Source organism: Anopheles ziemanni, chromosome 3 (assembly GCF_943734765.1).
Source record: "Anopheles ziemanni chromosome 3, idAnoZiCoDA_A2_x.2, whole genome shotgun sequence".
In the NCBI taxonomy this organism is placed as follows: Eukaryota; Metazoa; Arthropoda; class Insecta; order Diptera; family Culicidae; genus Anopheles; species Anopheles ziemanni.
In genome coordinates, this window is record NC_080706.1 from 28,119,202 (window position 1) to 28,407,559 (window position 288,358).

At 43.3% G+C, this 288,358-nt stretch overlaps 4 protein-coding genes across 4 annotated transcripts; 1 reads left to right on the forward strand and 3 right to left on the reverse strand.

The window, feature by feature from the left end:
• The first annotated feature begins 7,850 nt into the window (after positions 1-7,850).
• Positions 7,851-76,801, forward strand: LOC131284469 (amyloid-beta-like protein). Its single transcript, XM_058313329.1, has 12 exons — positions 7,851-7,919; positions 19,919-20,089; positions 43,919-44,057; positions 47,044-47,265; positions 49,493-49,495; positions 70,535-71,046; positions 71,092-71,265; positions 73,090-73,239; positions 74,291-75,042; positions 75,119-75,263; positions 76,442-76,618; positions 76,700-76,801. The coding sequence occupies exons 1-12, from the start codon at positions 7,851-7,853 to the stop codon at positions 76,799-76,801; spliced, it is 2,616 nt and encodes an 871-aa protein (XP_058169312.1).
• Positions 76,802-83,169: 6,368 nt separating this feature from the next.
• Positions 83,170-85,537, reverse strand: LOC131284470 (tRNA-dihydrouridine(20a/20b) synthase [NAD(P)+]-like). The gene is made up of 6 exons (XM_058313330.1): positions 85,532-85,537; positions 85,359-85,453; positions 85,147-85,268; positions 85,003-85,078; positions 84,544-84,941; positions 83,170-83,684 (listed from the first exon to the last, which is right to left on the reverse strand). Exons 1-6 carry the CDS (start codon positions 85,535-85,537, stop codon positions 83,170-83,172), a joined length of 1,212 nt encoding a protein of 403 aa, XP_058169313.1.
• A 5,737-nt stretch (positions 85,538-91,274) lies between these two features.
• On the reverse strand, positions 91,275-109,835 carry LOC131284472 (protein slit-like). Its single transcript, XM_058313331.1, has 3 exons — positions 109,831-109,835; positions 91,698-91,841; positions 91,275-91,536 (listed from the first exon to the last, which is right to left on the reverse strand). Exons 1-3 carry the CDS (start codon positions 109,833-109,835, stop codon positions 91,275-91,277), a joined length of 411 nt encoding a protein of 136 aa, XP_058169314.1.
• Positions 109,836-117,705: 7,870 nt separating this feature from the next.
• On the reverse strand, positions 117,706-197,856 carry LOC131284473 (protein slit-like). The gene is made up of 2 exons (XM_058313332.1): positions 197,510-197,856; positions 117,706-117,781 (listed from the first exon to the last, which is right to left on the reverse strand). Exons 1-2 carry the CDS (start codon positions 197,854-197,856, stop codon positions 117,706-117,708), a joined length of 423 nt encoding a protein of 140 aa, XP_058169315.1.
• Between the last annotated feature and the right edge of the window lie 90,502 nt (positions 197,857-288,358).

Consider the following 288,358-nt stretch of genomic DNA (forward strand, 5'->3'; position numbering starts at 1 on the left):
GGAGCCCCATCAGCTTCACATCTTATGAAGCACATCTCCGGGCGACCGTTATGTTGGAAAACCCCGTGTGGGTTGCTTTCTGGGATTTTTCCTCTTGAGCAGTTCCGTTTTGATGTTTGATTTACTGGTTTTCATGTTGCCAATGGAAACCAAAAATGGAGCCAATGTAACTGGCGTTGTGAAAGTATTGTAGTGTAAACCAAAAATGGCAAATGGGGTCATTTACTCACACATGGAATAAATCCTACTCCATAGATGAGATCTGCGTTGATCTAAAGGTTGCGATACTGTTGCTTCTCAGTATGGGGGTAAGGATTGAGGACCACTTTACAAGCACAACGAATAATTAATTTAATAGAAACCAACATCATGTCAACGAACCAGTATGAATCCGGTAACTCAAGCGCTTGTGCTAGGAATGCAAATGACTTGCGAAGGCACTTTTTTGGTGAAAATATTCATGTTACTGCAAAAGACAAAAACAAAAACTAAAATTGAACAAAGAACCAGGCTACAAACCCTAGTTTGCATGTTTCGTGTGGGCGGTGAACGAGCATACAACGGGATGTTGACTAAATATGACAAACAATGACGAAGCGCACTAAATTATGCAGCATTCAAGCTACGTATGCCGAATCCTTGTTGTTGTCCGCCATCCATTGGCTTTCCAGCTATTTAATCCTTTTCGTTACCAACGAAACCGACAAAATACACTTAAACCCTTTATGAGTTTACATCGATGACCTTTGTTCACTCCGAAAAGAATTAGCGAGCTACATTATTCTTCAACCTGCAGTGTAGAGAAGGTCGATCTGTAAAATAACACTTGCTTTGCTTGGAGTGTTTGATTTTCAAATGCTACAATTAAAATGACTACTTTCATATCGACTTCTAACTTGGCATAAGAACTCTTGAAACGAGTACTGCTTCGTAGAAAAGTACGATTATGTAATTTATTGAGGAAAGTTAAATTGAAAAATCCTGAAAATAAATGCCAAGGAAAATCCATCACCGTTTTCTGTTGCTATTCAATTGTATTCGTTATATTGAAGCATCATAATATAAAAGTTATATCGGGGTATTACGTATCGCGAATTGGAGATGTTTGGAAAAAAAACATCGCCCCCTACGAAGGACATAAGAATGTTTTGCATGGCAACGACATCGATCAATCATTCAATATTATTATAATTATGTGTTGTGCGAACTGCAGAGTCACCGCTAACAAGTATTTATCAACGGTGGAAGTTAAAATGTTCCATAGGGCATGACAACTAATTACTTGTGAAATGTTGTTTTGTCTAGGGATGGAAGCGTAGCTTTTGATTTCAACATCGTTTGTACCTATGATAAACAAATAAAATTGAATAGAAAAGGCAAAGAAAACATCTTAAAGGGAAACAGAACGTAGCCAATGCATCAGGTTTGATGTCTGATTGTCTACGGGAAAAATAATAAAACATGAATTTGATGTTTTGAACAGCCACAAGGCCATATTGTTGCCGTTGACGAAGCCAAGAACTTTCCGTCTCAGAGAAAAGAGGAAAAAAAAACTCCACGCGACGATAGTAAAAACCCACTAATGGTCAAAACAGTTTTCTTTTACTACAGTTCGAACTTGTCTGGATGTCTGGAAGTTATGAGTTTGGTCGGAATTGGGATGTTGTCTGGGGATTGCGTCTGGATCTGTTCCGTTCGCCTGCTGAGTAGATTTTCAATCATTCACCGACACGAAGTCTGCGGGTTAAAAACGCAAACATCAATTGATTTGTGATCATAAGGAAACGAAATAAAGCCGGTTTCCAGGCAAAAACATTGTCTGGCTTTAGAAATATGCTATGGAGGTCGGAAAGCTGGCCATGAAATGAAAGTACACTGAAAGAAGTGATTTTTCATATGATGCTCTACAATTTCTTTTGATTTAAATAAAACTTGTGCTTAGGAATGCGTAGAAATATTTTAACAAAATTTAACATGATAATGAAAAGTTCAGCTTCGGTTTCGCAGGCAATTTTTGCTGATTGTGAAGCTCTAGCAAACATGCAAAGTAATGTACATCCTATTGATAAATTACTATTATTATTTATCATTTTTGCTCAGGATGATTGTTTTTAAAACGTAATGTTTAGATTTTTCTTAAATTTAAAAAGTTGATACAAAGCAGCAAAGTAATGAAAACATCATACAATCGTGACAATTAGTACAACGATGTGCCTGCTGTTCACCCTTTGGACTATGGCCTAGCGTACCTTCGCTGCCCTTTGACTCCTGACTCGGTCAGTGCCGGAACATAAAAACATTGTATCGATCGCTCCGGTTCCTGCTGCTGGAAGAAATGTAGGCGGGGAAAATCGGAAAAAATCGGTTAACACGGGATACATTTCGAATTCCGTTCGCGTCCGTCGACCATCGGAAGTGAGAGGGAATAGAGAGTGTTGTAATTACAGACGCGAGTAAATTAACATTTCCCCGATATCCAGCGCGTGTTTTTTTTTGTGTGTGTTTCTTGTTGGTATTTTCGGTCCCACTCGGTTGAGTTTTCCCCCGCAATTTTCGTTGATCATGCCAAGTGGGAAAGAAAATCAAAAAGAAACAATTACAAACTTCTTATGGAGCGCTGAAAAGGCAATGTATTCATGTTATTCATATTTACAAGTTTTGAAATAAGTTGCTCCAGATCGATGGCCGGTCGTTTGCTTTATCGTCCCCTTCGACGTGGCCGTTGTAACAACATACAAATAAACAGATTTCCCGACACGGTGGGAGTTTAAACCCAATACCGAGGGGCGCAAGGTCGAAGAATCCACTTCTGTTCTTCATTTTTATACTTTAGAACGTCGGGTCCTGGGCTAGGCACGACGGACGGTGGTTGACTATCGGGTTCAATTTCCCGCAGAAATCCTTTCTTGAGTATGCCGCGTTCGTACGTCCAATCGTTTCTTGCGAACCCCCCCGTTCAGCCTTGGTCCAGGTTGATTCTTTATTCCGTACACGGGCGAATAAAAAAACAGGGAACGACGACCAGCACGACGCCATTCTGCGTGGATTGGCATGCCGTGCCGAGGCCGTGTTATATCGATATTTCTCCGATGTACGGTGGAAAAATCGCCCGTTTCGATGCTCGTAAGCAACAACTTGGCGATATTTGGCTTTTCTTTATGGTCAACGCGATTGCATTGCGGTACAGAGTGAGTAGCTCGCAGGATGGGAAAGTACGCTTTTCCAACACGGAATCCGCCTCAGAGTCCATCGCCAATGGGGCTGGATGGAGACCAAACCTTCCGTCGTGGTTTGGCGTATGACTAGCTCACCGAAGCTCACACCATAATACAGTGTGGCGCAAGCTGTATGGTTGTTCTGGCAGTTTGTTAGTGCGACACTGCCTTCACAAGCCCTGATCCTTCACCTCAGCACAGAGTTGCAGTGTGTGTGTGTGTGTGCATGTCCCCGTGTCTGGCGTCGGGTACCGCCTGACTCATGCCTTTGAGAGCATCCGCAAACCCGGCAGCTTCACCAAAAGTATGGGAAAGAAAAGAAATCGACAAACGTCCCCTTTCCGGTCGAAAATGGCCATCTTCGTCGTAGGAAAATACAGCCCCGTTTCCCTCCCAGCACTTCCCACTGGCTCTCGCACTCCGGAAAATACGACGCGAGGGAAAGCCGAAAAGAAAACCGAAACCGTCGAAAGAGGAGAACAGAACAGAAACATAAAATGGATTCGCATAACGGGTATCGATTGTAAGCGCGCATGCCTACAACAGGCTCGAAGGATGTTCGTGCGCTCCCTTTTGGCGATCGGCTCTCTGCCTTTCGCCTTTTTCTCTCCCACTCTCACCGAGTCCTGTCGGAAAATCTCTCCCTCTCTCTTTTCGTTAATGCAAATTTGAGTTTTGTTTTTTCTATCCGGAATTTCCACTGACTCTCCGAAAATTTATAGTACACCGACAGCACTGCTTCCCCCCAAGGGAGCGCAGTTTTCCTTAATCGAACGATAGGATGTACCGAAATAGTAGGAATATTTATGTTCATAGGGCTTTATTGCTTAATTTTTTTTAAAGAATCAAACTATTCTACTTTTGGAAAGAAAACAAAATCGCATGTATTTCCGGGTAAAAATGGGTTTAATATTTATCAAGAATCAACCTTACTTTCCAACCTTATTATATGTGATGTATCATTGTTCCCAGCATTTTTGAACTTCTGTTTTCAAAATTATTCCCAACTATCCTTTATCTAAAAATTTACTATAGTTTTTATCCTTTTCCAAGCGTTGTAAATTAGAATTTATTCGATAATTGGGTTGAAATCAAGTAAAAGTTGCAAACTTGCTGGAAATAGTAAAGCAGGTAAAGACAGTGAGTATTTATTTCCAACTAACACAAACTTAAATTTTTTGTCAACTATTTTATTTAAACTAAAACAAAACGAAATGAAACTTTCGTAATAAAATTGAATTGTTTTTAAACTACTTAAGATACTATGCTGTAAATAATATGAGATCAACTTGCTTACGTTACACACCTTTGTTGAACGATTCTACCCCTCGGGAAGCAGCGACTGCGTTCGCTCTCGAAGTTCCTGCATCGGATCAATGATTACACCTTTGTTATGCTAACGCTGGACTCAGCCTTGTCGTGTCCACCAACCCACCCACCCACCCACCAATCTCCTCCACACGCTTCCGGCAGAACATACTCAACATAAACCCATCCGCGGCTTTCGGGTGGAATTAAATGTCTTTCCTTTCTAGTCCGTTCTCTCTTCTCGCCGGCGCCACCAATTTCACGAAGCGGTTGTTTGACTCTCTTTCTCTCTTTCTCTCTCTTTTCGTGGTCCATCTCGCACCCCACAATGGAGCTATGCTCTCGCGGGACAGCATGAAAAAAAGATGGAAAAGAACAACCTTCTGAGACACGACGGGGGGAGATCATCAAGGCAGCGCATAGAGAATATCGACGACGGAACCGAAGCGGTCCCGGTGCCCCGACATCGGCGACAGTTTCGATTTCGTGCCGTACGCAGTCACATCGGAAACAGCCTCCCAAGTGGTTCTCGCCAGATAAGGTGTCGGTCCGTCAACTGCCACGCTCTAGCAGCAGAAGTAGCAGAGCTTTCTCTTGACACGGTACACTGGACACGGCCCCAGCGCAGGTTGTTGTGTTGGGCGTGCAGGTGTTGGGGGTGTATGGTTGCGTGTGTGTGTGTGTGTGTGCGTGTGTTTGTGTGTATTTTACTCCAGCGGCGTTTTATAAGGCGGACGGGTTATGGTGACCTTCCGGAACGTCAGCTCCGGAATCCGGTCGAAAGTGGTCACAATTTATCCAGTGCTGAGGAATCAGGAGTTGAATAGCAAAGAGACGATTCCATCGAAACTGTGGACTGTGTGTATAGGTGCCAAAAAGTGCTCCCGATAAGTCATCCGGAACGAATCGAATGCTAAGGACACGTTCTAGAATGGTTTATTCCACTCTGCAGCCTGTCGAGAGATTATTCCACCCGAACTTTGTGAACCATTAAACCTTCAACATCTCATTCAAGGATCTGTTTTAATGCACAAAAACACTACGAGAGGAAAATCGCACCCTAAACCATCTCCAGTTGTTACACGTTACTCGCAAGTTTTTGGCTTCGATTCGTTTTTGAGACACGCGTGAGAAAACCAGTTTCCCTGGGAAAAACATTTTCCCAATCATTTCAGCAGCTCCTTCATGCGGTCTATTTGCAGCGAAAAGTTACTTCACTTTATGCCATCCAGAACGATTCCAACTCCATCCGTCGCCTGTTTTTAGTAGCAGTATAGTATACGCTCTGCCAAACTTGTGACAGTGTGCACCATCGTACGGGTGTGTGCGTGTGTGTGTGTGTATATGTTCCTCCTTGGGAAAGCGGTACCCGTTTTTCCTCCGTACACACAAATCGATCCGTCGCATGAATCATCGCTCGGGTCGCTAGGAAAAAGGCTGCTTTCGCCGCGCCACAGGACCCGCCATTGCGCCATTGTCGTGGCCGGAGTCTGCGCTGGTGTGCGTGCGTGTGCCGTGTATTGCTGAACGTGCGTGCGCAAGTGTGTGCCCACAGGACGTGGTGGACGGTTTTACACGGCAATGGGCCGTGGTTTGGCTGTATTGTAGGACGCGGGGACGAAATGCGCAGCTGAGCGAACACAATGAAGCCCGAGCCACGGGCGTGTATGGGCGAGTGTGTGCGAAACAAAGACCATCGGGACACGCTGGTTGAAGGACTAGAGTGGGCGAGTGAGCGAAAGAGTGTAGTAACGTGCACTGAGAGTGCACGAGAGAGCGAGTGAGAGAGAGAGAGAGGAACGGCACGACCGAGAGTCGAAAGTGTAAAAAGGATATCCCCACCTTAATGGTCCTGTGATGTGCCGTGGGCCAAGGATAAGCGCCTGAAAGGATTTAATATCTCATTCGACCCAAATCGTGCACCGAAAGCCGGACTCCAACTAACCCCCACACACACACACACAGACCCATACATGCACACTATCAGCCACACGCACACTCGGGTTTGGTGGGGATTGTTTTTGTGCACTGGTTCGTCCGTGCGATTTGGTCCGAATTATGGCCTTCTCACCCCGCCGCATCTCGCGCCACCAAATCGGTCCCTTTTGCTTTGGTGTAATTTTTATCGATCTCAAAGGAAAACTAAACATCCAGCAGGAAACTCCAGGCCTTTGCCGGAGGAAAATGTACCGAGCCTGGGCCCGAAAAGTAGTCTGAGAATCGAACGTGAGCGGGCATCCGAGTGGAACTATTAATCGAAGGAGATTAGGGAACGCGATGGCGTTCGATTTTGGTCACCATCGAATGATTCATCCCGACCGAATGCGTCCGTGTTGATCCTGGCCGAAGATTAGTTTCGGTTTGTTTGTCCCCTGTTTTTTTCTACCGAGAACTTACCAACGTTTCGATTTGGAAATCCCGTTCCCGTTCGATTAGCTTTTCCAAGTGGAAATCCGCCGTTGTTTCGATATTTTCTCGCAATGTTCACTAATTCCTTGTGATTTAGTGTTTTATTTTCGGTTAACGGTCTTTTTCGTTCGCTTTGCTTTTTTTTTTTGCAAACCCATGGCTCGTGTTTATTGCTCTTTGTTTTCCTAGCTTGTTTATTACGCTTGGAAAAGTATTTTTTCAACTGTGATTAATCTACATACATGTGCAGATTAAGATTCGAGTGATTTTTCCCGTGAACAAATCCTGTTCCCTTTTATTCCTGGAACTTTTCAAAGCGCTGATTACTGTGTGTGCAAGCAAGTGTGAAAGGATTACTTACTAGTCAGGGTGTGTGAGTAAAGACTGACTGAAGATACGCTGGAATGGGTATTCGAAACTTCATCGTAGTGTGCTATGTTAACTTATGTCATTTGGTCTGTTCCTAAAGTTGTTATCCTTATATTCGTTACAGGCGATTTCAGGTGAAAATAGTGCGTACTAGTTGCTTCCCACATACGATAAACTGCATACATCGTGTAGCGGTGTGCAGCAGAGAGTGCACACGGCCCGCCTGTGTTGTGCATCGGACGTGGTGCTATCCGTGTGTGTCGAGAGTGTTTCGCAAAGGCCACACGTATGCGAGTGTGTGCCGACGGTGTGCAGCGGAAGCAGTGCGATATCGCCAGTAGTGAGAAAGGGCGCCTCGGTGCGACAGGAAGCGTTCGTTTGGCAAGTGGCAGGAAATAAATCAAAAACAAACGAATAAACAAACGGAAGAAACGGACAACAACACCCCAGTGAGGAACCAAGGTGCCCAAGGGCGAGTGCGTGTTTGTGTGAGAGAGTTTGTCCCGTGCGTGTGAACAGGAAGTTGCGTACAGTTCCGTGAACAGAACGATGTCGTCCGTGTGGCCAGTAACGGTCGCGTTTGCCCTGGTGGCACTTTGCTCCGCTTATCAGATACAGGTAAGATCAAACGGTTAATGATGTAGAACGTCCGACGGCTTTCCTTCCCCCAAACGAACACTTATTCTAGCACCGAGGAGAATGTTACATGTTTTCTCGTCGTCTTCGATAACAATTCTATCGACCGATTGACACTCTGACGTCAATGGGACCCCTTTGGACTCCACAAGTTCCCCCTAGTATCAACCCTCCTAGTAGGAGGAAACCGGAAACCACCATTTTCCCTATGCCGTTGGCGTTCGTCCAACCGAAACCCTCGCCTGCTTTGACTCCCTCTGTGCGCCACGCCACGTATCGATTCCCACTGCAGAGGCTACTTGGCTTCGTCACCTTCATCCAGCCAAAGCTACGAGTGGGCACCCCACCGGAAGGGGTTAAGGTGCATAATCACCTTGAACCTCACGTTCGTGCAATCGCAAGGCTACACGCAACACGACCGGTCTCACAAACGGAAACCCTTGCTACTTACTAACCCCTAATCCTAGGGGGTTCGAATTTCCCTCCCCCAGAAGCCAAAATGTCAAGTTATGTTTTCTTGGTGAATGTGCGTGGTGCATTTTATTCGCAATGGGTTTTCTTAGTCCATTTTAAGCTAGCATTACTATGATATGTTTTGCCCCCTTTGGATAGTCAGAAAATTAGACGCTTTCACGAGGAAATTGGGTGGCGATCGTAAGCGGGTAGGATTACCGTGGAACCGAAGCCTTTCCAGTGGGCTTCACCGGCGGCGAACCGATGAACCCGGAACGACCCGGTGTTGTCCGGTTGGCAATTGTCATAATCGTTTTTTTTCATCCATTTTCATGTTTTTGACTCCCTTTACCGTCGAGCATGGAACTGCCTGACTTCGTTGGGGGAGCGTTTCTTACGATCTATTATCGGGTTTACGTTTCGATGGGCAATTTTTGCGTCGCCCGTACAAGTACGCTTCCCTTAAAAGGCTTCGGGAGTCGGTCGAGTGAGTCTCACCCCGGTAAGAGAAATATTACCCCACACAGCGTTACCCTAAACAGAACGATGCGAAAAGTCCCAGAAAAAAATCGATACCGTAGCAAATTATCTTCCCTTTGTGTCCACCCGGGTTGACGGAAAATCTGGCCCGTCCCCTTCGCGGGGCCCGAAAGCAGGGAGCGTGGGTGTATGTTTACACGCGATTCTAAGTTCACCCTCACCGACACGGACCGAAGGACATGGACAGCAGTTCCTTTTCAACCTCAGAACGATGGGGAAAAAAAGAAACTCCCGTTGTTTATTCTTGGGCCACGCCGGACGGAGGAATGTTACTTTTTCCCCGCGGAACTCACATACACCCAGGTACGCGGTATCCGTTGCACCAATACTAGCAACCATGTCCCCTTTTTCACCAGTGGCCGGTGGTTCCTTTCCGCTCGACACTTCCATTCCATCTTGTAAACCCTCCGAGTGCCGATTGTCCTGCGCAAAAAGAATTTCGGATTTCGAAACGGAACTACGTCTCGTGCGTTCCGCTTTTACGTGGCCTTTCGTCCTTCACGTCCTCGAGGGGGAAAGGCAGCTGTTCGACACATCCCTGGCAGAATGCCGCGCTCGTCTGCCGTTTTCCTTTCCCACCGGAAGATGTCACCAACCCTGACAGTGTACACAGACACTCTTTTATTCCCCAGTCGTGCACAAAACGCGCTCGGAAAAAAGGTTACTTCGCTGCAAAAAAAAAAGCGACTTAGAAATTCTTGGCAAGCCTTTGGCCGGAAGGGAGGAGACGGTTTCCCGGACCGGAAACGGGACAGCAGGTGCCCGTTTTCCCCCCGTTTGGTGCCAAGTGACGAGGGATTTTAATATGCAGCATGAGTCATAGGAATGGCGCACGAGTCTGGTGCTTCGCCTGGCACCCGTTGGATGTTTTAAAATGCGTGTTTGTTGTCGCTGGGTTGGCCTAAACCCCACACCGTACGTCGCAGGTCCTGGGACGTCCTACTATTTTCCCACGACCGAGGAGCGAGAATAAAAAAAATTAAAACACAAACATACTGTTATGTAATGGAGCAGGGAAAGACGGGTGGAAAGACATGAAAAGTGTTTAAAGGCAATATAGCCTCTGCTCGGTGAAACTCGCATCCCTTCGGAACGTTCAACTCGAACACTCGAAAGCTGTCAAAGCGGACGTGGTAACGTTATTAACAAATTGTTCGAAATTGATTCCCCAAATTGAATCGACTAACTGACACACTTTGACAACGTTCCTCCCCATCATCCCCACTCCACCGGGCGCGTCTTTCGCCTAACAGTAGAGAAGTGGATTGTGAAGAAGCGAGGCAGCGTAATGTCACGGTGAACTTTATGCGCCCTTTTCTAATGGCTGGCATAAACTTGGATAATCCCGCAGACAGTAACACATTTTTTCGCGACTTTATGGCGAAAACCTTCGTCGTGGAGGGAATTCTTTCCATGGAAAATTATGAATCATCCTCGGTTTCTTCACCAGAAACACAGATTACATGGCTTTAAACACGATAAAATGTTATACAGTTGATGGAGCGTTGTATTTGAAAATAAGGAAAAGCAGTAATTTTCAGTGGTTTAGTTATGATTATTTAAAATAAACATAATTGCTAACGGATTAATTAAAAGAAAAAGAAGGTATAAAATTAATAAAAGAACAAGAAGGTTTATTAAATTTGATAAGTTTGCTACAACATATATTTCCTGTTCAAATGTTGATAAAATAAGTGACTGTCTTCATTTCGCATTTTTCACAACTGCTTCTAAAACTAAACCCAACAACGAATGTTATGCGACAAAGATTCAATATTACCAACAAGTTATATGGGTTTATATACTTCTAGAAAACTAAGCTTTGGAGGAGCTTCGATTCAACGAATAGCACAAACATCTTACACTTATCTTTTCATCCACTTTTGTCCTTCTCGGGAACCAAGTTCCAAAAGCCATCCAGGAGTGGCTGTGGAACAAAACCCCAATGCTAGCCTGCGAGTCTTCAACAAAAATGGCTCCTTTTTCCCGAGAACGGGTTGCCATCCACCCAATGGGTTCAACAATTTGGGTCTGGCTCACGTTTCGGCCGTTTGTAAGGCGGAAGTCATCTGCCAGCTTCGCCCGAGGCCAAATTGGGGGAGGGAGGGTACGTGGACGGGGTGGCCCTCAAGTGGATGTTGAAAATATTTCGCCACCATTCTAAGGATTGCCTGATTGCCGATTGCCTAGGCAACCGGGCGGACAATTGGTGGATGGGCTGCGCTCGAGCGGAAGTTTTCCTGTTTCCGATCTGCCGCCGAGATACGTGCTAACCGGGTGAAAGCAGCCGACCCCCGGGGGTGGGAAATATCTTCCGAACCAACCCTACGTGCGTCACCGTTCGCACTAATGTCGCGCGATAATGAAGAGAAATGTGGCGCAGGAATAAAAATAATTTCCTATATAAAAAGCCATTAGAAAGGACGAGAAAAAGAAACTTCCAGTTAGCACGAGTCGGTTCTGAGTCGCTTCATCACCACCAACGGTCTCTAGTTCGACCAAAAATAAAAAAATATAAGAATAAAAACTGTCCCTGTGAATAAATTAGAGTCCGTCACGTGATAGCGAACCGTCGAACGCGGTGTAACCACCCACACCACTTTGACTGACCGGAACTGAGGGGTCGGCATGTAATGAAAGTTACAAGCAAATAGCCCCGGGGTAGTAACCACGGCGTGGGTTCGAAAGGTTCACATCGGCGATAAGCGAGAGCAAAAAAGGACATCAACCAAGGGTTGATACCAAGGTGTAGGCCGCACCGGAAAGGACGCAGCGTTACGGAAGGGGACAGAAAAGTTTCAGCTTCGACGGTCTTTATAATTTAGTTAAAACTGGATACAACAAAACGTTCCGCAATGGCTTTCCATTATTTTTTTGTGCTTCCAACCATTTCTCTCCACCTTTCCCTGACGCCCTGCGGAAGCCCTTTGTGCTGACCAACTCGTCAACCACGACCCATGGGTGTTGAGGCTTGGAACGAACCAAGAGAAAAGTGAGTTTCCTTTCGTAGTTTTCCACCGGCATTATGGAAGTAATCGAAAGGGGAAGCAAAAATAAAAAGGAATGTCTTAGAAGAAAAAAAGGGCGATAGCTAATGGAACCTCGTTGACCCCAATTTTTTTTCAAACAAACTCATCGGATGGTAAGGGAGGGGGTAAGGGCTTCTAGTGAAGGCTGTGTATTTTATTCTGCATACTGATCACCCGAAGGCGATCGATAAAGGTGTCGAAATGGCAATGAAAATATAAAAAGAAGCATTGGTTGTTTGTTGGCAATCCACGCCAAACTGTGGTGTGAAATTCTAAAGGGAATCGTTTTGCTAAACTCAGGAAAGGAAAAACATGCCCGAATTATGGTCATTGCTTTTTTTGTTACCTGCAAGAAGGGAAGAAAGGAAATCAAAACTGATCTGGTTTTACGATCGAAAAATATTTCATTCAAACAAAATGTACCGATTAGATAGCATAAATATAAAATAAAATTAAGACAACCAAAAGGAATATAAACGAGTTGTCACCACAAGCCGATTAACCCATTGGCGAGCCAATAAACTCGAGATGTGTTTGGTCAAAAGTAAACAATTTAATTCAGAATGTTGTGATCCCCGTATGAAATACCTCCCCACATTTTGAACGCCTGCCGGGAAATACATCCTTCCCCGGAAACATGTTGGAATACGGAAAACTTACCGATATATAATTGGCAAAACAAGCTCCAAACACACCGGCCCGAATCGTTATCCGTGTTTCGATAGAATCCATGGGACTGCGCTACAAAAATTGCTTTGCGTGGTGGAAAATTTTCCGCATCCTGCGGATTGGAGTTTTCCACGCGGGATTCAGCAGAATTCAGCCGACCGACAAGTTTAATAACCCGATAGAGAAAAACAAACACGTTCGTGCTTTCCATTTCCAAAAATATGTTTCTCCGAAGTCCCATTACAGCCCCGTGTCGTTGAGGAGTTGTTGGAAATTGGATTCCATATTTAACACCGTAAGGACGGAACAAAAAAATTAAAATAAAAAACAGTGACGTGGAATGTTTTTGGGCAACCCAGAATGCCGGTAGGAAATGTGAGCAAGTTAGAAGAGATGCTGCGGGTTTAATCAAGCCACTTCATGAGCTCGTCACAAAAGACCGGAGTTGCTTTTCAAAAGAGAAGAGAAATAGTGTGCGTAATTTTGGAATATTCCAACGCAAAGCGCCTTCACGCTGGCTCCAATTCCGATGGCGAATAGAATTCGCGATACGCATCTTATTATATTTTAGGAATGTTGCTCAAGAGACCTAAACGAACCCGCAATGAAGGCGTGTATGTTTTGGGAGCCGCGGTTTTATCTATTGTTCCAGAATGTGCTCGAATGCGGTGACAATTGTACTCCCTTAATTTTAAGGAATAATCTTGCAGGACGGTTAAAAAATGTAAATAGGTATGATAAGAAAAGGGAGCCTTTACATGAAGGAAACAAAGGGAAAATGTTGGTGTAAACGTAAGTTTGAGTTTTCCTCTTAAAGTTAGGCATATCACGAGAGCGTCTTATTATAGAGACACCATTTCAAATTATGATCAAATAAAATTACCTCCGCTGGGACACTCGACGGAAATGAACTAGCTGTGCATTTCCCCGAGGCACCTACGGCAAGCGTGAGTACCGGTGAAGATCTCGTAGGCGTATGAACAGTCGTATCCACCATTTCCGGGCACTTACGGCGGTCCTTCTGCGCGGATTGGTCGTAAAGCAGCGGCAGCCGCATCGAATCCGGCGGGGAAGAAAAAAGGAAAGACAAAATTTGCATAAAAACGAGCAGAATATTTCAAATACTTCGGCACTCGACCCAGTTCAATGTACGTGTGTTCGTGTAAGTGCGCCCGTAAGTGTGTTTGCACACGTACACGTACACATATACAAGGCACCGCATACATTCCTGTCAATGGTTGGCTGTCATGCTTCAATTTGTGAACGTATTTCTGTACGGAGAAAAGTTCACGCTACGTTATATATTCTTGGGTTTGCATGAGTCGCCTCATACCTCATAGAGTTCTTCCCGGTCCGGCTCCCCCCCTCACCAAAATCCCGAAGGACCCCATGCCTACCCAACTGTGGAACGCATCATGAACCGGCGGCGCTCTGGGGACGCGAGTTGAGGCTAGCATACTCATAATGAATCCCATTTTCTCGTGCTTCGCTGGGAAATTGTTGATTCGTTTCCACCCGAACGGGACGCCACGGCACGGGGAGAGGGAAAAGGAACCGAGGGAGCAAATTGCGAGTCAAGAACTAAGCAAACTCAAACAATAACTCGCTTTATAATCTCTTCTCAGCTTCCATCGTCATCCACGGAGCTTCGGGCTTTAGGAATGAAGCGGGAAAAGTTAGGGTTTTTCTGTGAAACCCGTGAGAATTCTCGTCCTTCGGAGAAGTCCGTGAAGGGAAGGGAAATGGGAGGGTAGTAATAAACTTTAAGGAACTCCCCGGTGGAACATAAAATCATTCACGATACCGATGTCGATCGTGTAAATTGCGTGTTACTCCGTAACCCGTAGGGTACCTTAAGGAGTTTTCTTTCTGTCCGATTCTGCTGCCAGAGCACTTGAGGGAGTGATTTTCTCAGCGAACAGTCGTTGGTGGATCTCGAGCCCATTACGCGATGCCGTTTGACCGGACCTTGTGTACCGGGGCCCATTTGGGGGCTGGAAAAGCAACATTGACTTTTTACCGTCGCTCGGTGGCTGACCGGACGATGTCAACGATTCAATTAATATCCTTCTCCGTTTTTCTCCGGATTTCGAGCGGGGAAGAAAACAGCTCCGGGGTCGACCATCGAGGGCAAAAGAACGATTAGCGATGGAACCGGCGCGCCAGCGGGCGGATCCGACCGTGGGTGGAAATGTGGGCTCTCGAGTGCTGGTCGACTTCTGTTCAATGTTTTCCGTGCTTTCTTCACGACCCATTAACCGCGCACCACTGGGTGTGGGCGCAAGGAAAAGCTAATTTTTCAAAGAGATAGTCACTGCTGATTACCTCTCAAGATGGCCGCGTGTCGAATGCCGGGAATCGATCCGGCTTTACGACTTCGGCACGTCGTCATCGGCAGCAATCCAGTGCTTCGGTCTTCGTTCCCCACCCTGCCCGGCTGGGATGGTCATTAAGTCGGCAAAGCGTTGGGCCGACGTTCGCCACGGTAGGATGATGCGAATTTAATGGTTCCGATGTTTCGATAATCGATATTTACGTCACGAAATTGCTGGGCCACCTTTGCCATCGACGAACGGGACATTTTCGCGAAGACGTTAGCACTTGGCCAATATTGGCCGTTTCGTGTGTTCGAGTGTGCCTTGAAACATTTGCATTTCACGTGCAGCTCTGTTAATAGCTTTCTGACTTCCGTTGGTCGAAAATCCGGTGAATCTTTGATGAAGAAGTTCTTGTTAATTTATAAAGAGTCCAAGAGCTAAATTTCATTTGTTGGGCCCAATATTAAAACAAGAATATTGCGTTTTGATTCTAAATAAATTAGTAAACTTTAATTTTTACAAAAATATTGTATCTTACAAAATTCTTAAAAATTGTATTAATAAACGCTTAGGAAAACTCCAAGTTGTTTTATCATAACAATCAAGTTTTGCATAAAATAAGAGGGCACGTGGAATCTGTAAAATTTCGATAGCCACCAACACAACTCGTCAAGGGTTCACTATTTGCGCGACATCCGACTGTTCTGGAGTATTAAATCGAATCATCTTGTCGTGGAACGTTGCGAACCACTTCGTGTGCAAAAGCGTTCCGCATTCGGGCGAACGAAACTGAAAAACGTGCCAGACATTTTTCTCGCCTGAAGAGCGGGGCGGGGGAAAACAATTGAACGATCGATCAAAAGTGAACCCGGCCCAGGGCCCGGTGCGTTTTGGGCACCGCAGGGGTTTTTCCGGCCAAATAACTGATAGGCACACACCGGGGGGAAAAAACACTTTTTCCTTCGCGGGAAAAAAGGAAACCGACGTAAAAAAAAAGCATGAAACGGCACACGCAAAATGGAACCACTCATCTCCGGTGTGCGGGGGCGTTGATCAAATCTTTCAAGAAGTAACAACCAAGCACCATACACACACACGCACACACACGCGCGTACATCCTTCGTACAGTTGGGAACGCGTGTAGGGTCTTAAAAAGCCACAAAGTTTACGACGCACAACAGCGTCTTCACCGTCGTCTGTGTCGTTTGGCAAGATTCGCCCCTTGCGAGCTTCCTGGCAGGGCCGGAAAAGCACCATCGATCTTCCGCCCCCTTCCCTCACACACCACACGGCGAGCGGGAGTGCGTGCGTTTGATTTTCCCAGCGTTTTTCTCAGCAACACACACACACATTGCGTATGCCGGGGACGATGGGTTCAGAAATCCCAAAAGTGGCTTTTCCCGGAACGAGCGCGGTGCCAGTGTTATCGTAAAGGGTTCGCCCAGAAGGACGCGGGTGGAAGGTTTTCGGGTATGCGATCCTGCCGTTCCTGCCTTGCAACGCTCGCGCTCCCAAATCCCCCCCCCCCCCCCCCCCCCTTTGGTTCAGCTGAGCAGAAAATGATCGCTTTTCCACGCTTCAAATCCGTCTGTTTGCTGCTGTGTGCGATTCAATTTCAACGCGGCGGGAAAGTGTCAGATAGAGACAGATAAATCGGGAAAAACCCGGGTAGTGAAGGCTGCTGAAAAGTGTGTGAAAACGGGGTATTATAAGGCATTGAACGTCGTACGTGCTTTTTTTTTTTGTTGTTGCGCTCCTGACAGATGGGTGTGAAGCGTGAAGAAAGGATGAACGACGGTGGAAAAGAAATAAAAGCACACGATGAGAGGCGCGAGTGAAACGGTGGAAAATCGGGCCACTCAGTGTAAATATCACACATCGTTGCCAGGGGAGATAAACCGTTTTCCAAACGCCCGATCCTTTCATCTTCATCCAGCTTGCTTTTTGTGAAGGCACTGGGCGCAGTGAAAAAGCAATTCAAGGGCCACGTTTGCCCTCGCCTGACGACACTCGCAAACTCTTCCACACACATCTTTGCTATACTCGTCCTATTTGTTCCTCTTATTTGGATTAAGTACTAGCACGTTACATTAAAATCTAGATTGCTTCGTTCGAAGGTGAGTGTTGTGACTTTTAACAGGATAAAGTAATGCAAAGGTGGTATTTGTAAGTCGGAATCTAAAAGATGCACACAGAAAGGATTGTGTTGTAACAAATTATAAAAGTTGCCAACAGAATTGCCAAACTTTTCTAGCCATCGTGAGAAATAAACGACGGGCAAAAAATTTACCTTTTACCAGGATTTTCTCACAAGGCTTGTACTCTCTGATGGTTGGGTTACTCTCTCTTTCTCGCACCTTTTTCATGCTTATTGCATATAATCAACCAGTTACTTTTCTCACTCGGAAGAGCTTAAGGTTCACGCAACCCTTCGTACCTTCGTACGTCACACCTTTTTCCTAGTGCCTTTGTCATGATTTTTCATTTTCGTCCTTAATGGCTTCACCGTACGTACGCCTTGGTCGTGTTATTTTAATCATGTTTATTTTTATTGCACTCACTTGGGCACAAAAGCGTTCGGCTTCCCAATACTGAGTTACTAGTGATTCGGTGCGTCTGAAGGCGTGATTGGCTCGTAAATTGAATGGATCGCACGTATTCCCATGAAGCGCTGCCGCTGTTTGACAGTGCAATTGATTGAGTGTTCGCACACTCGATACGTCAAATCAAGGACTGAATGCTTACGATACCCTCGGTAAGTTGCAGTCCGGTTGTAAAGATAAAAAGTGCGGAGGCTAGTATTTGTGGTTGTAAAAATAGAACCTCAAGCACACGCATAAAACCCTCTAGCCGGACGGTGTGGCTGTCACCAAGCACACAACCTCACACAACATACCTATGCGCGGGGAAAACATACTGCGAACAAACAAAAAAAATGCTCCGTTTGCTCCGAATTTTCTGCTTTTTTGCTTCGGAGCTCGTTTTTCGTGTCCTCCCAACCCGAACGATTCCATGGAGATTTATGCTCGTTCACCATGACATCCTTGGCGCTGCCAGGAGAAGAAACTGCTCCAACCAAGAGCCAAGGGTAGTTGGCGGCGGAAGGGGCCGGAAGCGACGCGGAGGTCGGAGCTGATGAAAGTATTCTAGCTTTCGACGCAGTTGAAAGTTAAGTCTCGATGGATCTAGCTGGTAATTTCCTCCGAGTGACGCCCCTCGCCGAGCGCCCGGAGTCTACAAGAAGTGGAAGAGTTTTTAATTAAAACATGCCAACTCTGCCAAAAAGGATTTCCCAAAGTTTTGGCTTTTGGCGCTAAGGGCAAATGGGTAAGGTTTGGCAGGGGGGAGTGGGTGCCTCTATGTGAGCAGTGAAGGTTTTCCTTATTTTTCCAATCGATGTCGATCGACGTCTTGTGAGCGCACGGTGGAAATGTAATTTCTTTCAGTGATGTCTTGTTTTGTGGAATGGTGTTACAGCTCCTTTCAACACTGTTTCAACCTCAAAATTATTTTCTTTTTGTTTACTTCTGCATTCAATTCAAGTGAAAAACGTCGTGCTAGATAGAAGAATGTAGACTTTTCAAAAAGAAATCTGTTCATTGTAAATTAATAAACGATTAATTAGTTCGGTGTCGAACTCCTTTGTTCAGATTATTTTGCAGAAAACATAATAAATGGATCTTTAATGTCTGACACATGCATTGCAATTCAGCAAAGCTTGATTTTGTAACTCACAAAATCTGTTATTTACTAAAATAATCTGGACTTGCATCATCTTGAAACCGTCCCTAAGGTATCTCTTTTAAGAAACTGCTGGAGAAGAACATATTCTGGCAGGGCACGCAAAAACATGCAAACCTACCATTACAGAATTAAATGTCCTCGCACACAACCAGAATCCCCCGGACAACGCCGAGCCGTGCCTTGGAAAGGTTCGTTCCAGCTGCTGGAACTCGAGCTCACTCAAGAAGATTAGTCGCTGCAACTGGGGAAATGTGGCTTTCAATCTTTTCAAAAAACGTGTTATATTTCGGTGGTTGGGGTTTTTTTTGGTTTTCTGTATGCTGGACCCGGCTATTTCTGTTTATCTGAGCGTTGCTTCGTAATTCATCTCCGCTGGACACGTCTGGTGGTTCTGTTCGGACGCCATTTGCACCAAACACCAAAAAAAAAGGAAAAGAAAAAGAAAAATCGATCCACTTTCGAGCGGATTTTCTTGAGCATTTTGGCAAAGCAAAAGCCAAGTGGCAAGTGGTCCTCCGGGGCGCGTCTGTCGTCAAGGATCCATTCAACGGGCCATCAAACAAGTGATTAGTGGTCATAAATCATAAGGCAGCACGGCGAAAACAATAGCGACGTACCGGAGGGCCGGATCGGTCGCCAGCCGGCTAACTGTGCGGTCACGCGCACCCCGAGACATTGGTTGATTGTTTTCCCACGCGGAGTGAAAGCTAGATAGATTGCACCAATCATAACGGTTCGATGGCTCCCGAGGGTCACTGATGAGGTTTGACAAAGTCCACTGGCGCAGAAATGTCGCTCCTTCCGGAGCCGGCTGACCGAAATTACCTGGCCCCGATCGGTGGCGTTTGGCGTGACGTTTTCGGAAACTGGTGCTTTGAAAGCGATTAGTGAAAGGATTACGGGTTGCAGACGGACGATCATCCATTTCGGTAAATATTTGCTTTCAATTAATCCCCCGATTCGGCTCCGGAAGAGGGGGTTTGAGGCAACGTGCGAGGGATCTGATCGGGTTGACTGGTGCCACCTTGAATGTTTCTTGAATGCCTAATGAATCCCGCATCGAGATTAGCATATTAGACCTGGACCTGCAAAATCTTCCCCCACCCGGAACGGTCGTCACTAATGAGCCGTTAGCTTCACTGACTTGCGGATGCTAGTCGAAGACGTTTCGTCCGCCGTTTCGCCAATTCTCAATCTCCATTTCGCTCATTTCTTTCTCTTCCCTCAGGCCGCTTCACCGCGATGGGAACCACAGATTTCGGTCCTGTGCGAGGCGGGCCAAACATATCATCCGCAGTACCTGTCCGAGGAAGGCCGATGGACAACGGATCTGAGCGTGAAGGTGCCCGGCTCGACGTGCCTCCGCGATAAGATGGACCTGCTGGACTACTGCAAGAAGGTAAGTGTGTTCGAGAACTTGTGTCTCGTCGAAATTGGTCCGTTTATTCGAGAGAAATAAATTAAAATGTACCTTCTCGGATGTGCAGAACGGCACAATCCGGATTGCCAAAAATGTTTGCCGGATGCCAATTCCTTTGCAACGTACTTTCCTCTCATAGGAATTTCCCCCCTGAAACTATAAAAGCTCCACACAGTAACACAACCGCCCGGAACATAGGACGAACGAACGTATCACAACCGTGCTCTGACCAGATTATGGTACGGTAATGGAACACCGGTATCGGGAACGTGTCTTTCTGGATCGTTCCGGGCGTACACATTACCTTCCAAAAGCTCCCTTCCAAAGCGACGTGCCGTTAGGGGAGAATCCTCGTGGTAGCAATGTGCCGATTGCCGATTGTTTACCAATGTCAACGATGCCAAATGCTTGCCAAATGCCCCACGGGAGTTGGGGTGGGCCACTTTCGATCGTCACACTCCCTGCACGGCGATAGGACATACCTTTACCGCTTCGGATTACAGAGAGAATCCGTTTGAAGTCTCAAGTGTGCCGGTCGTTTAAGGGGGGGCGGGCAAAAGCTGCCGGGAAAGCTTGCTCGTTCGCTGGCTTTGAAGATGGAGAGGACGCTTCGGGCTGTAAATACCTCTGCGATGGTTTGGGTGCCTGCCTCTGTTACCTTCCATTCCATTCCGACGCCTTCGAAATGTGTCCTGCCGTGAGGACCGGTATCGGTAGCGTTACAACCGTGGTGTAATTAGATTTTTCAATTTGCCATCGTCGACTGCGACGGGTCACCTGAAACGGTTGCTCACCTCGGTTGATTATTAGGTTACAACGCCGAGTAGAACGCTAGAGGACGGTTAAATAGAATGCCGTCGCTCCTTCCCAAACCCACACCAGTGGCACTGGAGGCGGACGGAATTGACTGACAACGTGCTGACCTGCACGGTGCACATTGAGCCCGTCGGAACTTCACCCCGGATTCATTGGATTCCGGTGCAATATTCTCCCGTTCCCACTCGAGTGTATATTTTAATATCGATCAACAACCCCACACGAGATAGGACAAGCGTTTCGCTTCGACTGCAACCGAGCCGTTCCAGTTTGTTTCAATCCGTCGGGGGAATTGCTATATATGCTGTGTTACTTCGAAACCGATCAGAAATCGAACAGCAACATTCGAGTTCATCGAATGCAGCTCGACGGTTCGATGCCAATGCGCCAACGGTTGCAACCGTGTGGGGTCGCTTATTTTATGAATTACATGATGCAGATGCCATAAATGTCAATTAGCTGGAATTTTGCGCTTCTCTGCTGAAGCGCTACCCACGTGGGAAAATGGTTCATGGAACGGCAATGAAATGTTCGACCGTTCCAAACATTTTTGCTGGGTGTGTGTGTTCTAATATTTTTCAATTTAAAATTCGGTTGAATGCTCGAATCGAATTTTTAAGTCCCATTTTGTTCCAATTTGAATGTGAATGCAAATTTGGATACATATTAATTTTGAAGAAAACAATATTGCAACGAATAAACAAACAACATAACAGCACACATTCGGTAGTAAATTTAATTTAAACTAAGCTGTATAAATTTGGAATGTATGTTTCACATAAAAAAAAGTCAAGGGCCAGTACAATAAATAAATTGATTTATACCAGGGGCATCCCGCATTGATTCGAGACAAAGCAAATATCAAGCTTTATTTGCAAAAGGTATCAATCATATCTTCCCTATTTTTGCTGGAGCATGAAATTATATTTTCCACACCGCTTCGAAGCGCCCCAAAACGGGGCACTACGGAAAACTCAATTGAGCAATCAAATAAATAATATTGCATTCGGTAGAACACCTCTCCCTGCTGGGAGGGAAAATTCTTTGAAGGGCCAGGACCGCTTTTCATTTACCGGTGTCCCGTTTTTTGTCTTGCCACGAAGCCATTCCCCCCGGAGTGTCTCTTGATTGCTTTCGGGGTTTCACGGAACGGACCGTTTCCTTCTTTCGCTTGTGGTTATTTTACTTTTATTCGAATAAATTTAAACAACGCTGAGAAGTTGAAACACCTCCCGGGAGCAAGTGGCCGTCGGCATCGCCGATTGTTCGGTAATGTTGCGGCACGTTTGCTTAAAGGCGCAAACCACCGAATAACCACTTCTGGCAACGTCTTCGGCGATAACTGGGAACCACTAGGAAAAAACGCTCTCGAGTCGGACGGTGCTCATGGAAGGACTGGAATAAAAAGAAATGGGAAAAAAGAATCCGGCCACTGAAAACTGCTGGAGCACGTCAACCGAAGGTATTTCCAATCTTTTCTCGTTATTCTTTGCATTCCGCCCCGTTTGCATTCGAGTACACTATTTGCAATACATTTTATTTTTCGCCTGCGAGCATCCGTGCAAACATCTTGCAGCTCGACCGACGCTTGCCAAGGTACGCGACTGCAACACCATGGCCAACGGAATGCTGCGCCGGTTCCGACGTGGCAGCACATAAGCATAATGACTGCTGGCGTACGCCGCAGGGCAGCGTGGAGGCGCAAACGGAAGGGGGGGAAATAATGCTGCAGCTTTTTCGGTATCCCTCCCTTTCAGGGTGGCGTTTTTCTTTTGTGGACCAAAATAAGAAGGAAAAGAGAAAAAAATGATTCCAATTTTTCTCGACGCTCTCCCGTTTTGTTTGCACTTCATTTTTCCTCGATGCACGGGGCCAGCTTGATTTCGCAATTCCTGCAAGTGCAAGGAGGGCAACTTCTTAGGATTCCAATCGCAAAACCAGCTGGCGACCCCGCACATTCACAACCTGGTGGAAATGAGACTTTTTTTTTCTGCTGCTGCAGTTGCCCATTTAATGGGGGGGTTGCTCCTGGGTGGGGAAAAGGGGAAGAAAACTCAACAGCGAGAGAACACTGCTGGTGAAGTAATCAGTGCGCTGAAGTTTGCAAAAGGGGAAAGTATTTTCATATCAAGACACGCGGCTTGCTTCTGACCCGCTTCTTTTCCGAGCGTTCTAGGGTAGAATCCGTCTCAATTTTTCACTTCAAACAACATCCTTTTTCCATTCGGCACATTTCGACGGGGGCGGGCGACCCGTTCGGTTGTTTGTCCTTTCTACCGATGGCCGACCCCCACTTGAAGAAGAACCCCTCCTGTCCTCCTTTTCGGAGGGACAATGCATTTGCGTGTTGATACTTTCTTTCGTTCGCTCGAAAAAACACCTGCAGCAAAGGCAAGACGGTGGTGGTGCAGGTGCAGTGGCGGTGACAGTGCAGTACTATCGTGGTGTTTTTTTTTTTGTTTGTGTGCATTCACAGCAGTATCGTTACGGTCGTTTCACACCAACATTCCGGGGTCGGGCACGTACCGGGTTTTCACGGAGATGAGAATCCAAGCATCGTCCTCGGTTCCCGTTTTTACTACGCCTCCGGTAGAAGCCTTTCGGTGTGCGCGTTTCCACTCGGAAAATTCGTGTCGTTCTCGCCCGGTTTTATTGCTCATTGCTCGTCTTCCTACCTGAAGCTTATAGTTTACACTTTCTTGGTTGCACCACTGGAGCGTAGTAGTTTGCTCCCGTTTGGGTAGGAAAAGTAAGCGCGAAGACTCCATAAACCACGATCTCTGTCGACGAACCCGGCACGGCTGCAAAAAGTAGCTCTACCGAAAGTTGCTAGCAAACAAACTCATCCAGACACACACATACACACATGCATGTCCTTGGAAGGGAATCTAGTTTGTTTCAAGAAAGTGCCCTGCCCGGCCAGGGTTGGTGTTTTAAAAGCAATGAACAACACGCCACGACCGATGGATACGACGGTGAGGCACTCTCGAAAAGATCACATATAAACAACGCGCTGTTGGAGGCACGGGTGTTGTTGATACGAGCACGTGCGAGTGAGGAGCGTGTGGAAGGTGAGACGGTCCTCGAGTCCTATGTCTTGCCCGATAGTCTCACCAAGTAACGTCCCACATGCAGGATCCTCCTTTGTCCTTGTGACCCGTGCGAAGTCAAAGGAAAATGGAAATACCTACTCGCTTGATGTCCACCGGGAAAAAGGATCGAGAGGGAGGGAGGGTAGCGAAAGGGGAGTGAACACATTTTCCACTCGAACTGTGCGCAAAAGGGTACCGGAGGTGAGTGGAAAACACATCCAAATTCACACCATCATCTTGAATGTACATACACCCTGGCGTTTGAGCGTACCTCAATTCTTCGGGTGGGAAAACCGGTACGTTCTTAAGCATGCACACACATACACACACACACTCAGATGAGGGGCAAAAATTTCTTCAAACAAACAACCACCGTGGAGAGCCAGAATGGGGATGGACACCAGCCTGGTTGGACAGTTGCAGAAAATGCTCCCGAAGCTCGCTGAGAACAAACCAAATATAAGCGCTCCGTGTTTCGTTTCCACTCGAGCAGCGCACGCTTCAGATGGTGCGGGTTATCGCAAAGTGTATTTTAAGAAAGAAACACAACAAAATATATTACCCGAAGGAAAAGAGGGGCGAACCCATACCAACAGTTGGACACGACACAAATGACGCAACATATGCACGACCGGTACGTCGTACGTCGGGTTTCCCCCACTCAGTAATGGGTGAAACTTTTGGAAATGGTTCAAGAGATGGTTTGTGCACAACACCACCACCACCCCCTCCGGGAAACAGATTAGTGTCGGCAAAAGTTTTCGATAGCGCCGATTAATTTTGCACCGGCACACGGGGAACGTGGGCCGGGATGGGTAGGGAAAAAATTAACAAACGTCTCAAGATGGAGCGGGTGAGATAAAGCGGGCGTGAGAAATGAGCCGGGGTGGGTGAGGCCGTTGGGAAAGTTTTCCGTGCTACAACAACCCCGTGCGGACGATGATGTGTAGACGCAGACGGTGTCTCGGTTGCCATTTGTTGGCGACTAGATAAGACACCCAGGCTGGCAGCTTATGGCAAGCGAGGTTAGAGAGCATGTTCGTGAGTCTGTATGGTCCGTAACGGATCGCACCGTGTGGGTTCCCGCCACCGTATGGCGCACCAGCTTTGCATGTATTTGCCTCCATTCGGAAAGCATCATACGACAAGAAACACAAACAGGAAAAACCCTGGGAAAGGAAAAAATGAAAAGTCCATTATCTAAAAATGGCAAAAATCAGTCTCCAACTCAGTCGTAGCCCGCAGCATCCATTTTTCCGAATGGGGGGACGCAAAGGGAGAACGGGGAAAATGCCACACAGATCAGCCCCCAACAGCTCCATTGTTGCCACGGAAAAACTCGACCGACCGTTTGATTTGATGATGAAATCAGCATAAAAATATGTAGATTTCCGTTATCGCGCGGACGGAAAAAGCGCGCAGGAGTGCTGAATGCTACCCCCTGGATGATGAGGGTGGTTCCTTATGGTGCAGATGAAGCGATAAGCGTGTGGATAAAGGACGTTATGGAGTGTTTCGGATGCTTCACCGTTCCATTCCTGCGCCAGTGGCCCAACGCACAAGCTCTCATCTTTTTTTCGCCCATTGTTCACGGTTCGGTTTCTTATCGTGGCGCAAGGGGAAAGAAAAGAAAAAGCAAAACAGGGTGAGGAAAGTTGAAAATGTTTCATTCGAATCGCAACTGTCGAATGGGATGAATTGTGCTTCGATCAGCGGGTTTTTCATATGCAAAGCCACTAGATCAAAGTTGAAGAATGAAACCAGGTTTTCTTTCCTTCTCGCCCTTTCAATTCGATTTTTCACTTTAATTCCCAGCCACGATCGAAAGTTGTTGGCTGGAGAATGTTTTGCCAAAGTGCTGACGGGGCCCGAGTGAAGTGATTCGAAAGGACGAAAGGACCTTATGAGGACGAATCAAAGCAAATGTTACACGAACGATGGGAACGTGCTGCCGGCCCGCCATTTTGAAGGCTTTTTCTGTGTTCTTCCGGGTGTTGTAAGGATTTATTGATTGAAAGTAAGGTGAACCAAAGCCAACCCCGGTTGCGTAACAGTGAAGGAACTGTTTTACGTTCATCGCTTTATGGGCTTAAGGGTAGTTCGCTCGAAGGGAAACAAGAAACATGAAAATGCATCATTATGACAACCACCGCCCGGAATGGAAACGGTTGTAAATTGTCTTCCTTCTAACGTGCCGTTGTAACCGGTACCGAACGTAGCTATCTCTCGAAGGCCGAAACCGCAACAAATGTTCCTGCAGTTGTGTGTGTGTGTTTCGCTGAGGGGGAAAACTTCTCAGCAACGCAACGACGCAGCATGAAAAGCACGCAATGTAATAAATTACATCCCAGCGGTGGTAACGGCGCAACCGAAGGCTCGTCTGCATCTCATCCAACGAGTGCCGAAAACTCCGAAACCTCCGGTCTGGGAGAGTTTGTTGTCGCATAAGCGCCGAGTGTTTTGCCGATTGTTTCGTCCGAAAGCGTCCGCAAAGCTGAAACAATAAAAGCACCAGAATAAAGAATCGAAATCGTACCGAGAGTGTGCCCTCTCCTCACCGTAAGATGGTGAGGCTTTGCAGCCTGCCTTCCTTCCTTTGAGCGAAGGACTAAATTATGAAGCACCATAAAGCACCGGAACGGCCGCTCGCGCCACCCGCCACCACCACCACCGCCGCTGAGCCTGAGGTTATCCGTCCGGTCGAACGAACTTCGGGCCTCGGTTTGGATCCACTTTCCACGGGACGGATCCTAAACGCTCGGCAGAAGAACAGCCTGCCAGAGTGCCTGGCCCCGGTCCCTAGAGGTCGGAACGAAAATAAACTGCGGATAAATTTGTCCATTACCCCCCCGCCGAACGTCCACCCCGTGGTCGTCCCGCCCGCCCGCTCCTTTCTCGTGCATTGAATTTTCATTACGCAGCCGACGATTGCTCCCCTCCTCGCTCCTCCGTGGTCGTTGGAATCATGCGACAAAATGCCATTATATTTCATCCCCGGGATGTGATGCACGGGAGGGGGGCAAGGACGACGGACGTCCCGGTATCGTCGCCGCTGTTGGCATGCATAATAATAGCTCAGCCGACCCTAAGAGTGCGCCAAGTTTGTTGTTACCAGCGCCATCTCGTGTAGAGGCGGGAAGGGAACGAGCGATCGAAACAAAATCGTTCCCGAGCTTTCGTGGCAGGGAAAGGATGTTACCCAAGTTTGGAGTTCACTTTCGCGACGTAACGATCGACTCGATTGGATGCAAAGCAAATGCTTGATCCGGTCTCGAACCCGGCGTAACGGAACAGATCGGCGAAAGGATAACGGTCTCGGCCAGCAACAACTGCCAACTCGATTCGGGAATGCCGCGACCGGTACCGATACCGAATGCAAAAAGGAAATATTTAATAGATTACGCTTTATTCGTGGTGAATTATATGTCTTTGCCAACAGTCGAGATCATTCGGACGGTTCCTCTGCCACAGCGTGTGTACACTGTCTTGGTTGCAGAGCAGGGAAAACCGAGCCAGGGAAAGAAAGTAAGTGATAACGATGCCCATTTCCTCCCGCTTGCTGGGTGGAATCTTTTATGGATGCAATAATGGTGCGCCCGAAGCCATTGCTCCTTGGCCCGAGTGGTGCTTGTGTTGGATGGAGCGCGATACACTTGGCCAAGAGGTTGGATGCAGCTTTTGGAGTCGTTCCGTGAGCGATTTTAATACCGTTCGCGCTTTTGTCAACCCTAGAGGAGGACTGCTGCAGTAACAACGCAGCTTCGATTGAGGGTTCTCAACACGAGGTTTGCGGTGACTGTGAAGGCAGAAACCGGAGCTAACCCGAGGCCCGGTTCGGTTACGGGATGAATAATTTCCGGGCCTCCTCGAGTTTTGGTTGACAATCGAGTGGCAAAATATTGCCCCTCGCCGGAGATAGCAGTACTCCTCTAGTCCGGCAGTGTTCTAGGCGGTGGTTGTTCCTTCATTCAGGGACCTTTTAATGCTCCCGTGTACAGCGTGAAACCGAACTGCGGTGGACGGCCGGAGTCCCGTCGGACAATAAAACAACCCGATGCCGGCGTCCGGCGGTTGGTTAAGCAGACGAGATAGGGACTGTTGGCGGGGATGCTTACCCTCGTTATAAAACGCTTATCGCGCTTCCACGCGAGTTGTGCTGCTTCCGGCACCTTCCATCCGGTGTCGGGTTCCTCTCGCAGTCGGTTCTTCGTTCTCTCTTTCCCTCCCGCGTCTATGGCGGTCCCATGATTTAGTGTATTAATAATGAAGGTGCTTTATATCCATCCGGCGCTCGGGATTGCGAGAAGGGCCCGGGCGAAGATTTGTGGATCCTTGTATCGTTAACCGATTTTATGATGGCATCGTGATGGCGCTCGGGCCTCCTCCCCGGGGAACGTTTCGATGGCCATCAGCCAATCTTTCAACCGGGGCCATCCCGCTTTGAAGTCATCTCCTGGTGAGGAGGAGATTTAAGCTTGGGAGCTCGCTTTTCGGGAAGGAAAACGCACGTCCAAACGTATTACGGCCACGGAAGCGGCGAGGGATTGAGAGGCTTTGTCCTTAGCCCCTGTTCCGCTGTAAATTTCCTTTGGATAGGCTCTCGATCGGAAACGGGCTTTGCTGCATTAATTAACTTTCTAGCAGGTTCTAGTTCGCTAACGCTCCGGTTTAGCTGTGGTGTTGCCTTGTTTTCCTTCCTGCGGTGTGGCCCTCATTAGAAGAGCTTCCGATGAACAAGGAAACGGTTTGTTCCTAGCGCTGGGAAAAGTGTTTGTTATCGTTCAAAAATACATCCCTTTTTTTTCCTTACGCTTCAAAAAAGGGTTTTACCATTTTACCACATTTTGGTCAGACATGAAAAAACATGTTTCACGCTTGTTATATTTCAATTGGCACGCTGTAGCATTGAGGCACTTTTAAATTAGGATTTGTTCTAATTGAGTATTTATTATGTCATTATTTTATTTTGAGAAAAGTCCATATTAAGGGTAGGTGAGCGTTGCTCTAAAAACAACATTTGTGTGATTATGGAAGTCAGATAAACGTATGATAAACTAATCAACACTCAAAACATTTTTGGTAAAAGATCAAAGCTAAGGAAAGAATAAAACTGGGCATAAAAAAAGAATTTAATGCTCAACCATTTATGATAAATCGTATAAATTACGTGTCAAGATTTTTCACGTGGAGCTAAATAGTAGGGAACAAGAAAATCAACGAAGGATGTGCAAGATTGAATGCAGAAAAATATTCAAACTGAAAACATACGGAACTCCTCGTGGCGTAGTTAAAAATAAAACAAAATAAAAACTGTTTGTAAAAACAAAAAGTAGTTCCACAACTTCCATAGAATATAAATAGCAATTTTAGCTGATGGAAAACGATCGAACGTAAATCGCTCGAGCTGAGTTTGCCAAATAGCAGCAAAGAGGATCCTTTTCCTTGGTTTTCTTTATGTTCATTAAAATTGAAGCCAAAACACCACCCCTATACTATAGCAAATATTGATGTAAACTTTTGAAAGCCGTAGCCATCGATATACCCTTTTCGAGGGCTAAGTAACTGAAACAGTTACCCATTCCGGAAAGCGAACCCTGGGCAAAACAAATCAACATCCGCTTCGTAACGAGATTTTAATTGCGAGCCTCACCTCTCTAACCCTGCCATTTCAAAGCCGAGTCCGTCTCCCTTCACGTGTCCAAACGGTGGAACCTGGTTGGATGGCACATCGTGTTGTAGTTTCCCGTCTTTGAATCATCCTGTGAAGGCACAACCAAATTCCATCACAGATGGAGCCGCCCTGGAGGGCGGGGGAGTGCTGTTTGCCTAAAAAAGGATCGTAGCACTACGACCGAACTTTGGCCGGGCTGGTCGGGGATCCCAGAATTCAGCTTCTCGGCGTTGGTGCTGGTGATTGAGGAAGTGAAGTAAATTAACACATCATACGGTCGAATTTTGCATTTCAAATGAATGTTTGCTTACAAGGTTGGACGGAATTGTGTCTCTGGCAACAGTTAGCTCACCCCCCATCGTGCCAGGGAAAGGAGATGGCCCATATTCAACAGGGTATGTGTGTGAGAGCTATGTTCTGGTAGCAGTAAAAGAAGGTGTAACGTGCTCGGAGGCTGAATTCGGTGTCATGCTGGACGAAATGAAAAGTCCCCACCTTAGCCCTTGGTAGTGGTGTGGTGGTGAAGGGAAAAGAACATTGCTATCTCGACAGTTACAGAACACACCCGGGGCGGATCATGTGCAAAAGTATTGCCAACCCTCCACCAGCCGATGTCCTCCATCGGGCTGAGGGGTGACGTTTGGAACGCGACTCTGTCAGAAACTGATCCTACCAGCTGGTTGTCGTTTTTTTTATTTTGTTGGTTGGCTTGCTGGTGCTCCGGCCGGAGAACTGGGCGCCAAAACCCATTTCGTCCACGGATCATGGTTTTACAGTTTTAGGTGTCCTTGTTTTTTTTTTGCGTTCCCTCCAACTTCACTCTAACTTCTTGTAGCGCGCCAATTTCCTCACTTTTCACACTGGCAGCTGATTGACGCAGCGTGAAATGAAATTGTGCCCGGGCCCCGTACAGTGCCATCCCTGCGCCGGGGCACGTTACGGGCTTGCGAACACGATAATGGTAATACACGGGAATGACTGTCAGGAAATTGGAAAACTGTTTCACTTCTAGCGCGCAATTGCCCTTTTTACGGTGCGCCGGGCAGGCGGCGCAATGCCATTTTGTTCGTGTGCACGGCTGACTGCATTCATTTCCGATTGTGATTTTTTCCCAAAGGCAGTTTATTATTTCGATTTTTTTTTTCAGACCCATTAAGCAATATTGTGCGATCAATTACTTTCACGCGGTTGTATGAAAGTAGGTACATTTCAATTTAAACGACTCTTAGAAGACGTACCATTTCACCATTCTTAAGTTATTACTATAAAACTATTCGTTTACGTTAAAGTATGTTGAGCATTTCACTGCCTCAAAGCTTCACAAACGAAAGGAGATATACATCTATCTTCTGCTCCATTACTTCTGAGGCGATCTGCATGTCTGCCTCCGGTAATCCTTTTGATCTGTTACCCCCGCAAAACGGTCGCCTATCTGCAGCATCTACCAACGATCCTAACGATGTCGTTTCACACCAACCATAACTTCCCTCTAACGACTCGTGCCCGTCTGGCCCGAATGTGTGAATCGGTGACGTTGAAACATATTTATTAAAACAAATGGACATTCGCCGGAGCAGCAGCGAGCAATGTGCATGGCTTATGCCCACAGAGGAACCCGGCATATTGAACGCATTTTCTATTTTGTTCGTCGGTATTTCTTTTTTTTTTCTCCCTCTCCGTTCTATGCTGTTTTCTTTGAACAAACTCATCCTGGAACCATCAGCATCGTGTCCATCCTGTGACGACATGGTTCGACCAAAGGGTGAAGCGACCGGAAAATGGACCGCTTTACACCGTACACCGTTCCTCTGATGGTTTAAGGTTTCAATAGGGTGTCAATATTTGCATATCTGGTGGATAATCACCGCAAGCCAGACAATAAAGTAAACATGTGCTGGTTGTCCATAGGCGAAGCGGGTTTTATCCTTCCTCGAGACACGATGCATTGGACGGTGACATACTTCAGAAGTTGGCGAATGGGTTCGGGAATGTTTATTTTAAAAAAGCGTAACCTTAAGCAGTAACTGGCAAAGGCGGGGGTGGAATAGGAGGGATGATTCATGTTTGTTCATTTTACTTGCCCCTGATCAGTATTCGGGTAAACATTTTAGATGGCGAACATCAGGAGAACCCATTCGGTTTAGGCAAAACAAGCGGAGGAGGAGTGGTGAAGCAATTTAAAAGTTGTATCCTAAAATCCGACATGGATTCATCCCTGAGAACAGCGTCCAGGAAGCTGAAGTTCTCCGAGTTAACCGGTTTGAACACAAAAGGTCCCTGCGTTCCCGGTTCCCGGTGAAGCGTTTCATTTTCGCATAAAATCAATCAGCAGCCGATCGATGCACACAGCGCTTGTTGTGGCTAATTGGTCGTTCGTTATTGGCTTAGCCGCCAAAGTTTGTAGTCGTCCTACGCGACAGTCCGTTCATTCGAGGCCAGAGCGCTCGTGGCACTCGTGGCAGCTCGTGTTTTCCACCTCAAACAGTACCGGGATGGTACGCGTTTAATGAAATTTTCTCCAACTCAATTTATTTCCTCGACGCTCTGGTAACGGCGGTGCCTTGTTCAAGTGTCCCGAGCTTTAGCGAAGGGAGTTCACGGAGCGTAGCGTAATAATGGAAATAGACATTCACCGGCCATGGTTTGACACGCGCGCGCGCTTAGGACCCACCCTGGGTCTGCACTTTTCCGCTGGAGGTCAAAACTTTCACCCGAGCGCATAGCATCCACCACCCAAGATTCCTGGCCCGCAGGACAATCCGGTTCTTTTCCATTAAAACCATTACACGACTAAATATCTCAAAGAAGAAAACGGGCGTGCGGTGTAGTTGCTGCCCGGAGGCACGGTTTTCTACGGCTCGTTTCTTTCCAGGAGGGTGGCGAAGAACCGTGCCGACTGTCGTCGCACCGTCCGACACTTCCGGGGCCTCCCGTGTCATCCATTGTCGCATAACCTACATTTTCGCTGTCAAAGCTGATATTTCTCCCCCGGGCGTATGGAGTCAAATCAGATTACAAGAGCTTTCCCGCAACTTTTGTCGGAGTTGTCGGGCGCTGCGGAGTTCGGGCGCTGCTCCGCGTCTCAAGCACCTCTCGGGCGCGCTTTCTGCTTCTCATGTCTCGTCATCCATTTTTGTCGTCCATATCCCGGGCCCGATGTAGATGGACTTCCACTTCTGGAACTGGTGCGCTAGAAAACTCGTTAAAGCACTACCTTGCGAATGTGTGTGTGTGTGTGTGTGTGTGCTTCCCAGGAGTTTCTGATACTTTCACCACCAGGAACGACAGGTTGGCAAACTGTGCCCGGCAATCGTGCCTTGGCGAATGTGTCAAGAGTTTTCCGCAACAACCAACCCGTGGGTGGGTGGGTGTGTGTGTCTGTCTGTGGCTGGAATAAATACATGCTGATTTGACACAGCAGAGAAGTGCGACAAAAAAAAAAAAGAACCACAACTGCAGCACAACTCAACAGGACACCGGCAGGTGCGTAATAACTAGAAATCTAGTTTGCTCGGAAACTGTGATGTTGATTAAGGTTGAAGTAATTCCATCGCCGGAAGAATACAATTAGACTGTTTGATAGTTTCGCTCCGGACACTTTTCGGTTCGGCAACTATTGTTTACCCGGTGCAGAAATGTATGAGAGTTTTATTAAGTTCACCATTTCGTTGCGCCCCGATCAAACAAAGCGCACCAGCGCTTGAATTTGAATGCATCAACAATAAATAACAAAACACGCTGTGCATGTGCCGTAACAGCGTCAGAAGAACATTAAGTCCTATTTGTTTTCCCATTCAATTGGTCGTTAAAAATCATCTGCGCATTAAAATTCAATTAGTAACACTTATGCACGCGTAACAACGCAGATTAACGGAACGCACCGTGTCGGCCAGGCTGCACGGAAGGCGCACAGGAGTGCCAGGATGCAATTAATTATGCATCGCCATAGATGTTAGGAAAGGTATTGCTCGAAAAGCGCCATTCGAGCTGAATTGCAATTAGATAAGCGGGCGCTCGGAAGCGTGGTTCATCAATTGGAACGGTTCAACCATCCATCCGTTCGCGCATCGACCTTGTCAGGATGAAATTTAATAACCCTACGATTTGGCAATGGCACGGACGGATGTTTTCAACAGGGAAGTTGTGCTGGAATGGAAGCGAGCGAAGGGTAGCGAATTCGATCGTATTTAACCGAATTCCTCTTTAAACTGGCCAAGCAAATGGAGAGAAATATAGGTTAGTTTAAAACATGGCTGGGTTGTTAACAAACTTATTAGACATTTCATGGTACAAGAAAACCAGCTGCATTAACAGAAACAGGGTAAATTAAAACATACATAAAAACCATAAGTTCATCAGGCGAACAAGTGTGAGGTCTCTGGCAATTAACACATGAAAAAACAGTTGGACATTTCAATTCCTCTTCAATTTGCCACAAAAACAAAAAAAAGCGACACATAAAACAGACACCACAGGGAACCATTTCCATGTGGCAACTCACCACTCATGTAGATCAATGAACCGGGGTGAACTTCATAAACTCATCATCTGTAAGTGACACTTGGGTGGACAGGGAGTTTCCTGTCACTTTTTTTTCGCCCATACCCACTTCGCTCCCACACTTGTGGCCGGGATTCCGCAATCAATGTTCGATCACTGCCGATGCGCACGTCAAACGAGCCGGGAAGCCGGACGGGGCGGCATAACGAGCGCGAACGCGGTGGATTGTGCCGTATGAATTGCAAATAAGTTCTTGCGACACGGAGCTCCGAATGCTCCGGCCGGAGTCGTCCGGGAATGGCGTCGTCAGTCATTCGGTCGGCAGTGGATGAATAGTGCCAATTTGCATACAATTATAACGACGGACAGAGAGGTGGCGAGGGGCGGGCGAATCTGATTAGAATATAACGTGTGTTATGCTGATGGATCTGCTTCTGTTCTCTTGTGTGCGGTGTGCGGATTCTTTCTACCTTTCCAGCAAACCTTTCCTGGGTTCGTTTTGTTTTGGTTTTTCCTGTCGGCATCGAACCACGATTTCGGCACCGTCATTCGCGCAGTCGAGATCGGGGCCCGTCACCCGATAGTGGTTTGTAAATAATTCGGGGATTCATTAGTATGCGAAGCGGTTGGTGGTTGGGCGGCCACCAAACCAGAAAAGCCAGACGCGCCGGCCTGGGCTGTGCAGTTGTTTTATTCGAATCTGTGCGACTGCATTAGCGGTGAAACCGGTACCGAATCGAGCGTTGATTGCGAAAAAGGTGAATGCAATAAAGATAGACTTTCAAGGTTGCTGGTTTGCAGTGGTTTTTAACATGGTTCGAACGACATTTGTTGGGAGATGTGATTTTGAAGAATGTCGGATGGGAAATAGAATAATTAAAACCCATGAAAGGGTTTGATATTAGATAGTTCATGGAAATTAAAGGTAACCATCTCTTAAGCTGCTAGATGACGGATTGTTCAACACGTTGATTGCCATGACTATCATTTTTAATAGCCAGCTGTCACTAGTTCTAAACAGTTTTTGCCCCGTAAATAAATGAAAATGCAACATCAAAATTATAGTCATATTTAACACGTTGACTGACATGTCACCCAAAAGTGGGTGACAACAAAACTCAGTTCTAAAAAGTTTTTGACCTATAAATAAATGAAAATGCAACATAAAAATTATAGTAAAATTTTATATCAATTCTTTGGAAAGCAAAGTCATAGCTTAGCCTTCAAAAATGGTTGGTTTAGTAAATGTTATAAACAAATTAAATTAAAAATGAATGTACTAAAAAAGTGTACTAAAAACGCTTGGAGATCAACGTGTTAACACGTTGAGTACCACGTCACCCAAAAGTGGGTGACAGCAGCAACTAGTTCTAAAAAGTTTGTGACCCATAAATAAATGAAAATGCAACATAAAAACTATAGTAATATTATAAATAATTTATTTGGGAGGCTAAGTCTTTGCTTGGCCTTCGAAAACTATCGGTTTCACAAATGTAACAAATAAAAATTTATTAAAAAAGATTGTACTAAAAAGTGTGCTAAAACCGCTTGGTACCGCCGCAACATGTTAATATAAATTTTTTGGGAAGCTAAGTTTTTGCTTAGTCTTCAAAAATCGTTGGTTTAACACGTTGACTGCCAAGCGTTTTTAGCACACTTTTTTAGTACAATCTGTTTTAATCAAATGAGTTTATAACATTTATTATACCTACGGTTTTTAGGGCTAAGCAAAGACTTAGCTCCCCAAAGAATTGATATTAAATATTACTTTAATTTTCGGGTTGCATTTTCATTGATTTGTGGCTCAAAAACTTTTTAGAACTGTAATCTCCTGTCACCCACTTTTGGGTGACATGGCAGTCAACGTGTTAATAAATGTTATAACAGAATTTTATTTAAAAAGCTTGTACTAAAAAAGTGTGCTAAAACGCTTGGCAGTCAACGTGTTTATGTCGGACAATATTTTAATGAAATACGCATAGAAATATTCCAATGACTGTCACTTTTAGCTGAAGTGACATATTTTCTTTCATTGTAATGAAACATTGCATTCGTCTATAAATAGCTTTAGCTTTATTTATTTAAAAACACTAAAAAAGGAACAGCAAAATGCGAACTTGAAGAGAATCGGTATCTTTCCATTGCATCGTGGTACGTTCGTAGGCAAGAGTCCAGAAATAACAACAACCCAGATGCAGCTGACACAATCAATTATCCTTCGCCATGTGGGAGTCATGAATTGGTGAAAGGTAATTTCACGTGCGATTCCCACCGCACATGTGGAAAACTTCATCAAAATTAATAACACTTCCGAGCTACCGATCTTCTTCCCCCGTGTATCGCCGAAGCGTCCCCGATAATGTATTCCCCAGGGTGTGGGTTACGGGGTACGGGAAGATTCCAGCCCATCATGGAACCCTCGGGTAGGTTGCATTCGTCCGATAGGCACGGAGATAGTTGCCGCTGCGAAACGGCCGTTCAATTACGGTTCGGCTTCCGCAAATGAAAATCGTGTACGCACGAAGACGGATCGAAGATGGGCTTCCTTCCGTTGCTTCCTGAAGAACGGTGCGTTCATCTCGAATTCGCCAGTATCGAACCAACCTGGGGGTGGCAAAAACGGGGGGAAGGGCGTAGGGCGTACATAAATCTGCCATTCTGAGCCCAATCCGATTGATCCAGGACCGGGTGGCTAAGCCCCCGTTGTTGGGCGGGCTGAGTGAGGTTGAGCCGGCAACGATGGGAGCGGACACGTTAAGCCAAGCTTACGAGAAATTGATACACTATCTCCAATCCCTACGCCGTACAGTGGCTCCACTGGCCGCCCGGAATTTCCGATACCGGGGCTACGGTTCCGGACTTCCGGGCAACGTGCGTCAGCCAAAAGCCACCACCAGAGAGCCTGGACCATACAATCAACAACTGATTATCGGAGAAGCTTGGAGAAAGGTATAAGGGGGATGGCCGGAAGTGGTCGATTTGCTGAGCGGTCAAGCCTCGGTGCATCTCGATTGGACTGGAGCGAGTGTGTGTTCCAATCAGGCGCCAGAGTCGGCCATAACGGTGGCACGGTTTAATGATTTACGGCGCATCGTTTTGGTCCGTTCGCTTGAAATGGTATCGCACCGTGGGTTTGAAATATCGCGATATCGCTCGTTCCCAGCGTCTGGGTTCGCGCTGAAAAGCTCATATTATTAATTTTCCATCACCCCCCAACTGCTCCTCAGTCAACCCCTGGCAGATTTTCGCTTCTCGCCCTTTGCCAGAAGGCGGTTACGAAAGGTGTTCCGGAACACACCTACCGGGAACACGGAAAGGACACTCGGACCCGGCTCGCGGCAAGCGGCAGGAAAACATCAAAGTGTGAAACATAAATAAACCCAGTTAACTTTCACCGCCACCACCACCACCGATTTCCCCCCCTGTAACAAACGTCGTCCACGTATTCAGCGAAATAAACGCACATGGACGCGTGTCGACCGAAGCATAATCTACGCAATTGGCAAACACACACACACGCACGCACCCGGGAACGGACGAGGTGAAAAGTCGAGGTGGCCAGGATCGACTGCGGCCTTACCTCGCTCGCGCGCTCGATCGCACTGCGGGAAATGTGGGTAAATAAATCATTGTTGGATTCTAATATACTTACTCGGGGGGATTCAGCATTCCGCACCCGTTTGTCCCCTCCCCTTGACCACCATTACTGCCACCGTACTCCAGGCCTCGAGCCCACCGGATCTGGTGCCCGTTCGAAGGTAAAGGGCCTGTTCGTCGAATTCAAACGGAAGGACCTTCCGCGCGGAGGGTACGAGGACGGTAATCGACGGATACGGGCGATGTTTTTGGCATAATTTATGTTTCGCCGGCAATCAAAATGTGTTCCTCTGGCAAAGAGGCACCGCCTGGCAGTTGTTTTACAGTGGGTTAACGAATTCCACCGGATACTCATTGAAAACATTGCGTAAAGATCCAAGAAAAAAAAGGGAGTATAAAGAATTAATCAGTTGTTTAAATCAACCGTTTTTGTTTTACCTGCTACATTTTTCTTTCCGGGCTTCAATGAATGTCTAGAATGTTTCTGAGAATCGATCAAAATCAAAGTGGAACCAGTTTGACTTTGTAAGGCACTTCTTTCAAGGTCTTTCCACCGCAAATCATTGTTCCAGATATAAAATGTATTAATTTTGAAAAAAGAAGAAAATGGACACTTGAGACATTGCGAGAAAGATGAAACATTTTCTCAAATAAAATCATATAAAATGAAATTGATGTCAGTGCAAACCCTTAACGAAAAAAGAGAAATAAAGTGCTTCGTCAATATAAATTGAGAAAACGTGATTTATAATGTGGATATACTTTTTCTCGGTACTGTGTCTGATCGATCTAACGCAACTCAATTTCATTTTATTGTATTTTTTGCACGTTAAATAATCACAAAGCATGAAACATGAGTAAATTATGTAATACAAAAAGATTAAATTAATTATAACACAAAGAGAAGCAAAAAAGCGTTCACGTCTGATAAGCGATTATAGAACACAAAAAAATTTTTGAAATATTTGTTCTAAAATTGCACGCACAATGCGATAACGAATTTATTGAAGCTGTGAGCCTCGTTACCGTATCGCTCATTTGTGGTGTTATTTCATCGTACACCTTGCGTTAAACACTGCACCATTACATAAATCGAATGGCCGGCAGCGGATTATTTATTTGCGCCGAACGGGATCAAATGAACCGAAAATAGTGAACCAATATTCTCGCTTGTTCGCTTCTACACACCTGTCCTGGTGGTGGAACACTCACTGCGCTGAAAAGTGGATCGGAAAAGCCTCACAGTGACCGCATGATTACCCGGGTTAAAAACCCAAAGTGGTCCAGGTTCACCAAACGGTGGCGCAAGCGAACGGGTTATGTAACTCGCTCAACCAGAACGGCCCGGGAAAAGCCCACCCAACCACCTCCTACACTCCTGCCCCACGGGGTGATCAACAAAGCGAATTGGAAATGTTTGCCGAACACCCACACTATTGTTTTTTGGATGCAAAAAATAACAACTAAAACGGCCCACAAACGGGAGTTGTTCTGATGGTGGGAAAACTCGAGGAAGGTGGTGGATGCGATTGGGTAAACTTGCACCCGTGTGTGTGTGTGTGTGAGTGTGCGTAGGTCTTTGTATTTGTGTTGTTGTGTATCATAAAGCAATAAATTAATCAGATTCCATCGGATTTATGGCTTTAAAGGCTTTCGTTTGTTCCATCGCTTGGTGCGGGCTGTTTCGAAGCTCGCAAATTTCGCAGACAAAATCGACGCCAAACACAATATGTGCTGCCAATGGAACTGGGCCACGGGAATCGGGCTCCCAGTGGGAAGAATAGCCCTGCTTGGCACAACCCGTAACCGAGCGAAAGCTTAAACGGTTTAGGCGTACCGAAAGCGATGTGTGCGACGCGTGGAATCAGGCCCTAAAAGGCCTCAATTCATTGCAAAGTGGCCTCAATTGACCCCAAATCCGACACATGATACCCAGGAACGCTTTCTCCCACCCCTCCTCAGCAGCATCCAGTGCAAGCTGCAGTCGATGCGCTTTTGCGGCGAAGAATTTCATGTCCAAGCGGCACAACATACCTTCTTTTTGCGGTAGTGCGAGGAAAAAGTAAACGAAAGCATCGAGAACCACCATCCCACTCGAGTGCATGCATTTCTGGACCACGATGGAGAAAACTTTACCGTTGCAGCCATTTTCCCCCGGCGGACCGGAAGAGAGAATCAAGATGTCCCGGGCTGGCACTCACCAATACCCTAAGCCTCGGCCGGAAGACGTCTACTAACCTCGAGCACGACCAACGTCCGCCCGGGTTACGGTTCACTAACACCGGTTGTGGTTCTCGATGGCCTTCCGGGATCGTTAGCAGTTTTGTGGACATTTTACTGTGTGTTTCGGTTTTTTGCGCTCCATGCACGATGTGAGCGTGTGTATGAGGGAGAGGGAAAACCACTCAAGAGGAAAAAGTCCGCATGAAAGCACAAAAAACTGAGTGTAGAATACATTAAACATGCATCCTGGACGGGGTTTAGGATAGGCATCGGAAGCACTTGCATCTTTTCATTCAAGGATTGATGATGCATGTAAACATTTTTCCAGAAAATTTGCACTTTCTTATAAAAATAGCCAAAGATGCACACCACGAAACGGAAGTAAATATTTGCTTTCCATTGATTGCTAATGAAGCTACACACAAAACCATAGCTATCCGGTTCTCGTGTAGGAATAGTTGATTGCGATCATTTAACTGACGCTAGGCAAGAAGAACATTCGAAAAATCTTTCTTATTTGTTGATTAATGAAGTGACCAGCTGTTAGAAGACTCATTCGATTCTCACTCACAGTAATGTAATGAGCTAACTTTGAAGCAGGTGCACTACTGACATCCCAGAGAAGCAGCCTAATGTCTGCCCGTCCTAATATTTACCCAAACACCCACCAGCCGCCTCCATGGTTCATGTTGGCACGAGCATAGGTTGAACCTCCCTCCACCCCGGAGAGATGCGTTGCAACCTGAAACCGTTTGCAAAACCTTCCGTAATGGGATGCCTCTCGTTGCATCGTTCCAGAAGTGGCAGAAGGAAATTACACCCGGAGAAGATTAGTTTTTCTTCTCCACCTCCGGGTTTCCACCCTTCGTCGCTTCCTGGTGAGGCAATACTTCGTGATTGCCCGTGCGCCATTTGCTGGCACCGGAAGCAAACAGGATGAGGCATCGAAATCGAACATGGGACGCAAGGACAACCGGGGGGAGGGATGGAGAACATATTCATCAGTGCTTTTCCAATTACTCCGGCTGGCGCACAAGGATATTAGTGCACGGAAATCTGGCACAGACGTCATCGAAGCATTTTCTTGACGCGGCACCAACCCCAATGGAAGTCGTGACGTGTCGCATCGAAATCGAAGTCACACAATCGTTGATTAAAGAAACGGATGTTTATTTATGTATATTTTGTGTGGCAAAGGGCACGGTACGGCCGGATGGTGGGAAAGGGGGCGGTGTTCATACATAATCAATCGTTTGCGTGGCATGCGAGCGTTGGTTTGTAAGAGTGGATAAATGAGGCGCCTTCAGCCGTTCACTGATTTTCCGGCACATTGGCGAAGAAATTTGATTATTGATTAACGTGCCATTATAGCACGCGACGATATGAAAAGGACGGATCACAAACAGACTAAAAATAATATGACTAAAAATAGGACCAGTGGAAGAAGAACCATAGACGAGTCTGAAGAAAACCTCTCATTTGGAGACATTTTTAGGATACGAATCTTACTGACAGCTCTGCAACACGTAAAGAAAATAAATTCAGTCCTAAGACTGGTTCATATTTCTCACAATTTAATCAACTAAGCTTTTCACGGACAATAAAATCTACAGTCCGCGTTTAAGCCCTTCGTTCTGCTTGATAGGCACGAGTTATGTACAACGCGTTGGTTCTTAAAGTGTACCTTAGTACCTTCACACGCCCCTTCACTTAGACTCTCAGCATCGCCTTGCGCTTTCTCTCTCTCTCTCTCTCGTGGTTCTTGTTCTCGGCCACTCCAGTACACTTGACTTCGGGCTTAATTACGCTTTACATTAACTGATCACGCAAAATGTACGCAAGCAGCGCGGGCGCTCACCAAACAAGCCCGGAGGGTGGTTCGAAAGGCGTCCTGCTGGACGGTGGCATAAAGGAAGCTAAATTACGTTATGCTCAATCTCATTAGCACGTTTCTTCAATCCGGTGATACAGCGGTAGAAATGAACCAGGTTAGGATAAGGCTGTGGAAACGGAACAGAGAAATGGTGGGGAGCAAGGAAAAACCCCAAGCTTCCCATCATTACAGGGTATGGAATGGGGTGGGAAAGGATGATCTACGGGAGGTTATCTTTTCCTGTTTTTTTCACCGCTTCCTCCCTCCGGTATGACACAAAACGGAGGTGGTTTTTAAACAGCGCAACCAGAAGCTCGGGAAGCACAAACAAGGGTCAATTTTCCAGCTTTTCCTCCACGTGCCCCCGACGGTAAAAACTTTAAATCCCGATGCTCGAGGGTGGATTGTTATTCCGATTATAATTGCTCATTAGCATAAATTCATCCCCACGTCAGCTGCCTCCGGGGACCTCCGGGGTTGGATGTCGTGTGGAAGCTTCATAGCTGATGTGATTCTTTTCCAGTTTTTCCTACTTTTTCTTACACCATCCTGCCTGGCTCGGTGGGCCGCCATAAGCTCGCCATTCAGCTGCCATCCACCACGACATATTATGCAGTTGTTGGGCCGTTTGGTCTGGAGGTCTGAAGATGGTAGACATTTAAGGTGCACCGTTTGAGGTACCAGAAATCGAGCGCACACGGCTGTTGAAGAGGAAATGAGGGAAAACAAAACGATGACAGAAAAGAGATCATTTAATTTCACGCCTGCCGAGTAGATAAAGTCGGCCCAAGCGTCCATTTCTGATGTACATTCGAAATGAGACTTTTAGCTAAATCAGTCTACAAAAACCACCAAAAGCAGGAAGCTTAATGTGTCACAAAGGGTCATAGCAAAGCGTATTGCATTGGGAAAATAGTTAGCAAACGTACCGAAACCAAAAAGGAGTGAAATAACAATTCCGCGATTGCCGTTCGTTAGAGAAATAAACTTTTTCTTTCCCCACTCCGATAAGCATTCGCGAATCCGCCGTTAGCCGCGTTGTGACAGTTCATGATGGTGGCAAAGGAAACAAGGAAAGCGACAGGAAAGCGGGAACGAGCAATGGATGCAACCGAGCAGTGTAATTTTGCCCTGCGAAATGGTCACATCCGTTTTATCGTTTTATCCATGCCGGGTTTTTGCGCCGGCCGAGGGAGATGGAAAAGCGCCGGGACGATGTCGCGACGCCGGGTTTTTGAGTCGGGAAAAGCGTCAGCCGCGTTGATTCAATTTGAATTAGAGTGAAAAATGGCGTGAAATTTTACAATCACCCCGTCACAAAGCTATCACAACAAACGGTAAACGGACCGGAGACCGGGATATCTTCTGGCGACGAACAATAAAAGCCAGCTGGGTGGAAAAGTCGAGGCTCTGACAAAAAAAAAAAACAAACAAAAAAATCAAACAAAACAAAACCGAGCGAAACTTTATGGAGGTTCAGAATCATTCTCGAGATAACAGATTGTCTGTCAGCGTAGCGTGGCTGTCGTTCTGTTTTCAGTTGAAGAGTGTTTGCTGTTTAAATGTTTGTGTGGTTGTATGGGAAAGTAAGTTAAACAGTTGTAGAAAGGATGAATATTCCAAATATTATGTTGATGTAAGGGTTAAATAAGCTTAAAGTATATAACAAATCACCTGATGTTCTTTTTGAAACGTGAAGAAACCAAAATAAATTTCATTTCCCATGTTTTAAATAGTTTAATCAAGTTAATTACACACCTCCCTCCCTTACCCTTATTTAATCAGCCATTTTTCATTCACCTTACTGCGCTAGGCGGAATCAAACTACACCATATTGCGACCGAATTTGCTTGAAAGAAAATTACTTTTAAAACCCTTTTCCCGGATTAAATCCCATTCCCGGGTTGAGGAAGATAAAAATAAAATTTTTAATTAATCTTCGCCCGATACCTTTCGAATCCACCGTTTGCAACATAATTGAACCCTGTGTGCTGATGTCGGATTTTCCCCCCGCTCTCTCTCTCTCTCTCCTCCAGGTGTACCCGGGACGAGACATTACCAACATCGTGGAATCGTCGCACTACCAGAAGATCGGTGGTTGGTGCCGCCAGGGTGCGCTGAATGCAGCCAAGTGCAAAGGTGCCCAGCGATGGATTAAACCGTTCCGGTGTCTCGGTAAGTATATGTGTGTAAGGGCGGTGCTCAACGGTGCTTCCGTAGGTTGCGAGTAGTTTTTCCTTTCACCCATTCTCCCCCGGCGACGACAGGCAGTATTCATTACAACACGATTCACGCGGATAAATGTCGGTTCACTTTAATTTTCGGTTATCCCTCCGCTCCATCAGGAGCAAGGAGGACATTTTCCGCTGTTCGCCGTCAGTCGGTTCGGTTGGTCGGTAAAAATAGCCAGACCAACGCAGTCTTGGTCACATGGAAGCGTAGCACGACTTAAATTAAATTCTATTTATCTCACCCTACAATCTACGCCGAAAAAGAAGCGCCGGAGAAGGCAAAAAGAAGCCAGAACCAACACGCTGACGCGCTCGTGGAATTGACACAGTTTTCTCCGCCAAACGTTGCTTCCGACTGGTTTCCGACCAGCGCCCAGCGGAAGATGTTTTCGTTTCTTATCGCCGCACCATAATTTTCCTTCAAGATACTAGCGTTCGCCATTAAAACCACCGGCGTTCTTGTGCTGGCGGAAATGTGTTGCCAGCGCTCGACGGTGAGATTGTGTAAAATTTGGTTCGTTTTTAAATGACTAAACCGAGTGGCTGACTTCCTCGGCTTTCATCCTACCCAGCCCGGACAGACGTCTCAAAAAAAGGGCGGGAGCATTATCCTTGGCAAGAAAGCGAACCGTTGCGTCGGGCGTGTCGGCTTCTCGGGGTACATAAATACACACACTTACCCCGGGACTGGGAAGCAAAAAGCGTGTAACTAGGACATTATTTCTGTCACGTCATCACGCGCGTTCGCTGGCGCCTTTGTCTCGCGCTAAATCAGGGCTGTGTGTTCGTTTTTTCCGCACACTTTTCCGATGGTGGCTCGCCCCCCTTGAAGATAGAGAATGTGGTTGTGCGTGTGCCTCTGTGCGTGCGCCCAGAAATATGGCGAACATTATTAAATTAGTGATCCGACAAAAATGTACTCGTTCCGTGTTTTATGGAGCACTTTGAGCTTCCAGTTTGGCCTAGGGACGATGCCAGGCGACGCGCGATAAACCGGGATATTTTACTTTGAATAAATTTTACGTTACAGAGCGTCCCCCCCACAGCTCCCTACGACTGGCCAGGAGGAAATTTACATTACTCGCACATTAATACCTGCACGGTTGGTTTGGCAGCGCGATAACAGAGCGTCGGAGATAATTTCCTGGATGCGTACGGCCCGGGGTTTTATGCTACGGACCGGTATTTTAATGAACTACCGGTTGGGTTGTTTTTTTTTTATTTCCGCAACAGGGAAATAATTCAATTCATCACCGTTCAATGATCTAATCTCAAACAAAGCCAGTTGACACAGAAATAAAAAGCTTAACAGAACATGAACTCGCACAGTTCGTAATTCAATTACCCGACATTTTGCAATCCATTTCGCCTCCAGCCGCCCTTCAAGGCAAGCGATTTATGCAACACCAACAACCGCATCGGGATCCGCTGTTTTTCCCCCGCTGAAAAGCCTCTCACGTTACTGCCTGTGAACTAGGAATGACACAGAACAAAACGAGGAGAAAAAAAACAGCAACCGTTAACCGTTGCAACGTGACAGACTAATTGGAAATCATAAAGCGTGTCTATAAATGCATTAGTCCGCCAATTTGCAGTTGATTGAATGGCAAAGTACACGGAAAAAGAACATTCGGTTCGAGAATTAATTTCACTGCAGTGTGTTTTCCGCGTGTGCGGTAGATATTGTGCAAATGAGCAACGCTTCCATCGACCGGCCGTTCGAGGGGTTTTATTAGTGCTTTTTCGTGTATAGAACCCCGAAAACCCCTAGCTGGCCATTAGAAGTGCAGCTTTAATGAATAAATAATACCGACTTCACACCGGATACTCGGAACGGAATCGCTCCACATCGAGGAACGGTCCGGGAACCGTAACTGTTGCTGCCACTTTCCCGATTGCATAATTGGATTTTAAACGAGTGAAATTAATTTTGCAAACATCTGACCGGACCGTAGATCTCACCCCCTCCACGCCCTACCCCCGAATGGTGCGGCTCGTGTCGTGTTTCCGCCGGGAATAATCCGTTTCCCAGGTCGGTTCGGTCAGCGAACGCGAGAAGTGTCATCCTTAACGGAGCGCTCGCGAACGCCTAGATGCGTATCCTATGCCACTTGTGCCAAGCGGCTGCGAGCGAAAGGTCAGACAAATCCCGATTTTATCCTACTTTCGGGATGGCCAGATTTCTCCAGTCAAACATTTGTCGCACTTTCGGCCGCCAACGATCGGTCGAACGGACGGACACTGAGTTTCCCGAGCTTGGTCCTAGCAAACGCAACCTTTCCCTGTCCTGTGAAGTGTTTGTGTATTCGAAACGGGACCTAATCGTGGGTATCGAAGAGCGTTCTTTCGGCGTTTGAAGAACTGCTCTGATACGACGGTCATGCCGTGCGATCGCTTAGCCTTAGGAGTATGTTCACCCTCTATTTTTTAAATCACCGTTTTTCGTTCAAGCTGTGAAAGCTCTTTGATCGTGAAGTTTGTTCATTAGTTATGTCCCAACTACTGTTTCCAAGGGTTTTTTTCTGGTCGTTAGACCATCACGAAGGAATTCACTTGGTTTGTGTAGAAAATATCAACAAGAGTTGAAATTAAAAACAAATGTTTCCAATGTATTACATTTTTTATAAATTTTAATTTAAAAACATTTTCCAATCAACTCATTAACCAATGATGCAATAAATACCGAATACTTATCGAGAACGGCATTCCATTTAAATGAAAACTCATCACTCACGCAGAGCGTACATTGAATAGATTCAATAAAGATAACAAAAATATTGAAAGAATGTCTTATAACTAGCCGATTAATTCAGCAGGAAGTAGCCAACTTTATTGTCACCCGCTTTAATTAAAGCCTCACACATTTTGTTCGTCCTTTCCACAAATTAATCCGTTCGTTCTATCCGTCCTACCCGTCCAACAACACGCAGAGGGACCGTTCCAGTCGGATGCGCTGCTCGTGCCGGAAGGCTGCCTGTTCGATCACATCCACAACGCGTCGCGCTGCTGGCCGTTCGTCAGGTGGAACCAGACCGGTGCGGCCGCCTGCCAGGATCGCAACATGCAGATGCGTAGCTTCGCCATGCTGCTGCCCTGCGGCATTTCGCTCTTCTCCGGCGTCGAGTTCGTCTGCTGCCCGAAACACTTCAAAGGTAGGTGCAAAAATATGTCGCTGCCGACGAACACATTTTATTGTTTGGTTTGAACTTGTGTTCGGTTTGTTTTTGCAACTCTTCCACCAAATACCAGCAGCATTTTCGGTGCGCGTGTTTTAAAAAATGGCTTTCGCAAGCGCCCTTCGGAAATGTGTTTTGTTTTACAGTTAAAACGTATGATGGCAGCAGCCAAAAATGCCACTCCAAATCAAACCGAAAGCTCGCGAAGTGTACGGTCCTGGTCCGCTACGCTTGATTGCCCTCGATCGGAACCGGTAGCTTAAAAGCCGTCGCAAATAGTTCCGACGATCCTCGCGGAAATCGTTGCATCGTTTTGGAGTGATAAAAAAAAAGAAAGACGCACTTTGAAATGCTTTTTAGAAGGACGCGTTCCGGAGTGAGCTATCACCGGGATGACGATTGCGCGTGTACAGCAAGTTCCCAACGAACACCCTTTATTTTTCCCAACGACACCCTTTTTTTATCAACCCGATTGCACAGGGGAAAGGGGGTTTAATGGATGCTTCCTTCGTACGCGAGTCGGGGTCGTCGACAAATAGAGGTCGATACGAGATAGCTCCCGCTTTAGGCTTATCGGAAGGAAACATTTTTCACCGAACGGGGTCGAGAAAATCGACGTCTCGGAAACGTGAAAAATATTGCATCACGAACCACGCGGACGACGCCGATGCTGTTGATGGTGATGATGATGATGATGATGGTAATGATGGTGGAACAATGAAACTATGGCGCATTCAGAGCAAGATGAACGGGCCCTGAAAACAAATGGCTTTACGGAATTATGCTTCATTCGGTGTGTGGGTGTGCGTGTGGTGGTGTGTGTGGTTGTGGAATTTGTTTTTCTTGTTCTTGTTTGACCCCGCATGAAAAATGACTGCCATGGCAGCACAATGACAAACGGTGAATGATGGCACCGAAAGCAAGAAAAGACCGAACACAAAAAGCGAACCTCGAATGCGGCAGCGAGCACACACACACACACACCGGGAAACCGCAAACCTAAGTCCAACGTCACCACCCGGGACCGAACCACACCGACACCCGGATAGCAAACAGGTAGAGCGCCAAACAACAAAGTCCGTGGTCCTTGAAAAGCTGCTCTCTTATCCTCATTTTTCCGCCCAGCGCATAAGCTTTCGCCGGGGTGGGGAAACATCATCGTTTAAAAAAAAAAAACCGACGAGAAGAAAACGAACAAACTTTACGGTCCCGGGTACAGAATTGTCTTTTAAAAGTTTTCCGAGTGCATCAAATTTGCATAATATTGCCTTTCGCTACGCCATCCCTCAAACGGCGGGGTTGGAACGCCGAGTGCTCCCGGGGAAGCCGAAATCGAACCAACCGAACGAAAGAAAAGGACGAGGACAATGGGTGTGGCCCGCTGGTAACCTTTCACCCGAGAGCAACACTCGTTTCTAGCAACCTTTTCGAGGGCGATTTTTTTTTAGGGTTTGGCGCGCTACTAACACCGACCGGCGGTTTTTTTTTCTGCTGTATGCGGTGCGATGATGCTGACACGGGCAAAAGTGTTCACCGTTCACTATCATCAGCACAGCGACAGCATGATTGGGGCATTACCCGACCCTCCCCGGCCCGTTGATGGTTGGGCCCCGGGTTTGGGAAAGCTAGCTCGAAAATCGCGGGAAAAAGGGAAACAAAAATACGGCGAGAAAAGCGATCCCAACAAACCGATTACACATACGAACGCTGTTCGGGGGAGGGGAGGGCGGTTCTCCGGGAGGTTGGACTCGGGGCACAATTTAAATGTTATTATTATGCAAATAAATCTCTGGAAAATCTGTTTCGCCTTCGCCGGTCGAGCTGCAAACGTGCACATGCGCTTCGGTGCTCGGTGGACCTCGTGCTGCGTTGCGGGGGGTGGAGTCGGTGCTCGGTGGGGGCCGATGATGGTGCCTTAAATGGCGGGAGAAATGTGCAAACGAGTTTAAGTAATGTTAATCACACCTCCGCCCCGCCCTTCGCCAAAAAACCCCCGTTCCCTGGGAAGGGTTTTTAGGAAGTTCCACTTGATATGGTGCATCCTGCGGTGAGACTCAACACACTCCATTATATGGATTGCGAGAGGATGGATGAACTCCGGGTTTCGGGCGACGCCAACCGTTCCACCGGACTTCCTGCCGAGTTTGACCTTTTCCGAAAGCGCACGAGAGCGAGGCGCAGAGTGATTTCAGCAAAGCGAAAGCCGGTTGTTGCATAAACCAAACGACGGTTGTTTAATCCACCGTCACGCTTTCCCTCTTATCGCAGCCTGGTGAAGCATGATTGCATATCTAATGTCGGAGTGTAAACTTTCTTTTCCCCCCGCTTTTTTCACTCCCGACCCGTGAGAACACACCATCAGGAACCAGAGCTAAATTGTCCTTAGTGTGTCCTCCGACACGATAGGCTTGTTGTTGGTCCGTCGGGAAGGCAAACTCAAACAGAACCGGGCAGCAACTGCTGACTCTCGATTGTGGCAAATGTCACCCGGGACATGCCGGGTTACAGGCGCGCAGCATCAACGTGGCACAAAGCAAGCCGGTTCTCGAGTGCAGTTCGGTTCGATGTAGTAGAACGCTAAATCAGCAACAATCGTCAACCAAGCCCGGGCCATTCGGCACAGTTGCTTTTCGGTGAAAGATTTGTTGATCCAGCGGTTGCGGTGCCCATGGTTGGTTGGTTGCACCAAACGTGGCCCTGTGACCCGTAGCGACAGTTGTGTCAGCAGCAGACGATGAGTAACCTCACGTGTCATGCCGGATGGACCGGTTATTTTCTGTCATCCGCCACCGCAAGCACGAACCACCGACCATTTTGTCACGAACAGACGGCATTGGGTTTGGTTCGGTGCATTGTTACTCACATGCGTTTATAGGGTTGGTTAGTGTATTAAGAAGCGTATAGCCACTGCAAAACGTTCGTGAAACAATTGCAAAACGAACCTCATTACTTGATGAAATATTAAAAATTCATTCACTGCTGTTTTATGCTACTGTCTTTTCAACAACACGCTTTGATCGTTCATGATTGCAACGGTTTCAAATTTACTAAAATGTACTCCCGGTTTTGTGCAAAAAGACAAACATACCCAGAAAATGAATGATCCTGTTGCAGAATCATTAAGCGACCATTATAAGACAAGAAACGAGTCGTTTATCCTCACCGGGTAGGACACTTCATGGCAACGCTGCTGAGCAACTCCTCGGCAGCAACACTTGTGAAGGCAAACAGACGAGATGAGATAATCCTCCGATGGTGCTTCGTTTTGTTTTGCCGGGTCAGGGGCTTTCATTAACCTCGCCGGCTCGGGCCATGTTTTGGGCTGGGCGAGAGAGTTGATGATTAAATTCCTCGATTCTCCTCCTCCGCTCGAGTGACAGCCGCAGTTGCATGCTCCGAGGGATAGATTCGCATCCGAGAAACGATAACGATGGTTTACGACGATGACTTTTCCACGGCTAAAATACTTACACATCGGAACGGTGCCGGTACGATGGGTTGGTTGAAAAATACGAGTGAAGCGAACGATGTAAACCACTCTGCCAAGGGCGGGGAACTTTCTGTTCTGTTCAATTTTGTTCGAATGGATTCCACAGTTTAGGGGAGTTTTCGAAAGCGAAAAAGAAAAACTGGAAAGTCTACAACGGTAATCATAGCTCACCGATGGGGTGGTTCCTTGTGCTGCTTTGGCTTGCCCCAATCATTCGATATCTTTGCTCTACCCTCTCTCTCCCCACCGGTGGCCACAGAAACCAGAAACCCTGAAGGCAGACGCCACTGTTTAATTGCTCGTAATTTTCGAATCGAAAGCATCATTAATTTTATCGGAAATCTGTTTTCTTTCCAACCGTTCGAAAGTGACCGCGGGTGGGCAGGGTAGGGAAAACCGGGGTGAGGAGTAGGGTACTGGCCGCGGACATCCCATTAGGGATGGTTGTCCCCTTCTCCCAGTTCCATGTTGTATGTTTGAACTGGCCGACCCCAAACAGCCCGTAGAGGATGAGCGTTTGGCTTCACTCCAGAGAAGCGATCCTTTCGGGGGTGTCCTGATTCTCCGGGCTCTCCCTTACTCCCTCACTCAGTCCTTGTCTCTTTCTCGCTCCTATCCTCGAAGGACTCGACCACTTGGTGCGGCACTGCAGGAACCCCACGCCTATGGCGTTACCGTTCGCCCTGTCCGGTTACGCGAAACGATAAATTGTTCGCCCCACCCCCACAGAGCCCCCCTGCCGTGAAGAAACACGGCTGTCCCGCTGAGCAATTAATTCCGCCTGACAGCAATTTCCCCCCACCTTCCCCCAATAACCCAACCGACCGGAAGTCCCCACCGGCGAGTGTTTGAGGTTTGGCCGGAAGAGAGCGACACCGGTGGGGTGGGTGGAGAACCTCCACTAAGGGCCGCCTTGGGTAGACCCTCCACTGGCAGGGAAATGATGAGAGGTTGGTCAACGAAATCACAACGCGATGGTGGCAGCAGCGGGACCCCCCTTGTGTTTGTGTATGGCTATCGATTAACAAGCGACGAACCCGATGGTGTATTTTGGGGTGTTTTTTTTTTCTCGTATCAAATCTTGCGGCATCATTAGCAGAAGGTCAAAATAATCGAACCAAAGGGACGGAAAACCGTTACACCGAAAAAGGAAAAACGTTAGCAAAATGGACCAGCAAAAGAAGCGAGAAAACTTCCCAACCTTATGCGATCCATTGTTGGACGATGCAGGAGAAGTGTTTGGTTTTGTTTGCCGGCTTGGCAATGAAACAATTGGCAGTTCAATTTATCATCTATCATCATGTTGCAACTGACAGCCGCCGATTCGAGGTACAGTGCACGCTCCTTTCGTTCTCGTTTCTTTCTCTCCCTTTCTCTCCTCGCGGTTCGGTTTCCAAGTTCCATACCACGCAGCTGCAGCTGACAGGCCGCGCGACGTGCGAGGAGTTTCGGGTTGTGGGTTGAGTGGTCTCACAAACCCCGAACCACTTCAACTGGAAACCATGGTCCGCTGATTGAGCCAACGAATTAACCGATTTTCCGATGCTTCCGACCATTTTCGGATGCAACTCCGCAACAGCTCCGATGACCGCGGACATTGTGGTGGTGGTTGCAATTTTACTACCCCTCCCGGGGTTGGTCACAATCGGCGGGGAGGGAGAGAGTGTCGATGGGAGGTGTTTGCAGGAGCCAGCATCCTGTGGTTGAATATTTTATGCTTTCATCACTTTCCGAGGACGCGTTCCACGGTGCAGCACCGGAACGACTGTGCATGCATTATAAATCGGTTCCTGGTGGGACAAGAGGACAATCCTGTGTGAGCAACATCGCTGGCCTAAGGGCAGGATGAGGCATAATGCTCGATCCATTACCCTCGTGAAGTTATTTGCAAAGTCCAACTGTCATGCTCAATTTATCTATTATCAAACCCAACGCTTCGTTTCCTTCCGTGGACACGAACCTCCAATGGAGGTCGTGTGGACCAATGCCAGCGTTGTTTTGCATTTGTGCTTCTGATGGCATCGGTTACGACACATTTTATTTTTAATGGCACCTTCCTGGGTCACTGAGAGTAATTTAAAAAGACGCAGCACTTTGTTTTCTATAAAAAAAAATCCTGGAACAAAAAAGGCGACGTGTAGAGATGAATAAGAGGAGATAAAAAGGTGCACTTTTGAAAAACCGGAGGAACCTGCGGATGGACGTGAAACGAACGGAAACAAACACTGCGACACTCAGCTTACTTTAAGGTAAAAGTTAAGTAAACTGTCACGTCAAGCTTGGCAGCACCGTTTAGACAGCTGCTTCGTTGGATTTCTCTCACATTCCTCTTACATAAACACCGTCACCCATCACGGGAATTGACCATCCCATCCAACGAGCGAGTCAACCACCAGGCGCCTCCACTGGTGGACCGTGATGTGATTTTATGCGTCAAACATTCGCACTTTCCTTCAGCCGATGGTCGAAGGTCATTAGGAGACATCGGTCATAAAGCGTTCGATGAAAAACGATTTGTCCTCGAAAGTTTTCTATCGTGAATAAAAGTAATAAGACGGGCAACATTACGTACGTGCTTGGCGTAGTTAATTTTAAAAACAAAGAGCTTTACAAAACATCTAAAGCCTCCTGCACAATGAGTTTTCTGCTTTACAGATTGTTCTAAAACGTAACAAAAAAAATCAAATAGGTCGGGATTCCTTCCCAAAGAATGACTTCGTAACGCTCTTATACCATTAGCCTTTGTAAGCAGCCATCAATGGTGCTAGGAGGAAGGCAAACTTTTATCCAATCCCATACCCTCACCAGTGACGAGTTCTTAATGTGCCAACTCAAACGGCAATCAATGGCACATGGCGTATCGACCTCGAGACTAAAGCCGAGTGTGTCAGCCTCAATCCACTCAAACCGGTGCTTACACCCTCGGCCGAAGCCAACCACACACGTTCGGTGTTTGAAATGGGTTCACAGTCCTGCCACGTGTCACTTGAGGCCGTTTCGCACAGCCCTGGATGCTTGAAACATGAACTCGCAGGAATTGCTGCTTGTGGCAGCTTTGAGGGGCTTTTTGGGTGGGGTAAAACTCACCACCACCACACAAAACTTTGTCAAACTATTTGATTTAACTTTGGCACTAGGTGGTAAAAAAGCGGACCCTTTTACTGCAGACTCAAATGAACTAAGGAAAACGAGGACAAACTTGATAGTAACGAATTGTTTTTTTTATACAAACCTTTTCTTCCCCATAGATTAGCAGAAAATTTCACTAATGTTGGAAACTCGGTGAACAAAGCCAAATTTTATTCATCCCAATCTCCTCCACCGCCCCAACACAACCAGCAGTTTCCTTTTCAGCCTCATATGGCTTTGCACGACGTTGATAATGACATAACGAGCCAAGCTTTTCCTCCCACACTTTCTCTTTCTCTCTTTCTCTCTTTGAGCTACTTGTAAATAAGGACGAATGTTTGAAGGGTCTACTATTGGCTTCCTAACGGAAAGTAGCTACGCTGGATGGAAACAAATTGGGGAAAAATGCCTTCGTTTGTTCGCTAACATTTCTCCACCTTTTCGGGTGGGTTAGAAGGGGGAAACCCCTATCACAGCCTGGCCAGTCGGAACGAGGTCTCCACCAGTTTTCTAATGTCACTCCCGTAGCTCTGGTATAATGAAAGTGTGAAAGCTTTTCACGAGCCCTTTTGATGATTCTCGAGTCGAGCTCAAGCTAAGCTCGAGGCGAAGGGGACGAAAGGCTGGTTGTGGGATCGAGGGGGATACTTTCTAGCCTTCGACTCTGTTTGCTTGTTTGGCTTCTGCTGCTTGTGTGTGTGTATTTTTTCGTCCATCTACAGTGTACCCTCCGCGCTCCTATGCTTCTTATTTTCTAATTTCCATCTCATAAACACACACACACACACACAGTGCGTCCCGGAGAGCCTAAAACCCCTTCTGTTAATATGCGGCAGCACAACGGAAGTCCAATCGGCAGCCATCATCTTCATTTCCAAGCCATCACGAAACGACATTCGCTAGCTCGGGTTTGCGGTGGATTGCGAAATGAGCGCCCGAAAATGGAAGGGTTCGTCCGTGAGTCGCCCTTTTGTTTGCGCCCCCCTTTTTGTGTGCGGCAGTCGGTCCTGGGCAGGGAACCATCTGCTAGGAGCTGTTCCGAGAGCCGGTGACGGTGGATTACAGCGGCTCCAACAGCGTTCGCAGGCGGCCTGTGGTTTGCATTAAAAATGCCCTTGCTGTCGCACAGAAGGACGGGCTTTGTTCGAACGACGGTCGAAATACAAAAACCCATGTTTCTGGTAATGGTACATTGATATGAATGTTGCTAGATGAACTCGAAAAGAAGGGTTTTTTTTCTACCTTCTTAACAAAACGTAACACATTGTACAGTCAAATGAGGGGGATTTACAATGAACGATGCTGGCTCAGCTGAAATTCTGTAGCAAAATACTACGTTATAAAATTCGCATTACCTAATTAACAATCTCTAAACAAACTATCGGAAAATGTAGCGAAACTTATCCAAAAAGCTTGCACACACTGCGGGAAAATATATTTTAACTAACCTTGCATGCTTTTGAACACGTTGACTGCCATGTCACCTAAAAGAGGGTGACAGCAGAAATCACTTCTAAAATGTTTTCATCCCATAAATAAATGAAAATACAACATTTTTATGTTATTATAGTTATATTTATTATCATTTCTTTGAGATGCGAAATTGTTGCTTAGCCTACAAAAATCGTTGTTTCAATAAATTTTATAAACAAATTTAATTAAAAAAGATTGTACAAAAAAAAGTGTGCTAAAAACGTCTGGCAGTCAACGTGTTAAATGTTATCTTACTTTACATCTCACTTACTAACCCCTTCTTTCCCGGCTCAACCAAACGTGCATTAATAAGCACGAAAGGGCGTACAGAAACTACCAGCGGGCCCTTCATTAATTTAGCTAAAAGTTCTTTTTCGCAACTTTTACGCCAGCTTCGCACAAATAATTGCACTGGCTTAGTGGAAACCCGCGAGCACTATTAATCAGCTCGTCGAAAACTTATGCTCCTCTCGGGCCAGCAGGGGGCGGGATTGCTCACGGTTGTTTATTTTCATTACTTGTCTGCTCCGACTCGCAAGGGTCCCGGGTTTCCCGTTCCTTTTTTTGGTTTCGGCAAGAAGAGTTTTCGGCCCCAAACTTTTAAACCCTTGTACAACGAGGGAGCTCGGACGGCGGTGTGTGTGTTTTTTTACAAACTTGTGCAACCTAATTAAAGCGCTAATGCACCAACGGTTTTCACTGCACAACTCGAACATAATTTGCCGTCGAATTGAAGCTTTAATTCAGCTGCAGCACAAAGCAAGATTTAAAATGTTTCTGCAGTGAGTGAAACAATTTAAACAATGCGCCCGAAATAACTTCGTAAATCATAAGCGGACTTAGCATCATCAAGTACTTCGACAGCTTCCGACAAGCAAGGCCAACAAAAGCGCCGCACTTGGTGATGAAAGCGACGGTCGAAGATTAATTCGATGCTGTTTACGGTAGCTTTTAACGGCAATTAATGAAAGCGCGCCCGCAGATTCTTCACCGCCGGTTTCACCACCAAAGCGGCTCAATCAAAGGACAAAGTTGAGAAGCGAGCAGCTCATCATGATAACAAAGGCTGAGGGAAAGCCCTAAAAAGGCAACGGAGGCGGCTCGAGCAGCACACAAAGGACATAATTGAAGCGACAGAGGAAACAATGTGGTAATAAATTAGGGTCACCGTTGTCTTCAAATCCTTACAACAAAGTATAGGAATGATTAGTGTTCGTAGTCAAGTTGTTTACTTCTATTTAAACGTTATACAGTTGACAAAAGGAAACCGTTTTACGTAACTTGCACTTGAAAGAATAAATAAAATGTGTTAATATTGGTCAACGAATAGTTTTAAGTAACCAAATCTTTTCTAGAAAGGCTGTGATTTTCAAAAGCATCAAATAAATTTGTCCAACAATAGGAAATCTAATTCCTATCTAACTAATTTCGTAAAAAGATTACCCTTCCTTTCCCAACCCTTGGTCTTTCCGTTTTTCACTCGCGAAAATTCACTCGCCTGTCAATACTTAAAACCACTACGCATAAAACGGTGGACGCACAGCCTGGCCACGATAAACTATGGCGGCGTTCGCTCGCTGCTAAACGTAGGAAACAGTAGCGCCTCAGTTAATATTGTTAATGATGACGCTTTCCGCCGAATCCCAGGGCATAGGAAGTGAGATCGCTACCGCCTTCCGCGCGATGCGTAATTTCGGTGGGAACACGCCCCAACACGGCCCCCACCCCCCCTCCGTCGGAAAGCAACCACGCTTAATTAGACAGCGTCATGCCATGGCAAGCCGCGCCATCCTGTCAAAAAGGCACCTACAGCGTCGACTTTGTCGGCCGAAATCAAACCACCGCCACCTTCTCGGAAAGTGAAAGGCCTCCGGGGTCGGGGACGGGCGGGGTACACTTTCGAAATGGCGGGCGCAAGATGAAAGTGAGCCGACGGAAACAACGGAACATAGAACGGAGTCAACGTGAGCGAACGAGCGAAAGAGAGAACTCATCCGGGCCGCTGGAAGGAACGGCACATTTTAACTATTGAGTTAACTTCGCCCGTGGCTGTGGCTGTTTACTGAGCGGAAGCGACCGGGCGCGCGCGGGTGGGGCGAAAGTAAGCAGCCCGTTGTCTATGGTAATGGTAAAATAAAAGCGCCATTTTGATGAAATCATTTTCGCAAATTGCTTCCGACGAAGTTACGAAACGCGCGCGCTACCGTCCCCGTGGCAACCCGCGGGGTTGATGTATAAAGACAAATTTCTTTCGATACGCCAGCGAACCCCGTGAAAGCTTGGCGCTTTACTTTCGTCTACCCGAACGGGGGTGGGGGGGGGGGGGGGGAGGCCCGTCTTTTTATGGACCCCAACCGCCGCCATTGTGCATGGTCATAAAAGGATAGGGAAAGCCCGTAGCAAAACGAACGCACTCGCTTGCCTAAGAGGATGTTTCGCTTCTTGAGAATTAATTCTCCAGCAGTACATGTTAATCATCCAAACTCTGGCTTCCTTTCTCTGGTGAGGGCAGTTAAATGATTTCGTTTTGTGACCATAAGACACTCAGCGAAGGTTTTGATTTATGAACCGATTCCTAGGCGAATTTCCGGATTGCAAGCAAAGAATTAGTCCAATCAAGAAACAATCGAGCGCAATCGTAGAATTTTGGCCCCGAAAAGTTTCACGGATAAAATCATTATGCAAATACAAAATCAATAAACCTCCGCTCCGTTCGAGAGGGATGCGGTTTCGGGCGAAGGTATGAAAAAAAAACCATTGAAAAGGTGCGGGTCGTCCCCGAGGAGTTAAACGGTGGATTTTTGCTCAAACATCATTACTCGCTTTGGTGCTTTCCTCACTTAACGAATGCGTGAAATATTGTTAAACTTTTTACTGCTGAATATAATGGAACATTCAGTTTCGAAAAACACGAACTTAATTTAAAATATGGTAAAAAAATTTATAAAAAAAAGTTATGCCAAAGACGATAAATTTATTGTTGAATTTTTGTTTTTTTCAACCAAACTCATGTTCCGCGTTTTGTTGACAGGTTTTATCCAGTCGAAAGAAAAATAAAGTACGTGGCACGAACACGGGTTGACCCTAGCATTTAGTAAAACCTCAACCGCTGGCCAGATGGTCGGCTGTAGACTAATCGTCGGACGTAAATTAATGATATAAATTATGTCCTCCCTCGCGTTGGTTGCGACCGTTCGCAATACGTCACTCAAACGCACGCGGCTTCCATCGGTGTCACAAACCGAAAACCCCACGAAGAGCCCCCATCTTTCAAACACACACTAAACCCGTACCCATCCCTTTCGCCGGATGTCATCGGCTGGCCGTCAGCAGTGGCCGGCACCGGCATAAAACGAACGCCGGCAGTACCCGTTGGGGGCACAACGAAGGACACTCGCTCAGCATTCGGCTTAAAACATTGTCCTATCGTGCGTTCCGGTTCGAAGAGCCGGCAGATGCAGTTGAAGGCGCATAAATAGCATCAATCACTCCGGCCGGCCGGTCGGAAGGGGGTGTGGAGGGATGATGCTGCGGGACGCTTTTGCGATGCGCTTTCATCACTTCTGCAACACAAACTCATAACGAACGGACGCGAGGACGGACGAGCGCACAAAAGAGCCGAGCATCGGCGTCGAGCGGACCGGGTCTAACCGAACCGGAATGAGGTCAGCTCAGCGAGCCCCTGGCCGGAACAATGGCCACACGACATACGCCACTCATACCGGTTCGGTTATCCTTCGGGGTCGAAGCGGCTCTTTTGTCCTTGCTGGTGATGGTCTGCGACACTTCGTTGCACATCGTCCCCGGTGCACCCATCCCGTTGTCAGGCTGGACGCTCTTTTCGCAACACCATACACTCGTGTGCAACATTTCCACCTTTTGCTGAATTAACCCGTGAAGGAACAATGTTGCTTCGAAAGAAGTCTTTGACGTTTGTTATTCTTGAATTAAGCTATATTTATTGAAATGGTCCAGCATAAAGGTTTAATAGCCTGTGATTTAAAAATTTTCCAACCTTTTCATGTATCAAAACAATTTTGGATAGGATCAAAACGATTTTGAACATAATCAAACTGACAGAAAAACTTACCTCCTTCAGAAACCAAGCTAGAGACAACTTGGAAATCGAACCACTTATTGCTTGAATTTCTATCGCACAAAATCTTCATAATTTCGTCGAAAATCAAACTAACCTATTTTATGGAGCATTAAAAATTAGGAACTTTAGAGTAAATGATGCCAATTTATCAATATGCATTTATCACAGGGGTTGGCAAAGTCCGGCCAGCCAAATGATTTTATCCGGCCCGTAATAAAATTTTAATATTTTATACAAAAAATCCAACCCAATTTTTATAAGATCTGTCCACGATGTCAGGTTTGTTTTCTTACCAAAAATTAAGATTAATATTGTTCAACGAGGCGTTCCTGTTATGCGTTGAAAAAATTATCAAACGAAAAATTTGAAATTATCAAACGAAAAAAATGGTTTAAAAAAGTTTAATGATAAAATTTCAAATATTTTATCTTACCACTTTTTATGTAGCTTTACTATTTAGAATGATCATATCCCTTTAAAAAGGGTACTATTTTGAAAACATTAAGTCATTGCTTAAGGTATCCGGCCCGTGTTTTCGGTTTTCGATTAATCATCTGGCCCTTTTTAAGAAATGTATGCCGATCGCTGATTTATCAACATATAACATTTTGTACATTATGTACTCTGTGGGACTTTCATTTAACACTTTTTTGGAGGATTAGCATGTTTTAGACAAGTTCAAGCGTTGAATACACTAAAACTTATTGCATACTTTTTCTACAAATGCTGCATGCCCATCAAAGGGTTAAGCTAGTGAGGCCGTGTTCATTTTAAAACCATGCCCTCGACGGGTAACCTTCGGTGCAGGTACCGGGACCACTACAGTGGCCACTTTCCGCTACCCCTACCCCGCCAAAGCCGACCGGACCGTCCCGGCAAACTGTCGCCATCAGTTGACGTGGAATGATTAATTCGAATGCAAAATGGAACATAATTGCACGTTGAATGTGTCATCAGCAAACATTGGGCTTCCCGGCATTTGCTTTCCTATCTTGTCCGTGTGTGTTTGTTTGTATGTGTGAACGTTTGAATGTGATGGTGACCCCAACTCCCGGGGTAGACAATGTGCGGAGAACAACCATCTGGCTACCACCATGAGGAGGCGATGGAACCGATTAGCCCGCCAGCACAAACTGTCCGCCCGTCCAACCGCCACGTTTTGCTGCGTCTTCCCGTAGCTTTAAAGGCTCTAAGCCTCGTGCGGGCGCTTTAAAACGGTGCGCATTATTTGCTCCACGTCCGACTGCTAAGCTGCTGACAGAAAAAAAAGCATTCACACACCCAACCCAACGCCGCTCCTCCGTTTGCTGGTTAGTTTTAGTTCGTTTCCATATTACAATCGGACGGGTATGAATGTTTTTAGCTTCTTCGATGCTTTTTCTTTCCACCCCGGGGCTCTACATTTTATTCTCCCCACCCTAGTCCTCCCCCCTCCCTCCACTTGCCTGCGGAGAAAACAAGCTTGCCCGGGGGGCTTTGTCTGCGGACGAACGAGCGGAAACAGAAACGACCACATTGCCCAACGAACCATTCGGAACATTGTTCGGTTCACATCTGTTATCCTTTGCCGGGCACTTTTGCTGCCGGCAGGCGAATTGCCACGCTTCTCTCCCCGGGGACACATTATTCGTCCGGACTGGCACCTGCAGCCAGCAAGGGAGGGCCACGGTTTGAAAATGAGAATAAAACTTAGAAAAGAAAAGTCCCTTAGAAAGTGGGGGAAAAAAATAATGGAACGCACAGTTTTAGCCGCTTGGGTTGCGGAATTGTTTTCCAGTTTCGTCGTTTGGCTTTTCCCCAGGCCCAGAGGATGCGTTGAGATGGTCAGTAAGCATGACGGAGAAGCGCTTCCATCGTGGACAGCCATTTTGTTGCGCCTCGAAAGAACCTCCCTCTCTCTCTTTTAGAACTGATACTAGTCCAAGGTTCGTTTCGGATTGGTTTTTCGGAGAAGCGAACGTTCTGTCCGTCCCCATTAGACCCTTCGAACGTTGGCATCTGAAAGGGTCCTGGGATGGATCTTGAACAATGCAATATAAACCCAAAAAAAACTCCATGGGTCTGTATCCCCTTCCGGGGTATCTACAACACGGTATCCGTTTGCAGGGTCTACGCCAAAAGCGATCTGTAAATGTTTCTATTTATGTTAAATCACCCTCGACAGCTTGTCGCTTCGTTCGAGTGTTATTCTATTTGCAAAGAAAAAAAAATAATAGAGGAAACCCCGGGCTGACAGTTTCCCTTCATTTGTTTTCCGTTAATTGTTTTCCATTTCCTTTGGCTGGCCGAGCAAAAGGGATGATTTATTTCCACCCCTCTGGGTCCGGAATGGTCGTTGTGGTTGTTGTTGTTGTTGTTGCATGGTGACAAAATGTAAAATGGACACCACCACCGAAGCCTTAAACGGTGCTCAGGTTCCGTCGCAAGGACAATTAAAAACGACATTAAACAAAGGGTTCACACGATGGGAGCGAACGCCATCGGTTGGTGGAATTGGCGCAGCATTTATTTTATTTCACTTTGAGCTGTTATTTTTATACTTTCCACACTCCCGGTGCTGGTGCAAATGTGCATTCAAACAACAAGTCATTTCCCGTTCCGCGGAGGGATTAAATATAAAACACTCGGTGAAAGTCATCGCGCGAGGAAATAATTTCGGTCGGCGAAAAAAAAATGATACACCATTATAAAACGTAGCACTAAACGAAAGCAGACAACAAATGTCCCCCCGGTCTCCGCTCGTGAAGCCACCCGCGCTGGACGAAATTAACATTTTACGCGACTGTTGTGCGAAACTTTCGATACACTTCTCTTCGTAATGGAAACAATAGCACTATTGTCGCTCTTCGAACGATATATTGCTTTCGCTTAAATCGGTTTTAATTACCACTCTTTTGCATGTTGATCTTCCGTGGCCCGTTCGCGGGGAACCGGCGTACCGAACGCCATGTTGTCGAGTTGATCGTGTGCTGGTGTGCATTAACACACACACACACACACACTCGCACGTTAGGCCGGCCACCGGTCGGAATGTCAACCGGGCGCGGAGAATGGGCACCGGTTGGTTTTAACGGGAAATCAATTGCTATCGTTTCATTGTTAATGCATCCGGTCATCGGACCGGTCGGAATGTGGGTCATAGGGTTGTATTTTTCGGAGCAGAAATTAATGCACCAATAATGTGTATCGTCTGCCGGCGGCTCACGATCTAATGAATGATGGATGATGCCGGTCATAAAAATACATTCAATTCCATTCCGCTTTCGTTGTACATCGCACACGTCGATTAGCGTTCTCGGGAAGCGTATGGCTTACGAGGCACCAGGCGCCTCCATTTGTGGGCGGAAAATCGGATTATAAGATTCCGTTCGCATCTTAAGCATGCAGGAGTTTTGTACGATGGACTAAATTATTCGTGCTTTATGACTAGTCGTTTAACTGGAATTAAGTAAGCAAAAGGAATATTAATGTACAACCAACTTTGATGTTTGGGACATTCGTTTCTGATTTTTATGCGAATTTATGAAATATCGTGCAGAAGTAGAATCTATTACATATTTTAGCTTTTTTTATGTATGGAGTTTGTACCCTAAAAACTCGACCAAGACTGAACTGTCGCTTCTGGAACTTTCCACACATTAAGTTTCGGCACTGCAGATGTTGTTGAAGGTTTGTTTGATCACTTTTTCATGTTCATGTTTCATCACATGAAATAATCTAAATTTTACAATTTAAGCTCAGTTTTACTAACACAAACAAAACAAGCATGTAAACAAACGTCATGGTGTATCTACCATAGCTACAACAAGGTTTATACATCACGGCGAAATCGATGAAATTTCGTACATTTTAAATATGCCGTTATTGTAACTAATAAATTAAATCGATCTTTCAAGTAAAGTGTAAAACCATAACTCTTTTCTCAACTTTTTCTTCAGCGAGCAACACCGGGGCGTCAAGCTAGTGTTACTAATAAGACAGAGACACATCTCAAATATTATCTTGATTTCGTTGAATTTCTATAATATATCAGAAGTTAAATCTATGTTTTGTAAATTTGTAAAATTTCTGTAACTTTTAATAAGTTTTCTATGGTACAGTAAACCAAAACACGAGCAAAACCACCCCCCAGCGGTCCAACGGAACATGAAAACATACTTTTTAACACAGCCCCCCGCGCAAAGTATCCTTTTTTACGATACCGAGAAGCGAGGCTGAGAGCAAACAAACAAAAAAGGGCCTCCCTCTTCCAAAAGAACTCACGAATCGATTCCCATCCCGCTACCAGAATCCTTCGACCATGTCAGCGGCGGCAACATTTTAGCCACTGCAGTACGGTCGATTCGAGTGTTCGAGAAGTTTCATGGGTACGCCATGAATTATGGATGGATCGCATCACCGCGACGTCGAGCGAACGCGGAGTGGTAGGAACAAAACAAAAAAAAAATCGATCCCATCGGTTCTCCGTTCACTTCTGGTATTAGCCAATAGCACCCCAACAGGCTCCCCTTCATGCGCTCCACTTCCTCCACAGTGTGCTCGGCTTCAAACAATCGTTTGAAGATCACCGACACAATTTCCTGTCGAACGCCCACGTGTAGACGAAACATCCTTCGTCGTTCTTGCGTGTATGTGTGTGTGGCGGTAAAAGGATCGATCTCTGTGTGGCCCCTCGGGTGGTCAATATAGGCCATTCCCAGCGACCTCCAACATCCGCAACGCTTTGGGGGCAGCAGCAAACATGGGGAAAAGCATGCGGTCGAAGTGGGAACGAAAAAAAAACGAAGCCCGAGAGTCCAAGTCATAAAGGACCCGATGAATAGAGGCTCTTTCAATAACTGGCCCTGATGGTACTGACATTGATGACACTGGGCGTCGGGTGGGACCGGTGGATGCGGGGTTGGCTAGTTATTCAGTTGGTGAGTGAATCACGGTTGGGAGGGTTTTTTTCTTCTTGGTTTTGAGTTCATCCTTGCCGTTCGCTTGTATGGGACGCCATTTTAGGTCAGCACACGAGCCATCCGGTTTTCGTCGACCCCCTCGAATACCGCCCTCCGAGCTCCAATGGTGGTGGAGAATGCGCTGGTGCAGGCACCGGGTGACATTCTCCTATAGTTACCCTCTGCTTTTCAGTGCAGTGCAGGAAAGTTATTTATTGAATTCTTGGGCCCACTTTATCATTTATTGAGCCGCTTTTATGTGGCGAGAGCCTTTCATCGGAGCGTAAAGAGCTTTAATGTTGAAATTTACCATGCCATAAAACATTGCCTTACATAAGAGCACTTTACAAACCTAGACGACCCGACGAATTCAATTGTAACTCTTTTAAAAGCCTCGAGGAGTTTCTGTTCTACCGAAGATAAAACTCCCACAAAGCAGCGAATCGATATCACACGAACCGACAACCTTTGCTGCCATCAATTCACCTTTCCGTTTCTCGTTCAACGCCTCAGAAAGGACTTGCGAGCAACTGCAACGGTAGAGTATGCTGAAAGCACCGAACTGTGTGTGCGTGTGTGTGTGTGTGTGTGAGTTCAAACTGACCTACCACGTGGGAGCGCGGCGTGGGAAAGTTGAGGCGAAAGAAAAGCGTTCACCCATCCCCCGCAGCAACGATGGCAGACAGTTAAAACGTTTTAGGGGGTGTGGGAGAAAAAGAACTTGGAAAACCAGGTGAACAACCGAAATCCATTCTACTTCGACGAAACAGTTGCCCGCAACACACACGCGCGCGCGCGCGCGCCAGGGCTCGACCGGGTTTCGGTGAGACGATCGACTTTGTAGTCTTCATTTAGTTTTCCGATGCAAAAAAAACCGAACCAGCTGCTAGCGGAGGCCCTTTTGTTTTCCACCTCCGATGGAATCGATCCCGGCGGTTTTCGCCTGTATCTCGGGGGGGAGTTACCTTTTAGCCGCAGTTGATGAAACGACCACACTAGAGAGTAGAGTTCTGGGAGGTTGAAAATCGCCCCGTCGATGGATATTGATCCGTTCGTCTTGGTTGAGTCCTTGGTAAGCCCGCGCGGCTTGAAGAAGAAGGGCTGGCTACCGCAATTCCCGGGGATGGAAACATTTTCGAGCACCGATTAGGTTGTAGTTGTGATTTTACGGTTAAATGGTCTCGTTGCGGGTTTTCCGGGGGCTGGTAGGAATGTTCACGGCTCGTGCTGAACGTAGCGAGATATTCCGACGATGATGCGATACCTAACTACCGAGGATATTGATTACAATTTTCAAGGATGTTCGAATGATGATGGAGCGGAATCGATCGCGCTTCCCAAGAACATGCTGGCAACAAGAGTTGCGGCTTGTGTAGGATGTAAAAGTTTTCCTCCGATACCTTCAACGATGCAAAGCGGAACTTGTTTTCTTGGGAAGAAAAATACTTACGATTCGAAAATCAATCAAACGCGAACCGAGAGGAAACGCATTGTCAAGTACCACCATTGACGGTCGAACCCCCGGCCGGAATATTCCAAGAACTTGGGCCTGCCAAGTAGCTGGCTTCCTGGTTGATTTGTTTGCGCAGTGGAAAACTCCTCCGTTGACGGTCGGAGTCCGCCAAGCAACGGCCTTCGCTGGGATCTGCTTTGCTTTGGCGGCAGAATTTCCCGCTACCAGCGCCAAACCCGGGCGGAGATTGTTTGAAACTTGAAGCGGAAAATATGGGCTGCAAATAAGGAGCGGAGGAAAAGTTAAAAATGGGAAAAAGTTGCAGTAAAATTGCGAACTTATGTTCCAGTAACTATCATCGTCCCCCTCCCCGTTGCGCGGAAACGGGATTGTGTGGAAAGCTGTTTTTTTAAAGTTTCTGCCATAAATCACCTACCGAACGGAACGGAATGGAACGCGGCCAGGCGTGCAGGTGAACCGAAAAATGCTGCGTTATTTTTAGTTTTCCTTTTTTCCGCTGTTCACGAAATGCGAAAGGTAGCAGTTGTCGAGAGCTAATCTCCTGTACGCAAACGGGGGCAGAAGGATGCTTCTGCAGAGCTTTTGGGGACCGGTCGTATTCGGAACTTTGGTGCTTCCATCCAACGGGGTGTGTGTGTTTTTCTCCCCCACCCGTGCACCTTTCGAAAGGGTCTCAGAACCGGCGGAACGTTCGGTGCGATGAATCAACCAAACCCCCGGCAGCAAAGGGGGGATTACTTCAAACCTTTGGTGTACGCTTTCCTCGGCCCTTCGGTGACCCGCATTTTCCCGGGGTAAATCGCTTAAATTTGAGAATTCATAACGCATCACGCACCCCCACGGTGTCCTTCCGAGTTCCCCGGTGCTGGGAGACTTATCTTAATGACAAGTGATTCCGAGGACCTTCACCTACAATCCGTCCGTCGCCGATGGGGATACATTTTATTTCCAAACCCTTCGGTAATGGTGCGGCTCGCTCGGGTAGCCATTCTCATGCGGCCAACTCCTGGCCATGGGCACCGACCGGGAAACCCGGGAACGTCGGACATAAAATGATGATTGTGTAGATACCATCGGCACACGAGACGAACCGATCGGAAGCTGTTCGTGGGACGCGAACATTTCCTATATCTAGCATCGTCCATTATGGCCTTGGGTGAATTTGTGCTACCTGCTCGCTATTCCCCGGTGGGACGGGCCAGGAAACGGATCCGAAACGTTAAGATGCATGAAGACGATAGAAGACGAGACGGCCACACGTTGGGGCCGAGCGCTTGAGGTGGATGAAAAATGGCAGCGAAAGATATAGGGCGGTTGAGCAATTTAATCCTATATATTTTATCATGACTTCCCGGGAACGATGCGCTGCTGCTACTTGAGCGTGTCGGGAAAAGAGAACGGAAAAGCAGAAAGCATCCCACTCGAGGCGCCCTCTCTCGGGTTGTGTGTATTTCGTTTACTTAGCAGATTTTTATCCCAGGTAATTTTATGTCCATCCCTACCATGGGCCACCAATACTCATGTTGGACGATGATGGGTTCTTTGTGCACAGCGTACACTCTTTCCTTTGTGCTCTGGACAAGTACTGATCCATACCAATCGGTCACCGTATTTTCCATAGTGTTAGTGGAATATTTTTCCTTTACAATAAAGTTTTCGAACATGATATTTCTATTCAAGTGTTCGCTTTACTTTCTCTTTAAAGGGAAAGGAAAAATCGTTTTCAATTACCCGAACTGTAATCCTTGGATTACCGTTTGCTTGATGCTTTTCCAAACCTCGCCCAACCCTCTGAAATTCATTTCCAAACGATCGCTAAAACAACGCTGAATGATTTGTTCAATTTCACGCGCGGACATTTTCCATCCGCCGCACACATCAATCATGCTGTCAACGAATCAATTTCTGGCTGTCGAATCGTGTCGTGACATCCCATCGCCATCCAGCACACGTTTTCCATCACCAATAAGCTGGTCTTTGCAGAAGGAAAACCACCCACCACTTCTCTCTCTCTCTCTCGGGCCTGCGGTGATATTTCGTTTCCAATCCGCACCAAACCCACCTTTTGGCTTAAGTTAAAAAACTAGATCATGGTGGAATGTGCAGCAAAACAGAACCAATTGGTAATGGAAGGTTTGCGGAAAGTTTGTGACCGATGACACGTGCTTTGGTGTTGTACGAAAAAGGTCACATGACGAGCGTTTGAAAGCATCCATTGCAGGGCAACGTGCATAGAAATTCCGTTCCATTGGTTCGGGGCGGCAACAGTCCGACCGGTTGGCATGCACTTACAGGGCAAAGTTGAACACACAGTTTGGGAAAGTTTTCCAACGAACCACCCGTGCGGTAACGGCAAAGCCTCGAGCGGCGAACCGATGATTGCAATTTTCGCTTAAAAGCATGTCCGTGCCGATGTCTTGGAATGGCCTTTGATAACAATACCACAAGAGGGGGTGAGGAGTTTTCGATCACGCTCGAGAACTGTAACGCTTCTAACCCGATGCAAATCGGAGTCTAATGCAACCATTTTGGTTTTCCAAAAGTTTGTCAAAGGCGGACGAAAGTTTGAGACGTGGATCGTGAATTTCGGTTTAGATTTGTTCTATTAATTTTCGAATTCGAATCGAACCCCCTGTATGTCCTATTCGATCGTCTTACATGGTTGAAGCAATAACAGTAACCCTGGAGTAGATTTTCAAACAAAAAGTGTCCATAAATTCCTTATCAACCACATTCGCATTAAAACTGTCCTGTCCATTGAAAAGTATAAAAGCTTCATTTGGCTGTCAGAACCGAACGTCGGCGAACAAACCGGGACGGGAGGGACCGACGTCGACGAAGTAATGATAATAAAACCGATACCCACACTAATGACGACCCGCAGCATCGATACCGTTTTGGTAATAAAACTTTGACACTCGCCGTTGCGGTCGTTTCGACTGACGGAAATGACACGACCAGCAGCTGCTGGTCCCCGGAATCGCCCGAACTTCCGGCCCGTGGGCATCGTTAGTACCGCCCGCGAATGAGTTTTCCTCTATGTGTGTGTGTTTCGTTTTTTTTTCCTTTCCTTCGTTAAAACTTACCCAGCGCCAACCGTTAGGACGGTGGGTTAGGTCATTATCATTTCATCGGGGGGTTTTTTCCCCATCCACACATACAACCCCGTTTCTCGTGTTCTTTTTTTGATGCTTTCCTTCGGTCGTAAATGTGCATTCGGATGCCAGGGAAGCCATAATAAAACGGATGCGTTCGCTTTGGCCACCAACCAACAGGGTGGCGGAAAAAACAACATTCAAACACTGACAAAGCACACCCCGAAGGGATGTGATCGTGGTGTTGGTTAAGGGTTTGCCATAAAAATACGCGACCAGTGCACAAACACCAAAACGAAGGGAAAAAAACCTCGGAAAAGTCCGCTCAACTACTAAAAAATAAGTTGAGAACTGAGAGTTGGCAGGAAAATCTGGCGGAAAAAATGGTTGTGTCGTAAGCCGCGAACGAAAGAGCGTTGTTGTCGGTGAGCAAAAAAATCATGTTTGGTTCCGACCCGCTCACAAACACATCGTTGACGATCCTTTACGATCGGTTGCCTGTCCGGAAAATTGCAGTTTCCGGCAAATAAAAGGTGATAATAATAAATGTTCGGTGGCTACCTGACACCCTGACCCGACTCCGACGGTTCCCGTTCCGGGGGCTCCGAGGAGGGCTCGGAAAAATGGCCCAAAATCCTGCCGACACCGATTGCCAGCTGCGTACTCGATAGCTTGTGACACTCTTGTCGGATCAGCCCCCGGAAAAGCCGTGCAAGTAACGGTTGGCCAAAGATTCGCGCGTTATGTGGGGCCGTTGTTTGCCTTTGCCGTTGATTTGTGGATCACAACATTGCCCTATCCGGGATAAGGCTGATGAATCGATTCGATCATTGAACCGTGCGCTTTTTGTAGGCCCAAAAAAAACGGCCGATATTCGTTCAAACTTCCGGCTTCTCAACCCGGAAAAAGTGTCTTCTTCCCGTCTGGTTTTTTTTATTTCTTCCGGGGATGAGAACGATTAATGGGCTTGGCAGTTTTTCTTTCCCCCGGACGCCAGGCGCAGAGAACCCTACGCTGGTGTCCTTTTCTGTTGGGAGGGAAAAGGTCATTATGGCGCATGGTGGGTTATGAAGACATTCTTCTCGTTTTTTTTTCTTTTTTGCCCACTTTCCCATTTCCGGAATTCGACGAACAGCAAACCCCACCGATGCTCCATATCGCTGGGCCGCTTCGTGGCGGGCGGAAGGCGATAGAAAAATTGTCACCGAGTTTCCGAAACCCGCCTTCTAAATTGGCTTCCGATGGTCCGTGGAAGGATTCGATTTATGGTCGTGTGTTCTTCGGCTTCGGGGGGATGGAGGCAGAAAACGACACTTCCGACGCGAATCTGTCGGCCGCGCTATTAATGGTCACGGCGCGCTGATTAATGGGAGCCCACTTTACCGCTTAATCGAATCGCATCATCATTATCATTTTTTAACCGGAATGTTTTCGACTTCGACTGCTGCTCGTGTTTTGTGCTTATTTATAGTTAACCGAAAGTTCTCGTTCGGAAAAGGTTGCTTAAAGGTATTTTGTTTTCTTTTCTTGCTTGCTTCTTGACAGTCCCGATGAAGGTAAAGAAGACGGACCTGCCGGTGCTGCCACAGGATACGGATATGCTGCCCGCGCTGGACGACGGAGCGGACGGTGTGTCGGAGAACAACAACTCGGAGGACGACGAGGAGGACGACGACATCGACGACGAGGAGGACGAAGAGATGCTCGGCGACGAACCGATCAGCGACGGCGACGACGACGAGTACGACTCGGACGAGGACTTTGACAGTGCGGGCAGCGATAAACCGTCCGGTGCCGATGCCGACACCGGTTCGGCCGCATGGGACAGCTTCACGACACCGCCACCCCCCAAGGACGCTCCCGGCAGGAAGCAGTCTTCGGATGGTCCGGCCGGCGGAAGTGACGCGATCGGGGGCATGCTGTACGGTGGTGCCGTACCGAGCACGACGGAGAAGGCGGGCGCCGGGGAGCTGGCGAGCACGCCGATCACCGCCATCCCGACGCCGGACCCCTACTTCACGCACTTCGATCCGCGCAACGAGCACCAGAGCTTCAAGGTACGTACGAGCCGCGAAAGTGATGTTTGTATATGCTGTTCGTAGAATTTGCACGCCGAATTTCAGGAAGCCCAGCAGCGGCTCGAGGAGAGCCACCGGGAGAAGGTGACGCGCGTCATGAAGGACTGGTCCGACCTGGAGGAGAAGTACCAGGACATGCGGCTCGCCGATCCGAAGTCCGCCCAGACGTTCAAGCAGCGCATGACGGCCCGATTCCAGGTGATCCATCCACCACTAGAACACTTACTTTTCTGTAGCGTTTCTTGATGCCTTGCGTTTTCCTGCTGCTTGGCCCCAACAAACTCCAACCGGGCATGGCATGGCTCCACCCAAGTGCTTCTTGCTTGCTACACAAACTTTACACACCGTATTTTACGGATTATAGTGCTAGTGTATCCCCAAACATTTGACACACACAGGAAGCGTAACGATGTTTTGCAGTAAATTTCATAAAATTATTTCTCATGTTTGCGCGAAGGAGTTTATTTAGCCGGTGAAAGTTTCGTAAAAATCGGCTCGGAGAGTATTTAAATGTATAAAGCCAACTTAAAATGTTGAGTATCCTTTCAACACGTTTGACTACCACGTCACCTGAAAGAGGGTGACAGCAGCAATCAACATCAGCCCTTCACACTAATATAGTAGTGCACTCATATCGATGGCTAGGCTAAAGCAACTACAAAAATGTATCTTCTCGGAAGTCTAGTCATTTTGCTTGGTTTACAAAAATAATTGGTTAGATGAATTTGGTAACCAAATTTTATCGAAAATGATTTTACTAAATATCTGTACTAAAACAGCGAGGTAGTCAACGTGTTAAACTTCAGAAAAGAATCGGAAAAATCTAACTAGGGCACTGATTAACCCATCAACTTCGATAGAATATTTTGGAACTTTATCAACAAATTATCAGATTGAAGATCGGTTTGTTTTTCCTTTTTTACTGCACCTAAAATGTATAACAAACCAAAACAAACCGGTCTTCAGTCTGGCTAGATGCGTTTTGACCTTTCCTTTTCATATATAAAACGTGAAAACTGTTCATTCCTACACATTTATCGATCGAACAATATTTTGTATGTGTAAATATCCGGGACAAGACAAAATAACGGTGGCTGACGTATTACTCTCTTAGTTTGAAATTGTTACGTTAACTAATCGCTGGTTAATTTTTGTGATATCCAACACAAGAATCTTTCCAATACTGTCTGATTAACCTTAATATTGTTACGCAAACATGAGATGTGATTTTCTTAAGTTTTTCACAAATACTTGCCATTTCATTATTTTTAACTTTACTTTTTTGAGTATAAAACTTTTCAATTGGAAACATCCTGTATCGCAAAATTCCCTAAGTCGCTATAATCCGTGAAATACGCTTCACAACACCTCGCTGACAATCGTGCGCTGACAGTAAAATCATGTCATGATTTTTATTCGAATCCATCTGTGATTCGGTCCGGGCTTCCCCTCTAACCGGGGCTACCCGGCCTCGAATCCAGGTGGACTTTTACGCGAGGACAGAGAAAAACCGCACCATTCGCGTTGCAGCGATGTTCACCCTCCACAGGCACACAGTAGCATAGATGCGCCCGTGTTTCGGCCCGATTAAACGGCAAACGATTGCAGTTTGGTAGATGTGAGTTTTAGTGAACATAGAAATGACTCACGAAACATCTGAACCCTTTTAATGCGAGGATGTAAATCGCTAAACGACTTCCATAAGCCACTAGCCAGCCAGGACGAACGTTGCAGCACTAATCGCTGCTTTTAACCCGGAAAAGCACCGATTATTGCCGGCAACATACGTCCGGGGTTTTGCGCCACTCTCGTTTGCCGTTGACGTTTGGTCGTCGGGCGTGTGTCTCGTAGCGATCGTAGGTGTGTGTTTGTTTGCGCGCGTGATGATTAGTTTGGTTGCGTAGCTCGTTCCGGTTTTCTGTAGCGTGGAAAAAATGGTGACATGAGTTTAACGGTCCCGTTACGTTACTAAAACCCGGCCATCCCCGTCTGGCCACCCCGTTCGTTCGTGTAATATTTTAGACTTCTGTGCAGGCACTGGAAGAGGAAGGCAACTCCGAGAAGCACCAGCTGGCGGCGATGCACCAGCAGCGCGTCCTGGCCCACATCAACCAGCGCAAGCGGGAGGCGATGACCTGCTACACCCAGGCCCTCACGGAGCAACCGCCGAGCGTAAGTGAAACGGCAGGCCATTGCTGGCAGGCAACGGGATTTCGGTTCTGCCGGATGTGCAAAGTTTATCCGTGGAAGGTTCCAACCCGTTCCGATTACATAAAGGGTTTTAATATCCGCAACGGAAAATGCATTGGAATGTCTGGTTCTGGTTGAATTTACGTTGGAATGGGTATTTTAGTTTTACCACAAGTAAATCACAATTTTTGAAATTATTTTCCAAATCCTTCTTTATTTCCCACACTTTAAGCTCTAGTACGTAGTTCTTTTTTCACAACACAAAAAATAGGAATTTTCAATTCAGTGCGCTCGCTTCTTTACGCTGTATGTTCGTGACACAACAAAGTACCGATTTTTGCCCTCCCCTTTCCCCCTTTGACCTCTTTTTCCACCAGCGTGGGTTTCAATCCCCGGTTTTTGTTTCCGGAAGCAAAACAAAAACCCAGTGCGTGTTTCGGAACCACACACACATGCTGCCGAATGTGGGCGATGGATTTATTGAAGAAATTTTAATGAACTTTCGCGGCGAACAATTCCCCGTTTCCGTTGATGTTGGTTGGTGGGTAGGGTGGGGGTGGGGGATGGTGGTTTAAATTATGATTTTGCCCAAAATATGAGCAACATGGGATGGAAAGAAGGCAGCCCAGCACGTTTCGTTCGGTTTCGGTCGAAAACGTGCTGGGAAATATGCCTCTCGAATTGGGCATATGAACACGTTTAATTGCGTTTGGTTGTGGCGTTGGTTTCTGGCCTCCTCCCGCGATATTTGTGGGCCCGAACATACATTATTTATTTGCAACGTGAGCTGCACGATTGATACTATTTTGAGTTTAAAACCGTTGGTGAACTTGCTGCTGTACGGCAAACATAAAACCATCTTGTAATAAATAAAAACAGCTCCGTACGTACGGTTCCTTTGTGTGTTGAAAACACACGGTTCCAAAACCAAATTGGGCCACAATGTGCCAGGGTTGAAAAGAAAATGTTAATACCCACCCACCCCCGGACACGCTATTAATTGATTTTTCCTTTCGCCACCTTTTGCCACCAGTCCCACCGGGTGGAAAAGTGTTTGCAGAAGCTGCTACGTGCCCTGCACAAGGACCGCGCCCATGCCCTATCGCACTATCGCCATCTGCTGGGCTCGGGCGGCACCGGTGGGCTGGAGGCGGCCGCCTCCGAGCGTCCCCGCACCCTCGAGCGGCTGGTTGACATTGACCGTGCCGTCAACCAGTCGATGGCCATGCTGAAGCGCTACCCGGAGCTGTCGGTGAAGCTGTCGCAGCTGATGGACGATTACATTCAGGCGCTCCGCTCGAAGGACGAAACGCCCGGCTCGATGCTGGCGATGACCGAGGAGGCGGAGGCCACCATCCTCGACAAGTACCGCATGGAGATCGAGCGCAAGGTCAGCGAGAAGGAGCGCCAGCGGTTGGCCGAGAAGCAGCGCAAGGAGCAGCGGGCCCAGGAGCGGGAGAAGATACGCGAGGAGAAGCTGCGCCTGGAGGCGAAGAAAATGGAAGCTGCCTACAAGCAGCAGCAGCAGCAACAGCAGCAACAGCAGCAGCAGGTCCAACACGAACAACAGGCCCAGCAGCAACAGCAGGCACAGCAGCAACAGCAGACTCAGCAGCAGGCAACCCAGCAGCAGCAACAGCAGCAAACTCAACAGCAGCAACAGTCGATGCAGACGCAGCAACCCTCGTTGTCGGAGCAACCGCAAACCCAGAAGCAGCTAGCGGACCAGGATGTGCCGAAGGAAACCGATACCACCAAGGACTACAGTGAGGAGGTTGTCGTAACGTAAGTATTCTCCCATGCAATACCATCTGTCTTCTCTGTAATAACGTGTGTTTTTTTTTTCGCTACGACGACACAGAAGCCCACAACCGACCGCCCTTCCGACCGTGGACGATGAAGCGGTTCAGCGAGCCGTGGAAGAGGTGGCGGCCGCCGTTGCCCATCAGGAAGCCGAGCCAAAGATGCAGCACGTTCTGGCCCACGACATTGGCCACGGTGAACCGGTACGTAGAGTTTTTCGAGTAGAGAATATAAGCTATCGCAGGAAGAAATGTTTTTAAAGACCTTAAACACCTTGATGATGTATAATTTCAAGCGAGTTTAGGCAAACTTTTTAGACCGTTTCTTTAAAAGCGCTGACATATTTTTTAATGGTCAATAGTTTTAATTTACCCGATGCGGGATGATTTTTTTAAGTACTTTTCAACAGAATATTTCGCATGATTGAGCACCAATATTCAGATAAAATAGACAGCACTCGAAAAGATTAGTGAGAAGATTAGTTAGAAAATCGGCCCATGAGCGCCGGGGCTCACCACCTCGACGGCGTGGGTTCGAATCCCAACCGAGCCAGGACCCGCCCCTGTACGAGAGGACTGACTATCCACGCACAACAGGGAAACAAGTCTCCTAAGCCCTTAACGGGCAGGCATGACCAACAAGGTCGTTACGCCAAGAAGAAGAAGAAAGCAACATTATTTTGTTTTGCACCGTGCATCTGCATCTACAAAAATCAAAACAACGCTTTTCCAATTTTATAATTTGTTAATGCAGGCACCGAAGTATAAGGATGCTCTGATGGGTTTAACGGTGTCCTCATCAAGTTTAAAAAAACAATTTTTTGTTCAAGGGTACTCTCAACTTGTTTAAGCTTGTTAACCTATTTTTCTGACACACTTGCCGACTAAATAAAATCCTTTACACTTTCCCCGATGTGACATAAAATTACGGTTGACGACCGAAGGCTTGTTTAGTTCGATATCGTTGTGTTTAGTAATTCCTGGGTAATGTTTATATTGATACCAAACAGAATAGCCTTTCCTGTTAAATGTATCTGAATATTGTGACGCAAGGATGAAAAACAATTGGTTCAAAATTACTGTACTGTTTCATGTTCAATACCTTGTCTTTAATATTTGATAAAATCGAAGACATCATTTTTCCTCAAACCTTCAAAACAATTTACTATTATTACTTTTCTACCAAAAGTATTTTAAAAGTCAATCAAATTTTTACGTGAACACAAACGTACAATATAAGCTTCGTGTTGATGGTTCAAGCATGAATTGAAATAGTATCGAATAAACTCGTCGACATTGTCGGTAGAACAATATTTAAATCGATGGATAATATAATTGATAATCATACTAACGATCTGTTTTTCCCTCATTGGTCTACCCAGAGCTACTCGGTTCGGCGCGAAGTCTACAGCTCAAGTGGCCGCGACAGCAAGAACGTCTACTTTACGGTAGGATTCGCCGGCGTGGCGCTGATGGCGGCCGTGTTCGTCGGGGTGGCCGTCGCCAAGTGGAAAGCTTCCCGATCACCACATGCTCAAGGGTTCGTCGAGGTTGACCAGGTGAGTTTCGCGTTCGGCGTTCGCGCTTTGGGAGGAAATTCACCTAACCTAACCGTACCGTACCCGTCTCCCACGTTTCAGGCCGTCGGTGCCCCGATTACCCCGGAGGAGCGACACGTGGCCAACATGCAGATCAACGGGTACGAGAATCCAACCTACAAGTACTTCGAAATTAAGGAATAATTTCCCCACGGAGCACACAAACGCGCCGTCCCTGGCGCGGTGTAGGAAAAGCCGCTCGAAGGAGAGAAAACAAGCAGGAGGGCGGGCTAGGGAAGAGTGTGCAGAAAAGAACTAGAAAGCGTGTCCCCCTCCTCCTCCTCCTCCTCCCCCCAAAAGTGAGGAGATACCGGAGAGAACGATTTCATAACGTCACCAGCGCGCGGGTGGCGCGAGGATACCAAAGGATGTAGCATTAGTTTTGCGTTTGGTTTTGCGGAACCCAACGAGGATAGCCAGTGACAAACAATAACTGATAACAGATGCACACATACATACACACACACACACAACACACACACAAACAACACAGAACCAGCTAAAACAAAGGAAGGAGGGAATCTCGCGTCGTTCAAATTCGTTCCCATGTGTGCGTGTGCTTATTTTGGGGGGAAAAAACAGGAACATAATTGTTGGTAGAATCCTAATATCGATCGGAAGGCGTGGAGCGGAAGCGGACACTGTTGTTTGAGTTTTAAACACTGAACCGAGGGGTTCATTTCGGATAGGCGTGTGAGCCCCCCCCCCCCCCCCCCCCCCCACCCACTACCGGAGGGACGCAGGAGTAAGCATTAAGATTTTGACAAGCTTAGTACGTTGCGTTAAGTAAGATGGCCCTCACAACGTGGGGGAGGAAAAAAAACACTCGCCGTAAGTCATTTAACCAACCGAAGTTCGACGACAGTGAGCGGCAAATATCCTTTCCACTGAGTTTCCACTGACAGAAAGTAAGCTCCACGAAGATTTATTATTTCTGTGTGATGGTTGTTGATGAGATTGTGTGTATGTAAAACACATTTCCGGCGGGGTGGGAAAGGCGTAGGAAAAACACAACCCAAGGGAAAAAAATCGCAAAGAGTGCGACAATACGCAGCGCAGTAGATGCGCTGCTTGCTGATTCAGGACGATGTCCGCGTTGTCGTTGGTGGTAGGCCGGCCCCCGCAGAGTGGGGGGTGGGCGCATCTTTTTGCCATTTGTTTTAACCTTACACGTATCTAAGAAACCTATACGCCTCTTTCTCACACGTGACTGTACGAGACCAGACGTAGGGCACGATGCTACCAAAGAATAGAAAAAATGAATAATCAGTCACTACTTATAGTTGAAGCTCTTGCTCGCCTAGACTTGATAGCGTTACAAGCCACAACAGGTCACCATCGTATGCATTACACACAGCCACACACAAACACAAGTACTCACACACAAAACATACACTCAAGGAACAATAGCAAAAGGTAGTGGTACCTTTTTTTTCCGCGAGGGAAACCGACGAGACAAATACGGCCCGAATTGCGTGTGGTTGCAGCACTAGGCTAGGGATGGCACAGCAGGATAGTTAGATAGCTAAGTAGCCAATTAGTTATTAATCTTATGTTTATTTCTACAGTTCGGTCGGGCCCACCCGGTCAACCACAAACACTCAGACACACACCGAACCACTAGCTACCCCTCCCTACTCACTCGTGAAGCTGACAGGAGTAAGTAGGAAGTGCAGAGTGTGGGTCATGGATGGGTCAAGATCAGCAAGGGGGTGAAAGAAAAAAAAAACAGCGAGAACTTCTACTACTACTACTATTAAATACTACTACTAACTACTAACTAACTACAAAGCCAATGACAGCAACTCTCACAATACACACTTTTTCTTCATTTGATAACGCTTGTAAGAATATACATGCATGAATAAACGTATATATACAACAAACCACATGACATTAGAGCTCACTCTTTCGCTTCACGGTGCGGTCCGTAGTCCCGTTGGCGGTTCTATGCAGTCAAGGTATCCTTGGGCACGCTTTCAACACGTCCCAGGGGTCCCAGCTTCCGCGTGTCATACAGATAATTATGATCACCCCGCCAACGGGATCGTGCGACTTGCATGCTGATTAGAATGAAGAGAAAGAAACCAACACCGCCACCCACAGCTAGCCCAGCGTTGCATGCGAAAAGAAGAAGCGATTATAAGAAGAAAAATAAAACGAACAAACACATAAACACACACACACACACATACACACACGTAATGCAAGCAAGACGATGACTATGGAAATATATATACACGTATATATTTTTTGTAATACACACCTGCTATACGCTTTGAAATTTCATATTTATACTACCTTGAAAACAATAACAAGAAACAAAATGGGGGGCAAGAACAGTCGCAGCTGCTATATATATTTACAAATTAACAAGCAAAACAAAACGTGTAACAAATCAAGGATAGGAAAACTGAGAACAACAAACCAACCATAAGCCACAATAAGTAAAAGATAGCATGGGGTAGGCGGAAGGAAAATAGAGAGTGGATAACCGTTACCGCGCACATACACATTTCAAAACGGTCGTAGAGGTTAGGTGGATTAGGGAACTGGAACTTTATATACTTCCGTTATCCTTTCCACAGGTTAGAAAAACACTTCGTAACAGGTTTTTTTCATAACTCATAACCGAAAAGGTTTTCGTTATGACTTCATCGAAAAGTTAGCTGATGGCTTGGTCCATTTTTTTCCTTCATGTGTGTGTGTGTATGTGCTGGCGGCGGATATCCATTTCCGAACGAAGATCCTTGCAAACGCAAGCTATGGAATGCAATGTGTAACCGCAAACGTACGGCAAAAAACCCAAACGAGAGCTTCTTCCGATTTATAGCGTAAAACCAAATGTTACAATTATACAGGCACATACAGCAAAAACACAACTACACACATACGGAACATTCACATACATACACACACCCACACACAATTCGCCAGCGATCGCTCACCGCGCGGGAAAGGGGATTTCCTGAAACAGCCGGAAACGGGGTGATAGGTACACCGGAGGGCCAGCATTTGTGGCCATCGTGTAAAAGTGTCGTAAAATAGGCATCGGTCCGACCCGAAGGAAGCGCACGAAACGGAGGAAAGTTTCAGGAAAAACTAGTCAATGTTTTTGCTTTTTCAGGCCCTCCCCCCCCCCCGCCCAAAGCACATGCAGTCCTTCTAGTTCTAGGCCAGAACACAAAACCCAAAAGCAGCACAGAATAATGCGTAAGGCGGGAGAGGTTGAACCACATTGCAGTCGAGTCGAAAGGGAAAGATAACTGAATATCGTAAAGCAACACAATCCAATCACTCAGAAGCAGTCACAGTCGGAAAATTGCATCCTAGGCAAAGAAAATTCGTCCATTTTTGTAGGATTTTGCGACGCGCGTTGAAAACTAGGTGTTAGTGAAACAAGCAAACAAAAAAAAAAAGTATAATAAAGAAACAAATCTTATCGATAGTGTGTCATTAAGTCCCCCATTTCACCCCGCACGGTCCCCTTTAGTACGGAAGCGAATGAACTTGAAGGAACTCCATATAAGTGAAACAGAGTAAAGCAGTAAAATACTACATCAGCAAACAAATAGAAATAATAGTGTTGTCCGAAGCAGCTTGTTGAAAGTTAATTGAACAAAATGATGCATTTGTATTAGCGGGCGCCATGCGGCACGAGGAAAGTTAGGAATGACATACTGAAATGAGGCAAATAAAAATATGGGCAAGAAGCAAACGATTTGGGGGAATAAAGTGAATGAACTGATTGATTGGTTTTATCGAACCAAGATTCGCACGCACCGAACCCGTTTAGGGACGTTCGTCGGGTGAAAATGAAAGTAGGTTGAATCGAACAATCAGCATTCAACCAATTCTACTCCCCATTTCGCTGCTTCGACACGGAACAATCTATTCGAGGCTAGTGTTCATAAAGCAAAGGCTATATTTAGGCATGGATCGCTTTAAGCTATAGATAATGCTTAATTTTTTGTTCAACCAAGGCTTACAATGTTTTCTGTACATCTGTTGAACGCTTTTCTCCAGGAATGGTACAATGTCGCTTTTATACTGCGCATCACCTTCTTCTTCAGTTCGGCAGATTATTTGTTGAATGAGCTTTTTTGCCATGCACACGTCAGAACCAACACGGTACGGCACACTCTCCAGTACGGGCTGAGTGGCTTACCATCTGGTCAGATACACAGTAACAACTAAAACACTACCTATCAATACCTATCAATTCCTCCCTCTACTTTAACTAGTATAATTTGTTCTCCTGTGAACAATTTCACTCCACTGGTCTACTATTTCGGTGAGTCGACTCATTAATTGATTAAAATACAACCAAAATTGAGGGTAACCATATAAATGCTGCAAAATGCAAAATATTACCAACCAAAACAAACAGAAGAAAGAAAAACTACATGAAACTCGTATAATCTATGTATAAAGGACCGAAAGGTGGTTGTCATCAATTGACGGAAAACAGTAACGAACATCTATGAGCAACACTCTAGGCAGGCAAGCAAGTAAAGACAGGAAATAAAACACTCAACAATAAAAGGAGGACATAAATGCGAAAGTATTTAAGCAGAGACCGAGCAATGCTGAGCTGTTACTAATATGGGCAAAGAGTGACAGTGGAAGGAAAAGCGATTAAGAGAACCAGGAAACCAGAACAGAAAACATAGAATAGATTATATATCATGTATAAGTATGAATATATTTATATACAACACATATAAGTGTAAACGATGTAAACATTTACAGATTAGTTTTAATAGGTGATCATACACAAAAATGAAGCAAAAGAGAATGAAGATAAATTGTGCAACCGGTGTAAGTAAATTAAATAACAGAATAAAAAGAGAACAACACAACCAAATTATCGGGCAAAACACCGCGCCACATGATCACTGATAATAAAAAAAAAAAACAAAAGGCAAGCCACCAATTCCGCAGTTCTTTTCGTACTAGGCCAAGCTAAAGCCAAAGCGCTAACATTGGATAAATATGTAGTTGCACTTAATGGAAAAAAAACCGACATCAATGGAACATTGATGCGTTCTAGTTTGAAAAAGGGTTTTTTTCGTTTTCAACAAAGCGTGGTAGCTCGGTCCCGATTTTTACCCACAGCTGGCTCACTAAACATACACTCCAAACAAATAAAAACGATACCAATGGTTTAGTGAGCCGGCTGCACTAACAGCATTGTACGGCACATAACCATAAGCCTCTACTAGAAAACAAAACTTGTAAAGGAATGTTATGTAATACATCATCCAATTGAGGGAGCCTTCCACGATTCTAGCAAAAAAAAAAACAAAAAACAAACGTGAATGCCATTTTCGTTCCTTAAAACGATAGCATGATGGAAATGTTCCGGTTAGTAAAAGGAGATCAAATCATGCATATTTACGGAAGAGTATGGTGTGAAACTAAAAACTCCGTAATCCATACTCGTAGCAAAGAAGATGGAAGAAACATTACATGCGATAAAGAACGTGCGAAGAAAAATGCTTCATTTGTCCAACAATCAATAATAATCCAACAATCCAAAACAGTCTCAACCAGAAGTGAACAAAAAAAAAACTATACTCAAGCAAAATGTTTAAAGCGAATTACGTACACATGCTAAATCAAAAAATATTCCGCTTGGTTTTTGTGTATGGGTTAACTAATAACTTTTTCCCCCCCAAGTTTTTTGATGCTATACTGTTGTTACAAATGCTGCTGACCGGGTCATGCGTAACGCATGAAGTGATGCTGCTGAGAGGAAGAAGAAGGAAGCTCTAAAATTCCAATTTTGATAAAACTCAAAGGAATCAACACAAACACGTACACAGAAGAAGAGGGGAAGCAGTAGATCGGAAATGCTCCAAACACAGCTCCCCAACATACACCATTCACTCTCCGATGAACGCACGTGAACGCTCGTGGACATGCAAATAAAGGGCATAAAAACGAACTACGTTTCTAATCATCTTTGAGCATGGCATTCGAAGGCTACCAAAACCCGAGCACCAAGTCCCTTTGGTTTAGGCTAAACAGATCAAAGGAGGCGTTGCAAAACAGGAGCGCAAAATCCTTTGAATGACACGTGGCGCACAAGCGGTGGGTGTAGCGCATGTTGAACAAAAGAAGAAGAAGAAAAAACAACAATAGAGTGTGGCCACATAATAGAAGCCACATGAAAACACGATCATAAAGTAACGAGACACATTAAGGGCAGAAATAAGCTAGAAACAACCAAACAGCAAACAGACAGAGAACAAAATTAAAAAAAAAATCAATATCACAACATGCGTATGTGTTGACGAGTGTAGCGTGTGTCGACGATGTATGTATGAAAAACAGCAGTAAAAAAGATGGAAAACCAATGTTTAAATAAAAAGTAAAATAAAAACGAGGTATCTATACACGGTGAGTTATCATTTACAAACCCTTAGCGGCAGCACTATGGACCAAGGTGTTCGGATTAATATTTAAAACTGAAAGCCGAGCAAGTTCAAAATCAAATATCAAAAGTATTATTCATCGAACATGGCACCACCATCCATAAAATCTACTCCATCGTCGTTAAGTCCATCCTCCGTCTGGTCGGTCTCGCCAAGCTCTGCTCGCTTACTCTGGAAAAAGTTGCCATCCGAAGCCTCACTATCGTAGGTGCAACTCCTACTTCCGTGGCCTATTTTATCACCATTCTCCGCCAGCCGTTTGCGAAAGTTTGCCTCGCTGTAGGAACAGCTTATTTTGGCCGGATGATCAACGTCAGAACAAGCGACCAAATCGAGCGGTAGGTAGGTCCGTATAAACTCGTACACCTTCTCCTTATCCTTGGCTAGATTGTTCAACTGAACGCGTCGCTTCTTCGGGAGCAACGATTCCGTCATGAACGAAAAATGATGATGCATACACTGGTAGGTGATGTCTGTATCGGCCTGCTGGCAGATGCTGAGCCACCGTTTAACGCACCCGACCGGAGTGCTCCTGTCCCCGGCGAAGAGGGCCGGATTGGAAAGTATGCCGCGGGCCGTCATTACTCCTGGGGACGGGAATCGAGAGCAACATTGTCATGTTTATTTTCACTGAGCGTCGCTAATACGTTTCGGGGCCATTTTCGTTACCAGTGGAAACCGCCATGTTATTTACTAGCAAACCAAATCAACTCCACACAGCAGGCTGTGGAGTTTTATTTAAGTGCTTTAACAGATCGTTCTACAGTGTTTGAAGAAAATTAAAAAACATAAACACAACGAGAAAACTTTTGTCGATGGAGCAAAAACAGAATTCAAAATCGGCTGCTTCCGCGATATCGGAATTTGAGCAGGAAGGGTCGTACGAAGAGGATGCCTTTCAACAGCGCATCAACGATATACGAATGCAGTTAGACGACACGTACAACATTTTCGTAAACGCTCGAGAAACACTTTCTTCGATATCGTTCGAAAATTTAAATGAACGTCCAAATCAGGAAAACTTTCCTTCGACGTGGGAAAACCTGACGGCCGACGAACAAGCTCTGCAAGAAATCACCCTGGTGCGCGATGCCAACAATCGCGTGGATGTAGTGCAATCTATGGAGCAAATGCCAAAGGAATCTCGGCGTAGAACATCCATCGAGGACATTCCAGAGCTGAGCAAATTTTACCAAGTCATGAAAGACTTGGCGGAAGGCATCAAGAAAATAAGCGGTCACCAGCAGTCAATAACGGAGCTGAACGAGGATTTTAACAACTTAAGTGAACAGTTGGCACAACCATCCGGATCGGGCACGTCTCTACCGGAGGAAATGGCGAATATGAGCATGGATTGATCCGTCCCCATTAAAAGGGGAATATCCTTCTTTTTTTAAATCAACCGTAATGAAAAACAAATTAAATGATAAGAATTGCAGCTCTTACCATCGCACTGTGTCTCCCGATGCATTTGTTCTGCATCGTCAAGAGTGAATATATCACCATTAGCGACCATGGGGATGGCGATTGATTGTTTGATTTCTCTCAGTGCGTCTTTGTGCACGGGAACGTTCGTTTTCTCCGCCGCGGTTCGTCCATGCACGGTCAAGAAGCTGATGCCGGTTGCTTCGAGCTGGCGGCACATTTCGATTGTCTCCTTTAGGTGTGTGCTTGACAACAATCGAACCTTTACCGACACGCTGAATGAGTTTGGCATGTTCCGGCGCACCGTGCCCAGCAGGTCAGCTATCATCTCCGGATTTTTAAGCATCGCACTACCGTAGCCTTCCTTCATTGCCCACCGTTGCGGGCAGCCACAGTTCAAATCTACACCATCAACATAACTAGAACGTAAATGTAGCATTACTATACTATGCGTTTGAAATAAATAGCCAATGGACTCACGGATAGACCATTTCAGTTGCAGAAAGAAAGTCGGTAACATTGTTTGCTGCAAATTGGGCTATCAGAGGCGTATCGTCTGAAAAAGCCGGAAGCACACGGTTGAAACAATCGGTAAGTTGAGCGGCGCTTACACACTTCCGTTACCTTTGTTAGTTGTAAATTCATTCAGTCGCGCCTTTTCGCTTCTGCAAAACGAGTCAGCCATGATCATGCTGGTGAAAGCAATATCCGTGCCGTACGACCGAACCAAATTGCGGAACTCGAGCCTACGAGATAGATTGAAACGAATTAGATATTTGAGCATTATCACTTTCTTCAAATTGATGGTCTGCTTCCATCACACGTGGTGGTCGTACTTGCTGTATCTTACCATCGGAGCACAAATCTTGAGATATGTTTTCCGTTCCGCTGCCGAGCTGAACAGATCGTGAATGTTTGTTTTCACTTTTTCCTGTAAATCAAAATCAACGGATATGTTATTGCAGTAAACTAATTAAGGGACACAATTCTAAAAAGGAGATTTTCGTACTTCCATTGCGACTAATTTTTAGCGATATCAACACAAAGTATACAATGTTTACTATTCAACATTATGTCAGCTTGACATGATGACAGCTCGGAACTGAAATGAAACAGCTCCCTCTGGGAGCGGATAGCGATAGCGATCCAGATGGTCCTGGGGACCATTAACAAGCTCTATTTAGCCTTTGGATCAATTCAACCATTGATTGTACAATTGTTAAAGTAACACATGATATGCAAAATCGGCATTAGATGATCATGTATGATATGACGGGTTGGGATTCGGACTCGAAGATCCGGATCTCAGAATGGAATTGTTTCGAAAGATTCAAATCCCTGTGGGGATTCAGTTTCCCCATCACTAATGTCAAGCGTGTGTTTTGTAAACACTAGAGTTTGCAACCATAACATGCACCTGTCAACCCGTTCACTAGGTTCAAGGACTCAGTTCCGAATCACTCACCACGTGGTTAACTCGGCTAGAATATACTTTTTCCTGCGTGGCACCGTAAATAGCAAATAACAACCCCAACGGACGTTGTAATCGGATTTTACCATGCGAATACATTTTCTAAGGCATTTAAATAAGTTTATCATTGATTTAAAACATGTGATATGTGTTAACTATGAGCTTTTCTTCTGTGCATTATCCACTAAATCATATTAACCACATGAAGAAAGTCATAATTATCTTCACTATTTTAACGATTTTTAAGTTCTAAGGGCGAAAGGCATTAAACAACGAAATAATCAAATAAATTTTATTATCAGGATGATATTTGATTTCTATCGTCAAATTTCTATTCCAATTATATGCTTCCAGCACCAAAGCCTTATCGAATCAGTAAATGAAAACCCATCAGCTAGCAGAAAATTAAATTACGTTTTATGCAAGCTTATTAATGATTTAATTAAATCATTCTCTTTGATGAGGATCCATTAGCGTTGCCTCACATCGTAAGAAGTCCCTCCTTGAAGATACGAGTGGTTTTGGTTTTTTTTATTTCAATGGAAATAACCACAAAAAAACCTTTTCATATTATCATTTAGTTATTGTGTGAAAAGTTGAGTCACAACCCATTTGTCACAATAAAATTTAAAAAAAAATTCTACTCGTTTTACCTCTATCACAGGTCAAACTTATTTTCTCATTTTATCCATCAAGAAGCGCTATTGGCCTTTGTGCTTAGTGTTCATTCAAAGTGTCCAACACCATCTAATTTAATTACTGCGATCCATGCGCCCCTATAACTAAGTATCAATCCACGAGGAAAGCGTAAAGAAGCTCGTCGTAAATTGATTTGGAAAACCTTATCAACCGTTGGCAAAATCGAAAAGATGACAGTATCGAAGGCAGCGGTCGAAGGTGTGGTGGTTGGTAGTTTCGGAAATGAATGAAAGAGCTTCCAAGAAAATGGCTGGTCACAATGACATATTAATGAGCAATAATTAGTGCAAGTGGACGAGCAAAATAGGAAAGTGTGTCTAGCAATGAACCGGCGTTTAGGGGAAACCTTGTCTTAGGAAAGTGGTTTATAATTGGAGTGTTTTGAGCGGACACTCAAGAGCATAAAATGGTGGTTCTGTTATGTTTCCGAACCCGAGTATACAATTTAAGATATTCAACTGTCAAGAAGAAAAATTTATTGAGTAAAGTAACATTCTGACCATCTCTTTTAACTTCAAAATGATAAAACAAATTGAAAATCAAATTGATGTTGCTTTTTAGTTTCCACTGACTAAAATTCCGGTGTACATTCCTGTACGCACTTATTGGCTCGAGTCCTGGCACCATCACATCTCAATTCCAACCATCTGCACCCTCGAGCGTCCACTTAAACTTCTCCAATCAGAAACCACTTGACCTGGCTAAGATTGCTCCAAAAACCTCAGAGCGTGGCCAAACGTTTTGCTTAGATACCCTTTCCCAGTTTTGCTCGCCCGCCTGCACTAATTATTGCTCATTAATGTACGCTAGCGTTCTGCCATCAGACCATCCCTCCATGTTCTTCCATTCTCTACAACCATCTCCATCACCTTGAGGCGAAGAAACTTTGCCAACAAGCTGACCGCCACTTTCTCTCGACCACATCGACTAGGAGACCATTTGCCGAACAGATTCCATTCTACCGGCGCTCTAAAGTACCACGAAACCGTCGAACTATAATGAATTTCAAATTCAATTTGCTTCGAGGCCACACCGTACGTCGCCGTGGTTGCGGTCGATCGACGGTGATGTCTATTTCGCCGATTCTAGCGGCGCTCTTAGCACACGCCAACGCCTAGGTCCGGAGGCACAAAGCTTGCAATCATTTAATTAGATGATGTGGGCCACTTCGGATGAATAATGGGCAGAACGGCCCGGAGTGTCCTTTGGTGGGCTACACAAAAGCAACATTTCTAAAATGCCTAGGTAATAAGAAAATGTTCAATTTCGCAACATTTACAATGATAGATGGGTACGTTCTTTCTACCTCGTTTATTATTAAGCCCCTGGGTATTTAAAAGCAGTCATGTTCGTCATCAGTCTTGATTGACGCGAGTTCTTTCATCGAGAGCTAAACTAATGATTCTTGATCAAACGATATAATTCAATTAAATCATTAGGTAACTTGCACAAAGGCAAAATTAGTTTCACTTGGAAAGCTTTCTGATTCAACGATTCGATAACACAAAACCAAACCAAATTGAAGTTTAATTTAATATTTATTCGAGCTTCGTGTGAAGTAGGACCCAAAAACTAATTATAATAGCTTTATGCTACAAAAGTGAATCAATTAGCGACGCTTCAGACACTTTGGCCATGAAGACTATTTGTCCTTGGAGTTACTTTGTTCTTCCTTAAGTGGATAAGTTTACATGGAAGGTAATTTTCTTCTTCCTTTCAGATATGTGCCTTTTAAACTTACCGTTGTACGATCAGAGTTTAGTTTCGGATTGGAAATTTACATAACATGACTACTATTCTTATCTTTCTTTAACTTTTTTGTCCAACATGGGGTTTTAATCAAAATTTATATTTTCGGCATGTTTAACAATACTTTATTGTGCATTGTGCCTTTTGCTACGTGAAAATTTGAGTTCATTTGTCCAGTGTCAAAAAATAAATTAAACCTCTTGAATCCATTATTATTTAAGCCTACAGCACACTCACTTGTAAATTACTGATGAAACCCTGAGCATATTGTCAAGGTTAAGTAATTTTTTGCTGCTGCTATTATATTTTCTCTCAGGTTAAACACAGAAAGTCCTTTGTATTGACTCTAAACTTTAACTTCCGGCGAGCATCCTTAGGAGCTTTAGGGGGAGGGGCCTGTAATAAAAATAAAAGTATGAGTTTGAAAATGATTGCACAATGGCATGGATTTTATTTATACATCATATAATATAAGAGGTACGCAACAGAGTTGACGACGAGTATGTAATGAAGATTTTTTTGTATTTTTTGGTCGCAAGTTCTTTTGCGCACATTAGCGCAAAAGACGTATGTTGAGAATAGAGTTTCCCGAGGAGAAATAATATTAGAATTCGTAAGTAGACGAATCTGCAAAAACCTAAACGGTAAACATTCCACTGCTTCCATCTGTAATCGATTGCCTTTGTCTAGACACTCTAGGGCAAGCCGATCGTAACGTTCGTCGGATTCGGTTGAATGGGCGGTTATTTTTCCAGTAATTTGGTTTTATTGATCCAAACCCGTGCATGCGTCTGGGAGAAAATAAAAATCCCGGTCCCAGTCTAGAACCATGGTACGAACGGGGCCGCTCCTTTCATCTCTGCACGCTGCACAAAGTGTGAAAATGCAAACCAACCCACCAGAGTGTGTCGAAAATGGACGCGTTAACAAAAGTTCTGCCTCGGGACGTTGTTGGACGCCTAGGTGGCATAAATTAACATTTACATATTCATGAGTGTCACGTACGTAGGAAGTGTTTCCAATCGTGCGATGGTACGTTACCCGGCCACGTAATACCGACCCACCTCGAACACCAGCATCGGGTGAGGCTCGGAAAATGAGTCCTGCTCCGTCTGCGAGGTGTGATGGTCAGCGGGAAGTAGACGACCGGACAGTCCGCTTGAAGCCGAGATTGCGTTCCGGTGTCGGAGCCCAAAATTCACCGGTGGGGTGAAGAGACGGACGAGAGGGATGGCCACGTTTCCGCGGTTTTTACAAGCGGCGTTGGTGTGCCGTTGATGATAGCTACCGATGGTGGTGAGCACATGAGGTTTATGAGTTTTCCTTCCGGAGGTGGGATGATGGTTTTCCCGGAAACACGTCGACGCGTACGAGGAAAATTGATGTACATCGCAACGGGTCGGACGCTCGGGAGCCTATTTTCCCGAGCCAAAAATCTACGTGTGTGACCTGCTTTTAAAGGCACACCATTTGAAACGGCCATCCCAGAGTGAGCCATGCCATTTTGTGGCAGATTTGATTGGGCAATCCACCGGAGGATTTTTATTTCGTTTTCCAGGTCATTTGTGTCAACATTTTTTATTCGTTGCCATGTTGGTGCTACTATTTTTGAATGCAATTTTCAACTCCGTGTGACACGATGCACAAAAGCGACAGAAAAAAACAACTCGACAACTTCATTAGAATGCGGGTGCAAAATAAATTACTGTCCCAGCACGTTTGATATGGTTTTGCGCCAACTGCGGACGTGTTAGGAAAATTCGTTGCAGCACAACACGGCATTATAATTATGAGCATGCAGTGGAAAAAAAACCTTGCACTTCATAATGAGTGCCATGAGTTTTTTGTCCGCTCGCAGCTCAAACATGGCAATTTGCCAAGAGGCGTACGGAAAATTAGCTCAGAGTATTTAAAATTGCTCACGCATCTGAAAACTGCCCTATGCTACGTGAAATTTCGTATTCATATCCAGCGCCTCGTCATGCACATGCTTGCTGACCGTGACACCGGGCCCCGAAGGAACGTGAGTTGACCTCCGGAGGGATCACATTTCTTCTCGAGAAGGAAGTGTGTTCACCAAACCACAATTCATGTCGAAAATTTATTGGAGTGTGTATGAGATAATGGAAGAAGAAATGAAGGAATAAACTCCATCACGATACGCTTCATTGCACAACGGTGAGCTCCGTGTACGACTCATTTCACAAAACCACTGAAATGCCATGTATGTTTGTGGTCACTCGAGCGAAGATCTTTCGTGTTTGTTCCCGTGGAGACAATCGATACATCGAAGGAGCAATTTAACAAATATGCAAATCACTTGCAATTCACAATCGTGGGATTTGTAATGAAAGCTACATGGTGTTTCTGGCTCTTCTCCTATCACTGCTCCATTGATTGGTTTCGGATAGGGTCTTGGGATGCGATGGAAAAGACAAAAGGTTGAAGGAGAATGTCGTATCGGAAGCTTCGGGGAGCATGAAGCAGGAAAATAGTTAATGGGAATGTCGTTCACATCACTGAGGGAGGGCTTTGTTGCTGCTCCAAGGCCGCTCCCAGATTGTCCCATTCTTGACGGACCGAAGGCACGAATTTGATGTTTTTGCCCTACCTTGCCATTCCCATAGACAGCACCAAGCAAAGCTCTTCGCGTGCATCAAAAAGGGAGTTCCGGCATGTTACAGTGAAGTTTGTGATATTGGTCGATACTTGTTCCGCGGGGAAAATAATCGAGTTACGTCGTGCAAACACACTCGGTGGATTGTTTATCCGTTGGAACATTTCACGTACAACACTGTACTAAAGAACGAGAGCCTCTGTCCAACGTCGACTTCTACCGGGAGGGTGCATCCAACTTACCGGAACATTTGAACTCCTGCTCGTGCAGGTCCGCCACGTTCTGGCCCTTGAGCTGGCTGGGCGAGTGGCACCGGGTGTACGGGGCCAGGCGGGATGCATTCTTCAGGTAGCGGGCCAGCCAGGAAAGATGACAATCGCACGCAAATGGGTTCTCCGAAAGGCGCAACGCTCGAAGGCGCGGCATTCCGGCGAACATGTCGCGCGGAAGCGTGGTAATGTTGTTGTTGTTCAGTGTCCTGCCGAAGGGGAAAAAGGGGAGGCGTCCATCGTGGTTGGACGGTGGAAAAAGTCAGGTGTGAGAGTTAATTTATTTCGTTGAAATTAAGTCCTGGTGGTCGCTGCCCGCACGTCGGAAACAATTTTCGTCGGACGGTGGACTTTTCCCGGTGGTACTTACAGAATTTCCAGCTCGGTCAGCCCTTTCACGGCACCTTCGTCCAGGCAGGTGATTTGATTGTTGTCCAGCTGTAGGCTGCGAAGGGCCGGTGCTCCTTTGAACGCACGCTTCGGTACGGCGGAGATGGCATTGTGTAAAAGGTCCCTGAAAAACGTCAAGACATCGTTGATCACATTTCGCTTGGTTTGCGGGTTGATCTAATACTGTTTTTCTAGTAAACATTTGATGACTATGCAATAGACATAAATTTCATTTCTCTAAGATTTTTCGGTCTGACCTCGCTTTTTTGGAAAGTTTGTGTTCAGCTCTCTTATGTTCTCTTTACATTTATTGTAAACTACTATCATCATGTTTATTCTGGAACCAAACAACGAAATTTTAATTTAATTCTCAAAAGTTTATAAAATAGTAAATTAAAATTAGAAACAAAATTCGTCAAGAGATAAAGTAGTCGATTAAACGGAGCAAAATATATTTAAAAATTAGTATACATGTACAAGAACTAACCAAACTTAATTAAAGAAAAACAACGAACAGGAGGCAGACAAATGATGACAATTAGTGAAACATTTGTTGCCATTAAGGAAGCATAAATCATACCAAACTTTTATGGTGATTCTTCTAACTCATTGGAAGTAGGAGTCATCAGAAAATATCTTAATCAAAAATGGATCAAAGGCAAAATAAAACACAATTACTAGAACGACAGAAAACGTGAGTGTGCATTGGGAGAAATCAACAAGGTTGTCGTGTCGTGAGGAAACTATTTGGAGTGTTGGGTACAATCTTGAAACGTGAACAATTTAACACATTTGAAATTTGGTATTGATTTTAGGAAATTGTTACCAAATCGTCTGAAAAAAAAAGATAATAATAATTAGAATGATGATGAAAACCATAATGCGATAAAGTATGTAGGAGTGAATAAACTTTAATCTTGGAATGATGCCGTCAAGGAAATTGTATTGTGACACTCGTGAAGCTGTGTTGTGTCTAAAGGCAGAGTGAATCGAAGTGGAAGTGAGGTTAGGCATATCGAAACTTAATTAAAAATGTGTCGCATTTCGTAACACGCCTTCTGTTGACTGTTCACAAAGTCGATAATGCTTGGTCCTGAGGGCTTTAGTCTTATGCTGACACAGCAACGATTTTTTCCACACCAGAATCGAAGGCAATGAGGATAGGAAAAGTACGGAGGAGGCAGAAACGTGGCTTCCTCCACCAAACCGAGGGCAAAGGAAGGCGTGATCAATTACGTCAAGTCGATCGCTTCGATGTAGGATAACGAGAGCCATCGGATAATTAACGGAAATCGATTTTCAATCTAGATGCAAGCCGCAGTCCTCCCAGGAAAATACGTTGATCGAATCAGGAGGGTTCGCAAGTGAGGGGAAATGACAGAAACTGGCCACCAGCGTCGCTTTGTAGGGGAGTTCTTAACGAACGGACCGGACGCAAGCTAACCTTCCTTTGGTGTTTTGTGTGAAGAGGGAAAAAATAGCGAAGAAAAACACAGCTTCCGTCGAAAGTGTCGTTAATCTTTTCATTCTACAAGTTTTTGTTGGTTCTGGTTATGTATTTTACGGCGTTTTTATGTCAAATCAAGTGGCACTCAACACGTGCCTCCAGTTAGTAATGATGAACATTTCACTATACAAGGTTACATCTAAAGGTAACACAGAATGTTGAAGACACCACTTTTGTTGAATTTGCTTGAAGGCCTGGTCAATGCAATTTCTCTTTCAACTTTTATTTTTACAAATAACAAATACCTAAAAAGCTAATTAAAAAAACTCACTCCAAAAGGTCCCAGTTGATGTAAAAATAATAAAAATAAGCTAAGGTTTGCTGTCAAAACAACTGAGCGAGGTGGATGAGAATCAACAACATAAATTTGCATACCGGAAAACCCGGAATATCTAAACCACCATAAAGCATCCAGATTGATTGCGACAGGGAGAGTCAGCATTGCGACAGGTGATTTGATGCCGCCTGTCAGTGAACACATGTCGTGGGACTTCTTTTTTCGGTTCCTTTTCAAAAAAAGATGTCAAAAAAAAGGTTGAAATGCGAATGTCACAAACGGTTATTTAAATTTTGGTTTTCTTTCGAACACGTCAGAAGCTACCCTAACGCACGTGTTGCATATACGAGTGGTATGATTTTGATGGTAATTTGCATTAGACGAGAGGAGTTCTTTTCTTGACGTTCCTTGTTTAGGTTTCCTAACAGTGGCGATCGAAAAGATAGACTCAGGATCGTGAGGAAATAATAAAAGACGGTATAAAATTTTATATTTGGCTTATGATTCAAAAACAAACAAACCAAAAGTAATATTTACTTGTGGCCGCACCTGTGATATCAGATCATGCAACCCATCTTTCTTGATGTTTTAGATAACGTTGTCCGTTAGCTGCCTGCAAGTAAAACAAGGCAAACATATTTTAATTTATGTTAAACTAGGCGAGCCTGCGGAAGGTTTGGGCTGTCGCATAACAGTGTCTCGGGGAATACATTAAATACTGATTAATTCACCGCACCTCAAAGACTTTTCCGACTGTGTGTTCCGCAAATTAAGAGATATCGATAAACGTTGAATGATAATCATGTGTCAAATATGAATACACATCCTCTCAATGTGTGAAATAAATAAGCGAGTCATTTAAATAGCTTTTGACCCTTACAATAACTGAGTTTTATGTCCCAAATTTTGCACTATTCAAATACATGAAAAATCAACCTCACGAATGCTCTAGTGAAACATAAAATCCGAAAAAACACTAACAAAACCATAGAAAAAACAGAAACGAGATTGCACTATGTAGCGAAAGTGATGGATAATAAAATTCACCACCAAAAATATATCGACCGGCTCAGAAGTACGACGAATGGTAGCCGTATCGTATTTGAATAACAAATTAATTGAAATTGGATCCACCGACAAACGGTCGATGGTTTCGATCATTTCGTGCGGTATCGATCGTCTGATTCGGGCGTGAGATACTCCCGGGGCCGGAAAAGGTTATCTGTTAAGTGACTGTTTCATTTTTGAAATATGCGGTTTTCGTTTCGCGTCAATGTGGTGTGAAATGGGTTATTCGTTTCTGGTGGTAGGAGAGGGTCGAGTTACTCCACAGATACGCATTTCCATTTTAACAGTTGATTATGGAGGCACCATGTGTTACCCCATGCTGTGCAGGTTGGTGATAAACTTTGATTAAAGCGCACAGGCCATCTAAAAACGTGCACCTTTTTGAAGTACCACGTTATCCAACAAAGGTGAGGTTTCGTAAATACTTAAAACTCTACCAAATCCAAGGGAACAGGATGCAGCGTAACAGCGTTCGACCAATGAAAAGAAGCGCGAGGAGCAGTGAGAAATATCTCATATTCCACTTATGCAAATTAATGACCCATTGGACACGATCCAACGCAGGTTTCGGGTGAGCTAAGAGAAAGTGGGACAATTGTTTTATAGAGAATTGGTAAGCATTTTGGCCCGTGTCCAACGTTTGTTGTCCATGCGGTCGCGATGAGGGATCGACCCTCTCCCGCTGGGAGGTGAACCAATAAAATACATCACCATCTACACGGCTCCACCATGAACTGACGTTGCCGGACCGCGCGATCGTCTGTTGAAATCGATGAAAGTTAGGAAATGATTGGGAATCGATTAAAATGATAAACAAATGGGAAGGATATGCTCCCCTCGTCGGGACCCCTTGAGCTGAGCCTGTTATCTGCTTAGGGGTTTAATCTTCCCCTCGGGGCTACGATTTGAATAATGTTATGGTTTAGGGCTCTGTAAGCAAGCGAGAGTGCGTACCCAGCGTTTGCATAAATCACTCGCAAAAGGCGACACGGGACCGAAAGGCGATTTTATGGTGACACTCAACAGCATCATCCAAACACGTTGCTCTCCGGGGCGGCCATTGATTGGCTGCATGTTTTGGATTGATTAGCACAAGTTGCTAATGATTTAAGCACCTGCGCGATCAACGCGGGGTTGCATATTTCAACACGGCATACCATTAAACCCAAATCTCTACCGGGGGGGAAGGATGTAAAACTAAGGTCGCTTTTGAATATTTAACTTTCTGGGGCGCAATTTGGTTCGCTTTAATAGCTCCCATTTCACCTCATCAACATTTCATTGCAGAACCCCTTAGTTGTGGCAGCCAAAAAAGAGGGGAAAATGAATCCCTCACTCGGTCAGACTGGTTTAACCGCATGGCCCAACTTCATTTCCGCCAACCGGAGGTCGCTGTTGATCACCAGCTCAAGTGGCGCCTGTTGCCATCGAAACGGCACCGGCCAGTTTGGAAAGTACTTCGCGTAACACTATTAAAAGCAAACCGCCGGAAACGGCGGAATGGAGTCTGAAGGTAAGTGAATTTTGTTGGAGGTTTTTCCTTGTACGCCTGCACAGTCTGACGATATTCCCGGCTGTGTAGTAATTAGTTTATAAGTGTCGTTACTCTGTTCACGCTTCGTACTTCGATCGGAATCTACGAAATGGCACTTTCGAAAGAGCACATCTCGCGTTGATAGTTCGTGCGAAATTATGAGGAAAGTGTTGGTGTTTCATTTAACTTCCTCATCATGCAACCGGAATGAGCAACCAACAAATGAGTATCTTCGGCAATCACTTTCCAACACTTTTTCATACAAATGTAAAAACTAGCATTTGTATGAAAAACTGTCTGAAACTAGAAACTTTGATACATAAAAGAAAGCAAGAAAATGTTACTTACCCTTTTTGCAGTTTTACCAGTCATTTAAAGTCCAACGCTTAAAAACAGTGCTCATGTTGTCTAGCAGATTACTGGAAAAGAAGAAAGAGCATAAGGAACAGAGATTAGCAGAGTAATACATAGAAATACTGATTGGAATGGAGTAAATTTGAATCTTCACTAAACAACTAACAATCGAAATTATTTCAATCAATTTTGATCCGGTAATTTGTCGAAATAAAACATGAGACATTTTCGATCTAAATTCAGAAAACAAGAGAAACGAACAAAATTATAAAACCCTGAAAACCTATGGAAAAGAATAGAAAAGATCATGAGCCCATCATATTTGAATCCTTCATGAAGAGGGCTGTCATACCGAAAATTGTAATACGGCACAAAAACGTGAACCATCTCGGAAACCTTCTAGCCTTAAACAATCAAAAGATAATCGTGTTAGTGGAAGTATGGTGAGCATTTTTTTAAATTAAAATGAAGATGAAGCACCAAGGGACAACCCACACAACACGAAGTCGTATTAAGTTGAATAAATTGAATCGCATATTAGTATATTTCGAATCGGAATCGCAGTATGCATAGACAATGTACGAGCAATGTATATTCTTTGTTGCATATGATGCCGATTAAGAATGTAATACGATTTTCTTTATGCATACGTATAGATTTACGAACAATGTACGGCTGATGTATATCGTAAATCGTATATGTTGCCGACTTAGAAAATATACGACTAAACGTATACATTTTGAACAATGTACGGTTAGCGCCTCCACTTTTGTACGTATAGGCATTATTTTAGCATCATTTACGATTCAATAATATTGCATAGAAGTACGATTATTTCAAGCTGACATTCGATTTACATGCATATGTGTTGTGTGGGAAGCATGTACCTGAGCACCAAGGGACAAGCATTTAAATATTTACATAGGTCTGACCGTTCCTTCTGAACTTGCCACATAAAAGCGTCAATCTTGCATCCTTCTGCAGTGTAAGTGCACGTTGCTGTCGCTGACAGACGGTGAAAAGCTGAGTGGATCGAACGAGTTTTGTCAGGTGAAGCCATTTACGATCACGCTTGATGGACGACAGAAACATTTCATGCCATCCGGCAGGATAAGTTGATTTTGTGGATGGCAAGTTTAACGTCGTTTCTAGCTGGTTGCCAATCTTGGCAGAGTCTGAACTTGAGGTCTGATGTGTGATTGTAAAGTAGCCAAAAGGCACTAAAGTGAATCGTGGGAAACAACATCGTCTATTATCGTCATCATGTCATGCATGTCGGTTGTAAAGGAAATTGTCAAACTTTCAAGAACAAATGTTGAATACTGCAAACTTGGTTTTGTCACACTTTAAGGTGTGTGAAAATATGTTAGTATGATAAAATCAAGAGAAGAAGTGCGATTACACATTAAAGCCGTATACAAAACCAAAAATGATACATTATCATCGACTCTAGGAAGATGAGGTTAAAGCACCGAGTTCGAATGCAATTAAAATTCCATGTCGTGATTTGTTCAGCGAGACCCTATTATGCACGAAAGGACTGACTATTCATACACACAAAGGGAAAAAGTCTAGCAAGTGTACTAAGTGAGAAATAAAAGAATCGATCAGAGAAGAACATTTTTCTTCTGATTAACATTCGAAACATATTAAAGTATATTTATGTAAGAAAGGTCTAAAAAATGAATTCGGCAACTCTTCTTCGCATTGTCATATACTACGTCTTCTGCCAGCTGTAAATATTCATGACACATTCTGCCAGAATTTACGCTCCATCCCATTCGTCACGTGTTAGAGCGAAGGACCGGAATCGGCATGTTTACACAACGGATTTACGAGTGTTTGCACATTTAAGAGATAGAGCGAACCAAACCGGCTGGAGGCAAGGTGATGTGCATTCTGGACAGACTGGCTGATGTATGGACCACGGTTGGATTCACCCGGGTTTGGATTGATGCGAAGGTGGGACGACGACGTTCGTCCCGTCGTGGTAAATCTTCCTTGTTGCCCGATATTTCAGCAGCTGCATTTTGTGGATACAATGGCACAGAAGCATCCTCCTGCCAAGTACGCCAACGCGTTGCTCTGAATAGGTGGCGAGGAAAATAAATAAAATGTTGCACCCGACCCTCGACATCAACGCATGGCCTAAAGTGCAACCTGCATCGGATGGAAATATTTGATAGAAAGGAAATAAAAATACGGATCTTTCAGTGAGGATGGATGGAGGATGTGAACGGTAGGGCGGAGAATTTGGATCTCTGCGATGCAGGAGAAATGAATACACTAAAATGCAAACGATTTCTGCAATCAACAGCAGTCTTCATCACTTCAAGCGGGTTCGTATTATGATAGTGGTGGGTTTTACTTTTATAAAATCTAGCACTAGCACCATATGAGCTAGAGTCGGTTGAGTATGTGACGCAGCGAGCAAAATAGAGCAGAAGACCCAAGGGCACCGAATCCCGAATTGGGTGAGAAAAATGGCACCATGCATCCCAAAAACCGGGTGATTGAATTCTCAAGTGCCCTCGACATGTGTGGAGGGGAAGGGTTTGAAATGCCAACCACTTCATGAGTGACCGAAAAACGGCCATGGCATGCCAACGCCACTCGGCTATAAAGGGGGCTGGGCATTGAAAGGATAATGCGAATGTCATGTATGGACGACGCACATTACCGGAGAGTAAGCAGATTTTCGTGTCAGATCGAAAATTATAAAACCCAATGAAGCACTAGCGAGGCAGTTCTCCACTGCCGACTCAGCAACATTTGCTGCCATTGATAATGATGGCATCATGAGCCATGAACAGCTGACGCACCTTTTTGCGTTCGAGTTTCACCGGTTTTTCTCCGGTACACTTCATGCCTCGGGTAATTGGTTGGGGTGAGCATGTGTGGCGCATTAAATTTTCTTGACTCCGTTTAAAAGCATTCGGAGGATTATACTACTTGAACGGCGAGTGATTGAAATGGTTAATTTTTAATTGCAAAGCTCACACAAAACCTTGACATGGTTTAAGGATTAACAGGACATTAAGCAGAACGAAGGGTTTGAAAACCATTGCCCAATCTTTACCGTTTTTTTTTCAACAGCTTCAGAGAGTGGTTTATATAGATATTATTGTCAAGTTTAGATATTATTTCACTACAGAGTGTATGTATACCATTGGTCTTTGTCTGATCACTTCTTTATTATATGAACAGATTTTTGTGTCAAATGACTTTACCTAACTGCCGTTTTTACCTGTATTCTCCTTATTTATACATAATCAAAAGTATTCTGATATTTTATTTAGACTATATTTTATACTAGCAATATTAATGCTACAAGAGAATTTATGATCCGAATTTTGATAACGAAAACGTGTGTTTTAGCATTGAAATGTGTCAAAGCTGTGATATGCAAATGATTACTAACATTTTTTTTTTCTTATTCATCGGCAAATTTCCGTCAATTCAGATCAACCAACGAAGCATGGATTCGACATCTTATTATAAACCTGTCAACATTGACGTGTGATGCTGCTAATACGTTCGGAGGGTTTCCACGCAGAACCAATTCCTGAAACAGTATTCACCTTATTTTTATATTCAATTTTAAGATTTCAAACCGACTCGAGGAGTGGCGCTCAGCATGACACACCGGTGTGGGGGCCATTGGCCACATGTTCATGTTCTACGAGGAAACCCTGCAGGGTAGAAATCGATGGCGTAAAATTTGCATATCCATCCCATGGTGTTTGCGTCCCGACTGTTGATGGAATGCAATTTTTCGCATCCGTGTGTCAAACACAACGAGGGCGACAAATCGATGGTGACATGTGAGCGCGTTTGCATGTTTGATGCATATTAGATTCACAGTCGAGACGATGATCATCTAATCTACTATCAAGCCCCTTCCCCCGGTCAGTTCCGTCCCGCAACGACAGCGACATCTAGCGATGAGGCAACAAAATAACAATGAAGTTGGGTTTGAATAGGTTCATAAATTAACTGAGAATGGAATTTGATGAGCTGATAACGCGGCTCCACCGACACGTCGCGGTTTCGGGCGTGTATTTGCATGCATTTATGTGTTCCTGTTGAGGCGGTGGTGGACACATGCAGTGCGCCATGACACGCAATGGGGCTTGGAACACCCGGAGATCCTGCCGAGCCCGTCCGATGTTCGATGCTAATGGCGGGTAATAAATGGGTCTCGACGAAATGAGGCCACCCGGTGTTACCGTTTTCGTGTCACCGCAAGTGCCGTCGAATTTAATCCATCACTCGGCTGATACTGCGACACACACGAGCACGCTGTCGACAATATAACCGTGTTATGTTCGTAAAGAGCATACATCCTGCTCCTTTCAGCGGTCATCCAGATTCTCTGCCTCATCCGACGCGCAATGATGCGGGAATGGCAGCTTTCCCGTGCTATCGAACTCATCAACACCGTGGCCATGCTAGCAACATCCTGATTAGAATTTATAATCATCACCTCTTTGCACACCAGGATGTTCTCCTATTCCCCTGAACACACTTCGGTTCGTTAGAGTGAGAAGATGCTCAAACAGGTTGATGTTAGGATTCGGCGAAGGACGCGGGATAAATTTAAACATTGTTTCTCTACCTTTCGCTGGGTTTGATGAGGGTTTATCAGGGACCAAAATAGTAGCTGAGTAAATTAGAAATATTTGTAACGTCTGTCAATCTAGACAGGTTGTATTTTAGATCCTTAGTTTCATCCAATTTCAAGAAATAAAAATACGGATTTGTGCATATCCCTGGTGTTGACATGTTTCCTCTAACTCATCACGCAAGATAAGCTTCCCGTGTGGGTGTTGTTTACTTAAGTGATAAAGAAACACCGATTCGTTTGTAATAACAGATTGGTTTACCAGCAATCCTTTCCAGCTCGGCTTCGCCTACCGCAGAAACCGGAGAGCCGGAAGATACTCCCTAGGATCTGAGCATCAGTATAACAAAAGTCGAGCAATTTATTGGCTGCGTTGGAGGACGGGCAAACATGGGTCTACCCACCACAACCCCCAGGTTTCATCTTGCTGGTACCAGTCCCCTTTGACGCTCTTCTAGTAAACGTTCTTCCGACGCCAAAGGGCGAGAGTTGCGCCATTCCTAGAGCACTTCTTGAGCGCTGGGACAGATTTGTCTTACAAATCTACGGAGAACCGGTTAGTACGGGCGGGGTTGCGGCTAGGATGCAAACGGGAAAATACATCCATTTCCAGGCTCTAGTGGTTGCGAGTGTAAGTGAAGGCTGAGCTAAGGAGGCGGTCTTCATCCGTTTCGAGGGGTATGCTTTCGGGGGATGTGGAAAGAAAGCGTGCATACAACCATTGGAAACGAAATATCCTTGCGGATTTGGTCTCGGTTCAGCCAGATATACTACGGATGCTGGTGTAGATGAGCATGTAATTATGTATGTTTACAGATATCATAAGGCATGTGCAAGTCAAAATGGTAGGTGTGTATGTCGCTAGGGAACTAGCAATTTGCGGAGCTGGCAATATTGTGCCGGCGCCGAAGTTGGTGGTAACCGGAGACGTTGGAATGGATACGTTGTTCTTGGTATAGCCGCACTACCGAACGGAATGTTCAAGAAAACACCGGTGACCAAAATTGGTAATTTAGCCGACGTTGAAGAATATTTCGAGCGTTTAATTAAACCGCAGTCGTGCGGTGGATTGATGATGTCCCGGAGATTGTTGGTACGTGATGATGAAGTTATGCCAACCCATCCCGGGTCAAGGGATATCCGACGACACTGATGTATCGAATAAGTTGTCCTAACGTGCAAGAATTCGCTTTTTGTTGATTTAATAGGACGTTGTTTGTGTTACGGTGTAATTTCCAACAAAATTCCTCAGTGAACAATGTACTTTGCTTTTATTTTCTACTTTAGTACATTATTCTAAAGCAAAACTTGTTGCTTGTATAACTTAAAAACTATACATATATGCTTTATATTTGAAAGTATCTTCAATGATCAGATTTCAATATAAAAAAACGAACTCGAGGTGATAATTACAAATTCAGTGCTTGTTTGCTCAATTAATTACGATAATTGATGACTCTCGTTAAGATGTTGACGTCTAGGCTGACAAAAGAAAGCAATGAAAAAGAGAAGCAGAACAAATATTCATGATGCACCCAGCCATTCATGTTCTACATCAATAAAGTGACAGGCAAACTGAGTCATCGGAAAGACACCTCTGTGCAGCATAATCCGCACTGGTATTTCCAAGCAAGAGAGATACGTGAATGCGTCTTTACAGAAATAGAATTCAAGTCTCGATAGAAAAAAATAAACAAATTAAAAGTCTGTACCCCATGACAGACGCAGATAATCATAAGCAGACAGTACCCATGTTTTCAACAGCGATTGGAGGAGCAGCTTCAGGCATGCATTTCCATTACTTCTTACGGCTTTGTGTATCCACACCGCTAACTAATGAAAGCATAAACCGGGTGAAACCGACCAACCTAACGAGGCGTTCCTAAACCATGCAACATGTTCGTCTCCCCGAACCGGTTCAGAAGGGGTTCTAGAGCGACTGTTAATTATTTCGTTCTACAACCTGCGCCTGTTGGCTTCAAAATTATGTCGACAGATGTGTTAAGCGGATCCGCGGCACCCCTTTTCGTGTGACATGAAAGGCCAGAAGCTGGAGTTTTGGTATTCAGTTGTCAAGGAGATGGGGCGGAAAAATGGTGAAAAAAACACAACCGCGTATCCAAGATTAGGTTGATGTCGTACAAACACCGTCCACCAAAGGAAAACTTGCCGCACAAGCTCGTCGCGCTTTGGTAAACACACGACGCCTTTCGGTGAGAATCAGTATAAATTCGAAAAACAGGACCAATGGATTTACGGAAGCTCAACCAGTGTGACAGATTTGACAAACAATGACATAGCGTTGCCCCGAATGCCGCGAGACACGATTAAGGTGAATGGTAGGGCCTCACAGTAATTCCCTAACGGCGTTGGGTCAAACAAAACCGAAAGCCATGTTCGTGGGTTGGCAATTACTTTCTTCCCAACGTCACAGTCAAGGTTTTAATCGGATCGTTTACGACACAAATGCATTTTCTGTGCATTGATTGACTGGAGACAGAGATTTATCTGCTGAGTGATCAAATCGTCTAGCCTCTAGCCCAACAAAATGGCGATGTCATCGGACTACAAAAGAAAACATTTCTTCACAGGGCCCAACCCATAATCGTAAACCGTTGGTTTTACTAAGTGGTTATTGTGACAGTTAAAACGTTGATGTTACGCCACTGAGTAATCGAAAAGTTAAATCGACAGTTTAAATCTTTTGAGAGAAGGCAAACCCACCTCAACACCGACGCAATCGTTTGCCGCCATAAGATTACCATAATCGATAAGAAACCCTATCGTAAAAAGCGTGGGGGAGTAGCGCATTTCCTTAAAAGGTGATAGCTTTTAGCTTGTTGCTAAACGGATGTTTATAAAATCAGAAACACCCTTAAACAAAAACACATCTATGAAGTAAAACATGATACACAAAATATATGATCCTTCACGCCTATAACACCCCATAAACATTATCTACTGTCCAAGATTCCAACTATCTGGACGCGGTTGAAAACAAAACAAAACTTGCGATAAGTAGTCACAAAAAAACGCAGTTTATGACTTCATCCCTTTTTCAGGCTCAACGCCTTTGAGAATTATAGGCTGTGGTGGGCTCAACCCGTTGGCCGAAGAGTCGCAAGTTCGATTTGAATACCGCATAAGACGTTTTCAACATCGACAGACCGAAGGCGGGAAGCGAAATACGATAAAATCGTTGGACGAGTAATTTTTAAGCCAAATTGATTTTCCACCTCAACCTTAGAGTTTAACTTCTTCATCTGATTTATGCTATCCGATCGAATAATCCTGTTTTCATTTCCGGCGAACATATGCAGGACACGTTTCATAGAGTGCCTCTACATTCTGCCCGGCTTACTTCACTTTCATTCATGGGTTTGAGATGCATTGTGATGGTTTCCGCGTTATCGTTCTACTTTTTCTTTTCTCACCGTTTACCACCACCGATAGTCGATGTTGATCATCCATTGTACCATCCTTTACGTCATCGTTAGTGGCAAGAAATTGCACTCTGGGGGTTTGCAGACGTGCCTACGGCGATTTTAAGGGGCTTTGGTCCATTTTTATAACAGGAGAGTGCAGAAGTGCCTACCTGCAAAAGTAGAAAAAAAGGAACAGTTAATTGACTGCTTAAATATTACCGGTCGGAAAGGAAACAAACGAAAGAATTGAAGGCACAAACACAGACTGGATTGCGCTACTCATATCGACAGAAAAGGTCGAGTTATATTGGAGAAGGTAGTACTCAAGAGTAATTGAAATGTTGTACGGTAGAACATAATTGATCCATTGTGGCCATCGTAAGTGAAACGAAAAAACGATCGAATAGTTCGTAAGGAAGGAAATTTTTTTCGATTTAAGGGAACAATACCAAAAGGAAATGAGCAGATAACATCGAAAAGCATCCGATCTTGTGTGCATGTGTTTTTCTCTGAAAAGACGTCACCATCCACTTTCGTTACAATCAACACATACAATACAATCGACGGGATGTTTTATTTGAGACACGTGCACATAATTTTGTTTTTGGTTGAAGGTGGATAATTCTTCCCAAAACACGATAAGAAAACACAATTGAACTAATTCAGGTTCAAATCGGAGCAACCAATATATCACTCCATTGCACTATGGAGCGAAAAGAGCAAATTGCCGGGATAAAATTCGGAATCACATGTTTTGCAATTTTTTCATTGTAATATCGTGTAATACTATTATATTACACGAAATTATGATGTTTCGGGACAATCCCGCCAGGTGGCGCTGCAAAAACCACATATTTTTGGAATTTTCTATGGGTGCATTATTTTTTCAATTTTTTTTTTATATTAACTTAAAGATTTTTTAAAGTTTGATATAAAACAACCAAATTTAACAACAAACTTTCATTCAAAATATTGTCATCTGGAATATAATTGATATTCAAAGCATCTAACGCGGACATAACGTCTCCTAACGAAGAGCTACTATCTGAATATTCTGAACTTGTACCATCATCTTCTTGGGTTTGAATTGGCAAGGGACTGTTACTATTTGAGGAGCTATAATCTACGAAGAATGTTTTTACTGCGTCTGGGTAAGGGATTTGTTTTTTATTTTTTAACGATTTAGCCAGAGATATTGTTGAAATGTATGGATCGGATGATTGTAATGCTCTCATAAAAATGTCTTTAATAATGAATTCTCGTGACATTTTACGGGCGTGTTCTCTTCTATCCCTTCTGTATATTTTATTTCTACCTTCTGCTGCTTCCTCTCCTAAGGATCCCAATGGAGCTGGGGCATTTACAATGATTTCACCTACATGCGCAAGAACTTTATGGACAGTGGAAGGCATTTTGTACCAATTGTAATGATGTATGTAAAACTTGTATGTATCTTTGCAATATAGACTAATAGTTTTTGGATTTAAAGGCTGTGAACAGTTGATGGCTATTAAAATATCGCTCAATTTTTCTATGTTTGAAAAAGCCCGACGACAAACATTTCCCGTCGTACTATTACCACCCATTTGCCTTGGTTCATCTACTTTAACACCAAATTCCTTGTACATCTTTTCCAATACAATATTTTTTCGATCATTGTACATGTTTTTATAATTTTTAGTAACCTTCCATTTTTTAAATTCAATTCTGTACGAAATGTGAAGCAAGCATTCGAAAAAACTCATCCAACAGTGCAGTGGAGATATTCCATAAGATAAATTCTCAGGATTTGGAATAAATCCATTTTCTAAGTGCTCTACACTGTTCATTTCTGTTTGATGCTTACTTTATTTTCAATGAACTGTATACAGCATACCCAATGTTTTCCTTGCAAGAAGCATTGTTTTTCAAAACGTTTATGATATCATTGATTATAAAGGAACCCATCGTGAAATTATTAAATCAATCTCAGATAGATTATTTACTTGAAAACTTAAAAAAACGTTGTTCGTTCTCCAAGGAGCTTTCTGACAATTGCTGTTTATGCTGTTCAAGGTAAAGCTTGAATGATGTTTTTATAAACGAATGATGGTTATATATGTATCTTTTCAAATGCATACCGCTATGGTATGCCGTTCGAAGGTCAAAATTTTAACATCTACCTTAGCTGTTACTGTATGGTTAGGGTATATTGTTTTCAAAAGCAAATATTATCAAATATTTGTGTTCACTTCTATAAGTTATCCACCCACAATCAGCGGCGTTTTACCATTAGGGTAGAAAAAGAGTGACAGGTATATCTACCCAAAATTCACGGCTTTTACAGGTAAGGGTACAAACAGAACAAAGTGTTAGTGTAGGGTACATTTATTATTATTTATTATTTTAGTGTAGGGTACATTATTCCGAGGAATTTCGGGTATAAAAAGATGGGTTTGTGAGATGTAGAACAAGTAAAAGCGACCTGATACATTCAAAGCAAACCAAACCAAATTTCATTCTTTGCCAGTGACTTGGCTTGTCTTTCCCCTTTTACATGATGTTCAATCACTACCCTGCTTCACATTTTTACGATACGATCATCGACGTATATTTCATTGAATGAGAATTTCATATATTTCTTACCACACATGATGCTGCATATGGCATGATGGAGACGCCTAGTAGCTGATAAACTATAAGCTTCACATGTAAAGTACAGAATAACGTAAAGATGCGCGCGTATGCGCAAAAAAAACTATCATTTATTGTTACAAAACATTCTAGACTATAAGTGGGTATACATCATATTACAATCTTTCGCAATCCTTAGCGATGGCGTAAGGTTAAAAACAGAAAATTGAAAAATTTTCCAGGAGTTTTGCGAAACAATGCTTAATATTTTTTGACATTCAATTTCAATTTACTCAAACTGTCAACAATTATAAAGCATGATAATATACCTTTCCAAAACTGTGCTTGAAATCCGATTCTGGCCATTATTATAGGAGTTACAGACCTTCAAAGTTGATGGATTTTTTTCAATTTTTCACGCAATATTTTCACAAATCTTCACTTTGACAGGCTGTTTCTCAGAACCTGGAAGAACAGAGGCTCTAGTTTTTGGGTCATTTCTTAGTTTCATCTTGTAGTTTAAGAAAACATGTTTCATTTTTCTGAAATCCAAAAATGAATTTTTGATTTTTATCCCGGCTTCGCTCCATCGTGCATTGGTTAAACGCGTTCCTAGAATCAGTGCGGCCTATCTCGGTTGTACCATAAATCTTTCACATTCCCAATTTCTACCCTATAATTGTGCTTCCACCCGTTGCTCGAGTTTGTTTTGTAAACCATATATCTTCTTTTTGATTTTGACATTTATTTTTCGAAGTCCTACCTTTCGGTTGAGAAAAAAGAAATACTCGTTCCACCTTTGACAATCGCATTGGTAAACCGATTAGGATGCCAACATTAGTAAAAAAACAGTCATTGAACCATACAAAATGGTTTGATGATTTTTGCCTACCAAACCCCAAACTAGTTAAATATGGGAAGGGATTTTTCCCTTTTTATCTAAACTGGATTGTTCACGGAGCTGTCAACAATTGAAATATTCACGTGAAGCGACCTAAGAAAGGTACTATCTTAACTTCAAGCGGAATCCAAGCTTAGGCTCCAACATCCAGTGAGGGGAGGATGTCTTCAACCATCGCTTCGACCTCAAAGAACCTCAACCACAACACGGACGAACGGCGGTCGTAAATTGTGGCTGGAGCGAATTTAATTTGACCGCTGCGTGCGATGTGTCGGCGGCTTTTCTCAATGGATGGTGGTGCGTGGTTTGAGCTGGCGAGATGTGGTTTTTCTTCCCCCCTTAATACCCACACGGTGATTAATGGGCCTTCCATTTTGGATGGGATCAGCCTTCTTACCGGCAGTGATGCATCGGAATCGATCTGGATCGTCGATATATTACCGCTTGAATGTGAAGTCTAGCCATCTGGACATAACATGACCTATACCTCCTTGGAGGGTGTGTTTTCTTGGGCAAGATCTCGCGAATGGATGCACGGAAAGAAACTGGAAAGCTTTCACCCTGGCTGTCCGCTAAACACAGGCAAAAATCATCATCCGACGTTAATTGTCCCGACGGTCATAAATTCGTCGGCATCCCGGACGCTGTCCCGGTCGGAGCGTGGATACGTGCGTGCGATCGCATTGCGTTGGTGTTTTGGGTGACGTTTCGTTTTTCTTTCCATTCATCCACCCTTCCCAAAGTCATCGGTACGTATAAGACTTAAAGAAAGAATTATGAATACTTTTGTTTATACAGCGAACCGTCTGGACCAGACAGCACCATATATATTTTATTGCCTTTAATTTACTCCGCATTTGTCCAGGCCACCTCCGCAATAACAAAAAATCTGCGTCTGGCGTTGTGGCAACGCATAAAGGCGGGCCGGGGCGGGTCGAAACAATATGTCAAATTAATGGCTCCTGACAAGATGATTTGATTATGTAAAATAGCAGCAACCGAGTGATGGACTGTACATTTTGCTCCGTTTTGTTTTAACTCGATGAGGGCCCGTTGGCACGCCTTGCCATAATTGGAATCATTCCTCACAATAAAATAATTAACTTGCAAGGCAACGGAGCAAACATTTGTTTTACGTAAGGTACAATGAACAATGATATATTCATGTTTGACCAAGTAATGAATAAATAATGTTATTACTTTGGAACACTGACTAGGCATTTAAATGTATTTCAACATTATTAGAAAACTAAATAATACCAAATATTACGTTTCCTAAATATCACATTCGAGATCCAATCTGTGATGTAGTGATTTGCGTGTTTAAAAATATTTTTTACATCAACGAACCTGATCCGACTACACCTACAGACCTGCCAACAAACGGGCGAAAGGATGGTCGTTCGCCTGAGCCACCAACCCTTTCCGTAAAAGCATCTTCGGTTCATCTTTCAGATCGCGTCTTGGCACGCTGGTACTATCAGCGATAAATCTTCAGTTTTTGTGCACCCTTCAGCTTTCATCACGTCATGTCTCAAATTGCATGTCTGCAGGGGATGGTCTTTTTTCGTTATTTAACATATCAAAAACGATCGGTAGCTTAACATGTGATGTAAAGAACGAACGAAAAACAAATAATACTTCGCATAAATTACTCATTAATTCGCCGGTCATATCAAAGATCTTGCAAAATCTGCAAAAAAAATTTTTTTTAACAGCGAACAAGTCCGTGATGTCCGCTCCGTCCTTGGATAAATGATCATGGGAGCGAAATGCATACATCATCACTGGCTTTGGCAGAACAACTTACCTCATTTTTCATAATTTGATATTTCAATAAGGCTACGCAAAGTAAACATCTGATCAGAGACAGACTATCTCGCTTTACAGAATGTTTCACTCATGAGACATGGCCACCATCAGCAGTATAGTATGGAGAAATAACTCGATGCATCTGCCATGTCCGATTTCTGATAAAGATGTTAAAAATTCTTCTGTTCACTGGCGTCACCGTATTTTTTGTTTTTTCAGGCTCGACATTTTATACAGATGAATGTAATACCCAGAAGCCTCAAAACAAGGAAGAAAATATCTTGCTCGTTAAAGAACACAGCAAAAGATCGCAGGAATGAAAAAAGGGACACATATTGAGAATCCGACTAAGCGAGCGAAAAGATGAAGGTTTAAATGAAACAAAAAAAAACACCTTCAACGATTCAGAAAAAGATCGTTGCTCATCCCTTCCGAAGTTGATGCATATTTAAAGACGGTGCTCAGATCCAGAACGTGGCCCGGACGTTCAGAAGGGATCGAAGGAAACACCTCTCAGTCCAACCCGGTTCTGCAAGGTTGAGGATGACTTGATAAAAATAAAAATATTTATAATTTATGTGCTCGAAATATTGAGTTGGATTGTAAAACTATCGCCTGGGAATCGCGTTGTGGTTGGGGTGATTTCAAGACCCTGCCTTCGGTCGAATTGCAGAGACATTCTGGGTATCGTGCTGTATTTTACCACGAAGAACGTAGCGGACTCTATGGACTTGGTGGGGCGCACTTTTCCAAGAAACATTAGTGGCAGACATTTTCCCCCTTGGGTGGTGGAGAGTTTATTGTATTTTATTGGTTTCGCTTCTTTTTCGAGGCCGACGTTGGGTTAAATTTTAAAGAAAACAATCCCTACGAAAGCTCGAGGGCTGTGCGCCGAATGGCCTTCGGTTGAGCAACTCCAGTGTGTGTGTGTGTGTGTGTGGTAGACTTTGCCAGTTTTCGGTCGTTATTTTGTCAATATTTTCTTCCCGCTTCCGGGTGGCCTAAGGCGGTACCGTTTCGGTTTCGTTTTCTCAAAGTAAAATACTTGTCTTCGTCGTTTTTGCCATCGGCGTAGCTGTGCATCATCTTCGGTCCTTTGGTATGGTGCATTTGAAGGATACTCTGCTCATTGCGTCCCATTGTGGTACTTTTATCCAGTTCATTTCCGATCGAAAATATATTTGTCAAAATAAAATAAATATATCAAGTCGTAAGCAGCAAAATGGGTGGTCTCAGGAGATAGAAACTTCCGGAAAACAACGTCATTCCAGTGGAAGGGATAAATGTTCGAATGTTAGGAGACGATTTAATATTTATGGGAGTATGTTATAGAGAGTAATGGTAAATGAGTATTTTTTCGATTGAATGCACCTAAGCCTCGTCAATTCTATAGGGAAGAACCAACGAACATCTCTATCTTGAAGCCTAAAACAAAACATACTGAAAGGATACCAACATAAGAAACGTTCCTTTCAACTATCTTTCCAGTAAACATGGGAAAATATTTATATATCCATGAGAGAACTGAAGAATTCTGCTGCGCAAAGACATAACAGACTGGTTCAATCTTTCCAAGCACTAGAAAATATCCCAATGAGGACAGATCTACGTTACAGTATCCAATTTCAACAAGGCGTTGGTCGCGAGATGCGTAGTGTGATGTTTATGTTTGTGTTGGGTCGAATTGTAATTACTAAGCAAACATCGAATCACTTTCTTCAGTCAAACGATTCATTAACAGGATTTTAAAAAGATAGGTCGGATTAAGTTCTATTCCACGTGATCGATGATTTTTTTCTATGCGCGGCCTTAAGCCCGCGAAAATCTTGTTTACACACAGCACTCGCACTAATGCGTTTCGTAGCAGGAGGTAGAACATATTCCGATGTTTTCTGTAGTTAATTAATTCAAATCAAAACATCATCGTAAGCGGGATACTTCCAGCCGCAGAGTGAGGTAAAACATGATGACGTTAAACAAACGACTCAAGGTGGACTGCTGAGTGAAATGTATTCCGAATTAACAGGAGACAATTTTTTCTCATGAGGTTTGCGAAAGACGAGTCATCACATTCCCAGGTGTAAACTATCACTTGGTACACGTGTTTTTTCTCAACGGCCGACTAAACAACAAGTGGATGAATCACTAGCATATTTATTGCCTTCTATTCACAAGAAGACATTTTTTTTCTAGTTTTCTCTTATTAGCTAGTAGAACATACTTTCTATTAAAGTGATTCTTTTCTTCTTTATTCTAAAATAATTCAAAGAATTATTTTCTATGAATATTATTTTTTTAATGCATATAATTATTTTATCCCATGAAACGATTAAAGGATGCAGGAATTGCTTTTACGTTGCGACAGCGAAGTTGCTTCAGAATTTGAGAACAATCGTGTTATGGTTGTCCTGCAAAAACCAATTTCCGATTGAAGCACCGCACTTGCATCTTTTACGTTTATTGATTTTTCTCCCGAACTTGTTCGATAGAGATCGAGCAAATGTAAATTGCATCCTGCTAATGGATTTTCAAGCCTCCACCTTAAATTGAAAGGGAATAATTGCATTCCAAATTGTTACATTTCATTATGATTCCCGTGAGGGAAAAGCGGGAAAATTCACTGTAATTACGCAAATGTAACATTGTTGTTCGCCGTCAGACACATCGCATGTCACTGTGATTTTAATTTGACAAATTTATCAAACTTCACCCTGAATGGAGTGCGTACGACGTGGGATAAATCAACAATTCCTGCTAGCCAAAGGACAATAGTTCAATTTTGTTAAGCCAATAAAATCCAATTGCACGTGAAAGTGTTCTGGAAATAAAGAGCTGCCAGTTCAACTTTGACCCCTCCTCTCCCTTGCCCCGCTCCGTACCTACCCAGGCTCGATGGTTTTTCGTGCTTTTTTTCAGATGGTTTCAGACGTTAATTTTTATTGTTTTGTCTCAATTCTTCCTGTATTCCAAACATCAATATCGCATTAAAAGCTAAAATACAATTTTAGTATTTAAAACTTGCATCACCATATTTATATGCTTTCCAAATTGCATGTGCACCTGGTGGACATGCACTCTGTTTCCACTTCAACGTAAAACTCGGCATCCGCCTGTCACTCATTACTTCTTAACAACTACGTTCATGAGTCACGTCTATATGTATAGAAACACTAATGGGAAGCTGAAGTATAGTACTTCCATAGTCGTCTACTACCGGCTCTGTAAAGTATTAATATCAACAAATACAGGATGACTCACGTAGGACAAAGTTTGCCACATGCAAAGAGGTACACTTTTGCCATGGCGTCTGAAATCGTCGCGACAGTTTTATTATATCACGAGAAACATATAATCCTGAGCCAGCATTCCGGAAAGCATGCATACAAAGCACGGATTCTAACGTTGTGTGCAATTGTCCAAGAAGGATTGGAAGGATGGGTAGTGGGAAAACCCTGTTGCTTCTTCGAGTGAATTTAGGATTACATGGACTACTTCAGGAAACCGGAGCACACTGTTGGTGTCGGCAGCTAATGGACTTTTTTTATGATACGCTATTTTATCCACCTTAGCTCAAGCTCATCCTTCATCAGGACGGTCTGGTCGTGTAAATCCACCCTCCGCTTCTTTTGCGTCCATTTTCGAAAGCAATGTTTAGAGCAGACGTTTTATTGAAAAAGGCTGTTTAGTGCCGCCTGTGGAGCATACATGGGTCAACGTGAGCCAAGAGAGTTCGCCAGAAGGTCGCCCGACACGGCATCACCCCGACCCCGACGAGCTGTTTATGATCCGTCGCCAGAGCAGGCTCTTCAGGGTGGGGTATCATGGTTGGTTAACCAGCGGATACTGGGACCAACACCTAAGCTTACACGGAGCTATTGCCGCCAGGGGAGTCGTAACTTTTTATTAGGCAACTATTTGCTACTGTTTTTCTAACGAATATGTACTGCGCATTGCTTCCCGTCCTTTGGCTAGTAAGAGAACGTCAGGTTTGCTAAGGTATGATCAGTTTTATAAAGCACTAAGAATAAGAAAAGTTATGTGGAAAGATCCAGAAACCTTCAAATTAAGGTGCTTCTCCATCATCGCATGAAAAAGCTCAATGAAGCCATCCGAACAAAATGCCATTATTTTTGCGAATGTTTAGAAACGTTCCGTTCAATTTGTGATAGTTTGTGTTTGGCAGCGTCATAGCCGAGGGCTGAGAGCTGACTAATTGAACCTTTTCGGGCGTCTGCCGTAGTCCCTGAGCAGTCATAAATTTCAATTTTCCCAAACCCGTCATACCCATCGTTGGTGGGGAACTAAATTCTAGGCCGTAGCAAATCAAGCAGGGTTGATTCCATAAAAGGTAGTTCCGCCTTTCCTGCCTTCCTCTTGTCTCGCCGGTGCCGAAAATGTTGGTGTTTGTTTTGTTTATCACCCTACCGTCGAATGGTCGATAGTGTCATCGGATCTTAGCTTCAATAAATTACCAAATATCTTCGAAGCAGGCCTGTTGCTAACTTTGGCAACATAAGTTTCATGAGAGCTATATCAGTCCCCGGAGGAATTAATTGGCAATCTCATTGCAGTAGATTATCGAATAAAGGCATTTGACTATGTAAAAATAGTTTTTAAGGTTTTTCGGTTGTTTGGAAAATGAGGAAAAAAATTTAATTATTTAAATAAATTTAAAAAAATTATTGCATATCAGTGAATTTTACAAAATATTTTTGAATTTCAAGGAGATCTTCCTGTTCAAAATTCGGAAGAATGTAATGGTTCGGTTTTACGTTCTAAAATTCCTACTTGCTATTTTCTAAGCTTAATACCGATCATTATCAATCACGTAATGATTCCCTACGTCACGTAATCACGTAATGATTCCCAATCACGTAATCCGCCACAAGGCTAACCACAACTAATTTTTTGCTCAAGAAAGATATTTCAAACAATTATAACTCAATTGTTCACCTTTTGCACAGTTTGCATTTAGACAATTATTATTTTATCTTTTATTTGATCCCAGGCAACAAGCTAGATTTCGTGGATAAAAGTACCGTAAATTAAAACGAAATGAATGCGTAAAATAGATAAAAAAAAAGTCTGAAAACCTGTCGAAAAACGTAAAAACGAAGACCCAACGAAGGCACCGCCACCATGATGATTAATTACACTTTTATGAAATTTTGACAACATTATATGATTTATAGGGCCACCTTTCTACCAAGCTACATTTCCCCGTGTGTGTGTGTGTGTTTACCAAGGATCGTTAGGGTAAGAGTTGAAAGGTTGCCGGTACTCTGTAGATACCTGCGCTTAGGGATGAACGAATGTTGCCTGGCGGAATCTCCAGGTCGTTGCAAATTATGGCAAACAAGTTCAACGCTACGCAACCCTCGTGGCTTTTCTCTTCCATTTTGCGACCCGGGAATAGGATTGATTCCCTGAAGGAAGGTTGTTTGGCGTTTCTTTCGCTATGTACAACTCAAATACATTTTTCATCTCACTGCAATCCCAATCCGGGTGTAGTGAATTAGCGAATGGCCGGAAGAGAGGATTTTTCATCCCGTGCCAGCGCAAAAGCCAATCGTTGTAGCTAGTGAGCAGTTTGTCAGAATTATGCAACTCTTTGAGGAGCAAGTCAAACAACCGATCCGTTCGTTGAACCAATATGACCGTAAACAGATTAATCTGTTCTATTTTGGTCCCCTTTTACATGACGTAAACCACTATTATATTGTTTGGTTTTTTGCCCACTTCTGACCATCGCATCATCAATTATCGATCGTTAAAATAACAATTTCTCTTTACTCTTGATTTAGCAATTTTATTGTGACTCCAGGGCAAAACAACATCTGACAATTCATGAGTCTATCGATTTTAAACCCCATTTTGCTTGCCTCAGGATACAATTGATCAGGGAAAAGGATCAAGGCAAAGAAATTGATCACAAATTGAACGGTAAACAGTGGACGACGAAAGGTTGTGAAGATGCGAAAAAACGAATTAGAAAACAGAAAATATTGCGGATAAAAAAGTGGCCTCGAGTGGGGGTTTGACTCGAGATACGATTTCACGTGGGAGCAGCAAGCCAATCAATAAGTCTGCCTAAAGCATGGAAATGATTCGACATTAATGGCACAGCGTGATGCAGCTGTAACAGCATCAGGCAAACAGCTTGCAAATGTTTTCGCCCCTGGAGGCAAAGATTTCGTGAGGCATCAGGATGTGACTCGCACAATTTAGCAGTTTATCTGTTTCGGTTTTGACATTTCGGTAACCATCGACCCAAACTTCCGTGCGAAGCGATCAGTGTTAATTTATGCAAACCATAAACCACGCGCTGCGGTGCATTGATCGAACATGCTTTGCAGTTAATTATATGCAGCAGAACAACCCAAACCCCTTTGCTTCCTGTTTTCGTTTGCAATTACATGTTTGTGGTTTCAACCGGACGAAAGCGACATCATCGCTGGTGGAAAATTATTCCAACCTATCTTTTTTACTGACGGCGAAGTGGTATATCGTGTTCAGTTCGACACTCGAGAGAACAACATAAAGCAATAAAATTTCAAATTTGTAGCAGCTTCTGAGAAGTAAATACTTTTCTAATCAATCCGGTATCGTAAATTGTTTCAAAATATCTGGCGAATTGAAAACAATTTTCGGCCGTTGCTGCAACTTTGCTCCTTCTCGATCTACGTTTTCGTTAATTAGCTTTTTTCAAAGAGTTGTTCATTCAATTAGTTATCTCTTTATGGAATCATATTTATTACGGGAACGATATTAAGATATTAGTTTCAGTCACTCATTTGCTTTTAAATTTGTCCTTAATTGGTCTTTGCCTGTCGCTTTTGGCGAGCTCTGCAAGTGGTTATCTCATTTACAACCTTATTTATGGTAAATGTATTCTGCTTTGAAGAAGGTTTTAAAAAACATAGTGTTTTGATAATTTACCAATAAACTGCGTTGTCCGCAGCACGTTGTCTTTGCGAGGCTTCAACTAAGATGACGAAAAATCATGGAATACTAAACATTCGAGCTTGGGATACTTTTACGGTTTTCCTGTATATGGCGACACTGGCTTTATCGATGTCAATTACGAGCGTATGTTAAGTTGGAAATTGCAAGAAATGTCTTCTTTCTTTCAATACGCTTTACACTTTTGCGGTACTTTGAGGCTTATGTTTGGAGAGTTGCCGTGTTGTATTTTATTAATTAAATGTAAAAGTGTGATCGTGTTACCGAAGATTAGTGTGCTATGAATGTTTGTTTTTCATAAGCGCGTCAACATAATCTGGGGATGCCAACAAAGTTGAAGAGATTCTTCCCTGAGGTGGATGCATTAGAAAGACCTCTTCGCTACTGCCTGCAAATACGTGCAACACAGTGCCGAAGTGTTTCATTATGCCTAGCTCAACCACCCAGTTTCAAAAGGCAGGGCGCGGCCAGATGGCAAAATTATTATGGTGATTTATGCAAAACGCGGCGCTGCGATGGGCTGCTGGCAATAAACACCGCAAATTTATTTCTAGATCCACAAACCGGTGGAGCTCGTTGGTTGCAACCGCCGACGGGCCAACGCAAGTCCATCGTAGAGCAAGATTAATTGAATGCTATAAAATATTCATACACGACATTTAAATTAACCTGTTGACTCTCGCGCACTGCGTGACGGTTTCTTCGGCTGGTCTCGATGGTTTCGCAAAAGATGCGATTCTTCTTCTGCAATACGTCTCGTCCACGTTTTGTGTCCACCGAGTGGCGTTGATCTGCAATCACTGCGATGTTATAGAGCCCGCGATGACAACCACGAAGCTACGCGAATCATTCGCTCGGACACACTTTCTGCAATGCAATTTTCTAGACCGTGCGTGGTGCTGAACAGAGTTTAATCATCACGATCATGCCACAACCGGTGCGACGATGAGAGCTGTTGATGATTCTGACGATACGAAGCGTTCGGGCTGAAATGTGAAGTGCAGATAAGAGAGCAAAACGCAAACGCTTGCTCCGGTTCGGTGGAATGGTGATGAAAGTGCATTAAACGACTGACGCGAACTGACACCAACATCACGCCTACTGAATCGTCCGGAACTCACAACGATGGTGTGGTCTTCCCGTGGTGCCGGTTGTATCGCCAGCGAAGGTTCGGGAGGCATAAATGTCACCTACCATCCCTTCCGCAATGTTCTCTCTCGAATGGGTGGAAAATTAATTAACCATCTCTGGTGGGACAGACAGTACAGTGTGATTTTCAACACCTTCAGCATTCAAACGCTAGCGACCGCCGATTTTGCAACTCAGGGCGGGAAATTTAATCGCAGCTTATCAAACTGTTTTTGATAATAATGTACATTTAGAATGAATTTCTGTACGACCGCTAGGATCATGTGTTCCGCACGGGGTTAGATGAATGTTGTCCGCCCACTTCACGCTTTTAATTGTTTCGCGTAATTGTAATTTATTGCACCGAGAGTGATGCATCATATGTTGAAATTTATGTCTACGCACGCCCCACAATGAACGACGACGAGCAACCGCCGGTCCACAGCGTGAAGCTAGGAAGATGCAGTGACCCAGCAGGGTATGTAAAAGGTGTTCGTGTGAAAGGTATTAATCAGTGTAGAATAAATCATATCACGGTAGCGTAACGTGGGGTCCATGGGTATTACGCAGTGACCCATAAGTCAGTATTTCATGGGTAAACCCGTTAGCAAAATATTTTATTAATGAAGATAATAAGAAGTGAAGGGAAAGAAAAGATTGATTTGATTTTGTTGAAGCATACTAAAACTCTTATGGGCTCTATATAATTTTAGCTAAATGCGTTGCGAATTGCGAAAGCCTTCAGCTTTATACTATGTCGTACTGTTGAGCATAGTAGGGTCTACCATAAACTGATCTTAATCTTAGGTTTTTGGGCTCTCATGGACAGAAAATAATCCCAGCCAGACGAGGAAGAACATAAGATCGCAAGCTAATAATCGCAATTGCTAAAACTAAAGAACTGAGTAGAGAAGAGAAAAAAGGAAGCTATACATTTCCAACCTTCTGTTTGCTCTCCTCCAATCGCAACAATTGATAGAATCAGTAATCAAAGATATAAAAACCATCATGATTCACGAGTTCAGCAATAATAATAATAATAATAATACAATCAATAATGGTGATATTACTAGGTCTAATAGCGCAACATAGCCTTATGCAAACAATGCCTCTTTCCTGGTCCAATTCAGCGGTAAGATAGAGTCTCTATTAAGCAAAGGTTGGAGATAGCTATTCAAATAATATAACATAACTTTCCTCCTCACCTACACCGTTCGCTCGATTATTTGCATGACACACGCCGATTTTCACGGATGGAAATCGAAGAAACGTGCACATGGACACCTATCTGCCAGGGGTTTGATAGAGCACTTCAGAGTCGACTAGACTCCTAACATAAACAAGATCAAGCCAAGACGACCGAGAATATCGTCTGAGACTGGTCAATAAATTGCAGAAATGGCTAACAATATCACAATTACCTCTTTTTCCGACTTTCGCTCGATTCCGAGACGCCCCACGCGAGTCACGAATTATGGCTTCAATCTGTTTGTGTACATCGGGGTCTGAGATCTGTTCGGACGAAGTTCTTGTAAGTATACAGAGTTTGGTTCGCTCGCATCTTTGTTACAATTCTGTTAAACTTGGAAATCGCTCGTCTTTTTCTACCATATAAGTCTTCCACTAAGTAAATCAGGCTGACCAAACACAGCGGAAGGCGCACACGACCGCCGAACATCGCTCGATCGCCTTCGTACCGGGAAAAGATAATATCACATTGGCCACAGCGTTCAATTTCCCTTTTTTCCACTTTCCGAACCCATCGGTGAGGTCTCCCTGTGAGACAGCGGGTTTTGTCAGCAGATCACCAGCGTCGTTCTGCCCTCGTGGCACTCGAGATTTTTGTGCCGTCAGTAGAAGCTAAGCATTGACCCTTTTTAACACCCGGTGGTCGTCTGTGGTCAGGATTGGCATGTTCGGAGGGTAAGTTTGCGGTATGAAAAATATGTGAAATACACCCCATGAAGTGAAAGTTCATACAAATTGGTTGACACGAGCGCAACGTGATGTTTGGCTAGCAATAACTGTATTTTGCAGAGATCGTGTTTAATGTAGCTACCGTGCATTCTACGAAACCCATTGTGCAGTGGCTTATGGCCAATGTTTTGTCCAATTGAACACACGATTAGCTTCGAGCTGTTTGCAAACTAAACCTTATTCTGAACCTTAAGATCATCGGCTTGAATCGGTAGGAAAAATTGGTGATTTTGGTATCGAAAGAAGCGTCCTGTTTCGAAACACAATATCGGTCAAACAGGGTCGACGTACTATAGGCTAGATAGGAATAAAGGTTGGAACGAAAAGAAAAAAACTTATCCTGACCTACCGGGAAGATCACATCCGCGGAAAATCTGGTGGCTAATCTCATTTCACTCCATTTGGACCTTGTCAAAATCAGATTATATGCACTCAAATCGAATTCAACTGGAAAGGCTTCCATGGTGACGGCCGTAAATCCGGACCGTTGATCATCGCAGCACAAGACGGCAGCAACCTATATGATCTTGATCGTGATCTCGGACCCGCATCCGAATCTGATGGGACAAATGAGATTAGATGACCTGAAGTTGGCTCTTGGTAATATGCGTTTCGAACCGAAACGGTGACAAAAATACGTTCGAACCTTGTCCTGCACGGAATCGGAATGATTTTGATCGGATTTAACGGTATCTGTGACAGAATGCCATGGAATGGATAAAGGTCGTTTCTAGGCGATCATCTCATATAGCGAGGTGAAGAATTGGAAAGAATTTCCTCTGAACAGCCGACAAGCAGGTCAACCGAACCGGGCGAAAGGAATTGTCGGGAACGAATGAGTAATTGTCGAGACCTTCGCAAGCATCAATTACTTCGAGCACCAGGCACATCGATGTTATTGGTGGATCAGCATCACAGCACAAGTTCATCCGCTGGAACTGCTGAGGTCAAGAACGTTCGGTCGGCAATTTGGCGGTTCGCTCGATACCGGTCGAAATATTGGCTCAATTTTCTTGCACCGTTCCATCCCGTTCGCGACTGACCTTCTGGCGTTGCTGCAACCGTTATTCGCCTTGCCTGCATCACTTTGGACCAATCTGCGCTCAACTGATTGCTGAATTTTTCATTGCTTCTCCCACGATCCGGGGTGATCGGAAGCTGGGAGAGGCTTTACCGGGTTGTTTCTGCAACGTTTTTATTTTATGTTTTCTGCACTGTATCCGAAGATGCGATCGTGACTGGCTAGTCATGGTCAGCATGTGTTGTTTGGGTTAAGCCTGGGTTCATTGCGATTTTGATACACTAGCATTGCCTTTAGAGTTCACCAGGGAGTCATTTTTTTAGTGGCGAATTATCAATTTTCAATGTATTCACCCTAAGGTAACAATGAATATTTGTGAATTTCTCATGATAAGGAAACTAGGGCGGAAAAATTGAAGGTGAACCAGCAACATCGCATAACAAACACACAACCATAAAAAAAGAGACTACCAACAACTCTCTTTAGTGTGTGTATTTCAACTGCGCCATTTCTTTATCCCATGCACACACTTAACCTACCTGAACAACATATCTACGCAAACATCTTGATCAAGCTACCAAAAAAATGTTAAAACAACAGAAAATCACACCAATAAAAACACGTTCCCCATCTTTTAACGAAGGGGGAAAAATGAGACAAAAAAGTTACACTGGCTAGAATGGCAAAATAGTGTCGGTGTTTCCTTGCGATATTGCAGGACTAAAGACGGGAGCATAAAAGCAGCGTACTGACAGAAAGTCGGGAAAATAACGAGGGTTTTCCGGTATCTTTTTGCACCAACTACGCAAACGGAACGCGTGACGGAGCCGGATATGGCATCGGTGGGAAGAAATAATTCCGACTTCACGTTCACGTCCCCCTAACGGTTCCAAAACGTCCACCATGGGGTTGTATTTTTCCATTGGGAATTTCCCACCCTTGATTTTCTACACACTGTCTGAACATTGAGGAAAGAATGGAGGTAGCTTTTTAGATTTGGTACACCTTCAAGCAAAGTTTCAGCAAATAGTAGTAGGGTGGAGGTGGTTGATGCAATAATCAAAATAAGTACAGAAGGTAGCTGCCGAGCAGGTCCGGAATACGACGTGAATAATGCGGTGTGTAATGTATCCCAAATTAAAAGGAACAGCATGTGCGAACGATGTAACAAAACTGTTCGCCTTTTCTGCGGAAGACGCAAAACCTAAGCAAAGCATGACGATTTTCCCTGCCAAAAAGAAGAGGGTAAGGGCAGCAGGCACCCGCGCCCAACGGCAGGAGGGGGAAAATAAAGAAACACTGAGTGTGCGAAGTAAATGCCTGGCCCAAAGGGATAAGGAAAAAGTGACAGGATGCTGATGTTCCATTTGCTTCAAGGAAACGTGTTCCTCTGATATTGCGTTTTCGTGCCATTTTATCTCCTGTCTACATCTCTTCCACTGTTAATGTGCTGTCAACGGCCAAATCTTAGGCCACTGTTACAGCACTTGCGAGCCTGTACACACATATTAGGTCTGAGTCACATCTTGGGTCATGCGTACTTTGTTTTTGTGCTTCATTACCCACAAGAACAAACGTGTACATCGACAGATGGTGAGAGATTATTAGGTGCGTTGGTGGACTAATTTTTAATAAGCACGAAAGAAACCAATGCTGAGTGGAAGCAAATTATAACTAGCGCTACCTTCAGCAATGTCTGGAGTTGAGAAACATACAAACAGTCCCATCTGGATCATACTATAGAGATTTTGAGGGTGAAATTCTCTTAACTTCCTTCCCCTGGTGAGTGGAAGCACGGTTTGTATAATCGTTGATATGGTACAGTTCGTGGTTCATAATTCTGTGTAGCATTCATTCCTCCATCCGAGCCTGTTCTGATCCGTTCTGCCATAGCCCCATTCCGTTGGTGGAATCTGTCAAATGACAGCTACGATTATTATGCTACGTTCCGGCCGACCGACCGAGCAGTGTTCCGTCTTTCCTTTCGTCTTCATCAGTGTCATCCGGCACGCGACAACTGTGTACACACCGACACACCGTGATTGTGAAGCTCTGAAGTGGCGGACAAAAGGGGTCCATTTTTCCGCAGGGGAGAGTTTGTCTGCTACAGGATGAGTTGATGAAGCGCTTGCTGGAAATAAAATGCTATAACCCAGCGAAAAACATCAACGCAATCGTAACCTTGCTCGGGTTTATTTCAAGATGTTACCAACGGAAGGATAATTCAGTGGGCGAAATATGCTAATAAAATTATGAACTTTGACAGCGAACGTAGGGCATGGAGGGTGGCGCACAGAGTTTAATTTATATTTGATGAGCTCGAGATTTTCCTCGATTCGTTGATTCTGGGAGCAATTATTCAGGATCGAAGCGCCGGTGCGAACTTCTGGTGAGAGTTTTATTACTCCTGGGAATCGAACGGTCTTGCACGGGAGAATGTTCTAATTTAAATATTAAACAAGTCATGTCGAGCTGACGTAGATGTTGGTTCAGTGACTAAATATTTTATGAACACATTCTGTTCAATGTCAATTTAGTTGATTTTTAAACAATTAGCATGAGTCAATTTTTGGACAATAAAAATAAGTTGGTATTGAAGGAACAAAACAAAGATGATCATCGAGATGGATAATTTCATAAGTCAGGAGAATACTTGTTTTCCAATATATTCGGAAAAATGATCTCTAACAATCTTTACTCGATTAAAGCTCGCATACTTTCTTCCCCAAATTTTCAAACCCAAAAGAATCAGATCGTAAGCGACCTTCACCAAACAGAGCGCATATGAAATTCCAATTGGACAAATGGGGACGTTTGGACATAATTTCTCCTCTCACTCGGCGTCACGCTGAAACGAATTGAGAACGGATGGTGTCTGTAACGAAATTCACGGTTGAACGGTATTCCTAAACCCTCCCGAGTGCAACTCCACGCCGGAAAAAAAGAAACGCATCGTTGCAAATACATGGTCAAATCCCGGTCCGAGTGGCCTTGCATGTCTAAAATAAGAGGAACAGAAAAATATGTCTGCTATAGAAAAAAAACCCTCAGTCGATATTAGAAGAAGGCGACACCACGCCCGATCCACTTGCCACCGGACGAACTATGTCTTAGGCGGAGTTGTTGACCAACTGGATGGTTAGGGAAAATAACCGTACTGTAACTAATTAATACCTTCCGGTCTGCGCAAACGAAGAACATCCGCATGCAGGGGTCGGTGGACGTCACGTACCTCCATGCACCAGATACCTAAATATAAATTTGTCGAAATTCGACATAAATACTCGTAGCATACCGTCTTCAATAGGGCCGTGTATGCAATCTCTCCCCAATTTCAGGCATTCAGCCAAGAAAGATAGACCTACTGACTCTTTTGGGGCTATGTAGTCAATTTGAATATATTAGAGATACAACAACCAACAACATCCATGTCCAACAACACATTAAACGATGTTGGACCTCGTTTGTAGGTTTCCTGTCGAGCAAAAGACAAAACAAAAACTGGCCCATCACCGCGGGTAGGACTCACTGACCGGCTGTGTGGTGCATCTCTGCAACGCTTTTTCTGAATCGGTAGTATAAATTATCTATCGAGATCATTAATCTTATCGCATAAATGTCAAAACAGACAGGATATGGCAGAGAAAATGTAATTTGTTTGAAATGTAATTTACATAATGGCCGAAGAGGCGGAGGTACATAAGAAGGAGCATCGTGCTCACTGTTGTCAGTGCTACTAAATGAACCAAGAAAGTTGTGTGAAGTCTGCTCTAAATAGATCGAACAGATAATGATGAATGATACCGATTCAAAGTATAGTTTTCTCCACTACTTCTCCTGTTTTACTAAAATTAACCTTTCCGCTAGCAAAACATCAAAATTCTGTCGCTTTGTGTAGTCATATCCAATGGCAACCGAGACGGGTCATAAATTAAGCAACCGCGTCAAAAATTGCCTATTCTAGACCACATTTCCATAAAGTACGCCGCTTCCTGCGTGTCAACTCAAAGCTCATGGGTGAAACGTACGTGTATTATCCACCCTCTTGGATACGAGTGTTTAGCATTTCTTCTTCCCGTTACCGACAGCCTTCTCGCGGTTGTCAAAATCCCCAGTGTGACAGCGATCCGATTATTTCCACATTTCCTAATTAGACTCCCAAACCACCGTGCCACACAGAGGTGTGCTCATATTAGATGCCACATCGCATGCAACTACGGCACGAGTTCTCCTTCGCAAGCGTGAGTGCGCGAGACACAACTGTCGGAATCACCATTTGTCTCCCGGGGGTCTATCCCCGGAATCTCTTCGTAATCGGGGCAATAAACATAAATCGATCCAGGCGCACCAAATTAGGGTAAAGTGGAAGGAAATTGCATTAGGTTGGAACGGAAACCACTCGTTCGTTCGTTCACTCGGCGGCTTATTAGTAACGGTACGGTTTCAAGCACTGGGAGCTTCATTAGTACGAGCGCTCCGAGCACTGGATCCGTGGAGACAATGTCGATACACGAAAACGAACCAATGAACCAGTGTAGGTACTGTTGATTAGTCAGCCATAAACTTTCGCGCCTTTCTCGTCGTATGCCTCATGTGGTGTAAAACTTTGCAGAACTGAACAAGCAAACTCGATTGCTGTTGCTTGAGCTTTCGTTGTGATTCTAAAATATACTAGATTGCAAAATAGTTGATCCACAAGAAGTTTACTTGAGTAACAGAACTTTAAGATTATTTAAAAGTTAATGGTAGAGACACATGTTGTTCTGCCTATGATGGTTGTGTCTTGTACACTATACTTTTAAGGGCTTCTCCCTTATGACTGATGGAGCACGACCATTGGGTAACCATTATCGTTGCCTATGCGCTGTTATTGTGCAATACAGAAGCCTGTAAGTGGCTCGCTGTCAGCTAATCGATTTACAATCACCCACGGCACCGATTTATCGGCTCGGCGTTGTTGGTGTAAGCATCAGGCGAGCATCTGATGACACGTCGGCCTTACGAATCGCCTCGAGTAAAATCGATCCAAAATGAACTACAGCGGTGCTGCGTCAAAATCGGATGCAACTGTATAGTGCGTAGCTCAATAAAAACCGCTCTAAGCGACACACGTCATGCCGTGTTGGAATCGGCCTTCCTTCAGATTGTTTGATGGTCAAGCATCGGGGGATTTCCTGTCGAGGCGATGGCTAAACCTTTCCACCGAACGGGGAATGTCAGTAAAAGTGATCGATCGCGATAGTGCCACACACCCGGCGGATTCATAGCGCGAGGGAGTGAGTATCATCATCCCTTCCCACCACCCGCATTCCCTCTCACCACGATGGGAAACCCGATGGTCGCAAATGGTCGACATTTTACGCCTTCTGGCACCGCAACGAGCCTGCATCGGAATTGAGTCCAGCTCAGGGAAGGATCTCTGTATCCCGGTGGGATCTTCGATAATGTTTATAGCTTTTCGAGTCTGTGTTGTTGTTTTATTTTCTCGCCAGATCCGATGGAGGCCCGGTGACGCTGTTCTCGTGCTCAAATGTGGCCTTCGGGCATCGGACGGCTGCGCGAGACCATGGTACGATGTATGATTAATTGAGTTGCTTTGCTGCATTATTGCAAACGACTCAACGACGAGGAGTTTGGTTCGATTATTACTTTTCCGTTCGATTGTTCGGGAGGTACGTGCAAAAGAAACATGCCGGCATGCTTTACAGTTTATTGCGCACACTGGGTTGAAAAATTCACGTTACAATCAGAACCGGGTTTGGTTAACAACTTTAAAATAGCACATTTGTCAAAGTGTTTCATTTGTTTCACTACTAGAAAGTATGAGGAATGGTGTCAACTTTTTATATTTAATGCAATCACAAGCGCCAGTTTATCCATTTTGCTTTAGGCAAAAGGTTGTTCGATAGGATTATTTCTTCTTTCAGAAGCCCATAAATGATTTTTATTATACCATGAAACTAATTACAAATGTCTACTTTTCCGATATGAAGAGTTGGAGTCAGAATTTAAAGTAAGTGATATCCATACTGGGAGCAACTTGGTGTTAAAATCAAATTCCGCAGAACCTATCAACCGTAAACTGTCAGTCATTCTATGAGTCTGCGTATTTTGTGAGGTTCCTCAAAACTTCCCCACGTTTAAGACTGAATTGTACGAGAGGAATGCAAGAGGGTGAAACAAACGATTTGTTTATTTATAGGAAATTCAAAACGCACGAAGAATGCACGACTCTAAGTGATGTAGATAAAAAGAAACGCGTAGCGCGTCTATAAACGAAATTGTTGTTGCTACGCCCCTGCCAAATCTAAAAAGAACTGAAGAGTGTCTGATTGAGAGAAACAGAAGACCAGAAGCCACCCTTCACGCACTCCCACGATGCACCGTAACATTCCTTCCTCTTGCAGTCTCGACTAAAAAAAGGTCAAAATAATCCGAAAAAGGGGAGAGGACGTAAAGGAGATTGAGGAGTGGTGGAGAATTTATGTGAAATAAACATAATATTCATTGCGCACTTCAAAACACGTGACGATAGCTCCCGTTGCGGCATGTGGTTTTCCACACGGTGTCTCCGGTCCGTCCCTCTAATTTATTGTGCTAATTAAAATTTATGAATGAAATATATTTCCCCGATAATTAACTGACTCGTGTGACCGCATCGGCTCAACAACCTCAGAGCTCTGACCACTGTTTTCCACGCTGACGGACTCGCCGTCGCCGGATGGACGGTTTATTCTACCGTCTCCTAAGACTCTACAGATGCTCAGAGATGCAGTTGAGGCTTGTCTCCAAGTGAAAGGGGTTCCCATGTGGGGCAAGATATCTGCCCTAGGGTGTTAGGCCTAAGACGCATAACTGTCGACTGAGCGCATTTTATGTTGCTCTTGGATCAACACGATGAGCGATAGTTTGAAAGATGGATCCTGAACCGGCTCCGATTCGTCTCCTAGAGGTGCAATGGCTCATTGGATGACCCAGTTTGAGTACGAAGATCGTAGATCATATGCAAATTATGCAAGATAGTGATCGCATTAAACTATGTAAGAAAGATGATCGTTTGCTTGTAGGATATTTTTATCCACAATCGTGAACCTGGCCCAGACAACCTGTAACAACAATACTGTTACTAAAACCCATTCTGATGTCGTCTAATTTCTTTTGGAAAACCTTTTTCATCTGCTAACAACGTTGAAGCTAAGCTGAAGTTCAATTATACGATCCATTTGCTCCAGTCAACAGCAAATATTATTTTTATGATGGTTCAAATTAATTACAACCATTAAGTCCACCTCTTTGTGTGCGGCCACACGTACGAACAGACCCAATAACCAAGGTACACACGGTGTATGATTTTTATGAGCTGATAAAATGTAGTCTCCTATTAAATATCAATAAACCCAGCAGTGCGCGGAACACGTGCACCCAACTGCACGTTTGTTTGTAAACGGGGAGCTGATCTTTCGCTTCTGTTTTGGGGTGAGATTTAATTATGGTCTCCCCAAAATAAACAGGGTGGGTCACGAATACGAACGGGACTAGCCACTTTATGGGTTCGGTGTTTGATTGCAGTATGGTCAACCGAATGGGTCTGCAACAAATATCCAAAGTCTCTAGAGAATATACACACACGCATAAAAAAACGGACTCAACAGACAAAAACGGCCCCACCGAAAGATGACCTCCCACTGTGCGCTGGCGTCTTGGTGGAGGAATGGATATGGCCAACTTTTTTTTACACTATGCTACAGAGAGAAAGTCGTTCGGGCTCGATCCATATGGTCAATTCGGGACGCAAGGTTCGTCATAAATATTTTTAAACGTCGTCGTCGCCGCCGTTGTTGTGGTCGCTGTAGACATCACATAACCGTGGACTACAATGTAAGCGGTAGATGGATGGAGAAATCATGCAGACAAACTCAACGCAGAATCAAGTCTGGTCCAACTTTGCGTACGGAAGAGAAAGAAGATAACGAAAGGTTAAAGACAAACCGACCCTAGGCTGGCCTGTTGCGTCGTCTAAAGTAGACCGGAAGATGATCATTCATCAGTTCGATGTGGAAAGCAATTAGACTTTCGTGTTCATTAACGCACGCTATAAGTTGTTGGACTTTGAAAACGCTCAAGAAAAACGCAACAGGCTACTGGTTCTTGTCCCAATTTGCTTTCAAAAAGGAAACTACGACCGTAGCATAAAATTTTATGCTTGAGTTAATTCGGTTAGTTTAATCATAGTTCCTGGTTTATATGATATTTTATAGAGAAATTATAAACATTACTTAATAACTTAGGATTACTGTCCAGACTCATCCTTTGACATTTAAAGTATTATTTTTCATTCTTCTTAATATAACAACACAAACGTACATTGGCTTCACATGTGATACCATCTGTAAACATGCCGTAAAACAGTAGCCCTTTTACTGAAACTTCTTTTTAAATCCCTACATCACACACTTGACAGTGAAAAGCCTTTTTTTCGCACAAATGATGGTGAGTTCCTCGGGTACCGAGACGAACCAATTGAAAGCCGTCGGAGCGAAACCATCTTGACGGGCCACTTATCACCCTGCGAAAACGGGGTGCGGTAAATGGGGATGGGTGAAGTTTCATTGATCCCAGCTTTTCCGGGAAGTTGCAGCGGTGTGGAAAGTGGGCCGTAAGCTGATTAAACATTATCGTGAACTCATTGCACGCTGGGAAATGCCCGGCGATGTCTGGACCGGGAACGAGCTCTTGAGCGCATTTAAGCGGGCAGATGACAAACCCGACTCGATTTCTACGCCATCAAGATAAGTGACATTTACGAGACATCGCCAACAATGCGGTGGTCCACAGTCGAGAGCAGGCGTTGTATTGTGGGGAAGTGTGTGCACATCTGATGTAATTTTCCACATTCCAATTCCTGTTCCAGTGTTGAGTTTGCCTCTTACTGCAAGGACGCATTACATATCCTCGTATACAGCAAACAGGGTGAAATCAATTGAAATTGAAAAGTGGTAGCCTTAAAAGAGGGTTGGTTATTTTCTTTTGAGGAGTTCTGCAAATCGTTCGATTATTCGAATGGAAATCGTCAAACAAACCGTGTTAGAGGCGTGAAACACCCTTGATGGATACCGAAAAAGCCAAAGGGTTCCCTCGAGAGTAGACCAGAATGCCGAAACAGAAGTACTCTCCATCGTCATAATCGACACCGATATCGAATTTCCGTAGTGGAATCACATTGCCGAGTTTCCTTTTATGCGATCAAAAAGTGCGTGTGACTGTCGTCAACAATTTGCTGAATGCAAATTTTTCTATCGCTCCCCGGAGTCATCAAGCATGCAGAGTAAACAACAGCCTCCCATCCCGTGTTCAAAGCTGTTTCGTTACAAATGGCCGCACAGCAGGAAGTCCGCACCAGATCGATAAAGTGGGATGAAGTCATTTGCTACCATTTGAATGGCTAGTGGTGAGTTTGTCATTCGATACCTCTTCCACCTGACGGCGTGGAGTTTGCCATTTTTCTTTGAGGTTTTCAAGAACCGAACAACGAAGAGGAACAACAACATAAGAGAAGCAAGCAAACATCTCGAGCATCTACGCTAGAGCATTAGGCATGAATGAAAAAATAACACAAACGGCAATTTATTCTGATACGATGCTACACACCTTCACATGGAACCATGCGGCCAAAGACAAGCAGGGACATTCATTTTTTCCGATGGACCTGCTGCTACTAACAGGAGGTTCTACAAGCAACCTACATCAGAAACACTTCTCAGAAATAAAATATTAGTTCATCTATCATTTTGCGCCTTTCAACCGTCTCTTCGTCAGCTGGAAAAAGAAAATCCACAGGAACATCCGCAATTTCCGCTCCTCCCTTCCATCCCACCAGTCGCCAAACGGATGAGTTGCGTGAGGCGAATACTTAACCGACTAAATGCTCACTCGAGATAGGTGCCGAGAGGCTCGTGCCGTGCGAACGATCTTTTCCCATCGTATCGCACAAATTGGAATGTATGAATATTACTTCCCAAGGATCCGACACAGACAAGGGACGTTCTGAAAAATGATACAATTTGCGTACGGGAACTAGTTCAACCGTTCGTGAAGACTAAGTTAGAGGTTTGTCGCTGCTGGGTATCGTTCAATCATGCAATTGCCATCAATGTAATCACAACGCTATTCAAAGTGGTTTTCTCTCCTGTCCCTCCTGTCGTGAGCTATCAGAGGAGGAACATGAAATTGATCCACTTTATCTAAACTGCATCCAGCTGTTAGATAAAGCGTGGATGGTGGTTTTCCAAGACGATGTTTAAAAGTATCACCGTGCTCGCTAAAGAATTTGATGTTGGCCGTGGTTCGGATGCTATCGCCATGTCGAATCTTTATCGAGTGTCCTCTCCTAGCGACGGTTGTCGGATGTCGGTTGAAAGGATTTTCTCGACATGGCGACGAACAGTACCAAAAGGAAAATACTACCACCAGGCAGGCAGGGGCAATAACACCATGATAAGACTTTTGAATGGCTTTGGTGTTATCGTAAATCTGATACCTTCTCTACTCTTCTGACTGGAGGAAGTTCCGTCACCGTTGATTAAAGGTTTTATCTATTTAGCGTCTCTTAATTTGCATTGGAAAGTAACGTGAAGCATGATGCGAGTTAGAGCTCACCCTTAAGCCCATGAAGTGTCTATTTTGCGAGATGCTCCAGAATGTTGATTTCACCCAATACCTACAGAAACTACGTTAATTTGTCTGCAATCAGTCGACTAACAGAAAACACTTTCATTGTGCTATTTGGAACCGAATCTAATAATTGTGCTATTTAGAACCACTGACACAAGGATAAAAGTACGTCAGTGGTCGGCAGGCGTTAAATGAAACCATTTATAATCTGTATGTTAATGCACGAAATGCCAGTTCAATGAAGACATGTTCAATGGTTATGGTGTAATTCTTCTGGAGAAAAAGGGTGTTCAGTATCTTGATGTTGAGCTAAAGTGCAGTACTTGGAGTTATACTTACACAAAAGAAGGACATTTCTGTATTTACCATAGTCAGTTGAGCTTGATTCACTTACCCTGGAAGAGATAAAGAAAAACAAAGTGATAAATGTAATTGAAAAATGTGTTTCGATTAATGGTATCATGATTGACAATAGCAATGGGTAAACGATAAAAAATTAAACGTTTGGTAAAACATGAAAATGCATGATTTTAAACGATCAGATATGGAACACCACAACAGTTTCCACTATTTATGGCATTTCAATGACAATTGATGGTGATTAATCAATTAGTATGCATTAATTAAAATGCATTCCGAAAGCGAAGCGTTTACTGAATTACGAGATTTCCATCAACCAGAATCGATAAATAACTATTGAAACCCATAATGTAAATGAGCAGTTTAGCTGGACTTAAACCATTACCTCTCATACCGCGCTCTAGCTTTCTAATTATGTGCGGTTGAATGCGGTATAAATCGAGGCAGACAAATGCGGTACCATCATATTTGTGGGCACGTTGTTTGTTTTCACGATCAATAAACAATTGGCATGTACTCATTGATTCGTTTTCCGATTTATCCCTAACCAATGCATCATTACCATTTGGTACATTGGGGTGACTAGATTTAGAGGTTAGTGTTGACAAAGGTGTCAGAATATAATCGTAAAAGCTACAGTCTATACGGAATACCAGGTTGTCCTGAATCATAATCAATAAGAAATATGGTGAGGTACGCTCCTGCAATGTACCTCTCGTTGCCTTCCAACCGATCGATTTTCGTTCGCTCTAGGACAAACAAAAGCTGTCTTATGCAACTGGGATTCGCGTTATCTCATCCCTAGCTATTCCGCCGCTATGCGCTCGATTAAGTTCATAAATTTCACCCATCGTGTGGTTGGCGAACATGTCGGACAGGAGCATCACTATCCGGTGGTACGGCTTTGTCATCAAAATATCGACTAGGCCGCGGATTGAGAGCCCTTGCCAACAATGACCCGGAATAAACCGATTGGGAACGAAAACAACCACCACGACCAACCGTTGACACGGCGCGTCGAGATCCGTGTATGTTTTGTTAGCTACATTGCTGGTGCAAGTGCACAAAAAAAACTTTCACAGTATTATGCAAATATTGATGTATGAAACCCCTTTGTTTTATCCCGCATACAAATATACCAACGCCAAGTGCATCGGATATTGTGGGATGCGTCGTCGTCGGACAATAATATGTTATTGGGACGCTGTGCAACTGTTGTGACAAACTTGATGTCGAAGTTCTGCACACATGCATGCCTTGTGGATGATAGTACGCAACGATGGTAGGCGATACGTTAGTCATCCGATAAGTCAACCACTATGCGTATGAACAGGTTCTGCAGCGCAGGGATAGTGGTTCTGTTTTATGCTTGACATGCGTACGCAGTCAGTGCTTATCCATTGACGTATGGTGTAATTTATAATTGTTCGTGGGTTTGTTCCGTGCAGCATACGGTTGTGCAATATCAATGCGTACCCTCCTGTTTCGTTGAGAACTGATTGAATTTAGTCTATTATGAATGGTTCAGCTCATTCACTATTCTTAAACTCAATACTGTCAAGTTATTTGAACGTTATTACTAAGCTGCAAGCTGTTCGAAGTCGTGATAATAACACTAATATTAATTTAATCGTTCTGCTTATTACTCCCAGATATATCTGACACATCGACGACGGTTTTGTGTCTTCCTGAAAAAGATACCGGTTGGTATCAATCTAACCCCCAAAAAGAGGAGCCTGTTCAGATGACTTTGATATTTAAATTACAAGAACAAAGAAATCAACAATGAGATCACATTATTTTCCATCGAAAACGATTCCAAAGGTTTTTTCTGCTGCCCAAATTGAAATATGAACAAATATCAGATTTCTTTCGGGGTTTAAGTTAAATTTATGATGGGTTTTTTGTTTCTCTGTAAATCTCAGCCGATAACAATCCTTCGTTGGCACGGGTGGGAAGATGCTGTGGGATTTAACTAAAATCCGTGGACAAAAAAACCCATAAACTAAGACAACCGGGGATAAGCACAAGAAAGAAACATGCCAAGGGATTCCAAAAGGGCTGGAGCGCGATGAAAGTGTGTTCAAGAACCGAGTTTTCGTAGTGAGCAGTGAGGGTGTCTTTTCTTCATAAGACGGTAACCTAATACGGATCATGTTCGTGGCTAAGCTTTCAAAATACAACAAATTTAGCTTACTACGGCCGGAAAATTGGTACCATATATTACAGGCTTTCGTGGCATATCCTTGAGCGAAGAGCTGGCGATGACATTTTTAGGCAGGGCATTTCCGTATACATAATTTACAAGAAAGAAGATAACTTTCCTTAAGTCGACTGGTGCCATGCAGTGGAGTTTGGAGCGCGTTAGAGTGGCCCAAGAAAATGTTGGAAAGAGCAAGGAACTTCGTTACTCAAGGATAAATTATTTTAACCCTTTCCACTCGAGCGGCGCCGATACGGCGCCCAGCAGTAGCGTAGCACCAACTCGAGCGGCGCTGCTACGGCGCCAAGCCGGTTGAAGCTAGTGAGCCGATCGAGTCTTACTCAATTTGCAGTTCTTGATCCATGCGCTTCAACGTTCAAAGAGACATTTTTATATTTACGATGAATTAATGAATGAACTACATAACTGTAAACTTTTTCTGCGTTATTTGCCGCTTTTTCAAATGCATCTCTCTAATGCAAAACATCTAATAGGACATGCCAAAAATGCATTGCTTTCATTGAAACTGCTTATGCTTGACATATTTGAAAATTCTGTTGGTTTTTTTGCAAATGCATGCTTGTTTACAATTGATACTGTTCAACTCTGATTATATACCGGACCATCTTTCAATTTTTTCGTCATGGTTCTTGGCAATAATTTTTATAGGATACAGAAAACATTTTCCGTTATTGACCGGTTACAATTTAGTACTTGTCAATCTTTGAATAAAATTAATGAAGTTTAAAGAAATTTTGTTGAAATCTGAAGGAAACCCTGGAAGATTCAGGCCCCCTTGCGAGCTCGGGGCTCACCGCGGCCACTTAGTCCCAGCACCGTTAAATCCGCCTAGGCGTTTACCAATTTGGTCAATTTCGCCTCGAGTTGCTGGTTCGCGCAGGCGAAAACGCTTTCGAGTGCAAAGGGTTAACATAAAATAAGAATTCAAGGCTTAAGTAAGTGTGCAAATAAGTAGTCAAATGTATTTCTCACTCTTACCGTTGAAATTTTTCAACAGCTCTTCATACATGAAGGAACTAATAGGATTAGTTCCGTAAGTTTTTCCATAAGATATAATTGTAGGTATTATATTAAGCATAAAAATAACTATGAAGTTTTGTGAAAAGATACGTCACATTCAACTAATGCAAGTGGAAGATCCATGCCAATTCATACCATTTTTCTAATAATGTAACAGGAGCCACTTTTATCATTCCTCTCTAAATCGATCATCGTTTGGCGGAACCGAACAAAGGACGGAGCGGCTCAGAAACCAACGTCAAATATTGATCTTCGTTCATCAGTTTTTTCCCCAGCAGAACCGTGATTTGCCAACAGGAGATTCCTATACTTTACGACACTATCAGACACCAAGGCAAACACACTCGGCCCTTCCCTCCCACGGCCGTCCGACGGTATCATCCATCTCTTCGCTGAAACCGAACGGAAGTAATCGATGTCCATACTCAAGTCATGATAGAAATCTAGGAATCCTCTTTCCGATGGAAGAAAGCTTACGGGGATTCCTAAAAGAATGTTGCCGATGTAGAAAGAAAAAAGAAAAAAAGTAACATCCCCAAACTTAAGGGCATAAGGCAAACGGGAGGCAAAAAAAAAGGAACGAAAAGGGCGGGCCGGAAAACCAATCCGACAGAGATTGCCCGCGAAGGCGTCGGGAGAGCAATCACGAGACTCGATTGGCGAATTAGGAGTTCCATTGATGTCGGATCAATAATACCTCTCGGTCACGAGATTGGCTGGTCCTTGCACAAGGTTGCACTTGAAAGTGATGGAGCTTGATGTTGATAGAAAGAGCTGGTATTGAAGTGAGCGTCCCATTTCGCCCGAAGCATTCGTCGGCAGACGTCCTCCGCTTGCTGGCCGGCTGCGCGCCTAAATAAGCTGATGTAATTTGATTGCTCTGCTGCCTCCATTTTTTCTTCGCCATTCTGGAAGGAAATCGGCAGGAAGAAGCGACGAACATCTTTTCCTTTTCCTTTAACAGACCAAGGGTACGTTTTTTGGGGATTTTTTTTCGGAGATGAGATACCGGGGCTATCTTGAATAAAATCGCCAGAAGTATGCCAAAGCCTGTTTGAGGTCGAAGAACAAAGTTTCTCGAAAAAAGGATCACTTTCTGAAGAAAAGGGTTCGATGTAGCGGACATCCTCAAGATGCGGGATACAGAAGATTCTTGGGAAATTTTTAAAGCAGAAAACCTACAAAAAACCGACGCGTTAACAACAACCACAAGGTGGACTGTTAGTGGTCGAAGACAAAGCCGATCAAGATCCTTTTCGGCCATTAGCCCATATTAGCGATAACAGACGAGCACGTGCCCTGGGGAGAGCCAATTTTCTAAGATTAAGTTCACCATGTTCCGTTTCTAGCAAGCTTATTTCACGTAGAAGATAATAACCGCACACATCGGTGCTAGTGCCTTAAGGCAGGCTAGCGTAATTGTGGAATGGTTCAATAGATAGAAACACAAACTCAGAATGGAAGATGACTATACTGAGCACGGAAGTACATTTGGTGTGGCATAAAAAATTCATAACCTTCGCCTTTAAGACATCCACTATTGCAGAACATCGGCACGATGTTCCTTCTCCCGAGTCAAGTTTCTTTGAAAAGGGAGTAAACTCCTTCTCAAGTGCTGGTTAGGAAGGTGCAGTATACTCAGAAGCCTTCCTCTCACTAAACAAGCGAAAAGTTGGTATAGTGTCGTAGACAAGAACCACGGGAATTAGAACCTATAATGAAAGAATGCTGCAATATTTCACACTTTGTCTCTCTAGGGAACGTTGCTTGAACTCCAAGAAAAGAACCTCTAACTTTGGTCGATTTAAGTTTAGTTAAATCCCGTGAACCAAGCATGATAAAAAGTAGAGAAAAAACTCACTGTGAATACGAACCCTTCTTAGTGAAACCAAAGAAAAAATGAACTTCCCATGAATGCAGAATAGCGTTTCCTCTCCATTTTAGCTACAGTGGGTACAGTCATGATACTTCCGGCTGTATCCTTCGACCCTCGTTTTGGGAAGCTTTATGGCTTTAAGTAAATTTAAAAAAGTAAACGAACATAAAAGCTAGCAATGGTGCCAGATTCTGCACCTTCTCAGAAAAATATGTTCCCATTTCCAGGGCAACTGCCTCCGAGCAGTTGTTTTAACGAAAAATGTCTGCAGTAATCAATTTACCTTCGTGAATCTTTTTTTGCAGTACAATCCTTTTTTATGTCTGAATAAATCGGCAGAAATGGGAAGAGGTTGGTTGGTTGTTTGTTTATTTGTACTTAAATCGCTATATTGGAAAGGGATTTGGAGCTGTACAATATAATATGTTTTATTTAAGGGTATTCGAATAATAGAATAACATATTAATCCGTTAAAAAAAAAATCTATAATCTACAGTGATTACATTTTCGTCGAAGCCCTGAATTTCTTCAGGGCATCTTAAGATAGAAGAGACCAAATTTGCATATTCATTTTGATGTGACAGGACAATCAATCATGTTGCTGAGAAAATAACGTCACCTTCGAAAACAGTTATTGACAAATCAGTGATGTGTAAAGTTAACACAAACTGATTTATTGTCAATTTCAGCATTTCCATCAGATCATGTTCGATTCTTTTAACAACGAAAAACCGCTGGGAAACTCCTACAAACAACAGGTGCAAGAAAGAATGTATTCTTTAAAATCCTATATTCACGCGTAAAAGCTTGCATGTATGAATTTTGAATCTGTTGAAGCATTCAATACATCATCATAAGCTTTATCAATTCCGACTCCTTTTACCCCTTTTCAACGGATTTCATCAACCTGTCGACATCCAGCATCCTCCGGATGGAACAAAATCCTTGTCTTCTCATCTTCCTGACGGAAATGGAATCGGGCAGATGGTGAAAATTGAGAAAAGTAATCTCTCACTCCCAAAATGAACAAGCGACGCCGTTGCTACTCTGAAGCAATTTGAGTCAATATTTTTCCGATTTATTAGCATTCATTGCTATGATTTATGCGTACGGAAAATTCCAACGAACCACCGAAGCCTGCACGATTTCGTGCAGAAGAACGTCGTTCTTTTATTATTACACATATTTCTTCCGCTCATTCCGTTTTCATGCTTCAACGCCAGTAGAAAACTACGCAGCCAAGACCGAACCGAAGCACGAGCCAATTTTAGATAGCTGCAAATGAGACAGGACAAGAAGGAAAACCAGCACCGCGGATACCTTGGTAGAGAGCAAGGGGAAACGATTTGCCAAAGGAATGAAAATGAACGAATAATGAGCATGAAATGGAATGCCGCGGGCAGGCGAAAGCGTAAGAAAAAATCCTAGCAGAATCACTTTCTTGGCCACCTTCATTCGAGACCCGGGCAACCGGAAACGCCGACACCAGCGTGGGTTGGTGTTATATCATGAAAAATCTTGGCACGATTTTTCTTCGTTGATTGCACACAAGCGCACGCTCGCCGACTAAAAGCCACACACAAAAACACACTCACAACCGGAGAAATCTCCCCGAAGAGAAGAAATGGGATGGAATGCTACGCTATCGGTTATCAGATAGCAAAAATTAATTGAATTAAAATAAATGACTCGCGGGATGGGGGAAGCCCGATGGTTTGCGTTGATGATAGAAGGTGTGGAGGAAACCATAACCACCGCACCTGAAGAGAAAAACGGTTCAGAGAAACCTGAGTCCTGCCATCGTCGCCGCCTCGGATACCGGTAAAATATTGGAGCAAACCGGAACGTGGTTGGTTTTGGAGGTGACTTATTGGAGCGGTGGAGACGGGAAGTGCCGGTAGCTTGGGTGAAGATTTGAACGATTTATTACACTTCCAATCTTGGGCCATCTATTTTGGGCAGCACCAATCCGACGCTGGAACGTTGATTGAGCTTACGCGAAATGAAATTATTAGATATAATTTTATTGATCTGTTTAGCACCTTGCTTAATATTTTTGGATGACGAGCGCGACAAACAACTTCCAGCGGCTGGCGCCCAAGATAGGTAGGAATGAATAATGGGAGGGTCCGTTTTTGGAGACCGTTTCACCAGACTTCCTACCCGTCGTTTGTTTGTACAGCCGGCCATTTGCTGCGCCTACGAATGGCGTTATTATCTGGCGCTTGTTCGTAATGAAATGGCAATAACAATAAAATTTTCCGGCTACCTTTCGGAAACCGCCCTACGATGGAGTATAGGTTATTCGCTCTTCCACACCTAGGTTTTCATGCTGCACGCAATACCGTTCGTCTATAGTTTTCTTCTGTTCTGCCGGACCGTTCCAGGCCTATGTCACCAAACTGTACGGATCTATGGTTCTACAAAAAACTTGCTATTGCTCGATAGACTGCACACCACGTACACCAGCGAAACACAAAAATGAACCAAGGTGGAAGGAGTGAAAAAACGCCTCCCAACAGCCTGCGGGAAAATTCACCAACAACGATGGTGGAACGCCGTGACTCCCTATTAATTATATGATATATATCTGACACCCCGCCAATGGTTGTCGTTTCCATAAATTTATACACTCGCCTTGTCCCACCTTATCGCCACTAGGGTCGCGGAGTCGGTTGTTATGGCGAGCCGACCAACAGCTGAGCTCCACAAGGTAGGACCGTAGACTGGATTACCGTAAAGGCTCTTTAGTTTCTATCGAAGCCACAACGACGGAGGAAGAGCTAGACCGATGGAGTCGTACTCCTGGGACACAGGCTGTAATAGGCCACCGACTCGTGTCTATCGCTGCAATCGCTCGTTGGAGATTGCGATTGTTGTTTTAGCAGCACTATTTATTCCCTTGAATAGGTACATTCTTTGCCAGTGCTCGGTTATGTCGCTTAAATTGCTTTTTCCTATGCCTACGAACAAGGTGTGTTAACGATATGTCGCCGGTAGACATGGTTATATAGTTTCGTATGAAAAAAAGAACGGTAATTGGAATAACCCCCGGCATAGAAAAACTTCTTGAAGAGAATAAAACTTAACTATTTCATGGAAACAAGAAAAAAGATAACGAAAAATTTAAATAAGTTTCCCTAATTGATCTTATCTATAGTATAAACAGGGTCAGATACGAAGTACGGAAGGAAAACTTCAGTAATGGTTTAGGTTTAGTATACTTTTGATTTAATGAATTTAATAATTTTTTATTTAATTCATACTGAAGAGTGCTCCCTAAAAGAAACGCGGAAAGAAACTACTAACAACAAATTTTCATATTCCACATAAAATTGGGTCAAAAACAATATTAACTATCGAGCTTAATAATTTAACTCCATTAGATTGTATCGAACTTTCTACTAAACATTAAATGTCAACTTCTTTATCATGTCGCCTGATTTATGCTAATGGCTCATTCAGTGTCCAAAGTAACTTTCTACTTAGAACACACTATTAAATTCTAAACAAAACTTTTGTCCATGGACCAAGCGGTATTCGAGCCAAATTTCGAAATATGAGGTATGCCACACCGCACATACAGTCCGAGATTGCTTGAGGTTAGATGCAGCACCATCCAACAAACCCTTTGGAAACTATTCTTCCGACTGTCAACAAGCCTAAACGAGCACAAACTTTTCCATGCACCGCCGAAGGCCAACTGACCAAGAAGGTGGCTCACCTCGGGTAGAAACAAAGTCCATCAACCGGAAACCTTTCATCGAGCAAAGGAAAGGCAACTTCCTGTGGAAAACTTTTCCACATGTGAGCGATTCCATGAACTGACCACAGCACAGAGTTGCTTACAGTGGAAACAGCTCGTTGTGGAAATAATGCAAATATTTTTGATACGCTTTTCGAAATGGCCGGCATTTCAATGTAACACGTTTTCGGGTTCTTTTCCTGTTGTTTTTATATAGAATAGTTTCTTGTCAGATGAATGGGAAAGGGAAAGTTGGTTTAAAAAAATAAATTAACAGGAAGGAAATAGCTTAGTCAAGACTGTAGCAAGTGGATATCGCTGGTGGGATGCCAACATTCGGTCCGTAAATATTTATGATATTAGATACGCAATCTTTCCTGAGGATGTCCTTTCCAACTGGACAGGCGAGAAAAAGGGAACGGTTGGATTCCAGCATCGGTCAGGCCCTTATTATAATGTCGTTGGGTGAAAAATAAAAGTTTTTCAATTTGGGTTCACAACTGCTTTATTTTGTTGTTCGTGGCTGCTTCAATCCATTGTATCAAGAGACAAACGACACGAAGAAAGTCTTTTCTGAGAAAAGAAAAAAATCTTATATTTTTAACCGAGTTCCTGCTACATCTTATATCAAAAGACCTTTTGTTGAAGAACCGGATTAGCATGCATGAAGAAAGCTCGATATCATTTTCAATTTATGCCTCACACGTCGTTCCCAGAGCGTCAGTTTTCCAATGTTTTACAATTTGTTCTTCCCCCCCCAAGTGGAGCTGCTAGCATATTTTCACACAATACAAACCCTACTAATGAAAAGCCTGAATGAATGAAGACTGAATCATTTGAAAATTGGAAAAATATGTATCCCAACTTCCTAATGTTTCTAACTGAGAAACACTGTCTATGAATTGATTATTTTGATTAAATTTGAAAGGTATCTCCATGATAGAAAACGTTTTCAATATTTGATCATAACAAGAAAGAGAAGACAAGGTTTCAGAAAGTTACTAAATTGCTTGGTGGGCAAATTTGGAAATATCGGTCCCCTACGCGGTTTGGTGCTCATTGAAAAAAGGGACGAAGGTAATGTTTCTTTAGCTTAAGGAAAATTCGAACCATTTTTTTAAGTGTGCAGAACACTACTGCTTTAAAACAAACTGCCATTTATATAAAATTAACTCAAGTATATTGGAGATGCTTGGAGAAGCTTTACATATTTATCAGGTGTAGAAAAGAAAAAAAAATCTTAAAGAAACTGCATATTCACATAATAACATCGACAAATGCTTCAAGTAAGCCCACTACCGGCCCACTCAATTGTCTAAGGCTTTCTTGTTTTCACTCAGAAACGCACAGCAAAGGATAAAAGCCATAATTAACCTGAAGGTAAACGATAACTTTTTGGGAGTCATGAAAATTCTGATATGAAAACATCAACGAAAATTGACCGATATAGGCACACAGCGTCTGAAGAACGTGGAAGGCTTCTTCAGTCACCAATAAACGAAGGAAAAGGGCAGGAAAATAAAAAAAAATAGATTTACGTTTATGAATATTTTGTCTGGTCGCCAGCGGTCAATCTTCACCCGGTTGTCCGGGTTTTCTTAGGAAGACAAACTTTTCCGAAAAAAGTGTAAAAAGAAATTGCGAAATTCAATTAAATACAAAAGAAGGCAAAGAAAGGAGCGTAAATCAACAGTCTACGCGGGGACATCAAGGGTTTTAGAAATAAGATTTTTTTTAAATTTCACTCTTCTTTACCAGACTAAAACGATGAAGATCCATTGAGAGAAAAGCTCTGCGAGACATAATTATTAAGCTTCTTTCCAACAAGTACCGATTACCATACGGTGCCCTTTTTCTTTTCGAAACCGATTTTCGACGGCACAACAACGTTTTTGGCAGCTTTACATAGTATTTGTGCGTGAACGGCTTTAAGCAAGTAGCATAATAAAACGCACTACTCAAGGACACTTTTTATGTCGCTTTCTCCCGGGTAACCATTTGCGCGAACATTTACGACCCTCTTGTTTTTCGCTAACTGAATGTCCTTCCTAACTATAAAAACCTGTTCCTGTTGGTCTCTGTTTTCCTTCTTCCACGCACGCAGTTGGGGCGCTTTTCATCACAGGACAACAGTTGGTCACACAGAACACCATGCACAGATACATTTCGCTGGTCCGAATGTAAAAATTTCACCCAAAATCGAGCCAGGACACCGTTGTCAATTCGTTGCGCGCATGCTATCGGGCAGTAAAAAGTAATTAACCAACGAAATAAATTCCCAAAACACACGAAGTCAATAATCGTAAACATACCGGCAGCGGTGGGTTGGCTTCCATTTGTCGGATTCTTTTGGGTGAGTGTGTCGGTGCGAATCCGGCCGAGTGAGTTTATTATGTACGATTAAGTCCCTGCAGGGTTTCCTTGCCTGCGACTGTGTCCTTTAACCGAAGAGGGAAGGACCAAAACTCATGAACTAAAGGATAACATGTTCCACCGAATATGTTCGGGGAGCCACCGGGCTGTTTTACTCGCTTGTGGTCGTGTTCCTGCATTCGAGGCTCATATCTGTCCTGCCCTCCAGGGAATTGGAGGCTCGTTTCAGGGCGGTAGAAAGGAAACAAATGGAGCTTCCGGCTCAGTTCGTGGCTTCCGTCGAAAGATAAAAGCGTTAACAGTGCAAACGAGTGACAAATTTTCATTGCGTGCGCCACAACTCACGGCACAGTGGGACTAGCGAAACCCACTGAGAGGATGGTTAATCACCGAAAGCAAAGAAAAACTGCTGAGCGTAAAAGCAAGCAGTAAGCTGAAACATGCGGGAAGCATTTTCAGCAGTTTATTATTCAAGAGGCGTTGTATTCCACATCCTTCCCTTCCACGATGAAGATGGTATAACGTTCCATGTGTTTGTTTAAAAGGAAGTTAATGGTTTAATGATGAAAGTGTCATAAACCTTGCTTAAGTGAAAGTGATAAAGTGATCTTGCCATAGATTAATTGTGTCTTTGAGGATAAATTGAAACATTGGAATTGTGACAGTTATGAATAATGCTATTAGGTACGTCTTATTATCTAGCTAACGGTTACTGAACTGTCTCGGATAATTATGACTGCCTTTCCGCAAATATTCCAACCATTCTCACTCGCAAGAATGCAATTCAAATAAGACATGTTTTGCCACTTCTTTGCAGCACGAGACCACAATCTCTCCTATGAAATATTCGTGATAATGGAACGTGATCAACAGAGAAAAACAACTTTGGGTAAAACCGGAACAGCCTTTTTAACTTAAATAAAAGTCGTTGGTAATGGATAACCGAGTGAATATTATGCAATGCGAAGCCTAATAATGCTTTTAGAGGAGGTTTTCTGTGCCCATCAAGCGATACAATCCTTCCTTTTAATTTGCTACCTGCTTATCGGCAGACACCAAAAACCTACATTATGCAGAAAGCATACCGGGAAGCCGAATAAGGATAGGTTAATTATGTGAATATTTAAATTTAAATGTCACCCCAACATGGAAAGTAATGCTTAATATACACCTTTATCCATCGAAGCTCGGTGTGGCGTTTGTCTTTTCACTTCTAGAACGCGCGGGACCAATGGAAAGTTTGATCCTTTTTCCGCCCATCGTGGCTTGCGATGGTGAGGATAAATCGGAACCGGAGTGGCGCCTGGCGTTAGACCGTCTTGGCCTCGAGTATCGCCAAGTGGAGAGTAATTAGCATTAATTGGAATAAATTACATCACCGGGCGCATCGAAAAGACGCGAGTGCGAAAAAGGCCGTAATTAATATCGCCTTGGCAAAGATGGGCGGGGCGGAAGGCTGGCTAGTCTGGAACTCTAGATATAAGACTAGACAAACAGTATCTCTAGCCCAGCCTAGCTCGGAGCTTCTTCTCTCGCACACTTTAGTGATTCATGCTGGCACTTGAAAGATAATGGGATAAAGAATAGTACGACCAGATACGATAAGCGTTGAAATTAGCAAAGAAAAACAGTATCACTAAACATGTTTGTTAATAGTCGACGCAGAATATCAAAACAAAGAACAACACGAGCTTCGCATTCAGGAGAGCTAAGAGCTGAAAAGAAATATATAAAAGGCAAATTTGAGAGCAAAACATTTAAATACTTTAAGTAGCTACTATTCTGGTTTACATTTTATGTGCTTTTTTCTTCTTCTTTAAGCATGAAGAGCCTTGCCACGCTCTACCAAAGAAAACGTTCCGTGAATAATTAATCAGGATCAGTTGAACTGTTTTTCTCTTCCTTCAATCGATGTCACAGGCGTCCTGCTTTATCGCGGTCACAGGACACAGGAGTTCGGTTAAAACAAATGACATACAATTAAAGCTACCGATGGTGAAAGGTGGCGCAAAATTGAATCAACCCTCGCCGACGCGCCTTTCGTCTTGGTCTTGAAGACTTACGATTCTTAAAGGTAGAGCAAGGAAGGAAAAGTAAAACCCATCGCCCCATTCTGCTTCATTTTATTCTATTTACTTTCCTCCTTGCCCCAAACAGCCGCCATTTCCGGCTGGTTCCGTCCAAGCAAGGCTCAGAACGGGGGTGTGAAAATGTACCAGTCCCACCTTTTATATCATGCTTCGTTTTCCCTCTAGTTTTTTCAAGTTTCCCTGTTTCTTTTGGCGAAAAGGTGGCAAGTGGATCGGCTGGAGTTTGCCGTGCGGGTTTCGACAATGGTTACGTTTCATTTACCATCATCCATTTGCCTTCAGACGTCTCCGACGGAAGCGTTCCAACGCTCCAGTGGTTCCTGCGGGCTCCAGACTGAGTACCAGAGTTTGATGGACAAAACAACATCCTCCGCTCGAAGCGAAGGACATGAAATGAGGCATGGCACGTTGGGAGGTGTGGGAGAAAATAAACTGGCTGCTGCATGTTTCCCGAACGAGTGATGCACATTCCAGTCACGTAGCATTCTTTTTCAAACAATAATTTGTGCATTTCCAGGTCGCCCCTTTCGCCCCGGTTCATCGTCTTACGACTCCATCCTTCTGGTCTCCGGTTTGCTTCGCTTATTTGACGCCGACACCCCTTTTCACCCGTCTAATCCATCCCCCCTTCAAAGTAGCCGAACGGATGCCCGCTTCCGGAAAACCTTCCCGAACGGCGTTTACGTTCGAAGGATTCTGCAAAAGCGCTGGAAGGCTAACGGCCCCACACATAGTAGCGTCAAACTGGCAGTTTGAAAAATTCAGCATCCCTAGTAGACACACACGTACACACTCAAACCCTTGCCGAAACCTTTTAGGAAGCAATTTTTTCCCCATTTGCACCGCCAGGCGTCCAACGCCGTCGTTGCAGTGGAGCAAATTGCGATTTCCGAAGCCGAAGCGAAACAACATCCCAACGCACGCATGTTACGTGTTGGTCAGGGACTCGTTTCGCTGCTCCCCCATTCATCCTCCGTCCTGCTTTGAACGTGTAGGAAAGGAGAAATATTTTATTGACGTTTCTGTTCATCAAAAATTTAACTAAATTCGTTCCCGTCTGCTCCATCGACCCGTGGTTCCGGAAAAGGTGTGAGTGAGACGATGCGGATGTTTCCACGGTGGCGGCAGTTGCTTTTGCAAACATGCACGTGAAGGAATTATTACAGCACACTTGGGAGTAAACCTTTGAGAAACAGGCTTTCACGGGACTATCCCGACATTCTGTACAGGCATTCATTTTTTGTAGCTCAGTTTTCTCTTTCATTTTTATCGAAAGATATGAATTGGCATTTCAATTTTGGAGCAATCATGGATGATGCTTCAATTTGAACGGTCGAAAATAAAATAAATTCCAAGTCTGCAAAGAATGTCGAAGAATTACTCGTATCGTTAAGGTACCAAGAACTCAACCTCCATCGGGTGAAATTTCTCCGAGATCCCCAACCTTAGCAGAACTCAAACGCGAATCGAATTACGTCTCCCTATAGTTGTTCCATTAGTTGGCTGAAGCAAATTGAATTAGAAAATGCAGCATTTCTGCGACAGCTTGGGAGAAAGTATGGAATGTAAATGAGCATTGAAGGCCAGCTGGTAGCCGGAAGGAATCACCTACAGTGACCGGCAGGGAAAAGTGCCCACTTCGAATTTTGTTGATTTTCGCTCAATATTTTTTTCTCAACCCAACTAAATATACTGCAAGTATTTTTCGTAAATTGTTTAACATATTTCATATAAGATCCACTAATGAGTAAGCGAAAACAAACATATTTTGATTTCGAGAAAAAAATAATAAAAAAAAGTATCTAAAAAAACAGTGACATGGAAAAGTGCCCACTAAGGCTATTTATTAATATACATAAAAACAAATAATAATAAATACATCTTAATATTTAATGTGCCCTCCTTTAGCTTTTAGCACTTGTGCAAGGCGCTTTGGCATGCTCTGCACTAGGTTTTTAAGGTGTACGGGATTTAATTCATCCCAAGCGCGCAAAAGAGCCTCAAAATATTGATTTTTGTTTGAAACACCAGTCTTGTTCACCCTGGAATCAAGAATTGCCCACAAATTCTCAATCGGGTTAAGATCCGGGCTCTGAGGAGGCCATTCCAAAAGTTTTATACGGCAAGACCGGAAGAAAGCCTTCGTCTTCTTGGCAGTATGTTTTGGGTCGTTGTCCTGCTGAAAAACGTACTTCTCTTCAAGGCCCGTCAGGATCAGTGAAATCTCCAGATTTTGTTGCAGGATGTTTATGTTTATGTTGTAATCTGCAGTTTTAACACCGTTAATGTTCCCAAGGCTCCCCCCCCCCCCCCCCCCCCCACCGGACGAAAAACAACCCCAGAACACCATATTGCCTCCTTCATGGCATACTGTGCCCTGGATGTGGCGAACCTGCCGCATTGCCTCCTTCGATCTGCGCTGTATACGTTCATGCCATCTTCGATTAAAAAGTTCAAATTTTGATTGGTTACATCACAGAACCGTTTTCCAGTACTCTAGAGGCATAGCAGCATGTTCCTCAGCGAGCTTAAGACGCTTGGCCTTATTGGTCATGCTCATATAAAGAAGCCTCCTAGCAAGTCTGCTCTGTAACCCGTATGCAACAAGCCGACGACGGATAGTTCTTTCGAAAACTGATGAGTGAAGTGTTTCCATGACCTCTCTGACAGTTACTTTTGGATTTTTTTGATCTCACGAATGATCTTAGTGTCCATGCGTGCATCTGTTTTGCACATGTCTCCCCTACCAGGGCGATCCGCCTACGTTTAAAATTTCATTGTGATTTTTCCTACCGCTGCCTTGTGGATTTCGTGCTTTGAGTGAATTACTTTAATGTAAATGAGTGTCATAAAACATATTTTATGCAATATAATTTCTTGAAACACTTAAATTAATTAGATACCAAAACCTGATATTAACAAATTGTATATCAACAACCAAACATGAATTAAACACGTGATCATACATGTATAAACATCAGAAATGGTGCTAACAAACCTAAAAAATATTAAAACACAATCAATTGGTTGGCCCTCAATGGAAAAGTTTATGCAAAACTCGAAATTTCAAAGTGGGCACTTTTCCATGTCACTGTTTTTTTAGATACTTTTTTTTATTATTTTTTTCACGAAATCAAAATATGTTTGTTTTCGCTTACTCATTAGTGGATCTTATATGAAATATGTTAAACAATTTACGAAAAATACTTGCAGTATATTTAGTTGGGTTGAGAAAAAAATATTGAGCGAAAATCAACAAAATTCGAAGTGGGCACTTTTCCCTGCCGGTCACTGTACAACGGAAACAGTTGTATTTCACGCCACCGGATAACCCGGATCACGTAAAAGACAGCTGTTGCTGGCAAGGAATGTTAATAAATTACCGAACGTGTACCAAATTAGTTCGGTGTGATTGGATCGCCAGCCACGGATTGTAAAACAAAGCCGTTGACGGGTTTACTCGAGCGTCGAGGAGATTGGAAATTAAATTACGCTTGTTGAGTTGCTGCGTTTCGAGGTGAAAGGAAATGTTTCCGACCTTTTGGGGAACCTCGTTTGGGTACGTAATTAGAATGACATCTAGGAAACTCCGACACGGAAGAAAGTTAGAGCAACAATGTTTCGCTGGTCTGTGATTATGGAACCGTAGTATTTTCCCTCTTCCGACGCGACCCTTTTCACAGCTCGTTGACAACATCTCCTACTCCGAATAAATTCGCACTTACTGGTCGGCATTGCGTGATAACGCAGCTGAGACAGAGCACGTTGTATAAAAGGTTTTTGCATAAATCTTTCTATTCACAAATAACTTACTTAGTAGTGGAAAAGTTCATCACTCAGATGTTCTTTTTCTAAGGTTTGCAAGATAGTAATGTTCAGAACACTGAAGCCACAGGAAATCCTGTTCAAGTTCTACATTCCATTTCCATCTCCAATCCGTGCTTAAGCGAACTAGTCCACTCGACAAAGTTCCGCTGTTTACAAAGTTGTCTGGTGTATTTGGCTGGAAAGTTTTACACTTTACCCAGCCTCACCATGGTATCCACCAGAGGTGACCTTCCCACTCACTTTGAGCCTCCCTTTTTAACGTAGAATCCAACGAGACCGCGAAGCAGGCTGTATAACACGAGTCTGTTCTCTGCTACTCAACAACCTTTTACACTTTGTTTTTTTTTGTGCGTGGCATTTCGCTGCGAGAAAATCCACTCGACACAAAACTGGAAAGCTCTCCGACCAACCTTCCTCCTCGAGGAAAGTAGGTCCGCACCGGATGTTTACTATTTAAGCGAATGTTACCTGTTGTTCAGGCACGTGTGAGGAGTCGGATGGAGGGTGTGGCGAATTTAATTAAAATATATTGCACGCCATTTATCAATCTTGCGCCTAGATGTTGGTATTCTGTAGCATCCTAGTATGGGTACGATGAAGCAGGGTCTCTTTTACCTTCTCTGTACACCTATGTCAGGCAGCAGATTTCAAATAGGTTTTGGTTGTATAATGCAAAACAAAAACACCAAAAGTGATACTCGAAACGAACCATTACCGGAATGATGTTTCTGTAGAGCCACATTAATCCACTGTGGTCTTCATGGCAACTTTTCATGATTAACATTCAGTTCGCGGATGAGAACCCTTCACCCGTGTAAGGTTTCTAATCGGATATCGAGTACACTAACACATACGGTTTGGAAACGAGTTTCAAAAGGACACCCCGAAACAAACAGCATACCCCATTTAATCCACCTGTAATACGTTCGTGGTACAGGAATAACCTTCGATCCGGGAAAGGCGATGAGTATTTGTTATGAAAATAATTAACAACGCGTTCCAATCTACCAGCGACCGCTTGCTCTAACCGTTACACGATTCCATGGTGTGAAATCGATACGTTAACCATTGCAAAAGTTCGTAAATCTCTACGAACCGCACTCAGCGTGGCAGAAGAGGCACCGAAACGGGTTTTTGCCGAACGATGGATTGAAAATATATTTTTGATGGTGGGGTTGGGAGTGAAAAATAGTCTTCCAATTAATTCGACGTGCGCTCCGTGCACCGTTTGTACCAATTACAAACCCGTATCTGATGCAGACAATTTATTTTGAAGTGCGGTAGGAGGAGAGAGCAACCAATGTTTCGATGAAATCAGTATTAAATGGGGGAAACAATTGAGGGACAATTAAAGTCAATTTAAAGGTTGGATGAGACTCCGCAGGAAATTTAATACAATGCACAATGCCCCTGAAAAACGAAAGATATTGGTACACATAGAGAACAGCGGAAATGAAACGTGATGCAGAGATTATTAGAATAATTCAATATGGTCATCCGATTGATCGGCACGTGGAATGAAGAATGCAATTGATCAACAATTTGACGCCATTAGGTTCGAAGTCAAAAAGATAGGCGGAATTTAAATCTACCCATAGTGCACCCTACTCCTGATGTCAAAAGACTGCACAGTTTATGCCGAAACTGGACCCAATTGTAAAAACGATCAACCATCATCTTCATTGTGGCGGATTCGTCCATCACGGTTGTCATTTATTCGATCAATTAGTTCCCGTCGTTCAATCCAACCGTTCCAGTGGAGTCTGTGGACAAATGTAACTTTCACCCTTCGGATGCAGGCAATCAAATTCCTCGTAACGAATTTAAAATTAAAACTGTTTACTGTCTGGTGCAAGGTTGCTGCCCTGGAAGTCGTCATGCCCGCTTTGACTCTTCAACTGTTTGAGCGCGTGATTGAATTGAATTAGTAATGGCTCGTATGCGTTTTTTGGGGGATGCTCATGGTCAAATTGACTACCGTCTAACGTTGAAAGAGTCTCCAATGAAAACGATTTGATATGCCGTCATCTTGTGCAATGCTTGGAGTCCAAAATAACCAATTTACCGATGAACTACTGTCACATAAAAGCCAATTATACACCATGAATAGAAAAACATGGAAAAAAATTAAATTTAAAACTCCTGATAAAGCTCGGAATATGTTTAATAATCTTTATCTCGAAAAAAATGACCGGGAAATGGAAATCTATTTATAACCTATCATATTACTTTTCAGTGCTCGAGTAAAAATTGAAAGTAGAATATTAAGCAATAGTTTGAAGTTCAAAGAACTATTTTAGTCATCATACTTATAGCATATATTTTAAACAAACCCAGAATTCTTTTTTTGTGCAGATAAGAACATCGTTTCGCAAAAACTGTTAGAGGGTAAGCCTTTGTTGTCAACCATGATCAAACAGTTGACCGTACAATACCAACCTTACTCACGGACGGGCGAAAACCGAATAAAAAGCGAGCTAAAAATATGTATCACAAAAAGAAGCAGATGCCTTCAAGAGCGACAGTATCCGCACCGATAAGTGTTCACAAACAATAGATCGTCAGAAGGACAAACTCGATTGCTGGGGGACTAACCCGGAAAACGTCAGTCGCGTTATTTTATGCCCCCAAGGAGAAAAAATTGTCCGCAGTGCCCAGCCTAAAGGGGAAAGTATTTTTGTAAAAAAGAAACCCTGTTCCAGGACCAAGCCGTAACGTACGGATATCGTTAGAACTGCAACGTGCAAAGCTGGTTTAGCGGACCGGTTTTTTAGACCAATCTCTGGAGGAAACTTTTGGCAAGTTTGGAAAACGCCCGGTAAGAGAGAAATCGGAAGGACTCCCATGAGTAATCCACTGTAGTACCACCATCATCGGCCTTTGCTTCCATTGCGGCTGTGGAAAATCAACCAGCTGAAATGATTTGCAAAGAGATTTGTTTGAGGAAGTTCTTGTGCATTTGGAAAAGAAAAATAAAAGAAGAATAATCGGCAGAAACATGGAACATGAAAGGCAAAGCAAATAAATCTAGCAAGAAAACAAAACCAAATACAAAACCTTGGGGATGGGAGCCGGCTTATACGAAACGTGTGTTAGAAGGAAAAGAAGAAAATCTAACAATGCGATAGGATAAATCCATCATCGTACAACAAACGTCCCCATCGCAAATTGATGGAACATTTATCGAAACACTCAACTGTAGGAAGTCGCTGGGGAAAAGCAAAACGGATGACTGGAAGTAGGGCAGGAGTAATGAAATAAATTTCCCGTATCGGGGATCACTTTGTCGCGGTGGAAAATGGGCTGAAAGTAAAACCGCAAACATCACAACCACTCCCGAACGATCCGATACGGCGATGGCATTTCGCCTCCTGCGGGAAAATCGACTACAAATCGAACGCTTGTCGAGAACAATACCTTCGACGTCGGAGGGAAAATCCCACCCACCCGCGTCCAGTCAGAGGGGGGTGAGAGTTGAGCAAAATGAAAAACCATTCAACCCTTTCACCGGCAACGGTTCGCTGGTTTGTAAACATTCCCGTCGGGCTCACATTTTTCGTAGCGTGATGTCGTTGGAGCCTTGTTGGCATTTCCCTTCTTCCTCTTTCCCTTTCCTCCTCAACCAAACCAACAGTGGCTGTCACCTTCGCCGCACAACAACATATTCTCGTCAACAATCGATTGACATTGTGACTGCCATCGTGCTTCCGTTTTCCATGGTTTCTATATACTTTTTGTTTGGCTAGCATTCGGAAAACCAACGTTTTCTATCGCTGAAAATACCAAAAGTCAGCGAGTCATGAAAAAGCCATGTGTTGATGTTACTCACACATATGCGCCGTATCATTGATGAAAGATTGAGCCGACCGAGCATAATATGTTCTCAATGAAACGAACGCTCCACCGTGTCGTCCTGTGCGTCATGATGAGGTTTATCTATTTGCTTTAGCCTTTTCAGCCTTTTCCCTTCTGTTGCTTTATCATACGCTTGCCCGGGAGTTTCTCTCTTCACCTTATAAGCTACCGAATTATAGCCAGACCCTGCCTTGGGAGCTATCGGCGTACCTTTGCTCCAGCAGTCTCCACAAGGTACAAAACTCCGACTTGCGTTGTTGATGATGATGATGAAGCGGATTATTCAAATCATGTTTTCCTCACGACTTCTGAAACCAACCAACCCATGGTTCTGGTTTTGCTCAGGTACCCTATGTATCGGATGGATGCATGAAAGAGAAAAATATGCATCCCAGAATGGACACAGTGGGTGGAAATACCTTTCGATTGCATTAGCATCAGATCGGCATGAATCAACAACGGAGTCGTGAAGCGTGCCGGAGTTAAAGGAGAAGAAAAGCTGCAGCTTATTACTCTCTGTTTGAATGGGATTTTTTTCCCTCCCGAAGACTTTCAGAAAAGAATCGGAGGGTGCTGATGGGTTTATTATTTTCGCCTGACAAATGACGTGCGGAGATGTGATTTTTCAGAACCAAACCAAGTTTTTTCATAACAATGGGTACGTTTTCTAAGCAACGGAAACAGGGTGTATTGTCCATCCAGTTTATATCAGGCAGTTTAAGAGGATTAGACGCATACATCAAACTGCTTAAACGTATCTGCTCACCTTACAAAACGATCTAGAAAGGATGCTACAATTGATCCATTTTTATGAAAAGTTGTCAGTTTCTAAACGTCTTTTATAATTTTCATTTACCATCTATTAAAAGCAGTCAGCTGGATACAAGCAACGTAAAGTATCACAACATACTCTAAAATACCTACATTTAGTCAGTGTTCTCGAGCTATTCGCTACCAAAAAAGTATTGGTAAAGTCACGCCGTCGTCAGCGTATTTGCGTTTATAAATATTTATGGTGAACGAAAAATGAACATTGGAAAAGAAGTTTTCCTCTTTCTTTCTCCGTTCTTTTGAATAGAAAATCGCATGATGGCAAATTACTTCCGTAGTTAAAAAAGGATGACGAAAAAGGGGAGCGAGCCGTTCGTGTGAAAGTCCGGATATTCAAACACGTCTCTTAGTTCCGGAGCTTTTTTTATTTTAAGAGACCATATCCAGCTGAACACGAACGATCTAACTAGATTGAGGGGAATGTAAGCCTGCTGTATTGTAAAAATCTCACAGGGAGCTTAAGTTGGGAGGTTTGATCTCGTTTTCTTTTTTTCCAGTTCAAACACATATGACACGACATGCAGTGTGTTTGGCGCATGTACCGTGAATAACTGTGTGGGTAAATGTCTCCAAAGTAGGTTTGGTGTACGCCCGAGTTCGATGGGTCCAACAGAGCATGGAGAAGCAAGTGATGGAGAAGCAATTTTGTATCACATATCATCCATGCATAACATACCGGAGGAAGGGAAAATGACCTGTTCAAAAATCTAAATTCCATCTTTTTACACGCGCAACGTAACCAAGGACCTGGCCAAAATTGCCATTTTACTGCAGGTACTGCACTAAAAGCCCATACTCCGGTACACTTTGAGATTTTCTCATTTCTTTTTGCCTTCCGGTAAAGCTCCCACTAGCACACGGCACCATACCTGATCAACATCTACTCTTCCAACCCACCCACAGCATTGGAGCCAACATACATTGTCAAGGTAGCTCCATTCGACGAACTTCGTTCACTTTTACTTTGCGCCGCCCAAAGCATTTCGATACACGATCGATCGTGTCGTACTGATATTGGTCTTTAGGAAATTGAAAAATGTACAGATACAGGAGATTGAACAGACATGCTTCCCTCGTTCTACCCGACAACCATTCCAGAAAGCACACTTCCGCTCTGCAGACTACAAAGAAGGAACACCGTTTGGCACCCAACTGGAGCGGAGTTGGATGGGGGAGGAAGAAAGTTTTAACAATTGATTGGAAAGGACTTTACCATTGCCCAAACAAAGTGTACAAAACAAGTATCCTCCCAAATGACACCGTGTCAGGCTTCTTTTCCTGATGCTGCTAATAAAAATACATTTCACAGTTTTAAAAGCATAATAGCTTGAAGGTGTAGATGAAAATTCACAACCAATGTTGCTGAATTGTTATTGAAAATTGACCAACATTTTAAACTGATACGGGATGAAGACTTCCTTGGACTTATTGATATAATCAGTTCTTAAATGAATTGCAGAAATATTACAAACAACACGAACGGCACGAATGGCGTTAAAGCCATCACTTTTCGTTTCTCTTGTTTATTTTTCTAGATGTTGAGCCGTAATTGAAGTTGGCGTAATAACGCAGCGCCAAATTGTTACTTGGCGTTTTAAATAACGTGTTGTAGAGCACATCAATTTGAAGCGAGAAACCGTAATCATGACCGTAATCAAGCATCATATGGGCAAAAGCCATTAAACACATACAATAAATAAAAAAAAGCATTCCATTTAGAATGAGAAGTTACAAAATAACTAACATTTTCATTTGAAATGAGTATAAATAAAAGATTTACTATAACAGAAAAAACCCCACTGATTGTGCTGCATTCTAGAATATTTAATTTCTAGAGAAGGATGCTTGGACTCCCCGAGAATTTATTCAAAACTCTATTTTCAATTCTATCATTCGTACCAGTTGATGTTTTAAATAGTTCTATAGAGAACATTCCAGTCACTCTTTTTATTGCAAAATTCCAATCAAGCTGCTCTACTTCCTGGTGGCTTATCGTACAACTGCAATGGCCAACAAAGCATCTGCGTTCATCCTTCACCGTGCAGCCATTCAAACACCTCCATTCAAGTTGGGTCAGTGTGAACCAAACCGGAAGCACAAAATCAATGGCAACGGAAGATAGTTCCCTCGTTGCTAACAACTATCGGCCTTAGCACCGGAGACTCAACCAGGGCACGAGGTTGCAGGAAAACTTGCCCAGAAAATTGAAAACCGCCTCCGGGCAGAACGTGATGGGAAGGACTTTTTAAAAGCGCAGTAGCAAACTCAATGCAAAAAAAAAGGTGAAAGGTATCAGCTTTTGTACAAACGAAGTAAACAGAAAGCCGCTTTCTGTTCGGTTCTCAGTGAATAATACTTTCGGTCATTTGGATTTTCCATTTAACAAATTCATTTGCCACTGTCCGATGTTCACACAGCTGTTCGGATCGGATCCCACGGACACAGCTTTCATCCCACGGTAGGATATTCTTGTTGTTTGCCGGAAGTGTCAACTGATTCTAGCGCTGACCGTATTCTGCACACTGACTCACGGTTTAGTGTGTTTATGCTGCAACAAAACCTATCGGGAAAATAAAAAAAAGGAATGTTCTTGCTCGGAAAATGGAGTTTGCAATTGACTAGCGATTACCCCAAACCCCTTTTGGAAAGGGGGGGGGGGGGGGGGGGGGGGGGGGGGGGGGAACAAAGGGCAAATGGTACAAAACCAACTTTCCCATTATGGCGGATAAAGTAGAAATGAACTCGAACGCTGGAAGCGGGATGTTGAATGGGGCGATTGTCGCCTGAGTTTGACAGTTGCTGTGATTTGAGGTTATGATGCTCGAGTTTCCTTTCTTTTCTACTGTCCGTCGCAATACCTTCGGTGAAATGTTGGCTGGTAGTGCTGGCACGTTTTATGCAGAAATTGGAAAAGTTCTAATGAAAAGCATGACAGTTGAAGCGTGTTGTGATAAAAAAGGAGGTTTAACAAGGAGTCATGGCACAGGCTTGAAACAAATAACAATTGCGCTACCCTATTGTGCCTGCGCATAACGATGCTTTATTATTTAATATTGGCCATGATTTTGTTCTAGCAGTAAAAAAAAGGGTTTTTATAACTGCTACTGTGCGATCAGAAGAGTATAATTATTTACCAATGATGCAAATGCCACAAGCGAATGAATTAAAATAAAGTAAAAGTTCAAAGGAAACTAATAAATTGCTCTAAGTACTACAAGAAAAGCAATAATGGTATGAACTTCAGGTATTATTTGCATTACCAGAATAAAGTATCTGCAATCAATAAATACATTTCATAACCTATGTTCTCATCATAATTTTCACTCTTTGTACAGTAAATGTATAGAAGCATCCTTGGTAAACCGTATAGAAACATCTTGTCTTATAACCATATTCAAAAGTGTCATTTTCAGACAATTGTCCGCTGTTTTATAAACATTCCATTTCAAATGGTAATTTAAAGTTCATCCGGTGATTTTATAAATCGATGAACCTATCGTACCACTTGAAACAAATTGTAATCACTTACAATTTGCACTGGATGAAATTTCAAAACACAGTACAACACCAAGAACCTTTACGGGGCTCTGTTGAAAAATAAAACTAACCTTTAAAAACTTTCCGGTTTCGGAAGCCAAATTGATGGTATCGTAGAATGGTAGCGAACGATGACAAGTTAACAACGAGTAATCCAGCTAGTCGTCAGATGAATAAGGATCAGGGATACGAGGTACACACGGTATAGACATGGAGGTATGGATGAAAGGACCCTTTTAGACCCAGTATTCAAAGAGACAGGGATGACACTAACCAGAATAAATGGAAAACTTTGAATGTGAACTTTGAACCTACTCAGTCCAGTGTTACCTATGTACATGTCTTGGTGGAAGGGATCCAGGAGGAGCACAAATTGTAATAAACTCAGATACACTCTGATGTAAACTCGGATAGACTGCAAGTGTGTCTGCAAACACATCATCTAGCAAAACTTTTGTGACGCCTGGAGTTTTATTGATGGTATATGACTTCGTGTTCGAGTACTAGAGTCATTCCAAGGATCATGACATGAAGTCCCTGCTATTAGTTGAGCTTCCAGGCGCCAATGTTGTTGAAACCGGAGTATGAAACAGTTATAGCGTAGCGTAGAGAGGGGTTAGGTGATCCACTGCCAGTACCATAAAATTCATTATTATTGCCACAGGACGCCTTATCATCATCATCATCATCTTTGCCGGACGCACTCAGCGGAGCGTGCGAGGTCATTCCATGCGGTTTGAGTGAATTTAACTCTTGCCTTAACTATGGCAGCAAGGTGGAGTAGGAGATGGGGTCTCCGACCGAGAAGTGAACAGTTGCTATTCCTTTCCCAGTGGGGTCCGTTTCTCAGGACGGACGGTTCCTCAAAGGGCAACGTGTCGGAGAGGAGCTTTCAGAAAAAGTTTTGAATTAAATTGCTTTATAATCACTACCTTTACTGACACTCGACATCAGAGCATCGACAACAGAAGATCTGGTTGTGGCTAAGCACGACGGAAGATGTCCCAGAGTGTAAGGGGAAATTTTTGGTTAAGGCCTTTTAAACTCAATTCTCCGTTCAGTCTCTCAACGGGAGGGGGAACTGTGGTTAGCAAATTATTATATCATTTGAGGTTCGGTTTTAATTTTTCGATTTTATTTTTTTCCCCAAGCGTGATAAAAACTCTTTCTTTTGAAGTCGTCGACCATCCGTCTCCTGGATCCCCGAAAAGCTTTGATTTCAGCACCGGTTCTTGTACGAACAGTGGTAAAATAATGTCGTTCCTGCCATTGCCACCCACAAACGCGATCGGTGGCGTTGGGGAAGAACCGGTCCCCAGCTGACGAAGTGAACCACGACGACTACAAAGACGATGGTGTGCAAACGATGGCAGGAAGCAGAACTAATTAGACTTTTAATATTTTCGACAACCCGGAGAATAATTTGCATTTGATGGAAAACTCGAAAGGAAATATACGCCTGCTGGGAGATTCTCGCTTCAACGATTGCAGCGGTTACTTCCCGGAAGCCGCTCCAGGAACAGGGTGTTTCGGTGGCGACAGACTGGCAGACAGGCACCGAAGCATGGCTGAAGCATTATTATAAAGGTCGACCCCAGAAAAGGTAACGACCGAGTTTGTGCAAAGCGTTCACCGGCAGCCCGGAATCTATCGGAAATGACAGCAAAATTGATAAACTTTGTCGATGGTTTTGTATTAAAAACTTTTCCTTCTGTCCGTCCGTCCAGATCATCGGGAGGAGTTTGTCGACATTCGTTGGAAAAAAGGTCGCTTGAAGAGCCGGAACGAGGGGATAAATTGATTTTACCTTTTAAAGAACTCACTACCATGGTTAGAGTTGGGTCTGGATCAAGGTTTGGTGATGGATTTTAAGCATGACGAATAAAGCTCAGAGCAGGATCATATGGTTTGACCTCATTATAATTCACTACAACGGTCCTTAAGCCGCAAATTGCGTACGTTCTTTGACCAACTAACCTATGGGATCGATAACTGCGACTGATGATTGTTATATGAACTGAGATAGGTCATCCGCAATAAAATTGGGTGTCAAACCGTAGTGACTGAATTTTGTTACTAATAAAAAAGCAGAGAGGAGGGTAAAAGTTATCATTGTCATTAAAATTTGGAGTTCTAAACGCTATACACTTTAGATATAGAGCTGACATGTTGGGCCTTACTGTTCTGTATTATTTTCAGGACTTACCTGTAATGAAAAAAAAGTATATAATATCATTAGCAAACAATCATTATCATTTGAATACCATAAAATAAAGTTATTGCGAAACATTTCTTATTTAAATGCACAACAATTGAAATAGCAAAACGATGCCCGAAAAACAAACCTGATTGAAATGAACAACCGCAAGGCACCTTCGCAAGTGTTCGTATATTCCCGGCTGACGATGAATAAACGTGCTTCTATAATCCAAAACAAAATGCAGCAAATAGCGCAAATCGCCGAAATTGTTGAAATTGATCGATCATGAAACTCACGACTTCGTCAAGAAACATAGGAATAGCAACCGGCTTGTGCACATGATTATTATCGACATTTGTCGATCAGTCAGTGAACGATGTAGGAACGAACTTAAGGATCAGAAACCTCTTCAGACCTTCTCAAATGAGAAAAGTTTATCGTTTAGCATAAAACATGCTGCAGTTTGCTGTTAGTAGTTGGGGTATTGCCATGTGCAGCCATGAATAGATGAATGATTCACTTCTCCGTATCGAACATATTTGCAATCGTTTTCTCGATTGAACGATTCTTGTGCAACCGTTTTATTTCTGCACTCAAGTGCACATGCGGTGTCAAAGCCACGTTGTCCTTCTAACGGTCATGGATCGTTAGGGATGCAATTAGGTGGACTTGGGGACCATTTATCACCGCTTTGGAATGATGGCGTGAACCTTTCTGAAGTATCATTTCGAAACATACCCTTTCGAAATCCGACTCACTCTTCACACCTAGCCGGGGAAGAGTGGAGACAGTTCATTGACAAACAGTTTTTGATGGTTCACTTCTGCCGTCAGAGTGTACATCGTTCGCATAATCAAAAATACACAGCCCGCATCCTGCCCGACATGAAGTGCGGCACATTTCGATCCGCTGATAAATGATGTCGCCAACAAAGGCTCACGGATAAGTGACGCTCTTTCTGACGATTCAACGACGTTTCCATTCGAAATACTAGAGAATCGAATCGGGCTAACCTTCAACGACAAACTACGACTTTTAAATGATTGCGCGACTTTGCAACACCTGGTCGAACAGAGGGAAGGACCGTACCTCGTATGTACACAAGTTCCTACACTCAAGCTACACAACCACGAAGCGACGGTGGTCTCGATCAGATCTCCATCCGCCTCTCTGCTCAGCTCAAGAAGGTGAGATGCCACGCAGCTGTCCAAAGTAATTATAAAAACCATTTCTCGACAACTCCCGCCCACTCGAAGAGGTCGTTCCGGTTCTGACTGTGCTGATGTCGATAATTAAGCTACATATCGTCGGCTTCCCGTGAAGCGCTGCAACGGACATCGACCGGTCGTTTGGTGTCTGCTCGATGCAGATGCGAATCGATTTTTGCCCTGGTCAACACCTACAATTGCCACAGCGAAAAACCAGCCACTCGATTTTGCTGGCAGCCACCAACTATCTGCTCCGTGTGTCGTGTTGACCGGTAATTAAATGCAATCTGCTCCGTGAGCCACCCTTCGGGTGGTTTGCAATCCGGTAAGCTCTTCGTGGTGGTCGGTACGGTTGCAGTAGTGTGCATTTAAATGATGCCGGTATAATCCCGGTTTACGAATTTGTGTGAAAATAGGTTCACTATCTGATTTCGTAGCTTTTGTTTGCGTTCTGTCTTAAGTGATTAAATTAATTACGTCAACAAGCAAAAGTCGGTTAAGTGCCAGCGCCAAGTTTGATCGACAAAATGATTGCAACCGTTTCGTTTCGAGGAAATAGAGAAAGGTTGATCGTAAACGCATATATTTCAAATATAAAATTAATGTAACAAAAGATAAACAATCAACAATCAGAACTTTTGTATGTTATTTATGTAACTAGGATCAGTTTTATACTATATATCGATACAACAACAATGGTATCATAAAAACTAAACAGTTTCTTTAAATAAAACCTGCATTTTGTTCGATTCGGATGTTCCTTCAGCACCTTTATCAGCTCCTAAACGATGTCGACACACTGACCAGACTTGTGATTCAACATATTTCTGGGTCAATGCTACTAACACAGTCATCAATCAGTCATAGATCATTAAGACGGCTACGGCAAAACTTTTCAACCGATCAATCTCCTCTCAATATCATCGATTGGGATGCGTGAATACCAGAAAAGTAAAAAAAAAAAACTAATCAATCCGACATGTGTATGACAAAGAGAAAAATGTATAGGCAGTGGATGAAAGAGAACAAGACTGGCTTAAGGAAATCTCTCGACGTCATTAACCACCTCGTCGCTCGTTTGAATTACAGTGGGCGGGATAGTCGTAACGAGCATGAACCACGAACGATTCCAATCAAACTGATCGGGCCATGGAAAGGTATCCGAAAATGTAGACCCAAAGTAAACAAAAACAGATCGTAAGAGAAAATTTTCGCCAACCAACAAACAACCGAAGCAAAACCAAACAGAAGCGACAAAAACAACAAACGCACACGGTCTCCCGCGGCTGGCACGTACGGAATCCGTTTAATGAACAGTAAAAGAACGATAATGATGCTGATTATCATTTTCCGAGCAACCGGAACACGTCGTTCTCGGCAGTTCAATCAGGATTCCCCAACTCCAGCTCCGCCGCAGAAGAAAATATCTCCTCCAGAACTGCCACCGGTTTGGCGTTCACCAGCGTTGGGAGTTTTCGTGGAAAGGGTTGATCCATTTGTTTACCGGCATGACTTTCAGAACCAGCACCGAGCTCCATTGCCGAGAGTTGGATGTATATTTCGAAGTTGTCGTTTTAGATTACTTTTCTCCCCGATGGGAGCCACTTCTTGCCCGTCCGGCTTGTGAGTGAAATCGTTCGAACAAATAGTCCGCGGCGCGTAATGGTTGTTTGAATGGTAAAGTGGCTAAGGTAAGGCAACGAGGCCGGCGATCTTATGCCACCGATATTATACCGTTTTTCTCCATACGACCCCAGCGAGAGCAATGGAATGGAAAACGTAACATAAAACTACACAACTGACACCAAACGTGCTCCTGTATGGTTGAGTTTGGATTAACTTCGGCACTCGGCGGAGCCCCAATTGGTTATGGTTGGCGCAATGAGGGTTTGCCATTGACTCTGGCATTCCGGTGGGGACTAAAGCAGAAGGTTACACACCATCGGATGCCTGCAGTGGACTACACGTTTCTCTGTCATTGTCATGGCGTAGCATGAATTGCGAGCCTCTGAACTCACACCATACTCCGATGTGTGCGGATCCCACGTGAGATCTGGAAGCAGAATCGTCCGCAAGACCTCAGAGGTAGGAAGGAAATGGAGGAAAGCGATGGCTGCGACGGTGGAAACCCTTTTCGAGACTAATCGAGCAGCAGTGGAAGCAGAAATACCATCACAAACGAGCGAGCCAGTTGATGGTTGGCGATGATAAATGGATTTTCTCCCTCTCTCAAACCACCTTCCTTGACGCATTCCTCCACCCACAAAGGCTACAGCTCTCATAGAGCTCCAATCGATTCTTCTCCGTACGATGCCTGATTCTAGCCACTGGCGATGAGATGGCTGCTTTTATTCGATCTCATTTAAATTGCCCGCCATCGGTGGAGGCTTCAAGGGAGCCTAATAGGCCTACAATAACAACACGTCCGAGGTTCGCTGAAGCTCCGTTTGCCAGCTTTGCTGACCTCCTCCCTATTCAGAATACACATCCAGACATTCCGGGAGCAATCCAGAGTCGGAAACGGCGTTAAAGCGTTGGAGCTGGAATGGACAGTGGTTCGATATTAGTTTTACGATGCATCTAATTGCGGGATTGAAATTCCGGCATTTCCAGCCGCCGATCGCCGATTGTGTTACTGTGACGACAAATGGGACTACTCTACCGATCACTTCCACTACACGTTCGTTGCCGCGTAGCAGTTGTCTCGGAAATCACCTAAGCTTCTAAGCAGCTTTTAGCAGACAAGCTGTCGGAATCCGGCCGTGAATCATCGGAGCTGATGCTATAGGAAGGCTTTAAGAGCAGTGTTTAGAAGCAATAAAGCTTATTAGCTTAGGAGGAGTAGAGGTTTCATGCGTTTTGGCTTATGAACCTCGATTTTCGATTTGGAATGCCGAGTTCATGTAGTGTTAAGAATACATTATATTTTCATCAAATCGTTAACATGAAATGTATCAACAAATTTAGGAACCTAAAACTAAAATAAAATGTCTTTTGTAATGCTTCTTATCATACATCTTAACTCCAATGCTGAATCAAAAAAATACTTTTTTTCAATCAGTTACTAACAATCCTTTCCAACGAAGCATAACATTATCACTGTTTCCGCTTGGATAATTTTTACGAATCTTATAATTGTACAAGCTTTTCCTGACAGGATTCTGTGGTAGGTAGCATGATTTTTCCCAGTACGCATGGAGTTATCAAAAGCACACTTCCCGAATATATGCCTATAATTTCGAATGATTTATTGGAGAGGTCTGACTTCCAGTCAGACACGTGACCGAATTTCCAAATGTCCGTTGACCATGGAACAGAACAACGCCAAAGTACTCTAGTGGATTGGGCGATATCATAAATGGGAATGCACCGTACGATTTTTGTTTCTTTACCAAAATCCTGGACAAAATATAGCACAGAGTCACACATAACCTGGCAGCTTCGAAAATCGATAATGCCCTATATATTGCGGCCCATCCTGTAATGGTGCCCTACTTGTACAACAGCATCACTTGCGAGTGGCGTGTTAGATTGGGGGGTGAAAAAGTTTTTCAAATCGCCCGGAGCACCTTGAACATTTACTCGAGGAAATGGTTCTAGAAGGTACGGGCGAAATCTATACTTTTCTTCACTTAAGTAGGAAACGACACGAGGTAAATGTATCGATCCTTTTGGGGAAATCTTTCTCGCATGAAGTAAATTTTGTTTATCATGAGCGTTCTTTTATCCAACGTTTTCCTCCACTAGGACGAAAAGTTGTCATCGTGCTTGTGGATGCAATGGGCGGTTTTAAAGCTTGCCCGAGGTCGAAAACAATTTAGGGTTTATTTACCAAAGCGTGGGGGAGTGAGAAAAAATACAAAACAGGAAATCGGGAACATTACAACGCAGGACGATAAAGTGCGCCCGGGGCATTGTGAGAGCTGGAGTGTGGTTGCTTCCAAGATAAGGGATCCTAGGGGTAAATTGTTGTCCTTCTGGCTTACCACGACCAGCTCGGCAGCACGGAACGATGAAAGGAATGCAACCGTACCACGCTCCGGGGCAAAGGAAGATGGGCGGGTGAAAAGTTTTCCCTCAAGGATTGAGCCAAACTTTTCGTCCAGCTAGCTCTACGTTGGAGGACGGGCAGGGTCGAAAGGTAGCTTTGTTTCATTCTTGCTCCAACATAATGACGATGGAAGGTGGTCCAACAATTCGTTCCTCCCGCTGGGAAAACGAATGGGAGTTGAATGTTTAGACAAACTGTGGGCTATTTAGATCAGGATAGGGGCACAAAACAGGACTATCCTTGCATAGAACTCTCTACCCATTTAGGAGAATTCGAACAATGCCAACATACCCAGCACAAAGACAACAGAAAGACCCTGTTTCAGTAGCAACAGGGCTTTCGTTGGATAAAAGATGTTTTAATAATGTCCCTAAGCCATAGTTACTCAAAAAAAGGCCTGATGATAGTGAAGCAGGGGTAGTTTGAAGCATTTCGTACAAAAGGTAAAATTAGAGAACCCAGAATTCTTCAAATATTCTTGTTTCGGCTAGGATACCCTATCCTCCGTTTGGGTTGTAATATTTTCCTGTGTTTGAGATTAGCAAACTTGAGTAAAGTAACCGCAGAAGGACGAATGCCTAGGGTAATGGTACCAATAGTCATGCATTTAGTCATGTAAATAACAATGTTGCTTTTTGTAAATGTCAAGAATACTTTATTTTAAAAATGTATACCAATTCTGGTCGAAACGTCATTATTTTTCTGAAAAACATTTATTTTCACCGTGTTCCGTAACAATACTCCAGAAATACGTTTATTTATTCCTTGTAGGATGTTCCTCTAATTGTGGTTTGTTTTGGTAGCTGTGGTATCGTGTACTGATCGTGGTGGGAGAGTACAGAAAACTTGGAAAAGGTTATAACCGATATAACTGTCAGTATAGACAGTCTAAAGGAAATAAACATAACATATCTAATTCTCTTTGAAAAAGTTTATAAAATAAAATAAGAATTGTCGGTTGATAACCTACAGAAAAAATTAAAAATATCTGGGTGTTATGAATTGCCTGAACGCCTATGAACTTGAAAAAAACTAATTACCAGCAAAATGGAATAATAAATACGGTCCTGCAAACGCATTGCATTCTTGCTTCATGAGGCTTTTAGTTTTTGTCTAAGAAGGTGACATATTCTTTTTTCGAGTACGCAAAACTCTACGGTTGAAACTAAAACAACATACACAATACAATTGCCATAATGGAAGGTGTCAAAATTGGGATCCGCATCAGCACTGGCTCGTTAAGGGAGGCAATAAATCTCCTTCATCGCTGCGGCAAACCTGCTACACGCAAAGCCGTAGCCGTCATTCGCAGAGCAGAGATGATGGAAAGATTTGTAAAACCTGCGCGAGTGGGCAAAACGGCCGAGGAGAAGAATCGCAGCGGTTCCGTAATTGTAAATCATTTTCGCCTCATCTACTCCCGATCCATCTGGAATCTCCATCTCTCTGGTTTGGATCTCGAGTTTCTCTAACCAGCCCTCTACCTGCCAGAAAATGTGCCAAAGTGCCAAAGTTTATTATTTACTTTGCATTTAACGAGACGCAAACGGTCGATCGCTGTCTCTGGCTGCCTTCTGTGAGACTATAGCTCGGTTCCTTCGCCCAAACGATGTGTGTCTCTGCCGACTTCTGACCGTCGAAACCGGTTGAAGATCATCACAAGATGCCGATGTGGAGGGCAGCCGAGGAGGAGGAGCTGACGGATGAACCACGCAGCAACTCCGTCCGTCAATTATGGACATGCAGCTGGAGAGCGGCAGCGAACGTGCGACGGGAAGATGTATGGACGTGTTTTATGACTTCTCCTTTTTACATTCATTTCATTCAGCTGTTTTAATGTAGCCCATTCCTCATCGTGTCATTTGCCATTCGCAAGGTTTCACACGGGATGGTTACTTTCGCACCGCGGCGTACTTTGTTTGACGCACCGGTCTTCCTTCTCTTCTCTGGGTCAGCATCAGCGTATTTGGTGAGCCGACGAAGGACCCTACTGGCGTACCGTACTGTCTCGTTAATGAAATTAATACTGCGCGAAATGGAAATGTATGTGGCGGAAAGTGCAGCAAATGGTCTGTGTCAGGTCCTCTACCAGGTCGGTCTGGTGTGGCACTGGCGCTAGCGTTCTTTATCGTTTGTTGTACTTCAGTAAAGCATGTTAGAAGCGAGCTCTATAGACTTCCTGGCGCGGGTTTGATGCTCAGCTGCCGAGGAACACAGGATCAAACGAACCACCCTTTTGATCATTTCCCACTGGAATTTCATTTCCCGGTGGGTTGTAAAAAGGCTGATATAATTACAGTGACCTGCATCGACGAAATTATCGAGCAGATGGTGGAACAATTTCTTTTAGATTATAGTTTGATTGAACGTTGCACATCATCGACGAAATTCACTGAAAGCGGAAGCCGGTACATTATAGAACAAATGGATACATTTTGGATGCAGGCCAGCAATGGGTTGTGCGCACGCTGGCCAAAAACCGAGCAATGTCTGGAATTACAATCAAAATAAATTGCCAAAGTTTCGCCGGAAGCTGCCCAATTCGTGGAAGGCAATTTTCGCCCGGCAAAACCAATGTCCTAGAGGATACAGCAGATTTTCCGGCATCCTGGGAATGCTTTGTAGTTTCTATTTGGCGCTGTTGCTGCCGTTCGGTTTGCGCCAATAATGACCACGTTTGATGGTAAAGAGTGATACTTACTGTCTATAGCCATTTCTGCTACTTTTGAACAAAGAATTCTCTTTTCGATGTTGCTTGCTATTTTCAGCTGAACATGTTTCCGTACGCTTGCTCGTTTGAAATGTTAGTGAAAATTGGAGCCTTTCCGGGAGATTAAAAGGAGGAGGCTTTCTAAAATGACGTTCGGTGAGGAACGACCTCCCTCGCAGTTGCCTGGACATTCAACAACCAGAAACGATCGCCTTTTACTGCCGATGCTGAAGGAACACCCACGATCCAGAAGAAAGGAAGTGTTACGGACAGTAAGGTTAGTCCTCTCGCCGGCAGAATGCTATTAAAATTCGAAAAGGCAGCCTTGCCGATTGAAACGACTTTATTCCGGGCACGCTTTCGAAAACATCCGGTGCCAAGAGGAGGCAGGGGCACGACACAATTTAGCAGGCAATGCAAGGCCACGGCAAAGCGACAGCGGTCCGGATATTTGTTCGACCGGAAGCTGATGTATCGCCGCCTATCGGGTGGAGGATGAAATAACCTACGGCGCTATGGAAGGGCAACGGAGCAAGGAAGTTGTATTATACCGTCATTGTTGGATGGTTTCCAACCTGTCCGAAATTGTTACATCTGGACGATTTATTGCTGCTCCAAACAATATTCGTGTTCTATTTCATTGTTGTAGAGTATATTCGGATCCTTACACAATTTTTGATGGAAAATAAAGTAGATTTTTCTCAATGCGACTTCGTCAATTTGTTATCAATTTGTTCTACCATTTTCATTTGTTAAAGAAATATATTCTATTACAAAGATAGATTAAGTTTTCGTTTACCATCAATTAATTTACAGTAATTGTTTAAAAACACAAAACTCGTCTATGGATTAAAGGTTCTTATTCTCCTAACGTTTTTCATAAGCACAGGCACGTTTCAGTTGAGCTTCTCTACAGTACGATTCTCTTCCTCTTCTATCAGAAAAAAGTTATTGATACGATCCATTTAAACATTTTACTCTCTGCCAAACAAGCTTTTGCGTTTAGTTCATGATATCGCTGTGCAACTGGAGACTATAAGGATAAAGTTCGAATGTAATGCACTGTCCGAAGAAGTCAACAGATTGAAATTGATACCAAGCTTCCCCCATCTGCTATTGCGCGTTGATGGCTCCAAAGGAAGTGCACTCAACGCATCTAGTTTAACTTCAAACGACTCGTTCGAAGGTAAGAAAGCAGAGTGGAGAAAGTAAACGATTCACAAAAACCCGTGCAGAGAGCAGTCAGTCAGTCCGTCCGTCGGTTATTGACGCCTTGCAAGAGGCACCGAGCTAGTAAAAGCAAACCGAGCGAGTAATGTGAAACGGGTGAAAGAAAAGAGGCCCACTAAGCACTTTTACCATTCTCACGTCATAAACTTGCTCCCTGCGAACTTTGCGAACGGAACGACGATGGTGCGACAGAAGAAGCGTGACGATGGGGCGGATCTGCTGTGAAAAAGCACCGTGGCGGAATCTGCACGCAACACTTTTCATGTTGACCCGGCGGCTAAGATGTGACAGCCGTGACGACGTTCGCTGCCAGCGCCGGAACCCTCTCGGTTTCGGTTGATGAAAGCGAACATTCCGGTTTTGGGAGGGCTGATGATGGAAGAAGTAATCGCAATTCCAACCCTGTTGGCCACCCAAAGAGAGTTTTTGCAAGACTTCTCCAACAGAGGGCCAGCGAGTGGCTTCCGTTTCTTCTCTGGAAGTGGAAGGTGAGGTTTTTGTAGGTCACTGTTTGCCACGGTCACAAGACATCGTTTGTCATCGTGTGCAAAATCGTTAATCGAGAAGTGTTCAGGTTTCGTTTCTTCTCCCTTCTAAATAGCCCCTCTAAGCATAATCATCGCCCAGCGGTGAACAAGAGTCCATTCCAAGATGTGACCAGAAGTTGATGACAGTGGTTTCCGCCCACGTCACCTAATGAAGACTCGATGATAGACCGAGTGCTGTATATCGTCAGATTATGCTGTCGCATTTTGGGGTGGTCCTGGAACATCTTTTCAAATACTTTCTCAGACACGAAAAAAATGAAATAATCTGAGGAATGGAAACAACGAATCCCGAGTCTACCTGGCTTTAAAACAAAATTAAATCACAAAGTTCACCCACTCTTAAGAATTTGAAAATCGAGCAAAGGCTATATAAAATTGGATCAGTCATTGAGTGATAAAATGTTTATTTGCATATCTGCCATAGTCCAAGTCAATATAGCGGCGGCATATTCAAATAACGCAAATGATTTTACGTCCAGCAGACAGTTTCTAAAAGAAATTCAAGAGACCTGCAGCATCATAGTGCAACAGCAGTGGTTGCAAATTGTCAATGAAATGCACGCGCCATCTGGTTTCCCTTAAAGTCGAAGACGAGTTCGTTGGCAGAACCGGAACGGAGTGGGAATGGGATGAAGTACAACTTTTCGAATTCTCAGCTTGTTGCTGCACTCCCCCGAACGACTGGATTGGCGAACCGAAACCAACCAGATGGCACAAGAGGACGTCGGCGACATTGGTTGCAGTTTTATTTTGCGCAACTATTCTGTGCAAGCGCTGCTGAACTTCATCCAAATTAAGGATACCGCACTACGGGCAACTTTCTGGCAGGGTTAAGGAAAATTTGTTCCACGACCATTTCCACTCCAGCATCGCCCAACTGATCCACCTGTTTCAGGGTAATCCTGCCCAAAAAAAGATAGGAAGCTCGAGCCAAAGTTAGCAAACACGTTGTTGTAATTTAATATAGATTTATGAATGTCAAAATGGATTCGCTTGAAGCGAATGTTCCGTTTCGCGATTTTTGATTTCTCTCTTCGTTTGCAGCACTAGAACAGCTCAGGTCGTGCTGGCATCGAACCAAGGATCTTCATTTGACGGAAGAGACAATTTTTCATGTTAAGAGCGTCAATACTTTGAGGTTTGAAAAATTGTAAACAGATTTTTTTATTTAAGTGATTTGAAATTGTGGCTGGATAATCGCTATGAAAAAAAACATGTACAAAGAACTAAACTGTTTACAAATAATTTATTACATAATCCAATTTTCTTTTTTTTTCCCTTATAAAAATTTAGACATGGATGGCGTTTGCGATCATCAAGAAATCCCATAACCAAGAGGCCTGGAATTAGAATGAAAACCGTATCTGATAAGAAAAGAATATTCTTTATAAAACTCAACACCCACATCCCTTGAAAAACAACATTTAAACAAAAAACGGTACATAAAAACTCGGAAATTCTCACCCGGAAGCTGGATAGTGAAAATAAAAACAGTGGTTGAATATCGGAATCTCACCGGGAAGAATTCCACAAAAAGCAGATAGAAATAATGAGATTGCAGATTGTTTGCAGTTTTCCGCCTGACGCAGCAGTTGTTGCATCCGTCTCGCAACGGGAAATTCCCAACGCTTCGGTGCCAAACGGGCTAAAGTTGAGGCGAAGTTGAAAACCAAGCAATGGGAACAAATCTTTTGAGCCAGCATTAGAGGCTGTCGATGGATTTTCCTGAGGGGATCCTAACTTTGAAAGAAAGTCCACGGCAAAGGATATCCGGACGATATTTTCCATCCCGTTGCTTGGCACTCGAGTTTCATTCCTGATGGAAAAGGTTTTCCTTCCTTTACCATCCGCAATCCGACGAAATCCAGTCGCAAAACCCTTGGGAAAGGAGGTGCCACCAGTGGAATGTTCGGACACGTGTGCTGGCACCAAATCAGAAATCCTATTAACTCCCTCAAGTGTGACCCTCAGACGCGCTAGAAGGAAAGAAAATCTGCACGATGCCATCCGAAGAATTTCGAGCACTGCTTCATATCTTACTGCAGCAACAGACACGTCCAATCCGCAGCTCCGGTCGAGACAGTCACGAAACGGAATTTCCGCTCAAGAAATGGGAGAATCTGGACCCCAATACGGCCACCTTCCAGACGATCGCACACATGTGACTGATCTTCCCCGGATGCCAAAATTGAAAATCGTGGTTGAGCATAAATTTTCGATTAGTCTCTTGCAGTGCACCGAGGATTTGCAACACCGGCGAGTTTACACGAGCCTCAACAGGACGGTATGACACATTGTTCTTTGTTTCCGAGAAGTAGCAACTACTTTTTATCTAGCGTGGCGCCTTCCGTCCCCCATTCATAGCCATTTATCACAACCAATTCCCGGAACAAGTTTGTGCGGAGAGAACGAAAAGAAATCGTTCGCCCTTAACAAGCATTTTTATTTATAGCTAAAATATTCGACCTTACACTAACACTCCATAAACCAAAAATAGGTTGTCCAAAACACGGAAAGGCTCTGAAAGGCTTTGCGCAATAAAGAAAGCCTTCCTTCATGTAATGGGCACCATGTTGAGTGAAGCAGCCCATTTTTCCCCTCTTTTATTTCATTTCTTACGGCCTTTGCCGTGTGTCACAAACGTGTATCGATGAAGTTACCGTTGGTTAGTGGTTGATAAAGTATAAAATTATCTTCAGTAGCTCCGTCATCCTCAAATCAACTCAGTAAAGAACACGCAACTGGTTGTTGTTTATATTCTGCTTCGTGCTGGGGTGCGTAAAGTTATGATTGAAATGCGAAAGTAACATCAGCAAAGACATCCTTAGATACTTCAAACAACCACAAAGTTTAACTGTATCACTTTCTTGTAAGTTTGCATGTTTTGTACCAAAATTGGACCTGACAGGCCATGGAATGGTATAAAAGTCACATTTCTTCGTACGACGATGTAGCAAATACCTTTCATCAGGACCTGTGTACTGCTTTATCCAGTTCAGGCTTGTGAGAGTGGGGACATCGTCGTAAAAAGCTATAAGGTCCTATCAGCAGTGGTTGGTGTGGAAAGGATACGGGAATCAAATGCTGCACAGCTAAAATAGACCAAATATTTACGACCTGCCTAATGGACTTATGGAACGCGTGCCGCAGTGTTCTTCACCGTGTTGACCTGTTCTTCATTTCTCTATTCGGGGCATGGTATTTTCTCTACGACTGGGAAATTTAGCTTTTTGTTACAGTGTTGGGTTTCACGACTTCTTATGTGCGCCCCACGTTTTATGACTCCGAATTTTAGTTTTCAGAATTTTATGATTGAATTTGATTGCCTTAGCTAATGGAATGATGAAAGCATTTCGCACAGACAGGGTATTGAAAGCTTCCAGAGCGGAGTCTGTTTAGTATGTCAATCATGAAAAACTGATAGACTGTAATGAAAGTTTCCACAACAGAGTTAGCTGAGTGATTTCGATCTTGAGAAGCGTAATGGCAGGAGCGATTTTTTAAATTTGCGATGAACTCATGCATCGTCTGTTTACTTTGGACCACCGGGCGTCTCCATTTGGAATATTTATTGGTAAGTGTGAAAAGATGATTAGAGTCAACAAGTATGGTTTTCAGCAATTATTTGAAATAGCAAGTAACACAAATATAATACCAAAACTATAATGTTTAAAATGAATAACTTATAACGATTTTATGGTTACGGCATTGGCAAGGCATTCATATTGACTAGAGCCAACATGGCAGCCATTTACGCTTGTTTTTCATCCGTGACCTTTCCTTAACACCTCCCGTTATGAGTTTTCTTCGTCCAGTCAGAAGAGTGGGCATAAAATATCTAACAAGTCACCTTCGTTACAACCTCTTTCAAAGCACCCTTGAAGGTGGCCTGGAGAGGGGTTCAACACATGTGTAGCTTCCTTTCTAGTCAAACTATTGCAACACGGGGAGGGTTTGAACCCTTAGTACATAAAAAAGAGAAGCAAAAAATATATATCCTTTTCTCGTTGACTGCTGTCGTATGGCGTGTGCCGTAAAGAACCTGTATATTCAGCTACTCGTTATTCTTTGCGAACGAAGCGAAAGCACGCCTCGCTCTGGGGTTACCAGTCCGATGATTTATGATGGCGAAAAGATAATAAAAAGTGAAGCCACACTTAGACGTTTTACACCGCACGATATGTTTGCTTTCAATTGCTTTCAATTATGTTAAACTGCTAACGAGGACTTTTTTAAGGTGTAAAAAGGCCGACGGAACGAGGATGTCGTTAGAGAGCTCTACACATGTAGTCAGAGTATTACCAGCGCTAGGAGCTCTTAACATGATGGTAAAATATGAAGTAAAATATTTAATAGGAATCAATAGGAATAACATTTGCGCCATACGGCCTAAAATAAATTTGCGGTGTAAATGTTTGGATATAAACTTTATATCAGTATATCCAATACCGTTAATGATTACTTCCACCAGAAGAAAATTAAAGCACGTCATTCGTATGTTTTCCCAGCAATTTTCCGGTTAAGTTGCGCAGCTAATCACCCAATCCAGTTGTATTTTATTGAATAAACCAACACACCCTTACCAGTTACAAAAATTCACTCCCCATTAGTGGAAAAACTTCACCTCCGGCAAATGCAGTCACAACAGTGCATTTTGAAAATTGCTTTGTTTATCCAGCAATTAAGTTAGTACCGCTGCAATAAAATGATTGTACAATCGATCTTCTCATTCCTCCAATTCCTCCTTCTCCTTTCCTGTTGCCAGGCCTGTAATACTCCATGCAGTATCTCTAATACCAATAACTTATACTAGGGGAGAATAAACGATCAATGAGAGATTTCTACCGCTAATGCAGTAACGTTACGTCTCAACCACAAACTTCGTCTAACAACAGATCTACGGTAACGAATTTCTTTTCCCCAGCAGCTTTAGCTCATCAATCAAACCATCGACTCGGCCAGTTTCCGTGTGTATGAATCCGACAGGATATTTTTGGGAAATCGTAAGATCTTTTCCATTGATACGACTTAAGTGTTTCTTGCCTGTTGCATCTTTCCTTCTTGCGTACTTATGCTATATTTTTCCGTGATTAGACACATAAAGTAATCGTATTATCCACTTCAATGCTACATGGACCAAATAGACGGACAAGATTTGTTTCCGACAATTTACTTGATTTCTTCAAAAGATTGCCATTTATTCAGCAACAAAGGCACAATCAACAAATAGCATAAGTTTATTATTTCACTAACAATATTACGGATCATAACATATATTTAACTTATACCGCGCATATAATTCAAGCACAAAGTATCTTGCTAACATGAATCTCCTTCAACATAGTCAACCCTCGAAATGACCCTTTCACGTTAATGTCCCCGTGTAATGAATTGACTGGCGCTCACCGATACAATTCATTATTATTTAAATGGTTTCCGAGTCTGAAGAGATCTTCTGCAAATGATAAACAACCGGGCGTGTCGTGTTGAACTGGTGGGTAGTTCTGTTGGCATTAGGTGGTAGGTCGCGGTGTCATGAATAAACAATAATCCCGAAAAACAATCCTACTAACGGTGGTACCGACTCAACCCGGTTCGCTATATCTGCGGTAGTGTTCCGGTTCGGTTGCTAGAGTATACATGTCATACATGTTCGTGTCTGAACTCGATGGTGAAAACAAGCCGCAACGAGTACGAAGAAGACGAAGCACACCTTCCGCAAAACCCCATCAACGGGACAATCTTTCCATTTCGTTGATTTTTGCTTGACTCATGACCTGCCAATGTCTAACCCAACCCCGCACTCGATTTCAGATGGTAGGCAATGGATACGGGCGTCTTCGGGCGTGTGTGCTGCTTGTTTTTCCTGATTATAAATTTCCACTTCCATGCCACCGATCTAATTAATCTCGAAATAATTGACAACATGATAGAACGCAAATTTATGTTCCACATCCGGAGGCGCAGCGGAAAATTGTCTGCGTAGTGAAAGTTAATCGAAGCATTTTCCAGACAAACTGAAATCGGGTAGTTGTTTGGAAACGGTAGTATTGGTTGCGCTGATTTTGCCGTTATTTGCAGGATTATTAGGGATGATAAACACAGGTACGGGGTGAATGTGTTTGCTGGCAGTGAAGTACTAAACAGAATGTGTAAAATCATAGAAGATAGGAAAAGATAATTATAAATTATATCCTTCCTGCTTTTAGTAAAAGGAAAGCACTGATTGAACGCGCAAAAGATAAATGTATTAGTTTAGACGGACACAAAGAAAATCTTTCTAGTAGTCACATTTATGATTAAAAACAAACCTTAATTTTGCAATTGAAAGATGCTGGATTGAAGTAAATTTAGTTCAAGTGCTCCCTGGAGAGAAACTATAAAATCCAATTCGCGCCTGGAAGAAGGTGGTTACCGGGAAAATTAATTTTTCATAAGTTAGAAAAATCAATCAAGCAATCACCATTATTGCCGCTGGAACGATTTTTCGCAATGGGCCCGCAGGGAACCGAGTCAGACTTCCCCAACCGATCAACCCCTAATCGAGGGATGCAAGTCGAACCGATAACTCCGTGCGATAATAATCGATTCTGTCCACACACGCGCGCCCGCCAACAACCATTATTCCATCTGCTCATGGACCGCTGTCAGCGCGAATGTCGGCCCGGAAACTTACCGCCACCGTCGAGCCGAGGAAGCGTTTGGCGCCAGGGCGCTACAGGCAAATACATATTTAATGAACTTTGTAATGGTTTGATATAACATGTAGCAACGCGGTGGAAAGCGGTACCCCAACGAGGGGACGAGGTTGTTTCCTTGAGCGGATGGATGTACTATGTCGGCACAACCGCCATTACTTTTCCATCGTCCAACATACACCAGACCGTTGGTTGTTTGCCCGTAAGCGAACGTTGACGCGATCGGGTAAATAGTGCGCCATATGAGCGCGACAAGAGGTCGTCGACGAGTGCAACACGTTCTGACTGGCTGCGTGGGTGTCTCACGATTGGCTGGGCACACACTCTAAATTTCAGTCCTCACCGTCTGGCCGATTTATCTATAACGTATGAGCCTAGATTGCCGTTCACCCTATCGCTTCATTCAGCAGATATGGCTTGTATGATGGCCATAGGCCTTGCAAGTTGACATCCTTTGAAATGCGATCTTGATGTTAATACACACTTATTTCAATGAATAAATAAAATAAGATAAATCACTTAAATTAAAATCAATCTCCACAATGTGTTACTTAGAAAGACTGAAACAAATAAGCTGAGCTACATTCGCTCAGACAAAATATACGAACTTGATTTAAGTCAATCAATTTACCATTTAGCTGCTCTGCTTTATTTCAAGGAGTCTGGCAAACACAAACGGTTTTCACGCACTTGGTGCGGTGATGCGGTTACTTTTGCAGACAGGTTGTCACTCCAAGGGTTGATTCTTCTTGAGCAAAGTAACCAGACTATAGAGGCTGCTTAATAAATTGACAAGTCGGGGTACAAACATGCCGTCAACAATGTGAGCAATATCATTTCCCATCGAAGGATGATTGCCTTCGAAGGGTGAGAAAATGAAAGCTCGAGTGGCGTATGGTTAGTTATCTAGGTGATACTGGCGATGACAGGATGACAGCGCGATAATTAAGCGTTGAATAAATGATAACGTGTCGCAAAAAGAAAGTTTCCGCACGTGGAAGAATAAGATGTATACAAGAAAATTCTATCCATATCTAAAATGAGATGCGATCCTTAGGGAAAACAATCTGGAAAACGATTATTTTCAACCGCAAGCAAGGAGCAATATCAAAATATAATGTTTCCGAAAGAAAGCGAAGGCAGTGAATAAGCTGAAATTTTCTCAGGGTGGTTTAATTTAAGTTTTCCTAGCTGTACTTGTGGAAATTTTGTGAAGAAAAGAATCTTTCACGAGTACGGAGTCAAGCGCTAGACGATAATTAATGCTCATAACTTGAGCCAAGTAAATTCTAAAACCTACTTCACATGCATACTGCGGGTTGAGTACTTTTTAACGCTGAAATTTCTACGGAAAATGGGAAAACTCAAAGAAAAAGCGATTAAAAACACTAAAAACGGTCGTTTGCTTTCATGTCAGCGAATTGAAGTACCGCGAGTATGATTTCCTACAACAAAGTTGAACCATTCGTTTCATCTACAATCCTGCAATGCTCTGATGGCAATTTAACAACTACGTTCTAGTAGAAGATCTCAGAGAAAACAAGGGTCTGTTGTAGAACAGTTGTTGAAAGAGTGAAAAACGAAGGCAAAACAAACATGTTATGGTACTTTGTCCACTTGTTTTTCTCCTCGAGATTTCAAAGGAGTCGCACAGCTTCACCCTGGAGACTTAGTGTTTGAGAAAAAAAAATTGTTTTCATTTCACAAGTATAACGTTTTGGTTCAATTTACAGGGAGTCAAAAATATTCTAAATGAAGTTTTTAGTTTAGCTTCAAATTAGATAAATATATGTAAGAAATAGGCTTTAAAAAATTATTTAAAAAAAAATACTCACTTTGAAACGATGGTTCAAACCCGAATGAATTGTCCTTCGCAAGAATAACCTGAAAAAAAAAATCTCCACCACATTAATTTCACACATAAAATGCTTTTAAAAACTTTTCTTTTGTTCACTTTCACATAAATTTGCTGGATGTATGTTTCATAATGTTTCAATTTGTCGTTTTTTCACATCAGAAGAGAATCTACATTGGATGATTTACGATACCAAAGTTATTATTATCAAAAAAAAAAAAAACGAGCAGCATAAAATAACAGTGCCGGAACAAAAGTGACGAAAACCACATAACCTTCAAAAGACCAAACATATAAACAACGAGAAGGATAGAAAAGAATGTCGGGACAAAAATTCAGCGTACGAATTGTGTTGATATTCTCAGACAAACGTTATATTTGAAAGCAGTCAGATGATGCAGCGATGGAGAAGCAAGAAAACAACGGTGTGGCGGGGAAGTGCAAAAGTGGTAATGGTTGAATCCATTGTTTTGCCTAGGATTGCGATTATTTATGCTTGGTGCATATGCTGCACCGTTTACGTTCACAAGCGAGCTGCTGCCGGTCTGTTTTATTCCTGTGCACTCTAATTTTCCCCACCATTCTTTCTATATCCAAACGGCACGCTATGGCACTGTTGGGGTGGGCAATATCTGCACAAACAATGGTCTTGCTACGTGGACGGGAGACGGGAGAAACAAAAGGAAAGCTATTTTCCAGTTGCTTGCCATGTTTTTCGGCAGACTAGCCATTTCGAACCGCCACAAACAAAGCCAGAGAAAATTTGCTCATTGGTCACTTCTCCCCTGCTAAACCACCAAAAACTGCTTTCCTCACTGAACAAATGTGCAACAGCAGCAGTATCGCGAGAGTTTCATTAAAACAATGCAAATTCAACAACGTCTGGTTAGTTGCAACAGCTTTTGCTTGGTGGAGAGTTGAAATTCGTGGACACCGGCAAGATGCAAGGAGCTTGATTATTAGAGGGTTCAGCAAAAAAAAAACCGAAACTATGCTTTCTAAAATCTATAGAGTGACAAATAAAAAGTGTGCGCAAGGGAAAAACTGCAAGCGATTTGCTGCGACAAACTTTGCGCCATATGGCATGGAAGGTGGCTGGATGGCGTGCGCAGTATGCACTTTGGCAACGATTCAATTATCAAACATGCAATACCATTAATTTGTTGCCAGGAAATTCCAAAAGAATGCCTGTAGAAGCGGACCGACTTTTACAATAAAAGTTTTCAATTTACGGGGAAATCGTTTCGAACTTTTTAATACCGAAGCAATAAATTTTTTAACTTCTCTAAAAGTCAGGTTGTGCAGTAACAAAATGCCCCAACGTAGCACAGTTTTAAATAAAGTGTCCTTGTAATTAGCTGTAAAAGTTCCTCGTTTCCAAAACGCAACTTTTGCCACACAAGCCACAACACTTTTCACACCCGTCCAGTGGTTGGACACGTCAATGCACTGCTGATGACTACTGCTGGACATAGACTGCTAAACGAATTCACCTTCTCTAGCTAACCGCTCCGTCAACGTTTCGGAAACGGTCCGGAAATTTAATTTCACCTACACATGACGTTACATCGTTCCTTGCTGCTCGAAAATGTCGTCGTTTTTCAGTCATCACATTCACGAGGACACCGGAGTAGGCATGTCCACAAGATCCTACTTGTGAAGCGGACACAGGCTTCATCAAGCTGCACACAACAATAAATGCATTACGAGCGAAAATTGAATGATCTAATTTTAAAATGAAGACATCTTAATCTAATTAGCAAGCCCGACAGCCTTGGCCCGAGCATCAGCAGCAGTCTTCCCGGAAGAGCGAGTGATAAATATGATTACATTCTCGCCGGCCAGCAACCGGACGGACGACTTCCTTAAATACTTTCACTTGACGGACCAAGAGATTGTTTCAGTGACAAATTATCTGACGCAATATAATATAGTTGAAAGATTGCAGAAAATGGAGCACGATTTTTTTTAGCACAATTTCATCTAAGTATATTATTTTATCACTATTGTTTAACATTAAACACTTAGCTTACACTAAATAAACGAAATAAAAATTTGAAGTTTAAGGCATTTAAGGTCTTGATGTAAAGTTCAAAAACTCAAAACAAGTATGCGGCAAATAGTATTTATAGATAATGAGCCTATTAATCTACAGCCTTATGTGCACACATGCAACCGCAACGCTGCGCCTTGTGCAACCGGTTGAACCACCATTTACCGCGTGCGTTGATTGAAACGCCGAGCACAAGAGAACATAGTAATCATTATCGGTAATCATTGCATTTCATTGCTTCTCGTGCAAAATCACAGAATCACTACTCGCTTCGGATTGCAACTTATCTGCTTTTTTAAGCGCTGATTGAAAATAACCTTTCGATCGTCGAGCTAGCGGTACATCGACGCCGTAAGACGTCCTCGGTAACGCTGGAATTTTCGCACCCAACACCGGACCGAGATCAAGATGCTTCATACCGAACGCACATGCTCTTCGCAGCGGGAGGGTTCACTTAAAACCTGCGTACTTGAGGCGAGTGTGTGTGAATTGTGAAAATTATGCCGATGCACCAATATCCAACACTGTATGCAGTTAAAGATTGTCTGTCCTATGGGTTCCAGTATCGGGTTGAATAAATTGGTTGGATTCTGCATCTCAGAAGAAGCTTCACAGTTGGATGTGCATTGCTATGGTGAACGCTGCTGGAGTTTCTCTCCAACGATAAGGAAATTGCAACAAACTTTTGGGCTTTATTTATTAGTGTGGTTTCATGCGGTAATGCAAAAATTATTGATTTTGACTTGTATGGTAATCGGGGAGACTGATATTCAAAAATGCTCCTCAATAAATACTATCAATCGCAGCTATATCACTTGCGTTGAACCACTCACAGATACAATTATGCCAACAATAATATACATTGAAAACATGTTCGTTTACTTAGTAAAAAAAAATTTCCACCTCATTTTATTTAAAAAAACCTAGCTGGTTTTAAATTTATTAAAATAAACAAATCAATAGAATTTTGGGTTTTGTGTTAAATGTCAAATGCTGTAACCAAAATTCTTACAGGTTGAATGAACTTAACACATTCATAAAGCTCAAGCGTTATCAAACAGAGAACAAATCATATAAAGAAGAACCCATAGATCTATGGGATCTATCATAACACTCGAGTGTTATTTGGTGAGTAATTCCGAAGATATTCTTTTCGATTCAAAGACTCGTAATTGACATTTTGCATTGACTAGATTAATGTGGTAGCTGTCACGACTTTATGACCTTTTTAAGGACCCTGCGAAATTCAGCTCAAATGCTATAAAAATTAATCGTTGATGGAAGGTAGATATCCTCATAAATCCTGCTGAACTGATGATACGCCAACTGATTGAACAAAGAAGTAATATTTTGAAACTATCCTTGAACAGAGCCGATTGGCAACCTTTCGTTGCCTAGCAGAGTATTATCTCGAAGCTCATCGTAATTTGCTATCGACCTTTACGACATGCTAAATATATCGATCAATATGCTGCCAGTTTCTTCTGAGGCAGCTTATGGACTGCTTAGTATTCATTGTGGTGCTATACCATCCACAGTCGGACTTGATTGTTTGGCTACATTTCTGCGTACTCGTCATCGATGTAGGAATCCGATTTATGATTATTTTCATTTTTATTCCGTTTCTCCGACTACGACCAGCGCCAGGCGGATCATTTTTACGACCAAGATATAGCTGAACCGAGTATTTTGCATACGTTGCGGATCCTGTTTGATCATGGTCCGAGAATGGTTGAATGACGGGTAAATATGGCTAGCCGGCTGGTCCGCAAAAAAAAGGTGATGAAATGTTATGATTATGTGCAAGATTGCGGGATACACTCAGTGGAGGATGGTTTGGAAGATAAAGACCTTGATAACATTTTGTGAACATGGAGCCTAAGATCCGTATGGTCTATGCTAATTTTTGATGATTGAAAATCTAAAATCTAAAAAAGGTCGATTTATGTACTGATAGAAATTTTGCTTCGCCTTCAAGCACTCTTGAAGGAGCACAAACACTTTTGAAGGAAGAGTGAACCACACGCTGCTTAAACTTGAAATTGCAAGCGATAAACCAACTTATACGCGACCAGAAAGTCAAGTAGCTAAGCAAACACATCGTTTAATAAGAGGATTACTTTACATCATGAAAAGCCAAACTACAACCGTTCGCGCTACAGACCGAGCATTTATGGTAGACAAGTGATAAAAAGTCGTTTGTATCACGATGCGACTGGCTCCACGTAAAACAAAGATAAAGCGACAAGATAGACAGCAAAACCAGTAAAAAACTTTTTCGTGTGTTTCCACTTCTGTGGAAATTAACGTCAACGAATTTCCCAGAGAAAGAAAAAAACGAGCGAAAAACAGGCAGGTCGACGGAAATGCATCTACTATGGCGAAGAACGAACTTTGAGCGTTAGCGAACAAATTAAACAAAGCCCAAGCTAGCCCTTGCCATCAGAAGGACTTTAAACTCCTCCGACGGGGATGATGAAACATAGAAACATAAACATGCAGACTAATGAAAAGGGACCAAAGGCATCCCTTTTAATCCTCGTTGGATTCTCTGACACTAACGATTTGCGAGCCCTACAGAAGTCAAAGGAGATCGTAAATAAATAAAAAAAGGAATGAGTTTGAGTTTTGAGCATACAGTTTGTAGCTTCGAGCTAATCGGAAGGAGGAAAAAGGACCGCCGTCAGCTAGTTGTCTAGTCTTGGCTGAATTGAATTTTGTAGCGACACTGTAGTTATTTCTATGACTACGCTTTCGGGGACTTCTTGAACTATGAGAGGTACTAGACAGATTCGAGTTTGCAGTGCAGATTTTGAAGCTTTAATTATATAAGCTTCTAAGTTAATAATAATTTAATTTTAAATCTAAGCGACTTATTATGAAAATGAATTTAAATTTGTTTCTTCAGTGTTATGGCAAACAAATATTGTTGCGGATAAGAATTTAATTCACCAGAAATAAATCACATAAACATTCAAAAACAAAGACAAATTCTGGCAACGTTGATCTTATCTCGGTTCTGGTAAAACTTAAAACAGCAACATGAGATGTGACTGAATTCTAGCATCACTCTTGAAAGGACGTACAAAGTAGCACATAATAAAATTGTATTACCGAAATTAATATTAGGAGATAATGTTGCTACTATACTCCCCGTTGTTAGTTGACTGAAAGGGCATTTCAGCTACGTACGTATACAAGTGAGAGAACCCCACATGGCTTCTGTGTGCTTTACGAAGCAGAAGTTAGCTACGTGTCCCACTACCAAAGCTACCATTTCACCGGTACATGGTTCCACATGCATGGAAACAAGCACATCTCGGGGATATATTCATTCATTCATTCCAACAGTGTTTGAAGGCGCCGTCCAAAACGCAAATATGCCCCCTTACCGCACATTCGCTCGTCCCGTGACAGGAGTTCGCTGGATCGCGTTTATGTTGACACTTGCACGAAGTCGAGGTAAAACATGCTGCCCTTGGTGCCTGACCCTGTCGCCGACCGGAAAATTTCTCCCGTTTACTACACCACCATTTTCAAAACTCCAAAGAACACGACAGTTGCATGAAGTTGTGCTCTCCTCTTCTGCCAAATAAACACTGCATACCATCGAAAGAAGCATGCAAATGAGCATGGATTATAAGCTCCATTCGTAGGAAAGCCCTTAGTCTCCGTGAAGGAACTAACGGTTGCAGCACATGACCATTTGCCTGTGCGGTCGTTTGAACGGTTGTTTGCTGACATGCTGCCAGCTCGTGAGAACAGGGAACACAACAATTCCTCCATGCCATCCGCTCTACTTTTGTTGGAACCACTCCGGCTGAGCTCAGCTGTTTGCTTGCGATTACGATTGCATAGACCAGAACACAACGCAAATGCACTGCCGCGAGCAACGACAACACTTGGTAATGTGAATCATTTGTCATCGCTAGCTACTTATCTACCGGCGCACATTATCAGACACATTTTCAAATGACTAAATGGAGCAACAAACCATGCAGCAATTCTGAGATTCTCCTAAGTAACCTTCAAGTGTAATCAAAGTGCATTTCATAACCTTCTTAGTTATGGCCTCATAGTTTTGCGTATTTAAACTATACATTTTTACCTCATCTTGCATCCACTCACCGAAATGAAGTCTTTCGTGAAAATGAAACAAAGTTTCCCGTGCTGATGGCTAATACATCATGTCGTAGCACATTCTCATCTTTTCCGGGAAAAAGAACTAATATAAACATTTTCCCAACATCATCCATCATACCCTTATCTGTCACGAAAACAAGTTTGTTGCAAACAGCAGAAAATATTTTCATCTCCTGCGTTGTGAAGAAGGGTCGTAAAAGGGATGAAATCTGGATGAAGTGTTAGGTTGAAGTGAGAGACGAGATAAGCAACACGATTTTGGTTTCGTCACTTGCCACACCAAGTTTGAGCAATCGTATCGTTCTTAGCATACATCAATCAGATATAGCATTTGAATATCCGTATGAGTGTGCGGGCTACATGGAGGATGTAGACACCGAATTTGCCTTCTTCTTTGTGCTTCGGAAACAACCTGTTTACAGCTTGCATTGAAACGGAAATCGGATGCATTATGACATTACATCGTTGCTATCTTTTGAATTTTCCATGGTTTTCCCAGTGTGTGTTTTATGTCAACAATTTACAGAAATCATCAGTCCTGATGTGAAACACAATGATTGTAGGAAAACCCCTCCATTGGTTCTCAGATCTTCATATTTAGACTAAACTCAAATTTATCACTGCATATGCTGAGCACGGGTTAGTTAGCGGCAGAAAAGTACTCATTAAATCATGAGCTTTAAATGAGTCATTTGACGCCAAATTCCAGTTCCATCAGCGAATACGTTTGGTACAAATTTACTGTATTTTCTGTATTTTTCAGAAGAAATATTTCTAGTCAAAACTGTCATAGATTCATAGATTTATTGCATTGCATTTCATGCGAAATATTATTTCTTACAGATTTCACCTACTTCTAAAAACTCTGAAAACATCCCCAGTCATCTGATTTGTTACTAATTTCCATCATCTTTTGGCTAGTTTACTCCTTAATAGTAATTGGTAACGCAGGCAAACGGAAAAGAATAATGAAACATGTTCTATCCAGCTGTTTCTGCCAGCTTTGAAGAGTATGCTCACAAAAGTTACGAACGATGCTTGGATGAGCAAACAGAATCAGGATGAAAGCAGCAGCAGCAGCAGCGCTTAATGCAAACGAACAAAATTCAACACGACACAGCGGTTGCACCGTTGGAAGGTGGTGAAATTAGCTGCAGAATTTAATTGTCCATAAAACGAGCATTTTATGAGCCACATCGTTTCCTGGCCACATCAAAGCAGCACGCAGAAAATGAGCAGACTGAACGGTAAATATACTGGTACTGACTTGGGCAAGCAGTACACAAAGGAAAAGGTCCTGAAAAGAAGAGGAGTTGAGGGGGACGGTTAGCAAACAACAGCTTCATCTCATTTCCCAGGCGCCAACGCAACCATCGACCTCCACAACATTTACCGTTTCCGACCATTCTCGCGGACTTAATGCGTCGATGATTAACAATATGTCGGTTTCAGCTGACGTTAATTCGATTGGGCAACGCCCGAGAAAGCAGCGGTAGCTCTGTTCAAATTAATTTAATTGTTTTTGTAGTAGCTTTCAGTCACACGATTCTCGATATGTAAATTTGGGTAAAAATGGTAAATTGTCAAGGTGCATAATGAACAAAGAGTAGTAAAACAGAATCATTTCAATACAAAACACATCAGCGTAGCAGTTTAACAAAAACACAAAACTATCAAATCTACTACAATACGCACGTTTTGAGTTCTCGTACGGTAGAGTCTGTGGGTATTATCGTAAGTTCTCGGCGAGAATTAAGTCACACACCAAAAGCAAGCATCAATACACAAACGAGGCAAAATATTTGGAATGCTAAACGAGCAAAATGATCCTCCGCTAGGATGAACGGACAGGGATTTTCGTGACTGCACATTAATGAGCAACAAAACGAGTCCCATGTCGGTACGGGTTTGAAAGTTAGTCAGTCTCCAACCATTGGAGTGATTTAGCCGCCTAACCGGTTACGAGCCGTCGGCTGCCTCTTAAAAGGCCTCCTCCACACTTATACGTAATAGGAGTACTTCGCCGGTGAGGTTGCAGTTTATGGAGTGACGACGATATTACCAATGATACCTCTTCAGAACTCTCTGTTTTCTGCCCAGTACATGACTGGTCTGGCATCGGATGCTGAAGCATGTTGAACAAACCGGTACAGGACAGAAGGACAAGCGTGTAGTTTGATAGTGATTCCTGCCTGAAGCGTAAAGCGATTCAACAGACAACTCGAGTGTGAGCGAGTGAGAAAGCTTGGAATTGCTTAATTACTTTATTAGCATACGTATATCCTCCCTTCATTCATCCAACGAGGATCGCATATCTTCTTCTTCTTCTTCTTCTTGGCGTAACGACCTCTTGGTCATGCCTGCCCGCAAAGGGCTTACGAGACTTGTTTCCCTGTTGTACGTGGATAGTCATTCCTCTCGTACAGGGGAGGGTCCGGTTTCGGTTGGGATTCGAACCCACGCCGTCGAGGTGGTGAGCCCCGGCGCTCATGGGCCGATTTTCTAACCGGTGCTACCGCTCGGCTGTCGCGGACCCCTAGATCGCATATAGTCCTCACAAAAAAAACAGGACTAAAGCGAAGCGCTGGAAAACCTGGCAAGTATTAGTAACTTAACACAAGATAATAATAATAAGCGAATAACATTAAAGTCTGCAGCAGTTTTCAATACAGCAAATTGTTTCACTTCCATGTAGAGCTGTTGATCTTAACATTTGAAACTGCTTTTAAAACAAATATGTTTGAACAATCAGTTTTCTTGCTCATTCCACCAAGAATAAAGGGCAGGAAAGTTGTATCAAATGGTGCTGGTCTAGTTTTTCCTTCAATTGCCATTAATTGTTGATACCTGACAGTAACAAAAATTCAATTAAAGTTATGTAAATGCACCATCTATCCTTTATAATGTATCACGTAACTTTTCGACATATTATCAATTTACCTATAAACCAGTTTCTAAATGGAATAGTATTGATAGAATCACGTTCCGAAATGCACTTAGCAATTACTCCATCTTCAGACCCTTTTACTTACTAGCCAACACGAATTGTACACCGAACCCCATAGCCCACCAATCGTGGCTAAAGTTTGTCAAGACGTTTATAGATAGCGTCGCACTACCGGCGAGCCACAAGCGAGTATTGCTCTTGCGAATGGCATTCTCCGGTAAACTTTCCTAGCTGTCATCGTAAATCTATTTGATAATCTCAATTAAATTGAAATAACTCTTTCGGTTGCAGTTCACGGTCGTTACATTCAGCTCCTCGCAATACCACAAAACTTCCACGACATTCGTTTTGCTCTAGCAAAAGGGGATGGGAACACTGTTCCGCCAGCACTGTGCTGTGTTGGGGTGCCTCAAATTTACAATATAATGCACGGAGGAATAGCGTTCACGAAAAAATAGTCGTCGGTAACGAAACTGCCAGAAATAATTGGCTTAAAACACACGAGCACTGATTTACGCGACTGCTTTGGGTTTTCTTAGAGTGCGTACCATTTTTATCATTAGAAAACATTTTTTCCGGCCACATGATTTGAATTTATAAAAATAAACAAAAAAAATTTAACAAAATCAATCATTAACTTGCATAGTCAAACTTTCAAATTCGAAGCAAATTTAAAAAAAATCATATTATGTGCAAAACTAAGAACTTGAAAGGATCAACCAAAGCAATTGCAGTCGATGCTTCCTACTTCACCATTTTCATTTATTTGGAACCGGCAACGTTCTATCAAACCATATTTTAGCTCTCAAGATTTAGTTACCGTTAGTAAAAACAAAATCGAACCAATTACTTTGCCTGTCACGACAAGCTAAATAAGTTCAAACATCATAGACCAATTGATCGATTCGCTTTCGGTGTACGTTTTGCCCGTAAAACAACATCCGGCCGGTGACAAACTGATGCCCGAACAATCGCGAACCAATTCCGTTTGATCCTTCTAGCCGGAACCCGCACGGGATCAAAAGCTTTGGCTTTTTGTTACCTCCAATGTTCGTGTCAAACGTCTATCAATCATGCAGCAGGAAGGACCCAAAAGTAGCCCGGAGAGGCCTGCCAAAGGCGGCTCGATGATTGCGCCCACGGACCCGAGAGCTTTTTAGTACCGAAAAGTAGTCAGAGACAAATTGGTAGCGGTTAACAGTGTTTGATCATTCTAAAATCGTTAACAATGTTGTTCCGGGAAGAGAAATAAATATGCAAAGTAATTTTAAATGAATAAATTAAAATACGACGGTAGTTTCATAAAATATTGCAAAATGTTACAAGAAAGTAGAGTAACAAAGGTTTCAAACATTTAATAAAAATTGGTTTATTAGAGACAAATGTAACCGCTGTTTAAAAACATAAATTAACTCTTTCAAATACAAACTTTTAATCGATATTTTAACCACTTAAGTATGCCAATCACGAGGAAAACTAGACTAAAACACATTAAAACTTCTCAATCAACTCGATTTTCAACAATTAATGTCCAATCGATCAGTTCCCATGTTTCCACCTGACGGAGAACCCCAACACAGGTTTCATCACTCTAAAAAAGCTTTAAAAGCTTTATATCACCATTCCGTTGGTTGTTAGTGAAGTGTGAACAGCTTCACCTGCTCTTTGTTGCGGTACCTGCTGTAAGACCTATGTTTTCTATACTAACAGTTTTCCGACACTTTTTCCACCCTTTCCAATTTTCGTTCCACTAGCTTAAACAAACAAATTCGTCCCTGTATACCACCGTTTCCCGGTCGTTATTTTAACTTGCTGACATGTGACCAATTCATTCTTTTGTTATCGTCCTGCCATTGTATGTGTGTGTAGGTGTGTGTGCCATCAGCACGTCAGTGTGTCTGTAGGTGACATGTGGTCACCGCAGAATCTGCAATCCCTCGCCCTTCCCTATTTATTTCAATCGCGGGAGTCAGAACCTCCGGTCAGAATTTCGGAGAATGGACTTCCACATGGCTGAACCGGCGGAATTCGCGTGGAATTTTCCCCCGGAACGACTCACGTTTTCATCAACGCGTTTCGGTACCGTTTCGGTTGGGGAAAAGCGTATTTCACGCCAGACCGCTTGATGAAAGTCTAAAGGTTCGTGAATATTTGATTTTAATTGAAATGGAAACATTTCTAATCGGAATTCGAGGCTTCCGAGGCGGACCAGGTGGCTTCATGAGTCGATAGGAAAATCACAGCACGCACAATTTATAGAACAGAACAAACACGGAAAGAGAGGGAACGCAGAGATAATGGAAAGTTGCCATATGACTTTTGGTACGGATAGAAATCAATCAACGAAGATGATTGGAAGCATTTCGGGGCAAGTAAACTGCTGTTCAGCAATGATCGCTGAAGAATGTGTCCTTCCGCTCATAGTTTTTGGGAAGCAATAGCGATTGCAAACTTCACACATCTAAAGTAAATAAAGTTATACTGGTTCAAACAATTCGTACTAGATTAATTCAGCAAAAAGAATTATGCTTCTAACCATAAAATACTAGAATTGATATGCAAAGGATGAATTCTGGTACGTTTGAAGGTACTGGGCGAAAATCTGAAGGCAGACCTTTGGCATCGACCACACAACAGTAGAACGTGATTGCATTTCTTTCGCTCATTTGCCAACGAACTATCCGCCATTGCAAGCGAATAAACGAACCAGTCGAGACTCATTGAGATGCTAATTGGATGTATCAGATTGTTAATTAAAATCCCTTCGATCGATAGTGTCTATGGTTTGCCGCAGTCACCGCTGGAGAAAGTCTTGCGAACATTTTCAACTATCATCATCACGTTGAGTTAGGAGTCCTCAGGAAGCCATGCCTAGAATATTGCGAAGGATTGTGGACGTATTCAAAACTCACTCAGCAGTGCTACAAATCTCGCCGAGGTCAAGCACATGGTTCAAATGCGTGATTTCGTGATTCTAGAGCATTTAACGGGAAACGGCGATGACCGACGCTGCCTGCGAGATGAGAGCGTCCGTCTGGCGACGGCTTCCGATGCATTTTCGCACCATGTTTCCACGAGCAGGGTCTGGTCGGACCTTTCCCCAGTCTTCCGACAAAACCGAGCCCGAGTTTCGCAAACGATGAAAGTTAATCATCCGCCTGCACCAGCCTCGATGCCAAGGGAGAAATCAGAGGAGACGGGGTCTCAACATGTTTCATCGTCGGCGATACAACGTGCACCATGTTCAGTGTGCTGGACACATCAATCGTCAGTCACGTCCAGCTTCACAAAGACCATATAAAAATTCTTAGGCATGGAAAAAGCTTGACCGACCATGACGTGACTAGGGAAAATCGAAAGAACCCTGATGGACCTTTTACTCCTTTTCCTTCAACTAGCCACTCTGGTTGATGGATGGTTTAACCTGGATAGGAAAGCAAAAGGCTACACAGAACACGATTGGTGCGAGAGGTTTTAAACATTTACCACTCACACTCGGGATGAGGTTAGAAGTTTCAGCACGGACAAAAAGTTGAAGCGGAACATCACGATGGAAACTCCTTTTCCCTGTATGCTGATACACTGTGCACTAATTGCACTCGCAACCGCGAACCCAACATCAAAAACTACTTCATTCATCAAGGTAACGCGCACGAATCAACTCACGGTTTTACAAACCACGCACCTAACGAATGAGCTTCGGATGAAGCATTTGGTTTTTCTTCACTTCTTCAACACTTGTGCCTATAATGTCCCAAGGCGCAAAAATGAGCATTTTCATTACCGTCTCCACTCGTCGATGACAACGTCGATAAGCGAGCTGACGGAAACGTTCGTGACGGGCTATGAATAATTAAACGGACCCACTATAAAGCATCAAGCAAACTCAAACATGCAACTCGACTCAAGCTCAAACTGAGTGCTGCAAATGAAAGTTCAAAGTTCATAACGACTTCTACTGCTTCGTTTTGTTCTAATCAAATCGGTCACCTATGTTCAACATGCATTTCAACCCGTAAGGTATATTTAAACAGTTTGAAATGTGAAGATGATAAAAACTCACCTTTCTCTCGTTCTCGAAAGGTGAATGAGGAAGAAATTGCACCTCGGGTATTTCTTGTTTACGTTTCCACTCTGGTCTGTTTAATTACTTCTTATTTAAACTTTTCCGGCACCACTTCACCCAACATAAGAGCTCACATGGGAGATGAATTGACCGTTCGTTACCACGAACAGAGTTTATCAGGCCTCTATTTGAAGTGTCAAACGAGAACCAGGCAGAAACGTTTCGGGCAAACCAAATGGACCGCTGGGGTTTTTCTAACTCCGAGCCGGAAAAAAGGATTCCCTAGACGACATAGAATCCTTATTTACTGTCTTTCATTGGACACTTGAGTTGGTACAACTGCGTCGAGGACACAGAAGAATTACTTCACACCCCGGTTGCTCTGCTTGATTTGCAGAGTGCTTGTTTGTCCGCTTTAAAGTGTTCTAATCTCTGCTTACTATCGGATGACACACACGCAATGCTGCACGCGTTGAATGGACCTGCCTTATGTCTGCTCGAGGTGCATCAGTTTAAAGATAGGTCGGCTGCAATGGACATCTACAGCTGGTTCCGGTTAAAAGGGCGCAAGGCTTAGGGATGGAAAAAAACCACCTGGGATAAAGTTCTGAGGCCATGAATTAGCAAACATAATACCGCAGAGCTCGGTCGGGCAACACTTACTACCGCTTTATCCGGCAGGTCGCTACCATCGTCTCTGGCTGGTGTCATTCGTCTGCGTGTCACAGAGCTTGGCACCTTGGGAAGAGACATTGCAGACCATGGCAGATGATGAGCCCATCGTTGCAAAACATGGGGACACGTGTGGCCTCCTTCAGCCTCTCCTCTTCTTCTTACACCAGATATGGCTTTGCAGTAGGTCTGGCTGGGTGCAAAACACTGCAAACGATTCCTATCTGTTCGGTTCTGTCACAGATACATAGGGACACTAGAGCCAGACGACTACCCTCCGGCAAGAACACACACTCCGTTGGGTACCGCTCTAACCGAGGAGTTTCCGGTATAAATTGAATTCCGAAAGAGTTATCGTCCAGAAGGGCCATCGAGACAAGAATCTACGCCCTGAGTACCCCGGAGTGTGTCCTCCCCCCATTCACTCAGCTTCTCCAATCCCTCGTTTTATCGCTCGACACCAAAACCGCAGCATTGCAATCTTCTGCCCAAATGCCGGATGTTGACGCACAGTATCAGTGCACGAGGGTTACGGAGCGGTTTGTTTCGTTACTTTGGTATTGGTTTCAGCTCCCGTTCTCGAAACCATTAAAAATGGTCGGGTATATTTACCACCTACTTCTTCTTTCCGTCTCTCTGTACAGTCAACCTGGGGAGTGTGTGGAGGAGTCCTCTTTAGACACTCACACAGGAATACAACTCGACCCTTTCTAATCCAACCAGCTGGATCCTTTTGGACGGAATGATCCTCACTGAAACCGGCCAGGTTTGACGATGCTGCTGCATTCAAAGAACCGTAAAAATAATAACAATAACACAGACGGTTATGATGGTCAAGATAATGACGATGATGATGATGATGATGATGATGATAATCGAGAATGATGGTATTTGCAAAGGGATTTTCCGGAACATTTTCCCCACGTGCCCTTAAACTCGACCTCAAGGCTGATGGATGAACATGCATATTTTCAAAAAGGAAAAACTGTTTTCCTTTGTATTTTCCAAATGAACAATGGAAAATCTTTTTGAAAAAAGGCAGTTTACAGCATGTGAAGAAGTGAATAAACTTGAAACATGAACAGAGACAATATTAGCTCTGTTTTACTAATTATTGAACAGCATTGCTTCCAGTACTCTTTTAATTACTCAAAAATAAACTGATATGACAGACCAATAAGAAGTTCAACATACCGTGGTACAAAATGACACACTGGCATTAAACTGAATATATTTTCCATTGCAGATGGTATTAATTATATGGGATTAAAAAACTAATTGAACATCAACGACATCAAAAACACGCGTTACAACAATGCAGAAAAAAATTGTGCGCCGTGATGCATTATGTCCGGCAACGTGCAACTCGAAACGAAAAATATTCCACATTTACTAAATAACATACATTTTGCAGGTTGAAAAGAGCCGAACTGAAGACTTCACAACGAATGGGAAGTATAAAAACGCAAAAGACTCAACGAAGGGCCGAAAATGATGAAACGAAAAACGGCACACATCAGTATGCGTAATTATGTCATTAGCATATTATTATGAGGTTTGTTTCTCCTGGGTGGGCGATGGGAGGCTGCGGCGAAGAAAGCAAGACATCATGATGCAAAAGAAAATGATGATGGAAAAAATGACATCGTGCATGATGTTGCTTGTTTCAGTCGAACATAAAAGATCGAGGATGTGTTTGTATTGTTGTTGTCTTTGCCAGTGCAAGATTTAACTGCTGCATTCGAAAGATCTACAGGATTGATCTTTAGGACGCGACATAAAAGTTACTTGGTGGAAAGCATAAATAATGGCACAAAAATCGGTGAAAATAGTTATCATAGGTTTGTCAAAGCCAATGAACATGTCAACCCGGGAGGTAAATAGTATTCCCTCCCCCTCGAACAACATCCGTTCCGTTTGACGTTGTCTTTCCGGCCACACGGAGGAATCGGTTTCTGATTTTCCACCAGGTGGTTCGCGTGTCTTGCACGGAGGGTTGAGTGCTTTCGTGTTATTTTATGCTTATTGCAGCTCAATCACCATCAAAGCCTCGTGCTCGACCTTCTTCATCGTCAGACTCACGCCCACCGGAACATAAAGAAGGCAGCGACCACCCAACGGGACCCGCAGGGAAGCTAAAAGTAAAATGTGACACCCGGTACCACCCCGAACGGAAAGACAGCGTTTTGATGTCAGGGTATGGAAAGTTGAAACATATGACTTGGCTCAAAAAAAAAAACGACTAACACCTCCAGTCGATGAAGCCAATAAAATTCACCATTATTCATCTTCTGTTTATGAATGGCCATTATATTGCCTGTCATCCTGATGCTCCATCTTCGATTTTTCAAATTGAGTGATGATTTGGTTCATGGTTTCAGGGCTTTCGAAAATAGGTTGTCCGATAAACATTGACAACCAACCACATTTCTGCCACAGAGCAGCGATATTTTGTATTGATGGACTCATTTTAGAAGTATGTCTGGATTGATTTTGTTCAATTTGCATCAACAATCACGATTCAAGTGAAGACTAAAACGTGTCTGAGAGCTAGAAAGCTTCAAGCTTGTTGTTTTTCCAACCAACACTCTAATCAGCGTGCGAAAAAGCGAAAGGTGGAAAAGAAAAACTACAATGTCGGGTGATAGCAATGGTTTCCTTCTAGAACAGAAGTCACGCAACCATGAAATCTTTATTCTTTAGACACGCCCGAAACTGTCAGTACTCAATATGAGGTTCTTGTTAGCGCAGCAAGACATTCTTTTGATTGAATTATTCTCAAAAGTCATCGTTTGGTGATCACGTTCAAAATTATTTAATAGAATCAAGGAAAACGCTACTGTTCAACGGTGTTACGAATGGGTATCGCTTTTTTGTTGTGGTCGTCATGTTGATAACATGATAAGCATTATTTTTGCAATGACCAACAAAAAAGAGGGAGCAGAAAGATATTATTTCCATATCGATTTAGCAACGAATGAAAAGCCGTAAACATCAAAATCATCCTTTGGGGTGGTCTTTGTCTTGATTGTATGTGTGGCAGGAGAGAACCCCCGAGGTATGACACTGTTTATGGTACGGTCGTAAAAGTGCAACTGCGACTAGAGGTGGAAAACAAGAAATATGCAGACGAAACATGCTCAGTCACCTTGGAAAAGTTTTAATTTTATACATTTTTATTACATTCATAAGCGGATCCATTCCATTCCGTTTATTGCTACGTATTTTTGGGGTATAATAAAACAAAACTTTTTGGTTTCGAGCCAGTAAACTTACGACGGCTTGCAATCACAGTAAGCTCATCAACATCATTTCCATGTGGTCAATTTGATTTTATGATCGTACATTTCTTGAACCAAAAGCCCTTTCACCTCCATCCCGTGATGACGAAACAACAAATGTACTGTTATGGTCATGCAAACATGTTGGCCCACGAATTTGTTGTGATTTCGTCGGAATTATTTTTGTTTCATTTTGTCCAACCAAACAACTTCTTTGGCTGAAGAAGAGAACGGACAGCTTGGCAAAGCACACCAATGCCTACGGATAATCATCCCTAATCAAGGCAGATGATCCCTTCCGCAAAAAGGAATAAAAAATCAATAAAAACATCGTTTCCATAAAACGGTAATCCGTGCTAAAGATTCATAATCAACCCACATGCCCGTGAGCTATCTGCGTCAACATGGCCGACAGTTTAAGAGAAGGCACAAAAAAGATGTTTATATGATGCCGAAGAAATTCTTTATCAACAGCGGAATGGAGACTTTCGTTTACTGCGGGAGCTGTGTCTCTAAAGAAAGAAACCACTAACTGGCAACATAAGAGGCAAGAAAAACATATATCTCAAACGAAGGTCAGTTGGGTAGAAGCTCCCGCTGCCTCATCATAGTCTTTAATCCTATTTCCCGCAATCAATGAACATAAGCAAGAAGAAAGCCAACGCACCGGGAGGCCCCCGAAGACTCAACGAAGAACTACAAACCTTTCTCCCCCGTCGGGTGATTCTTCATAACCCTCAGCACCAGGGACCCTTCGGTCGATCAGGTAAAGAAAACACTGGTCAGAAATTAGCTCCCCTATTGGTAAGGTTTAATGAACTTGTTTTAGATCAACAACAGACGTAGCACAGATTTGAAAACCTTTGCTTATCAAAGGAAACTAGAGGGAATGTTTTCGAAACGGTACTCATTAAGAATCGGTTGATGTGGATACTAATTTTAGAAGATTTACGATCATCGAAGCCGCCCGGGCGCTAAATATCACATCACGACATTGGATCTGCTGGCGTGTTGAGATACAGCAACGCGGGATTCTTCTACAACGTGCGCTACAGGTCAATTCACCAGCACAAGAAGAGGAGCATTTGCCTCGAAGATTGCGCCCAGACCTTTGGCTATTGAGACCATACACCTGGATCGTGAATACTTTCTCTTCAAGGGAGAAAATCATGCATGGAATAAATTTTCTTCTCCAAGATGGGCCACCATCAGCAAGTGTAACTGCGTTTTGCAACAGAATGCAGCAGAAAAGATCGTTGGATTTATTATTAAGAGGAAACGTAAATGAGATGTTTATTTTCGCGTATGTCAATCCTCCTACGAGTCTTGATTTGTAAACTGTTAATCCGCCTCTACAGGGAGATAGTGCTATTTCATCGTTACTACAACGATTTGCGTCAGAAGGATGCACTTCGTTTCGTCAAGAGGAGAATATAATTTATGTGACATGATCAACTTTAAGTCTCGCTAAAAAGATATCTTATGAAGAACGAGTATTCATATCAAAATAAATGATAATATACACTTTTTGAATATATTTTCAGCAGTATAACTATCAAATTTAAAATAACTATCTTAGCTTTGCGACGTGAGGATATACTTCCCTAGACATCCCTAATCTGTTCAGTAACACACAGCATCGATACCCTCTCAGCAACACTTCGTTCGATTGATCAACCCATGTGATGAAAAACAGAATCCACTCAACGGATCGTACAACACACCTAACAACCCTACCCTCCAAAGTGGAGCCTGAGCTGTACGTATTTAACTTCGGCCGTGCCAGTCGACAATCGGCCGAAATCTGCGTAGGAGTGTACAGACCGGTTTGCGGTGGTGTGTTTTACATTTTAATTCGAGTTTTATTTATCCCCAACCAAACACCGCACTCATGCAGCGAAAGAACCGTTCGATTTTGTGGTTGCACTGAAATGTCCACTACACCGCAATCACCTTACTCTCCCTCTCCCTGCAGCCTAGGGATTATTACACGAAAGTGCAACAGTATGCCGCTTGCAGTGGATTGACTTATTTATTTATGGATCGACTGGGAATGGGACAAAAATAATAAAACTTCACACGTCGGGATCGAAAATGCTGCACTGTCGAGCGTAATATTGCCAACAGAAACTGTACAATCATCGTGCGACACGCGTGGCATGTAACGAGGAGGAAGAGAAATAAAGCCATTTGGCGTAGATTTGGTGGATAATTGAGAAATTTAAATGCGGTTCAATAGTCGTACTTTTTCATGCCAGTCATGCAATAACGAATGAAAAATGGCCAGAAGATGATATTAATGTGTGGGTAAATAAGAACGAATGTCATTGAATCGGGTATAAAAACAGCTTTTATCCTTCACAATATTAAATATACTTGGGATCAATAGTTATTAATATAAACTGAATAGTTATTAAATTTAAATACTTATAATTTTTTTTTATTTTTATAATGCAAAATGTAGTAATTTGAAATGTATGTAGCCAATTAGAAGGGGATAGTCTTCAAATACTTACAGTCTATCAGTTTCCGGTGGAACCTTCTGGGGCACCTGGGTCAATCCGCGATGCGAACAGTCCACCGTCGTACCAGTGCAGGAACAAAGCCGTGGGCATCGATTTTCAGCTCCAAAATATCCGCCTCCTCCTCGTGCTCCGCCACCTCCACCACTGTACGGTTCTTCCGACGAAGGAGATACCAGAGCCAGCACAACGGTCACGGTGAGCAGTATCAACATTTTAAACTGCGGTCCGGACCAGATCTCCCGCATGGCCATTATGAAGAACGAAACTCTACTGGTGTTGCTGCTGCTGCTGCTGGCACTACCTTCTGCCAATGTCGGTTTCGTGAGGGTTTCCTTCATGCGGCGCTCCTGCCCCTTTTCATAATTTTCTGCAAATCCAGCGATCACATTCACCTTCACTTTTCCAATCCTACTGCACGTACTGTATTCAATTGAAAATGCTGCTCTACAAGAGCACACACACACACTCGCGTTCTTTATCCTGCGCACTGAACTCAGATAACCTAAGGAAAAATAATTAATTAACCGTGATTATAATAATTTTAATTCGTATGTTTTCACACGTCTGGCATTCTGGAGAACAAGGGGTTGTTCACCACGTTCGCTAAAACCGATTCCGCGTGTTTAGCGAGGTGGCAAATATTAGCCCATATGGCTCAATAAGCACTCCATTTGTTCACTGCTTTAAGCACAAAAACCATATTCCATTCTACGTGACGGCGACAATAGCGGCCAAGGTGTCGAATCGCAGATGCATTCGCTTGCACTATTATGCACACTAGTGAGAAAAACCAACACACGGTACCATCTGTTTTCCAACTCCATAAGCCGCCATGTCACGGTGCACACGGTGTTGAAAAGCTGACCTGAAACCCTACACTATTTCGCAAAAAATTAAGCCAGCTGCTCCGAACCAACGACGGCGAACTAATCACAGCGACTAATTAAATTATGAAAATTTGCCTGCTGCCTATCCGGGGATAGGCTTGCACAATCACCACCGCGGACAGGAAATCCTTTGTGAACTTTGGATGGTCACGATCCGGACCAGCCATTGGAGAACTGGCGGGACACATTTATTTCACGGTTCAGAGTGCACCCGACGTTTCTGTTGACACTTCCAACATCGGTGTAAGGCACCAACGTAGCTGTTAGATGGAAATTGCAAAGTGGAAGGCTGGGTGTTTCGGGTGTTCACTGATTTTCGGGCAACGTACTAGTTTACTTTTTCACAAAACTAACGATGATTCCGATGAAGTGTGTAATTAAAACTGCATACCACCATCTGGCAAATTTAAATGTGCAATCAAACGAGGAGAACACAGTTTGCTTCGTAGTTTGATGTCGCCTTTTTAGTAGCGTAGCACGTGCTTTGACGGAATTCCTGAAATGAGAAGATATAGAAAAAATAAATATTAGTTAGATTTATATAAAAAATAGATTATAGTTATTTTCTGAACGGTTTCATACAGTTAGGCTGAAAGATGGAAAGTTTGTATCTGAACTGATATCACTTTTGCGGAGCAGACATTTCAGTCGTGAGAATAGACTTACGCTAAAGAGTTCATTTATTATGCCAACATCGAAAAACGTGAAAAAATAAATGACGCACATTCTTCAGACTATTTGAAAACATCCCTGAGACTTTGTAATTTATATAGTTCAAGATTGTTTTCACTTCACTTTTAATCCTATCATTATTCATTCACGATCTAATCCTCCCAGCCGATGGTTTGCCCTTGAACAACACAAAATCGAGGCAAGACACACAAAAACATTAATAATCTCGATTTGTTGCCAGGACGCCGCATCTTCGCGTGCTAATTAAATTCAGATGTTGAAAAGCAGTTGGAACATACGCACGAGTGCTGTCTCGAGTTGGTTTATCTCTTTCGGCGGCGATTTGACAAATGTCTACCATGTGTGGATTTTACGAATAATACTCTTCAAGAAGAAGAACAGCAATGAGAGTTAAAGAGAATGCTTCAACAGTTGTAGGACGTAGTTGACATTGATAGGCCAGCTTGCTCGACGTAATTTACGAAAATCGGAAGTGGGATAAATTTAACTTAGGTTTGTTGAAAGAAAATATTACATCACCAGCAAGAAACATGCTGAGCACATGCTTTTCTTCGCCAGTTGCTGCATGCTGCTGAGTTTCTCCAAGTCAAAACAACCTCCAACGAACTAAACAACAGACGCCAACGGGGGCAATGATCTTGCCAACACCTGCCTGCCTTCGTCGTCGGGAGTAAGTTTACACTTCGAAGGTAAACATTTCAAGTTCAGGCGCTTCCAACGGTACGTTAAATTATTCAAATATGTATACCCCCAAACCTGATAAGGACCTCAAACTCGATCGGTGGCATGTGCTTCAATATTTACACATCGATAATGCTTAGGTAGAACTGCTCTTATTGTTTGGAAAGACATTTTTTAATTGAATACAGAAACATTGAGTAGTTTCATAAGCTCTCAAGAATGATAAGTAGGGAAACGTTATAAGAACGTTAATAAAATGGAAAACATAACTCTGTTTCCGATAATAGAACAAATAGCAATTGATAAATGAAGCAAAAAATCATAAACGACGCAAACGACCAAGTGGTGATCATATTGTCGATAACAAATTATTTCGTTTTTGCAGTTGGAAAGCTAACGAAACTGTTGATAAAAAGATAGGCTAGCAACCGAAGAAGTGACATCTTCAAAACAAAACAAACCCAACCCTACCTCATGCCACACAGCGAGGTTCATCAGTGGCGAAATTGCCTCAATTTTGGCTTCCGACAACTTCTCGCAATGTGTGTACGTGTCTAGAAGAAACTTTTGCCAACACATTTTCAACCTCAGTCAGAGAAGCCGACCGATCCGAAAAGTTCGGAACCGATGTTGGAAGACTTCCCGCCCTTGGATTCTGTCTGTGAGCCCCGAACTCCAGAAACAACCCTTGTCTCCTATCTGTGCTCGCACATCACCACTCTTCGAAACACATTGCTTCATCATGCCCTGCGTGCCGGTTTCTGTTATCAAACAACACCATCTAGGCGAACGCCGGCGTTATCAAAGCAAACGAGAAAAGAAGCCGGTTCTTCCGGCGTCCCCTTGGCAGACGAGGAGTGTATCTCGGGAGGGACAGAAGCAGGGACCGGTTGGCATGCTGGGTGTGGAATGTTGACATCTTTTGCTCCGTCGCATGGTTTTCTTTCGTGTAATTATGTTGCCCGAATGTCGACACGGAAGTCTTTGAACATCTTTCCACATCCGCATGCTTCTTACGCGGCGCTGTGCGACATCGTGTATTCGTGTACTTTCCGGTGTATCAACACACACACGTCCGACAGCTCTTCGATTGGCCTCTAATCGTAGTAGCTTTTCCCAGAGCAGAGACGAATAGTGTCGAGAAGGAATGAGACAATTTTCCAAGAAATGATTAAATTATGTCATCATTCGGCGGCAAGTGCAGTTTCCGGTGCGTTATCGTTATAACGCGATCTATCTAGCACTTCCATCTGATTCCAGAAAGCAATTAGACAATCATTACCCAGCACGTACGACCCAGAGGGACGTTGCTGCTCTTATGCTGCTATCGAACTCTCAGAAAGCTAAAACAAGGTACATCATTATGGCTTCTCGTTTTCTCGGTCAGCGAACTGCAAGCTGAAACCGATTTAGGTGTTTGTGTGATGTGCCATCTATCGCACCCCGGAGGGCATGATAATGATGATGCTGAGCGTAGCTCTTTAGAGAACAGGAAACAACGATTGCATCTGCTACATCTTATGCTACATCTTATCGAACCTTGTCCTAGGTACGAATATACTGACATACAAGAAGCATATCAGTTGCTTCGGGGAACAGATATCACCTCTTGTGAAGAAGACGATGAGAGCAGTTATAATCGATATGACTTTGGTATGTCCTAACATTGTCAGTTTCTGAACTGAATCTTCTAAAAACTTTAAAAAAAAAGCACGAATAAATACTTTAGTGAAATGTAATTGTTACCCGTATCGATCTATAGCGTCACGAAAAGTATATATTATTTTATTTTGTGTATGTTCAGTATTTGTCTGAAGAGGTTTATCAGCTAATCCTCGTAGAACTACACCATTTTATCCTCTTTATACTTTCTAATACAACAAACAGATTTTCGCTATTGTACCTGGAAAGCTCTTAATCAAGCCGATCTAAACTACCATGCTGGTAATAACTGAAGCGATGTAGCATAACATTGGACCTAATCTCTTTATCAACCCGTTACAGAATATCTCAAAACGCACTTTGCAGGAAAAATGCTGCATCCAATCTTTGTTCAAACTTTCACGTTTTTTCCAATCAATAAGCAAACCTTCCGCCGTGCCAGCGTAACCGTTGTAGTTTCCTGAGGCTCCTGAGAGTAATCTCCGGGCGAAAACGTGTCGACAGAGTTTCCCACTGGCGAGGAGCCCTCGAGCGCACCGTCAGTATCCTTACTCATCGGCGCACGAACCGCAGAACGTGAACAAGCGCACACGAACGCCGTTCGATAAGTGTGTGTGTGTGTGTGCCGGGTGCGAGATTAAACAACGAACGTGACCAACACCGGTGCTGGGGTGCTTAAACAACAATTTTCCTCACTGTTTATGAAAGCATTACTCCCATTGACGATTGGTCGGAGGGCCCCAGGTCGCCGTAGTCGAAATCTCGTCAGTCTGGTCTACCGTTCTATTTGTGGAACCCGTTGGGCCATTCCCCGCAGGGTAAGATCCAGGGGAACGAGCGTACTGGCAGATACATTCCAGATACGGTCATCGGCTGGATGGCGTCCAATCAATCCAACTGCCGGAAGGTTGACTCTAGTTCGCATCAAATCACTGGCCCTTGCAGCATGTTCTGGCTACTGTTGCGGCTTTCAGTGTCCAATATTCCCTTTTCGTCTTCACCTCACACCAAAGATCCAGTAGCCTTCGGGTCTGCAGCAGACCACGACCGGACATTAAATCGGATGCACTCGAATTTGGAACCCACTCGACTCTTCAAGTTGGTCTAGCCCTCAAGGAAGGTGCAGCTGAAAAAAGGAAGCTCGAACCTAAAAGAGCGGGTTAAGAAGTTCCTGTTACCGAGTCAGAACAGACACGCGCGTGTTCTACCATTGACGAAACACGGGGTGTGCGTGTGTTTGCTTAATCATTGAATTGGGATGAAATTTCACTCGTAAAAGGCCACTCCACTGATTCCGGAGAGCAGAATGCCGCCAACGGAATAACGTTCTACCCCTTTCCATGTGAAGAGCATCATGCCAGATTGCGGCTTTGGAAACAACGAAGAGATTTTTCCACTGAAACCGATGTTCCATAATCTTTGTATCGCACTAAAAATAGAGAACTTCTTGAAACATAAACCAGATAATTGGATTCGCTCCAGGAAGACGCCGCAAGCGAAAGAAAGTGTTCCCAGAGCACAGGTTAGAGATCGAAGGGCACTGAAGTGGGTTCTTGGGAAATGTATTGGATTAATTATTAAAATTTTCTATGGAACAACCGTCAAGCGATACACACAAGCGCCGCCGATCCTGGTAAGACGCATGATTTGTTACTCTTTGCTTCAGGTTTTGAATTTTTAATGGAACAAGATTCTCTACATGCGTACATAATTTACGTCGTTGCGTTGCGTAATGGCGTGATAAACAACTACTTCTAGCCGAGAACTTTGCAGGAAAAGAAACAACGCTGAAATTTGATAAACACATGCTTTGTGACTACGGGTAATTTACTCTTCACCCGTTCGTTTATCTCCAAAATGGCTATCCTTTATCCTGAACAAAGCTCCCGTCGACGCGGGCTGCATCATGATGGTGGTCCGAGTACACAACAGCAGCGGCATTGCCAACAACTCCTACTAATTCCTGCAAGCGAGAGCGGTTATTTACCATTGTCTCGTTGGGTAAATTTACATTAACCTCTGCCAAACTTTTGGGACGAACCTCGACACTGTTTATCTTCACCCATAGGCCCTTCCCAGGTGCTTCCTTCTTTATCTTCGCCGCTCCTCGTACGAGCCACAATCGACATAACTCTTCGGCAACGTAGTTTACCCACACAAAAACCCTCCACGGCAAGCATAGGGAACACACTTTGGGGGCTTATGTTTACCAACTCGTTACGCAAAAACGAACCATTGACGAACTGTCAAGCCGAGAACGTCAAATCTGACAGGCACTGCTTGTCTTTGTTTATGGCTTAAGGGTTTTCCGGCACCGGTTGTCGCCGTTGTCGTTGTCCGTCAGGATATGGGAAGGATTATCGGGGGACAGACATGAAGACGTAATCGGAGGACTATTGCGTGTTGGTCTATGGCTTCCTACGTCGAGGATCGGTTTCACGTGCTTCCAACCAAAAACCACCAGCCAGAACAAGCACGCCGATGTTCATATGAAAGTGTAAACATTGGGGAGCCGACAAAAAACCACCGGTGAAACATAAACAGGAGCACCTTCACCTTGTTACCACGTGGTAAATATTCGGGACATCGGTAAGAGTGACTAGGATTTTCTTTGAAAAACTAATCGATGCATTTAAAAATGACTGATAATGGTGAGTAATCAATCGAACAATCATCGATCAACTGAACCAATTTGCTTAGACAAAAATACACAATATTTTAATCTTTCCAAAGCATTTTTGTTTCAAACTCTAATTATAGGATATATGACGTTAAGTGCAACGCATTTTATTCCATCTAAAATATTCCCTTAACCCACTTCAACAAGAATGAAATCCAAATCCTCATGCACTCCAGAAGATTTGTTACCTTTACTAGACATTCTTTTCATGTTCCTCTCCGCGACAGAACCGTCTTTTAGCTTGTTATTCTTTCACCGAAAAGGCATTCTTTCTCGGAACGCTATCGAATCCATCTAGGTGCGTCACAAGCCCTTACAGGAGCATCTTTGCCCTCGGCAACGATAACAACGACACGGTGCGTTCCTCATGCACTTCAAACTTAATCCTGATGCTTGAGATTATTTTCTTTGGCCTCACCATTACGTGTCGCTTCGTAGGAAAGAAAAGATTAACCACGAAACTGCAGCACCGATACTGGAAAGTGGAATAATAAGAAGCTATGAAAAAGAAGTTTTAAGGTAGCGAAAGAGCACTAAAGGAGCATCGATGCAGTTGTTACCACATAACTCAAGAAGTGGCCAAAGTTACTGAAGCCAACGAGACAACTATTTTCTTATTGGACAAATAAGTTGATGTGAAGCGTGGGCAGATATTTACATTTGGAGGAAAATTAAATGCACACCACGATCCAAAGGACGGTTGTAGCTGATGTTGCAGCGAGAAGTCAAAAGAAAAACACAAACATCCACAAACAAGATCAGGATTGCAAAACAATCTGAAATGCTGCAGTCGCTGGTAGCAATCAGAAGACGCAGAAAGCTGCTTCAACCGTCGACGTTTCTTGTTTTGTTTCTGATGAAGAAAACTGCTTCCGTTTCGACTCACTTAGCTCAGTCGACTTCAAACAGTTTGCAACCTACAACCTTAGTACACAAGTCTTTATTTCACTTCAAGATTGCAGTCGTCTCTGAGTATTCTAGTTTCCTATAATGCACACTCTTGGATCAGTGTAGTTATTTAATTTTGAGTTGAAATAAAACTAAACAACACTCGTCACAATGCAACTGCACAAAGATGAAAGTATCGTCAGGGTCTGGAATTGAGGATGTATGAACATCGAACTCACCAGCTCGACGGCGTGGGTTCGAATTTCAACCCTGTACAAGAGGACTGACTATCCACGTAAACAAAGGGAAAAAGTCTTGTAAGCCCTGGCCATGGTCGTTACGCCAAGAATAAGAAGAACAAGAACATCGAGATCAAGCTTGCAGTACTTCCCCAACAGCATCCGCCCTTGTCACTCATTGTGGATCAACGGAATAAACGATAAAAAACAATCAAATTGCTCGCGGCCGTAGGATTGTGGACAGACGACGGACAAATTATGCTTTCCGACGGATTCGTCAGCCCCCACAAGAAAGGCGAAAAGACAACAAACGAAACCGGACACCCAAAAATGTAGTTTCCTTCACCAAGTCCGAAACGAGCCGGTTCGAAGCTAACTAAATTCCCGCGCGATCCAACGGCTACGGCTTCCGTTTGGATAAATCTTTCTGTCGCATTATCGTTCCGAAACGCTTGGGGTCTATTTCCGGATCGGATTTTCCCGGTGGCTTTTACGTTCTGAAGTCCTTTTCTACCTACCGTAACCCTGTCAGCGGACGTCAGCGGTTTGCGACCAACAGCAGTTTGAATTATTAATGTAAACGATTTTGTTTTGAATTAATTTACGAGATTAAACCTAAGGGCCGACGAATATTCATTCCGTTTTCCCTGAGCCGTAGTACCGACTGCGCAGACAAACTGTCGCCGCGAGGCAGTTTCGGTGGGTTGGATTCGTTTATTGAAAACCCGGCAGGCAGTACCAGCATTAACAGAAGTGCACAACAGCATTAAGCATTATGCGAAAGATGAAAAGAAAGGAGAAAACAATTATGCATGAAGCAACGGCTTTACAAGTATGTAGAAAAAATTATAAAACAGCGATGACGTATTGGTTTGGTTGCTTGGAATCAGTAGCATGAAGCAGTACATAAGATAACACATCAAGATAAAGTTCAAAGAACTACCTACTGTATTAGGGATTTTGGATATCATGCTACACGAATACTCTAAATAGCTAGTAGAAATTAAAACGATGATATCAATCAAAACAGAGATTTGTGAATAGATTTGATAGCAATACGATGTTTTCGAGAGTAAAGTTAAAGAGACTTAATTGCTTAATGAGTAATGGATACACAACTAAAAATATCAACTCCGGACTGCTGTTATAGTTCAACCCGTATATATAAGTTGTATACCATATATATTCTTTAAACCTTATCTTGCTCGTTTTGTAAATGTACTCCGAATTAAACCCAACAGCCTAACATTGTTTCTCCGTTTCATAATTGTTCATACCAATCTTTTAAAACCACAATACGGCCTTCGTAATTCTACAGCAAGTGGCCTATCTACGTCTCGGTTACGAAAACACTTCTCCAGGGTGGATGAGCACATCCCCAAACACTCATCTGTATGCAGTTGATGTTGCATACTCCATCGGGTCGCGCTTGCCGGACTTAGCAGCATCGTTCTACAACCGAACCTGCTCGCAATGCGCCAAGCAGCATCCCCGTCAGGTCATAGGCATTTTCTGCCGGTTTCGCAGGGCCGAACTCTAGTACCGTAGGCAGATTTTAAACGTTCCGACGGCCTCACTTTGGCCTATTTGATCCGTTTGCTCTGCAAACGCCTGCTGCTCTGCTACTATTTGTGTGATTTATGCAGCAAACGTTATTATTTATTTCGGTTTTATCTTTATTGCAGAAAACACAGCTCATAAAACAAACTCGACCACGGCTGCAAACCCCGACCAGCGTTCCCAACAATCTGGCCGCCCTCTTCTTCCACCTTTCTACGTTGGTTGGGGCTTATTTATAGATAGAGCATTCGGTGGGTCGTTTCAAATTGGCCACTTTCCTGTGCGCTTCCGCTGAAGCCGACTCTTTCGTCGCCTGTTGTTTCTGTCGTGACAGGGTTCAACTTCTTCCCCCGAGAGGTTGGTTTATCCGTTGCCCAAACATCGGGACGACCATTCGGAGAGTGTGCTAGTTTATTCATTTGATGGCGATAATTGCGAGCAATCATTTTGATTGTTAAGGAACGACGGGTAACCGACTGTTTAGCATTTTTCTAGACGAACGCCTTCCGGATAGACAGGCTTTCTTTAGAGGCGGTTTCCTTGGTCAACCAAAGTTCGCCATAAAAAGTAAAGATAATGTTTACGGGGAAAGTCATTTAGAATCCTTTAAAATGGAACCTCGTTAAGTTATTTCGAAGCTTTCTAAACCATTGGCGATAAACTTAGAACCAGTACAAACATTTCGATAATTCATTTAAGCCGCATGGGGTGATTTCGAAGCTTTCTAAACCATTGGCGATAAACTTAGAACCAGTACAAACATTTCGATAATTCATTTAAGCCGCATAGGGTAAACAATGTCGTTGTAAAGGTTACTTCCCGTTCCTCTTTCTCCCATAAAACTGGACCATCAATTATCGCTAGGTCACCGGTAGGTCAATGTTTTATCCGCACTTTATTAGCTTGACCATCGCTCATTTCCTCGCGCGTGAAAAACGCGACCACGAACCGAGGCAGCGATAAATTCAACTCTCCTCCCCAAGCCACGCTGTTTTATGTCTCTGTGCGTCGTCCGATGGACGCATTCTTTGCGGTCGTTAAATTCGCTACCCATCCTCATCCGGCGACACACTCATCATCGGTGCGATAATTTACCAAAGCCGCCCTTCCGATGTGTCCATTTGTGAACGCACAACAGAATGAGAGACGTTACCGATTGGAAGCTGAAACGAAATGCCTTTGGCGGACGGATATTTATGGGATGGACAGTTTAATGCGCAAGTCTCGTTGCTTTAATGTGCGTGCCTTGGCGGCGGTATTTTGAATTTGATTTTCTTTGGGCGAATCGTTTATTGTCGCCGAATGCCTCGCGACATCTGCACAGAATGAAACACTGCGAGGCGAACGTAAACATTGATGATGCTGCGGGAATTAAACAGTTTCACTGTGACGTTTGGGGGACATTTGATCGATTGGAAATCAACTCGCATGCCATAATCCCCAGCCGGCAAACGAAACCGGTGAAAATAACTTCATTAAAACCCAACCGTATTGTCTTTGCTTCCAAGCACAAGGAACACGTAAGCTAAAATCGATAAATTCGTGACCATCTGAAGTGCCACGGATCGAAGGCAAGAATTCGATTGATTTGAACTCAGGGAACCGCAGATGTTACAGTCGAAGTCGTTGACTCGTCGTAAAAGCGAAGCCAATCATCATTCTCACAGCTCTATCGAAGATTGCTAGACGCAAGAATTGTTAAATTTTTACTCTACGCTCAACGGCAATATTGTTGAAGTTCGATGAAATTCGGAGAGCATAATCATCCAGCTTTATGTCAAACAGTTCATCGCCTTATTTTATGGGTTGAATATTCGATTCAGTCCCAAAATTCATGTAAACAGACCAACCATTTATGCAAATATCTGGCAACTATCATTGTTTACGAACTCAAGTAGATTTAGATTATTAAAAACGATCTTTTGGATATATACTTCTCACAAGATCTATTTATTATATTGAAGACCACATATTGGAAACATGAAAATAAAATATGAAATACTTTGAAGATCAAAGTACGAGAAAAATAATCGGGTACATAACAACAGATTAGTCAAGTACACAGATTTTGTGACGATTCAAAAGCAACGTGCTTAACACCAATATGGATTAATGGTTGCATACCCCTCGCTTGGTAAATCCTTTTCCAATTTAAAACAACCGGCGGGCTAGAAGTCATTTGTTATTATTGGTACAAATTGAAATACATTGTAAGAATGACATGAGTTCCACTTGATTCCCAACACCAACTCTTGTCAACGAGACCAAAACGTATGCTTTTCTCCTCCTTAGCCTACCGATCCTCTTCCAAGAATACTCCTTCCGATGTGTACTAACTTCCGGGCCTCTTTGTCAACAGCATGGAGTTGGAAGGATCAGGACAAAGCAGCAATAAACGTATCCACTCACAAGCGCACATGGAGCTCAGACACTCCAGCACAATAACCTAATTTCTTGTTACAAAACCGAACAAAGAACCATCACATGCCAATGTAAAACCAACATTGCGTATGTTGAGGAGGAGAAGAGGAAATCGTGGAGAACACCGCACAATAACGTCTAACCTCACAGCATACTTACTACATAATAAGTATGGCAACCCCATAGAGGGGTCTTTCGGAGTTTGCTTACGAGTTTGCTTGAATTGCTTACGGCAAACGAAGAGACGAACAGATTCTTAAGAACGCTTCGATATCTGGAGAATTCTCCGCGTAAGAAAATCACCCTGTCCAAATGCCGTGGAGAACAGTTGCTTTATACGATACAGGGTTCATTGTTAATTCACCTGCCGAGAATTCGGCCAACAGGATTTTCAACGAACAGTAGCACTCTATACCCTGGAGGCGTGTACCTTAGCGGCGATGCACGAAAAGCTTTTGTAATGGAACTCGCCTTCTAATCCTACAACTATTCGTAAACTCCTTTCACAAGCACTTTGTGCCTCGAGGAGCAGTCGCTTTTAATTGAAGACTGGTGAAATAAATCTCTCTCTGGACTCTTCCACTTTAGAAAAACCCAGAAAGTTTTTAATCCAACTCAACCTCAGGCTATTCGTTATAATAAAGTGCGTAATTTCTTCAATTCGAATGGACTGGGTTCTTTTCTCCTACATCCATTGCTTTATTTTTTTCATCACCCTCCCTGTGAGAAATAACAATCAAAAACATAGAAACACAATTCCAATCGAACCAAACAAGCGAAAGGACGGCGCATAGTAAAATACCCTCCAGCGGGAAAATTTAATTTTCACTCCCTTACCTGTACAAACATTGTTGTAAAAATGCCTGAATGCTTTTCCAGCCGATACAAACGAACAAAAGGATTCTTTGGATTTCTTTGTTTAACTTCGCGTATCGGAGGATGGAAAATAGTCTAAAATAAAGGCTCGTTTGAGTGTTTTAACAGAGCTCTGAACAAAACCGCGGTCTTTCGACACCTTTCTCAATTCTATTTTGCTACCAAAGCCTTGGTGTACAAAATTACAATTACCAAACCCTTTTCAAATATGTCCTCAACAGATTTCATAAAACTTTTTGGAATGGTTGAGGGCAAACCAAAATTACTTCCGCTAGCTGGAGGGCATGTTGTAGAGCACCATCTATGGAAAAAATGTTTTACTAAATGCAGGAAAATGGTGAATCTAGTTTTCCTTTGAATTTTTGCCACCAATTACTGCAGCTATCTCGATGGGGAGGCTCAGAGTGAGGAGGGCGAATGCATCCGTTGCCAGTAACTAATTTTACGATGATTATGCTCTAACGCTCTCTTCAGATCCCACCTCCAACTTGTACGGTGCTTTGAAAAGTTCATGTTTTACCAGAACCGTTTTCTCCCGTGAAAGGCGACGATTCGTGTCACGACACGAACAAATTGTTCCACAACCGCCTCCGGAGTAGAACAGGAAGACATCTTGAGGCAGATAAGAAGGAGGAAACTTTCTTGCACGAAAACGACACAAAATAACAATGCCGACGCCGTGTTTGCATTTTCTGAGAAATGGATGAAATTCGAGCGTACAATCTCGCCTCCGAAGGGAAAAGTTCGTTGGAAGGATTTTTCGCACAATCGATTGGAACGGATTTTCCCTTCAATACATTCTGCAAACGTTGGGAGTCACGTGGAAGGGAGTGCTAGAATGTCACCGGCGCCATCCAACTATCGTTCTTGTCATCCTCATCATAATCATCGTCGTCGACGCCATTATCGTCTCTGGTGTCGCCGGCGGGGCGTCGTCGGGAAACGAATTTTAATTTCCTCTTTCGCCGAAACACATTTCCCCACGTGTTCCTCGTTCAATACCGTCGCCCACAAGATTGCCACTTCCTTCCTCAGGGAATTCGTGTTTTCCACAGGACAAAGCTGCATTGCTGAACAAGGGAGGAAACCCCCAGGCAGACGAGTAAGGACGTGGAAGGAAACCGCATAAACCTGGCGGCATTTTCCAGCTACCTCCTTTCCCCGAGGAAGTGCAACCGAATGAATCCGTTTCGATCCGAACCTGCCGGAAGTCCGGAAACGGTTTTGGTCTTTGTCTCGGGATTCTCCCTCACCTTCGCGAGAAAATGCCGGAAAAATAGTAGGGAAAGGTGAAATATTCTTACCGAGAGAAAATTGGCGTATCTTCTTTTCGCGCGAACACACACTTCTTTTCCTTTTTATTTCTTGTCGCGGTTCCACCTTTCGGTTTGGTTAGAAAATACTCTGTTTACTTTTCACATTTCCTTCTCACCAGTTTTTCTGGGTGATACCGCAAAAGCATACACATTTTCTATCCGATCCATCCAATTTTCTAGCCTCCCCTTGCCAAATCAAATCGTACCCGAACTGCGACAATAAAACGACATGATGTTGATGATGATTGTGGTGTAGGCAGGGATTTTTTATTACTTTTATCAGTCCCTTTAGCACACTTTCTCTTCCATTTTTCTCCACCAAGCTCTATTTGAGAATGCATTTCCATTTGTAGAAATTGAAATTACACCAGCGTGACGTGTCTTGGAAAATCTTTTTACGACCTTTGCTCGTTGGAGAGAGACGTATTTCCCTAGAAACATTTTCATATATTTTTTGAAGCGAATTACTGCTAAACATTAGTGACCCACTAGCAAACCTAAGGAAAATCTACATGCAAACGCCTTTTTCTACCAAATTAGAAGCAAAAGCTGTGAGATTTCATATTGAACATGAAATTTGCCATGGAATTTTGATTGCAATTGGTTAGAATTACCAGATGGAATATGAAGGACTTACAAATCGGACGCAAACAGCAATAACTGTTTAGCAATACTAATCTCAAGAATTATGACGATCGTTGATCGAAAAAAAGATTTTATTGCGATGCCAAGGAAATTAAACGACAACTGATACATTTTCTTTTTCGAAACAAAACGGGGAATACAGAGAACAATAATTGAAAAATATGCCGCCGTCTGTCTGTGGTTGAGGGTAACGAAAGCAAACAGATCATTCTTGCGAAAAACTCGGGGAAAAGCCTCGCTATTTCTTTTTGGTCCAAATTTATGCCCACCGAACCAAACGGTTGTAAAATGGTCAGTTTGAAGACGTCCATTCATTGCTTACGGGCAAATGATTCTTCTGCCCACCCAGACCTTAGCCATATGAAAACAAAGCACGTCTTTCATCCACCAGACGGACGAAATTGTACTACATCTCTCTACATCTGAACGACCAACTTCACGGTTGTAATTATTCTAATGGATTTTTCGACAGCAACATCTTTCGGGCGGCAATTTCGTGTGCCATCTTCCGAACCGATGCCATTGAGCCCATTATTTGTCAGGGCTACCGAACCACTCCTACAAGCGATGCTAAACTACGGAAAAATGTTTCCATGAACGAAACCACTTTGCTCTTGATTGTCGCATTGGCCTTCAGCCGCGTTTTCCTTTATTGAACCAAGCGATTACGTCCATGTGAAAGCCCACGAAGGCTCTTGCAATATTGCGCCAAGAGTACGTACAGCGAAACGGTCGCATCAAACCAATACACACACATTTAAAACGCCCGGACTACACCGTCCGGCAACGCAACGCAGATTACATCCAATGGAACGGTCAGCCCTACAAAGCCGTTTGACCGGTTTCGAATCCGATCACGATAAGACAGATGGAAACGGCAAAACCAAGCGAAACCCAATTCCATGCTCACACTCCACCATGCCGTCCCCGCTCCTGCTCCGGATCCGGTGGGCGCAAACACAATCGGAATAGGAAAACAGATTTATTTTTAATCCGTGACTCTTAAGCTGCGGTCCAGTGGGAAGAGAAACAATCACTTCTTCCGGTGTTCTTCCTTCACTCACCTTCTTCCTCTCTTCCATTCCTCATGTTCAAAACAAGAACCCGAGGGTTTAAAGTCGAATTTCCACACCGCCCTTCCACAGCCTTTGCAAATAATCCTCGCCATTTTCCACAACAGTTCTACGAGCATGATTTATAAGCCATCGCATTGCTGTTTCGTGTTGTAAGATGAAACCCAGAAGAGTTGAGAACCCATTCGGCCTGTTGATCTCATTTCAGTCTTAAACAAGGACTGCAATCAAACATCATTTAACGTGTACACTTTCTTCGCAAAAACAATACATTGTATGCCACTGAACACCTAAAAGAACAACATAGCATGACTGAAACATAAATTGAAATTCGATTTGAAGACAAATGTAGCCATAACATAAGTGTGTAGACGTTTCGTTTTACCAATTCATGAGTCTGTGACAAATCATCATTTGTTAAACTATTCTGAACACTACGCTCGCCAAAACATCCACCCCCCACATTCCAAAAGCAATATGTTGGACTAAAGCAACAAACGAGTGCCTAATTTTGGTACCAATCCGCATGAGTATGATCCTCCTGTTGGATCTGCCATACACGGCCAATAAGTCAAAAGAAGAAAAGAGCAACGAAATCCTTAAGCCGATTTTGGGTCACATCGAACGATATTTCACCAAGAGAATGCCGGTTGTGGTGGAATCAAAGAGAAAAAAAGAGAACAGCTGCACGCACCAAACACATCGCATGATGCCAGGATATTGCAACCTTCCTAATGTCTTATAGAAACGACAAATGGCATAGCGTATGTGTGTCATGAATGGCCCCGTAGCGACTCAGCGAATCGGTTCCAATTAATCGGTAATGAGCTTTTGCTGCACATTTGTCGTTAAAAGGAGCATGCAGTGCAACAATGGAAAAGGACACCGATCCCTAAATATAGAACAAATGATGCTGGGCTTGCTGTCACAAATTGGTCTTCCAACTGAAGAATCGACCTAACATTGAGTTCTTTGAAGCGACTAACCCATATAATCCCATTGAACTGTCTCAATTCTGCAGAAAGCTCATTATGATACTTTCTGCACAATTTATCCTGAAAATGGGCTTGGATACGCCTTCACAACTTCTAAACGACACCTTAAGAATGCTTAAATGCCTCCTTCAGGAGGGGATTAGTTGACGTTGAACAAAATCTTGAATGAGATCAACCTGTACCGTCGGTTATTGTTTGTTCAAGAAAGAGATGGTTTAATGCCAAAAACGCCTTAAAATACCTTTCTAGATTGACATCATTTATCAAAATCGGCTACACTAACTCTTGCTTGTGTTGGATTGGCATTGCTCATATAAATGGTGTACAAATTGAAATTTAATTTGGTCATATCTCAATACACTCCTTCTACCGTCGCACGGTAGAAAACTGGTTTGAAGGACTAAGTTTAAAGCCAACCCAACTAATTGCCAACTCAAAAGACATCTAAATATACAAAGATATAAATATCGTACATCCTTCTTGACTTCGGTAGTGCTGAGAAGAAAACTGCCCTCCCAATTATCGGTCGACTACAGTAACTAATGACCAGACGCTCTACACTTTCCCCAGTTGCCACTGCCTCCTGAATCGATGTCAAAACCCTACACACACACACACTCTAAGGAACGTTGATCATGATGAACAAAATGATGGTACAGGCCGAAGAACTACAAACTCTCACGTGATGGAGTGGCTCGTCCGAAATAATCCTGGCGGAGGTCGCTGCTAATTTATAAGCACAAATTGATCCGCATCAAATCCAATTTAATCCGGAACCATTTGTTACAATTGCCTACGAGACGGCCAGTTCGGTGGCGAGACCCCCGGGGCAGGACAAAAGTACTTCAAGAACCAGCATCGTACAAACAATGTGAGTCCTCGGTGCTCGAGCCTCCGACGGACGGATCCATCAGACCGGTCTCAACTCGGAAGACCTTGCTTTCGTTCTCGTTCATCTCAGGCATGATTTTCATTCATAATATCGCAGCAGGTTCTTCGACCGGCCTCTCCACTCGATGGGACAGACAGTAGAAGGACCGAGGAAAGGCATGACTACGCACATAAACAAGCGCAGAAGTAGTAAACAAATGCGTACCATCAGACGGAGGTTCCGTAGCGTTGAGTGAGGTGGCGTTTCCCGGCCAACGCCAGTAATTTTCTGCAAGCGAGAGGCAAGCGAACTGGCGAAGTTGATTGCGAAAAAGGGCGGCCCGGCACGTTCCTCCAGAGCAAGAATTGATTGAATTAATTCTAATCTAATTCAATATGTAAAACATCTCTTCCCAGACGCATTCAAACATGCAAAATTTTACCATCTCGCTTGGAGTTGGAGTTCTGTACCGGCCTCATCGTGGAAAGTGATTGCAAGATGTGCGTGTGCTAGTGTTGCCCTCCGCATGGAAAACTAACAACCCAAAATGTGACCATCGGTGCTTCAGATAACAGAAGGATCCACATTGTATCAAAGGAAGATTGTGAGAGAGGGATAGAGAGATGAATGTCAGCTTAACGAGTAAACAACCGCAACGAGGCCATATTCGGAGGGGATCTGCATCGAAGGGTCAGACGTCAATGTTACACCAACAGCACAGGTTAGTTATCGGCACTAACGTCGTTAAGCTTGGGATCTTACGAAGTCGACTCTTCCTAAAGGACCCGGCTGCCTCTAATCAGATTAATAAAGAACATTTCTCAGTCCCATCGAAGTTTCTCCACTCAAAACTTGCCCGTCCTGGTAAATCTGACCGAATGTACGATGTCGTCTTAACTCCCCGGATATCTGACGCCCTACAGTCAGAGCGGTGTGAAAACAACATTAGCGACGTGGCAGTTTGATAGGTTCTAACAGGATGGTTTGCGGGATCCTTCCGAACGTAGTGAACCCACATTCATTTACCATCTCTTCCTAACGGTGTTCTTTAAGTGGCTCACCAAGCACGGACACTAACCCACATTGCTGGTTAGATTATTAGGATAATGGATTGTAAATAAAGACCAAAACCTTGTCACCATTTTCACCCACGTACGACCGTTGGCATTCGGTGGGTTCTATAAGGCCCAAGCTTTATTGGATTTGATCAAGTTCGAGGACCGATAGTCTTCAAACTTTCTGATGATAATATCAAGTTTTGTGGCTAATTTGAAGTAAACATGTCGTAATTTAGGATCCTTCATTTGAAAGGTTAACTCCTCTTGATTTAATACTTAAGATAAACATTTCAGGCAATAGAACATTCATTAACTACAAACAACTAGACATCATGCAATACCCGAGTCTGTCTGTTAACGTATGTGCTCTCGACGATCTATCACTTGCAAATGTCAGACAAGAGGGAACCTCCTGGAGTTGGTAATCCATCGCCTGTTGGACGCTGGAAGATAGGAAAGGTTTTAACCAGTTTTCAATAAAAACTTGTTCCTTTGCGCATCGAGTCTCGTGTCCGATAGTGTAAGACAAAAATAAAGGAGAAAAGAGTAAGAACATAATAATGGATCATACTAGTTCTACTGCCTCTAAATTCTGTTATGGATAACATACTGAAACGGAAAACCCGCTGATGAAGGATTATTCTTCGATCAAACGAATGATCAAACGAAATAACTTCGACGCAGATCGCACAGTTTTGCCTTATCATCGAAATGGTTGAACACTGCTGTGTATCGCTCGCATGGATCATGACATCGACGGATCATTTTGCCTTGCAACACTAGTAGTAAAATGATCGTCTTGCATAATCGCTTGAACAACGTAAGCAAGACGAGTAGCTGAACCCGTTTCTGAACCGGACAATGGAAACGTTTATAAGTAATCCATCGGTTTTCGGAAAAGCTGTTCTCACATCAATTGAATAATTTTGCTCAAATCTGTAAACAGATTGAAACACTCTTTTACCGCATGCAAATACAGGATGTGCGAATCTTCAGCATATACATTATAAGATTTTTTTTACTCACTTAGAGCCAGAGCGCAATGCTTTTTTAATCAACACCCAACACAAAGATCATATAAGAGAACCATCAGGAATAGTTGTAGGTCAATGCAGTAGGCCTTTTTCGTAGTTCAAAAAATTTATTGACTCATCTTATCCTTCGTGTTCACCCACATGAAGACTGGTTGACATATTTGGTAACATCAAAAGAAATTGGTTCCCTCGGCCACGGTCTGGTCTTTGACAAATAACTTTATTTAAATAACCCATCGACCGATGGAGTCATGAAGTCAAACAATTTAATTCGACATACTTCCCTACTCCAACCGACAAAATCCCTGTGCATCTACATGCTATCTAGAAAGCAGGGTTGAAGAGCATAAGCACCAACCAACCAACCAACACCGATACGACCGGATACCACCATCGAACTGGTTTCGGAACGGAGGCACGAACTGATCTCATTGATGCTGTCAAGGCTCAACAAACCGCGATTATCATACAATTGTTCGAATGAAACGCACTACCGAAGGCGTACCCGGTTTACCCCCACAGCGACTGGACAATATGAGCGACGTCTTCAGATCTGAGACTCCCTCATTTCGGTTTCTTATCTCCCCAAGATGAAGCATCACTCGTTTCACCGATAGATGGTCCACCACGGTGTGCGTGTGCTAACCTTTGCCCACGAGAACGGCCCCCATGTGAACCACACTCACCCGAGTCGGTGTGATTGACAGCCACATTCTTTAATGGGAAGTGATTAATCAAATATTCAATTACTCTGACAGCTCGATCGGGCAGGGCTGGTGGCGATGCGCGTGTGCAGTTAATATGATAAAAAAGCGGAGCGCACAAACAGATATTCGTGGTCTCGGCATGTGTACTGTATTTCCCATACGGGGATTAATGTTGCATGGTTTCGGGAGGTGGCATACACAAATTTCTGAACACCCAATGCGATGGCCAAGTTGATACACGCCGACGACGAAACCTACATGTTGCCGGAGCCCAGCTCTTCCACGTGACACGAACAAATATTTTGAAAGTTGATTAATCCATCTAACCGAGTCTCCATTCATCTCCGGATACTGAACACCCAGGAGAAAGAAGGAGGAACGAAAGATAGAGAGAGCGATTTCGTAACACATTGTGGTAAAGAACATCCGGATGCAACTGGGTTATGCACATGGCTTGTAAATGTAAATTTCATGCACCTCAAAAATGGTTTAACGGTACTTTGTGCCTGCTCCAAGAGACCTTTAAGCTCACCGTGCTCATCGAAAATAACAGGAATAAAAACGTTCCCTCCAGATCATGTTCATAAGAGAACCTCATACCAACGTCTCTTGCTGTGGTTCACGAAATCGATACGAATGTCAACATGAACGAAAATGACAGCCATTCATTCGAAGGAAAGGACCACCAGCACAGAGAAATCCGAAAGATAAGAAAGCGCAGTCAAGCGTAGTACACGGAGCGACGACTTGTCGAAGGTTTGATTGCTTCACAAAGACACTCACTCCACCGACGGCTCCCGTAATTGACTGTAACATAATTAGAAGGCACCGGGCCCTCCCGAAAGGCTCCAAAAGGACAATGTTGCGAGAAGACCCCGAGCTACTTATCTCATTTTCATACATTCCTACTTCAAACAAGCCCAATCAAATCATCGCTCCAAAGCTCCGGAGTGCTTGGGACGCTGGGGTGAGATTTAGCACGAGGGACGAAATAGTCCTAGAAACGACTCAAGCAGTATGGGAGCCATGGCGGTCTTCTGTCATCAAATCGGCAGCGGCCCTTCTTTTCTAATCTGTCTTTGCCGAGGATGCAAGACCATCGTGGCCTTTCCAAACAGTAGGAAGGGACGACCTGCTTTGGAACTTCCCGCACGGTTCGTTAAGTGTGCACTGAAATGCTGCTAAATTGCGAGCGTCTTTAAGCTACCGTCGTAATCCGTATCGCACATGCTGGCGGCTTGCAGGTTTGCTGCTCTTTACAAGCATCTCAACCGGTCTATGGAATGAAGTAGAGTAAATCTTCTCTTTGCTCTCAGCCGGGCTAGGTAACTTGTCATATTTTTTGCAGTTTTGTCTTACGCTGTATCTTAACTAAAGTGGAATTCACATTCCTTGATCAACAGCGCAAAAAAAGGATGGAACTATCCCAAGAGATGTGAATACATTTTTTGAATCATACGATTTGGAGCATCACGGTCGTATTTTACGAGCAAAAGGAATATTTAACCACTAAAATGGGACATGCAGATGTGTACAATGTAGCACTGTAATGAGATTACCATTTTTTCTTTTCGATCACTCCTTTATTCCAACGCTTGATTGGCAATGTCTGAACTGATTTCGTCTTCTTTCCAACGAGACGCTGCGAGATGATACAAAGTGAGTGGTTCATTTACGGTATGTACAGCACTTTATGGTTCTTTTACGAGGCTTTTCCTCGAGAGCTACTACATTGTTTACATTCATTTACAATGCTACTGCCAGTTCTGCATATTTAGTACTATCGTAATTCATAATTCTTTCTTATCCTCTCATACGCCAGTCCAAAGCCTTAACCCAGGAGGTTTGCATAGCGAACATAAGACTCCTCGTGGCTAGTCCCCCATGCAAGTAAAGCAAAGAATCGCAAAAGAAAGAACGCAAGCAAACGTCACCATCTCAGATTTAGACATCCCCTCAAGGTTTCTGGGAAACTTGTATTTGCTTATCTGTCTCGACACAGAGCAACGCGAAGACTCCGCAAGACCAGAAAGATTTTCTTACGACCGATTAGAATCAAGAAGACACGGATCGAGAGTTTCCTACGTTGGAAGGAAGGAGGAAGCTTAAGCTCCACAAACTGATTTGAATATCTTAATAAACTTAGCAGGAAGAAATTCCTGTCATCCGTTTTTGGTGTTAGGATTCGAGCCAAAATAAAAAAGAAAGAAAATTAAAGACTACGAAACCAGAGCCTGATCTGAACCTCGCTCTGAAGCACGTGGAAAATCAGCAATCCTACTCGTCAACAAATAGAGGCGGTGGACATTTTTGTCGTACTGGTCGCACCCAGTCTAACTATTCCCGCCAGGCACAATCTGCGAAGGAAATGCAAATTAGAAGGTTGGTCTTCAAAGAATGGTACGCAGCACGCACTTTTCCTTCCATCGGCCACCGTTCCGTACCTCGCTCGCCAAGGAACCGTGCAATAAACGTTTAGCTGCCTTCGACCTAGCTTGCTCTCTCAACCGGACTTCCTCGATGGGAGAATTTTCCACACAATTTGAATAAATTTGTTTGCCCTAGCTTAGCTAGCGGATGCCTCTACTGGATCGATAGCTCCGTGGTATGCCAGATAACTGCTCGCAGGAGGTTTGTCTTAAGAAGTAAAGCCCCCTGTTTGCCTTGCTTCCGAGTGAGTGAACATCCGCACCAGTATAACTCACTAACTCGCCACGCTTTCTTCCGTCGCCGTTGGGCTCCAGCACATCCAAGCCCCGATTTCGGATTCACTTTGTTGTTTCACTGATAAGAAGTCGACCGTTGGGTTTGTTCCCACGCAGCAGCCAAAGATCGAGGCGTCCATACATACCCTTGTCCTACGTCTGTACCCAACTTTTCCTTACCTGAAACGAAATCAAAAGAAGAAGGTTTTGGTTCAATGGAAATTCCAGGGAACGAACAAAGAAGAGTAGCAGCAGCGCTGAAATTTATTCCGATCTCCGACAAATCAGGTTAATTGTGGAAATGTTCAGGTTTTCGTGCGCAGCATCCCGTAGCACCGGAAGCTGCACTGGAATTCGCACCCGGCACGTGCAAACGCAAACAAATGGCCTTGCCAGCGCGGATCCATTTGAATGGCAATGTGTTTCGCTTGCGATAATATCACTAACATTTTTATGAGGCCATAAAACTCAACGCCATCGAAATTCGGTGTCTCAGGACCCCAACAAGGAGAAAACAGGGAGATGGGAGGCTAAAATACGCCCATTCGAGGCTGTGAAAGCAAATTGTACGGCTGTGATGTAATGTCCTTACGCCAAACATTTGCATCAAATAGAATGAGTTAAGATAAAAATTCAGTTTGTATATCACCCCACATCACCATCATTAGAATTTGCTTATGAAGAATTATACATTATTTGACCTTTAGTCAAAGCAGGGCATTCAAAGTGAATGTGATCAATGTATAACAAACAAGGAAACCTAATTATTCCTGTGACACAACTTTCCGAAACAAGCTCTCTGAAGCCTTAACAACGAAAAATGTTAAGAACGAAAAAGTCAATCTAATAAACAACTTTACAAGTTGACCAAATTAAGTGCAAATTGGCTTTATTCATTGCTAACAACATTCAATGTCTCATAGGACACCACCATCAACACCATTAACGGTCATTTCATTTCCCTTAAATTTCAATCAGAAAAGGAAAAACTGGGGAAAATCTAGGAACAATGCAGCAAATTCTGTGGTGCTTCTCGAACTCGAAATGTTTGCCAACAAAAGTCACCACGGATCTCGACGCCGAACTCAAGATTGTCCAGGTTGAACATGGTTTGCTTTTATTGGCAAACTTTTCTCATTGTGGCATACTATCAAATCGCATCGGAGTATTCTCTCCAACACTTATCAGAGGTTCGGGGCGGTTCCAGGTAAGCAATACCTGTGGAGTAGTTCATTTTCTAGAAACTCATCCCTAGAAAGTGCTCACGCATTTTTTCTTCCACCCCGGGACACACCTTCTAACATACACCGGACCAAACCAAATAACTACTAAAAACCTCCTTCCCAACGATATCACAATGGAGCTGGCAATCACCGCAATCTGTCAACCGTGCAGCGGACGACTATAAAAGATGGAATGTTTGTAAAGTTCATTTGAAGTTTATTTTGCCTCGGTCCTGGCTTCCGCTCCACAAAAATTCCTTCCTTTCGGAAACCGTTGGGTAGAGGTTGCAAAAACCGAAACACCCTTCTTGGAGTGGTGTGCGTACCAGGTACAAAGTGAGGCTCGCACACCTTCGAACCGGTGGTAATCGCTCCAGCTATTCGGAGGAATTTTTCAAATCCCTGTTAAAGTACCACATACAAAAACTGCCTCCATTGTTGGAAACGAGAAGCTGATCCCTCAGCCACAACTCAATCCACCCGAAAACACATATCCTCCCCCATGAAGAATGGGCCACCGTTTGTTCGTTTTCCATAGAAGCTAAAAGGCATGCATCCCTTATTGGATTTGTGCTAGAAACCCCGTTTCACAACAGCAACCGATTTTTCTTTTCTATCGTTTTTGCCTTTTTTTAAATTCTTCTAAGTTTTCTACTAAACAGAAGGTCCTTTGCCATCGGGGTATAGCTATCGATCAATCTATCTGACTTCTGTAGAAACCTGTGGACAATCGATAAGAATGGATATGTTCAAAAGTTTTCTATTTATATCCACATAGTCTTCCGATCTTTTTGTTACTCGTTCTAGGTATCGCAAAACTTTACAATTTGTACGAAACACAGGCGAATTAACCACTACTTGCGTGTTTGTTGAAATACGAAAATACTGCATACTGAAAATAAGACATCCAATTATGGCTGCACAATTCAAATTAGAATGTAAACATAACCTAAATCAATACAACAGAATTGAAAAATTGTTTGATGTTTCTTCTCCATCATACTAAAACGAAACCATCTCACAAACATGCAATAAGCAATTGTAGCCACTTTCCTTTGAGTACAGTTTTAAACCACTTTTAGTTTCAATTTGAGGAATTGCCATTAGCTTAAAGTTCCCCGTTCACTTATCTTAGTGGATGTCGGAAATATATCCTCTCATGGTAGCTTTTACTAGTTTTCCGAAAATTCTTAAATTCATCCCTAACCAAAACGATCTGCAGGAACGCAACGTTTCCATGGCATAAAGGACGAATTTTAAATTGATTTTCCTCCGTAACGTAACAGAATCATCAATAAAACGCTACTCACACATGCCTTTGTTCTGTGTCGTCTTTTAACTTTTCTTTCCTTTTCCCCACAAGACCTACGGCACAATCCACGTAGTTCTTATGCGGTTGTCTCGGGCATGGTTTTCGTTACCATTGGTAATGTCTAGCAAAGGAACTGGCGAAGATGTTACCATGAAACACGCATCTCAACGAGACACTACAAGGACACGTGACAAGACAGGGAGTTCTCGAGTGAAGATATTACGCCGCCTTTTCTTTCTCATGCGATGGGAGTTCACCTTGCAAAGCAAAGCGAGTATTTTCAATTGAGAAGCGACATTACCAAAATTCGTTCCATATTCTAAACAATCTTAGGGCGAAGGGCGGTGATGCGTTTCGCGTAAAGTGGAACAGATTCCAGATGTAGGAGGCTGACTCCAATGTTTATCTGTCACCGGCGAAGTTCTCCAGAGTATTTTTTGCGTCCTATGGTCCCATTCCCCTAATGGTATTCTGCTACAAACACAGCTCACGTCGAGACGATTACAGGTGAGGTACACAAATATGTAAAGCGTACTCGATTCAAACAGTCCAAGTTATTTTTAGGCCGATGTTGCTAGGGAAGAATATATTTTCTGTTTCCATTCGTTATGGATGAGCTCCGTTTTGTGCGCGAATGTCCTTTGAAACGATTGCTTTTATTACTCAACTTTGCGGTAGAGCTGGTTGCTACTGGTTGCCATTGTAAAATTTTTCTACAAATGGAAAACGGTCGTACGAAGCTAATAAATTTATAATAGACATCGTCGTAGCGAACAGATCACGTGTTTGCCACCAGCGGCCATTACCAACGCGTGGTACGTGAGTAGGTTTTAAGTGCGACGTGGTTGTAATACATTCTCGATCCTAAAGGAATTCCACGGAGAGAATTCAGTGCGTTCCAGGGTAACTATATTTCTTACAAGTGGTCCATCCATAAATTATCTTCAGCCTAACTTGAGAGCATCATCAATCACTACTCTGAAGGGAAGGCGCGGTCGATGGACCACGCCGTAATTCTCAACGCCATGCGTGTACGCATCTTTCGCACTGTATTTGCATTCCTAGGGTTATGTATTAATCATCTTAAAATCCTCCCCAAGAGAAGCTTCACTGTACGCGTCAGTGCACTGGTAATCGTCGATAAGTGAAATAAAGTGGTGTATTCAGGCATATCTACTAGAGCAAATGAACCACAAACTTATATATGCCATGGGATCACTAGCTGGGCTGGGAAACACCTGAAGTCCACGCTTAAAAAATAAGCAAACTGATTGACTAGAAAAAAAGGGGCATAACCGGCTCGGTTGAGTAATCGACACCTTCCAAATGGATCAATAGTTAAAAGATATGTTTTGCAAGATATGTCAGTGCTGGTAGTTTGCGCTGTAATCCAATTCAACCACTTGCAATATTCGGACATGAACCAGCACGGAACATAGCAGTAAAATCCCGCAAATGCCTCCTCGATAATTAATTGAATTTGAATGATGCATTATCTGGACTCTATCGACTAGCCCTACGAACGGGTTTGGATGGAAAAGCCGCAACCGGTCTCGGAATATTCGCTGGAACCGATCACCGACTGCTATACACGGACGGATATTAGCATAGTACATGTTCCATCCGGCTCTTTATACCAGACACATCTGGCAAACTACCCGTCATGGCTATCAGAGAGAGGAAAAGGAAAGCGAAATCCTCTGCAAAAAAGAAAACATACCAGGAAAAAGCAAGACCCGAGTAACTACTTGAACATTTTCCCCGGCAGGTGTGGAACACCGGTTAATAGGAACTTCCCCATTGCTGCAATCAATGAAGGTCCATGATCGAACTATCGGAATGAACTGCATCGACTGTTTCGAAATAAGCATGCAGTTTCGAGACGATCCTACGTAACCGGTAGTCGTTGCCTAAAGGGGACGGCATCTATCGACACTTTAGGGAATGACGGGTAAAAGAGGAGTGTGTACTGCAATCTCCGTCCATCGGCTACCGGGATTCGGTGGTTAGCTTAGTGTTTACAGCATCCGCGTGATTTATTGCATGCCATCGTGAGCTGCCTCTGGCGCAAAATTAGCAGTGTCCGATGTTGATCAACCTCCATGATCCATGCAAAAAAAGGTGCAAGCTTTTGAGGTCGAGCCACTTCTTCCTTGGAATACTTTTAACTCCCCGTCGTCACGAGGCACGATGCTCTGTGATTAAATCGCATAGCAGCTTTTTTCCAATACCGCACAGCATATGCAGATTTTCACACTCATTCTGTGCATTCGTTTTCTATACTTGGCGATGATGATGTGCACCAGAAAGGTCGAAGTTCATTTTGTATAACAGGTACCTGACGATAACAGGAGAAACGATAAAATTACACTATCAGCATTTTCATTCCGAAACGTGGTGAACTCGTGACCGGATATCGTCCCTTGAAATGTTGCTTATCTTGCTCTTTATCGACACTCTGTCGGATGAAAAGCATGAACTCTACATGCCTTCTATATCGCGATTTTTTCATAACACTCACAGTATCGATAAGCGCAAGATGTAGAGAAATGCTGCATGGCATGGAGTTGGCTGTACGATGTCCATGGTACGTACGTTCACACTCAAACAGAACGGTAGAAGGTGGCCTCTTCTAACAACCTTTCAGTCTTCTTTTCCGGCATCTTCACGTCCACACAAACATGGCTTTTCTATTGAACGAAGCGCCCAGTTCGTGTTGTGTCCATTTTTGGGCGCATGAGAAAAATGCTAATTCAATTATTATACATCTCATACTTCGTTCGTCATAAGACGGGGCATGCCGTGTTGAGTGCGAATATGACGCAGAGCTGTGCTAACGAATTCACGACGGTAAAAGCGTGACTAACGAGACGATGCAGTGTTTTCTTCCGATGCAGCTTGGCCCTTACCAGGCCGCAATATTGGTGATCCTATTATGTTTAGAACCATTTCACTAAATTGGTCAACGAACGGAGTGTGATTATAACTTCCCCATCGAAAGCCGACTTTTTTCGCATGAGCGACCAAAATAGTCATTCCTTCGTAAAAAATGCAATTAAAAAAACAAATGATTGTGACGATTTATTTGCTACATTTTAACGTTCCTTTCCTTCTCTCTCTCTCTCTCTCTCTTTCATTCTTCTATTAAAATGTATGGTACGGATAATGTTTTATTCTTTTAAAGTCATGAGAATATGTCGAAACCTTCAACCAACCTGTTCCAGAACGCAACGTTCCCGTAGGTTGCACCGTTGGGAAATCATACAAAATCCTTCTAAAGAAAAATCTTCTGTCTTTGTTGACTTATGCGTCACCGGAAGCGCTTACGCAAACAAAAGCAACATCTCTAGCCATAGGTTTCCCAAAGCTCACGGAATAATGGCAAACAACATCGTAGAAGCAAGGGCCAGAATTTCCCATCCCCTTTTTTCCGGTTGGCAATGTCGAACAAATAGAAGATAAGACTTTTTATTTTTCAGCATGTCCGTATCTTATTCTCAACAAATAAATTCACCTGCGACGTCTTCATCGTTACACTTTCTTTTCCCAACACAACAAATCGCCATTACAATCCAGTAAAAAAACATATTTCCACCTTCGGTACCAAAAACCCAGCCTTCGGCAAGGATCGCATGAAGGATTTCGCGGACGGGGGGAGAAACAAATCGTCTCAATATTTAGAGCTGAGCCGAAACGCTTCGTTGAGCGAGGATATTGACGACCGTAAAGGGCTCACTACATCACATATTGAAAATTGACTGACGAAATACGAAAGAGAAAGACCGGTTCCAAGGCTTACTGCTCCCAAGGGGCTAGTACACTTGCGTATTTGTACTTCCGTCTACTATTATCATCTTTCAACTTCACTTTTCATATTCCTTCATCCTTCCGCGACGGGATCTTTTTCCATTCATTCGACGCCTTCTTTTTTGCTGAAGAAGCAGCATGGAAATTTTTAAATCCACCAGAGGGGAAATTTCAATCCAGCGGTCCTCGTTACTTTCTTCACCACGGTGCACTTCCTTATTCGGAGGTTTTTTCGGCTTAGAAGCTTTTCTACGGTATCCTTCGCTGCGTTTATTCCACCCTCTAGGGCAGAGTCAAGTCGTCCCGAAGTTGGTAGGTCTATACGATTTTTTGCTACGCCAGAATCTGTTCTAGAAGCAAGTTTGTAAATAACTTCCTACTGGTGCGCACCATTTCCCTTTCGACCAGGCGTTCCACATTTTTTCCAATAACGACTCCAGGGGTGTTGATTTTGTGTGCCATGGCTTTTTTGTATTTTTTAATGCCCTCGTTCAGAACATTTTTCTCTCTTTCCTTGTTCAACGAACACTCGGTGAAGAAGGAAAAAACTTTTCACATAATTTGACTTAATTATGTTCGCTTTTACCCCTCATTTGCCCGACATCGGGCTTGTCTTTACTCTCGTTGGTTTATTGAAAAATGTTGAATATTCGCTTCGGCACGGATTGCAACAAAAATTTGCAGAAGAATGCGTCTGAAAATATTTTTTAAATATTTTATTCAAACCCTCTTTGAATTTAAACCCTTTGAAAGAATCCAAACTTCAAAGATGCAAATGAAGTCAAATGACTTGAAAATTTGCAAACAAAAAGCAACAACTCGAATAAAATAACAACAAAACACAAGTGGCTTTGAAGGGCCACAACCCAGCGTCAAATGTGCAGCTTAACATATTGACTTTCGCCATCATCAGCAACATCATCATCTTCATTACAGCCACCATTCGAGGCGACAAAGTTCACTCGTCCCGTTCCAGACTCATACTCACGTTTCCCATCGATTCCCTTCTTCGTTCTCCAAAACCTTAAGAAATGCAAACGAGCCGAGAGGAAGCTGCGAAGTAAACTGAAGAGAACGTTGCCACGGCAGGCGCGCTTGTTCAATTTTACCATAACGACCAGTAATTTGAGACCGGTTTGCGCTGCTCATTAACGCGCCCGTCAACTACTTCAGTCGCGATGGCAACGCAACGTTTTCCCGGGACTCTCCAAGGGGCACCCAAAAGCGACCAAACAAATGCACCGAATGTCAAACCGATTCCGGTGCCTTTTATTAAAATCCTCATCCAGGAGAGGGAATGGGCCATGGTGGGAAAGTTTCGGGCAAATGAGATTTTCTTGGGATTTCAATGAAAACTTTTGTTTACCCAGCTTCCGCGTGAAGTCACCGTGGCTGAGACAGCGTCAGCCAGTCGGGAACCACGCTTACCACACGTTACGTTCGCGTTCACCGCGAGAAAAACCTACTTGCGGAAGCAATTTGACACGAGAAACGCTCGTCCTGTCAACAATTCAATCTTGTCTGGGGGATACAGGGATCATAGGCTTGGCATTATGACATCTTCTGTGTTCCTTTTTTTTTGGCTCAGTTGGGATGAGGAGATGCCTTCTTCAATGCCCGTGTGTGAGAAAACTTTTCAGCAATATTTTTCGGGGAAACGATTTATTCGTAGGAGGTAGGATATATCATCTTTCTAGCCAGTCACAGGCTAAGATCAAACAATTTCACACGTTTGGCTATGGATAAAATTTCCACCTGGGATTATCTCGTCAAGCGACGAAAAAGTGGCGCGACGAATAGCAAACAACGCATTGGATCCCATGTCAGTAAAGAAAACTGGTAATATGTAATTTCCCAAGACGCGTGCCTACCTCTAGCGTGGGATACCACAATGTGAAGGATTATTCTTTCCAGTAGCTTTGACCCGGATTCATTAGCTTTCATCGTTTCACATAAAAGCATATCCAATTTTTTTAATAACACCCCAAGGCTGACGCAGTATTAGAGAAAAGGTTCTCTTGACAAAAATTTATTGGAAAACAAGAGAAAGAAAAAAAAGATCTGTAAGATTTCACATGAGACCTAGAACCATATTTTTCCGAAGGCATACTCTCATTCTGGAGTTATTTTCTTCCTCCAAATCATTCACACGTACAGAGGAGCCAACACATCTACCGTCGATGTAACTTCTTCTCAAGGATAAATAATCCACCTGAACACCAAAAAGGTTCTTACAAACCACAAGCATGCGAAAAATGGAAGCGATTTTTCTTCTCACATTCTTTTACAACCAACTGTTGCACACTTCTTTTGCAAACAGTTACACTACTTGTCTATTCTGTTCCATGTTATCACAAGGAATGTAACGAATTTCTACTTATACTTCCAATGATAAACATTGAAAACGTACAAAAAATACATTTGACTATGTGTCGATTCATTAAAACATTCAATTATGTTTCAACATCGATCCGACTCGCATAACAACGCGAACTTTGCGGTATATTTCAGATAATAGAATCGTGATGAAAAATTCTTCCAACGAACATGGCATGTTAATCAACATCAGTAAATTGGATTACTCCAACGGATCATCAATTCTGATTTACTCCATCCACCCTGCTTTCTCTCGTTGGCTTTTCTTTGCTTGCAGAATATACGAAACCAAACGAAATTGAAAACTTTTCACAAAATTTAATTTACAAAAAATGATACGTCTAGTCAAAGCAACCTTCTTCATCGATCTTTCGCGTGTGACGTTCAAAAAGAAGAAGTAGCGACCTCCCTATGGACGTACACTTTTTCTTTGTTGAACTTTCCCGAGAAATACAGCGCCGTCGGAAAATGGTTCAGCAAGATTCTTGAGCCTTACGAAACCAAACATCCTTCTTGTGATCCCCCGGCGACATGACACGAGGAGTGAAAAATATCACCTATTAGCCTACAAACACATCCACGCACCGGGAGCTCACACATTCGCAAATGAACCTTTGGGAGATTGTGAAAAATATGGTCCCCTTCCTCTGCTGCTCTACGTCGTTGAAAGTAAACTGGGAAATTTGCAACAACGAAAGAAAAAACATTCTAGCAATAAAGAAATATTTTCTTCTCACAGAGCTTAACAGCGTGGCACGACGGGAAGTAGAAAGCAAAGCGCGTTCTCTGGCGCCAGATTCGCTTTCGCTGGCGTTATTATTTGTTGCTTTTATTTAAGCGCTCACTTTCCGACACAAACGATGACACCGCAGCAAAAACGCCAGGAAAGGTTACGCGAAGCAGGGTGCCATACCGCAGTGTCGGCGAGGGAAAATGGTTTCACAGCTTCACCACAGGGAGGCGCGCACGCCGCCTGCAACGTGTTGCAATAGCGGCCATTGTTGCCCACCGGAACCGAACCGTTTATATCGTTCCTGGGCTTTTTATAACTTTTATTAAACGATATAATGTGTGCAGTTTATTTGGCATTTACTTTAGGCATCCTACCCTGGATTTGGGCCACAATGAAACGATTCGGTAAAAAAAGTACTAGGAATGAGAATATGTAGGAAAGAGCTGCTAAACGTATACGTGTGTTTAAAAACAAACCCCAGGAGCGCGCTGCTGAAACAATGTTTAATATAATAGCATAATAATGCCGGCCATAAATTGGCACTGCATGACATCGACCACGAACACAAAAACAAAACTGTTGGACGAAAGTGGTGCAAAAAACTGCTCCATGGTTTCCAAAAAGGATATTGGGTGAGGAAAAGGACAAGCTAAACATTCCTGAAGCATGATTCTTGCAGGAAGCAGCATAACCATTCTATATTGCAGAGCAAATTCATGCTTATGTGGCGTCTTCATTGAATCATATCCTTCATTGCTCACGACGGAAAAGTCTTTGGTTAGTGTGCTATATTCTACTGTTTTGGCATCTTATTTTTACATTTTCGACAAACTTCTGCTAGTCATTTTAACTTCTGCCTTTAATTATCTATACTTTTTTCTATATACAACAATTCACTCATTCTATCACACTAGCGGGTGAAGCTGCAAGTCTTGTGCATATTCTAACGATGCACCTAAAGTTGAAAGATCCCACCGTACTTTTCACACCGAATACGACACGGATGCTCTTTATGACCTCTGCCCTCCATTTCACTCTTCTTTTCTGTCGATGCGCTCCAACCAAAGAGCCGTAAAATGTCCACTTTCACAGCACGTTGGGCACGATTGTTTCGTTATTTTAAGTCACCACCGTTCGTCGCTTGTTTGGGTTCGGAACTATTGTATGAGAGCGGCATTCACACCATTTTTCATACAGCACCCATCCTAGGTGGTCGTTTAACCGAAATGTGCCAGGAGAAATAAAACAGAACCATGCAAAGAGCTCCGAATGAACGCCATGGTCATAGGCCCAGACCATGTTGTCCTGTGTCCTGTCCGAATCTGTCAACCGAAACATAAATTATGTTATTCCGCACAAAAGGAACCGACCACCACGCGGGTGCACATTTCGGCACATGACAAAAGCCCATTGGTTCGACGGTTATTTTGCTGCCTGCTGGCGCTAATTGGCGTTTCGAAAGTTTGGCGATCCGCTTTAATTGCTGGAACCAATGACTCAGGTTGAGCTATCCGGCCGCAATCGGGAAGAGCTTAAACTGCGCTAGCTTCATCGCATCGAGCCTGTGCAAAGACCCTTTAAAGCGGATTAATTTTCGTGTCCCCTTCGAAGTGCTTCGACGCATCAATTAAAGGCAATTAATATGAGCATTAAGAATCGCCATCGGTTGAACTCCCAAATCGTAGGACCCTTTTGGCGATTCGTTTCGTCGAGGTTCCAATTTGCGATGGAACGGATTTTCACTCGGTGCAGCTGTTGTACGGAAAACGGTTCAGTTAATTTAACTTAGGGTTTCCACTTAACGATTATTATTCCAACAGTGGATAACGAATTTTCAAACTTTCTACAGCGAAATCGATTCTGCGTACGTTTTTAAATCCTCTACAGGAAGGTATGGTTCATGGCATCCCACAATATGCCACATTTCGGTGAGACATTATGAAATTTTAATGACACATTTAAGAGACCACCACCAAACTGTCTGACGGTGTATGAAAACAATAAAAGTCCATCAAAGCTCAATTGAGCAATGAGGGATTAAACTTGAGTGTAATAAACTTCATCAAAGTAGCTGATCGTACCGGTCGGGCCATGATTCCCTTCGGAAGAGAACCATCAGAAAAACTAACCATCCAACCAGTAAGACACACTTTTGAAGGATGTTTAATCATGCCTCCTCGCACCTGAAGCTCCCAGCAAAATTTCGGCATAGCAAATAGATCAGACACTTCACTTTTGCTCTTACGAGCGTTTCCTCGACCTCTTCCATGCAATGGTATTAATTTTTAACGCATTTTGTGGTTGTATGCCTTGGCAACATTTCTTACGTCCTCATACCAAAGCCATCGTCTTTTCCCTACTTCAAAACTATCCAACCATGCTTGTTCCTCGAGGTTGAAGTGGTGAATCCTCCACATCATCGCGCAAGTCGACGGAAACTGGGTGGCATTCGGGAGCGGAGAGAGGAAGCGGAGCTCATATACAACGGCGACCACCAACCCACCCACACCGATTGATTCATTAATTATAGTTTTCCGTTATAAATTGTTTGACTAACCAACGGCAAGGGAGCGTTGGGAAGAGGCTAGGGTAAGAGCGAGAGAGCTGCTTCCGCTTCCGAATACAATTTTCCAAAGGAAACAACATTTCGCCTGCGATCCGTTCAACCGAAAGAGGCGAAAGGATGTTCTGCAACACCGTAATTCATGCTGGAAGTTTCGACAAGGACCGGTGCTCGCTGTTTCTAGCTTATGGGTATAGGTGTTTGTGTGAGTAAAGTATGTGCTTTTGACACTGGGACCTGCTCCAACATCATACGAAGTCTTAACATAGCCTCTAGTAGAGGAAACATGGTCAGAAAATATTTTTATCATGTAAGCTAAGTAATTTTGTACCAACAGTTCTCAACAAACTAAAGGAATGCAAATCATAGCTTTCAAGCAACACGTCCTAAACTATTATCTTTATCCAATTTAATGCTATTTTATCCGGAAGGAAATTCGTTTTCACCAACTGTGCAGCTACGTTCATTCCACTAAATGATTGCAAAACGACCGAGGGCCAGACTACATGATGAAATCGACCTCACGGAAGATCGAAAAGGCGCCGAAGCGTGGTGGAAAAAGGATACGGAAGACTTGTGGGTCGTTATGCGAGAGGGTGCGAGGCTCTGTGTCCACTTGTCTGTCTGCGGCAAACGAAGCGATTTTGAAAGATGTCTTCCATCTACCAACCCTCAAGAAAATCCCCCAAAAACCTAAGAACCAGGCAGACAACCGAGAACAAATTGTTTGTTTTCGGGGTTAGTCAAACGATTAAAAGATTGAACCCTCGCTTTCCACCGCTAGCGATCCTTTGCCGATATTGGAAAATCCTCGCACCACTCCGACGCCCAACGCTGAAACAACAAAAGCAAGTACCTCCACTCGAAATGATGCGATTTGTTATCAATCCAACTCACGAAATGGACGAAAACCGGAGGATGGGCCATGGACCATACGTTAGCAACGGAGAGAACACAAATGGATCGAAACGAACCGAATCGCTTTTCAAGATGCTCGGGTTCGAACGAGCAAATGTGCAACTAATGAATAATTTGGTTTGTCAAGTGGAAGCAAACTCATACCGGAACAGACAATGTGTCCAACGGGACGTATCAAATCCAGAACCGCAACCGACAACATTCACAAGAGTGTTCTACCGTTTCCGAAGAGTTTTCCGGGTGCATTTTCATAAAACTGTAAGCAGAAGAAGTGCATGTACCTTAATTGAAAACAACCTGCTTGAGTATGTTTGCCATTATTCGGTTATTTATCTTAGAAGTACTTGTGACGTTCATCCGCTGACCCAAATAAACAACTGGAAGCGATCCATCACAAGTTTTACGTCTAAACCAGCACTAACAAAAATTGTGAAAATTTGTTAAATTTAATTACAAACACATTCACTTCTCTTCCCCGACCAACGCGGGTTCCAAAGGTTACGGTATCTCTTTTTCTACTCTAAATTCCAAGCATAACCAAACCGTACTTGGGTAAGGTTTTCCGCAACTTACCGCCAATCCGAGCGGGACCGCGAAAATTCACTCATGCAAGTATTTCATTAGATTAAATCCTAACCAAATAATGGTGTGAACCGCTGGAAGCAACGGTCGGTTGTTTGCCTTTTTTAATTCTTTGCATCAACAAAAGAGTATACGCTTCAGAAAGCAATATTTCAAAGCAACGAATACTTACAACAAAGGATTTCATCATATTCTTGTATAAAGTTACCAATCCTTTTTCATGATAGCCAAAGGTTACTCCGGATAAAAATCATGAGCTATTCTATCCAACAAATACAAATTGCCTTATTAACAAGGAAACAATACAACACAAATCCTTTCGGTTTTCAAACTCGTATGCTCGCCCAAAATAATGTCTATTGATTACAAAATATTGTTGTCAACTTTTTATTTAACTCCATGTTATGTCTACCCATCATTAGGAAAGGCTTCCTTCGCCACTGGCTTGTTGCCTCGTGTATCCAACGAAATGCGATTGGCAAGTCAGGTCACATACTTCCAAACACGGGAGCGTATAAATAAACTTACGGGCGGTTGATATAAATTACGACTCATTCATCAGCTTCTCCATTCGGTGGTTAGAAAGGCGGACGAGGAAGATTGGGACCATTCGGTCACCGAAGAAGGCGGGAGAAATTGACATAGCATTTTAATATCATTTTTCGCGACATCTGATATTTTTGCGGTGTGGGACCTAAAATCTCCCAATTGCTAAACTTGATTAAACGCAATCAAATCCTTTTGAAACTACCTATTCAACGGATTTCATCCACACTCCAACTTATTTAACCCTTTGTAGAGATGATGGAGGGAGTTAAAGTTTAACATTTAAATTCAATTTTGGTCAACTTTAGCAGAAAAAATGAAGTAGACTTCAATGAACTAATCGCTGGAAGACTAGCGCTTCTTGTACTGATGAAGTTTCTCATTTATGCTTAATTTTGGTGTATCTCATCTCATAGTTTTTTTAACATCCAAAAGCTCAATTTATTATGTTTATATACTGTAAGCCCTTTTATATACCGTGGATAATAACTTGCTCATAAAGTATGAAATATATAAATCAAAAGTACCTCCTGCACTATTCTGTGAACGACATAAACCAAAGCCCTATTGGAACGTTCTGTAACTTAAAAGATATAAAAAGAGCTCACAGTACACACTTTGAACAGACGGTTCAAATACTTCCGGTGTGAAAAATGATACAGTACAAAATTCGTTCAGATTGTAACAGTATCTTATCGACAGAGTATCGTTATGACCACTATGATATTGCATCACGTGAACTCATGGCCCGTTGGAAACGGAACCTTTTCTTTAGTGGAGGATATGGTTATCGTTCCTTTACTATCACTACCGAAATATCGGCGAATGAAAGAGGACGTAAAGGGCCAGATTAATCTTGCTGCAAAAGATTACAACCTCAAGCATTTTCTTGCGCTACGTCACACACCGGAAGCCGACAATAAGCGAACGGAAGTGACCGACCATAAGTTACGTATCAATAGTGGGCTACGAAAACGATCCTTGGCCAACGAGCAATGTCGTAAAATGGTCAAAGTCGCGATACCACCAGCGTGCCTTGACTTCGTAGAGAAGGAGATTGGCTTTGGCAGCAGAGACCGAACGAACGACCACTTTGTAGTTTCATCCGCATGCACGCGCCGAACGTTGAACGGCCATTTGATCGCAGCGTAGCGGTTAATCGTTAGTCGAATATTTCATAACGAGGCAGGACAAGATTTATGGGACACCACATTCGACGCTCAACACCCCTCATAATCCTAGAGACCGCGTAGAACCGAGAAAAGGGGAACCCACACGTGGATGTAATGCAGAATACGTGCCCGTTTGAAGGGAGGCAGCTAGCGAAGTATTAACCGCTACGAAACTACACTTCTTCGTCTATCAAGGCGTGTAAATTGAGGGATGGAAGGGTCTTCCGAATTCCGAAATCAAATAAATAATACGGTTCGATGACTAAAGTTACAGCAAGAGCAATTGCATGGGGAAGCCATTGAGGCAGTTGTAATAAAACCAAATAACATAAACATGTTATCTTACAATAACGAATGTTTCATCTTAAGATGGCCAAGTTTTTTTATGTTAACGTGGGACTCCATGTACCGACTCACCTGAAAATGAAAGAAGACAAATAATTAAAATCAGATGGAATGGAATCAGAAAAAAAATGTTATATTTAAACATGATCTACAAACTTTCATAACAATGTTCACAAATCTCCAACATTTGGTAAAAAATTTATAAGCGAGAAAACGAACAACTCTCACACTTCGAAATTGTTGTCGCAATTTCATTTCAATTGACTGTCAACCGACCGAGGAAAGGAGCAATTTATTTTCTTTTGTCCGTTTTGATCCCAACTAAGTCCAGTTTCATAAGATACTGCCAAAGAAGTTCGTTGCCAACCCTCGGAAAACGAAATATTACGTGTTCTCCTGCGAGGAACCTTCTTTTCATCTTACTGCAGGACTTTTTATGATCATCGTAAGATCGTTAGTGAGGGAAAAATCAAACAAACCTAAAATATACTTTCTTAGTATGGGCGACATCAAAACCTATGTTGGACGGTGGTGTCACGACTAAGCGCCATTAAAATGGAACACAATTTTGTTTGATATCATGCTTTGCTATAGGACGAGAAACAACCATTGAGAGTTCGCAGAGCAAGACTTAGGTGTTTCTTTCAAACAAAAGCTTTGAAAAGATTTTCTTCGCCCACTTCCTTTCACATTCCTTCCCTTTCTAAAGACTGTAGACACCGGAGGAAATGTGCTATAACTTCTGAAAGAACGTTCGCTCGTAATTCATGGTGCGGGAAGATGATTTGTACAGGTTGACTAAATGCTTTCAAATGCACTGATCCGCAAAGCCATTTCAACACCATTGCATCGTTCCGTGACTTCGCTTCTGCAATGCTCGAACCTGCCAGCTTCAAACCTATTGGTTAACATGACATTTTTTCCAAGCTAGCCTATTAAAAATATCATACCCTGCTTTCAACGCGTACGTCTGAATAACGTCTGTTCTATTTTTGATCAAAAGAACGTAGTACAACACAATGCTCCAGGTCAGATAAAAGTAACTAATAAGGCACCGCAAGTCATGCGTAAGGATGATTTTTTTTCTGGCGCTGCAGAGCCCGTGATTTCGTAATCACATTCAGTAACTTTCACACATGGAAACGGATGAGCTGCCTAACCAAACAGTTAGATTTGGTATATGAAATCTGCCGTTTTACCAACGTTAAAGACTGTAAGCGTTTGTCTATAAAATATAAAATAAACTAGAAGAAGAACAACTTGTTTAAAAAATGAAGAAAACATCCGGCGATTCGAAGAATAAGAAAAGCATGGAGCCAAAAAAAACTACTTGAACACAAACTATTCCTTATTAAGGAGAGGATTAGAGGAAATAAAATCTAGTACCTCTATGCCGCTTCCCAGCAATGGACTACGCAACAACAGTGGTTAATTAAACAAAAAAGTTCAGCAAAGCGAAAATATTTGTAGATGTGACCTCGTTAAGAACTATGAGTTGGGTGAAGAAGCATAATAAAGGCTGATATGAATATGAAGAAGCGTATAAAAGGCTGGCTCATTAAGTTCCACTAAAGACAGAATAAATTGTGAAAGTAAGTGACCGAAGAACGGGTACAACGAGAACGCAAATGAAGATAATGATAATAATCATAAGTTTTATCCTTTATGACCGCATAATTTCCGTTGGCACAGAAAAACTCAAAGAATGTTAAACTAAAGAGATTTTAAAAAATTCGAAACATTTTCGGTCCATATTCTCATTTTGAAAGTAGCAAAATTTTGTCTAAAAAAACCTATTTTTTTTATTTAATACCGCGTAAACTGGAAACAAGCAAGGAAAAACGAAGCAACGAGTCGTATCTGATGTTTATGGGAAAATGGATTTAAAAAAATTCAAACATATAATAACAGCTTTTAGTGACCGTTTGTATCATTTAACCAACACAGATTCAGCTGTATTTTATTCATGTACATTTTCAGTTTTTCGATTCTCGTTTTCCCCGACGTATCGTCATTATTTTTTCATACACCAAACCTGTGATTGAAAACTACTTTTTTTATGGATAAGAGAAAACAACCAACCGGAAGGAAAACCAATCATAACAAACCATTCGCGAGACAGCCAAAACATCATCATCCGGTCAAGGATACCCTGACACGCAACCACCCATGCATAACCCATGCCATCCCTCTAAAGTCCCACCAGAGATGAGATGGTGAATTTTGACCGAAACGTGAACAAACAATGCAACAGCCACGACTGTTGCAAGAACGGAACATCCGCGAAACAACGACTCAGCCAGCGATTTACTGTGTTTGGACCAAAACCGCAACCACACAAACACGTAAAGAGGAATGGAAAACCGAAAGAACTTTCAACACTTTCGTCCAAAGTCTCGGCGAGAAGCTACTGTTCCCTCATATCATCACCGTCCCTTCCTTTTTGCCGGAACAGAGTGATGGAGGTCATTCCGGTTCCGTAACCTTTGTTCGCTAAGTTATGATTTATGTGACTTATGTGAATGCTGAGGTTCGGCGACTATCCCGCTTCCATCTGCGTTCGTGTTCGGTAATTTGCTGGACGAAAGAGATTTATCCGCCAGAAGGCATTCCGCCGCCCGGGAAGATACCAACGATGTCGAGAATCGGACACCGAATCAAACGAGCTGCATCCTCTCACACTCCCTTGTGTGATCTACCGTGACCCTTTCCCTCGCCAACACTCTGTGTTCCGTGTGGTCGCTCGTGCCGTGATTTCAACCATCACACACCCAAACCGGATCATCTCACCCAACAACCGGGGGCTCAGGCTGACCACAACGAGTGGCGGGTGCCACTGGACGAATTCGATATGGGCTGTCATCGGCCATTTCCCGCAGCTTCTCGTTGTCAGCAGGTTGTGTGGGGCTTTTTTGCTAGTAAATCCCATCGGACCTGATGGCCACCGAGTCGGATGAGTTGACGCGGTGTACGGTGGATGAAGTTTGATGGGATTCCATTTTTATGATGTCAACGATGTTATATTACGTTACCGAAGATAGATGTATCACTCGGGGTATTATGTTTCGGCTGCCTTTCGCTACCGAGCGGTCTCATTATGGATTGTCAACGTGTTAGAAACGGGTACATCGAGGAAGAACTGAGAGAGAGGATAAACAACGAATCCGAAGGCATTCCTCATCCTGAACACTAAGCCTGCAGTAAAACCCACAATGTCGATGGTGGAGCCGTTCGAACGTAGCGTAGTTTGAACGTACCTGCTAGATGGTCATGACATAGGCCACACCATACTGACGGACTTCCTTCACTCCATCGCTTCGGGAATGAAGGAAGTAACGACACGATTGTTATCTGCGCACTTTCTCGTAGGGTTTTCAAAATTGATGGCCAACCTAATGGGCTCTTCCTTTGCTCGGATAAACATCGGACCGTCACGCCAACGCCACCGACTCCCGGTGACAACAAGGGCAGTCTAATCCGACGCAAACACGGGGGGGGAAACGCGATCACTTGATTGATTTAATAATTTCGGTCGTACGCAACGATAACAACGACGACCACGACGTGTGCTTCGCCTGCTGTATGTCACAGGCTTTGTGGACTGTCTCTTCGGACTATGGCTATAACTGGACTGCAGAACACTGCCATAAAGAAGGGCCCATGTCATCGTCACGCACAGTGACAGATAGTTGACACACAAAATGTATTAATCTGATGAATAGATAAATTGCGTTGATAACGCCATTACAACCATGCTCGCCAGTGTTCAGAACGTGACAATTGGATTACCGGGAAGCGGGAAGAAAATGTCTGCAATGGTTAAATAAATTCAAGGTACGTGAGGATCGCGACTGAGAAGGCTGAAGGAACCAGCTGTTGCTTTTTTTATGAATGAAAGACGTGTAAAACTTCAACTTCGAGAGCACCAAGCAAAGCATCATGGGAAAACAGGTTGAAACGGAAAACTACTGAATGCATGCAAATGAACCAACCAAGTATTTTGACATTTAAACCATCAATAAGTTACCAAAACAATAGCAAACTCAAAGGTTCAAAAGATATTCTAATTTCCAATGCACTTGTTGGATCGTAGAGTCTCCTAACTCAAAACCGATTACCTCAAAACGAAGATCTGATGTCACTTTCAACAGTCAATTTGTTGCCACCTCTTAGGACAGTTTCGTAATATCAGTCAAGCTAATTACCTTCCCGAGGTGGCACTTCACATTTCGGGGTCGTTTGTTTGTTCGGTTGGCGTTACTCTCGCGATGTTCGAAGTAGTTTGGAAAACAAATCACTCCCCTCTCCCTACAACTCCAACTCCACACCAGCATGCGTGCACGGTCGAACCGTGATCACCATCGATTTCGGGTCATTTGTCTCCGCGGACACTTAGTGCAGGCCGGTGCACCATTCTCCGACACCGAACAACTCCACAGCTGAATGCGTGAGCGAAGGTTAGGTTCGGAAGATAAATGGGTAAATGTTTGCTGCACCAATTGAAATAAAACATAATGTTTGCCCGGTCCGCGACAGCCGAGCGGTAGCGCCGGTTAGAAAATCGGCCCATGAGCGCCGGGGCTCACCACCTCGACGGCGTGGGTTCGAAACCCAACCGAGACCGGACCCTCCCCTGTACGAGAGGACTGACTATCCACGTACGTACAACAGGGAAACAAGTCTCGTAAGCCCTTAACGGGCAGGCATGACCAAGAGGTCGTTACGCCAAGAAGAAGAAGAGATAATGTTTGCCCGATGCGTCCGTTCGACCCCGCATGAACTGTTGCTGTGGCCAGCTCGACGGTGGGTGTGGCTGTCCTCTGAGCGGAAGGTGCTTTTCCGCTTGGATTCCATTCCATTTCGGTTCGATACGACCATGTTTACCCTTTCTATTAATGTAACTGCATTGAACTCCATTACTTGCCTTGAGATTCCACCGCTTCCGTTGAATGTTTGTGGCTATGTGGTGGAATAGAATAACTCGCCAATTGGGTCACACCTTTCCAGATGAAGTATTAGACCGTCTACAAGAAACCACCTAAAGCGACCACAGGTTCAACCACTTGGAGAAGTAAGCAACCCCTTCATATGAGACTAGTAAAGTCGAAGGGCGACAAAAACAACTTCCAAACGTGAGAAGAGATCTTGAAACCTGTTGAAACGCCTCATCTCTCGCTGGTGGACGTTCGATTCATCCTCATCAGTTTGTGTGTCGACCGCGAATCTCCGCTTGCGCCTGTCAAGAAATCAGATACAGGTCTGCTCTTCGTCCTTCGCAACTCCACTCTCCATCGGGGTCGGATCAATCGACCCGAGCCAGCTCAGTTCCGCTAGCTCACCTTGATTTTGGTTCAATTTCAGTCCACTGTCAGATTATCTCTAATACTTCACCGGGTGTTTGCTGCGTCAACCGCAACGAAGCCGTTGGTCCAGACCGCGGAGACACCGAGCCACGTCTATCCTGTGCTACTCCAAACCCGGTGTTTTATCTCCTCCACCACTCTCGCTTTCTGTTTTCTGACTCGAAGGTGAGTGAGTGTCTAGTGTGTCACACGTTGCCCACTCCACAAAAATGACTATCCGATCAAAAGTACACCAAACCAGCTGCAGAATCGTGAGGAAACCGCGGACTTGGAACCCTCTCCGAATGGAGTTGTGGAAACGGCGAAACCGATTTCCTGTCTCGATAAATCGAGAAATATATTTTCAACACTCTTTCCCTCCATCGAGCCTTCGAGTCAGCTTTATCTCTTCCACGATTTTCCTCCACCTCGCGTTGTGCAAGAATGTCTGAACCTACCTTCCCTTTGCAAAAAACCAAGCGCGAATTGAGCGAGTTTATTTACCCGCCAATCTTGATTCATGTGCAATCTACCGTTTCAGCTTTGGTCCTCTCTTCTTATGCGTGCTTCAGAGGAATGAATCGTCTTTTGAGGGAAGAAAAACAACGACTCTCAGAAAAGTTTCAACTTCCCGTTGACCGATAGATGAGCTTGCACCCTGTCCACACCATCCGCGACGTCTCCCAAGGTAAAAAGGAAGCTAGGAGCAGAGGTGGCAATCGGAATCGAGTGCGTCTGTCGTCCTCTCGAGCTACATTTTATGTATCTCCCGTCCACGTGCAAATGGATGACATCGAATTGCATTAAAACACTATGAAAAAGAAACGAAAAGCAGAATGTACAGACATATCTTCCACCGTCGCCAACACGAATGCATCGTGAACGTTATCGTAGGTGTGAAAACCTGATGCTTTCAGTGTCGTGTGGCATGCGAAACCGGTCAGTGCAGCTAACGAACATTTGTCCTCGTATCGACCAAGGAAAAGTGCAATGCTGGATTTTCATTAACTCTCTTTTGCTTCACCATACAGATCTGCTGAAGTATTCTGAAGAAAAAACGCTGGGATGCAATACATCAATGTAGAACTTAAAGTTATTCCCGACATGATGGATTACTTGCGATGTTAACAGAGTCCAACTAAGAACTGGAAACTCTTGTTTCTTCTCGCTTCAACACTTTAATCCACAACATAACTTTAAAGAAAGGAATCCTGAACCACAGCAACTTAATGCCATCAGGTGGTTTAGCAAAACTCGATCAAACACCGAACTCAATCTTTTGCAACAAACGCGAAACCAATTTCGTTAACAACACATTTCAGTGCGCTGCGAGGATTATACGAGGCAAATAAAAAGCGGAACAAATTCACCACTAACAAGGCGCCTTCGCCTCGAGATCAACAACATCCAAAAAAGCGCTAACAATCAGATGGTCACAAAGGACGAACGGAATCCAGGACAAAAGACCACCACAATCGGAACATGAACACAAAGAAACATGAATTGCTGATAGAGGATCTTTGGTGCTGAGCTGAAGAAACTCGATTCCATCACGACCGGAGCCTTCTGCTTCGGATCCTTGTTAGCTGCCACCTCGGCCAGCTTCAAGAACAAGGACAAAGAAGGATCGAACGGGTCGAAAGGAACGGAAAGTCCCTAGACGTAGACAAGGCGCTAGCATTAAACGGTTCTACACACATTTCGAATAGAAAAATACAACCCCACGTGGCGCTCGTTCCACACACACACACATTCCCTATGTGGGTTATGCGCCGAAGGCCCAGCAGGTGTAAGTTCCTTTTTATTATTTTGTATCGCTTGTAGCGTTTATTTTCGAGGGCGACAGTAGAAAGGTTCAGGATACGGTGGACCGCACTTACATGTTGTTCCATTGTAAAACATTCTTTATGGCTTTCCCTTTCTCACCCCTTCCGTATGCCCTTCCTGGGCCGTGTCATTAAAACCGCTTCGGATCGGCGGGCAGCCAGCATTTTCCAGCGAATCATATGATACCATCGATTCGTGTCCGCCTTTGGGCAGTACATGTTCGATGAGCATCGACAGCGTTTCCATCATCTTTTTCCAAACTCAGCAGGACTCGGGGATCGATCACAGCAGGTCCTCGTCGGCCTCCGGCAGGATGGACCATAATTGCATCGAGATTTCTCACTCGCCCGTGGACAACATTCTGGGATACCTTCAGAAACCTTTCGGATGGACACCAACAACAAGGGAATTTTGGGACTAAAACCCCATCTTTTTCGATGGTGAAGATCAAGTCCACAGATACCACACCGATAAATCGATAACAAGTGCCTTCGCTGGGCAGGACATGTGGTAATGCTTCTACCCTTCCATAATGTCGCCTTTGCAGTGGAGTGCATCGACCCTTCTACCAGTTGACCGCTTCCCAAGTGCGTGGGAGATACTGTCATAAAAAGCTATCAATCGTGAGGACCGTCGGATAGTCTAGGAGTCCTTCACGATCCATGGGATGTCACACGAGCTTCAAGTGCTCTTGTCACATTCTTTCGGTGTCCCACTTCTTCTTCACACACCGAAAGAAATCCATCATTCGTTGAGGACATTCCAGAACGAAGACCGACCGACCATCCTAGAACAACCAGAAGAGCAACGCTCATCTAATGAATGAATCCCGGTCGTTGCAGAGCGAGCAGGAAATGGTCCGTACAACATGCAAAACTCTCCGCCATTTTCCAGCGACAGTACCGGCACCGAATGAACATAAATCATGTTTCCACCGGCAGCGCCCATCAGAGAACACAGGAGACCGCCATGAGAGATCGGGTCGAAAGGTAGTTGATGCGTCTTTCGCGCTGCAGATTCATTGCAGTACATTTATCATCCGGGTCGGGGAATGCTACTGCAGTTTTCCACGAAGTGCTAGCGGAAGCCGTAGTTACATTGATCATTTCCAACGAACCGAATGGCGAATAGATGCTCCAGCTTCCTTCGTGACAATATCCGGGACTAAACACGATGGAAGGTGATTACAAACGGTCAAGAACTATCACTAGTCAAAGCCCAATATGCCGTCGAGCAATGCTTGGAGAGAAGATCGGAAATACGTGACAGATAGACGCAAGCAGATGCATTAAATTAGATAAACGCTCAATAAACATGATTAATTTGTATTATCCTTCATCCTGAATACTTATGCGTCCATGAGCATGCTATTTGAGGAGACTAAGGAATTATAGTAAAATATTCTTATTTTCAATTGATTTTATTTCTAATTATAAGTCTAACAGAAAATCCAACACTAACCCCAATTCAGTGAGATAAGATGTAATTCTATTCATCTATCTGCTTGTCCACAAAATGCCATTGCTTCAAAGTATAATCTGCTAGCACCAAACTGTCTCATTGACACATTAACATCGCACAAAAACTGACAAATGTATCTACTTAGCATCGGATTACCTTTAATGGGTCAACTGTCTCGAGCTTATCTAATGCCCGCCTTGCAGAAAGTAGATAAGTGTCATCAAGACAAACAGCGAAGGTTAGTTCCCAGGTTTTTGGCTATCACATGTTCCTCGAATAGGTTCGTGACGCCCAATGCCACCTGGTCTCCCGTTGTCGGAAGGCCTAAATATAAAAAAACACGCTCACGCCATTTCGCCTACCATGCTATATCATAAACTCGATGTTTTATCACACCGTACCCGGATGAAGAAAAAAGTTGCCTGTGTGTGTCACTTCACGCCACAAGAATTCTCGAGAACTTGTTGCTCATCGCAAAGTGGACATCTTCCGCAGCACTATCTATTCCCGTACTGTGTCGTTGTGGGTTTGGACTCTGCAGAAAATTCCATCATCGTCGTAGACTCTATGTCGCGGTCTCTACGAGCTGGAACTGGAATTCGACTGAGCCAACGGCCCCCGCGCCCACATCTCGTCTCTTCCAGTCGAATGTGCTTCTTACCCCCGGGGCGACGGAAATTACCACCGAACGAGTCCGGTCGCCGTCCGAGCGGTCATTGGAGTGCGCGTTTTGACAGCACAAAATTGATGTGGAATTTAAATCGTTGCTTAATTAGACAACGCAAGAACCCTGGCCTGTTTCTCCAATTCGATGGAGCGACTGAGTGTTTTTTTTTCAGTTTTGTCGACGGTCGAAGCAAGCAAGAAAGAGAAATAGTGCCTCAGGCAACCTAAACCTAACCGTCCGTCTTTCGTGCGGGTTTTTACAGGATGGTCTCTTTGATCATAAATATTTCTATGATGTGAATGACATATACTGCATTACATGGTAAAAAAAAAACAACTGTAACTCGGCGCTCTACAGTGGTTCAGAATCGACCAACGCTCTAAGCTTCGTGTTGCAAACAATCGAAATATTGATGATGCTCATGCCCAGTCGATCATCAAATGCAATCGTCTAAACCATTCCTTCGTACTCAACATCCCCGGAGCGTTATCCAGAGTGCATTAGTCATTCGTTCATACTGCTCATATTTATCGACACTGCTTGGTTATTGATTGCTTTTACGATCCCATTAATTGTGACCAATTCTCGAAACCATCGTTGGTTGCAGTTGGTGAACGCAATATGCAAAAGTCCACTTCGCTCGAGGCAAAAAGAAAACGGCTATTGCTTTTTTTACTTCCAGAATACTTTTATCCACGTCACTTACTTGTTTTCTTATTCCAACAGAAACAATCCAATAAATGCTTGACCATTAAAAGAACATCTTCTGTTCTTCTAACCTCCTTTTCAAACCGATTTATTTCTATCAATCGAATGTATTTCATAACAAGAATTACAAATCGATCAAGACTCATCATCATTCTTTTCTCATTACCTCAACTAAACAGCATACCGTTACTCCAAGAAAAATCTAAACATACGGAATAAAAAACAAAACACATTTATAACTTTTTCCAGTCTTATCGCATCGCCATCTAACGAGACCATTTGTCATTTAATGGTAAATGAGAATAGATTTATCGCTAACGCCAAGAAGGTAGAATTATCTTCCACTTAAATATCATTTCCCTACTTCCAACCCTCGGGAAACTCCCAATCACTCAGCCATCAACCTCCTAAACGAAAAACCCCTCAGGTCATACGATCATTACTTTCACTGCCTGAGGGGCTCTTTTCCAGACTCGTCCTATGACGAGTTCCTTTTTCGGTCGTTTTGAAATGGCCCAACACTGTACCATAATTGGTATATACATTATTCTCATTCACGCTTTTGATGCCAATGTTTAGTCCGAAAAATTTGGATCAACATTGAAATAGAACGGAGCAACTACAAAATTACATAGTCTCATCCTAGATTCAAGGATACCAACACCGTCCTCAAATAGGGCGTGTATTTAGAATTTCAGAAACACACAAAAAGAAACCTGACGTCGGTCACAGTTCTTAACGGATAGGTCCGTTAGGTAACGGAGTGTCCGAGGGGAACACATTTTGTTGTATGCTTTTACCTAACACGTTGCGCTGGCTAAAACCATTCTTTCCAACTCCGCCTGCGTCTAGAAGTGACTTGGCTCTTTGGCGACAGTGGTATTATGGTATAATTTTGTTTATTTTTATAAATCCTTACTTCCCGTCGGGATCCCAGAACCGCCTTGTCTGTCGCCCATCGCACAACGTAAAGAAAAAGAAACCTTCCCATTCAATAATGCGCCATCGGGATACGGTCGTCTTTGAACCGACGACAGTCTCAAGAGGACGTGGGTCCGGAGGATAGCTAGGAATTCCGTACAGGACGCCATTCGTGACGGTGGTAAAAGCTAGAGTATAATTCGATTGCGGTTTCTTCGTTCCGACTGCATGCTAAATCGTAGGCCAGAAGGGGCGGGGCGGATTAAAATGTGCCTGGTCTCTTACAACGGGCCGCGTCTCGCTTTTCTTTTCGTGGACTCCTCGTTTCGTGAATGTATTTCATCACGCGAAGGACGACACTCGATCGTCTCGGTCCGTCCTCTCCGTTCGACCTACTCTATTATTAAATGTAATTTATTTTTCACATTGGCTATGAACCTTCTTGAAGTGCTGGTAGGGAAAAGGGAATAGGGAAGTGAAAATAAAATAGCGTTAAGAAATTGCTGCTCTCACGAACCCTAACGCAGGTCAGACTTTCTTCTTCGCTATCCATATTCTAGAAAAGAAATGGATATTCCTTGTCGGGTTCGTAAACCCAAACTACCGAAAAATCCTGAATGGATCACGAGCCTAGTAACATTTGGTAACACTTGCTATACTTTGCAGTGTACCCATCTTAAATTTCTCATATATCCTTATAAGTTTAAGACTCAACAAAAACAAACATGTAGAATAGACGAACTACATATATACACTTTCCCTCGGAACTTCCCTCGTAGTAACTGTGTTTTTTTTAAATCCTCTGCAATCAACATGGTTCATCAAACCCGGCTTTCCTTCATCGCCTTTCGAGACAGCATTTTGTTGGATTCTTGCGTCAAAAAAGGACTTCGCCGTCAAAGCAACTCGCCGGAACGTGAAGGTGAACAACACCGACTGATGCTGGCTTAGTTTGCACTACAAATTACATTTCTGCACTGGTTTGCATGCTCCGGAAGCCCCAGCAAACCAAATTGCACAGTGTTTCCCGACAACCGGGCACAACGACTACACGCACGACCCCGCTCCCTCCTCGCCACAACCGGAGGAAACTTACAGCGAAACGATGATTTAATGTACTTAACTGACACCGTTCGCCGTCGTTCTTGCGTCGGAGCTTTCGGTGCAGCAGTTTGGATTCAATTTCAATTTTCCCCACCACGTGCCTGACTGGCTTTTCCGGGACTCGCAGAACAACACGCGGAGGAAACAATTTTCCACCAGCCAACTTTTCACCACAAGAACCAAAATGATGGTTGCAAAACAGAGTGAATGGAAGGCGAGGAAGGGCGCGTGCGTTGCTCTATAAATCCAATTAAACTTGCATGTGTCTGTCATAAAGCGCTCAAGAGTCGGTGGGGATTGCCGGAACAGGAATAGGGCGAACAATGTGTCTGGATGCCACCAACGCAGGGGAACATAGACGCACTAACAATGATTTCCGATCAGTGCAAGAAAAATCTCTCTAAAGAATAAGTTGAATTCAACTAACATTGAAGAACAGAAAAGCAGCATTATTTATGTCCTTCGATTTAGTTTATTGAGCGATGATGCTGCGCTAAACGAAGGTTTGGGAACTTTTACCGATCGGCATGGAAACATTCCACAAGTAAGATACAATTGAAGCGATGCTAGGAAAAGCAGCTCCGGCGAAGGAAATGAAGAACGTGGGTAAAAAACATCCGGCCAAACATCACGCCCGAGGGACTCGCAGTGAAACATCTTCGATCATAAATCCATCCATTACCCGAGGGATAAATATTATTTAATAACGTTGTAATGCATTTGGGCCTTGGTGTTCCTCTTTGTTACCCTAGTTACCTTTCTGCAAAAAACAAAAATGATCAAAAGGGGTTCTTCTTAAATAATGTAGTTAATTCGTGGCATCTTATGGTTTTGAAAAAAACATTAGGGGTAGTTATACAGTATTTCATCGAGATAATGAGGGAAGCGATGGCCTACGGGCTTACATTTATTTTTGTTCTTAACCCAAAAGTTTTCATAAAACGCATTTTAACACGATACTCTAACACTTTCTTCTTCTTTTCCACTTCTCTCCACAAACCAATGAAGTATCAACATAAAAGGAACTTTTCGTTCATCTTTTAAATTAAAGTCTTCATTTCTTGTGGAATCATTTATGAACGCCTTCTCAATCCTTTCCGTTTTGTCAAATCCCAAATTCCACTTCCTTACACCTTGTTGCAGTTGCCCCACAAAAGGCTGCGAGTAAAAGCCACGCAATAGAAACAACATCCGCCGAGAAAGAATAAAACGGAAGAATCGACTTGCTTCCGCGACGGTGACGTTGTAAAAAAGGAAGCAGGAAAAATTGCACAACACAATAAAAAAGTGATTTATGTTTGTTCAACAACAGTTTGCCTCCATGGGTGTATTGTGTATGTTTTTCTTTTTTTCCATCACGCTAATAACACTTTGCCGGGGGATATCCTTCCCGCAAGCATATCATGTGAACCAAAAAAAGTTAACCAAACCTGAACCGACGGGTTAAGGATATGTTTGTTAGCATCCGAGGGGTAACAGGGCAAAGCAGGTGCCTTGCGTTTCTATTTGCGCAGGAGGAAGTTGCGGGAGTAAGGTTTAAAATAAAAGTATTAAACTTTACCCATCAAGCCAATCTTTATTCGGCTGGAGTTGGAGTTTTAGGTTCCGCTTCATAAAGTGGGGTAAAATCTTATTTTGATGGGGTTTTTTACTAGAACGGATTTACATTGTATTGGAATAAACGACATTTAATAAGACATAATCAAAAGATTTATCAGACATTACTCTAGACACGTAGAATATTTTCGTAATGGTTCATGCTTGTGTCAGCAAATATAAAACCAAATTGAAACGTATGTCTTAAACCGTCCTCTAAGAAATGATAACGAAAGCGTAATTGATTTGTACACGGCATCGCTACTGTAAAGTGTAGAAAATCGCATTACGAATGCAATCCACCGTGGAAAGGTACTTAGGACATTTCAGCATTTCATGAATTTGAAAAGAAAACCGTTCTTCCAAGCAACCTTAAACACGGAAGATTTTAAAGGGATCGACATAATCCACCTCCTTCCCAACAAGCAGATGATACAGCAAACCTTGGCGGAACGGATTCGTTCCCCACGAAAATCTTCCCCCATTATCGGTCCTAATAAAAACGAACTACCCTCCGTCTCCCAACGTTCGGTCCCCGATTCTTCCCGAGCGGCTAATGCACTCACCATAACTCGTTGGGATTTAATGAAATCTCTTGCGCACCGAAATTGACTAACCATCATCATCCCACTGCCCAAGCCACAACCGCCTACCGAGAGAAAAACGGCGGTTTTCCTGCAGGGGCGAGAAAACGAGGAAGCCCACCATCAGCCGACCGCAATATTATTTCAGTTTTTATTTAACGGCGGTTGTGCGCTCGTAAAAAAAGCATGAAGATTCTGTACGCGACCGCCGCGGAGTGATTCAATTTGACCCGAAATCGATTGCAAATGTTGGTCCGATTTATTTTCGGCTCTTTGGTTTCATATTTTGTGTCGATGTGTGCCAACATCGTCCACCCGCCGTTTGCCACGACTGTCAAATATTTAATAATTATTAAACTTATACACGACGCGAGCGGAAACAAACGGCGTCGCCTTTACGCCTCCGGCAAGCGGTTATTAATATTGATTTTTGCCTCGGCCTACAAACGCTTCACAAACTGCTGCCAATCCCTCCGGACACATCCCACACACACGCAGACACACACTAGTTTGGCGGTGACGAAAAATCTGGCCAACAGATGGAAATGCACGCCGAGTACCACACATATGCAGCATGAGCTCGGCTCGAGACATTCAACCCTGAAGCAGCCAAGGGCCAAAGTTTATGACGACCACCGACAGTGTTTCGAAGTATGGTATTTCGAGAAATGACCTCGAGACGAGCATGAAAAAAATGCTCTGCCGTGTGACCAATTGTGCAGCCACTTTTGACCGCCGGGAATGGACCGGGTGACGTGCATAATGAGCCGTAATTGCACGGAGTGTTGTCAAATCAACGGAAGACCGTGCTTGGGAGCGTCTTTGGCTTCATTGTCCTTCCGTACTTGCATGGCCTACCATCATGCTGACTTGTGTCTTTGCGTCTTACGAGCGTCTTCGTCTATGATGAGCCTAAGTGTCTTACGAGAAGCATGAAAAATTAGTGGTAATAACGCATAACATGTTCCCATGACTGAAACGAACAAAACAACATTTCAATGTTTTTTAAATCTACAATACAATAAGTGTCAAAGCGAACAACATTCTAAACTGCTCTTTTTTAATCGTTGCTTTCGTTTATACAAACCGAGTGCAGATACAACATTACACACCTGTTAAAACGACTCCATTACTTGAAGATTACATTCCACACCTTCTCGTAAATACAATCCCCAAACCAGCATGCGCAACAGGTATCTAACCCAATCGTAGAGCAAAGCTCAAACACATGAAGCAGACCTTACATGTTTTCCAACATATTTTGCGAATCTTGATCGTGCGATCACCGTGTGGTGAAACTTTTCATTCTTCAAACCAAATTCACATATTCTCACAGCGGGAAAGAAGTTTTCAATGTGTAGAAAGTTATCCATGAACGGAAGCTACATTCGTTGAGGGGCAGAAGAAACAACCAATTTCACCCGAAACCACCTTCGTCTGGCGTGTCAGAAAAGCGCAACGGGAATGCTGCGAAAAACGTGCCTACATTTCCTGCGATCTACGAATCTTTACTGCTGGTTGCTTGGAAAACTATGCTGCTTCAACGCCGCCGGCCCGACGTGACTATAAATTTACCATTCACGAAATCCCGAAGCCCGCGTGAGACATCGCCAATTCCCCCAAGAGGCCCTACCCACACTACACCACCAATAATTTCACACTGATGTGATACACAAAATAGTTGACGGGAAATTTAAGGGTAAAACATCAAATTCACCAAATCTCCACTGTAGCAAATTATCCAAATCATTCATGGGGTTTTCCGAAACACGAATTTCTTTTTGAATGAAATTTCGTTCTGCCATCGTTCAGGGTCAAACAGTCACCCCATGGCTCGAACATTTGCTTCCATTTCCGCCCGAAAAACAGGAAGTACGGTACGTGCTGCTGTAAATTGGTGCAGCATTCCAGAGGCGAAGAGAGGAAACCATTGCCTCGCACTTTGGAACAACACATTTCAGCGTTTGAAAATCCGTTCGGAGTCGCTTCCGTCCAAAGGGGGCGCGACAGAGGAAAACGATCCGAGCCGGTGCATGCTTGCTGAAAGGCGTGACGGGATTAGTTGCTCGCCGGGAAATCTCCGACTCTCTTTGATACCGTCACGTTCCTCCGAGCGAACGGTTTTCTAGCGTCTAGGGCAGTTGGTTCAGGCGGGGAAAACCGGTGGAAACATTAACCGTCGGAAGCGGAAGCAGTTGAGGCTTTGCACAGTGGGGTACAATTCGATGCTGGCGACAACAGTGTAAGACGAATTAATTGCGCCATGTGCTCGCTGTGGGAACTTTACAAACATGGTGGTTGTTTTCAATTATTTCATTGGAAAATTTGGAAGCGATACGGTGAATTTTGTTACAAAACGTTTTAGCACGTAAAAATATGCTTCGAACATGATGACATTTAAAGTTTGATTGCATATTTCAAAATACGCTTTTTTTGAAAGGCCGAAAAAAACACTTCCATTCCTCCTACTTCCACCCATCTCAAACCACAAATCATAACTACATTTCAATCATCCACAATGAACCTAAAAAGTACCATCATTACGTCACGGCAAATCGATCGATGAATATTTGAGCAACGTTTATTTTCTGGCGCGTTTTGAACAAATTTCGGAAAATTGAATGACTAATTCTATCACACCCACCCGAAAGCGCACCGAAGCGGTTCAAGATTCCCAGGCAAAATGCTTCAAACACACTCATAAAATTGCCACACAAGTGGCAATGAACATAAACGGGCACCATTCGGAGCAACGCTAATGTGTGCACCCTCGACCGGCAGCACGTTTTACTTCCCCGTCATGTTTCTTTTATCCGGTCTCGCCCGGTGTGCATCATCATCGTCATCATCATCTTCATTGCCATAAAGATTTTCAATCACTTACCCAACTCCGGTATTTACAAACTGGTCCAAGGGTTATCGAAAGGTTCGGAAAAGTGTAACCGGGACCGAGGGATAAGGCACCATCCATGAAGATATGGAACATATTTCGCACACCAACGGAATACTTGATGAGGCTTTTCTTGTTCAGTAAGAACATTTTGCCTCACTTTTTGAACCGGTAGAATGAGTCAATTTGATGCAGATCTTCAATCCACTATTGAAACATTATATTTTTTCAAAGCTCAATTAGACTCCCAAATGTGTGCATGTAAACCAAGAGATAAAGCAGTGGAACAAGTTGAATTCAATTTTCAGACCCTTTTATCCAAAACAAATAAATGTTTCGCAGTTTCCGTCACACGTTGCATAACAGGTACTGAACATGGATCGATTGGGACGGATGTAATTAGGATTGTTATTTTGATTGGAAATTCGATCAACGAATTCAGACGAACCCCACACAAGAATAGCCACTTAAACACGTGTGGCCATATGTTCCATATTGCTCTCGCTCCAGAGAAAAAACTGAAAAAACCACTGATTTGGATCCATTTCCGGTGACACGAATTGGTGCTAGGAGTTACATAAGAAGCAGCGTTAGCTCGATAGGAATAACGTCTCGTCGACTTCCGTCAGTACTGCTCCCAAACCTGGCTTGAAGAGTTCGATCGGGAGCTTTCGATGAGATGGTAATGGAAGAATTGGTTTTCGCATCGAACAGCGTCACGAAAAAATAAACCTACAAACGTTTGGTCGGCGAAAACAACCTCTGATGAAACAACCATTTGTCGGCTTCACCACGAAACCATGTATGCTTATTACCATGCCCTTGTTTGAAATCCAATTAGTGTCGCAATGCTAAATGGAGGAAAATATTAGTAAATTTCTCTAGGTCTCTTCAACGCAAATCTATGCGTTTCAAATGATAGGCCACCGTTTAGCAAGAAGAAATTACCATTTCTGTACTTTTTTCAAGCATTTTACAAAGCATTGTACGCCACACAAATAAACAGATCCTCTATAGTTTCCAAACTATCCCATATATAACGATATTTTCCGGGTAAAGTTCAGTCATGAATGAAATATCAGCTTTTACCCAGTGCATTAAAGAATCCGTTGCCCAATTCAAATAATCTTATTTTCTACCTAAAAATGTCGGAAAAAAATATTTTGTTTGTGGCGCCGTCCTACTCATTTTCTAATGATGCATGCATGATTAATGATTTCTCATGTTCCTAGCGCATTCCTTCTTTTCCTCGTTAAGAAAAATCAATATTTTCTGAGCAATATTTGTCTTTGGTTGCAGACATGTTGTGAAGCACAGAAACCGTAGAATACATAAACTGTGCGACAGAAAATCAATCTTAACAAATTGTGCGTAGACTGCCAATGGAAAACTGTAGAACGCAACGGAAACCATTTACAGAACATTAGTAAATGAACTGATAGAAAACATGAATAAAAGCACGTAATAAAAAGAATAGAAATCACAATTTGTAAGCTAAGTATGGTGCGCAATTAAAGGCGTTTCCATGCGGAAACTAAGGGAATTTTGTTGGAAAAAATGGTAACGATGTCATCTACCGGATAAAGCCGCTTATCAGCTTATTCTCGCTACATGCACAGCGTGGGATGCAGATGAGATCAGCATTAATCAGTGAAAATCGTCTCGCAAAGGAGAATGTTCATTCCTGTTCAGCGATTTAGACTCTATCGGAACGATAAATCGAGAACCTATCACCATAAATCAATAATTCTAATGCAAGCTGTTGTACCCTTTTTCTGCTTCTGCATGATGGCCTCGTTCCATGGCATAACCAGGCGGAATAACTTAAGCCAATTTCCTTTTCAAATGATGTTTTTTTCGTGCAGACAGTTTTGTGTGACAATTTAACGATTTGCCTTCCAACAAAACCGATACCCAAAAAGACCGAAAAGTAAACTTTCTCTCCGCCTCACAGCGCCTCTTGCAGCACCGGACCCATTTCATATTCCAACATTTTTCGAACATATTTCCAAACGCCTACGTCGAAAAGAAGCAAACAACGGATCAATAACGGCGCCTGCTTTCTGTTGAGGAATTTTTTTTCTTTCCTTGGACCTTTTTCGTCCTGTCAACAGTCACATGGGTGAAGGAATCGAGGAGACGATGCAATGGAGCTTTGGCAGGTCAAAAATCGTCATAGCCAGCTGCTGACATAATCCTCCCGTGGCCTCTTGCCAGTCTTATTTAGTTCCGGTGTTTTTTGGGACAAAAAAGGCTATGCAACATAACGTAGACTGATTCGAGAAAAAGAAAGAAATCGCCTTACCTTATTCTATCCCTTGTGATTCGGCCGGATGTCATCAGTTTGCCAACGGAACGATGACATCAAGGTGAATTAATTTCGAAGCTACTCGTCAGCGGATCCGCATTCGAATATCCTTAGGTCCGATACCTTCTGTGTCTCGTATTGCAAACGAGAAAGAAATATCTTTTCTATCCTCGACACAATCCGGCACACTGCAAGAAGTACACTCACACATAGTCCCGTGAAAGGACTCTCTTCCAATGCGCTTTTCTGGATGTTGATATCTTTTCCTTTTCATCACTTCAACATCACACACGAGAACGTGAACTTGAACTGCTTTCGAAGGCGCTGCCATCTTTGACCGGTTTTGTTTTGACAATTTTTATCGCGCCCATTCGTCTCGTCTTCACCCCTCGGTAGAGCTCCTTTTACATTTCCACATTCCGACACCTTTCTAGGGTTACTCGGATGAAGGACGATGAACGGCACATTCTGGTTGATCTCCAACTCGTCACACACTTATTTTGCTCTCTTTCTATCCTCAACCGTAAACAAATGGCGACCGGTATCCATTTTCAACAACATCTGCCAACGCTGGGTTGAGATAACACGACACAACACCGAAAAAAGAGCCAGAACAACAAGGATATTTTCATTATCACCAATCATCAACATTCTTCTTTCAATTTTCTTCATCGATCGAGGATATTTTCATTTGCCCATTGGTTTTCCTCAAACACAGACACAAAACGTCAGTTATATCAGACGTAACTGCATAAAGGAACAACATAAACAACATCAACCCCAAACGAATTTTCCCCCACCGATCAATGCAGGTGCATTGCAAAACTGTGCACAACTTCCGTCTGCAATTTTAATTCGGTACTTTCTCGCTTGGTATCCCAATAAATGCACTGGAGGGGAGAACAAAACACATTGAATTCCAGGCACATAACGTATGACGCCATTCCCCGAACCTACTCTAATGCACAATGGAACATAATTTTTGTTGTACACTCGTTCCGTAACGTATAGTAACCCTGAAAATTTCGTTTTTACGATTTGTTTACACTAGCTCGCAAGGAGAGTTCCCGTACGAAATGTCACTGTCAAAAAAAAAAGATCGCAATCGTTGTTTGGGGTGTTCGGTGGATCGTAAAGAAAATGACGCGCCACCGACGCGAATGCCTGAACTCGACTGACTCGGCAACTGTCAAACTGTTTGTGGACGTGCGTTGCGGAACGGCTCGGAAATGAAACGGCACTCCCGAAGCCTCACTACGAGCTGTGCACGTGTTTGGTCGGCAATGTTTACTTCCAATGTTCCACCATTTGCGAGTGAAAGAGTAAGCGGCGAGAGACGGCATGCTATGCAGTACCATGGGAACCGGTTTTCCCAAGCATGTGCGATGTTTTCTTATGTTTCGTCAAGGAGTGTAAAATTCGCAATCTGTTCCAAAACTCGCAGATTATTTGCAAGAATATAGGAAATACTAAGTAACTATTTTATTTGCCCGTGCATAAAAACAGTGTATGAAAGTGTTACTTGATCATTTAGACAAATACAGGTTTAACAGCATAAAACTATGTTTTCATGTTCAGCATGATTCATGGTTCAAATCGTGATTCCAATCCAATACGGAAAAATGCTAATCATAGGGAATAAAAGATAGAATTGAAGGTGATACTTCGCAATCGAAATCGCAATTTTTTCGAGAATCAAGAAGCTTGATAAATTTATATAAAAACTTATGTATATTTCGTTGCGCATATAAGAGTAATCACATTGTTTAATGAATGTATAATTAACCTCTTTTTTATTTGTAAAATATTTTTTTCAAAATAACATATTATCCTGCAATATAGCATCCTTTATTAATGAATACAAGAAGTGAGGCATAAACCATTTAACCAGACTGTATGAATACTCTGGTTTTTAAGTTACTCAACCCTACTATCCTACTTTAGCTTAGAGAAACGCTGCGACAAACAATCTTTTCAAATCATCCTCTGTTTTTTTTATTTTATTTCTTGAAAATACAATAATGTTTTGAAAACAAAAGAAACTGCTCTCTGTTCAATAACACTCAACGATCTTCTATCGAAGTAGCTATTACTTTAATTTCACCTCATAATCCCCCACACACAAGGACATAAGTCTCATAAGTCCAATAAAACTCTCTTTGGTGGAAAAACAATTCGACACACCCCTCGTCTATTGTGTCTTAGCCACCGAATGCGTCCGTGAGCAATTAAACGATACTCTCCGATGACAAATTACACTGTTAATAGAGATTCCCGGTAGCTTATGAAACGGGGGCCACAACTGTGTGTAGATAATTAACTATCATTCTCCTAAACGGACGCCTCTAGACTAAGGCTCAGTGCCAGAAAGTCGACTAGAGTCATCCGGCATGAGGTACGGTTGAAGCTAAGATCTTTTCCTTGCAAAGAAACGAACTTCTATTGTACCACATTGCTGGCAAGGTTTCCTTCCTTGGACCATTTATACCGTTCGGTTTCGGCGCGCATCCCTCACACCAACAATGGCAAGGCTTGGGGGAAATTCAATTAAAGAAATAAAGGCGAGTAATCTCTACGTTTGGAAGAAGTTAGTTTATGGAAGGTTTGTTTTATTAGGTGTATCTTCTGGATACTTCTTTTAATCATCGTTCTCAGAACGTGGCGAGAAATTGATCAGCTACCATGAATCGAACGAATTGAGGTGGAAGTTTCGTTTCAGATTTTTGTTCTATTGTTTCCCATAAGAAAGCATTAAAACTGGGTCATTGAATGCAGGATGTACATGCGGTTAGAACATAAAATCGTGTCCGACTAAATATAACTTTAAAAATAAATTAACTCTTGTTACGAGGACCTTGGGAAGAATCCTGTGAAGTATCGAATTGAACTACCCAATAGACACGAAATTTAACAAAACACTTCCTTGAGGCACATTCCATATAGAATTGAACAAAACATTTCTTAACAAGGGAGAATGTTGCATGCTGAACATAAAAATGAAGTCAAACATTACGTTGTATGTCCAGCGGACATGGAAAATATGTCTGTAGAACAGCCACCACTATGCAACCAACGGAATGAAAGTGCTCACACACTTAAATGGCACGCCAATCGGCCTTTCTCGATCTGTTTGCTCTCGCTTCTGGATCCGTTCCAGAGTGCAATAAAAGGCGAGTAAACAAACTTAAATAATTATATTTTAATCCTGACTTCCGTGGAAAACTCAAGAACTCTCCCTTCGGCAACGGTGTCCGTGAGTCGTGTTGTTTGGCCCAGGACGATAAGCGTCCAACAGCTTCAGTGTGTATGCCTTCCACAGAGATGAGCATACGATACGTTGCCTGTCTTTGCATTGCACAATGCGTTTTCTATTGGTTTTTCTTCCCACTTCTTCCCTCGAAGACCCCTTGGGTAAACGTCTGCCGACACATCGCTTTTCCGGACTCTGGGCGAGCTGCACGCTGGGAAAAATATTGGTTGGAAACCTGCACGCCATCCGGCATCGTCAGCAACGACTTTGAATTGATGATTTAACCATTCTTCCCTTCCCGTGGTGTCAGAGGGTTGGATGTTTTAGAAATTGCTAGCTTTATTTGAACAAGGATAACACTGTAGGAACATATTTCGTTTCCCTCCTTCACCACGTGGGAAAAGAGTGGATGCCTTAACGTGTCGCTTATCGGATTGCATCAGGAGAGTGATGAAGAAGCCGCTGCTATTAGAATATTTAACATTCCTTTTATTTTCCTTTTTTCATCATCATCTTTATCTTTATTCAAAACATCTTCACTTCCGTTTTTAGTTGATATAGAAGTGCAGAATAACCCTACTAACCCCTACCCTCAAATATAGCTTAGTAATGGTTTATTATTGCTATCAATTAGGGATTCGCTCAGGGAATTGTTCGTTTATTGCTTCCAATAAAAAACAAAAGGATTCTAAATTTCAGGGTTCATTCATGAAACGTTGGATCCCGAAACACTTAATACATTTGATGTATATAATGTTTTTGGATTTAATAGACAATATTTGACCAAGTTTATCTTCTTTTCTTGCATTCTATCTATTTGATCGACCACTCGATCCGCATTTTAATTTATTCAATCAACTCTCGCATCCACCCTATGACACATTGTCGAACACGTCCTATCCTTAACATAAAGCCAGCATATTCTCTTCCTGCTACGTACGCACACAATCAATCACTTCCAGCGTATTAAGTTTAAAAGAAGCTCTCCAGAAGCGATCAGCTCGTAAATCACATTATTGCAGAAGTGCATCCTGCCTTCGTGGGCCGCACACTCGGTCATGTCCCGGGCGCCAATGATCGATCGACCAGTGCGGAAGAAGGAAAAAAAGAAGGGTTAAATGGCGAGAATGAGTATTCGAATAGACGAACTAACGAACAGCGTGCATTGACGTCCGATTCGATGGAGAATGGTCATGACAAACGCGTACGTACACCTTCTGGAGTGGACATATGCTTGCGAGCACTCGGGCCAAGAAAGGTACGCAATTTAGCAAAGCAATTGTATCTCGTTTTATTAGATTACCATACATCATTGCGGCACGTGGTTTCCACGGTGAACGTTCAGCCAAAGGGTACATGGGAGCATCAGCTGCCACAACAGCCAGGACAATGCGCGTGTCCACTGAAAACTACTACCAAAATTAGATGAGTCACCACCGAAAACCGAAACGAGGAATCTCTGGCCTCGTGGACGCCGTCGAGTCAACCAATTGCAAATGGTAACTGACCTCCGGCGAAACGAAGCGGCCGCCGTGAGCAGTACGGAAAGGGTACTTCAAGGAGGTCCTCAGTGGCATCCGGTTTTTCCGATGAATGCGCGACAACGACCATGATGTCAGCTGCACACAGCACGCACCTGGGAGCGTATGTGCCAGGCCAGAAATTGTGCCACAGACCGCTGTTCGGTTGGTTCTGAAGTGTCCTTTGACGAAAGGATTCCCGAGTGCCCGCCTGAAATCTGTCGTCATGTGGAACAACGTTTGCCGAACTTGCAGCGTTGACTATGGCGTTGGAAAAGCTAACGGAAAATCGGAACCGTCTGTCACGCTGAAAGCAATACTAATGAAATGCAAACAAAAGGGGGAAATTATGTTTGACACTCTGCGCCAGGGGAAATGTGTGAAAAGATGAAAATAAAACTTTTTATGCACAAGTTAAACCAATAAAGCAAAAAGTGTTATGCTTTCGTCCATCCGAGCGTTCCAATTCTGTGTCAATTGCAATCTACCAGCGGTTGAGAAAGCAAGGTCCACGAAGTCAGAGAGTCCTCTACTCATTTCGGTAGTGGTTTCCAATTGACACACCAATTGTGCCGGATCCTTGACGCCATCCATTGGCCGCATGCCCACCGTGAAATCAACGTGCGGGAATGATGTATGGCGGTTTAATACAATTGATTTGCTAAATTGCGTACCTCTCTTGAACCGGGTGCTCGCAAGCATATGTCCACTTCAGGTCACGCAACGTAGGTATCCGCCGGGTACGTCTCCATCGGACCACCGTTCGTTAGTTTGTCTGCTCCAAGGCACTTCAACCATTCTCGCTGTTCCACCTTCTTGTTCCACACTGGCCGATCGATCATTGGCGCCCGGGACTTGGCCGAGTGTGCGGCCCACGAAGGCAGGATGCACTTCTGCAATAATGTGATTTACGAGCTGATCGCTTCTGGAGAGTTTTTAAACTTAATACGCTGGAAGTGATTGATTGCGTACGTAGCAGGAAGAGAATATGCTGGCTTTGTGTTAAGGATGGGATGTGTTCGACAAGGCATCAATGGTGGGCGCAAGAGTTGATTGAATGAATTGAAATGCGGTGTCCAGTGGTTAATCGAGTGGAGAGAGATCGAAATAAACTTTGTTATACACTGTACTTTGAATGGTAACATTTTAAAAGTAAGAATTAATATTTCCTGGTAGAAATTCATCAGTGAAGAAAATGGAACTATCAACATTCTTCTCACGATTGTTTTCAAATATCGAATTCGGGAATACTTGAAATTAATATTTATTTAATTTAGTAATTAAGGCTACATCGCACTTTTATATTTAAATTGACAACAAACGAGACGACTCAATATATACATATTATAAAAAGGCTAACTCATCTCTATCGCTCTTCTGGTGCAATCCGATAAGCGACACGTTAAGGCATCCACTCTTCTGCCACGTGGTGAAGGAGGGAAACGAAATATGTTCCTACAGTGTTATCCTTGTTCAAATAAAGCTAGCAATTTCTAAAACATCCAACCCCCTGACACCACGGGAAGGGAAGAATGGTTAAATCATCAGTTCAAAGTCGTTGCTGGCGATGCCGGATGGCGTGCAGTTTTCCAAGCAATTATTTTCCCCAGCGTGCAGCTCGCCCAGTGTCCGGAAAAGCGATGTGTCGGCAAACGTTTACCCAGAGGGTCTTCGAGGGAAGAAGTGGGAAGAAAAACCAATAGAAAACGCATTGTGCAATGCAAAGACAGGCAACGTATCGTATGTTCATCCCTGTGGAAGGCATACACACTGAAGCTGTTGGACGCTTATCGTCCTGGACCAAACAGCACGGGGCCTGCATCCATGGGCAAGCGAATGAACTGAGAGATTCTTGCTCAAGGGAGCTCTAAAGCAGTCCACGGGAGGCAGGATTAAAATATAATTATTTAAGTTTGTTTACTCGACTTTTATTGGACTCCGGAACGGATACAGAAGCGAGAGCAAACAGATCGGAAAAGCTCGATTGTCTTGTCAATCGTGTGTGCGAGCGTGTGTGTGTGGGTTCTTTCGATTGGTTAGTTGCATAGTAGCATGTTATGAAGACATATTGATCGTTCCGTAAAAGAGGCATGGTCTATTAGAAATGCAACGTCAAACACAACCGTATTTTAATGTACAACATGCAAGAAAGATGTGTTTAAAACATGAAAGTTTTTCCCATGTGATTAAAATGTTTTATAGACACTTGCCAAGTAGTTATTGCTGTCTACTCAAATTGATTTTATAGTGTTATTTTTTATGTAAATCCGGTACAACAGCCGTCTTACAGTTACAACACTTTCAAAGTTCTATGCACTGATCAACTTAAATACCAAACAAACTACCAACTAATAGACCTTATAAGATGAGTTGAAAAGGTAACCAAAAGTAATGCTTGGAAGAACCCAATTTCACGTTCAAGCCGCTTGTTAGAATAAGATACGGATCGAAGCTTCCACCTTCATTCATTCGATTTATTGTAGCTGACCGATTTCTCGCCACTTGCTGAGAACGATGATTAAAAGAACCATCTACAAGAAACGTTCAATAAAACCGAACCTCCAACAAACTAACTTCTTCCAAAAGCAGAGATTACCTCTCTTTTATTTCTTTAATTGAATTTCGCCACTATCTTGCCTTTGCTAATCCTAGAGGGGCACATAAAACAAGCCGAAAACGAACGGCATAAATGGTCCAAGGAAAGAATGTTGCCATCAACTTTGTTCAAGAGAAGTTTGGCCCCTTTGCAAGAAAAATATCTTAGCCCCACTCCATCATCCAAGGGAAGGAACCGTACCTCATTCGGCTGGGCGTTAGAAGGCGTTTTGCCAACTGAGCCTTATTCTAGAAGCGTCCGCTTAGGAGAGTGATAGTTAATTATCTACACACAGTTGTGGCCCCCGTTTCATAAGCTACCGGGAATCTCTATTAACAGTGTAATTTGTCATCGGAGAGTATCGTTTAATTGCTTACGGACGCTTTTGGTGGCCAAGGCACGGTAGACGAGGGATGCGTGGAATTGTTTTTCCCTTCGAGGGACATTTATTGGGCTTATGTGACTTGTATTCCAGATTGAGGGGGACTATGAGGTGAATCGAATATTAGCATCGATTGGCCGGATTCTATCTTCTATCGTTCAATATGCTGAGCACTTGCGTTGAGCTAGTAAATTGTAAGCATTATGATGAGATGGATCGAAATGGTGAAATAGAACTAGAAGAAGAATTTATCTAATGTTTTTGTTTGATATTTAATGTTTTTTTTTCATAACTTGTCTCACAAGACAACAGACAACATACTTTCCGTATAATTATAATGCAAATCAAAAGGAGTTGGAAACTCCCTGGTAGAAATGGTACTGAACACGGAAGGTGTTATAAGTAGAGTTACATAATCGGAATAAAATGGATCATGAAAAGACAGTTTGATGCGTTTGCGATTTTAATACTCCCTAAGGTTGTTCTAAAGCCGAGCATAAAGTCATCTGACACTACTTTTATTTGTCTTCTTTGACTGCGTATGCACCATTCAGACCATTCTCAATTCCCGTTCTTTGACTATTCAAAGCCAAAAGTTTATATTTGAAAGAGAGTGCGTTATGGTGCATCGATTTCTCGAGTCCAATATCTAAGTTTTTAGTAAATTATGTTGATTCTGTTGATGTTTGTTAAGATTTTTGTATCTTCAAGACCTTCTTCCAACCATGTTATGAATTCGAAAAAAAAACTAATTGAAAGAAGCTGCCGTATAACTTCCTTTTCTAAAGGCTTAAGACACCCATTCCTATGCAATTTGTCGCATCTGCTTACCGCAAGCCGTTGGTTGATGCATTTACCAAGTCCTGTGTACATTAAGAATTGATTTATATGCATTTTCATTTTACTTATCCTCTTACGAGCGCATTCAACCCTGTGCTTGTATGATTTATGGTCATGGTGTACTTCCTCCCATTCGAAGACCGAACGTTCAGAGTGTTCTCGTAATTCTCGCCACCACGTTGAATTATGGCACAGTGGCATCAACTGCACACGTACTTCGAATGCCAATGGTTTTGCAGATTTGCGTACGATTCAACTCGTCAATTGTGCTCCCAGTTCGGTGGCCGTATCGAGGTGAAAATCACTTCACTGAAACATTTCAGTGTTTGTGAGGATTTTGAAACTTTAATTTTCATATTGATCGAGTTGATGAAAAAAGTTGAATGTAAATAGAGTTAAAACAAATTATAAATTTGGATTTAGCACAAAACAGTTAGAACTGTGGAATGAAAAATGTTATGCTTTTTTTTATTTGTGGTATGTAAAAGATCTTACAACTGATGATTTGAGATGATAAAGCAAACACTCGTAATTCACCGTAAAATAATCCACTATCCCAACATTCCTAGAATAGGTGAACAGGGAAGCCAAACTTGTCAAGGAGGAATTATTTGGTAATATTTTCATGAAACATTCTCCCACATTCCTAGAGGGTACGAGATCAAAAGATCGCGTTACGATGTCATTCAATCCGGAAAGGTTTACAAATGCCTCCGAGACATTTGGAATGCACTGTAGCCAGATTCAACGATTCTGAATATGCGGCTCAACGTTCCTGTTTTGCCTAGAAACAGTAGTATTGCCATCATCTTCGGCTAAAGACCACGGTCTACCGCATTATAACACATGGTAGAGTTTCATTTTGTCAGACGCAAAAAATATACCGAATGACAACACATGCATCTTTGAACCTTAGGGCACGAGCTAATGCATGAAATTCCTTCCATTTCGACGTAAATGGTCTGTTCAGAATTTATTCACACTTAATCAGTTCTCCTGATCCTTGAGCAACAACAAACTTCAACTTCACTTTGTTTGTTTTGAAATTTGCTTGAGATTGGGTCTTTGGCATTATCCGTTGTGGCCAAAATAGATATGTTTTCCATTGGTTTTTGCAGCCCACAAATTGTGTGGGTGTTTTCCCCCTCGAGACTTTCGAATCAGCGTTTGCGATGGCTGTCACTTCTATTTCGCTCCGCCACCATAAATATATCGCTTCAGTCTTCTGATCATCATTAGCTTAACAGCACGAACAACACGAACATGTCACATGATTGTCTTCGATGTTGTGGGTCCCACATTTCAGAGCGTTATGGTTCTATGCTTGTGGGAACATGGGAGAAAAATCTTTACGATCCCATGTCTCATAAATTTAGATGTTTGGTAAATGTTCATATCTGTGTCACTTTGTAACTTTACTATTTTTATTTAACAGGCCCACTCCTACCGCTTAAATGGAACGTATGAAGAGTTGAAAAAAAAATCGTGAATGAAAATAAAATTTTACTACACAGGTGTGCCACTTAAAGGATGGTAAATTCATACATGTTTTAGATTTGGTTTAATTTGGCTTTTTTACAAAATGATTTTATTCAATTTTCATTTTAAAGGTAAGTGGAAACATTTACCACACACTTTCTCAAAGCTATATCGAGATAATAATAATAGATTCAAAGTTTTGTTTGATTTTTTGCTTTCCAACTACTGTATTAAAATTGCAAAAAAAATAACATTAATTCCCGTTACGCTACACATTCTGTTGATAGCGTTTGCTTTTGCCATGGTTCACTGATGCAACAAATATTCGCACTGAAAGGGGCAGAAAAATATCCACAATGGGGATAAAACTAATATTGAAAATGGTGCACACTTTACGAGCTACTCGAAGGTGCATGTTGCCAACCTGGTAAGCTTTTAATCAATGAAATGCACATCATACCTTGGCGGTGGCTCGGTATCGGGACCCCTGTGCAACACAGTGACTGTTATTGTGCACTTCAGCGTAATGTTTTCCACAGACCATATTGAAACCAAATGTTCACTCGGAAAGAGCAGCATCCATTCAGCGAATGAAAATCGCGAACCGCGCGGTAAAATGAAGCAAAAGTATACGAAAAAAAATGAACGGATCAGCATTGAGGCTAGAGAGGCGAACGATTTTCCATATTCCTGCTGACCTAAACCAATTCCCTGGCCGTAGGAAATGAGGACAACGTACCGATACGCAGGAAATCATTCATGCTGCGTTGGTCACGCACTTTCAGCATAATGTAAATTTTCACGATGCATGTGAATGTACCAACGTGACTGCTTTCGTTCATCCCGGATTCGTTCGAAACAGATCGATACGTTTCACTCGAATATGAGGGGTGCCACTGTAAGCTGTTTTGCAATACGTTTTATTAAATTACTATAGCTATGTTCAAAACGGGAATTGAAAAACAGATTCACACTTTCAAGCAGGCATTTTTACGGAATTATTTCAATTATACCGTAGTGAAATTAACTTGACAGAAATTACTTTCACTACATATTGATTTACATATTATCGAAATTTTTTGACTTGTTAGATTATGATAATGATTTTTGTTTTCCTTATCGCTATTGATTTGGTTTTTGACAAACAAAGTTTTTTTTAATTCCTAAGACGACTACTAATTAGTGAATATAAAGGAATATAAAGAAGCCTACAACTAATTTGATCGGTTTTACTATACTAAAAATAATCAACCATTTAACACGTTGACTGCCATGCCACCCAAAAGTGGATTACAGCAGCAATTCGTTCTAAAAAGTTTTTGACCCATTAACAAATGAAAATGCAACATAAAACCTATAATAATTAAAAAAGCAAGTGCTTTAGGAAGCTAAATCTTTGTTTGGCCGTTAAAAACCGTAGGTTTAACAAATGTTATAAACAAATTTTGTTAAAAAAATTTTTACTGAAAGTGTGCTAAAACCGCTTGGCAATCAACGTGTTAAGTGTGGAAAGTAAAAAAAGTGCATAGTAGTGATTGTTTAGAAAGTAAAACAAAAACAAACAAAAAGCAACATATCGCCGGGCGAAAACAACATACCAGAAAACATCGCCTACCAGCTGTGTTGTTGACCAACTAATGCCATCTCACATCGCTCTCTCTTTCTCTCCTACCTACCGATGCCGGGTCGCTGAGGCGAACGAACACGTGCGCAGTTCGTTTCATTGCAATGAAACTTCGTGAATGGTGTTCCGTATTCCGACTGTTCCACAACGCTTGTGCACATGATGCTGGCAGTTGCCGAGTCAGTCGAGTTCAAGCGTTCGCGTCGGTAGGACGTCAACCTCTTCGCGTCCGGCAGCACATCACTCGAAAAGGCGAGTGTTGCTATTCTCAAGCGTTGTGCAGTTCTACAGGCAATCGCTCCTGACAAGTGTTTGTGTGCTTACCGTGAATGCAGACCGCATCAAAATATCGTGTGTTATCAAACAAAATTACAAGGTAATAATAGTTTAAGGTGATAAAAAAAGTGTGCTGAGGAATGAAAGGAGAATGAAATGTTTGTTTATGTTGGATTTCATTCGATAGCCAAGAGTGCAAATTCTGTCGAGCCCAGTGCAGACGGGTTATCATGGTCTTTCGTTTTGTGCCCGGAATTCAATGTGTTGGTTGTTTTGTTGTGTACCCCTTCAGTGCATTTATTGGGAAACGAAGCGAGAACGTACCGAATTAAAATTGCAGACGGAAGTTGAGCACGGTTTTGCAATGCACCTGCCATTGATCGGTGAGGGGAAATTTGTTTGGGGTTGGTGTTGTTTATGTTGTTGGTTGTTTTACAACAATAATGCAGTTACGTTCCGCTGTGTCGCGTCGACGTCTGGTACGACAGAAGTTTTGTGTGTGCGTGTGTTTGAGGCAAAGCAATGGGCAAATGAAAATATCCTCGATCGATGAAGAAAATTGAAAGAAGAATGTTCTCAGTGCCGGTGAAGACATACCGATCCATCTTCAAATAACGGTGATTGTGAAAATTCATGGTTGGGTTGGTTGTAGCGTGTGCTTTTCCTCGATGTTATGCGGTGTTATCTCAACCCAGCGTTGGCAGATGTTGTTGAAAATGGATACCGGTCGCCATTTGTTTACGGTTGAGGATAGAAAGAGAGCAAAATAAGTGTGTGATGAGTTGGAGATAAACCAGAATGTGCCGTTCATCGTCCTTCATCCGAGTAACCCTAGAAAGGTGTCGGAATGTGGAAATGTAAAAGGAGCTCTACCGAGGGATGAAGACGAGACGAATGTGCGCGATAAAAATTGTCAAAACAAAACCGGTCGAAGATGGCAGCGCCTTCGAAAGCAGTTCAAGTTCACGTTCTCGTGTGTGATGTTGAAGTGATGAAAAGGAAAAGATATCAACATCCATAAAAGCGCATTGGAAGTGAGTCCTTTCACGGGACTATGTGTGAGTGTACTTCTCGCAGTGTGCCGGATTGTGTCAAGGATAGAAAAGATATTTCTTTCTCGTTTGCAATACGAGACACAGAAGGTATCGCACCTAAGGATATTCGAATGCGGATCCGCTGACGAGTAGCTTCGAAATTAATTCACCTTGATGTCATCGTTCCGTTGGTAAACTGATGACATCCGGCCGAATCACAAGGGATAGAATAAGGTAAGACGAATTCTTTCTTTTTCTCAAATCGGTCTAAGTTATGTTGTATGGCCTTTCTTGTCCCAAAAAAACACCGGAACTAAATAAGACTGGCAAGAGGCCACGGGAGGATTATGTCAGCAGCTGGCTGTGACGATTTTTGACCTGCCAAAGCTCCATTGCATCGCCTTCTCGATTCCTTCACCAATGCGACTGTTGACAGGACGAAAAAGGTCCTAGAAATCCAAGGAAAGAAGGAAATTTCCTCAACAGAAAGCAGGCGCCGTTATCGATCCGTTGTTTGCTTCTTTTCAACGTAGGCGTTTGGAAATATGATCGAAAATGTTGGAATATGAAATGGGTCCGGTGCTGCAAGAGGCGCTGTGAGGCGGGAAGAAAGTTTACTTTCAACTTATCGGTCTTTTTCGGGTATCGGTTTTTGTTGGGAGGCAAATCGTTAAATTGTCACACAAAACTGTCTGCAGGAAAAAAAAACATCGTTTGAAAAGGAAATTGGCTTAAGTTATTCCGCCTGGTTATGCCATGGAACGAGGCCACCATGCAGAAGGAGAAAAAGGGTATAACAGCTTGCATTAGAATTATTGATTTATGTTGATAGGTTCTCGATTTATCGTTCCGATAGAGTCAAAATCGCTGAACAGGAATGAACACTCTCGTTTGCCGATACGATTTTCACTGATTAATGCTGATCTCATCTGCATTGCACGCTGTGCATGTAGCGAGAATAAGCTGATGAGCGGCTTTACCCGGTAGGTGACGTCAATATCATTTTTTTTTACGAAATTCCCTTATGGAAAAGCCTTTAATTGCGCACCACACTTAGCTTACAAATTGTGATTTCTATTCTTTTTATTACGTGCTTTTATACATGTTTTCAACCAGTTCATTTACTAATGTTCTGAAAATGGTTTCCGTTGTGTTCTACAGATTTCCATGGGCAGTCTACGCACAATTTGTTAAGATTGATTTTCGGTCGCACAGTTCATGTATTCTATGATTTGTATGCTTCAAAATATGTCTGCAAGCAAAGACTAATGTTGCTCAGAAAATATTGATTTTTCTTAACGAGGAAAAGAACGAATGCGCTAGGAACATGAGAAATCATTAATCATGTATGCATCATTAGAAAAGGAGTAGGACGGCGCCACAAACAAAATATGTTTTCCCGACATTTTTATATAGAAAATAAGATTATTTTGAATTGGGGAATGGATTCTTTAAAGCACTGGGTAAAAGCTGATATTTCATTCATGACTGAATTTTACCCGGAAGATTTCGTTGTATAAGAGATATTTTGGAAACTATAGAGGATCTGTTTATTTTTATGGCTTACAATGCGTTGTAATGTGCTTGAAAAAAGCACAGAAATGCTAATATTTTCTTGCTTAGCGGTGGCCTATGGTTTGAAATGTATAGATTTGCGTTGTTGCGTAGAAGAGGCCTAGAGAAATTTACTAATATTTTCCTCCATTTAGACACTTTCCTCCATTGCGACACTAATTGGATTTCAAACAAGAGCATGGTAATAAGCATACATGGTTTCGTGGTGAAGCCGACAAATGTTTGTAGGTTTATTTTTTCGTGACGCTGTTCGATGCGAAAATCAATTCTTCCATTACCATCTCATCGAAAGCTCCCGATCGAACTCTTCAAGCCAGGTTTGGGAGCAGTACTGACGGAAGTCGACGAGACGTTGTTCCTATCGAGCTAACGCTGCTTCTTATGTAACTCCTAGCTCCAATTCGTGTCACCGGAAATGGATCCAAATCAGTGGTTTTTACACTTTTTCCTCCGAAGAGAGAGCAAGACGGAGCATATGGCCACACGTGTTTAAGTGCCTATTCTTGTGTGGGGTTCGCCTGAATTCATTGATCGAATTTCCAATCAAAATAACAATCCTAATTACATCCGTCCCAATCGATCCATGTTCAGTACCTGTTATGCAACGTGTGACGGCAACTGCGAGGAACATTTATTTGTTTTGGATAAAAGGGTCTGAAATTGAATGCAACATATTTCACTGTTTTTTCTCAGGGCTTCCACACATTTGGGAGTCTAATTGAGCTATGAAAAAATATAATGTTTCAATAGTGGATTGAAGATCTGCATCAAATTGACTCATTCTCCGGTTCAAAAAGTGTGGCAAAATGTTCTTCCTGAGCGTGAAAAGCCTCATCAAGTATTCCGTTGGTGTGCGAAATATGTTCCATATCTTCATGGATGGTGCCTTATCCTTCGGTCCCGGTTACACTTTTCCGAACCTTTCGATATCCCTTGGACCAGTTTGTAAATACCGGAGTTGGGTAAGTGATTGAAAATCTTTATGGCAATGAAGATGATGATGACGATGATGATGCACACCGGCCGAGACCGGATAAAAGAAACGTGACGGGGAAGTAAAACGTGCTGCCGGTCGAGGGTGCACACATTAGCGTTGCTCCGAATGGTGCCCGTTTATGTTCATTGCCACTTGTGTGGCAATTTTATGAGCGTGTTTGAAGCATTTTGCCTGGGAATCTTGAACCGCTTCGGTGCGCTTTCGGGTGGGTGTGATAGAATTAGTCATTCAATTTTCCGAAATTTGTTCAAAACGCGCCAGAACATAAACGTTGCTCAAATATTCATCGATCGATTTGCCGTGACGTAATGACGGTACTTTTTCGGTTCGTTGTGGATGATTGAAATGTAGTTATGATTTATGGTTTGAGATGTGTGGAAGTAGGAGGAATGGAAGGGTTTTTTTCGGCTTTTCAAAAAATGTATATTTTAAAATATGTAATCAAACTTGAAATATCGATATGTTCGAAGCACATTTTTTCGTGGTTAAATCGTTTTGTAACAAGATTCACCGTATCGCTTCCAAATTTTCTTATGAAATAATTGAAAACAACCACCATGTTTGTCAAGTTCCTGCAGCGAGCACATGGCGCAATTAATTCGTTTTACACTGTTGTCGCCAGCATCGAATTATATCCCACTGTGCAAAGCCTCAACTGCTTCCGCTTCCGACGGTTAATGTTTCCACCGGTTTTCCCCGCCTGAACCAACTGCCCTAGACGCTAGAAAACCGTTCGCTTGGAGGAACGTGACGGTATCAAAGAGAGTCGGAGATCTCCCGGCGAGCAACTAATCCCTTCACGCCTTTCAGCAAGCATGCACCGGCTCGGATCGTTTTCCTCTGTCGCGCCCCCTTTGGACGGAAGCGACTCCGATCGCATTTTCAAACGCTGAAATTTGTTGTTCCAAAGTGCGAGGCAATGGTTTCCTCTCTTCGCCTCTGGAATGCTGCACCAATTTACAGCAGCACGTACCGTACTTCCTGTGCTTCGGGCGGAAATGGAAGCAAATGTTCGAGCCATGGGGTGACTGTTTGACCCTGAACGATAGCAGAACGAAATTTCATTCAAAAAGAAATTCGTGTTTCGGAAAACCCCATGAATGATTTGGATAATTTGCTACAGTGGAAATTTGGTGAATTCGATGTTTTGCCCTTAAATTTCCCGTCAACTATTTTGTGTATCACATCAGTGTGAAATTATAGGTGGTGTAGTGTGGGTAGGGCCTCTTGGGGGAATTGGCGATGTCTCACGCGGACTTCGGGATTTCGTGAATGATAAATTTATAGTCACGTCGGGCCGGCGGCGTTGAAGCTCGATAGTTTTCCAAGAAACCAGCAGTAAAGATTCGTAGATCGCAGGAAATGGAGGCACGTTTTTGGCAGCATTCCCGTTGCGCTTGTCTGACACGCCAGACGAAGGTGGTTTCTGACAAAATTGGTTGTTTCTTCTGCCTCTCAACGAATGCAGCTTCCGTTCATGGATAACTTTCTGCACTTTGAAAACTTCTTTCACGCTGTGAGAATATGTGAATTTGGTTTGAGAATGAAAAGTTTCCCCACACGTTGATCGCACGATCAAGATTCGCAAAATATGTTGGAAAACATGTAAGGTCTGCTTCGTGTGTTTGAGGTTTGCTCTGCGATTGGATTAGATACCTGTTGCGCATGCTGCTTTGGGGATTGTATTCACGAGAAGGTGGAAAATGTAATCTTTAAGTAATGAGACGTTTTAACGCTTTAAAAATCGGGTAGATGGGAATGTTGTTCGCTTTGACACTTATTTTATCGTAGATTTAAAAAAACATTGAAATGTTGTTTCGTTCGTTTAGGTCATGGGAAAATGTTATGCGTTATTACCAGTAATTTTTCATCCTTCTCGTCGGACACTTAGACTCATCTTAGACGAATTAATTACTTAACGTAATTGCCTCGAGTGGAACTGCGCATAATTGGTCAATCATGAGACATAGTATCGTTGTTGGTTGTTCGGTTCTCGTAAGACGCAAAGACACAAGTCAGCATGATGGTGGGCCATGCAAGTACGGAAGGACAATGAAGCCAAAGACGCTCCCAAGCACGGTCTTCCGTTGATTTGACAACACTCCGTGCAATTACGGCTCATTATGCACGTCACCCGGTCCATTCCCGGCGTTCGAAATGTGCTGCACAATTGGTCACACGGCAGAGCATCTTTTTCATGCTCCGCTCGAGGTCATTTCTCGAAATACCATACTTCGAACACTGTCGGTGGTCGTCATATGCTTTGGCCCTTGGCTGCATCAGGGTTGTAGGTCTCGAGCCGAGTTCATGCTGCATATGTTTGGCTCTCGGCGTGCATCTGTTAGCCAGATTTTTCGTCACCGCCATAGTAGTGTGTACGTGTGTGTGGGATTTGTCCGGCGGGGATTGGCAGCATTTTGTGAAGCGTTTGTAGGCCGAGGCAAAAATCAATATTAATAACCGCTAGCCGGAGGCGTTACGGCGACGCCGTTTGTTTCCGCTCGCGTCGTGTATAAGTTTAATAATTATTAAATATTTGACAGTCGTGGCAAACGGCGGGTGGACGATGTTGGCAAACATCGGTACAAAATATGAAACCAAAGAGCCGAAAATAAATCGGACCAACATTTGCAATCGATTTCGGGTCAAATTGAATCACTCCGCGGCGGTCGCGTACAGAATCTTCATGCTTTTTTTACGAGCGCACAACCGCCGTTAAATAAAAACTGAAATAATATTGCGGTCGGCTGATGGTGGGCTTCCTCTTTTTCCGCCCCTGCAGGAAAACCGCCGTTTTTCTCTCGGTATGCGGTTGTGGCTTGGGCAGTGGGATGATGATGGTTAGTCAATTTCGGTGCGCAAGAGATTTCATTAAATCCCAACGAGTTATGGTGAGTGCATTAGCCGCTCGGGAAGAGTCGGGGAGTGAACGTTGGGAGACGGAGGGTAGTTCGTTTTTATTAGAACCGATAATGGGGGAAGATTTTCGTGGGGAACGAATCCGTTCCGCTAAGGTTTGCTGTATCATCTGCTTGCTGGGAAGGAGGTGGATTATGTCGATCCCTTTAAAATCTTCCGTGTTTAAGGTTGCTTGAGAGAACGGTTTTCTTTTTAATTTCATGAAATGCTGCTGCATATTTTTGTCCTAAGTACCTTTCCACGGTGGATTGCATTCGTAATGCGATTTTCTACACTTTACAGTAGCGATGCCGTGTACAAATCAATTACGCTTTCGTTATCATTTCTTAGAGGACGGTTTAAGACATACGTTTCAATTTGGTTTTATATTTGCTGACACAAGCATGAACCATTACGAAAATATTCTACGTGTCTAGAGTAATGCCTGATAAATCGTTTGATTATGTCTTATTAAATGTCGTTTATTCTAATACAATGTAAATCCGTTCTAGTAAAAAACCCCATCAAAATAAGATTTTACCCCACTTTATGAAGCGGAACCTAAAACTCCCGCACGAACCGAATAAAGGTGGATTTGATGGGTAAAGTTTAATGCTTTTATTTTAAATCTTACTCCCGCAACTTCTTCCTGCGCAAATAGAAACGCTAGGCACGTTGGTTGCAAACATATCCTTAACCCGTCGGTTCAGGTTTGGTTAACTTTTTTTGGTTCACATGATATGCTTACGAGAAGGATATCCCCCCGGCAAAGTATTATTTGCGTGATGGAAAAAAAGAAAAGCATACACAATACACCCATGGAGGCAAACTGTTGTTGAACAAACATAAATCACTTTTTTATTGTGTTGTGCAATTTTTCCTGCTTCCTTTTTTACAACGTCACCGTCGCGGAAGAAAGTCGATTCTTCCGTTTTATTCTTTCTCGGCGGATGTTGTTTCTCTTGCGCGGCTTTTACTCGCAGCCTTTTTCTGGATCAACTACAAAAAGAAGCAAGGAAGTGGAATTTGGGATTTGACAAAACGGAAAGGATTGAGGAGGCGTTTATGAATGATTCTACAAGAAATGAAGACTTTAATTTAAAAGATCTACGAAATTTACTTGTTTATCAATGCTTTGTGGAGAGAAGGACAAATTGGTGAAAAAGTTTTCGAGTATTTTTCGTAAAATTTTGGTTAGGATCTATAATAAATGATATTGCTAGGGTCATAGCATTCGCCATTATCTCGATGAAATACTGTATAACTACCCTTAGTGTTTTTTTCAAAACCATAAGATGCCACGAATTAACTACATTATTTAAGAAGAACCTCTTTTTATCATTTTTGTTTGTAAAAGAAAGGTAACTAGGGTAACAAAAAGGAACACCAAGGCCCAAATACATTACAACGTTATTAAATAATATTTATCCCTCGGGTAATGGATAAATTTATGATCGAAGATCTTTCACTGCGAGTCCCTCGGGCGTGATGTTTGGCCGGATTTTTTTTACCCACGTTCTTTCCTAGCATCGCCTGAATTGTATCTTACTTATGAAATGTTTCCATGTCGATCTGTAAAATTTCCCAAACCTTCGTTCAGCGCAGCATCATCGCTCAATGAACTAAATCGAAGGCCATAAATAATGCTACTTTTCTGTTCTTCAATGTTCGTTGAATTCAACTTATTCTTTAGAGAGATTTTTCTTGCACTGATCGGAAATCATTGTTAGTGCGTCTATGTTCCCCTGCGTTGGTGGCATCCAGACACATTGTTCGCCCTATTCCTGTTGCGGCTATCCCCACCGACTCTTGAGCGCTTTATGACAGACACATGCAAGTTTAATTGGATTTATAGAGCAACGCACGCGCCCTTCCTCGCCTTCCACTCACTCGGTTTTGTAACCATCATTTTGGTTCTTGTGGTGAAAAGTTGGCTGGTGGAAAATTGTTTCCTCCGCGTGTTGTTCTGCGAGTCCCGGAAAAGCCAGTCAGGCACGTGGTGGGGAAAATTGAAATTGAATCCAAACTGCTGCACCGAAAGCTCCGACGCAAGAACGACGGCGCACGGTGTCAGTTAAGTACATTAAATCATCGTTTCGCTGTAAGTTTCCTCCGGTTATGGGGCGGAGGGAGCGAGGTCGTGCGTGTAGTCGTTGTGCCCGGTTGTCGGGAAACACTGTGCAATTTGGTTTGCTGGGGCTTCCGGAGCATGCAAAGCAGTGCAGAAATGTAATTTGTAGTGCAAACTAAGCCAGCATCACTCGGTGTCGTTTACCTTCACGTTCCGGCGAGTTGCTTTGACGGCGAAGTCCTTTTTTGACGCAAGAATCCAACAAAATGCTGTCTCGAAAGGCGATGAAGGAAAACCGGGTTTGATGAACCATGTTGATTGCAGAGGATGTAAGAAAAAACACAGTTACTGCTTCCGAGGGAAAGTGTATGTATGTAGTTCGTCTTTTCTACATGTTTGTTTTTGTTGAGCGTTTAAACTTACAAGGATATATGAGAAATTTAAGATGGGTACATTGCAAAGTATAACAACTGTTACCAAATGTTATTAGTCTCGTGATCCATTCAGGATTTTTCGGTAGTTTGGGTTTACGAACTCGCCAAGGAATATCCATTTCTTTTCTAGAATATGGATAGCGAAGATGAAAGTCTGACCTGCGTTAGGGTTCGTGAGAGCAGCAATTTCTTAACGCTATTTTATTTTCACTTCCCCATTCCCTTTTCCCCACCAGTATTTCAAGAAGGTTCATAGCCAATGTGAAAAATAAATTACATTTAATAATAGAGTAGGTCGAACGGAGAGGACGGACCGAGACGTTCGAGTGTCGTCCTTCGCGTGATGAAATACATTCACGAAACGAGGAGTCCATGAAAAGAAAAGCGAGACGCGGCCCGTTGTAAGAGACCAGGCACATTTTAATCCGCCCCGCCTCTTCTGGCCTACGATTTAGCATGCAGTCGGAACGAAGAAACCGCAATCGAATTATACTATAGCTTTTACCACCGTCACGAATGGCGTTCTGTGCGGAATTCCTAGCTATCCTCTGGACCCACGTCCTCTTGAGGTTGTCGTCGGTTCAAAGACGACCGTATCCCGATGGCGCATTATTGAATGGGAAGGTTTCTTTTTCTTTACGTTGTGCGATGGGCGACAGACAAGGCGGTTCTGGGATCCCGACGGGAAGTAAGGATTTATAAAAATAAACAAAATTATACCATAATACCACTGTCGCCAACGAGCCAAGTCGCTTCTAGACGGAGGCAGAGATGGAAAGAATGGTTTTAGCCATCGCAAAGGCAACGTGTTAGGTAAAAGCATACAACAAAATGTGTTCCCCTCCGATAGGCCCGTAAAGAACTGTGACCGACGTCAGGTTTCTTTTTGTGTGTTTCTGAAATTCTAAATACACGCCCTATTTGAGGACGGTGTTGGTATCCTTGAATCTAGGATGAGGCTATGTAATTTTGTAGTTGCTCCGATCTATTTCAATGTTGATCCAAATTTTTCGGACTGAACATTGGCATAAAAAGCGTGAATGAGAATAATGTATATACCAATTATGGTACAGTGTTGGGCCATTTCAAAACGACCGAAAAAGGAACTCGTCATAGGACGAGTCCGGAAAAGAGACCCTCAGGCAGTGAAAGTAATGAACGTATGACCTGAGGGGTTTTCCGTTTAGGAGGTTGATGGGTGAGTGATTAGGACTTCTCCGAGGGTTGGAAGAGGGGAAATGATATTTAAGTGGAAGATAATTCTACCTTCTTGGCGTTAGCGATAAATCTATTCTCATTTGCCATCAAATGACAAATGGTCTCGTTAGATGGCGATGCGATAAGACTGGAAAAAGTTACAAAAGTATTATGTTTTTTATTTCGTATGTTTGGGTTTTTTGTTGGAGTAACGGTACGCTGTTTAGTTAAGGTAATGAGAAAAGAATGATGATGAGTCTTAATGGATTTGTAATTCTTGTTATGGAATGCATTCGATTGATAGAAATAAACCGGTTTGGAGCGGAGGTTAGAAGAACAGAAGATATACTTTTAATGATCAAGCATTTATTGGTTTGTTTCTATTGGAATAAGAAAACAAGTAAGTGACGTGGATAAGTCACTTACATGGTCCCTAACTTCCAGAAGTATTCTGGAAGTTTAAAAAAAAGCAATTGCCGTTTTCTGTTTGCGTCGAGCCAAGTGGACTTTTGCATGTTGCGTTCACCAACTGCAACCGACGATGGTTTCGAGAATTGGTCACAATTAATGGGATCGTAAAAGCAATCAATAACCAAGCAGTGTCGATAAATATGAGCAATATGAACGAATGACTAATGCACTCTGGATAACGCTCCGGGGTTGTTGAGTAGGAAGGAATGGTTTGGACGATTGCGTTTGATGATCGACTGGGCATGAGCATCATCAATATTTCGACTGTTTACTACATGAGGCTGAGAGCGTTGGTCAATTCTGAACCACTGTAGAGCGCCGAGTTACAGTTGTTTTTTTACCATGTAATGCAGTATATGTCATTCACATCATAGACATGTTTATGATCAAAGAGACCATCCTGTAAAAACCCGCACGAAAGACGGACGGTTAGGTTGCCTGAGGCACTATTTCTCTTTCTTGCTTACTTCGACTGTCGACAAAACTGAAAAAAACACTCAGTCGCTCCATCGAATTGGAGAAACAGGCCAGGGTTCTTGCGTTGTCTAATTAAGCAACGATTTAAATTCCACATCAATTTTGTGCTGTCAAAACGCGCACTCCAATGACCGCTCGGACGGTGACCGGACTCGTTCGGTGGTAATTTCCGTCGCCCCGGGGGTAAGAAGCACATTCGACTGGAAGAGACGAGACGTGGACGCGGGGGCCGTTGGCTCAGTCGAATTCCAGTTCCAGCTCGTAGAGACCGCGACATAGAGTCTACGACGATGATGGAATTTTCTGCAGAGTCCAAACCCACAACGACACAGTACGGGAATAGATAGTGCTGCGGAAGATGTCCACTTTGCGATGAGCAACGAGTTCTCGAGAATTCTTGTGGCGTGAAGTGACACACACAGGCAACTTTTTTCTTCATCCGGGAACGGTGTGATAAAACATCGAGTTTATGATATCGCATGGGAGGCGAAATGGCGTGAGCGTGTTTTTTTATATTTAGGCCACCCTACAACGGGAGACCAGGTGGCATTGGGCGTCACGAACCTCGAATTGGGCGTCACAAAAACCTGGGAACTCACCTTCGCTGTCCGTCTTGATGACACTTATCTGCTTTCTGCAAGGCGGGCATTAGATAAGCTCGAGACAGTTGACCCATTAGAGGTAATCCGATGCTAAGTAGATACATTTGTCTGTTTTTGTGCGATGTTAATGTATCAATGAGACAGTTTGATGCTAGCAGATTATACTTTAAAGCCATGGCATTTTGAGGACAAGCAGATAGATGAATAGAATTATATCTTATCTGACTGAATTGGGGTTAGTGTTGGATTTTCTGTTAGACTTATAATTAGAAATAAAATCAATTGAAAATAAGAATGTTTTACTATAATTCCTTAGTCTCCTCAAATAGCATGCTCATGGACGCATAAGTATTCAGGATGAAGGATAATACAAATTAATCATGTTTATTGAGCGTTTATCCAATTTAATGCATCTGCTAGATGCATTGCAGACCGATAAAATCTGTCACTTATTTCCGATTTTCTCTCCAAGCATTGCTCGATGGCATATTGGGCTTTGACTGGTGATAGTTCTTGACCTTCCATCGTGTTTAGTCCCGGATATTGTCACGAAGGAAGCTGGAGCATCTATTCGCCATTCGGTTCGTTGGAAATGATCAATGTAACTACGGCTTCCGCTAGCACTTCGTGGAAAACTGCAGTAGCATTCCCGGACCCGGATGATAAATGTACTGCAATGAATCTGCAGCGCGAAAGACGCATCAACTACCTTTCGACCCGATCTCTCATGGCGGTCTCCTGTGTTCTCTGATGGGCGCTGCCGGTGGAAACATGATTTATGTTCATTCGGTGCCGGTACTGTCGTTGGAAAATGGCGGAGAGTTTTGCATGTTGTACGGACCATTTCCTGCTCGCTCTGCAACGACCGGGATTCATTCATTAGATGAGCGTTGCTCTTCTGGTTGTTCTAGGATGTTCGGTCGGTCTTCGTTCTGGAATGTCCTCTACGAATGATGGATTTCTTAAGGTTGTGAAGAAGAAGTGGAACACCGAAAGAATGTGACGAGAGCACTTGAAGCTCGTGTGACATCCCATGGATCGTGAAGGACTCCTAGACTATCCAACGGTCCTCACGATTGATAGCTTTTTGTGACAGTATCTCCCACGCACTTGGGAAGCGGTCAACTGGGAGAAGGGTCGTTGTACTCCACTGTAAATGCGACATCATGGAAGGGTACATGCATTACCACATGTCCTGCCCAGCGAAGGCACTTGTTATCGATTTATCGGTGTGGTATCTGTGGACTTCACCATCGAAAAAGATGGGGTTTTAGTCCCAAAATTCCCTTGTTGTTGGTGTCCATCCGAAAGGTTTCTGAAGGTTTCCCAGATTGTTGTCCACGGGCGAGTGAGAAATCTCGATGCAATTATGGTCCATCCTGCCGGAGGCCGACGAGGACCTGCTGTGATCGATCCCCGAGTCCTGCTGAGTTTGGAAAAAGATGATGGAAACGCTGTCGATACTCATCGAACATGTACTGCCCAAAGGCGGACACGAATCGATGGTATCATATGATTCGCTGGAAAATGCTGGCTGCCCGCCGATCCGAAGCGGTTTCAATGACACGGTCCAGGAAGGGCATACGGAAGGGGTGAGAAAGGGAAAGCCATAAAGAATGTTTTACAATGGAACAACATGTAAGTGCGGTCCACCGTATCCTGAACCTTTCTACTGTCGCCCTCGAAAATAAACGCTACAAGCGGTACAAAATAATAAAAAGGAACTTACACCTGCTGGGCCTTCGGCGCATAACCCACATAGGGAGTGTGAGTGTGTGTGTGTGGAACGTGCGCCACGTGGGGTTGTATTTTTCTATTCGAAATGTGTGTAGAATCGTTTAATGCTAGCGCCTTTGCTACATCTAGGGACTTTCCGTTCCTTTCGACCCGTTCGATCCTTCTGTGTCCTTATTCTTGAAGCTGCCCGAGATGGCAGCTAACCAGGATCCGAAGCGGAAGGCTCCGGTCGTGATGGAATCGAGTTTCTTCAGCTCAGCACCAAAGATCCTCTATCAGCAATTCATGTTTCTTTGTGTTCATGTTCCGATTGTGGTGGTCTTTTGTCCTGGATTTCATTCGTCCTTTGTGACCATCTGATTGTTACCGCTTTTTTGGATGTTGTTGATCTCGAGGCGAAGGCGCCTTGTTAGTGGTGAATTTGTTCCGCTTTTTATTTGGCTCGTTTTATCCTCACAGCGCACTGAAATGTGTTGTTAACGAAATTGGTTTCGCGTTTGTTGCAAAAGATTGAGTTCGGTGTTTGATCGAGTTTTTGCAAAACCACCTGATGGCATTCAGTTGCCGTGGTTCTAGATTCTTTTCTTTAAAGTTATGTTGTGGAGTAAAGTGTTGAAGCGGGAGTTACAAGAAGCAAGAGTTTCCAGTTCTTCGTTGGACTCTGTCGACATCACAAGCAATCCATCATGTTGGAAATGCTTGAAGTTCTACATTGATGTATTGCATCGCAGCGTTTTTTCTTCGGAATACTTCAACAGATCTGTATGGTGAAGCAAAAGAGAGTTAACGAACATCCAGCATTGCACTTTTCCTTGGTCGATACGAGGACAAATGTTCGTTTCCTGCACTGACCGGTTTCGCATGCCACACGACACTGAAAGCATCAGGTTTTCACACCTACGATAACGTTCACGATGCCTTCGAGCTGGCGACGGTGGAAGATATGTCTGTACATTCTGCTTTTATTTTCTTTTTCATAGTGCTTTAATGCAATTCGATGTCATCCATTTGCACGTGGACGGGAGATACATAAAATGTAGCTCGAGAGGACGACAGACGCACTCGATTCCGATTGCCACCTCTGCTCCTAGCTTCCTTTTTCCCTTGAGAGACGACGCGGACTGTGTGGACAGGGTCCAAGCTCATCTATCGGTCAACGGGAAGTTGAAACTTTTCTGAGAGTCGTTGTTTTTCTTCCCCCACGAGACGATTCATTCTTCTGAAGCACGCATAAGAAGAGAGGACCAAAGCTGAAACGGTAGATTGCACATGAATCAAGATTGGCGGGTAAATAAACTCGCTCAATTCGTGCTTGGTTTTTTGTGAAGGGAAGGTAGGTTGAGACATTCTTGCACAACGCGAGGTGGAGGAAAATCGTGAAAGAGATAAAACTGACTCGAAGGCTCGATGGAGGGAAAGAGTGTTGAAAATATATTTCTCGATTTATCGAGACAGGAAATCGGTTTCGCCGTTTCCACAACTCCATTCGGGGAGGGTTCCAAGTTCGCGGTTTCCTCACGATTTTGCAGCAGGCTTGGTGTACTTTTGATCGGATAGTCATTTTTGTGGAGTGGGCAACGTGTGACACACTAGACACTCACTCACCTTCGAGTCGCGGTATGTTTCTGAAGTCTCTCCATGACGGAGTCGTTTTTGCGAGGGGCGAATGCAACAGGATCAGAAAAGCAGAAAACAGAAAGCGAGAGTGGCGGAGGAGATGAAACACCGGGTTTGGAGTAGCATAAGATAGAAGTGACTTGGTGTCTCCGCGGTCCGGACCAACGGCTTCGTTGCGGTTGACGCAGCAAACACCCGGTGAAGTATTAGAGATAATCTGACAGTGGACTGAAATTGAACCAAACTCAAGGTGAGCTAGCGGAACTGAGCTGGCTCGGGTCGATTGATCCGACCCCGATAGAGAGTGGAGTAGCGTAGGACGGAGAGCAGACCTGTATCCGATTTCTTGACAGGCGCAAACGGAGATTCGCGGTCGACGCACAAACTGATGAGGATGAATCGTACGTCCGTCAGTGAGAGATGAAGCGTTTCAGCAGGTTTCAAGATTTCTTCTCACGTTTGGAAGTTGTTTTTGTCGCCCTTCGACTTTACTAGTCTCATATGAAGGGGTTGCTTACTTCTCCAAGTGCTTGAACCTGTGGTCGCTTCAGGTGGTTTCTTGTAGACGGTCGAATACTTCATCTGGAAAGGTGTGACCCAATTGGCGAGGTATTCTATTCCACCACAAAGCCACAAACATCCAACGGAAGCGGAGGAATCTCAAGGCAAGTAATGGAATTTAATGCAGTTACATTAATAGAAAGGGTAAACATGGTCGTATCCGTAACCGAAATGGAATGGAATCCAAGCGGAAAAGCACCTTCCGCTCAAAGGACAGCCACACCCACCGTCGAGCTAGCCACAGCAACAGTTCATGCGGGGTCAAACGGGGGCACCGGGCAAACATTATGTTTTATTTCAATTGGTGCAGCAAACATTTACCCATTTATCTTCCGAACCTAACCTTCGCTCACGTATTCAGCGGTGGAGTTGTTCGGTGCTCGGCGTCGGAGAATGGTGCACCGCCCTACACTAAGTGTCCGCGGAGACAAATGACCCCAAATCGATGGTGATCACGGTTCGACCGTGCACGCATGTTGGCGTTGAGTTGGACCTGTAAGGGGAGGAGAGTGATTTGTTTTCCAAACTACTTCGAACGTCGCGAGAGTAACGCCAAGCCGAACAAACAAACGACCCCGAAATGTGAAGTGCCACCTCGGGAAGGTAATTAGTTTGACTGATATTACGAAACTGTCCTAAGAGGTGGCAACAAATTGACTGTTGAAAGTGACATCAGATCTTCGTTTTGAGGTAATTGGTTTTGACTTGGGAGACTTTACGATTCAACAAGTGGATTGGAAATTAGAATATCTTTTGAGCCTTTGAGATGGCTATTGTTTTGGTAACTTATTGATGGTTTAAATGTCAAAATACTTGGTTGGTTCGTCGGCATGAATTCAGTTGTTATACGTTTCAACCTGTTTTCCCATGATGCTTTGCTTGGTGCTCTCGTAGTTGAAGTTTTACACGGCTTTCATTCATAAAAAGCAACAGCTTGTTCCTTCAGACTTCTCAGTCACGATCCTCGCGTACCTTAAATTTATTTAACCATTGCAGACATTTTTCTTCCCGCTTCCCGGTAATCCAATTGTCACGTTCTGAACACTGGCGAGCATGGTTGTAATGGCGTTATCAACGCAATTTATCTATTCATCAGATTAATACATTTTGTGTGTCAACTATCTGTCACTGTGCGTGACGATGACATGGGCCCTTCTTTATGGCAATGTTCTCCAGTCCAGTTATAGCCATAGTCCGAAGAGACAATCCACAAAGCCTATGACATACAGCAGGCGAAGCACACGTCGTGGTCGTCGTTGTTATCGTTGCGTACGACCGAAATTATTAAATCAATCAAGTGATCGCGTTTCCCCCCCCGTGTTTGCGTCGGATTAGACTGCCCTTGTTGTTGTCACCGGGAGTCGGTGGCGTTGGCGTGACGGTCCGATGTTTATCCGAGCAAAGGAAGAGCCCATTAGGTTGGCCATCAATTTTGAAAACCCTACGAGAAAGTGCGCAGATAACAATCGTGTCGTTACTTCCTTCATTCCCGAAGCGATGGAGTGAAGGAAGTCCGTCAGTATGGTGTGGCCTATGTCATGACCATCTAGCAGGTATGTGAACGCTTTGTTGAGTGAAGCTACGTTCGAACGGCTCCACCATCGACATTGTGGGTTTTATCGTAGGCTTAGCGTACAGGATGAGGAATGCCTTCGGATTCGTTGTTTATCCCCTCTCCCAGTTCTTCCTCGATATATCCCCGTTTGTAACTCGTTGGCAATCCATAATGAGACCGCTCGGTAGCGAAAGGCAGCCGAAACATAATACCCCGAGTGATACATCTATCTTCGGTAACGTAATATAACATCGTTGACATCATAAAAATGGAATCCCATCAAACTTCATCCACCGTACACCGCGTCAACTCATCCGACTCGGTGGCCATCAAGTCCAATGGGATTTACTTGCAAAAAAGCCCCTCACAACCTGCTGACAACGAGAAGCTGCGGGAAATGGTCGATGACAGCCCATATCGAATTCGTCCAGTGGCACCCGCCACTCGTTGTGGTCAGCCTGAGCCCCCGGTTGTTGGGTGAGATGATCCGGTTTGGGTGTGTGATTCACGGCACGAGCGACCACACGGAACACAGAGTGTTGGCGAGGGAAAGGGTCACGGTAGATCACACAAGGGAGTGTGAGAGGATGTAACTCGTTTGATTCGGTGTCCGATTCTCGACATCGTTGGTATCTTCCCGGGCGACGGAATGCCTTCTGGCGGATAAATCTCTTTCGTTCAGCAAATTACCGAACACGAACGCAGATGGAAGCGGGATAGTCGCCGAACCTCAGCATTCGCTTTTCGTGGTGTGAGACTGGCGCACATAAGTCACATAAATCATAACTTAGCGAACACAGGTTACGGAACCGGAATGACCTCCATCACTCTGTTCCGGCAAAAAGAAAGGGACGGTGATGATATGAGGGAGCAGTAGCTTCTCGCCGAGACTTTGAACGAAAGTGTTGAAAGTTCTTTCGCTTTTCCATTCCTCTTTACGTGTTTGTGTGGTTGCAGTTTTGGTCTAAACACAGTAAATTGCTGGCTGAGTCGTTGTTTCGCGGATGTTTCGTTCTTGCAACAGTCGTGACTGTTGCATTGTTTGTTCACGTTTCGGTCAAAATTCACCATCTCATCTCTGGTGGGACTTTAGAGGAATGGCATGCGTTTTGCATGGGTGGTTCCGTGGAAGGGTGGGATGTAGCCTTGACCGGATGATGATGTTTTGGCTGTCTCGTGGATGGTTTGTTATGGTTGGTTTTCCTTCCGGTTGGTTGTTTTCTTCTTATCAATGAAAACTGAAGTTTTCAATCACATCTGTGGCGTATGAAAAAATAATAATGATACGTCAGGGAAAACGAGAATCGAAAAACTGAAAATGTACATGAATAAAATACAGCTGAATTTGTGTTGGTTAAATGATGCAAACGTTCGCTAAAACCTGTTATATCAATTGTCAGAGTAATGTCTTAATCCATTTCCCCATAACTAGTTGCTTCGGTCATCGTTGGTTGTTTATAGTTTAACGCGGTATGAAATAGAAAAATAGTTTTTTGTTTGACAAAACTTTGCTACTTTCAAAATGAGAATTTGGAACGAAAAAGTTTCGAATTTATTAAAATCTCTTTAGTTTAACTGTAGTTCTTTGTCATTTTCTGTGCCACCGGAGAATGCCTTCTCATCGTTAGCATGTGGCTTGGTTTAAGTTCTGTTTCTTACGTGCGAGTGTCACATTTCTCAAATTATACGGTGATAAAGGATAAAACTTATGATTATTATCCTTATCTTCATTTGCGTTCTCATTGCACCCGTTCTCTGCTCACTCGTAATTCCACAATTCATTCCTTCTTCCGTAGAACATTATGACTTTAAACAGCCTTTTTTTATGCTTCTTCACCCAATTCGTAGTTTTTCACGAGGTCACATCTGGAAATATTTTCGCTCTTTGGTACTTTTTTGTACAATCAACCGTAGCTGCTGCAGAGTCCAATGTTGGAAAAAACAGAGAGTTGCTAGGATGTTTTTTAACCCTTGTTTCTTTAATAGACAGCAATTTATGATGTCCTGTACAAGGTTATCGCTTTGTAAATAGTCATTCCTTTTTGTTTTTTTTTTATATTTTTGAATATCGTTGCAATTGTATAGCTTTTTTCGTACACTTTTTGTTTAAAACTCTTGCTTGTTTTATGTTTTGTAAGCTTGTTTCAAATTTTTCAAATAGTAAAGACTCTATTATCAAATTATTTAGCATTATCTAATGACTTGAATCTAGCGTGAAAGTAGAGCGCAAGTCTTTTCATAATTTCTCATGCGTTTCCGTGTGTTCTCGTTCCGTACAATGCCTGAAAGAACTAGAATTCTTACGCGTGACTTACCAAGCCTCAAATTACTCACATCCGACCAGAAGCATTGTGTCGTGCTTCATCCTTTTGTACAACATAGAAAAGGCGTTATTCAGTCGTACGTGTTGCAGGGAGATTATGGTATTTTTAATGGGCTAGCCAAAACGAAATGTCAGTGCAATGGCGTCGTATTAGTTTTGCGGATCAGTGAATTTGAAAGCATTTAGTCAACCTGCACAAATGATTTTCCCGCACCAAGTATAGTGGATGTTCTTTCAGAAGTTATAGCACATTTCTTCCGGTGTCTACAGTCTTCAGAAATGGAAGGAATGTGAAAGGAAGCGAACGAAGAAAATCTTTTCAAAGCTTTTGTTTGAAAGAAACACCTAAGTCTTGCTCTGATGCCTGGCCTGGCCGTTCTGACCTGCGAACTCTCAATGGTTGTTTCTCGTCCCATAGCAAAACATGATATCAAACAAAATTGTGTTCCATTTTAATGGCGCTTAGTCGTGACACCACCGTCCAACATAGGTTTTGATGTCGCCCATACTAAGGAAGTAAATTTTAGGTTTGTTTGATTTTTCCCTCACTAACGATCTTACGATGAACATAAAAAGTCCTGCAGTAAGATGAAAAGAAGGTTCCTCGCAGGAGAACACGTAATATTTCGTTTTCCGAGGGTTGGCAACGAACTTCTTTGGCAGTATCTTATGAAACTGGACTTAGTTGGGATCAAAACGGACAAAAGAAAATAAATTGCTCCTTTCCTCGGTCGGTTGACAGTCAATTGAAATGAAATTGAGACAACAATTTCGAAGTGTGAGAGTTGTCCGCTTTCTCGCTTATATATTTTTATCAAATGTTGGAGAATGGTGAATATAGTTATGAAAGTTGTAGATCATGTTTAGATGTAACATTTCTTTTTTTATGTTGAGTATAAAATCTTCTTCCTTCTAATATAATAAAGTATGACCATAACTAAATTGAACCAAGGAAAGCGCGCTACTGTAGCGCCTCTAGCGGCGTCAGCCAGAAACTAATATTTTTAGTAGTATTAGTAAACAATAACAATGAAGTTGTGAAAGTTTCAGACCTGTACTATTTTTTTTCGCGAAATGCCGAATAATGGAAATTGATCGACCGAAAATAGCTCCGCACAAATCACTGGAGCGCCGGTGGACAGATTGACAAGGCCTGGAATCCATAATAAAAGCAAAGAAAAATTAAAAGTATTTTTCTTTTGCACAGTTATACATAAGGTTAGTTTTAAAAATAGGTTTTTACTATTTACATGTTCCCTGTTCCTATAAATTCACATGAAGTATTTTGCTGATCTTTCGACCTGCCATTATTCCAAGGTGGTCTTGGAGTGGTACTGGACCAATAAGA

What these genes read in the sequence shown, in the direction of transcription:
- LOC131284469 (XM_058313329.1), top strand. Translation starts at nt 7,851, where the DNA reads ATGTCGTCCGTGTGGCCAGTAACGGTCGCGTTTGCCCTGGTGGCACTT. An exon ending in GCTCCGCTTATCAGATACAG is followed by an intron (nt 7,920 to 19,918) that starts GTAAGATCAAAC and finishes CTCTTCCCTCAG; the next exon opens with GCCGCTTCACCGCGATGGGA. An exon ending in GGTTCGTCGAGGTTGACCAG is followed by an intron (nt 76,619 to 76,699) that starts GTGAGTTTCGCG and finishes CCCACGTTTCAG; the next exon opens with GCCGTCGGTGCCCCGATTAC.
- LOC131284470 (XM_058313330.1), bottom strand. An exon ending in CCGATGGTAAGATACAGCAA is followed by an intron (nt 85,269 to 85,358) that starts GTACGACCACCA and finishes TCTATCTCGTAG; the next exon opens with GCTCGAGTTCCGCAATTTGG. An exon ending in TGAATTTACAACTAACAAAG is followed by an intron (nt 85,079 to 85,146) that starts GTAACGGAAGTG and finishes CGGCTTTTTCAG; the next exon opens with ACGATACGCCTCTGATAGCC.
- LOC131284472 (XM_058313331.1), bottom strand. An exon ending in CTGACCGAGCTGGAAATTCT is followed by an intron (nt 91,537 to 91,697) that starts GTAAGTACCACC and finishes CCCCTTCGGCAG; the next exon opens with GACACTGAACAACAACAACA.
- LOC131284473 (XM_058313332.1), bottom strand. Translation starts at nt 197,856, where the DNA reads ATGAAGGAAACCCTCACGAAACCGACATTGGCAGAAGGTAGTGCCAGC. An exon ending in CCACCGGAAACTGATAGACT is followed by an intron (nt 117,782 to 197,509) that starts GTAAGTATTTGA and finishes TTCACATTTCAG; the next exon opens with CCCGAACGCTTCGTATCGTC.